The sequence below is a fragment of the Ornithorhynchus anatinus genome, chromosome 21 (assembly GCF_004115215.2).
Source record: "Ornithorhynchus anatinus isolate Pmale09 chromosome 21, mOrnAna1.pri.v4, whole genome shotgun sequence".
In the NCBI taxonomy this organism is placed as follows: Eukaryota; Metazoa; Chordata; class Mammalia; order Monotremata; family Ornithorhynchidae; genus Ornithorhynchus; species Ornithorhynchus anatinus.
This window is the reverse complement of record NC_041748.1, coordinates 3,617,039-3,903,682: the sequence shown is the minus strand read 5'-3', so window position 1 is coordinate 3,903,682 and position 286,644 is coordinate 3,617,039. Positions and strand designations below refer to the sequence as shown.

General features: G+C 48.9%; 2 protein-coding genes, 1 long non-coding RNA gene and 1 other non-coding gene across 51 annotated transcripts; 2 read left to right on the top strand and 2 right to left on the bottom strand.

Annotated features, from left to right (window-relative positions):
• Positions 1-52,853: 52,853 nt before the first annotated feature.
• Positions 52,854-94,511, bottom strand: LOC100092347 (programmed cell death 6 interacting protein). 2 transcript variants are annotated; one of them, XM_029049629.1, is made up of 18 exons: positions 94,278-94,511; positions 88,188-88,242; positions 85,584-85,653; positions 84,156-84,283; positions 82,586-82,739; positions 81,299-81,399; positions 78,669-78,800; positions 74,735-74,957; positions 72,629-72,752; positions 70,721-70,898; positions 68,121-68,232; positions 67,218-67,387; positions 65,531-65,779; positions 64,677-64,811; positions 62,347-62,441; positions 56,349-56,472; positions 55,390-55,577; positions 52,854-53,507 (listed from the first exon to the last, which is right to left on the bottom strand). In XM_029049629.1, exons 1-18 carry the CDS (start codon positions 94,481-94,483, stop codon positions 53,330-53,332), a joined length of 2,622 nt encoding a protein of 873 aa, XP_028905462.1. In that variant the 5' UTR covers positions 94,484-94,511; the 3' UTR covers positions 52,854-53,329. The 2 variants fall into 2 exon arrangements, with proteins under 2 accessions (XP_028905462.1, XP_028905463.1); XM_029049630.1 differs by having other exon boundaries at positions 78,669-78,785.
• Positions 94,512-102,580: 8,069 nt separating this feature from the next.
• CLASP2 (cytoplasmic linker associated protein 2) lies at positions 102,581-277,934 on the top strand. 47 transcript variants are annotated; one of them, XM_039915098.1, is made up of 46 exons: positions 102,581-102,830; positions 128,644-128,722; positions 133,614-133,717; positions 135,542-135,633; positions 140,255-140,330; positions 141,521-141,618; positions 147,379-147,449; positions 169,873-169,959; positions 180,681-180,827; positions 201,221-201,300; positions 202,765-202,857; positions 203,823-203,968; positions 204,526-204,661; positions 205,663-205,733; positions 206,732-206,791; positions 209,564-209,641; positions 210,596-210,763; positions 212,000-212,055; positions 212,720-212,890; positions 214,065-214,088; positions 216,227-216,244; positions 217,648-217,749; positions 217,887-217,913; positions 223,503-223,529; positions 225,955-226,125; positions 227,216-227,323; positions 231,913-231,975; positions 233,408-233,514; positions 235,417-235,440; positions 237,598-237,842; positions 240,316-240,379; positions 243,164-243,166; positions 247,584-247,747; positions 249,984-250,062; positions 250,224-250,274; positions 256,903-257,046; positions 259,308-259,451; positions 263,449-263,555; positions 264,614-264,770; positions 267,518-267,746; positions 268,734-268,927; positions 269,222-269,350; positions 271,371-271,577; positions 273,373-273,489; positions 274,709-274,748; positions 275,820-275,896. In XM_039915098.1, the coding sequence occupies exons 1-45, from the start codon at positions 102,633-102,635 to the stop codon at positions 274,745-274,747; spliced, it is 4,755 nt and encodes a 1,584-aa protein (XP_039771032.1). In that variant the 5' UTR covers positions 102,581-102,632; the 3' UTR covers position 274,748; positions 275,820-275,896. The 47 variants fall into 47 exon arrangements, with proteins under 47 accessions (XP_039771032.1, XP_028904687.1, XP_028904690.1 ...); XM_029048854.2 differs by lacking the exon at positions 274,709-274,748 and having other exon boundaries at positions 102,582-102,830; positions 275,820-277,934; XM_029048857.2 differs by lacking the exons at positions 214,065-214,088; positions 274,709-274,748 and having other exon boundaries at positions 102,582-102,830; positions 275,820-277,934.
• LOC120639080 lies at positions 172,984-178,791 on the bottom strand. The gene is made up of 3 exons (XR_005661260.1): positions 178,435-178,791; positions 174,497-174,627; positions 172,984-173,196 (listed from the first exon to the last, which is right to left on the bottom strand). It is a non-coding gene; the product is annotated as an uncharacterized LOC120639080 (long non-coding RNA).
• A 2,181-nt stretch (positions 277,935-280,115) lies between the features above and the next one.
• On the top strand, positions 280,116-280,253 carry LOC114806220. Its single transcript, XR_003754256.1, has one exon. It is a non-coding gene; the product is annotated as a small nucleolar RNA SNORA7 (small nucleolar RNA).
• The last annotated feature ends 6,391 nt before the right edge of the window (positions 280,254-286,644 follow it).

The following is a 286,644-nucleotide window of genomic DNA, read 5'->3' as shown; positions in this document are numbered from 1 at the left end:
CATTCATCCCCCTTCCCAGCCCCACAGCACTTATGCACATATCTGTAATTTGTTTATATTAATGCCTGTCTCCCCCTCAAGACTGTAAGCTCACTGTGGGCGGGGAATGTGTCTGTTATAGTGTACTCTCCCAAGAGCTTAGTACAGTGCTCTGCACACAGTAAGCGCTCAGTAAACCGAGAAGCAGTGAGGCTTAGTGGAAAGAGCGCGGGCTTGGGAGTCAGAGGATGTGGGTTCTAATCCCAGCTCCGCCACCTGTCTGCTGTATGACCTTGGGCAAGCCACTTAACTTCTCCGTGCCTCAGTGACCACATCTGTAAAATGGGGTTTAAGATTGTGAGCCCCACGTGGGACAACCTGATTACCTTGTATCTACCCCAGAGCTTAGAACAGTACTTGGCACATAGTAAGCGCTTAACAAATACCATCACTATTATTATAAAGATTAATCACTGACTAACTATCCTTTGGAATCCCAATACAAGCCCCGGCATTTCCTCTGCCAGAGGAGTTCTCTGGTGTCATTTTAAAAATCAGGGAATCACGGACCCAGGGTCTCGAAGAGACGACCTAGTCCGATTTCTTGCTTCAGGACTCATCGATCCAACGATCAATCATATTTATTGAACTCTTACCATGTGCAGAACACTGTACTAAGCACTTAGCAGAGTGAAGTATAGCAGGGTTGGTAGACACGCTCCCTGCCCATAATGAGTTTACAGCCTAGAGGAGGAGATAGACATTAATACAAATAAATTAATGATAGATCCCTATGTAAGTGCTGTGGGGCTGAGGGCGGGGGCGGTGAGTAAAGGGTGCAAAGTGAGTAGAAGGTGAAATTCCGAGTGCAAGCGCGATGCAGAAGAGGAATGAGGGCTAAGTCTGGGAAAGTCTCATGGAGGAGGTGCCTTTAAATAAGGCTTTGAAGGTGAGGAGAGTAATCGACTGTCTGATATGAAGAGGGAGGTCGTCACAGGCCACAGACAGGAGGCGGGCAAGGGAACAGTGGCAAGACGAGCGCGACTGTCTCCCAGAGGAGATGATTTCTTCCCAGTTCTCCAGACGTCAGCCCCGTAGCTCTCTCCAGAAAAACATCCCAAGGCCTCAGAAACGCTCTAACCAGGAAATTCTTCCTAACTGACATTCCTCCTGCTTCCATTTAAAACTTCACCCTCTTGTCCTGTTTTCCTTACAGAACCACTAGAGAAGCAGTGAAGTCTAGTGGAAAGAGCCCAGGTCTGGGAGTCAGAGGACCTGGGTTCTAATCCTGACTCTGCCAGGGGACCTGGTGCAAATCAACTTAACTGCTCTGTGTCTCAGTTTCCTCATCTGTAAAAGGGGATTAAATGTCTTTCTCCCTCTATTTAGACTGTGAGCCCCAAGGGGGACAGGAACTGTGTCTGGCCTGATTTTCCTGACTCTGCCCCAGTGCTTAGAACCTTATCTAAGTGCTTCACAAATGCCACAATTATTATTATCATTATTATTATCGCTGTTATTAGGGTATTCCCAGTTTATAACGACCACAGCGTTCTTGACCTTCCCTATTTCGTTTTTACCTTCCTCTCTAATCTACTGTTGTATGAATTTCCAACTAAATGTAGGGTGGCAGGGGAGGGAGAGGGTAAGGCAACCATCAGATAATAAGGGCCCCATAGAAATGATGATTGCTTCATTTAGAGGTAAAGGGAAGGGGGGGAACAACCTTCAGGTGTCATCGGGAGAGGCAGCGCTGAAATGCTTCCTTTTCCGTGACACAATTCTGTCAATTAGCCGAGCGCAGCAATTACCGGCCCCTTCTTTTTTATTTGCAAAGAACCCAAACTTTCTAAGGATGATGAATGACTCCTTGCAAAATGTTACTCCGGTTCTGCTACATTTGCACTTTTTGTACTGTGAGGGTTTTGGGGGTGGGCTTCTCCTCGGAATCAATGCAGGGCAGGGGGAGGGGATGGAAGAGGCTAGGGGTCTGAGGGGCGGTGGGGGGAAGGAGAGAAGGAGAAGCTGCCCACCCCCATGGAAGAAGAAGTCAAAGAGAGGACCAAACTGGAAATCGAAACCCCATTCACATTTGGCCAAATGACCGTGGGGGGGAAAACGTGTCTCTCAGCTTAATTAATGGAATGGGGAACGTAGTTAGCCAAACGACAACGGAGTGAACTTCATTTTAATTGTTTTGTAACAGGGAAAAAAAAAGGATTCAGATTATGACCTTTGAGAATTCTAGCTTCATTAGCATTTCAAACAACACAGCACAAAATTAAAGCAGGAAATGGACGTGCAATGTTCCTCTCACTGCAGTGTGGGTATCATTAATGGTGCATAATTAAGGAGGAGTCTGCGTTTGTCCCTGGGTCTCAGTTGATAATGGGACACAAACGCCATTTCCCCCCAGTAAAAAGTGATCTGGGAAGGTGGTTTGGCTTTGACAAAGACTTTCAATATATTCTGAAAACTCTGATTAAGGAAGCGTGATTTCCTTCAGGCCCTGAGGCAGGGGGAGAAGAGGGGTGAAGACAGAGAAGTCAGGGAGTCACCCCGGAGACTGAAAAGTGAGTTGACTGACCTTGTGGTTTCCAATCCAGGATCATTCCCTAGAAGGAATTCTGTCTGCACCCAGTGCCAATTCTCCAGCACTCCCCTTAGGGAGCCAATCCTAGGTGCCTGACTTTGCTGGCAGGGCACGTCTCTGCTGAGAGCTGCTGGGAGGGTGACCCTGCACCGTTCCAATGAATGAATCGATCAATCACACTTATTGAGCACTTACGATGTGCAGAGCACTAAACTAACAGCTTAGGAGAGTATAAGACCGCAGAATTAGCAGAAACGTTCCCTGACTATAACGAGCTTACAGTCTAGAGGGGGAGACAGGTGTTAATATGAATAAATAAGACATCTATAATCTATAATATATAATTTAAAGATATATGCATAAATGCTGTGGGATTGGTGGGTGGGATGAATATCAAATGTCCAAACTCCAGACTGGATTAGGCTGTGTAGCCAAGCCCTAAGGAGCTCTGGCCTCTCTGTATTTTCCCTCCCCTGTAAGTTGACCCTGATTTCATAGCCTAAACAGGCTTCTGGATGGAGATTAAAAAGAGAGAGACACAGAGAGACAGAGAAGGAGAGAGAGAAACAGTTAGAGAGGGAGACATAGAGAAACAAAAGAGATAAAGAATGAAAGGAAGAAGAAGACAGAGAGAGACAAAGAATGAGGGAGAATGAGAGACTGAGAGACAATGGGAGAGAGAAGAGATAACGAATGAGGAGATGGAGAATGAGAGTCAGAGATAGAGGAAACAGAGAAAGAGCGACACACAGAGTGCATGAGACCAAGAGACAGAGAGAGAGAGAGAGAATAAGTCAGAGATAGATAAACCGAGAGACAAAGAGAGAGATAGACAGTAAGAATGAGAGGGAGAAAGTCAGAGACAGAGGGACATAGAGAAATAATGAAAGGGAGAATGAGTCAGAAACTGAGAGAAATAATAAGGAGAAAGTGAGAGACAGAGAGACAGAGAAAATGAGAGACAGAGAGAAAGAAGGAGAGGGAGAATGAGGGACAGAGAGAGACTGAGAGAGAGAATGAATCAGTGATAGAGAAATGGAGAGAGACAGAGAACTGAAGAATGAGAGAGAATGAGAAGCAGACACACAGAGAGAATGAGAGAGACATAGAAAGAATTAGAGGGAGAGAGTCAGAGATAAAGAAACAGAGACAGAGAGAATGAAAGATAGTAACAGAGTGACAGTTATGAGATATAGAAAGAGAGAGAATGATTCTGAGAGAGAGAGAGAGAGAGGTCCTATAAGGAAAAGCTGCTCAATATGGAGTATGGACCTGTTCAATAAGACGGAGCAAAGGCACGGCCACTTTGGTTCTCGAACAGCACATCTGATTCGCCGTGTCGAGAACTCCGTCATCCTTCCTGAGGGATGGTGCAATGTGAGGACAAAGGCCAGGTGTCGTGCGTTTGGCAGGGGCCCAGCCCTGAGACGGCTGCTGGCAACGTGGCATGAGAGCCCGGCGGGCGGGACCCAGGACAATGAGGATCTTGGACCGGCTCCGGCCCGGCCAAATGGGGACCAAAGGGCAGGACTGGGAGCGAGCCAGGAGCTGTGGGACACCTGGCACCTGGAAGTGATGGGAGAGCAAGACGGAGGAGGTAATTCCAGTCAGAATTCAGAATTCCAGTCAGAGAAAGAGAGAGAGAGAGAGAGGATTGAAACCACGGGGTCTGCTGCTCTGAGCTCCTAAATGACCTTAAAACCCCACCACTGCTCTTGGGAAACCACCTCACAGAATGGAGGTTTGGGGACTCCTCAACCTTCATTCCTCTTCAACTTGGACAGAGCGCAAGGTCGGGAAGCCTAGGAGGCCCATCGAGTTCATGACCGGAAAATCAGCCTTGGAAAAGCAGCGGAAAAGTCAACCTGGAAGAAAGGGGACAGATTCCCTGGGTTCTGAGATCTGATGTGGGGCCTTTTCTGCTTTAGATTCAGAAACTCCCCACTCCGCTCTTTCCTTTGGAGAGGAGGGGGTAAACAAAGGGAAAGAGTAAACTGGAGGAAATTTCAGTGAACCGGGGATTTTGTCTTTTCTCAGTAGCAGGGCAATGAGGAGAGAGAGAGAGACCAATGCTGACTTGGAAAGTTTTTTCGAGTGGTGATAGTGCTGAATACCAGGTTCTGCCATGGTATTTTGGGGGTTTTTTTGCTAATCTTCTATCCGGGGTGGGGTGCGGAAAATGAAGAGTGCTGAGCTGACGGGGGTGGTCTAGAAATCCCACAATCCTTCAAGGAGTCAATGGCCCAGAAAAGAAAGTGCCCTAAAGTCATAAGAAGGTTCAAATGTCAAAGAATTACAGTATTTAAGAAGGTTCACATGTCAAGGAAATACAGTATTTTAAATGTTATATTTAGTGGAAACACAACAGGGTTCAGAAATAAAGGGAGGGTGGGGGGAATTGAGAGAAAGTCAAAATTGGGATAAATACTGGCTTTCGTTGAATTATTCTTGGGACCCACAGAGAGGAGGAGTTGGATTTGTATCTTTGGTGGGAATGGGGAAGGAATGGCAACAAAAAAAAATTTTGAAAACTATTTGCTGATCAATCAGTGGTGTTCAACAAGTGCTTACTGTGCACTATGATAAGTAGTAGAGTGTACTGAGCACCTACTTTGGGCAGAGTATTTTACTAATAAATCAGTTGCATTTATTGAGTGCTTATTCTGTGCAGAGCACCGTACTAAGTGCTTGGGAGTGTTCTATAGAGTTAACAGTCACAACTCCACTATTAAAAGTAATATAAATCACTTTACTTCTCTGGGCCTCGTTTACCTCTTCTGTAAAATGGGGATTGAGATTTTGAGCCCCATGAGGGACAGGGACTGTTTCCAACCTGATTAGCTTATATCTACCCCAGTGCATAGTACAGTTCCTGGCACAGAGTAAGTGCTTAACAAATACCATTATTATTACTATTATCAATAGTTATATTATCAGTATTATTATTCATCACGAGCGCTCACCTTCCCCAGCAGCCACGAGGCTACAAGGCATCAAATTCCCTTCATATCTGCCTCTCCCTACCCTCAAAGCCTTACTAAAATGACATCTCTTCCAAGAAGCCTTCCCTAAGACCTCTTTTCCCTTACTCTTTCTCCGTTTTCATTCGTCTACCCACTTGGATCTGTACCCTTTAAGCACTTGCTCTTCACCCCACCTGCAGCCCCACAGCACTTACGTGCCTGTCCATAATTTATTTATATTAACATCTGCCCTCTAGACTGCAAGGCTCTGTGGGCAGAGAACTTGTCTACCAACACTGTCATACTGTACTCTCCCAGCCTCTACACACAAGAAGCACTCAATAAATACGACTGAATGAATGAAGCACTTAGTACAGTGCTCTGCACACAGTAAGCGCTCACTGAATATCACTGATTGACTGATCGATTGGCCTGTCTTCGCCGTTCGGGTTGCACTCTGGTGCTCCTGAAACTTCCTATAAGCCTCTCTCATCTGGAAAATACAGGGCCCCAGAGGCTTAGACAGAGGAATTAATCTATCATTTGATCGATCGATAACGTGTATTGACTCCTCACTCGGGGCAGAGCACTACCCTAAGCAGTTGGTGGAGTCCAAATGGATTATTAGACATGATTCCTGCCCTCAAGGAGTTTACAATCTATCAACAGAGACAGTAAGAGAAATGAATCAATCATTGGTATTTATCGAACGCTTACTATGTGCAGAGCACTGTTCTAAGCGCTTGGATGAGTTCTGTACAAGAGAAATAGCAAACGCATTCCCTGACCGTAATGAGTGTACAGCCTAGACAGGGAGCTTACGGTCTAGAGCTTTCAGTTAGGAGGAAGTAATAGAGTACAGAGTTCCAGACTGTGAGCCTGTTGTTGGGTAGGGATTGTCTCTATCTGTTCCCAATTTGTACTTTCCAAGCACATAATACATTGCTCTGTACACAGTAAGCGCTCAATAAATACGATCGAATGAATGTGGGAGTAAGTGCCAGGGTGGGGTGTGAGCACAGTGTGTCTCACTTCCTCTCTTCTCCTCCCCCAAAGGATACACCGCCCAAGCTGACCATTTCAGCAGCCCTTGAGCACAGTGTGTCTCACCTCCTCTCTTCTCCTCCCCCAAAAGATACACTGCCCAAGCTGACCATTTCAGCAGCCCTCCGCCTCTCCTCTCTCTCTCCGCGCCTCAGGCTCCCATTTGCCAGCTAGTCACACTGATCCATATACAGATTGGAATGAAATTGGAAAACTGATCTGTGCGCATCTCCCCACCCTGGAGAACTTCCGATGGTTGCCCATCCATCTCCGCAGCAAGCAGAAAGTCTTCACTGTTGGTTTTAAAGCAGTCGATCGGTTCTCTTCCTCTTCTTATCCCCGCCCCTCTCTCACCACCATCCAGACCATCCATTTTGCTCCTCTAAAATCAACCGACTTACTGTGCCTCATTCTTGTTTCTCTTACCGCCAAACCCTGGCTCGCTCATTCATTCATTCGATTGTATTTATTGAGAGCTTACTGTGTGAAGAGCACTGTACTAAGCACTTGGAATGCACAGTTCGGCAACAGATAGAGACAAGCCCTGCGCAACAATGGGCTCACAGACTAAAAGGGGGACAGACAGCAAAACAAGAAGTCACATCCAATCTCCTCCCTAGAATCCCCTCCCACTTCACATCAGCAGCATCATCACTATCATCGATAGCATTTTTTGAACACTTTCTATGTGCTGACCACTATACTCTGCTCCACGGCACTTATGCATATATGTATCTATCCATGTATATGTAATTTATATTTTTTTATGTTTATTAATGTCTGTCTCCCCATCTAGACTGAAAGTTCATTATGCACAGGGAACGTGCCTCTAATTCTTTTGTATTGTACTCTCCCAATCACTTAGTACCATGCTTTGTACATAGTTAGTGCTCACTAAATACAACTGAATGAATGAATGAATACTAAACTCTTGGGAGAATACGACAGTGTTGGCAGACCTGTTCCTTGCCCACATAGAACTTACAGTCTAGAGGGGGAGGTGGACATCAATAGAAATAAATAATTTAAAAAATCCAATATAAAGATAAGTATATATGTGCCATGGGGTTCGCGGTGAGGTGAATATCAAATGCCCAAAGGTCACAGAACCAAAAGCACAGATGAGACAGAAGGGAACATCTGTGTATCACTGACAGACCACCACTGTCAAAGTCATTTCAAAGCCTACAAAAATCATATCACCTCCAGGAAGCCTTCCCTGACTAACCTCTCATCTCCCCACCCTCTTTTCCCTTCTGCATATCCTATCCACTTGTATTCCTACCCTCTAGGCCTGTGATAATCAACCCAACCCTCCCCTAGAGCATTTAAGTCCATATCTTTATCCTTACTATAGATAGTAAGCTCATCTCTAGATTGTAAGCCTATTGTGGGCAGAAAACGTGACTACCAACCCTGTCGTATTGTACACAGTAAGCGCTCAGTAAAGACCGGTGACTCTGCTCCCTCTCCTAGCTGAAATTTATTTTATAGTCTGTCTCTCCCACTAGATTGTAAACTCCTTGTAGGCAGGGATTGCATCTCCCAGTGGCATCATGTACTCTCCCAACTGATTAGTACGGCGCCCTGCACCCATTAAGCACCTAATAAATGCCACTGAGCCTCAGAAGAATGGCCTAGTGAGGCTACGGCAACACTGCAGTTTCATTAGAGCAGAAAGGCCCAGTTCAGCTTGGGTAAAGGAAATAATTATTGTAGCCATGGGAGCCTTGGAAAATAGCATTAGCCTAAGGATGAATCAGAATCCCTGAGCCCAGCGGAGAAACATAATTAAGTTGTAATATTTTGCCAGGGTTTTTTTTTTCTTCCCCCTCTCCCAACCCTTTATCAGCATTCAGAGTTGATTTCTATTTTGCCGCTGTCCAGGACGGCCAGTGTACTTCACAGCAGGCAGACAGGTAAGATTAGACTGTCCATCACAGGCCCTGGCCTTTCCTCGGTGCTCCAGGATCCTAATCTTCTGGGACTAGAGACTGGACACTCCTTTGCCGACCTCAAGAACAGTAGCTAGTAACTCTGAAATGTCCGACCTGCCATCTCACAATAGTGACTGGAAGGTGAAAACGGGATACGGTTCAGGTTGTTGATCAATCAATGGTATTTATTGAGCGCTAACTGGGTGCAGAGCACTGTACTAAGCTCTTGAGTGGGTACAACAGAATTCGTAGATATATTCCCTGCCCGCAGTGAGCTCAGAGTTTAGAGGTTCCCCTGAATCTCCCAGAAAGGAGACAGAAAATGGGGAAGCAGAGTCACCTAGACCACCCAGGGGCCATGGATTCGTTTGGTTAAAAGTGAGAAGCAGTGTGGCCTAGTGGATAGAGCTCCCGTCTGGGAGTCAGAAGGACCTGGGTTCTAATCCACGTTCCTCCACTTGTTTTCTGGGTGATCTTCAGTGAGTCGCTTCACTTTTCTGGTCCTCAGTTCCCTCATTTGTAAAACGAAGACTAAGACTGGGAGCCCAATATGGGCTAAAGATTGTGTCCAACCTGATTAGCTTGTATCTACTCCAGCAGTTAAAACAGTGCCTGGCACATAGTAAGCGCTTAACAAATGCCAACATTATTATTATTATTAAATGCCATTTAATCAAAAGAAAAAAAGCAGAGGGAAAGAGGGAGAGAAAGATGAGGATGCAGAGTTGATTAGTGGCCTTCCCTGTCGCCCACAGAAAATGACCTCAGGGTGGGGGTGGGAGCTTGATTTAAAAGCGAGAGGTTCTGCGTCATTACCTCACACGCTTCAAAAGCATAACCAGTTGGACCCTCGATTTTCTCAACTTCTCAGTAGCCCCCATCACTAGGGGGTGAACCCTGGACCCTGAAGGCATAACCACCATCTTTGTTGCTGAGTTAAAATGACGTCTCTGGTTTCTGGGTGCTTAGTATAGTGTTCCGTACACTGTAAGCACTCAATAAATACCATTCACTGATTGATTCTGGGGCCATGATTCTACTCCTTAATCACTTTTCATTCATTCAGTTGTATTTATTGAGCTCTTACTGTGTGGAGAGCACTCTCCTAAGCGCTTGGAAAAGTATTTTAGAACAATAAAACAGACAAGCTGACAGTCTCGAGAGGGAGACAGACATTACTATTAATGCCCTGGGCCCCTCTCTACGCAAGACCCACAAAGTTTCAAGGTCCAAGTGACTGCAGGTCCAGATTTTGGTGGGGACAGTTTTGAAATTTCTGTCTTTCCCATCTGCCATTTTGGGGTCTTTGAGACCTAGTCATGACCTTCCGGTGGAATCGCCGGCGAGGGTGGACATCCATTTTACTGTCAAAGAAGTAAGAGATCTTCTACCCTATCCTGAAACTTCTCTGAAACCAAAGATACATTAATGCAGATACCGTACTCATGTATAATTGTCTGAGGACACAGTCCCTTATTTGCGTCATCATTCTGAATTACACTATTACAGGCTCAGAGGTCTACAATACGGTCTAGGGTCTACGATAGAGTCGGCAGACAAGAACCCCGCCCACAAAGAGCTTACAGGGTTACAGGAGTCAGAACCTGAACTCCGGTCTTTCTTGCCAAACCCTGGATTCTCACTGGGCTAGGCTTCAGCACTGCATTCTGCCAAGCTCCGAATCTGGGGAGAAGGGGCAGGAGGCGGGAGATTTGGAGGGAGGAAGGAAAAGGGGAGGATGAGAGCTTCTCGTCTTATGCCGTCGAGTCGTTTCCGACCCGTAACGCCCCACTCTTCGTCTGCAATCGTTCTGGTAGTGTAACCACAGAGTTTTCTTGATCAAAATCCGTAAGTGGTTTACCATTGTCGCCTTCCACGCTGTCACCTTGAGTCTCCGCCCTCGACTCTCTCCCGCGCCGCTGCTGCCCAGCCTGGGTGAGTTTTGACTTGTAGCAGATCGCCTTCCACTCTCTAGCACTGCCCAAGCTAGCAATGGAATGGGTTCGGGGTGATTTATTTATGAAAGAGCAGGATCCGCGGCCTGAAGGTTTTGAATGGCTCTAGCCGTGTCTCCGGCCCAACGCAAAGTGGTCCGCGGTTTGGGCTCAGGGCTGAGAGCAGGCTTAGCCATCTTCCCGATACCAAGTGCTGGAGTTAGGGCTGAGTCCCAAAAGTTCCTGGGGCTTTCACCTCCCCTTTCTTCCCCACCCGTCTCCCATTCTCCGACGCCAAGGAGGAAGGAGTTCCCGGAATTCTTGTTCCTGATTTGATAAACTGGGATCTACCCCTGTGCTTAGTACAGTGCCTGGAACATAGTAGGTGCTTAACAAATTACCACAATTACTATTATCATTATTTACTGCTTTTATTCACCCCTCCCTCAGCCGCACAGCTGAGGAATTTTCTATTAATATCTATTTCCCTCTTCAGGCTGTGAACTCATGGTGAGCAGGCAATGTGTCTACCAATTCTGTTTTATTATACTCTCCCAAGCACTTCATTCAGTGCTCTGCACACTGTAAGAACTCAATAAAAATGCTCAATTGATACCCAGGCCGGATGGAACCTTCTTTACCACAGATTAGAGGACCAGAGGTAAGGATGGTCGGCTTCTTGAGGGCAGGAATCCTACCTACCAACTCAGCTGTGCTCTCCCAGTTGCTTAGTACAGTACTCGGCTCACAATAAGTGTTCAATAAATACAAACCCATGGCATTTATTGAGTGCTTACTGTGAGCAGAGCACTGTACTAAAGGCCTGAGAGAGAACAATAGAGAATTGGTAGATCTGTTTCCTGCCCACATTGACTGATTGATTGATGGATTGGTAGATGATGAGAAGCAGCATGGCCTAGGGGAAAGAGCCCAGGCCTGGGAGTCAGAGGACCTGGGTTCTAATCCCGGCTCCGCCACTTGTCTGAAGTGACACCTTAGGCAACCGGCTTAACTTCTCTGTCCTTAATAATAACGTTGGCATTTGTTAAGCGCTTACTAGGTGCAGAGCACTGTTCTAAGCGCTGGGGTAGACACAGGGGAATCAGGTTGTCCCACGTGGGGCTCACAATCTTAATCCCCATTTTCCAGATGAGGTAACTGAGGCCCAGAGAAGTGAAGTGACTTGCCCACAGTCACACAGCAGACAAGTGGCAGGGCTGGGATTCGAATTCGTGACCTCTGACTCCAAAGCCCATGCTCTTTCCACTGAGCCACGCTGCTGCTCCTTCAGTTCCCTCATCTGCAAAATGGGGATTCGATCCCTGTTATCCCTCCTATTTAGACTGTGAGTCCCTTGGGGGACCTGATTATTTTGTATCTACCCCAGCACTTCGTGCAGGGCTGGACACAGAATAAACACTTAACAAATACCATAATTATTGTGATCAAAGTCCTAGCGCTTAACAAATACTACAGTTAGGATGATGGTGATGAAAGTTTTAGGGATGAAAGATGAGGTCGGGGGCAGAGATGAAGGGCAAGGCAAGCCGAGGAACAGAGAACCGAGCATGGAAAGAAGTAAACAAGATCAAAAAATAACAAGGTCTGAGGAATTCACCTCCCTGCCTCTCCTCCTCCAGGACAGTGACGAAGAAGATGTGCAGGGTGGGGGGACAGACTCTCTTAGGTCTGATTTTCAGCTAGTCAATCGCATTTTTTGAGCGTTTACTATGTGCAGAGTCCTGTACTCATAACAGGCACATGCCCTGTCCACAACGAGCTTAAAGTCTAGAAGGGGAGACGGACATTAATATAAATAAATAAAATTACAGATATGGATATAAGTGCTTGTGGGGCTGAGAGGGAAGATGAATAAAAGGAGCAAGTCAGGGTGACGCAGCAGGGAGTGGGAGGACAGGAAAGGAGGGTTTAGTCAGGGAAGGCCTCTTGGAGGAGATGGGCCTTAATAAGGCTTTGAAGGTGGGGAGAGTCATTGCCTGTCGGATACGAGGAGGCCAGAGGCAGGACACGGGCGAGAGGTCAGCAGTGAGCTAGGCGAGATTGAGGTGCAGGTTGCCATTAGAAGAGCAGAGTGTGCGGGTTGACCCGCTGTAGTAGGAAAACAGCGAGGTGAGATAGGAGGGGGCAAGGGAACTGAGGGCTTTAACTGTCCTTGCCTCCTGCTTCGAGCCCAGATTCAGTCCTCGGGCCCAGCCGCCAACTGCCAAAGCTTTTATTGCTCCGACCGCTGGAACGTTCTTCTTCCCGGAACCTGAAAGCAGCCACGTAGTCGCTGTCACGGGAGATTGGTTGTACAGAATGCCGTGCTCCCTGTTAAAACTATAAATCTTGTTTGCAATAAAAGCCAGAGACTGAGAGCTGGTCCGGTTCAATCCTTCAATGCAGGGCAATTTGTTCATGGTTTGTTCACGCAAACCCATGCCAAATGATCTCCCGTTGCAACACACTCGCCGCGGTGCCATCTCCAGAGCTGTGAGGACTGAGGCCAGCAGGCCACTGGTGTTCCCATTCCCACTGTTTTTTATTTCTTTTTTTGTTATATTCGCTAAACACTTACTCTGTGCCAGGCTCTGTACTGAACGCCGGAGTAGATACCAGCTCATCAGGTTGGACACGGTCCACGTCCCACGTCCCACGTGGGGCTTATAGTCTTAATCCTCATTTTACAGAAGAGGTGACCGTGGCACGGAGAAATGAAGTGACCGGCCCGAGGTCGCCTAACAGACAAGTGACAGAAGTGGGATTAGATCCCAGGTCCTTCTGACTCCCAGGCCCATCCTTTATCCACTAGGCTATGCTGCGTCTCAATCATAGTTTAACCGTAATGTGAAATCTCCAAACTACTGGGGAGTTAATTCACATTTTTGCTTTTGTCTGGGGCTTAAGCGCTAATGAGTTTTGCCATCCTATATGTTAGATCATCCTGGCAGTCGTTTTTTGAAGCGAGGCTGTTAACACCGCTTAACAGATGGAGCGGGTGAAGAACTAAGAGGTTAAGGGACTTGAGGAAGGTCTAAATGACCAGAATGACCGCCACTCAGCCTCGTGGGAAATTTGCTAGGTTAGAGAAGCGGCATGATTTAGTGGAAAGATTACAGATCTAAGAGTCAGGGGACCTGGATTCTAATCCCCGCTCTGCCATTTTCTTGCTGGGTGACCTTAGGCAAGTCCCTTGACTTCCCCATACTTCAATTTCCTCATCTTTAAAGTGGGTTTTAAATACCAGTCCTCCCTCGCCCTTAAACTGTGAGCCTCATGGGGAACAGGGATGATGTCTGATCTGATTGTATTGTGTCTACCCCGGTGATTGACATACTGTGAGCGCTTCAATACCACAATAATAATAATAAATACGAAATGAAAGCTTCATTTTTATTGAGTGTTTACTCTATGCGGGGCACTGTACTCAGTGCTTGGGAGAGTCCAATAGAACAAATTTGTTGGGAGACATGTGCCCTTCCCACTTAAAATGATCCTGTCCTCTGAAGAATCATGAATCTCCTCCATGAAAATACAGATTTCTCAGTGACTCCAAGCACAGCGCTCACTGTGAGCAGGGAATGTGCCTATTTATTGTTATATCGTACTTTCCCGAGTGCTAGCACGGTGCTTTGCATACGGTAAGCACTCGATAAATACGACTGAATGAATGAATGAAAGGAGACCTGCACTACCCAGGGTCAGGAGCTTCTGGCTCACATTTCAACCCAAGGCAAGAGGCTGAAGTCAAACAGGAGCAACTTGACTCTCCAAACCACATCAGAGCTAAAGCGTTTTCAGGATTCTCCATAATTAGACTCATTTTCTGCATTTTGTCCAGCCTTTCATTTCTCCTCAGGGGAAGGGAAAGCCAGCAGTCGACGAGGCCCAAAAGGAAAGGATTTTAATACATTTTTCAGTCGCCGTCTGAACCGAGGAGATCAAACGAGATGATATCGCCTGTGCCCATTAAAAAGTCCAGCTAGACTGGAAAAAGAATCCTCAATCCTAACCCTCCCCATCTGTGTCTTTTGGACATTTGATATTCACCCCACCCCCAGCCCCACGGCACTCATGTCCATATCTTTAAATTATATATTATAAATTATTTATTCATATTAATGTCTGTCTCTCCCTCTACACCATAAGCTCATTATGAGAAGCAGCGTGGCTCAGTGGAAAGAGCCTGGGCTTTGGAGTCAGAGGTCATGAGTTCGAATCCCGGCTCTGCCGCCTGTCAGCTGTGTGACTGTGGGCAAGTCACTTAACTTCTCTGTGCCTCAGTTGCCTCATCTGTAAAATGGGGATTAAGACCGTGAGCCCCACGTGGGACATCCTGATTCCCCTGTGTCTACCCCAGCGCTTAGAACAGTGCTGGGCACATAGTAAGCGCTTAACAAATGCCAACTTTATCATCATTATTATTATTATTATGGACAGGGAACGTGTCTGCTAAGTCTGTGGTACTCTCCCAAGCGTATAGAACAGTGCTCTGCACATAGAAAGTGCTCAATAAATATCATTTATTGATTGATTGATTAACAATCCGGCCAATTAATTTCCATCAGCAAGGGGAGCACGGGGGCTGATGACCTCCACAACACAGCTCCCAGCTCTCAGGTCTCCCACAAGATCTGAGATTTTCCCAACAAAAATGATAAGACCCAAAATGGAGGCATTCTGACCTGCGAGTACTTTGAAGTCCCTCCCCCCCACCCCCGCAAACCGCATCCTTGCTAAAATCCCTCTGCCCATTTTGGCCCCCTCTCTTAAAGTGAAAAGTCGACACCCATATCCAGTAGGGACCGGGCCCCACCTCCAGGGTTGGAAACCCGGCGGCCACTGGTGGAATCAGAAACCCGCAGAGCCTAGCTCTGGGTCTGATCCTCCAGCAGCGCGGCCTAATGGAAAGCGCATGGGCCTGGGTCTGGATTCCAATCCTGACCCTGCCACTTGCCCGCTTTGGGAACCTGGGCAAGACCCTAGACTTTTCTGTACCTCAACTGTAAACTGAGGATTCAGTACTTGTTCTCCTTCCCTCTCAAGACGGTGAGTCCCACGTGGGGCAGGGACTTGATCTGACTTAATAATCCTGTAACTCCCACAGCTCTTAGTACCATGTTTAGCACATAGTAAGCACTTAAAAAAATACCATTATTATTACGATAATGATCACTAGTATTATTATCTTGGCACATAATACGTGCTTAACAGACGCCGTTTTTATTATCATTGTCCTCGATTGCCTGTTGACCATGGGTTCGAATCCCGGCTCTGCCGCTTGCCAACTGTGTGACTGTGGGCAAGTCACTTCACTTCTCTGTGCCTCAGTTACCTCATCTGTAAAATGGGGATTAAGACTGTGAGCCTCACGTGGGACAACCTGACTACCCTACATCTACCCCAGCGCTTAGAACAGTGCTCTGCACACAGTAAGCACTTAACAAATACCAACAGAATTATTATTATTGTTAGACATGAGCAGTTTCATCAAAAAAACTCTTCAGTGAAACTGCACCCCCATCTTTTGGGGTCTAGAGCTAGGAATGCTTTGGGGACAAGCCCTCATTTGGAATAGCTGGCCAGAAAGGAAAAATCACTACCATTCACGGGTCTCAAACATCAGAGAGCAGAATCAACTGGGCCCGGAGACTACGTCCAAAGAGAATTCCCCAGTGCCTTGCTGCTTCGGGGATGAGAAGGAGAAAGGCATCCATGAAAGGAAGCTATCCCAAGAGAATTACTAGAATGCACCAGGAGGCAGAGAACATCGAAAGTCGTCCCGGCTTTGACGGACCCAAACGACAAAGCCGAAGCGGGATCGAAAGGAAAGTTTGAAATATTGCAAGAGTTTTCCCTCAAGGGAAGGGAGCAAAAATCTGACGGAGACTTGAAATTCCTTCCCAGTTGTGATTGACAGGAAAACCTGAGGATTCACAGGCCTCAGGAACGGCCCAAGGGGAGAAAGCATAAGGTAAGGAATTGCTCCCGTTCCCAGCAGGCTCTCCTCAAAATCTGAACGTGTCAACCAACTCTGTTGCACTCTACTCTCGCAGGCGCTTAGTACAATGCTCTGCACACATAAATACCATTGATTGATTGCTTGATTTGCCGACCGACTTGGTGGTTGGCGGTCGGCTCCCAGTGCAATTTTCCAGAAGGAGAAAACTAAAGCCATATGCTGTGCATCTATGGAGCATGTTTTTTTTTTTATGGAAGGGAAGTGGGAAGATAATCAAGAATTGGATATGTCACATTACTCTTCAGCCCAAATAATAAAATATTACTATGATTGTATTTGTTAAGCATTTACTCTGTGCCAAGCACAGTACCATGCATTGCGGTAGATACAAGCAAATTGGGTTGGTCACGGTCCCTGTCCCGCATGGAGCTCGAAATCTCAATCCCCATTTTACAGAATGAGGAAACTAAGGCACAGAAAAGTAAAGGGACTTGCCCAAGTTCACACAGCAAACAAATGGCAGAGCCGGGATTAGAACCCAGGTCCTTCCGACTTCCAGGCCCGTGCTCTATCCGCTAGCTAATACTGCTTCTAGCAAAGACTAATCGGAGTAGAGCTGGGAGCAGAGTTGTTTCCAAAACGAGCATCCTCCAGGTGATCAAAGGAACCACCGCCACACACATAACCTGTGGACTTTGGGGGTTAGAAATCTGCAGAAGTGAATTCTTAGTTCCTTGGGCTGACTTTCTTCGATTTCCCTCTTCATTTTGACTTGGATAACTGGAATTCATCATTAAGATTGAGCTGTGGTGTATGTTAATTCTTTGATCGTATTTATTGAGCGCTCACTATGTGCAGAGCACCGTACTAAGCGCTTGGTAGGTACAGTTCGGCAACAGAGAGAGCCGATCCCTGCCCGACAAAGGGCTCACAATCTAAACTACGTTTATGTGTCAGGTGTGTTGGCTTCTGTTTACTGTGAGAGTATAAGATGGTTTAAAGAGGAGGAGGAGGAAGAGAAGGAGGAAGAAGAGGAAAAGAACAGGTCCAGGAATCAAGTATCTTGGAAGTCGGGTAAACTATAAGCTTGTTAAGGACGGGGAATATGTCTATTTACTGTTATAGCGTACCCTTCCGAGCACTGATCGCAGTGCTCTGCACACAGTAAGTGCTCAATAAATACAACTGAATGAATGAAGGCATGAATAAAATCCCCACCCTGTCCTTTCCAGTCACCCGAATGGGTTGAACATGATCTGTTTTTCTCCTCTTGCTAATGAAAAACTGACTCTAACGGTAGAGAGTTTGGAGCCGAGAGATGGCATCGTTGACTAATGAGGAGAAGCAATCTCTTTCCCAGTGGAGATTACTGAAAGTTAAGGGGGGAAATTGGATTCTTCCTGCCCTGCTAGTTTCAAAGTAGAGAGAAGAGCAATTTGGAATGACCCCAAGCTGAGGAGCAAAGCGATTTTTGCACTGAGCTGGGCAGCAAATATCCTGGAAGAGCTGGAAACTAAGTATCCTGGAAGGGCTGGGGGTTCACTGGCCATTTTCTCCGCAGCCATCAGTCGGTCAGTCAGTCCATCGTATTTATTGAGCACTTACTGTGTGCAGAGCACTGTACTAAGCACTTCGGAGAGTGCGCTATAAGACTATAACAGTCACATTCTCGGCCCACGGTGAGGAGGGCCCCGGGATTGAATCAGTCATCGATCAGCATTATTTACAGAGCGCTTACTCTGTGCGCTTGCTCTAGGCTTTAAGCTCGTTGCGGGAAAAGTACCTAAATCAATCCTATTTACTAAGCGCTTGCTGGGTACAGAGCACTGTACTAAGCGCTTTGGAGAGTACAATATACCAATACAACAGAGTCGAAAGACACATTCCCCGCCCACAGTGAGCTCTCAGTCTAGACTGCACCTAAATAGCTAGGGGCTGAGGGTACAAATGCCTAAAAGTACTGAGGGAAATGAGTGAATGAGTGACTAGTCAGGGAAGACCTTCTGGAGGAGGTGTGCTTTCAGTAGGGTTTTGAAGAGGGGGGTGTGAAGGGAAATGGAAAATCAAGTGAATCAATCTTGGGGCGTTAGTAAGTCCGACTCCATTCCCTCCAGTTGAACAGCAGGGACCCTCCTAATAATAACTAGGGAATTTGTTAAGCTCTTAGTGTGTTCCCGAACACTCTAATAATAATGATGTTGGTATTCGTTAAGTGCTCACAGAGAAATCGTGCCCATTATTTCACCCGAGTGGCCCGTCTTGAATAATAATAATAATGTTGGTATTTGTTAAGCGCTTACTATGTGCAGAGCACTGTTCTAAGCGCTGGGGTAGATACAGGGTAATCGGGTTGTCCCACATGAGGCTCACAGTTAAACCCCATTTTACAGATGAGGGAACTGAGGCACAGGGAAGTGAAGTGACTCGTCACACAGCTGACAAGTGGCAGAACCGGGATTCGATCCCATGACCTCTGACTCCCAAGCCCGGGCTCTTGCCACTGCCGCTTCTCTAGTCAGTAGTGGAGTAGATACACAGTAATCAGGTCCCACAAGACGCTCACTGGCTAAGTAGGAGGGAGGCCGGGTATTAAATCTCCATTCTGCAGATGAGGAAACTGAGGCCCAGAGAAATGAAGTGACTTGTCCAAGGTCACCCAGCAGGTAAGGGGCAGAGCCGGGATTAGAATCCATATTCTCTGACTCCAAGGCCTGGGCACCTTCCACCAGGCCAAGCAGATCAGGGCAGGAGAGCGGACTGGGGGAAAGTCAGCGACAGGGAGCCCAGCGAGAGATTGATAAACTCCTGTCGAAGCCAGAATCCTGGGCTGGATTGACCGTGAATCTCAGAGCCAGCAACTGTGCCTGCTGACGCTACCTTCTAACCGTGTTGGGGCTAATTTCTCCATCCTGGCCTCTTTTGTCTAGAGAATTCCTGACAGAGCGATATCCTCTCTCCCCGAGAGGGTGTCGGTTTGTAGCAGATCTCTCCGGGGGTGAGGGAGATAATCTATGCCTATTTAAACCTCGGATCACGCAGCTCCAACGAGATTAACATCTGTTCCTCGGCAGATTTACCGACGAGGATATCGAACTTCGGATTTTTCTAGGCAACCACGAGGCACATTTCAGCAGAGCGTTCCGGAAGCCTGCTGTTCTGTCTCCCCTTGCCTGGTTCGGGGCAGGAGGCGATGCGGAGTTGCTGATTTTGTATCTAAGCAACTGTCAGATCCTGGATCTACTAATAAGAAAGGGTACAATTAAACCCTGGTACTTTAATTAGGAGCAGATGCCTATTCTTATGAAATAAAATGTAAGGTTTTCCGAGGTGTGGAACCTGGATTGTATGTAAACTTCAAGAGTGTGATGGTAGCTTTTTCTTCTTTGCTTTTTTTTAAATAACAGTATTGGGGGCATTGCGTGACTGGTCAGGGAAGGCCTCCTGGAGGGGATGTGCTTTGAGTAGGGCTTTGAAGATAGGGAGAGTACAAACCCCTTGGATATGAGGGGGAGGGTGTGAAGGGAATAGGAATTTCGAGGAATATCCCTCCTTAAATCCCACCTCCGCCACAAGCTTTCCCCGTTAATTTCCCAGCACCCTTAGCCGCGTTCATTCAGTCGTATTTCTGGAGCGCTTACTGTGTGCAGAGCACTGTACTAAGCTCTTGGCAGGTCCAATTCGGCAACAGATAGAGACGATCCCTACCCTACAACAGGCTCCCAGTCTTCTGTCTCGGTCCCCTCTAATTCACCAGAACTGTACTCCCAAACTTACAGGGCCATCAGAGAAAAACGCAAGAAGAAACTCAGATGGAAGCAATAAGTCACATCTGGAAATCCGCACTATCCCTCCAGTCAACTCTAGCACTTACGAACTTATTTACACCCTCCTCTCCAGTCTTTCATTTATTTTTGACCTTTCTTTTTGCAAATACTTTAATATTTGCCTTCCCTGCTAGACTGTACGCCCCTCTTGGGCAGGGAACACGTCATCAGATGTCATCGGATGTGAACCTCCCCAGTGACCAACAATCTCCTCCCTTACTTCCATATCCTCCTGCTTCCCAGCTGTCTCTCAAGAGAAAGTTTTAGGCTCCTTTTCAAATCTACCCCCTCTACCTACGTCATGGACCTCCCGCAATCACTCCAGACACTTGCTTTCTACCTCTTAGTCTCTCCTCGGACTCCTTCCGTTCTGCCCTCGAAGATGCTGGTCTCCCCACACACAAACACACTTTTTTATGGTATTTACTGAGCACTTACCATGTAACAGGGACTGTACTAAGTGCCAGGGTAGATCCAAGATAATGGCTTGGACTGTGTCCAACACAGGGCTCACCGTTTTAATCGCCATTTTAGAAGATGAGGTAACTGAGGCACAGAGAAGTGAAGTGACTTGTCCAAGTTCACACAGCAAGCAACCAGGATTAGAACCCCGGTCCTCTAACGCTCAGACCGTGCTCTTTTCACTAGACCACGCCGCTCTTGGACACAGACTTTGACATAAACTTCTCACACCCCCAGGCAATTAGGAGGGGCCTTCGAACTCCAGAGCCCTCCTCAGCCCAGAGACCTCGGAAGAGGGCTCTAGACGATGAAGCCCAACTCTTCTGATAACCCCCATCTTCCCCCGGACCAAAAGTAGGCTGCTTTTAAAGCTGAAATAGTGTTTATGACCTGCACTATACTTAGATTCTTTCAACCTGCTCCTCTCTCTGTCTCCACCCTACAGAGAACTGAAACTAAGTGGCGAAAAACTCCATTTTTTCCCCCCTTAATTCCCTCTGGCATCACTATATCTTGCTGCTGACATTCCCCGTGGCGAGATGCCACATGTTTAACATAGCCAGAGGCAAAAAAAAGAGCAATTACTAATACCCAAATCTCTCCTGCCGCAAAACTGCCTTCTAGAGGCTTACCGGTTCCAATATTAGCCTTTCTTGACCTCACTCTCCTTTCGCCAGACCCCCACCCTCCACTTCTGCCTGTATCGTGTCACCTTGACCCGTAACAACGTCGGTGTTCACCATTCCCCACGCAACAGTTGAAGCTACGGAGACACGGAGACTTAACGTTCCTATACATGGCCACCTAGGGCTGACCATTTGACCCAACCGAGATCGTTTGGTTTGATTTTTGTTATTGTGGAGGTTTCTTCGGCTCTCCCTGGAGAATGAATATCTACGGAAAACAAGATAGAATGGAAAAGAAATGACTCTTTCTTAAAATAGGAGTGATATGACAGCCTTCCCGGACGTAATAACTGTGCTCTTCGTTAGGTGCTACGTGCCAAGCACCGTACTAAGCTCTGGGGTAGATACAAGATAACCAGGTCCCACAAGGGGCCCCACTTAGGAAGGAGAACAGGTATTCGCCATTTTACAGTTGAGGAAACTGAGGGGCAGAGAAGTTGCGACTCGCCCACGGTCACACAGTACGCACGTGATGGAACCTGGATTAGAACCCAGGACCTCTGACTCCCGGGCCTGCGTACGTTCCACTAAGCACACCGCTCCTCACTGTGAGCTCTGTGTAGGACAGGGACTGCGTCCAACCTGATTATCTTCTATCTACCCAGCACTTAGTACAGTGTGTGATAAGCACCGTTACCATCATCATCATCATTCCCACCAGCCCGACCAATTGCCGAGCCTGCACCCGGGTCCTTCTCGGGTAGGAACCCCTCTGGATGTTTCTCTTCCTCTTTCTCCCAAGAGAATAAACTTCCTCTTGGCTGGATGTCCGGACTCTAATAACGCACCGAAATAGCAGCTGTACAATATCCAAATGGAATTAACATCTCTTGCCATTGTCTGCAAAGAAAAGATGCTTATAATGTTAGGAGAGGGGCAAATTGAGTTCACTTTCCAACCCTAAAGTCTTTTCTCCCCCCGTTAAAATTAAGGTAAGCCAGGCTTATTAGAAGGACATTAAATCCATCTCCCCAAAAGGCTAGTTATCAGCAGAGTTCCTGGACTCGCCAACAGAATGATAGAGCTACCGTGGTGAGAATTTTTCTCAAGAGGTTTGGGTAACCAATATAGCCCGTCAGTAATTAGGCAGGTGCCTAATGTGGCAAACTCAAACCTCGTCATTTCACGCCAGGCTGGGGAAATTTGGGAGAGAACAGAGGCACAAATCAAGCGAAATAATTATTTCTCCCAACAAGAGCGTGTTTGCGGCAGATGAGGGAATAGCTCATTTTCCCTTTGCGATTCTTCCCAGAAGCCCCAGGAGTTGGTTGCCTAATTAGATTAGATTAAAGGCGCATTCTCCAACGCGGACCGGAGACCGATTATCCAGCCCAAAACCCGCCATCGGATAGCGGGGCAACTTTTCGCCCTTCCCCGAGTGGAGGAGGGAGTTGACGCAGCCCTCCATCCCCAGAAATTCTAATGCGACAAAAGCATCTGAGGGGATTACCAAACCCCATCTACGTCCCCCGCTGTTGAAGCTGTTATGGAACCCACACAGTTCCCCCAGACGAGTTGTTACAGGCACAGGAGAACGACTGATTATTATTATTATGATGGTGAATATGGTATTTATTAGGCGCTTATCCCGTGTCCTAGCTGATCATCTTGTATCTACCCCAGGGCTTAGCACAGTACTCCCACGGCACTTAGGTACATTTCCATAATTTATCTGTTTGTATTAACGTCTGTCTCCCCCGCCAGACTGTAAGCTCGTTGTGGGCAGGGAATGTTATATTGTTTTTTTTGAACTCCCCCGCGTGCTCAGCGCAGTGCTCTGCACACAGTAAGCACTCAATAAATATAACCGGTTGATTGATTGATTGGTTGAGCATTTCAGTACCATTCGTAGGCCGCAAACCCCTCAAAACTGAGAGGTGGAGGTCATTCGATTCACGTTAGCAGGGTTCTCATTCAAATGGGAATATAAATCCTCCATAGAATCTTTGGTAGCTGGATTTACTGGAAAGCAGCAGCATGGTCTAGTGGACAGAGGATGGGCCCGGGAGAAAGGAGGACCCGGATTCGAATCCTGCATCTGCCTCTCATCTGCTGTGTGACCTTGGGCAATCATGTCACTTTTCTGGGCCTCAGTTACCTCATCTGTCAAACGGGGATGAAGACTGTCAGCCCCATGTGGGATATTCATTCAATAGTAGTATTTATTGAGCGCTTCCTATGTGCAGAGCGCTGTACTAAGCGCTTGGAATGTACTGGGTCCGACCAGATTATCTTGTACCTACCCCAGCGTTTAGACCAGTGCCTGGCACAGAGTAAGTGCTTAACAAACGGGTAGAGCACGGGCCTGGGAGTCAGAAGGACGTGAATTCTAAACCCGGCTCCGCCGCACGTTTGCTGTGTGACCTTGGCCAATCTCAACCTCTCTGAGCCATGTGGGATATGGACTGTGTCCAACCTGATTATCTTGTACCTACCCCAGTGATTAGAAGAGTGTCTGGCACATAGTAAGCGCTTAACACATACCATGAAAAGAAAAAACCGACTGCGCTTCACTTTCACTTTATATGATTTCTTCTGCCCTCCGGGCTTGCACGGACTTCCTTCCGGTTAACCGTTCAGCAGCTGCCCGGGGATCCTGCTGTCATCCACACTGTCCCGCTCACCTCCCAGGTCACGATAGCCACCTAAGAATGCAACTGGACACCGGCAACCTAGTGGATAGAGCACGGGCCTGGGAGTCAGAAGCACCTGGGTTCTAATCCAGCTGAGAAGCAGCGTGGCTCAGTGGAAAGAGCACGGGCTTTGGAGTCAGAGGTCATGGGTTCAAATCCCGGCTCGGCCATTTGTCAGCTGTGTGACTTTGGGCAAGTCACTTAACTTCTCGGCGCCTCGGTTACCTCATCTGTGAAATGGGGATGAAGACTGTGAGCCCCACGTGGGACAACCTGATTCCCCTGTGTCTACCCCAGCGCTTAGAACAGTGCTCGGCACATAGTAAGCGCTTAACAAATACCAACATTATTATTATTATTAATCCCAGCTCTGCCACCTGTCTGCTGAGAGACCTCGGATGAGTCACTTCACTTCTCTGGGCCTTAGTTACCTCATCTGTAAAATGGGGACGGAGAAGCAGCGTGGCATAGTCAACCGTGCTCAGCACTTAGAACAGTAAGCGCTTAACAGATACCATCGTTATTTGAGTGGACACAGCACGGGCCTGGGAGTCAGAAGGTCACGGGTTCTATTCCCAAGTCACTTCACTTCTCTGGGCCTCAGTTCCCTCATCTGGAAAATGGCGATTGAGACTGTGAGCCCCACGCGGGACAGGGACTGTGACCTACCCGATGTGCTTGTATAATAACAACTGCGACGCTGGTTAAGCGCTTACTGCGTGCCGAGCACTATACTAAACGCCGTGGGAGATACAAACAAATCAGGTAGGACCCAGTCCCTGTCCCACAGTGCTCAATATAGCGCCTGGCACTTGAGAAGCGCTTAACAAACACCACAATTATTATTATTCCAGTGCCCGGCACATAGCGAGCGCTTAACAAGTGACGTTATTATGATTCTTATTACCAGCCGGCGAGGCGGGATGACCAACGGCGAGGTCCGGGAACGGCCTTGTCCCGAAGCGATGCTCCCGGCAGCCCAGCTCTGCTGGGGGGGATGTGCGAGAAGTTCACGGCGGGAGAGAGACACGGTACTTCTCGCTGCCATTCGAGCCGCAGGAGCCACCGCACAACAGCCGCTGGTGACGGCGGAGGGAAGCTTTCAACCGACCGACTAAATAAAATCTCAAACCTAAGCCGGTCGGAGCTCGAAGCATCCCCCCGGCCCCTCTGTCGTTTTTGATTGCTCCGATGAAGCTCCTCAACTCCTTGATTTTTTGTTATTTAGAAGCAACTCGGCGTAGCGGGTAGGGCCTGGGAGTCAGAAGGCGGTGGGTTCTAATCCTGGCTCCGCCACTTGTCTGCTAGGTGACCTTGAGCAGGTCACTCCGCTTTTCTGGCCTCAGTTTCCTCATCTAGAAAATGGGGAATGAGACGGTGAGCCCTACGTGGGTCAGGGAATGTGTCCGACAGGATTCGCTCGGATCCACCCCAGCGCTCAGTACAGCGCCTGGCACACAGTAAGTGCTTAAATACCACAATTATTCCCCTTCGGGACTGAGCCACGGGAACGCCGTGGGTGGCTCCCGGTAGGCCCCACTGCCAATGCTGCTACTGGGCTGACGGCCCTTGATAATACTACTAATTGTGGTATTTGTTAAGTGCTCCCTATGTGCCAAGCACTGTTCTAAGCATTGGGTAATTACCGGCTAATCAGGCTGGACCTAGTCCCTGTCCCGAATGGGGCTCACGGTCTTCAGCCCCACTGTACAGTTGAGGGACCTGAGGCCCAGAGAAGCGGAGCGACTTACCCAAGGTCACGCGGCAGAGCCGGCATTAGAACCCACATCCTCTGACTTCCGGGCCCGGGTCCCTTCCACTAGACCACGCTGCTTCAGCCTTGTTTGGCTGCCATCCTTTGAGGGGGTCTAGGGCTCCCACCACCTGCCCTGTCTTTGGGAAAATAAGACAGGTGAGGGGCGGCGATACCAAATAAAGAAGGATTTTCACCAGGCACCCTGAGATCCAGGAGAGGTAGGGGATGGGCCAGGGTGGAGAGCTAACTTTGGGTGCTTGTCTCGAGAAGGTTTCTGTTAAACGCTTATTATACTAAGTGCTGGGATAGAGCCATGCTAATCAGGTGGGACCCAGTCCACGTCCCACCCTGCGGCGCACCGTCTTGACCCCCATTTTACAGTTGAGGTAACTGGGGCACAGAGAAGTGACTCGCCCAGAGTCACGCAGCAGACAAGTGGAGGAGCCGGGATTGGAGGCCAGGTCCTTCTGGCTCCCAGGCCCGTGCTCTACCCACTAGGCTACGCTGCTTCTCAGCACCCACAGTAGCCTGCGTTGCCTCCCCCAATTCCTTTCGCGCCAAGAGGTCAAAGGGTCATTCTGCGGTGGGTCAATTCTAAAGAGGCAGCCTTGTCCACGGCACGGCTCGGGAGTCCCAGCGCTTACATACCTCTCTTTAATTGATTTTGACGTCCGTCTCCCCTTCTGGACCCTAAGGTCTTTGCGGTTGGGGCACCTGCCTTCCAACTCTGACGTATCGTACTCTCCCGTGCTCCGCACACAGCAAACGCTCAACAACAAAAATTGATCGAGTCCCCAGGCCTCGTGCCTTGCTCGGTCCCTAACGTTCCGTGGGGTCGATCAAGTCGTCCAATTTCTCTGGGAATATGTTGGCACAACAAAGGAATGGGCCTCAGATCCCGCAGGTCCTGGAAGGGGGCTGCTCATTGCTGTGCTCTGCACACAGTAAGAGTTTGATAAATACCACCGAACGAAGTCGTCCGGTCCCCAGCCGGCTCATCATCCTCCTCATCCTCCTCATCAGTGGTTTTTATTGAGAACTTATTGTGTCAGCCAGCTCATCATCCTCCCCATCAATGGTATTTATTGAGAACTTATCGTGTGCAGAACATTATGCTAAGCACTTGGGAGGGTACAACACAACGGAGTGTTTTTTTGATGGTATTTGTTAAGCACTTCCTATGCGCCAGGCACTGTTCTAAGCACTGGACTAGAAACAAGCTAATCAGGTTGGACACATCCCTATCCCACATGAGGCTTACAGTCTTAACCCCAACGGAGTCGGTAAACCCGTTCCCTGTCCACGGTAAGCTCACAGTCTAGATGGGAAGACAGATATTGATATATCTAAATCATTTCTAATATATAATTGCCATCCTTGGACTCTGGACCCAAGCCATATCTACAGTCTTTGAAGATCTGGCAGTGCTAAGAGATCGCCCAAATTCTCTTGCTAGAATTCCTTCCTTCTCTCTCCCTCCCTCCCAGGATGTTCGGAAGGCCCCCGCTGCCCACCACTCTCTCCACCTTCAAAGCGTTATCGAGGTCTCACCTCCTCCGAGAGGCCTTCCCCGTTGAAGCCCCCTTTTCCCCGGCTCCTTCTCCTTTCTGGATCATGGATGTATTTGGATCTGCGACCTTTGGGCATTTGATATGCGCCCCACCCTAACCCCACTGCACATATGTACCTATCCTTATATATTATAAATTACTTATTTACATCGACTGTCTCTCCCTTTAGATTGTAAGCTCGTTGTGGGCGAGGAGCATGTCTGCTAGCTCCGTTGAACTCTTCCAAGTGCTTAGTACAGTGCTCTGCACGTAATAAGTGCTCAATCCACTGACTGACTGATTGCGCTTGGAAGGTGGTGACTAAAAGGAAGACGATCTCCCTTTTTTAATCCCTTCCTAGACTGCAGAGATTCCGATGTTGTTCTGGCTCAGAGAGTGAGAGAGAAAGGAAGAAAGCAAGAGGAGGTGAGAGAGGGATAGGGAAGGATAGACGAGAGAGAGAGATAAAGAAAGAGTCAGGGAAGAAAGAGAAAGTGCACCCTGCAAGGTTCTATCCTTTTTTTTTTCCACTAGTGAGAAAGGCAAAAATAATATCTCCTGCCCTGAGATTCATCCATTGAGCCTGGAAGCCAAATTAAAACCCCAGATCAATCAAAGATTCAGAGCTAAGAAAACGAATTAAAACCTGGACGTGAAATGGGAAGGCAAAGTACTGGAATAAAATATTGCCGTTGGTCACAGATCAAACTCACCGGGTGTCCCGCAATTCTCCAAGACCCCTTTAAGATGACCTGGCGAGGGGCTTTAGGGAGGGCAGTCGGTGGAGCTGGACGGGAATCCTGGGCTCTATCCCCCACCTCTCTTTTCCTTTCTTCTCAAACAATCCAATTCTACCCAACTAATTCTGCGGTTGCATCTTCACTTCTATGTCAGTGGCAAGCTAAGTGTCTCCGTGAAAATGTCTGCTTGTTACTCACTCAGGGGAGTCTTCGACAGCCTGTGAAATAACGGCAGTGAGTAGCTTAACAAGGGGTCACTCCTCAGAGCCGCTGTCTTAACTCCGGACGAGATCCGTTCCGCGTTTCGTTGCTTTTCTTCCTTTTTCCGAAGTGCAAATAAATCAAGTCTCAAATGCCAAAGCGGCAAAAATAGCATCTCCTTTTCACACTGAGCTGCTTCAAGATCACCCACAGGGGGAACTGGGAACTGAATTTCTCTACATTCATTTGACACTCTAAGTTCCTTTCCAGCCCGGTCTGGCGGCTGAAACTGGGAGGTGAGAAGGAGGGATTGGGGCATTTCTTCATTTTCGTTTAGCTTCACAACTTTCGCCCTAACCAATTTTCTACGGTATCTGTTCAGCGCTTACTCTGTGCCAGGCACCGTACGAAGCGCTGGGGTAGATAGAAGCGGATCGGCCACAGGAGGCTCACAGTCTTAATCCCCATTTTACCTATGAGGTAACTGAGGACCAGAGAATGAAGCGACTCGCCCAAGGTCACACAGCAGACGAGTGGCGGAGCCGGGAACAGAACCCGAGTCCTTCTGACTCCCAGGCCGGTGCTCTATCCACGACACCACTCTGCTTGACTCTCTACCTTGTCCTTCATCACCCCCACCTTGCCCTCTCCACCTTGTCCTATCCTTTCTCCCGGAATGTCTTATCATCTGTGCCGGTCTACAAGGTTATAGTCTGGCCTCTGTGCTCATGAATTCCCTCAGCCTCTCTCTCTCTCCCCTCCCTCTCTTCCTCTCTTCACCCCTCTTCCTCTCTCCCCCACACCCGCCCCCCCCAAAAATGAGGCAAGCTTGCTTTCTTCCTCTGTTCATTCATTCATTCAATAATATTTCTTGAGCGCTTACTATGTGCAGAGCACCGTACTAAGCGCTTGGAATGGACAATTCCGGAACAGATAGAGACAGTCCCTGCCCATTGACGGGCTTACGACTAATCGGGAGACGGACCAAAACGACAGCAATAAATAGAATCGAGGGGCTGTACGTCTCATTAAGAAAATAAATAGGGTAATAAGAATATATACAAATGAGCGGACGAGCACAGTGCTGAGGGGAGGGGGAGGGAGGGGGGAGGAGTAGAGGGAAAGTTGGGGGGAAAAGGGGGCTTAGCTGAGGGGAGGTGAAGGGGGGGTAGAGGGGCAGCAGAGGGAGCAGAGGGAAAAGGGGAAGCTCAGTCTGGGAAGGCCTCTTGGAGGAGGTGAGCTCTCAGTAGGGCTTTGAAGAGGGGGAGAGACTGTACCCCGGAGCGCAGCCCGGACAGGCTGGTCACAAGGGTGTACACAGGTGGTGGAAACTCCAAACCAGAAACTTCCTTCCAATCCTCTTGGGAGGAGCCACCCACCTGACAGTGAGGTCTCTCTTTCCCTCTTAATAATAATTCTGGTGTCTGTTAAGCGCTTACCACACGCCAAGCGCTGTTCTAAGCACTGGAGTAGATACAAGCTAACCAGCTTGGACACGGTCCCCATCCCACTTGGGGTTCATAGTCTTCATCCCCACTTTACAGGTAACAGGTAACTGAGGTACAGAGAAGTGAAGTGACCTGCCCAAGGTCACTCAGCAGACAAATGGCGGAACCAGAATTAGAACCCACATCCTCTGATTCCCAAACCTGTGCTCTGGCCATTAGGCCACGCTGCGTCCCATTCCTTCATTCATTTCAACCATATTTATTGAGTGCTTACTGCGTACTAAGCACTAGGGGATGTACAATATCATATCATACAATATCAAAATAAACAGAGACATTCCCCGCCCACAGCGAGCTTCCCGGGCTCTTCTCTTGGCCTGCCTGTCTGCGCACGGCTCCTCTGCCTCCGTAACTATCCCTTTCTCTCGGCCTCTCTCACCTGCTTTCTTTTTCTGCATCTTATCCCTCTTTTGGGGCCCTGTGCCCCTCTTCCCCTGGGGCCTGGTCAGCCAAGAAAGTCCCCCAACCCCAGCACACTGAGGTCCTGCGTTCCGCCAGCACTTCGGGTCACTCTTCCACCAAACCCTCATCCTCTGAGATCCCGAGAAGGTTAAGGCCGCCGGCTTCCTTTCGTTTCCTCCGCTCTAACTCCGGCTCCCGTGGTTCGCCAGGAAACCTGAGCTTAGGGTTCTCAGGTTGGATTTCCTTCCATGTACCTGTCAACTCATCTCCTCGATCGCTCCCCTTCCCTTCCCTCCCGCTTACCGTCTTTCTCTCTCTCCCTCCCTTTCCTTGTTTTAAAAATTCCCCACGGGCCCTCTCCAGCTACAACCTTGTCATCGCCTTGTTTCTCCCTTAGTCTTCTGCGGCTCCGAACGCTGCAGAGCCTGTCATCGTAGACGTGCCTCAGTAGCCCGCCATTTCCTCCTCGAACCTTTCTTCAGAAACCTTCCTCTCCACCTCCCCCGCCCCTCCTCGCTTTGGCAGTGACTTAATCGCTGGATTTATTCACCATTCAGGCCCTCTCCGTTAGCCAAAGGGAGCTGTAATTGCTGACAGATATCACACCTCGTCTTCAAGGCGCCACACAAATTCGAGTTCTGTCGGCGTCAAGGGGCAGGGCCTTTAAAGTTAACACAGAGTATCACTGCTTTAAGAAGAGTTTCACAGCGACTGAGCTATTTATATTCCCAGTTCGTCATGCGTTACTGTTGCTCTGCAGCTTCTATTAACCCAGCAGCAAGATTTTACTCAGTAAGATTAATTTCTCTATTATCCCAAGGAATGCTGGCCTTGATTAACCCAAAATAAGACCTTTCCCCATCTGACCAGCAACTTTTGGAGTTCATCTTTTGTCTATTAATTGCTACCAAGTTCACCTTGAATTCCTCTCAAGCCCGATAAGCAAAAAAAAAAAAAAAAAAAAACCTCCAGTGTTTTTCAATTTATAAATATGTTAGAAGGAGGGTTCAAATAGCCATTTTCAGGAAGTTTGCACTCTCAGAGATGAGGGACTGAGATGCCAGAACCTGCAGGGAGAGTTGTAGACGTAATCCCGCGGATTCCGTGGGACGGTATCGGTGTAAACTCGGTGTGGGCAGCAAATGTGTCCGTTATATTGTTCTATTGTACTCTCCCAAGCGCTCAGTACAGTGCTCTGCACACAGTAAGTGTTCAATAAATGCAATTGAATGACTAGCAAGCCCAGGTGGGAAGATAATAGGCGTCCTGCAGCAATCAATCATATTTATTGAGGGCTTACTATGTTCAGAACACTGTACTAAGCACTTGGGAGAGTATAATTTAACCCAGTTGGTAGACACATTCCCTGCCCACAGTGAACTTACAGTCTAGAGGAGACCTGGTCCAGCGTGGCTCAGTGGAAAGAGCCCGGGCTTGGGAGTCAGAGGTCATGGGTTCGAATCCCGGCTCTGCCACTTGTCAGCTGTGGGACTGTGGGCAAGTCACTTCACTTCTCTGTGCCTCAGTTACCTCATCTGGAAAATAGGGATTAACTGAGCCTCATGTGGGACAACCTGATTACCCAGCGCTTAGAACAGTGCTCTGCACATAGTAAGCGCTTAACAAATACCAACATTATCATTATTATTATTATTCAAGTGCCCTAAAGAATTTCCTTCTTAGCCAATTAAAACTCCTTTTTTCAGGATATAGACAGCCCAGTTTTACCCGCTCGGGAGAGACCGTTTCCACAATCAGTCGATCAATGTTTACTGTCCCCAGAGTACTGTACTAAGCACTTGGGAGAGTACAATGTAACATTCCCTCCCCACAAGTCTACCGCCTAGAGAGGGAGGCAGACATCTGCTCCAGAGTCTGTTTCTTTCCCCAGTCCCTGTGAACGTGAACGTCCCTTACAAGTCGCAGAGTTTGTTGGCAGGAAGTGACAAAAGGCCTACGGTGCCGTATCCAGCCCGGACAGGAGATCCAGGATCCCGCTGACACCCGGAAACCAATAATGGGGTCAGTTTCTCTAACGCCCCGAAAAAAAAATTGCAACTCGTAGCAGCACATTATTGTGACATCTCAATCCCTAGGATTTCTTGAGCATCCATGTGCGCAGGGCAGAAAAACAGGCTTTGGGGTTCAAAACTTAAGAGACTCCCCATGTTGGAGAGCAGGCTCAGCCTAAATTCTCCACCATCATCGGACCGTTAGAGTTCGCATAAGCCGTGGGCACGGAACTACTGCTGGCCAAGTCTCATTACTATTGCGGACGGTCCCAAGGCCCCTAGACCTTCCAGACCCAGGGAGGGCTTCACTCCCAAAGCTCAGAATAATAATAATCGTGGGATTCGTTAAGCGCTTACTAAGTGTCGGGCACTGTACTAAGTGCTGGGGTAGATACAGGATCATCGTGCTGGACACGGTCCCTCTCCCACGTGGGGCTCACAGTCTTAATCTCCATTCCTCCAACCTACTTGTGTCATGTGGGACTTCAGCCTCTCGGCAAGATAAACCAGGTGCTCAGTGTTGGCGGGGCCTACGACTGGGAGGTTAAGGAGAATGGAGATGATTTGCTGTTTTGGGGGCTTTTTTCCTCTCTCTCTCTCTCTCTCCGCCCCCCCCCCCCCCCGCCTGCCAAAGGTTTAGGGTTTTCCTTAGAACTGATAGGGGAGGAATAGGAGCTAACGTGAGTTCCCCCAACTGAACCGATCTGGGCTCATCTCCCCGGACGAACCAATCCCCCTTCGTGCCCTTCCAGAAGACAGTTTCATTTCCAGAATCTCCAATCGCAAAGATTATGGAGCAAATGGAGTTGGGAAACAATGCCGGAAAGAAAGGGGAAATAGCACACTGGGAAAAATAAAGACCCAAAAAACGAATCTGCATTCATTTTGCTCTCTCGACGTGCTTTCTCGTTTACCCTCCCCCAGCCGCACAATGATTTTATCTTTCTCTGACTGCTCTCCCTCATCTCCTGAAATGAAGTAGACCATACAGCTAAATGGTCCGGTATTTATGCAATGGAAGCTGCTAACCTTTGGTCAATTTGGGTGGTGGGGAGGGGAGGGTATTCAAGTTCAGTGTCACCCAGCTCCTGCCCTGGGTCATCAAGAGTTTATGAAGTAGAGTTCCAAGCTGCTTTCAGGCCTCCCGGGGTACCAGATGGCATCTCTCCTGCTGCAGGGAAGACGGATCCCGCAGAGCCTGCAAGTGTTAGGCAACACGCTCTGCAGGCGGGGGACTCTTAGCGTGAACTCTGGGACCATTACCGGACCCAGGACCGTCGACTTAATTGGCCCGGCCTCTGCAGATGAAGGCAGCCGAGCTCGTTCTCCCCCCCGCCCCCCTCCTCCCCCCGAGTTAATGGATTCCCAGCCAGACCCCGGCACCTTTCTGTTCATTTTTATCCACTGTCGACGGCAAACGCTCCCAGGTTTCCGCCGAGCCCATTAATTCAAAAGTTCCTCCGGCCCAGACTGGCCCAAGGCAGACCTGTGAACCAGCGGTGGGGATTCAGGCCTGAGCTGTGGGAGGGGATGACCTGTTCCATTAGAAGAAGCGCCCGCACTTTGGTTCAGAAGAAAAGGGGCGGAGGGAGGAGAAGGTGGAGGTGAAAAAAACCTTGTACTTTTCCTTTCCTTTAGAAGTCTTCTCGGCAAGGAAAGAAAGAGCGGGATTGCTCAGCCCGGGCTCGAGGTGAGATCGTCGGGCTAATTTGGCCTGGAGTTTGCCGAAGTGGCTTAAAACCTTGAAGTGAAGACCTGGGCCACCCAGAGAAACGCACCACGGGTCATGAGGGGGCTTTTCCTAGGGGAAGTGTAGTTTTAGGATTCTTAAACAGGATGTCCCTCTGGTTCCTCTCCTGAAATAATAACAGTAATAATAATTGCAGTATTTGTTAATCACTTACTATGTGCCAGGCACTGTACTAAGTACTGGGGTAGATACAAACTAATTGGGTTGGACACGATCCCTGTCCCGCTTAGGGCTCACAGTCTTAATCCCCATTTTACAGATGAGGTAAATGAGGCTCAAAGAAGAGAAGTGTCTTGCCCAAGGATATACCGCAGACAAATGGCGGAGCCAGGATTAGAACCCAAGTCCGTCTGACTCCCAAGGCCGGGATCTGTCCACTAGGCCACACTGCCTCTCTTCCATGCCTCCAGGTCACTTACGCCAAGTGCACGGTAAATCCGCACCTCTGCTAGAGCATGGAAAACCAGAAACTGATGGATACTGGGCATCTTTCTTCGATCACACTCCATCCGTTAAAAGCATCACTTTACGAGCCGCGTCTCTACTATCTTGGAGGAATTCTCCAGATAGCAGGATCACTGTCCACCAAGGTCACATTTCCGTCGTGGAGCCCCTGTGCAATGCCCACCCCGCAACTCCACCGCCGCCTACCTTAGCGCACGCAATATATGAAGATCACTGCAAAGTGAAATCAGCAACGTCAACCTCGTCTTGATCCGTGGTGAACTAGGGGAGTAAATTCTGCTCCAAAATAGACAACTCTCCTGGAATAGAAAGCAGATTGAGAGTCGTTCATACTTATTGAGCGCTTACTGTGTGCAGAGCACTCTCCTAAAGGCTTGGGAGAGTACACAACAGAGTTAGTAGACATGTTCCCTGCCCACAGCGAGCTTTCGGTTGAGAGCGGGAGACAGACATTAATATAAATTAGAGACAGGGACTTAAGTCCAGCTGGGGACAGGGTCCAAGTCTAATTCCCCCCAGGATATTCATTCCCAGGACCGAAGTTCTCTTCCACTACAGTACTCTTACCGCTATTCTCCTCCTCTCATCCCGCTCATCACAGTGTCATTCAGTAGACCCCACTGACTGACTTCCCCTTCTGGACTATCGGCTCGCTGTGGGCAGGGAACATGTCTGCCAACTCTGTTTTATCGTACTGTTCCAAGCACTCAGTGCTCTGCACATGATAAACTCTCGATAAATGTGACCTTGGGCGAGTCACTTCACTTCTCTGTGCCCCAGCTCCCTCATCTGTAAAATGGGGATGAAGACTGTGAGCCCCACATGGGACAACCTGATTACCTTGTATCTACCCCAGCACTTAGTGCTTGGCACATAGTAAGCGCTTAACAAATACCAACTCTATTTTATTTTTTAATGCTCCGTTATACTCCCTAAAATCACGAAGACCCAAATGGCTGGACGTCGATAAAGATGGCAGCTGTCAGTATTCATCGTTCGTTCAGTCGTATTTATTGAGCACTTACTGTGTGCGGAGAAGATCAGTCTCCAACCCAGCGGACTTCACGACGAGTCTAAGACCTGAAGGGGTCCGTATAACCCGTCCCGGCGCACGATCCAACTCTGACCTGTGACCAGAAAGATGGATAAGAGGGTATGTGGACAAGAAATGTGTCTACCGGCTCTGTACTGTCGTCTCAAGACCCCTCTCCGGATGGCACCTGGAGAGCTTCCAGTATTTTAGTAGTCTCGGCTACAGGAGGGAGAGTCGAGCGGAGGCCTACCCCTTCCATTTCTAGCTCGGGCAGCGGCGAGCGAGTGGAAGGCCATCCGCTACAAGTCAAAACTCCCCTGTGCCGGGCAGCAGCGGCATAGGAGAAAGTCGAGGGCGGAGACTCCAGTTAACTCCGTGGAAGAAGGCACTTCCGTATTTCGATTGAGAAAGCTCTATGGATCCACTACCAGAGTGATTGCAGATAGAGAGTGGGACGTTCTGCCTTTTTCCCTTTTTCCCTCTGCTCCCTCTACCCCCCCCTCACCTCTCCGCAGCTAAACCCTCTTCTCCCCCCTCTCCCTCCGCTCCTCCCCCTCTCCCGTCCCCTCCCCTCGGCACCGTACTCGTCCGCTCGACTGTATATATCTTCATCACCCTATTTATTTTGTTAATGAGATGTACGTCCCCCGATTCTATTTATCTGCTATCGTTTTAATGAGACGTTCTGCCCCTCGATTCTATCTATTGCCATCGTTCTCGTCCGTCCGTCTCCCCCGATTAGACCGTGAGCCCGTCAAAGGGCAGGGACCGTCTCTATCTGTTGCCGATTTGTCCATCCCAAGCGCTTAGAACAGTGCTCTGCACATAGTAAGCGCTCAATAAATACTATTGAACGAATGAGCGTTCTGGGAGAGATGTGCGCATGGAATCGCTACGGAACGGAGACGACAGCATAAGGCACGACAAGACTCTCCCAGGCCCGGTAAGTGCTCCATAAATACAACTGACTGTTAGTTAATCAGTCGGTCGAGTTTTCATTCAGCACCTAAAAGGGAGTGGGAGATGTAGCTGAGGATAGAGTTGGAACATCTTGATAAATCCGAATGGCTCTCAGTAAGGAGAAAAAATTCACGGAGCCAAGCATAGGACAACCTTATCGATCACGCCAGGTCTTATCTGCCATATGGATGGGAGACTCGCGGTCCCTGACAGCGAAGTCATCTTTAAAGTCAACGAGCGGCTAGCTCCGTTAACGGTGAACGTCTCCGCTGGGGAGCTGCAGGAAACAGTAAGGTGGGCCAGAACGGCAAAGATCTGAAACCTAAAATGGGTCAGTAATAACAACAGCGGTATCGTTAAGCCCTTACTCTGTGCCAAGCGCTGAACTAAGCACTGGAGTAGAAACGAGACAAGCAGGTAGGACACGCTCCCTGTCCCACATGGGACCGACAGTCTAAGGGGGAGAGAGAACAGAGATTTAATCCCCATTTCAAAGATTTGGAAATTTAGCCGTAGAAAAGTTAAGGGACTTGCCCAGAGTCACACAGCGGGGAGGTGGCAGAGCCGGGATCGACTTCCAGGCCTGTGATCTTTCCACTGGGCTACACTCCTTCCCACAGTCAACCTGCGGTTAAGGTGGAAAATTCGAAGCAGAATTGCATAATTAGGAGAGCAAGTGGCAGTGGGAACCAAGGTAAGGAACTGAGAATCCCGGAAACCAGGACACTCCCGGATCCAAGCCTCCTCTCTCTCGTCCCACCCACAGAAGCAGCGGGGCCTAGCGGATAGAGCACGGGCTTGGGAGTCAGAAGGACCCGGGTTCTAATCCCGGCTCTGCCACTTGTCAGCTGTGTGACCGGGGGCAAGTCGTTTCACTCCTCTGGGCCTCATCTGTAAAATAAGGATGAAGACTGTGAGCCCCACGTGGGACACGGACTGTGCCCAACCCAACGGAAGCTTGTATCTACTCCGGAGCTTAGTACAGTGACTGGCACGTTGTAAGTACTTAACACATACCGTAAAAAAAAACACCTAAATGCCATTTTTTTTAAAAAAAACCAAGCTAACCTAGAGCACATACAGGCCCCTGGTGGGGTCCCGGGCCCTCCTTCAAAACTCCTGCCTCTCCAGGACAATTTCTGGATGGGGCGAGTGATACGGCGAGGTTAGAGTAGGAGGGAAGTGCAAAGAGGAGATACTAGTGAGTTATCCTGTCGGGACAGAGGTCTCATTCGGGTCAGGCTCTGGGCCTATTGGTCCCGGGGAATCACGAGCTCTCCTGTGATCCTCACCGACGGTCGCACCCTTACCAGCATCCTGGGCTCGGAATGGGCACCGGAGATCATTCGACGACTTCACGGTAACTTTGGAGAGGAAAAAAACAGATTGGGGATATTCATCCAGGAGACAAGAAAAGTGGAGGGTGATTTAGAGCGTTTTCATTCAGAGGAGGTGGGTCTACTGTTCTGGAGACACAGCAGGAGGAGTAAACTGGAGCAGGAGAGTCTCACTGTGGGCCAGGAATGTGTCTACCAACTCTGTTATATTATACTCTCCCAAGAGCTTAGCAGAGTGCTCTGCACCACAATAAGCGCTCAGTAAATATCACTGGTTAGTTGACTGATTGAGGCTTTGTGAGAAAATTCTTCCTTATACCTCATTTTTGCAGATTGATAAACCAAGGGATTTGGAAATCTTGTTTCTAGGTGGTTTTTTGTCCTTTATAGTATTTATTAAGTGCTCTCTCCCTGCCAAGAATTATGTTGGGCAATGGGTTACGGGAGAAGGAGATCAAGATCCTGTCTGTCCCACAGGGAGCTCACAGTCTAAGAGATAAGGAGAACGGGGATCTGAGCTCCATTTTACCAAGTAATTAGGGCCAACAAGAGTTAAGTGACTTACCCAAGGTCACACAACTGGTCTTTTTTTAAAAAAATTGGTATTTGTTAATCACTTACTATATACCAGGCACCATACTAAGCTTTGGGGTAGATACAAGCAAATCAGGTTTGGACACAGACACTGTCCCACGAGGAGCTCACAGCCTTAATCCCCATTTTACAGAGAGGAAACAGAGGCACAGAGAAGTTAAATGACTTGTCCAAGGTCACCGGCAGAGCTGGGATTAGAATTCTAAACCTTTAGAAATTGGGTAAAATCTCATCTGCTTGATCTGGTCCATTGGGGAACGGGAGTTTCTCCAGAGTATCTGGCTAACCGGTTCAGGAACCAAAGACGCGACAAAAAGGGAAGCTTTGTCAGTCAGCCAGAAATGAGTCTGACTTGAGGCTAGAATCGGCGTTGAGGCCAAGGTTCCGGCCCTGCCTTAAAGGAACGAATTCATCAGACACCTTGAGGGGGCTGCTCTTGGCTGGGTGGGATTAGAGCTACCGTCCTAAGACATCGTGCCCTTTGGGATTGTTCCGGAAGCAGCGTGGCATAGCGGATAGAGCCCGGCCCTGGGAATCATGAGGTCAGGGCTTCTAATTCCGGCTCTACCACCCGTCTGCTCTGTGACCTCGGGCAAGTCGATTCCCTTCTCTGGACGTCGGTTCCCTCGGCTGCAAAACGGGTGCTTAGTACAGTGCCCGGAACACAGTGAGCGTTTAAATACTATAGAAGAAAAAGGGACAGTGTCCAACCTGACTTGTATCTACCCCAGCACATTTAGAACAGTGAGCGCCATGTGGGACAGGGACTGTGTCCAGCCCGATTACCTTTTATCTACCCCAGTGCTTAGAACAGTGCTTGGCACACGGTGAGCGCTTAACAAATACCGTAATCATTATTAGAGAAGCAGCATAGCTCAGAGGAAAGAGCCCGGGCTTGGGAGTCTGAGATCTAGGGTTCGAATCCCGGCGCTGCCACCTGTCAGCTGTGTGACTGTGGGCGAGTCACTTCACTTCTCTGGGCCTCAGTGACCTCATCTGTAAAATGGGGATGAAGACTGTGAGCCTCACGGGGGACAACCTGATGACCCTGTATCGACCCCAGCGCTTAGAACAGTGCCCTGCACATAGGAAGCGCTTAACAGATACCAACATTATTATTATTATTACCTAACAGCGCTCCAGTTCCTCAGTGTTGCTGCCCTCCTACTTATGTCTGACCCAATTTCCTCATCATTCCAGGAATTCTGGGAAGCGAGCAGACAGGAAGCCTCCTCTGTCCGTCCCGCTGCTGAAGGGAAGAATCGGAGGCCCTTCTCCGTCCCGAGACCACCGGAGGGAAAGTCACCCTACCGCCAGAACCCACTCCCCACCCCCAAGAACCCCGGAGTAAAGAGCGCTGGCTGAATCTCCGAGGGCAGAGGTCACGTTTTCCCCCTTCCTCCCAATCCAGACCCACAGGGGCTCAGTCCACATTAAAGCGACAACGGCCCCGGAGAGGCCCCGGCCCCCAAACACCACTGCGTCTTCCGGCCGGATCGTGAAGAACCTGTCCCGAGGGATGCGTTCGTTTCTCTCAATTCAATTTCCAAACTAGGACTGGAGGATCTTATCGGGGTCTAGGGAAGGGCAGCCGGCCGCAGCCCAAATTCCGGCCCCGGGACTGAGGCCCCGATAAATCCCTGGGCCGCCTCTCCAAATGAGGAGACGCCAGCCCTGCGCCCGCTAGCGAACGGTGGGCTGAGACTGCCATCTGCTGCGCTCCTGGGCAAACTTGCTGAACGGCAAGCTGAGGCTCTGGGGTGGAAGTCATGGGTTGAAGAAGGTATACTGCCTCCTCGCAGATATGCCTTTGGGTTCAGTCGATCTGCGGTACGTACTGAGCGCCTGCTACGCTCAGAGCACTGGCCTAAGCACTTAAGGGCGACACGCCGCGTTCCCAGCCCACGAAAACGACCGAAAAGGAAGCCGCGTGGCCTAGCGGAACCTGGGAGCCAGAGGGCCTGGGTTCTAACCCCGGCTCCGCCGCTCGCCTGCTCGGCGGCCCCGGACACGTCACTTCGTTGCTCGGTGCCTCGGTTTCCTGATTCGTAAGACGGGGATCCGATACCGGTTCTCCTTCCTACTTAGATCGCGAGCCCCACGTGGGACAGGGAAGCGGGACGGCCTAGCGGATGAAGCACGGGCCTGGGAGTCGGAAGGACCCGGGTTCTCATCCTGACTCGGCCTCTTCTCTGCCGTGTGACCTCGGGAAAGTCACTTTGCTTCTCCGGGCCTCAGCTGCCTCATCGGTAAAATGGGGATTAAGACCGTGAACCCCAGATGGGACACTCCCCCCGTTTAGACTCTGAGTCCGTTTAGACCGTGAGACAACCCCTGCCTCTATCTGTTGCCGAATTGTCCCTTCCAAGCGCTTAGTACAGTGCCCTGCACATAATAAACACTCAATAAATACTATTGAATGAACGACAAGGACCCTGTCCAACCCAATTAGTGCTCAGTACAGTGCCTGGAACACGGTAAGCGCTTAAACACCGTAAAAGAAAAAGGAAACGGTGTCTAACCTAACTTGTATCTATCCCAGCACAGTGCTTGACCTATAGTGAGCGTTTAAGAAATACCATAATCCAAAGATTTCCAGCTCTAAGACGCACAGCAAGAACTAAGTGTTATAAAGTCTAATCCCCCCACGTGTAGTTCGAGTGTGTCCCCCACTAGACTGTAAGCTCGAGGGTGGAAATTGTGCATACTTATTTTATAAGTGCTTACTGCAATGCTCTGAATAGAATAAGCACTCGATAACTATCACTGACTGATACTCAAGAGGCTGTGAAAATCTCTATGCCATTCAAAGAACACGATCGAGCGTGGAAAGAGCACGGGCTTGAGAGTCAGAGGTCGTGGGTTCTGATCTTGGCTCCGCCACTCGTCAGCTGTGTGACTTTGGGCAAGTCACTTCACGTCCTTGTGCCCCAGTTACCTCATCTGTAAAATGGGGATTAAGATCGTGAGCCCCACGGGGAACAACCTGATTACCTCGTTATCTAACCCAGCGCTTAGAACAGTGCTCGGCACATAGTAAGCGCTTAACCAATACCATCATCATCATCTTTTAGACTGAGAGCCTGTTGTTGGGCAGGGATTGTCTCTGTTGCCGAATTGTATATTCCAAGCGCTCGGTACAGTGCTCTGCACACTGTAAGCGCTCAATAAATACGATTGAATGACTTGGGAGAGTATGAGAGTTGGTAGACAAGACGTCTGCCCTCAAGGAGCTTACACTCCTCCCACCCCAATTTCTTGAGCTAGACACCTGGTCTCGCTCATCCCAGGACAGGACTGTCGATGCTATCGTTTGACTGGTTGATCCACGGTCTTCAAAAAATTTGTAACGAGGATGAAAAAATCCACAATGATGACTTCCCAGCCTATTTTGTCTTTGAAGCCTGTCCCCTCCCGGCCCTTCTCCGCCTCAGAATCGCTGCTCAAAATGTAAATGAGGTGCTTTCGTACTTCCACTCGAAGCCCCGCACGCCGTCATGATCACGGGCTAACCGGTTTCCTTCGCCCCGCTCCAGCTTGGCAAACCCAGAGGCACAGCTGACAAGTGGCGGAGCCAAGATTAGAACCCACGACCTCTGAGCCTCAAGCCCGTGCTCTTTCCACACTCGATCGTGTTCTTTGGATGGCATAGAGATTTCCACAGCCTCTTGAGTATCAGTCAGTGATATTTATCGAACGTTCATTCCACTCAGAGCACCGCACTAAGCGCCGATAAAGAAAGTATACACACTCTCCCCCCTCGAATTCACAAATTGGTGGGGGAGACACACTCGAACTACACGTGGGGGGATTCGACTTCACAACACTTAGTTCTTGCTGTGTGTCGTGGAGCGGAAAATCTTTTTCCTGAGCCAATCCTATCTGAAATGCAGCCGTATGGTCGCAACTCTAGGACGTCTCCTGAGCAGAGATTTCCGCGGGCCTCGTCTTGGTCAGGCGGCCAAAGAGAACGCTCTCTCCGACGAGGAAGGAGCGTGGCCTAGGGGAAAAAGCACCAGCCTGGGAGTCAGGAGACCTGGGTTCTAATCCTAGCTCTGCCGCTCGCCTGCCGAGTGGTCTTGGGGAAGACGCTCCTCTGGGACTCAGTTTCCTCATCTGTCAAATGAGGATTCAAAACGGAGTGACCCTCCTCCTTCATTTATGAGGCCCATGTGGGCCAGGGATCGAGTCCGATCCGATCATCTGGTCGGCACCCCGGAGCTTGGCGCGTAGCAGGGGCTTAACCGGGGTCAGAATTAATACTGTTGGTATTTGTTAAGCGCTTACTATGTGCAGAGCACCGTTCTAAGCGCTGGGATAGATTCAGGGTAATTAGGTTGTCCCACGTGAGGCTCGCAGTTAATCCCCATTTTACAGATGAGGTCAGTGAGGCACAGAGAAGTTAAGTGACTTGCCCACAGTCACACGGCTGACAAGTGGCAGAGGCTGTGAAAATCATTCATACATCCGATTGTATTTATTGAGCCCTTACCGTGTGCTGTACTGAGCGCTTGGGAGAGTGCAGTATATAATAAACCACCCCAACTGACAAGAGAAAAATCCTCCTCTCTGGTTTTCCGTGGACAACGCAGAACCACGGAACCTACAGCCGGGGTCAGGGATGCTGCTCTGCTATCTGCTAAGTATGAAGGCTCTTCAAAAATCTTCAAGAGAGAAGCAGTGTGGCTCAGTGGAAAGAGCCCGGACTTGGGAGTCGGAGGTCATGGATTCGACTCCTGGCTCTGCCACGTGTCAGCTGTGTGACTGTGGGCGAGTCACTTCACTTCTCTGGGCCTCAGTGACCTCATCTGTAAAATGGGGATTAACTGTGAGCCTCACGTGGGGCAACCTGATGACCCTGTATCTACCCCAGCGCTTAGAACGGTGGTCTGCACATACTAAGCGCTTAACAAATACCAACATTATTATTATTCAAGACGGGCCACTCGAGGGTGAAATAATGGGCACAGTGTCTCGATTTAAAAAATAAGTAAATGACTGCCCACAATCAGAACAACTACATAGTGGATCCTCCTATGCCTGCAGAAGGTAAAATATCTTTTTATTGGGTTTTTTTTTTTCAGTCCTGTGAGTGATGATAACCTACTCTGGAATGACATTAATTGTCCAGGAAGCGCTTATGGTTCAAAACACAAATTGTTGGCGCTGTCTCTCGACTGACGTATCATTAATGAATAATCCCCACAAAAAGTTAATTCCACAATCTCTAAATCAAGTCAGATGCAGAATAAACTGAATTATTATATTTTCGTCCCCTGCCTAACTCCATCTTCATGACAAACTGAGCCGTCAAATCCATCAGCAGGAAACTTCCTCCTGAACTGAATGAGACCAACTGTTCCGAAGTTTCTCCGTAATCTCTAGAGAGAGCTCCAAGTGCTAGGCAAATGGAGCAAATCCAATCTCCCTAATCGCAAATTCAGAATAAAAACCGCCACCCTCGGTAGCATGGGCTAACCTCGTGAACACTGCCGCTTCCATTCCCGGCCACGGAACAGCGGGACCTCGTGGAAGGGGCAAGGGCCCGGAAGTCAGAGGATCCGGCTTCTAATCCCGACTCCGCCTTTTATCTACCCCGTGACTTTGAGCAAGTCATCTGACTTCTCTGAGCCTCACGTTTCCTCATCTGTGAAATGGGAACTCATTACCTGCTCTCCCTCCTAAACTGTGAGCCTCACCCAGGACAGGTACTGTGTTGACTCGATTATCTTCGCATCTGCCTCAGCGCTTAGTAGAGTGGCTGGCATAAAGTGTTTAACCAATACGGCAAATATTATTACTATTAAAAGATCAGCAAAATGCCACTCAGAGCATTTTCTCACCGAGTGGATGGTGGTTGAACCACCTGAGCAAGGTGAATTTATCAACCTTTTGTTTTTCTGCCAGGAAGCCAACCCCATTTGAAGCTCAACAGTTACTTCGGACAAACCAATCCACCTTTGCCGTAAGGCATTTTATTCCTGTCCACAGCCCTTAGGTTCAGAAATTATTTTCATTTGCATATTCCACTTTATTCAGCTTGAAAGAAACCTATCTACCATCTCTACTGTACTGTACTCTCCCAAGCACTTAGTGTTCTGCAAACTGTAAGCGCTCAATAAATACCAAGGATAGATTCGTTCGTTATTTCCCGGTTTGTCCTCCTTCTAGCTCCCACTATTTGGGCATCGTTTTTATCGATCTCCCCCACTACGAAGTACGCTCCTTGAGGGTAGGCGAGCTAGGTCATTCCTTTGTGGTACTCATCCAACCACTTAGCTCGGGGCTTCGCACTCGGAAGGTGCTCAGAAAATACCTCCGATCGATTGCCACCTATCCGGTTATCCAGATATAATTCATCCCGATATTCTACCAGGGTAGAAAGGGAAATGAAAATCCGAAACAACTAAATCCTCTTCTCCTTCTAGTGAGGTTTATTCCCTTATCTTAAGCCCCAGCATAAGAAATTCACCACCTCTTCCTCCTCCTCAGTTCATCTGGTGACAAGGCCTAATTGAAAATCACTTCATGGAGATCTCTGAGATACGCTCTGAGAGAGGAATAATTTGGGGGACGGAGGGGAACGGGTTTTTTGTTTACGACTGTTCGGAAGGGGAAGCTTGTTCTATGTATTTGCTATTGTTTTATATGAGATGTTCATCCTCTTCATTCTATTTATTGCTATCGTTCCTGTCTGCCCGTCTCCCCCGATTAGACCGTAAGCCCGTCAAAGGGCAGGGACTGTCTCTATCTGTTACCCATTTGTCCATTCCAAGCGCTTAGTACAGTGCTCTGCACATAGTAAGCGCTCAATAAATACTATTGAATGAATGAATACACGATAGCATGTTTTCCATCCCTTTGACGGAGGCTTTAGAATGGACCCTCTTCCCCAACCCCTTTCGGATCTTCCGTCTCTTCCCTCCTTCCCCAACTTTCATAGATTCCCTCACCCTTCCCCTTTCTTCAGCAACCCCTCCCTCACCTCAGTTCAGAGCCGCTTTTAGAGGCGTCAGGCTTTCTGCTGTCTTCAGGGCCCATAGTCTCAAAAACCACGTTACGGCTAAGGCCGCGTTACACCGACGTCCCTCCCACTTATACGTCGTATCGACCCCAACTTGGCACAGAGTAAGCACTTAATAAATTTGCAGAGAATATTATGTCCCAACGACACAAGTCTAGGAGATGGGAAATTCACAACAGAACCCACAGCTTTCTAATGCCTTTGCTACAGTAGGGCCTGTTTTATACCAGATGCCACCGATAATCTACATTCCAGCTCAAACCTGGGCATCGTGGAAGGATTAAAATTTCCAATTCTGTACTCGGACACACTCGAGTCCCCTACGTTTCTTACACGAGTTTTCTAATCAGGTCACAACAGGCCGCGAGTTACAGCGAGGCCTATTCCACTGGGATTCCCGGAGACTTTGGGGGATCAGTAAAGGCGAGAGCAAAGGTGTTCTGCATCACGTGGGCTATTAGGCGACCCATTCCTAACCACGGGGAGGGCGGCCATCCATCTTCCGAGCATCCCGGTGCCCCTGTGGGAGTCGGACACCGTGGGCTGGATGGACCAGTCTGACCCAGTAACGAAGCCGGTCGTGGGGCTTTATTTGTTGCTCGTTATTTCCTGGGTTGGCGGTTTGGTATGAAAAGGAATAGTTAACGAGGAACCGCCTCAAAAAATATCAGTGGTATCGACTGAGCACTTACTGTGTGCAGAGCACTGTACTAAGCTCTTGGGAGAATCCAGTAAAACAGAATTAGCGGACATGTTCCCCGCCCGTAAAGAATTTATACCGATGGATGCACCCCCCAGAAGCCACGCCCGGCTCGGCGTCTGCCTCCCTCCTCCAAATCAATCAATGGTATCTATAGAGCGCTTATCATAATAATGTTGGTATTTGTTAAGCGCTTACTATGTGCAGAGCACTGTTCTAAGCGCTGGGGGACAGACAGGGTCATCAGGTTGTCCCACATGAGGCTCACAGTCTTCTTCCTCATTTTACAGATGAAGGAACCGAGGCAGAGAGAAGCTAAGTGACTCGCCCACAGTAAAATAGCTGACTCGCGGCAGAGCCGGAATTCGAACCCATGACCTCTGACTCCCAAGCCCGGGCTCTTTCCAATGAGCCACGCTGCGTGCGGACCACTTGGGAGAATACCTTACAGCAGAATTAACGGACGCGCTCCCTGTTTATAGCAGCGTGTCCGGGTGGATAGAGCACGGAGCTGGGAGACGGGAGGACCTGGGTTCTAATCCTGGCTACGTCCCTTGTCGGCTGCGTGACCTTGGGCCAGTCACTTCACTTCTCTGTGCCTCAGCGATCTCAACTATAAAACGGGGATTAAGACCGCGATCCCCGTGTGGGACAGGGACTGTGTCCAACCTGATTAGTTTGTATCTACACCGGCATTTAGTACAGTGTCTGGCACAAAGCGAGTGCTTAACGCATACCATTAGAAAACAAAACACCCAAAATGCCTTCACTCTGAAGGATGCGGCTTCAGGGGCCGGGCCCAGCTTGGGGCTTGCCATCAATCAAGTGGTATTCATTGAGCGCTTACCACGTGCGGAGCACTGTACTGAGCGCTTGGGAAAATACAGTACAACAGACCGCCCCTCCCAGACCAGCCATCCGTTGGCCTCGCAGAGGAGAGGGCGTCCGCCCGACACTTACCCCGGCGGCGACGACAGCTGGCTCCTCGTGTCCCGGGAGGATGGGGGACAGCAGGTGGGCGAGGGGGCCGGACGACGGGGCCTCCTTTCCGCGCCTCAGCCCCTCTTGGGTAAAATTGAAGGTTGGCAGCACGAGGCGGGTTCTGCCCTCACTGGGGTGCTGCTCAGTGGCACTCGGTCAACCGGGTGCTGTGTGCAGAGCCGAGCGTTTTAAGCGACCGGCTTGATCATCAGGGACAACCTGATGACCCTGTCTGTCCCCCAGCGCTTAGAACAGTGCTCTGCACATAGTAAGCGCTTAACAAATACCAACATCATTATGATAAGCGCTCTATAAATACCACCGATTGATTTGGGGTAGGGGGAGGAGGGAGGCAGACCCCGAGCCAGGCGTGGCTTCTGGGGGTGCCTCCATCGGTATAAACTCTTTACGGGGAGGGAACACGCCTGCTAATTCTGTTTTACTGGATTCTCCCAAGAGCTTAGTACAGTGCTCTGCACACAGTGAGTGCTCAAGTCGATACCACCGATATTTTTTGAGGCTGTGGCTCATTCCTTTTCATACCAAACCGCCAACCCAGGAAATTATGAGCAACAGATAAAGGCCCACGACCGGCTTCATTACTGGGTCAGACTGATCCATCTATCCCACGGTGTCCAACTCCCACGGGGGCACTCGGGAGGGTACAGTCTAACAATTTAACAGACCCATTCCCCGCAGGCAGAGAGCTTGCGTCTTACAAGGAGCCGCTACGTCTCGAAAGGTGAGGAGGGATATTTACCTTCCATTGTGGAAAAAGACTTTATAGGGACTAGAAAATGCGGGCAAGGAACTTGTCTGCCAGCTCTGTTCCACGGTACTCTTTGAAGCGTTTAGTACAGTGCTCTGCACACGGTGAGCGCTCGATAAATACCACTGAGGTTTTATTTCAGCAGGTGGCTTAAAACGCTGGACCGAGGGTTGTGATTTAAACTGGGATCGCGGGTCTTCCCATCCAGATAATATCCGAAATTCTTCTATGCATCCTCGAACGTTACCTACCGAAAGAGAGAGGGACGATTTCCCCTCTTTGAAGAAGTGGCTCAGCTCCTAAGAAGTAGTAAATTCGCAGCGTGGTGAACGGCTCAAACTCCCGGGGAAACTTACCGCCGGGGGACGCACAATCCAAGAGGCCGCATCCACCGGGGAGAAGGTAAACGGTGAATTTTTATCACACCGTAAAAGGTTCGAGAGTAGAGCGTTAAGAGGGGGAAAGGGGCGAGTAGAAGAGAACGAGGGGAAGAGGAAATGAAACAGAGAGAAGGATGAGGTCAAGGCAGACTGAAAAGGACCTGAATTTTGGCCTCTTGAGAGTTACAAGAGTAACTTCTTCCTATTTCCATTCTTCTCAGTCCCCTTCTACTGCGAGTCAGCGTTTTAAAGTGACCGACTTGATCCTCGGGCCTAGTTTATGTTCAGTCCAGACCGGCCATGGTTTCACTCCTACCAGCTCCGGGTGCGGGGCTCCAGGATCTCCCAGAGCGGTTGGGATGGCAGTGCGGAGAGAAGAGTTTACCTACCTGAGAAACAGAGGCGGCTTTGGGAGCAGGTGGACCTCGTACAAGAGAGTCCGCCTGGATCAAACTCATTCATTCCATCCTATTTACTGAGTGCTTACTGTGTGCGGAGCACTGTACTAAGCACCTGGGAGGGTACGATGCAACAATAAACAGATTCGTTCCCTGCCCACAACAAGCTCACAGTCTGGGGGAGGGAGAGACATTAATATAAATACCAAATTGGCATCAGGGAGGAAGCACAAAAAATGGCAACGGTGGAGGACGGTGGAAACGCACGACATTGATTTGACCCAACTGTCCCTGTCACTTGCGGATTTAATTGTACATTCTAGTATTTTTGCCGGTATAGCTTCCTGGCACGTTTGTTCTCTTCGCGCTCCCAATATTAGTGTTTTGTGTCTCCCCAATTATTCCTTCTGAGCTAAATGTGTGTCTTGTTTCCGACTGACTCTCCCAGGGGGTTCAGTAAAGTGCATGGCACTCAGCACGTGCCGTCACTATCACCACCGCTACGAAGTGGCCCAAGATCACGGCAGTGGTGGGGATCCAAAGGGAATAAAACGGGGAACCTGACGGAAAACAACGGGAGTGTCCGGCCAGGAGACTGCGCGTCAAACTGGGAGGTGTGCAACTGAGAAAAAGCAAAACCGACGTATGCCAGTTCTTCATAAATGCGACAAGAAAAACGAAAATCGGTGAACTGAAATGTCTGGCATCGACTGGGGGTCTCCGTATACCTGGAGCCGGAGACTTTGCGGCGGGAAGAAAACGGGCTGTAGGGCAGCCAGGTGGAAAGGGAGGGGCAGAAGACACACCGGTACAATTCCAATTTAGCACCACAAATTCCCACTGAATCCCGCACTTCAGCTCACATTCCCAACTGGAGTAGGTGAGCTCCAGAAGTAGGGTCACTTAAGTCCGGCTATCACATCGGCTCCAACGGGCTGATTCAGATACGAAGTTTTAAATTCTGGCCCACAAAATGAGAGTATTTGCCTGAAGATTGTGCTGGCGGGTAGAAGGGAAGATTAAAATGAATGCGCAATAAAAAAATCATTTGAAAGATTAAATGTTTAGATGTCGCTCTTTCGCATCCAAAAACGTGTAAGAAAAATTATGCTTTTAGGCTGCGGATGGGAATTTTTCAACTGAAGGAGGATATTAAAGAAAATTATGAGCAGTGGGAAAAGCAGTCAGTCCAGGACGCTAAATTACAAAGCTTACCGCAAGACACATTTAAACTGAAAAGTCCTGTTCAACCATCTGATTTACCGCTTCGGGTAGTTTCCTGAATCTGTAGAGTAGGTATCCTTGCATTTCCCAGCTCACCTCTTTCCACAGAAGGCAAGACGGCTATAAACGTGAGGGATGAACACAAAAGGAAATGCGTGCAAATCAACTTCAAATAAGAATTCAAGGCACAGGAAAGTAAAGAATATTTCAACTTTTATTTCTAGGGCACAGTCACCTGGAACCTTTTAGTTTCTTAGCGTTTACCTAAAGGAAATGCTTACAAGGAAGACACAATCATTCGAGATCACCGGCGGTGTTGAGCGTCAGACACAGAACTTGAAATCTCCGATGTGACAGTGCAGGGTTTTTGCCTTTTTTAAAAAACCTTAATAATTGCAGAAAATCACCCTCGACTTACTCGTTTCAAAGTGAAAGGCGCCTCCTCTGCTCTTCCCCGACGACACTGCTTGTCCCCAATAACAGGCTAATCCCCAACCGACGGACTCAACCGAGATTCTCAATTTACCAACTGCCCACCCTAACCTGGGAGTGGCTCGTATTCCGCCGCCGCTTCCAACCACCTCACTGTCCGTCGGTAACCGTACATCGAAAACTCAGACAACCCAAAGCAAGAAACAAGTCGGAACTTAGAAAATCAAAGAAAACAGAGATAGGGCCTCGAAATACATTCAGTTAGAGGTCGAAGCAAAATGCAGCCCTTGTATCACACAGGGAGGGAAAAGCTTTGGGAAAAAAACCCAGATCTCCCAACATTTTTTTTTCCCTCATCCTCACAGAGCGAGTCGTACGGTGATCCACCCGCTGGAGCCAGCAATCTTAGAAAAAGGCAGGAAACCACAGTAAAAAGTTTTCAAATTGGTAGTACCGTCGATTAAAGAGTACACACGCTTTAGATCTTAACGGTGCTTTATGAAACTGGCTGGTGTAAACTGTGAAGACATCAGCAAGTACCTCTGCAAACTCGTGGAAGGCTGTGAGGTGTCCAGAACCGGCAATGAAAAATTCTCTTTTTTTTAACTTGGGAGGAAAAAAGAAAAAAAACCAAACAGTCCACACCATCCAGAAAGATAGCCACACGATATCAGGTTAAAAAAAACTATCAAGCTCCGCAAAAATAAAGTCGGACTAACCTAGCTGCCTTCTGTGACAGCCTGAAATATTGAGTCTGCCCTGATCTATTAATAAAGCTTTTGATTCCTTTAACACGACACATTCAGGATGAAATTAGGAAAACCCTGTTCGCTTTGTTCCGCCTTAGGGGGAGGGGGAGGTTCAGGGGCGTGGGGTACAACCTTTCATTCAGAACGGAGTATTACTGATGATTATTTTCAGTCTGGGGGGCCCCTTCACTGACATTCCTCCAAGTTGGCTCTACTGAACTATTTTTCCCATTCGCTCTTTTTGACATGTTTTACTCAAGATGAAGATGGACTAGCGAATACTCACTGTATCTGAAGTTAGCTCCTTGGAAAACTGGAAAATAGAAAATACGCTCAGCGAGTCGGACGGGTGTCCTGACTATAAACCGGAGGAAGTTTTGTGGGCGAGAGACACAGAAGGAAAAGAGCTAAGACTTGGATACCTACAATTCATTTCCCTGATTCTCCCTTTATCGAGTGGGGGAAAAGAATTCAGGCGAGCCCCCACTTGCCCGAGTTCTCCGAGACGGTCCGTTTGGCGAGCCTCAAGGAAACCGTACGCCGGGTGGAGATATTGCCAGCGATATCGGTTAATCCCAACTCGGGACGTCCTAACGCTATTAAACGCACTTTGCTCCAGGAACCCCCAAAAGTCTTTGGGGCTTTACCGATGTCAGAGTCACAGTTGCTGGAGAATATCTTTTTTTTCCTCTTTACTGCTCCACGTAAAATGAATCATTAGTAATTCTAGATTCCTGATTAAACTGATTTACACAAGAGTAGCATTTCCTCTGTTTCCTTCTCCCAGTATGAGCTAAGTTTTCTAATCTTTTTGTGGCCACCTGACCTCCCTTCCCCTAAGCTTTACCCGAAATGCAAAGTAACAGTAGAAAATAAAAATGCAATGATAAAATGGATTTTCTACAGATAGCTTTTTAACTTAACAGCAAGCCGGAAGGGCAGGTCTGCCAGCACCCTGAGGAAAGGGGACGGGGGAGCAAGTTTTGAGGTAATTAAGCAGGCAGAGTACACGTAGCCTTGGTCTGGAAGTCTTTCCATGTGCCTAAAGGAATCTTACGTGTGAACCCGATCCTCTTTCTAGAAAACGCTCACCGCTACGTCAAGGATCAGGCCCCTGTTCCCTTTCACTTCCTGTCTCCTGGCGCATCTCCTCCTCTATTGTCTCATACTGCGATTCATGCAATGATCGGAGGCCGTTAATGATAAATATGTGGCCAACCCCTCATTAAGCCTAGGGTTCCGCCAATTGTTTTGCATAACGTCTGCACCCTCCGTTATCTTTTTTTTTTTTTTTTTAACTAGGGTCGACGTGAAAAAACGATTCAGAGGCGTTTTAAATATTCGCCCATAAACGTCTCCTTTAAGTTAAAGGTGTCGGCAGTTGGTGGAGGGAAAGGGAGGAGAGAAAACAACCATAAACACTCCGAGCAATTCCTCTGTATATGACAGCGGCACGATGTACAGAGTAGTTTACACAGTCACTTGAAACACCCCTTCCCGCCCGCCCCCACCAACCACCAAAAATAATCTTCAAGAAATGGAGATGCCAGTTACAAAATACTTACTCAAATAACCTCTCCGCTAAACAATAAAGTTATTCTTTGGTAGCAACAGCTTCTTCTATACTGTAGGATTATTAGGAAAAAAAACCTGTCAATATGACTTCCCTGGATAATCATATCAAAGATACTGAACTATAAATCATAGCTCGCTCTGGTAGTAATTCCTCTAATGTGATTCAGAAACCGAACTAACAGCACAGCTCAAGTGTGAAACTCGCCCCCCAGGAAAGGAAAAAACTAGACATCCGGAATAAAAACCGCATGATGATGCGAATGGCAAAATAAAAAAGCTGGCTTGAGGTACCCATATTTTTTCATTGAAACTTAAATTTATTTTAGCTTTACAGGGCCTCGATCGTTACACAAAATAGCAGGTCGACGACCAAACCAAATACAAGCCGAGGGAGTATAGAAGAAAAATCCTACGTCGTCTCGTAGGGCGTCGGTATCTCGACTGTCGCTTTTAAATACCCAACGCCCCCCTCTCCTCGCGTTCGGACAGTTTCCGCACATTTCTCGCCTGCGCTGTCTCCCCTTTCCATACACCGCGATCGGTAACGTGACTTAATTCAAGTAAATTTCACCTAGTGTTGTGGCGGCGGGGACCCTCGAGAAACGCGATGAGACACGGGACTACGGGCACGGCGTTTCGACCCTCTAACCGGAGGCGGAAATTACAGACTGCATTCGGTACGGTACGATACATTGACCGGAGCTAAAGATTTAGTCTACTTATTGCGAGTGTTCGGCGAGCTGGAGACGAGCGGGCCGGCTCTGTCGGCGAATCACGGCTGCGGGTAGTAAGGCTGCTGCGGGGGCTGGGGGTAAGGGTAGGACGGCTGCTGAGGTGCCGGGTACGGCGCGGCCTGGCCGGGGCTCTGATGGTACATCGGCGGAAACGGCGCGTTATACTGGCCGTACATGTAAGGGTTGTAGGCCATCGGCATGGGCATCTGGCAATACCTGCGAGGAGAGGAGGGAGGAGGGAAAACGCCCATTTCAGTCACGGGTGTACCGGGATCGGCCAGCCCCGGGTGGGACGGGGGCGGCGTCCGACCCGATCTGCTCGAATCCGGCCCGGCGCTCAGTACGGCGCTCGGCTGACGGTGAACGCTTCGCAGGTGCCACGCTTATCACCGCTCTCGAAACGAAGCTTACAGGGTGGAGGTGGCGGGGGGCCACCGTTTCCCGCACCCGCATTCCGGAAGGGGCGCCGGATTCTTTCACGTAGCCTCTTGGGCAGGGATGGGGCCCTCCTGTCAAAGATACACTGGCTGGAGCAGGGCTGCCGGATACAGAGGATAATAAGCAATAATGGTAAATGGCATTCGGTAAGCGCTTACCGCGTGCCGGGCACCGTACTAAGCACCGGGGTAAAGGCAGACAAATCGGGTCGGACAGTGTCCCCGTCCCAGGCGGGGCTCACGGCCTCAATCCCCGTTTTACAGATGAGGGAACCGAAGCCCAGAGAAGCGAAACGACTTGCCCAGAGGTCACCCGGCAGACGAGGGGCGGAGCCGGGATCAGAACCCGGGTCCTCCTGACTCCCGGACCCATCCTCTATCCACTAGGTCACGCTGCTTCCCCTCTCGTCCTCGGTAACAGATGTTTCGATGACATTTGCGGTTGCGCCTGGTATCGCCTTACTCTCACCAGGGCACCGCCACCACCACCGGGATGGTGTCACGTTTCAGTAGGCATTTAAAAAGCGCAACGCCGCCCAAGTGGTTATTTCTGTTTCGGGCCACCGATGAGGAAAAACGCGCCCACCGCTACATCCTTCGGTCTCACGTGGCTCGGAAACACACCGCCGTCTGGTCCTTGAACCTTCTACACTCGCGACACCTCCAGTCGATTCTCGCTCACGAGAACTCGGAAGTGGAGGAAACGTTATCGGAGGCATCCGGCGAGCGGTTCGGTTAGGAGCTCAGTAGCGTACGTGGCCATCGGTTCAGGGCTCTCGGGCACCCTTCGGGAAACCGGGCTCCACGCAAGGGGCGGATTCCATTCTCCGAGAGGGAACGGCATCATTTCAGCAAAATGGCCTAATGAGCGGAGCGCCGGATTGGGAGGTAGGCTTGCTCTATGTGCGGCTCTGGGCAAGGCACTGACCCATTTCCTCACCGCGCTTTCGCCTCCAACTTAGCGGGAGAGGGTAAGGCGAAGCCCATTCCAAACTCTTTAGATCCAAGGGTCGCGTAAAGGCAACTTGCGTCGTGAAGCAGCCTTGTAATTAGCCCCCTCGCGAACTCAACCTAAGCGAGGAAGCATTTGCCAGCAGAAAGGCTACTCGTCCGAGCCGCCTGACAACCTGAGAACCTCTGTGACAGAGGCCGAGCTGTGAGCCAGAGCACGCAGCTGGATGCGTGTCCAAAGCCCTCAGCGCTCTGCACACGGTACGCGCTCAATAAACACGACCGAATCATCTGAATGAAGTTTGGGAACTTCCTTACCAAGCCTGTGTAAAGGAAAACTGCGCATGGATCACCTTTTTAATAATATTAATTGTGGTATTTGCTAAGCGCTTTCTCTGTGACAGGGACCCTACTAAGCGCCGGGGTGGATACAAGCGGATCGCGTTGGACACGCAGACCCCGTCTCACCTAAGGCTCACCGTCACAATCCCCATTTTAGAGATGAGGTAGCCGAGGCCCAGAGAAGTGAAGCGACCCGCCCAGGGTCGCGCAGAAGACCAGTGGCGGAGCCGGGATTAGAACCGTGGCCTTCCGACTCCCAGGCCCGGGCACTAACCCCAACACCGGGCAGTTTATCCAACAGACGGGGAAACGATCGGTTCAATGGCGGCCGCTTCCCGAAAACGCACCGGGCCTTCTTCCGGACTCACCCGGGGTATCCTGGATAGGTGGGGTACGGCGGTCCTTGGGCCTGAGATGGAGCGGAACCGGCGGGAGCGGGCCCAGGGGTCGGCGACGGGGCCGTAGCGGTCGTTCCGGGGGCCGCGGCACCGGGCGTGAGGCGACCGGCCGCGATCACAGGCGGGGGAGGCCGGGCTGGAGGTTGTGGCTTCGGAGGCTACAAGACAATTACAATCCAATGAGGTTGTCCCACGAGCTTCAAGCTACTCCGAGTCGCAGGAGGAGAGGCCGCACTGGGAATTCTGTTACTCTCATGGGACGGAGGAACCGGAGGCAAATTTGGGGGCCCCAAGTCAGCAGGCCCCTCTCAGGGTCGCACCCGGAGGGTTTCCGGGACTCTACCGGTCTCGGCTACGGGAGGGAGAGTCAGGCAGAGGCCTGTCCGTTCCATTCCCAGCTTGGGCAGCGGTTAGCGAGCGGAAGGCAATCTGCCTAAACTCAACCGTGCCGGGCAACCGCGGCGTGGGAGAGAGTCAAGGGCGGAGACTCGGGTTTGCCGCGCGGAAGGCGGCGACGGTAAACCGCTTCCGGACTTGTACCGAGAAAACTCTCCGGATCCACTACCAGAACGATTGCAGATGGAGAGCGCGGCGTCCTGGGACGGATGCGTCCGCGGTGTCGCTACGGGTGGGAAACGACTCGACCGCATAAGACAAGTCAGCAGGAGCTAGGTTTCCCAGGGACTCGAATTTCGGATTGATAGATCTACAAGAGCCGAGGGAAATCCCCATCTTAATTAAAAGAGAGTTGGGTCGCCTCACAAAGCATCGGAGGCGGGTGCTCTTCTAGGAGCTAATTTCCGCTGCCTTTTCTCCGGTCGCTACCGAGCCCAGGGAAAACTCCTTCCCTGACCCGCAGGGCCTCCGACATCGATTCCGACGGCGTTTCGCCGCCGTCTGTCACGGGGCCGATTAAGCGCGTCACTGACCACCGTGGTTCTCGGCGCTGGGGTGGGAGGGGTCGAGGCGCTTCCGCCGGCTGGCGTGGCTTGATATGCTGGCGTGGGGATGGAGGGGGCACTGGGTTCCCGGGCAATGCTTTGCTGCAAGTCCCTTCATAAAAAAAGAAAAGCAAAAGCATTTCAGATATGAAAGCACGGAAAGCAACGACCGTTGGTTGCCATCGGTTCAGGTAAAAGTTCTTCAGTGACGGCAAACTAAAAACGCAACCAATCAGAACTAAACCCAGCAAACCCCATTTCTAAACAGAGGGTGTTAACTCTCCTAAGGCAGCCTGTTGGCAGGCTGCTTTATTCCCTGTGAATGGGAAAATTGGGGAAAAAGCAACAGAGGATGTTAACTCTAGTAAGTCAGTCTATCGGCAGGCTGCTTTATTCCCTATGAATGGCAAAACTGGGGGGAAGAAGGAGTGTAACCGGATCAATTCGAACACCTCAGTGCCAACAGATGCAAGCTGACGACGTTCCTCATGTTCTAGATTATGGCAGGTATCTGTATCTAATCCTGGCCCTGCCAACTGGTAGCTGTGTGACCCTGGACAGGTCACTTGACTATTCTGCTTTCTTAAATGCCATTTGTTAAGCGCTCACTATACGTCCAACACCGTCCTAAGTGCTAGGGTGAGTACAAGACCATCAGGTGGGACACAGTCCCTGCCCCGCGTGGGGCTCACAGTCTAAGTAGGCAGAACATCTGAGTCTGTCGACCACGGGCTCTCCACCTCCTGGGTTCTGCGCCCATCTGCGTCTGTCTACGCTCGCCTCCCAAACCCTGCACGCTTCAGGCCCCTCGATCCGGTTTCTGTCATAAGCCGCGTGGCCAGAGGACCTGGGTGCTCATCCTGGCTCGGCCAGGCCACTTGGCTTCTCTGTGTCCAACCTGATTGGCCTGAACCCACCCCAAGAGTTGGAACAATTGTTCGACGCGGAGTAAGGACTTAAATACTATTAACTGTTAGAGATGATTAATTACTAGGCCTAAAATACAAAGGAATTGCATCACAGGCATAATGTGGAATAGCATAAGACGCTGAGAAATCCCAAACTCTGGCAATGGGGGGGAATAGCGTGAAAAAATATGTTTGGAATGCATCTGTAATTGATAAAGCAGGGCTCCTGCGTATAAAAGGAATAAATTACAGGAGGCTCAATGTTCGTGGGGTACCGGTTGGAGAAGCCCCAGTGTGTGAGGTCAAACGGCAAATTCCACCTCGTTCTACAAGTTCCCGAAGGTGGACTTTTGATGGCTCACGTCCGCCTGGACTTTCTGAGGTGGGTCTGCTGTGGGCGGCGAACCTATCTGCTAATTCTGTTGGACTGTACTCTCCCGAGCGCGCAGCCCAGTGCTCTGCATACAGTAAGCGCTCGATAAATATCGCCGATTGAGAGGCCGGGCCTGGGGCCGAAGGCGACACTGAGCACATAATCACGGCCTTGGCAAAAGAGTGAAACTGGAGAGCTCGGCCGACCGAGACTGCCTGCGTATAAAGAGAGTCCCGCGGGGGTTTTCATACCAGACGGTCGGGAATACATTACCAGTTAAAGGCAATCAATCACATCTATTGAGCGCTTACTGTGTGCAGAGCACTGTTTTAAGCAGTTGGGAGAGTTCAATATAAACAGACACATTTCCAAACGGGCGAAACCCCCAAACAAAAAAAAATCAGTGACTACCAGGAGCCTCCTGTACCTCTTGGAAAAAAACTGCTACAGCCAGAAACTGGAAAAAAGACTAAAGTGATTTGGTCTCCACTGTCCATTTATTTAGAAATTGAAATTTACTGCAGAATCTCCGCTGAAAGAAATAGGCGGTCAGCTCCGCCGTGGCCTGCCCCAGCCAACAACTGGCCTCGCCGATCATCGTAGGTGGAAAATAAAACGGCACGGGATTAAGCGACACGTAGTAAACCGACGCCGAGAGATCGATACCCTTTCCTCATAGCGTTTGGAAGAATCCGAGTGAACTGTCGACCGCGAGCCCGCTACAGGTTGTTAATAAATAATGAAGTCCCAAAATGCCAAACGTGGAACTAAGCCATCCAGGTAAAAGACGCCACTGAGGTTATGAACCCAAAACCGATATATTTTCTTTCTTTAAATAATACCCCGAGGGAGGATGATCTAAGCATGGAGGTCTAGACTGCCTATACAACTCTTGGCTTCGTCCTCGCTCGCTAAAAAAAGACATACCGTGTGAGATCGAGATTAGAGGCGGAAATAAATTTTCCGCTTTACAAAACTCCGAGACAGACGCTCGATCTTTCTACCGGGGGACTTCCATCGTCGTTTAACGTGAACAGAAAACAACCGATTAAATCAGACGGGGTTCAAGGTACTTACACCTAGCATGGATTAAAATGTTCAGATCAAGTCACTCTGCTGTCCTTGACATAAAATTTAAGTGAGAGCAATACGGGATACGTAGCGGTATGAATACCGGGCATATTATTATTAACCGTTATGCACACCGACCGTCCCCTTGGGACCCAGAGTTGATGTTGTCTGCATAACCTCCGTTAACAAAAATGCCAAAGAGAAGATTTCACAGAATTACCACGCTTCCAAGCGGTTTTTCTTTAGAGCAAAGGACACAGTACAATATAAAGAAACAGATGCCTAATGGAACACAATGAACTTATTCTTAGGGGATGAAATGAAGGCAACAGTTGATTCCAAGGGCCTTCTGGGCTAGGAGGTTCCACCCTCAATGTAATTCCACTAGAGGATGTTTTCAAAACCCTGTCTAATAATAATAATGATAATAACGGTATCTGTTAAGCGCTTACTATGTGCCAGGCACTGTTCTAAGCCCTGGGGTAGATACAAGGGAATCAGGACATCCCACTTAGGGCTCACAAACTTAATCCCTATTTTTCAGATGACGGAATTGACACAGAGAAGTTAAGTGGCTTGCCCAAAGTCACACAGCTAAGTGGCGGAACCAGGACTCGTGGCTCAGTGGAAAGAGCCCGGACTTGGGAGTCAGAGGTCACGGGTTTGAATCCCGGCTCTGCCGCCTGTCAGCTGTGTGACTGTGGGCAAGTCACTTCACTTCTCCGTGCCTCAGTTCCCTCATCTGTAAAATGGGGATGAAGACTGTGAGCCTCACGAGGGACAATGTGATTACCCTGTATCTTCGCCAGCGCTTAGAACAGTGCTCTGCACATAGTAAATGCTTAACAGATACCGACATTATTATTATCAGAACCCACGAGCTCTGACTCCCAAGCCCGGGCTCTTTCCACTAAGCCACGCTGCTTCTCACGTCTACAGTCTAAACGTTCGACACCAGACTGCTGAAGCCGAGAACGGGAACTTGATTTCTGCCCAGGTTTTCAGAAGTGACTTCCGTTCCGCTGTACCTTTCCCGGCCTGCACTCCGTGAGATAACTAGCGAGGTGACTGAGGCATGAACTGTCCGAACCTCGAGGTCGGGAACTGAGCGTTTGTACGCTCGCTCCCGAGTTCAGTTCCGAGTACGGTGCTCCGCGCTTACAGGCACTCAAACGCTGACAGTAATGAGGAACTGAGTCGCCTCTTGACTGTCCAGTATTGGCTTCGATGGGAAGAGTTGGGTAGTACATACGGAACCACGGATTTCTTGGAATTCCTGATTTTATGAGATCCCACCAGGCCCGAAAAGCGCATTACCCATTGACAATATCTTGACCACATCCACAGCACACGTGGTTAGGCTCTTGATTAGTTTCATGCTAGTTTAGTGTTTGTTCCCTCTTTGATAAATAGATCTATAACACATACGTACATAATGCATAGACGCATTGTATATATTTACTTAGATACATTATTTATATATACCGCTATTGTGTTTGTCTGCCCGTCTCCCCCGATTAGCCCGTCAAAGGGCAGGGACCGTCTCTATCTGTTACCGATTTGTCCATTCCAAGCGCTTAGTACAGTGCTCTGCACATAGTAAGCGCTCAATAAACACTATTGAATGAATATATATTCGCAAGAAGTAGTAAACTAACTTCCTTATGAGGTTTAGGTATCAATAATTTAAAGTACTGAAGTTACGTCATTCCTCTCACCTGAGACAACCTATGGAAGTCTGATCATGTAAAACCCTCACTCGATGAAATATTAATACATACTTTAATAGAGACAGACTCCCAGATCCGAGCATTCCCCGAGATTTGTATTTCATATACTCCTCGGAAAAATAGGTGTCCTGAGAACCATCTTACTGTGGGGTGCGTTTTTCCACAGACTTACACGCGACTTGGGGTTTCCCCGTCGGGAAGACCGAGCCCCGTAGCTAATTTTTAAAAGTGCCCTGTGTCTCTCCCCTTTTCCCCTCCTATTGTTCCCGGAGACTTCCCTGCTCCTGTGCTCCTCTATTTCATCCCACTCCATCCCAGTCTCCCCAGCTCCTCTCACCCTGTCCCGGGGATCCCTTTCCCCGGGCACCTGGATCCCAGTCCTGAGCTCTGGTTGGGCTGCCTTGCCTTCCTCTGGCTCTGGATTCTATCTCCCAGGGCCTGGGCTCCTTGGATGCTGTGGCCACCCGACCCCGCCGTCCCCCCGCGGGTCCCCGACCAGACCTCCGGAGACCCCCATGGCTTCCGATCCTCCAGTGCAGCCGCCGACACCCACGCTGGGGTCCCGGCCTTCTCCCGTCCTAAACCTGTGGGGATTAACCACCCGCCCTGTCTCCCCGCACACTCTCCGCTGCCGCTCCAGACTGCCAGGAATTAGGACTTGGGTAAGTTTGATAAGGCATCACATGCCAGAGTTTTGGGGGTTTTTTGTTTTGTTTTAAATAAAGCGGGGAGGGAGGATGGAGGGCTGACCCAGGCAGCCTGGAAGGGGAGGAAAACCGCTCGTAACACTGCAGAGCGGGCACTGAATGGTGAGAGGGAAGGGGAGGATGAAGAGAAGTGAATTCTCTGCACTGTCCCAATGCAATGTCGGGCGGGACTTTCGGATCCTGGACCACAGCAGCAGATGAGGCGAGACGCCGTTACATCGTACTCTCCCAAGCGCCTAATACAGTGCCCTGCCTCAATAAATACGACGGATTGATGACGAGGCTCTGAATTTTTGGTACGGTTGTCATTCAGAACTAGGAGTCGCATCGGGGTTCGTGCATCAGTTTGAAAAATTACAGGAAGAAGAGGCCTACTGTTTCAGGGTCAACAAATCTATCCCCATCATTCGCTTCAAGAATCTCACAACGTCATTTCTTGGGATTGAAACTGATCCCCCGCAGCCAACTACTATCGGCAGGAATGAAACATCTCCTCCCCTCGTTCCCCCACGGAAAGTAAATTTCACTTCTACGAAACCCAGAGATCACAACTGCTTCGAAGTGCCGACCGACCCAGCACGTTTTCGGGGAGGTCGGAAAAATCGGGGTTTTTGATATTTGCTTTCTGCATTTGAAAAAAGCTGGTTAAAAACTGAAATGAATTTTTGGAAGAGGTTTGCAGTATCTTCACATCTCTCCACAGGAGGGCTCCAACAAAAATGAGCACAAAAAATTTCTTCCATTTAATGCAAGCTCAACCGTCCAACCTGATTAACTTGTATCTACCCCCACCCACTTACGACGCCCGGCACACAGTAAGCGCCGCTTAAATACCATGCAAAAAACCCACTTAGATAAAACCGCTTCCTTCGGAGGGCTGTTCCCACCTAACAATTCAAATCTGAAAACACGCAATAAAAGTGGATGATACAGATGTAAAAAAAAAACCTCCGGTGACGAATTTTAGATTTCCCTAAAGGCCTAAAAATAATTTTAACCTAATTCACCTACCACGAGGCTTTTTTTTTTGCCTGAGGTCTCACAAGTACTCTCCTTGATTCAGGAATCCCTTAAAGAAGAATACTCTGGGTCATGTAAATACCACAAGTCTACAGCCACTTTAATTACACACGGATGTTTTTAAAGCACCACAAACAGCACTGATTGCAGAAAAACACGTTCGGAGAGAAGCCTTACTTTAGGAGCTCATCTCTCTCGGTCTTCCGGGCGAATACGATATCACTGCATTTGTTCTGGAACTTGACCAGGATTTCCGTCAGCTCGTTATAAAACTAGGAACGAAAAACCGATATAAGTAGGTTGCCAGAAACATCCCTTCATCGACACACACGCTACATCTGTCGGTGACCTTTCAATTAAACGCTGAGGAAATGAAAAATGGGACTGCCACGCTTTTGTGAATCACAGTGAAATCTTGCCGGATGCCGCCTTCCCACCGTTATTACCTTGGCTTCTTGTTTTGTGATTTGCATTCCCTCAGTGACCTCATCTGTCAGATGGGGTTTAAGACCGTGAGCCCCACGTGGGACAACCTGATTCCCCTGTGTCCACCCCAGCGCTGTACTCTGTGCTCGGCACATAGTAAGCGCTTAACAAATACCAACAATATTATTACTATTCACGTCTTGGGCTACACGCTAAAAAACCAGCGATCAAGGAAACTGCCTGCACCTCAGCCCTGAACGCCCGCGGTGAAGGATGATGTCGGGCCTCACGTCAGGCTTATCCAACTCTTCCAAAGATTACAGCCTGGCAGCTCCGGCTCCTCTTGGGAGCCGGGGTCAATCGGTGGTATTCGCTGAGCGCTTCCTGTGTGCAGAGCACTGTACTGAGCGCTTGGGAGAGTACAGAGAAGCAGCGTGGCTCAGTGGAAAGAGCCCGGGCTTGGGAGTCAGAGGTCGTGGCTTCTACTCCCGGCTCCACTTGCCAGCTGGGTGACTTTGGGCGAGTCACTTCACTTCTCCGTGCCTCAGTTACCTCATCTGTAAAATGGGGATTAAAACTGTGCGCCCCACGTGCGACAACCTGACCACCCTGTATCTCCCAGCGCTTAGAACAGTGCTTGGCACATAGTAAGCCCTTAACAAATACCACAATTTATTTTCTGTTTTACAAGAGAGTTGGTAGGCACGTTCCCGGCCCAAAGCCATCTTACAGTCCCTGTGGCCAGGGAACCTGTCGGTGTATTGTTATACTCCCCAAGCGCTTACTACAGCGCTCTGCACGCAGTAAATGCTCAATAAATACGACCGAAGGAATGAATCGGATGAATGCCAGGAGGAGGCAAGATCCCAAGTCTACCTTCTGTATAAAAGGTAAACGTCTCACTTCTTGTGGTTTCGCAGTTTGCGGCATTCTACTGGAACTCAACACCCATGAACTTCGAACAGTTCCTATCCATCAACCGCCTGTACTCACTGAGGGCTTACTGTGCGCAGAGCACTGTACCGAGTGCTCGGCAGAGTTGGTAGACACCTTCCCCGCCCTCGAACGAGCTTACAGTCTAGCTGGGGAGATACGTGGTCATATAAATAAACTGCGGATATGAACATCAGTGCTGCGGGGGCGGGTGAGGAAAAGGTTCGAATCCAAGGGCAAGGGCGATGCAGAAGGGCGTGGGAGAAGAGGAGATGAAGGCCTAGTCGGGGAAGGCCTCTTGGAGGAGACGGGCCTTCCCCTGGGCTGTCGGTTGGGCCGGGATGGTCCCGTTGGACGTTACGCACGATAAATTCACGCTCCGCAAAGCAAAATCAAAGGCAGCACAGACGCAGTATCTGGCAAACGTCAGCCAAACGGCCAACGGCGGCTGAGAACATCAGGCGGCGGTAGAGGGACCCTCCAGAGGTTCGCTGCCTTTCCCCGCTAGCCGTAGACCGATCAACGCCTCCACATCAAAGGGACGGACAACCGCCATCTCACCCGGTGGGCCGCTGTAGTACTTCGTTACCAAGCAATCGATCGTATCTATCGAGCGCTTACTGTGAGCAGAGAAAGTACAATATAACGGTACTACAGATACGTCCCTTACCCCCAGCCGGATTTACAGTCTAGAGTGGGGAGACCAACATTAAGAGACATGACAAATCACAGATACGTACGTTGAGTGCCGAGGGGGCGGGGAATAAAGGGAGAAAATAGGAGCCGAACAGGCAACGAGCTCCTCCTCTTTCCAAAATTTTGCTTGCAGCAGCGGATTTAAAAACAAATGTCACTGTTCATTGCTTTGTACTTCCCCAGGCGCTCAGTACCGTGCTCTGCACACAGTGAGCGCTGAATAAATGCTACTTGAATGAATGAAATAAAAATTTTCAACCAATCTCCACGGGGATTGGAGAGCTCCAACTATCGGCACGATCAGTCCGCCCTACATTTCGGCGTACAGCGAAGTCCCCCGAAGAAGCCGTCCTTGGCTTCGCCAGAAGAGAACCTGACAGATCTTTGAACGCAGGAGGGTTTTTCGGAAGGTCTCACTGCAAGTGACTTCTTAACCCTTAGCTCCCCCTTACCTTGGTGCCTTCTTTCAAATTGGCTACAAGTTCCACAAAGTTGTCGTACGCCGTAGCTAGGTTCTTCAGCACTCCTTCCCGTAAATTGGCTTCGCTGTTCGATTGCTTCATTTTGGAAAATTCTTGGTGTGAGACCTTGAAAAAGGGCCATTGGGGGTTTTCACATATTTCGATCTTTAAAGGCCGGCATTATTAATAATGCAACAGTGTAACTTGAGTCTAACGCTAACTCTGATCCCTTACCCTTCCGGGTTCTCCATCTAGCGCAGGGGCTTTTACTTGAAATTGGATCAATTCTGATTTTACCTTTGATGCTCATCGAGAGCAACTGTGAAACCGGTTGATGGGGCATCTTCAAAGCTCATGGAATTTTAGAAAGCCTTTAAAGCTCATCAAGTTTAATTAACTTTTTTTTTAAAAATAACCATCTTTTTACATTTTGCAATGTGTTTCCAAAGCACGGCTTGCTTGCTACTGAAGAAAGGCCTGCCTGCTACTGAACACCTCTGGGGGAAGATCGTTACCGCTTGTCAACTCTGTGACCTCGGGGGAGTCACTTAACCTCTCTGTGCCTCAGTTCCCTCATCTGTAAAATGGCAATTAAGTCTGTGAGGCCCACGTGGGGACAGGGACTGCGTCCAGCCCGATTGGCTTGTATGTACCCCAGCGCGTAGTATACAGTGCCTGGCACACAGTAAGCACTCAATGCCATAAAATGTTTTTGCTTCTAATAAACAGGGGGAAAAGAGCCAGGTACCCGAGCTCTAAATTCCTAAGATTTGCAGAGTCTAAAAAAATGGATACAAAAGTGCATCTGTTTCTCTGGGCATTGCTTTACTGAATGTGAATTTCACCTGAATGCTGCTTAAGAGTTCCTCCTGCTTTTTCAAAGACTCCTGAACTTTGCGGGTGAGCCCTCCGTAGATGCGGTCCAGTTCCGTGACAGAAATCGCCTCTTCGTTTATAGCGCCATCCTGAGCCAAGGAAGTCAGAAACTTGCTCGTCATGTCAAAGTTGACTGACTTCAGGTCATTTTCCAGATTTTCTCTTTCCTTCTTGACTTCGTCCAGATTGCTCAGTAAGGATCTGAGGACATTCACCACCTAGGCGGAAATATTTACAGTTAGTTTCTACCTTCCGCGCCGATTTCCACTACACTATTCTGTCGTCCACACTGTACCTCTGCCTCGGGGATCAGCCGGTACGAACGCCTCTCGTACTATCACCACGCTGAATATCTCCGCGTGCACTTTTTTCAGAAGGAGACAGACCCCGGCATCAGGCCGCAGCAGCCAACGACTGTCGATGCGCGCTGCTGGCCACGGAGGGACCGAGAGAGAGAGACTAAGGCTCGCTCAGTACCTCGCCTCCTCGCCATCGGAAAGACGACGCAAGTCCCTGACCTACGGTTGGAGGGAATGCCGAAACAAGTCCTTTGCGGAGGTCTTGGTTCTGGACTCTTGCACGTGAACCGACGTTACCCAGTTACGGAACGGAATTCAAAATCACGCATCTTCCCCCGACCAACTCCATCCCCACCTTCGCCAATCTGAGGTCTCACCACTTACCAGAAAGGATGTTCTAAAAAAAACAGTGTGGGAAATACTGGCGGGGAGGGGGACAGGGCAAGCCCAGGCATGCGCCGACTTGGAGGTGAACCCCAGAAGTTCATTTTGACCAAAATGTTTGCACCCATTTCCCCATTAAACCTTTTTCTTTTTTTTTTTTTTTAACAGAACTGCTCTCAAATGGAGCAGAATTAAGTAAGTAGCTTCGAATTTCACCTTACCTTTCTGTTCACTTTCTGCCCGACGTCCCTATCGAGTACCAAACTGTTCACAAAGCAAGCACCAGACAGGAAAAGCAAAGAACCTAGACAGACCCCCAAACTGGTTCATTACTCTCACAACAACCCCGAGATGGCTTCTTTGGCCTTAGTGTTTCGGAAGAGTCGGGCAACTGTCATTACTTGTTGATGGATTCCATTTGGAGGAAGAGGCTGAGAGACCGTCTCCTTGGGTGTTTGTGACAGACTCCCCAAACTAAAACCCCAACTCCTCTGCCCGCTGCACAGGGAAACTAATGCAACATCGAAAATATCAATCGCTCAAGCGGAACCGTGGCCAACCCTCCGCTTTCAACTCATCTCCTGGGAGGGGGACTGGGAGAGGGGGAACGTAATCTCGGCAGCTTCCAACGGAACTCGAGCCCCAGCTCGTCTTCCACTTTTAACTCACCGGGGAGAGAGAGCCAGACACCGGGGGCGGAGGGAAGAGGGGGAGGAGATCAACACCACGCTGAATGAGCAACTTTCTGACTCTTTTTGCACGACTCGAACCGTATGGAGAGTGTTTCGGCCTTATGGGACTAATTCACGATAGCCCCTTCCGCTGCATCCTTTTCTGCACCTGAAGCACAGACTCATAATGGTTCTGGGCCACGCGAAGAACGGCGTGATGCGAACACGGCTCCGGTAGAGAGAGACCGGTCTGCCGGTGGCGGAACCAGACAAACCCACCGGAAACGCTCCAACTGACTCACCTCGTTGCCCTGCAGGGTTTTGGCTGGATTAGCGGACGGGATGGCGGCATTCAGTTCGGGCTCGGCCTTACAGAGAAGCGCAATGGTATCGCGGTGAGACTGATAGCGTTCCTTAACCTGGCCGTCGGCTTGCACGGCTTTATCCAAAACCGCGCGGAAGTTATTTCCCTCTAGGAAGGAGGAGAGGAAAGAAAAACAAATAAGGATGCCCTGGCTGTCATCGGACACGGTGCTTTGTATTCAGAATTAGAACCACACCATCCCTATCGGGAAATCTACACGGGGCAAAGGGTTGCATGATTATGTGGATAATGCAGGCCCCCGCATCCACAGGCTATTCTTGTCCCAAATTCATCAGGTAATCACCGACTCTCCATGATGGCTACGCAGAGAAAATACAAAACTCACCAATGGGTTTCATGCCATTCTAAAGAAAGGTCAACACCGTCTAACGGCACATAGGGACAAACGAAAATCACACCGCACGCAAGCTGGCACTCGCTCAAAAGCTTCTCTGCCCAAGCTATCGCCACCCCCCCGCCCCGCCCCCAACCAAAATTTCAAATAATTCAACCACAACACCAGATTTCCTTTAAGGAGAACTTGAACGTGATTTAAGGAATCTCTCTCCGGCAATGACAGGAGCCCAACAAAAGGCTAAAAACCTTAAAAAAGGAAGAAAGAGCCTCAAAAAACACCATATACATATGCTGGCACAGGGTCTGAACGTTAAAATCTTTGAAGTTTAAAAAGCACAGTTGGCAAACGACGCCAGGGAGTAACCATCTTGAACGACGTGAGCTGCATTCAGAGGATTCGTTGCTGTAAGCAAAAACTCGACCAGGTTTAATCCCTGAATGAGCTGGGGGGAGACGTGCAATAATTAAGGGCACAGGTCTTTACCTGCCCTCAGAGGCTTGTAGAGTTCGCTGGATGGTGTTCTTTGCCAACGTTCCTTGAATTTTGTCTTCAGATCGTTGTCAGTGGCTTCCTCCTCATCCAACAATCTTAAAGACTTAAGGAAAACGACAACAGTCTTTCCGTTAGCTTAAAGCAGCAGGATTACGTCGACGTATTTAAAAGAGAATTGTCGTATTTTAAGAACGAAAGGGTACTGTATCATCATTTAGTTTTATACTATGTTTCTTCTGATAATAATAATAATGACGATGGTATTTGTTAAGCGCTTACTATGTGCCAAGCACTGTTCTACGCGCCGCGGTAGACACAATCAGGTCGTCCCACGTGGGGCTCCCAGTCTTCATCCCCATTTTCCAGAGGAGGTAACTGAGGCCCAGAGAGGCCAAGTGAGTTGCCCAAAGTCACACAGCCCGACTCTGCCCCTTATCACATGTGTGACTGTGGGCAAGTCACTTGACTCCTCTGGGCCTCTGTTCCCTCATCTGTAAAATGGGGATGACGACCGGGAGCCTCACGTGGGACAACCTCATTCCCTTGTATCTCCCCCAGCGCTTACAACAGTGCTCTGCACGTAGTAAGCGTATAGCAAATACCAACATTATTAAGTGGCAGAGCCGGGATTAGAACCCACGACCTCTGACTCCCAAGCCCGGGCTCTTTCCACAGGGTCACGCTGCTTCTCAGAAACGGTAACCACAAAAACTAGTCAACGGAGAGGGGGAAAAAAAGACAATTCACCGGCTTGGACTAATAAAGAGGAATACTAGCAGAATAAAGAGCAGAATAAAGAGGAGTACTAGCAATGACTCCCTTCATTTGTCCCGTACGAATACTCCAGATCACTCCTGACACCAGAGTAAGTTTTGCGACGGAAATTATTCGGCTGGGTTGTCTGCAAGACGGTAACTAAATCTCCACTTCATTCTGCAGCAACAGACCTGGAATTTATCTGCTCTTTCATTAAAAGAAATTTTATAAATCCAAAGAGGGTGCCATGTCTTCAAAAATGAGCTCAGAGGAAACAGGGCGTTAGGCCCGACGGGAGTTAACTAAGCAGCGTGGCTTAGTGGAAAGAGCCCGGGCTTGGGAGTCAGAAGACCTGGGTTCTAATCCCGGCTCCGCCCCTTGTCTGCTGTGTGGCCTTGGGGAAGCCACTTCACTTCTCTGTGCCTCGGTTACCACATCTGTAAAATGAGGATTAGGATTTGTGAGCCCCAAGTGGGGACAACCTGATTACCTTGCATCTACCCCAGTGCTTAAAACGGTGCTTGGCACATAGTAAGCACTTAACAAATACCATTATTATTATTACTAACCAAAACACCTGCCATCCAATCACTATCCAACACCTCTAGCACCTAAATACTACCCAACATATCTCTAATCTCGTTATGGACAGGGAACGTATCCGCTAATTCTGTTGGACTGTCCCCTCCCGAGCGCTTAATACAGTGCTCTGCACCTAGTGAGTGCTCAATAAACACCAGTGATTGATATCTAGCACCCAAGGGAGTTTAGTTGAGTGGTCACTAACTGCAAGTTCGCGGTCTCTGAATTCTAGTCTCCACCGGTCACTGCTTCATCATAAGGGACATAAATGAAGCACTGAGAAGTCCCCTCTTTCCTAATACTGGCCTGTTTCCACGTTAACGTGGTCGGGGTGGGGTTAGGTCGCTAGCGATCTTTGTGAGAATTCGGCACGGTGGGGTTGGACACCACTGAGACGGTCCGCGTGCTACGGAACCTCAGCTCACGTCCGTTTCCTGAGCGGCCCGGAAGCTAACGCAACCAACAACTCCTTCGGACAGATCCACCGTCGCTGCCAGATTGGTCGCCGGGACCAATCGTGGCCACGGCCTTTTGAACAGAACGCTCGAAACCCTGACTGACGAAAGGCTGAGGGTTTCCAGTGAGGCCTGGAAAAAACCCCCAGAATGATGGGTCTCTGGCCTATTGGCTCTTTGAAGTCCGTTCCCTCCCGGTCCTCATCCCCAGTAACAAAAAAGTAGCATAGCCTAGTGGACAGAGCACAGCTGGGAGTCAGAGGAGCTGGGTTCTAATCCCGGCTGCCACCTGGCTGCTAGGCGATCTTGGGCAAGTCACTTCATTCATCTGTGCCTCCGTTCCCTCATCTGTAAAATGGGGATTAAGACCCTGAGCTCCAAGTGCGCCGGGGACTGGGTCCAACCTGATTAACTTGTAACCACCCCGGTGCGTAGAACAGAGCTCGGCACACAGTAAAAATAAATCAAATAAACAAATAAAAGAAAAATAAATAAAATGCCTGCCCCTTTTCACTTCCCCGCTCAGAATGAAAACCCGGCACCTACGAGCATCCCTACCCATGCTGTGCTTGTTCTTCCTCCTAGTCCCCTCCACGTGTAAATCAGTTTTGTTTCTCATTCCCATTAGATTAAAAGCTCCTTCAGGACAGGAAATCCTGAGTTTTACCTCCGTTGGACACTCCCCGGCACTCGGGCCAACGCCCCGCACCGAGCAGGAGCTCGGTGAAGCCCAACTGACGGGGCTCGATAAATAGGAACGGCCGGTTGACGACTGCCTTCTAATCTCTTCCGACTTACCTCATCCAAGATTTCTCTATTTCTCTGGAGCAGCTCAGGCAGCTCTTTGATCAACTGGTCGACGGTCTGGATACCTCCCTGCTCGATCACAGCTTTAGACTTGACCAAAATCGACTGCGGAACGGTATCGCCGGATATGTCCTCAATCGCCGCAGGAAGGTTGAGGGAAGCCAACACCCTGCGAGCAAGGAACCCATGCGGTTACCGCCTGACCCATCCATCCGACAGCATTTTCAGGCGACCAGTACAACGGGGCATCAGGGGAAGGAAGACGCAACGTGGCCCGGTGGTTAGAGCACGAGCCTGGGCGTCCGAGGACCCGGGTTCGAATCCCGGCTCTGCCATCTGTCCGCCGCGTGGCCTTGGGCGAGTCGCTTCATTTCTCTGTGCCACTGTGACCCCCATCCGAAGGTTGGGGATCAAGTCTGTGAGGCCCACAGGGGACACGGACTGTGCCCGACCTGACGAACTTGTGTCTACCTCGGCACTCGGTACGGGGTCTGGCACCGTAGGCACTTAAATACCATAAAGAAAAATCGGAGGCCGTATTCAGATGAGAAGCAGCGTGGCTCAGTGGAAAGAGCCCGGGCTTGGGAGTCAGGGGTCATGGGTTCTAATCCTGGCTCCGCCACTTGTCAGCCGTGTGACTTTGGGCAGGTCGCTTAACTTCTCTGGGCCGCGGTTCCCTCATCTGTAAAATGGGGATTTAGACCGTGAGCCCCACGTGGGACAACCTGATCACCTTGTATCTTCCCCGGCGCTTAGAATAGTGCTTTGCGCAAAGTAAGCGCTTAACGAAAGCACCATTATTATTATTATTATGATTTTTTTTTAACCAGAGTGGCCTCAGTCCCCAAGAAAGAAGAGATAAAGCGAAAACACACCCAGCTTGCGGGAAGATTGCATGTTCCTGCAAAACCTTGCGCTAAGGGAGACGTACGCCTTCAGGGAAATCGCAGGGTCCCACGCACAGGGTCGGGCATGCACAGTTCCTCCCGATAACACGGGACATTCAGCCCCCGACAAGTTCGGATTGTTGGAAACGGCATTCTAGCCAGAACACGGTGAAAAGATGCATTCTGACAGAATGAAGTATTGGATCGGATCCTTAGCGAGGACACGAGGTAGTGCCTTTCGCATACAGATGCTAATGCTTTACGATTAGCAACTGAACCATCTGCCGGTTACCTCGCTCGTCTCCAACCCCGCGGCACAGAGCGCACCTACCCATGCTCACACACACTCTCGGTTCGGCAACAGCTGTCTGACTCATATAGGCTTCTGTTTCTGCCCGTGGTCCATCAGTGGTATCTACCGAGCCCTCAGTGTGCAGGGCACCGTACTAAGCCCTCGAAAGTCTTCTCTTCCAGAGACCAGGCAGAGGTGATTCCCCGCCAACAAGGAGTTTGCAGCCTGGGCCAGTCCAAGGGTCAAACCCAAAGAGAAGTCATCAGTGGTTTAATGTCAAATGGGGGAAGGGTGACTTACTGAATGATGTATCCCAGAGATCAGCCTTGGGATTGGGTTTGATTCCATTTATTTTTGACTTGGGCGAAGGAATCAGAAAGGGGGGAGAGAGACAAGAGGAGAGAAAGGCAAGGGCAGACGGGACGGGGAGAAAGGCGAGAAAGGGGTAGGGTGGGAAGAGAGAGGAGGAACAGAGCGAGCCAAGGTGGAAGAGGGAAAAAAAAGAGATAAAGAAAAGAATGACAAAGATAGAAAAATAAAAAGAGAAGCATTTTTGTTGGGCTCTTTTCTCTTACCTTCTGATTTCCCTTCAACATCTCCTACCTCGGCAAGCGCGGTCTGCACTCGAACAGGCGACCGTTTAGGGGATCGGGGGGAAGAAACGCTACGCACGGACGTAGGTCCGGACGGGTTAGGGGACGCGATGTAAGCAGTACTCACCCGTTGGCAAAATTGGTGGACTCTCTCATCTGAGCTATCGATCTGTTTACCAGTTCGGCTTTCCTCTGATTATAGACGGACAGAGCCTGTTGTACTGCCACAGGGACCATCTTGTCAAACAGGTCTGAAATTTCACAAGCCCCGAGAGGAGACCATTACCTCCGTCGAATGGCTACTCTGTTACAGCCTTTTCGTTTGCTTTCCACTGGCCTACCCGATCGATTCACGGTATTCACTGAGCGCCGACTACGCGCGGTGCACCGTTCGAACCCAGCCCGTACAAATCTTCAACGTAGCCACCTGGGTCGGTGTCTCCACGTATCTTACTGGCTTAGGAGGGAGTCCCAGGAGGTGACTGGCTGGGAGGGGACACCCCCTCGACATAATCCCCTCCCCTCCCGCCACAGCCCTCCTTGCTTTCACTCGGCCTCCCGGCCCAGTCCTCTCGCCCACAGGGAGCTTACAGTCTAAAAGATCTCCACACAGCAATAAACCCAGTTACAGGTAGGAGGGGAAGAGGAAGGAGGCCGATCCAATCACCTAGTTGCAACTGAAACTCGACGGCGGCTGTCTCGGTGGAGAAAGAGGGGCAGATCAAGGAGATGCTGGACAGGAAAACACATCTTTCTACTAGCACTTTATACGCAACACAACAAGCCTTCCCTTTACAGCACTTGTCAGACAAGCGCCTATTTGGAGACCTCTTCCTGAACACGAGTGGAATACGGTTTTTCCCAAAGACCTAATATAATCAAATCTCAATAAAATTCACCCCACAGCCGAAGAGCGGCTTCTCCGTAAATGACTCGCGGGGGCTGAGGATTTTTACGGAAGAAGATGCAAGCCAACTGCCAATAACGCAGGCTTTTCCTCTTTGGTAGTTCTCAGGCAGGCCCGTGCTCTGGGAGTCAGAGAACCTGGGTTCTAATCCCAGTTCTGCCACTTGCTGCTGGGTGACCCCGGGGAGGTCACTTCTCCGTGCCTCAGTTACCCCATCTATAAAATGGGGCTTAGAGCCTCCTCCCCGTGAGCCCCGGGTGGGACAGCAACGGTGTCCAACCTAATTCTCTTTAATCTAACATAGCACTTAGTATAATGCCTAGCACATAAGTGCTAAACAAGTACCATTTAAAAAAAAAACATTCAAAAGGGAGAGTCACGTTTCTTATTTGGGGCTTTTAACTTGCGTCTGTACTGAAAACATTATCACCGTGGTGTCTGTGAAGGGCTGTGTGTCACGCACGGTTATAACGGCTGGGGTGCATACACGATAATCAGGGTGGACACAGTCCCTGTCCCATTTGGGGGTCACAGTCTCAAAGGGAAGGAGAAAAAGTAAAACCTCCATTTTACAGTTTAGGAAACTAAGGCACAGAGAGGTTAAGTGACTTGCCCCAGGTCAAACAGCAAGCAACTGGCCAACCCGGGATCGGAATCCAGGTTCTCCGACTCCCAGGCCCGTGCTCTTTCCCCTAAGCCACGCCGGGTCCCTGCACGAGGACTATCTAACGGTAAAAACGCTGAAGAAAAAAGCCTGCATTACCGGCAGTCGACTGGCATGTTATCTCCACCATGAGTCATTTACTTAGAATCTGATAATCAGTTGAGGGGGTGAATTGTACCAAGACTTGACGATTTCATTGTGGCGTCAATCACACACTAAAGAGTACCTAACTGCAACTTATTCTCGAGTGATTCAATGAAGACCCTACCAAATAGACCCAAGTCAAATAGGCTCCCAAACATCCCTTAATTTCTGAATCCAACACGGCAGTGACATATCGAGGAAAAGTACTTTTTTTTTAAAATACGAGCCACTTGGTCATTTTTCCAAGGTTACAACATTACTTTCAGAAGTAAAATTAAAATAAGGTCCGCTAACCCTGAGCATTAACATCGTTAGGAACTTCAAAAGTGAAAGGACGACTTCTCGTAAAAGCCCGTGGCGGGCAGGGATTGCCTCTCTTTGTTGCTGAACTGTACTTTCCAAGTGCTCAGTACAGTGCTCTGCACACAGGAAGTGCTCAGTAAATACCAAAGTGAATGACTAAGATCCATAGGCCCCACCGCTGGAGATTTTTTTTTTGAATTACCAAGCTTGCTCACCTGAGAATTTCTGACTGAGAGGGACGATGACTGGGGTCGATTTCACGAGGGAGGCTTTGCCGATAGGATCGAGGTCTTTGAGGTCTGGCACCCGATCGTGGTAAATGAAGTCGTTGTCCTTCTTCGCCGCCGTGAGCGCGCGGTTGATTTTGTCAGACAGTTCTTTCACGTTTACGTATTCGTCGTAGCGGGAGGTCACTGTTTTAATCAACTCCGCCGCATGCTGAACAGAAGTCCAACGACAGGTTGGCGTCAGACCTTTTTCCCTCCACCACAGCGCACCCTGTACTTATCCCGAAGCCTCACCTGTGTCTAGGTACAGCAGGACGGGTAATCCACTGGTCCACTGGACAATCTGCAGGAGCAGAATCAACTTCACTCACCCCCCCTCCCTCCTGGTAACACCGATACCATTCTAGAGAATCGCCAACGAAGTGGGTACCAGTGATTTCTGATTTTAACTCACAAAAACCACCCTGGACCCTAACCAGTAATGTCAGTCGACCGGAGGACTGCCTCCGGAGCGTGAAACCACTTTGCATTCTCACGGCTTCCTGTCAATTAACCTGTACAATCACTGTGTATTCTACCCCGTCACAGTCTTCACGCGTCACGGTCGGCAAGAATTTGCCCTGGAAACGGAAACTGCAGTGACGGCACTAGACACCTACGAAAATTAAACTCTAAGTAAAGAGTTGCAATCTATATTGTCGAGGTTACATGTCGACAGTTTTGTGAAGAAAGCTGTCAGCTGCAGAACTAAAGCCGGTAATAAGCAGACGAAATAGGTCGAACTAAGGTAGGTAATTTTTCTCAACTCATTTTAAGGTAGGCTTCTCAGAGTTTTATTTCAGCCCCGGAAACGGGGCCGGAACATTTCCGAGGCGTCCTTTATTAGACCCATCGATCGACATCATTTATTAAGCCCTTTTCTAGGCACGCGGGAGAGCGCAACGGAATTGTTAGCCACGGTCCCCCGCCCACAGTGAGCTAACAATCTGGCGGAAGAAGGCAGGCACGAAAATGTATTACAGGTGAGAGGAAGAAAGAACAAGATAAGTACTTAGAGCGCTAGCGGGGGTGGAGGAGAGTACTTAAGCGCTTAGGTGGCGGAGATGTGTCGAAGTGTAGTAGGAGGGAAATTAGACAGGGACACGAAAAATTAATGGGGGAAGGTCTCGCGGAGGAGATGAGATTTCAGTACGGTCTTGCAGACGAGGAGAGCTGCGGACTGCCTGTTACAGAGCGGGGAGAGGCCACAGTGGGAGAGGAGAGAAATCCCGGAGGTTCAGTGAGCCGGTCGGCTTGGGGAGAACGGAGCGAGCCATCGGGGGTCTGTTAGGAACGGAAAGTGGACAAGTGGGAGGGAGGCAGCCGCGTGTCTTAACACCAACTCCCCCTTCAAGGAGAGAAAGGAGTGTTCCTACTTCGTGCCTGAACGGCTGCCGGGCCCCCGCGGCCAGCTGGCAGACGAAAAGAATAGACTGGCACCCCAGACCAACGGTTCTTTGGCCCACTGGGGGAAGGTATCGATAACACGTCTCTGCTGACGTGCCAGCCGGAGGGAGAGAGGGAGAAGAAAATGGGCCACGAATCGGGCTTTTCAGCGCCGGCCACATCTGGGCAAAGCCACTTGGGGACCCTGTCTGAGAGAAAAGAGAGAGACAAGGGGAAGTGGGGAAACCAAGGCCCCGGAATGGGAGTTGGGACAGCAAGAAGGATGGGGCACGAGCCCAAGGATCGGCCCCAACGGCGGAAGAAGCCCCGTGGCTGACGTTCCTAGAGGGATTGGCTGATGGGCCGGTGGCCGGGCCTGGCCTAGGCTCCCCACTTCTTCAGTTTCTCACCGCCGGACCTGTCATTTTCATTTCAAGTCTGAGGGCCGTTCTACCTTTGAGATGTTGAGCTATTCCCCTGTTGCGACTGTAAGCTCGTTAGGGGCAGGTGACATGACTGTTGATTCTGCCGTCTTATACTCTCCCAGGCGCTTAGTACGGCGCTCCGCACATAAAAAGCGCTCAATAAATACCACTGACTGATTGAAACGCGGGGGGAAAAAGCCCAAAAGGTTGCTGCCCGGACAGAAAAGCAGCCGATGCACAATGGGCACGAACAAAGCAAAACTTATCGCAGACGAAGGGCATAAACTGCTTCAGGAATTTACGTTACAAGAGGCAACTCTGCTTCGGTTCCCTTTACCCCGGAAGGTGGTCATTTCTTTTTAAATCTTGCCCTTTGTTAGAACCAGGTTATTAGCTGCAAATAATAAGTGTCAAGCACTTACCACGTGCCAAGCACTGTACTAAGCACAGGGGTGGACCCAAGACCGTCAGGTCCCACATGGGTCTCACAACCTAATCGATCCTATTTACTGAGCGCTCACTGAATGCAGAGCACTGTTCTAAGCACTTGAGAGTACAATATAACAGGGTGGGTAAGCACGTTCCCCGCCTACAACAAGCTTGCAGTGTAAAGGGGGAGAGAGACGTGAATAGAAATAATGAATTGATGATAAATAAATAATAAATCTAAGTAGGAGGGGGAACAGGTCCTGAATCCCCATTTTTGCAGGCGAGGGGACTGAGGCACGGATAAGCTGAGGGATCTGCCCACGCTCACACGGCAGGTATGTGATGGAGCCCCTGACTCCAAGGCCCCCTTGTTCTTTCCACTACGCCACGCTGCTTCTCATGTAAACGAGAGCACCTCGTCTAAAAGTATCACTGCTTTTGAGGTTAAAAAAAGACCTTTCGTAAGCTCGCTGTGGGCAGGCAGTGTGTCTGTTGGCTGTTGAACTCTCCCCAGCGCTTAGTCCAGTGCTCTGCACACAGTAAGCGCTCGATAAATACGACCGAATGAACGGTGATACCATTTGCTGAATCACGTTCACCCTCACTGACGGCGGTGAAGCATCCTTTACGCTAAAGGGAGGATGGGAAGATCCACAATTTACCAATTTTAACACCCCCTGGATCCCTCCGTTCCCACTCTCTTGCCCTGATCATCTTGTCGAAACCTTTAGGGCTGAGCACACCGAATCTCCCCCTTCGGCTCTCCCGCCCGCCCCCCGCCCCGATGTCCACTACCTCGTCCTTCTTGGCCCTCTTTCAAGGGGAAATCTCCCTTCTGCCGAAAATTCGGACCCGAAGGGGAAGGAACGAATCGGCACCGTGAATTCGAGGGTCCACATCAGCTACAGGAATCCGTGCGACGTTACAGAAGGGAATGTCGATCAAACTACGAAAGGCCCACAAACCACCCATTACGTGTCTTCGATGTAAATGCCCTGAAACACGGAGCGGGGGTCGCTAGTGTAGTCCACAGTGACTTGGAGAACCATTCTGGCAGTCTAAGAAGCAACATCCTACCCTGCCTCCATCTCCCAAAGTTATCGACCACCTTTACTGAGATGCGAAAGGCCACCAGCAGCTCACCGCAAGCAAAAGGAGATGAAAAGCAGCTCCACGGCTGCCTAGCTCATAACCCTCCCTCCAAAGGGAAGCAGCACGACCGAGTGGAAAGAGCAAGGACCCGGGTTCTAATTCTAGGTCCGCCGCTCGCCCGGCTGCGTGACCTGGAGCACGTCATTTCACTTCTCTACACTTCATTTACCCATCTGTAAATCGGGGATTAACACTATTGTGGGCAGGGAATGTGTTTATTATACTGAACTCTCCCAAGAGTTTGGCACAGTGCTTTGCACGTAGTAAGCGCTCAATAAATACGACTGACTGACATGGACCGTGTCCAACCCGATCAGCGTGGAACTATCCCAGCCTGACATACAGTAAGTGCTTAACAAATGCCATTTAAAAAAGGAGACGGGCTCTATAGGGCTTCGAAAGTCAAAGAGCTCGTACGTAACTCCCCGAAAAGAAGACGGAAAGAACGAATCGCTGCCGAGTTTTAAACCACGAGTCACCGACTAACTCACCTGCAATCTCCCAATCTCTTCGCCAAATTTTTTCTGCTGCTTGGCCAGGATAGATTGGTGATATTCAGCATTGGCCTGCATTATGCAGTGCTTTGCAGCCAGGACGGGAAACACCTCCTGGAAATAAAAATACTGACCATGGGAAAGTCCAACCACACAAAGCAGCACAGACAACATGGGATGCAGGAAGAAGAAGGAAGAAGAAAAGGAAATTAGAATCACCCAATGAATGGTTTAGAGAGGTTAAGTCATTAGAAACGCTCAAGGCCACATGATTTTGCATGGTTTGAATTCGGTGAGAGCAAATATTTTTCCTTCTTGTTAAGTCCTTTCAATTGTTTACTTGAGATCAATTTGGGTTTTGCAGTTCACTTCAATCAAACCATGAAGTCAACGTATTTCGTGTAAAGGGGAGACTAAAGCGTGCATTAGCAAGACAGATAAAGGGACACGGAGAGGTATACAAAGCACAGGACTCTACAAGTTTCCGAGGAGCTATTACCCATTTTTTCCACTGAACTAAATGACCGTGACCCCGATACCGATCTAGCCGGTTTACATGTGATTATAACACCCGCTGATGTTCAATCAAACTTAAGGGCAACAAAACTGGAAAAATTCAGGGGAAGAAGCCCCACGTAAAATAGCGTTTGGACTGTGTTTCCTCTCAGAAAAACAGTTTGAAACATACCAATAGTCATATGTTAATATCATTTAACCAAACACCGGAAGCAGGTCAATAACCGCTCCCAATCCTATGACAAAATGCTAAGGTCGGTGTTCTACACAATTTGCTTTGGGGGGAAAAAAAAGAAAAAAATTTCCTTGGAATCCCCAAAGAGACATGTATTAACTTGTTAAAGTTCCTTATAAAGCAGAATCCTAACCTATGGCCCTACTGGGGAGTATTTAAGTACATGCGAAACAAAATCCAACAAACCAATTAGATAATCACTGGATCTAGACATCGAAAATCAGAAAAATCAAAAACTGAATCACTACCTTGTGTGTTTTTCTGTCTCCCATTGAATAATTTCCTAGCTTCCTGGATCACTACTTGCAGATATTCCAGTTTTATAACTAAAATATGAAAATACCTTATGAGCTTTGAGAGTGGAGAGAGAAATAAATAAAAAAAAAAAACCACCACATCCCCTCAGGCTAAGCAAGGCCGGGACAACTTGGTACTTCAAACATGAGACACGGCTGCTGTCGGAAGCGGCTTCTGTGACTGAGTCTGTTCGGGAACTCTTCTCTCCGAGACGGGACTGAACTAATGGCCCGGCGAGATCGTTACCAGACCGTGGGCGGCTGAGGGCGAAGTCTTGCAGGTGAGAAACAGGTCATGAAGACTGTGAGCCCCACGCTGGGACAACCTGATTACCCTCTATCTACCCCAGAGCTCAGAACAGTGCTTGGCACATAGTAAGTGCTTAACAAATACCGTCGCCATTATTATAAAAAGTCCCGTCGCCCTTCATAACCAGAAGACTTAACCCCCGGTGTCTTTCTTAAACCAGCTTCTGCCGGCCTGAATTCACCCCTGAATTTTAACCGGGCATAGCGCTCTTCACTTTGTCACTACTAATCTAATCTCTGTGGCTGACGAGCGGTGTGTTTCAGACCGGAAACGGAGGCCGCTTCAAGTACGGTATGAAGAGGGTTCGGGGTGATACGGATCAGTTAGGAAAGTGCTTTGGGATCCATCTGGATGAAAGAGGCTCTTCCAATTCCCGAGGAGAGACCTCTTGACGGATGAAATTACTTTCATCACCGGATGGGTTAAAAAGGCAGAAATCTTATTTCTGAAACTCTGGCTCGGTAAAAAAAAAAAAAAGAAAGAAAGGACAGTTTTGAAGGAAAGTATTTTCCCAAAGAATCACATTTAACTGGGTGACAATTTTCCGAAGTTCCAAATTCAATATTGGCGAGTCAAGCCACAAAGATCTTAAAGACCTGGTGGAAGAGAAATAATAAATAGAAACTGTCATTTTCCAGCGATAAACATTACACTTCGGGAGGCTTTAAAAAAAAATACATAAAAGTTACTCAAAAGTAGTCATTCAGATGTAAGGAGCAAAGCAGTATCTTTGAACGGGGTGACTCGGAGTGAGGCAGGCCATCGACACTGCCTTAACGGTTCAAATAGCTCGATTTTCTGGCCTAGGGGCGAGCGGTAAAACCAGTCAAACGAAAAATGGTTTTTCCTTTTCGGCTTTGTTTTTAAGTCCCGGCTTCACGTAGTCAAATCAACAGAGAACAGCAAGCAAGCGGCGTGAACGAATCAACATGCTCGATATCCGTGCTAATTCCTCGACTGAACGTGATTACGGATCACAGGCGAAAGGTCTGAACACGTCCCATGAGAAAACTCTCAGCTTGAGAAACAGTTTAGTAAAGAGTTAAAACACAGATCTACGGTATTTCACATCGCTGTCTTAGGTGAGGCAATAAAATACACTCTTCCACTAGGCACTTTTTTATTAGTTTTGAAATTGAAGAATGCTTTGAAAAGAAGAATAAGAGCTTCTTCCAGTTTCCTACCATCCATTCTTAAAGAGATGCAGATAGACCATTAATATTCCATCTACAAGTGAATACATTGTTAGTTTCCTTTAAGAGTAACTAACCTTGGGCAGAGTATCCTTGTACTGACACTGTTTGAAAGCATCACCGTAATAATCCGCAGCTTGGTTGGCCAGTTTAGCGATGATAGCATCTTTCATTTTATCTGAAAACAAGGCAGAACGGCCCTTAATCCTAGAGGTAAAATGAGCGTACGAGGATCTGCGGGGCAAGTCCGAACGTCACTTCTCAGGTCTCCGGTTTGGGGCCTGCCCTCTCAACTTTTCAGTTCAAGTCGAAGGTGCGTCCGGGACCGATTTTTTCGATAATTTCGTAATCTGGCTTTGTGGCGAAACACCCCCGAGGTCCCAGACGTCCAGAGATTAAGAGATAGTCATCCAGCCTACCCACCTCTCCCGCCCCAGCCCCCCATTACCCCATCTTCATACACACACCCCCTACCCCCAGCCTACCCATTCGCCCCAACACATACACATCTCCAGCCAGCCCGCCCTCCACACGGACAAACGCACCACCAGGTAGACCGAAGCCAGAGGCAAAAAGACGGACGGAAAAACCAAGGGACTAAAGCCACAAGGGCCAAGACACAGAGAATCAGAGAACCACAAGTGTGTATTAAAGTATCATGAATGCTCCTCAAGTTCCTACTGGTATTTCATTGCTAATGCATGGATTAACGACAGTTTCTCCGAGAATCCTTGCTCTAAAGAATACGGAGGACATCTGATAGCGTCAGAAGTTAGGTAATGGAGACTAGAGGCTCATGTGTGACTGTGGGCAAGTCACTTAACTTCTCTGTGCCTCAGTTCCCTCATCTGTAAAATGGGGATGAAGACTGTGAGCCCCACGTGGGACAACCTGATTCCCCTGTGTTTACCCCAGCGCTTAGAACAGTGCTCTGCACATAGTAAGCGCTTAACAAATACAAATACCAACATTATTATTAAGAAAATCAGAGCGATCATTAGGGCAGGTTCAGGGTAACTAATGAGGGCGGGGTTATTGCCACACATTCTAACAACAGTCTGTTGCCAGTGGGAAACTTGAGAATATCTCCAAAGTGGAACTTCTCTCACCTCGGCGGGTTAGCCAAAAGATAACCTAGTGGGCGGAAGGAATTATTCGGAGACCACTGTTTTCTGAACAATTTAACTTACTGTTTTAAGTACAAAACCTCTGAAAAGAATGAGCAGCTCTGTTCAACGATTTGACCTGCTGCTTATTCGCACCAAGGGGCTACATTATTTAGCAAGGTTCGAGACGAAGTTCAAAGCAACAATTTCGAAGATGAGTAATGTGACATCCTCTTTACGTCTTGACTTTTAAGTTACCTCTCGTGGCTTTTAGGAAGAATACTTCCTGGGCTTGCGCCAGCATAATAAGACTCAAAGTCCCAACAGTGTCTGGAGAGATGTCCACGGTAGGTTCTCGATTTAGGGCAGACAGAACTGTCTCTTTAATATGCAGAAAGGCTCCACTCGCAAACTGTGAAGAGAAAAAAAAATAAAATCTTCCTTAAACTCTACAAAACTCGCATTTGTTACTCTCACTTCCTAGGGGCTGGTGGATTTTGTGAGCCGGAGTACTTAATTTTTAGGAGGAGGACTTTCTAAAGTTAATTTCAAGCAATACAGCATACATTCAGAACAGAAGTTCCAGAAGGCTAATGTATTAGGGACAAACCGATTCGGTTCCTTTTTAAACATTCTCCAAATCAGACTAAGGATAAAGTACTTATCACAGCATTCTGCAAGTTAACTCAAGACCGTGAACTGGGACGACGTCTGACCTGATTAACCTGTAGTTACCCCAGCGCTTAGAACAGTGCTTGACACAGAATAAGCGCTTAGCAAATACCACAGTTATGAGAGTCACATTCATCTTGGCCTGGTCTCCGGCCATTTCAAGTACTACACTATATTATGGTATCTGCTAAGCGCTTACTTTGTGCCAAGCACTGGGATAGGGAGAAGGTAATCAGGTTGGACACGGTCCCTGTCCCACCCGGGGCTCAAAGTCTTCATCCCCATTTTCAGATGAGGTAACCGAGACAGAGAGAAGTTACGCGACTTGCCCAAGGTCACACGACGGGCAAGAGGCAGAGCCGGGATTTGAACCCACGTCCTCTGACTCCCAAGCCCGTGCTCTTGCCACTAGGCCATGCCGCTTCTCACAGGACAAACTGTCGGCAATTCTGAGTCAGTACACGTCTCCCCCTTTGCAAACGCTAATTATAACTAGGGAACCAAAAACGTTCTATGAAAAGTCGGTGTCACAATTCTCCGAGCCATATGGAGGGCTACGACTTGGAAAGGAAATTAAATGTTTCATTCAAATACAGAAAAACATTTACCACTCTAACCGACGAACATATGCCGATCCGTTTCGAGAGGGAGGGGTTATCGACAATCATTTGCCGGGGAACCGATACTAAAATGAGAGTCTGAAAGTGGGTAAGGCCCTTGGCAATTAGTCGTGGCTCATTCCTAACAATCGCTTGAAATCTGAAAGATTAATTCATCACCGTACATAAAGTTTCAGAAGGAAAGCATTAGGTGATCAACTCTATTTCTGCCAATGAGTTTAACCTTGGCCGGCTGTCACATTTTAAGGTCCTTCAAGTCCTACAGACTACCAAAACTTCCCCTAAATTTGAGTTGTTTTCAATCTATCCATCAGTCGTATTTATTAAGCGCTTTTTAAGCGCTTGGGAAAGTACAATATAAAAAACAGATACATTCCCTGCCCACGAGATATACAGACTAGAGGGAGAGACGAACATTAATAGAAATAAATTACGGATTTGTACGTAAGTGCTGGGGGGGGGGGGGGGGGGCGGTGAATAAAGGGAGAAAATCAGGGCGATAAACTAAATCCAAACCTGAAGTCCCCATTTAATACCTGATAATGCTTAGCGGCGGTTTTCAGACCTTCATCGTTATCCAGGTTCTGGTCTGCGGCGATCTGGCTAGCTAACGCTGCACAGTTGAACAACACACAGCTCTTTTCATAGCCCAAGCTGGCAAGAGCTGGGAAAAAAAAATACATATAAATAAACAAAAAGGAAACACATACCAGAGTGTTACTGAGAAGTAATGCTAGGATGCTAGAGACTCGCTGGGTTGTTTCTAAAAACCACGGTATTTTCAAAAGCAGAAAAGCTGGCAGGTCTACGGGCTCACACGGCGTGGGAGAAATTACCTCCCCCACCCCTTCCTAGTAGTAAATGCTTACTCGTTCTAGTAGTAAACGGTTTCAGAGGCAGAAATAGAAAAAGAACAAAAACCTGCGTAAAGGAACAAAATTCTTCTAAGGCTTTGAGTCTGAGCCGCGAGAACGCGCAGCTGAGGGTGACGGGCTAGGACGGAGAGAGACTTCTCAACGATATCGACCCCAGAGCCTGAACTCGAGGGCTCAGGACCTCGGCAAGACGATCCTCTTAAAATACATCCTCCCTTTCCCTGACCTCTTCCCGGCCTGGGGCTTCCCTGGGCTCCGCCGCTTGATAACGACCGTTCGCCGATCACCTGTGGCTCCCGAGAGCCGGCTTCCCCACCGACGGAAGTCCTGGTGATTCCCTTTTCCCTTCGTTCGATGAGAGGGGAATCAAACTCAAATCATTCCTCTGCAAGAGGAGGCGGCGGGACCGACGCCCAGTTTTAAGGGGATGGGGCAGGCACAGTGGGGAGGTCAGGATACGGCGGGACCCCTTGGAAAAATCACCTACTACTCCCAATCGCTCTCCCCGGGCCTCTCCGGAGGTTACGTGGTCCATCGTGCCCCTCGACGGCCCCGAAAACGTCGGCGGGGAAAACGAGGGGTGATGAAGCCAAATGCTCACGGGGACGAGGGACGGGGTGGGCGAGTGGTTGTGGCGGAGGCTTCTCCCCCAATCCCATTACTACCTGGCCTCTGGCCCAGTCACTGGTCGCTTACCCAATCCAGGACTCATTTAATACATCGGGCAGTCGAATCGGCGCGGGGACCAGAGAGCGCTAACCTATCCACTGGTTATAGCATAAGGCTGGAGACCGTGACGTCTACCCCAAGCGATCTGTTTTCCGAGAAGCAGAGTACCCTAGCGGTTAGAGCCACGGGCCTGGGAGCCTGAAGGACCTAGGTGCTAAACCCGGCTCCTCCACTTGCCCGCGGGGTGACCCAGGGCGAGTCACTTCCTTTCTCGGTGCCTGAGTTACCTCCCCTGTAAAATGGGAATTAAGACGCGACAGGATCCAATCTGATTAGCTCGTATCAACTCCGGCGCTTAGTCCGGTGCCTGGCACATAGTAAGCGCCGAATAAATACCGTTAGAAAAATGTAAATACATACCCAGTTTCACAGAGCCCCCAAAGAGCGATCCTTTATCAAAGGCATCTTTCCACGTAAAAGTTAAGCAGATCTACATTGAGGGTGACAAGAAAAATATGTCAGGATAACTGCTGGGATCTCTAAAAGGCGGTACCCCACGAGAGAGAGACGAGAGCAAAATACGGGGGAGGAAAGGGACAGGAAGGCCGAGCCGGGAACGTGAGCAAAGCAGCCAACAGGCAGGGTCGCCTCCCAAGAGAAGTATTTATAAGGCAACCAACCCCTTCCAGGAATAGCAGCAAGGGCCAAGGCGGGTGGGGAAGGGGGTTGTTAAAATCACAATTAAAAAGAACCACCCCAGACCGGTTAATCCATTCAAACCACTGGCAATTCAATGCACGACTAGAAGGACTTCGCTTTCTAAATCCAAAGATGGGGTTTTGTTTTCCCATCTTTCTCCTCTAGCCCGGCAGGTCTCTAAGGAGGAGTTCTGCATTCCGGGGTCCAGATGGAGCTTAATGGCTTCTTTTCAGACTGTAAGCTCATTAAGGCCAGGGAAATTGTATACTGTGCTCTCCCAGGCGCTTAGTAGGGTGCTCCGCACACAGTAAGGGCTGAATAATTCCCGTCGATTGACCGACGGCTGGGCATCCGGCCTGGCCAAAGCCCAACACCTGTCTGTGAACCCTCCGAGACGCTCCTCGAATCACGACTCTGGCTCTAGCCGAATTCCAGGCCTCAAAGCGGTGCCGTCTCGGGGCCTCTCTAGACGTGACCTTCTTTCTTCCTCTGGGCTGTAAACTCACTGGGGCACGTGTCTACCGACCCTGTTATACTGCCCTCTCTCAAGAGCTTAGTACAGTGCTCTGCGCACAGTAGGCGCTCAATAGATACCACTGACTGATTGGCATCCTCCACTTCCTCCTTACGAGTCTGGGGCCGAGAGAGACTTCACGTCCAGAATGAACTGTGGAAGCATCACCTCGACAACTGGGATCCCGCCAATGTGAAACCAGGGAAGAAGTGGCCGGGAGAAATCGAGGTGTCGGTGTAAACAGCTTTTTACTGTCATTTCCGGGCACGCCACTGTTCTGGGTGCTTGTGGAACATACAAGACCCTCATTCCCAGTCCCCAAGGGAGGCCAAAAAACGAGAAAAATTGACAAATATCCCAAAACTAAGAGGGAGAATCTATCAGAGACAAACTAACAAATAAAACAAATGCATGGGGGCTGACTGGTGAGACGGTATGACTGGGGAGGTGGCAGGAATTCATCAGGGATTGCCTACTGACAAAAGTGACTGTTTAGAAAAGTTCTGAAGGAGGGACACAGTTTGGTGAAAGGAAGGCGGGAGGCAGTACGAAAAGCACGAACAGGGTTAGATGTAGGAGGAGTGGGAATTTGGAAAGGGCAAACGGTAGAACGTAGGAGAACGGGAGGGAATCGGGAGCTCCTTGAAACCCACGTCGAGTGTCTTGGTTGGCTTTTCTTAATGAGAAACGGTGGGAAGCCACGGAGATTTGGGTCCTAATTCCAGCTCCGCCACTTGTCTGCTGTCTGACCTCGGGTGAGTCACTTAAATTCCCTCATCTGCCAAACGGAGATCCAATCTCTCTTCTCCCTCCAACTGAGTCTGCGACCCCTGGGGGGACCTGATTGTCTTGTACCTACCCCAGTGCTCAGTACAGTGCTTGGCACATAGTAAGCGCTTAAATACCACAATTATGATTCTGATGATGGCTGCCTCCTTCCTCCACAGGTACCCAGATGAAAAAGTCAGAAGACTTCTTCTGGGCCTACAAAAATCAAACCCGGAGTTTGGATTTTTCCTTGGCCTCGTCCAACCCGCGGTCCCGCTGGCCTGGCCGCGGCATCCCCAAGGTGACCAGAACCGGTAAAATGCTTGGCTCTCACCCTTAGCTCCTGAGGACAACGGCCTACGAAGCTTGACCTGGCTGGCGTAATACACGGCCGAACCATCTGTCCCGAATCCCACCACGGATCCATGTGGGGAGTTGCGGGGGGAGGGAGAGAGCTACATGACCATTTAAAGGTCTCTCATTTGGCTATCATCTCCCGCTCGTTATGGGGTTAAAAGCAAAGGAAAGAGGTGTAAATGTTGAATTCTGTCCTCTTGAATTCTGGCTTTGGCAACCACAGGGCTACTGGGAGGGAGCTGTACCCCCCCGGCTGAGGGCCTCCTGCACGAAGCCCAGGGCAGACCACTCATAGGGTCCCGCCTCGGTCAACGTGCCCGCAAAATACGGAAAAAACACGCGGCGTTTACGTGGCCCCGAAGTGGCACTCTGCCTCTCCGTAGACACGGCGGAAGCTGGCCGCTGCAGGATTCTCTCTCCAGGGGGTGAATTCCGTCCGTTGCTCCCTCTAATCCTCTACAGCATCTAACGCGCTGCTCTAAGGGGCGGCACTCAAATGATGTCGACCGCTGACATTCTCTCCAGAGCTCTTATAATAGAAGACTTGTTCATTCCCAGCGCTTAGTACGGCGCTCTGCACATAGTAAGCGCTCGATAAATACTACTGAATGAATGAACAGAAGACAAGAGGGGCCCCAAAGTATAACTGAGTGAAAAAAATCCCATCCAAGTCAAATTGGCCTTACCTGATTTTCAGAAAATGGAAATTTGGGCTCAATGGAACAAATCTGATCATAGTACCTAAAAGACAAAAGCCCGTTTGTAAACGTTAGAGGCAAAATATTACCGTACAGGTCCGACGTGAACCCCAGCAGATCAAGTTGGCAAGCAAAAAGTCACCCAGGACTGTTCATTAGCCACAAATCAGAGTGATTAGCCTAAGTACGGGTGTTTTAACATCACTGGGCGCCTAACCCTTTAATCCACACAGGCTGACCAGTGACCAAAAGTTTTCAGCCAACTGCAAGTCCGCTGTAAAGAGATAAAACCACCCGGCTTCCCTCCCCTCCTGAAGCCAGGCCGATTTTCTTCTGCTGACATCGATCCACGTGGGCTGAACCATTTCTAAAAGAGAGCAGCCTTCGTAAGCGTTACTTGTAGGTCAGCCAAAAGTATAAAAATGGGTAAATTTCTCAGGAAAAAGCCAGGACCGGTTCCAAGGACGTGGTATGAGGTCGGCCTGAGGAACACCACGAAAAGTCACTGTCGATCACACGCTGCTCTCACCACCTTCTGAAAGCCTTCCTTGCGCCCGGAAGGTACCCACCTACGGTTTAGGAAGGAAAAGATGCTACGTGTAAAGACGTCTCTTCTACAAGATTCAACTGCATTACAACAACTGTGAATAACTGACACGGAACCGCTCCAGTCACACCGAAATTACTTTCGTCTTGTGCGACTCCTGCGTGTCTCTGCCAGATGCCCAAGTTAACATCTTGTATCTGGTATCTCCAGCTACACCTGACGATCAGTGGACTGCACGGGGGAGACGGACTCCTGTAGACTGTAGAAATGAAGAGCTAATTGTTCAGGGGAAATGGCCTGGCTTTGCCTGGGAAAGGACCAACGGGAAAGGGTAGTCTAAATATCTAAGGAAGGGCTCAGATGATAATTATAACAACATCAATAATAATAATAATAATGATGACGTTGGCATTTGTTAACCACTACGTGCAGAGCACTGTTCTAAGTGCCGGGGTAGATACAGGGTAATCAGGTTGCCCCACGTAAGGCTCACAGTCTTAATCCCCATTTTACAGAGGAGGGAACTGAGGCCCAGAGAAGGGAAGTGACGTGGCCCCGGTCAGCCGGGTGACCGGGGGCAGAGCCAGGATTCGAACCCATGACCTCTGACTCCCAAGCCCGGGCTCCTTCCACTGAGCCACGCTGCTTCTCTATGCAATGACCCTCTACGAGAGAGCACCCTGAAGTTACTTGGGAGAAGAAATTCAGTTTCATATCCCTCTTCCGGAGACTAATAATAATAATAATGATGACGATGTTGGCCTCTGCTAAGCGCTTACTACGTGCAGAGCACTGTTCTAAGCGCTGGGAGAGAGACGGGGCAATCAGACTGTCCCACGTGAGGCTCCGAGTCTTAATCCCCATTTTACAGATGAGGTCACTGAGGCCCAGAGAAGTGAAGTGACTTGCCCACGGTCACACAGCTAAGTGGCAGAGCCGGCATTCGAACCCATGACCTCTGACTCCCAAGCCCGGGCTCTTTCCCCTGAGCCCCAGACTGCACTATCGTGAGATGGTCTTTCCGAAGCTTTAACTTCCAAACCGCATCGCTCACCCACGCGGACTCTCTGAGCTCTTTCCCGTGCTCGGAATACCTCTCTCTTCCCAAGATCCCCTAAAATGAAACGCTACTTCCTATGAGAAATCTTTCCCAAGTAAAAACTGGGAGACACTTCCTAGTGGGAGGAAAAACCCCGCCTGTCCGACCGGGCTTTTACCGGGCTCCAAGAAGACACTCCCTCCTGCTGATGATAATAATAATAGTGTTGGTATCTGTTAAGCGCTTACTATGTGCAGAGCACTGTACTAAGCGCAAGAGAATCAGGTCGTCCCTCGTGAAGCTCACGCTCTTCATCCCCATTTTACAGATGAGGTCACTGAGGCCCAGTGAAGCGACTCGCCCACAGTCACACGGCCGACGCGCTGCGGAGCTGGGATTCGAAGCCGTGACCTCTCCTTCGCCCCTTAATGACGACGGTATATTGGTCAAGCGCTTCCTGTGGATCAGGCGTCGTTCTAAACGCTGCGGTGGACACAAGCCAATAAGATCGGCTACAGTCCCCGTCCCACCTGGGGCTCACCGTCTTAATCCCCATTTTACAGATGAGGTGACCGAGGCCAGGGAAGCCAAGTGCCTTGCTCCAGGCGACACAGCGAGTCGAGTGACCCGCCCGGCTCTGCACGGTGGCGGAGCCGGGATAAGAACCCGGGTCCTTCCGACCTCACTCGCGCGGCCGGCGGGAAGTGGGAATAACGATGTCGCGCGATCGTATTTACCGAGTCCTTACCGTGTGCGGGGGGGGCCCTGTGCCGAGCACTCGGGCGAGGACGCTCTAAGACCCATTCCCCGCCCACGGTGAGCTTACGGTCTCGAAGGGGGGGAGAAAGAAAGCAGGCCCAGCGCGAGATGGTCTTGTGACGAGCCAGGAGGGGTCACGGTCGCTTCAGAAACCGCCCGCCGTGGGTTGGGCCGGGCACTCAAAGGGCACTCGCCATTTTTCTGGTGATATTTAGTAAGTGCCGCGCCCCGGGATGGATACGGGCTATTCGGGTCGGACGCGGCCCGCGGCCCACACGAAGCTCAGGGTCTCGAGCCCCGTTTTACGGACGGGGGGACGGAGACGGGAGGCGACCGGCCCCGGGTCACGCCGCAGACGGACGGGGGAGCTGGGATCGGCCCCCGGATCCTCCGGTCTGGGCCTTCGCGACGCGGCTTTTCACTCCGTTTGGGTTCGCGCCTGCGGTTTTCCCGCGGGATGTGACCGAGGAAGCGACTTCCCACGGCGCACGTCTACTCGGGGAGCCCACGAAGCGAAGCCGGGAGAGGCGACCTCGGGCCGGTCCCCCGGCACCGGTCCGGTCTCGGCGCCACGCCGCCGCCTTGCCTCCCCACGAGGTTATTCGTGAATGCCACCCCCGGGAGTAGGGCAGAACGGACTGTTCCCCGGAATTTAAATTGGGCTTTTCTTCTCCTGAAGCCCTTCCGCATCTCCTTTTCTATTTTCCCTTCACCGTCCCCGTTTCGGCAGACACCAGCCGCATTTTACACGGGCCAACGGTGAAGCCCGGAGAGGGCAACCTTCCGCCGAGGCCCCGCGGCAGATTCACAGCAGAGCGGGGGAAAGGACCCAGCTCCTTTGACTCCCAGACCCGACCAGGTCCTTTCCACCGGATCGTTCATCCAATAGCGTTCAGTGAGCGCTTACGATGTGCAGGGCACTGGACTAAGCGCTTGGAACGGACAATTCGGCAACGGAGACCATCCAGTTCAGATGCAGAAGCAGTGTGATCTGGCGGACAGAGCTGGGGCCCGGGACTCGGGAAGACCTGGGTTCCGATCCCGCTTCCGCCGCCTGCCCCTGGGCGAGTCACTTGGCTTCTCTCTGCCTCGGTTCCCTCATCTGTAAAATGAGACCGGGAGCCCCATGCCGCCCGACCCAATCTGCTTCCATCTACCCCGGCGCTGGATACTATTTGCGACGTGGTGAGCGCTAAGATGGCGACGTTATCATCATTATTATCGTTTAACCGGGATGAACCGGTCCCGGAAATCTCCAGACGAAGGCCTGGGGTTGGAAGGAAAAGGAGCGGGGGACGAAGAACCGAAGTCTCCCTAACGTCGGACCGCAATTCGCCCCCCGGACCAGGCGCCGGGACCCCAAAACGGAGCAACCGCCGGGACGCTGATTTTCCCTGCGGACTGGAGGGTCGCTCTGGCCCCGACTCTGGCTCAGTTACAACCGTGGCTAACTTTAAAATGTGATTTAATGGCTCTTCGAGGAGCCCCGGGCAGCGAAAGGAGGATCGATGACCAGTAGCTGAGAGCAGACTTCGTTCATCGTGATCCCCGGCTCTCCTTCCCAGGGCGGGAAGCCTGAACGCCAAGAAAAAAATTGAACAGATAGAGAAGAAAAGAAAGAGATACAAGCAGACGTACGGGGAGAATCGTGGTGGTACCTGTTAGGCGCTTACTATGTGCCAGGCGCCGGTCCTTGCACCGGGATGCAGATGAGGGAATCAGATCAGACGGTCCCTGCCCCACCCGGGGCTCACGGTCTTCACCCCCATTTTACAGACGAGGGAACCGAGGCCCAGGGAAGTGAAGCGACTCGCCCACGGTCACACAGCCGACAAGTGGCAGGGCCGGGACTCGAACCCACGACCCCCCCCCCCCCCCCGACTCCAAAGCCCGGGCTCTTCCCACCGAGCCACGCCGCTTCAGGGTAACGGGGTTGTCCCGCATAGGGGTCGCAGTCTTCATCCCCATTTTACAGATGAGGGCACTGAGGCACGGAGAAGCCAGGCGACGTGCCCAAAGTCATCCAGCTGGCAAGTGGGGGAGCCGGGATTAGGACCCACGACCTCCGACTCCCAAGCCCGGGCTCTTGCCACCGAGCCACGCCGGACCAGGTCCAGCCCAGACGCTCGAATTCTCTCGCTCCTATCGCCGTCCGGACCGCTGTCTACCGGTGTTTCGTATTATTTAAATATAACTCATTTCAACGCTCAAAAGAATTGAAAAGAAGGCTCTCGTAACTGAACGGGCCATTCAACACATTTCTCTAGCCAGGTTCAACCTGACGGGGGGTAAGATGCAGGGAACCGCAGACCCCCGGAACCAATACTCGGGAAGTCTTATCGCTTGACCGATAGATAGTTTCATAACGTTGGTATCTGTTAATGACGTTGGTGGCCGTTAAGCGCTTACTAGGTGCCCAGCACCGTTCTAAGCGCCGGGGGAGACCCGGGGGAATCAGGTCGTTCCCCCGTGGGGCTCACGGTCTCCATCCCCATTTTCCAGATGAGGGAACTGAGGCCCAGAGAAGTGAAGCGACTCGCCCGCGGTCACACAGCCGACTGCCAACCTCCTCTCCGTACCCCCGTCCCTCTCGCCACCTTGTTGGCATTTAAGCGCTCACTATGCGCCGAGCACCGCTCTAAGCGCCGGGGGAGACACGGGGTCATCAGGTCGTCCCCCGTGGGGCCCCCGGTCTCCATCCCCATTTTCCAGACGAGGTCACCGAGGCCCCCAGAGGCTAATGATAATAAAGTTAGCATTTGTTGAACGATTAACTGTGCGCTGAGCACCGCTCTAAGCGCTGGGGGAGACACAGGGTCAGCAGCTGGGGCTCCCAGTCTCCACCCCCATTTCCCAGGTGAGATGACTGAGGCCCACAGAGCTTAATAATAATGATAAAGTTGGTATCTGTTGAACGATTACTGTGCGCAGAGCACCGCTCTAAGCGCTGGGGGGGACATAGAGGGTCCCGGCGTCCACGCCCATTTTCCAGATGAGGTGACCGAGGCCCACCGAGATAATTAATAATAACAACAATAATGATAAAGTTGGTATTTGTTGAACGATGACTGTGGGCAGAGCACCGCTCTAAGCGCTGGGGGGGGGGACACAGAGGCTCCCGGCGTCCACGCCCATTTTGCAGACGAGATGACTGAGGCCCACCGAGATTAATAATAATAAGAATAAAGTTAGTATTTGTTGAACGATGACTGTGGGCAGAGCACCGCTCTAAGCGCTGGGGGGGGGACACAGAGGCTCCCGGCGTCCACGCCCATTTTGCAGACGAGATGACTGAGGCCCACCGAGATTATTAATAATAAGAATAAAGTTGGTATTTGTTGAACGATGACTGTGGGCAGAGCACCGCTCTAAGCGCTGGGGGGGACACAGAGGCTCCCGGCGTCCACGCCCATTTTGCAGACGAGATGACTGAGGCCCACCGAGATTATTAAAAATAATAATGATAAAGTTAGTATTTGCTGAACGATGACTGTGGGCAGAGCACCGCTCTAAGCGCTGGGGGGGGACGGGGACACACAGAGGGTCCCGGCGTCCACGCCCATTTTGCAGATGAGGTGACTGAGGCCCGGGCGCGACGTGTGTGGGTGGGAAGCGGGGGCGGCCGGGACTCCTCCTCCTCCTCCTCCGGGGCGCCCTCCGTCCGTCCGTCCGTCCCTCTCTCCCCTCCCTCTCCCCCCCCCCCCCCCCAGGGCCGGGTCCGGGCGGCGGTGACCTGAGCAGGGTGTCGAGGGCGGCGTCGTGCTTGTCGAGGTGGCGCCCCAGCGCGGCGCGGCGGAGCCTGCTGAGCTCCTCGGCGGCGCGGCAGGACTGCGCCTGCTGGTCGCCGGCGGGGTAGGTCTGCTGCAGGAACTTCACCAGCGGCTTGGCCAGGTCCACCTCCCACGTCTTCTTCAGCTGCACCGAGATGAACGTCGCCATCGCCGCCGCCGCCGCCGCCGCCGCCTCCCTCCCCGCCCGCCCCGACGCCCGCTTCCGGGCACGGCCCCCGACGCGCTGACGTCACGAGCGGGGCGCGCCCCGGCGGGGGCCTCCGCCCTGAGTACGCGCTGACGTCACGCCCGGGCTACGCACAGGCGGCAGCTACCTCCCCTTCGTACGCGCTGACGTCACGCCCGGGCTACGCACGGGCGGCAGCTACCTCCCCTTCGTACGCGCTGACGTCACGCCCGGGCTCCGCACAGGCGGGAGCTACCTCCCCTTCGTACGCGCTGACGTCACGCCCGGGCTACGCACGGGCGGCAGCTACCTCCCCTTCGTACGCGCTGACGTCACGCCCGGGCTACGCACAGGCGGGAGCTACCTCCCCTGAGTACGCGCTGACGTCACGCCCGGGCTCCGCACAGGCGGGAGCTACCTCCCCTTCGTACGCGCTGACGTCACGCCCGGGCTACGCACAGGCGGGGGCCTCCGCCCTGAGTACGCGCTGACGTCACGCCCAGGGTACGTTCGGACGGGGGCGGGGGGGTCATCCGACTGCCCGTCGTCCCCAAGCACGAGGCGCTGGCGTCACGCCCAGGTCACGTGGGAGGGGGCTCTCTCTCTCTCCCCCCCACGCACAGGTCACGTGAGAGGGGGCTTTTTCCTCTCTTTCTCTTTCCCCCCTCCGCTTCCACCACGCCTAGGTCACGTGGGAGGAAGCTCTCTCTCTCTCTCTCTCTCTCTCTCTCTCTCTCCCCTCCACGCCCAGATCACGTGGCAGGTGCCTTTTTCACTCCCCCTCCTCCACGCACGACGTGCTTGCGTCACGCCGAGTTCACGTACGGGGCTTTTTCCTCATTCTTTTTCTGTCTCCGTCTCCGCGCACGACGTGCTTGCGTCACGCCGAGGTCACGTGGGAGCGCCCTCTCGCTCCAGCTCCGTCTCTGAGCCCGCGCACGACGTGCTGACGTCACGCCCGGGTCACGTGGGGGGCTCTCTCGCTCTGCCCCCGCGCACGGCGTGCTTACGTCGCGCCCAGGTCACGTGCTGCAGGGGCCCTCCTTCTCCCTCCCCCCTCCCCCACCCTATAATAGGAGCAATAACCACTGTGCTACTTGTTAGGCACCTCCTATGGGGCCGACACTGTACTAAGCGCTGGGGGGCGGGGGGGGAAGCAAATGGGACCCATTCTCTCCCTCCCCCATTTTCCAGATGAGGCCCAGACTCAAGGTCCCCCAGCAGACAAGTCCCTTCCCTTCTCTGGGCCTCAGTCACCTCATCTGTAAAATGGGGCTAGAGACTGAGAGCCCCACGTGGGACGGGGACTGTGACCCCCCCGATTCGCTTGTATCCACCCCAGCGTTTAGTACAGTGCCGGGCACATAGGAAGCGATTAACAAATACCATTATTATTACTATATTACAATTAAATACTAATAATTGCTATCATTACTATATTGTAATATATTACAAAATTATATTATTATATCGTATTGTATGATATTATAATAGTGTATTATTGTAATATGTATTACAATATATTGTAATGTAGTAATAATGATAATAACCGAGTTGGTAGATTATCAACCTGCCCTCAATGAGCTTAAAGTCCAGAAAGGGGGAGGAACCACTAGAACTGTAATAATCACGTGGCATGTATTAAGCGCTTACTAGGTGCGAATAATAATGTTGGTATTTGTTAAGCGCTTACTATGTGCCAAGCGCTGTTCTAAGCGCTGGGGTAGACACAGGGGAATCAGGTTGTCCCACGTGGGGCTCACGGTCTTCATCCCCATTTTACAGATGAGGCAACTGAGGCCCAGAGAAGTGAAGCGACTGGCCCACAGTCACACAGCTGACAAGTGGCAGAGCCGGGATTCGAACTCATGACCTCTGACTCCCAAGCCCGGGCTCTTTCCACTGAGCCACGCTGCTTCTCTACTACAAGGCCTGGCGCACAGTAAGCACTTAGTAAATAGCATTAAAAGAAATGAACAATTCCGTGTGTGCTCCCCGCGTCCACGCAATAATTTTATAAACTTGAATCGCCTTTTGTCTCTTGCGACCCAAAAGAGTCCTAATCGTTCCCTTCCGTGCCCGTGAGGAAGCTTCTGCTTCTCTCTGATTATGTGAGGTGCCCTTCTCTGGACTTGCCTCACCTCTAATAATAATAAAAATAGTGTTGGTATTTGTTAAGCGCTTACTATGTGCCGAGCGCTGTTCTAAGCGCTGGGGTAGACACAGGGGAATCGGGTTGTCCCACGTGGGGCTCACGGTCTTCATCCCCATTTTCCAGATGAGGGAACTGAGGCCCAGAGAAGTGAAGTGACTCGCCCACAGTCACACAGCCGACGAGTGGCAGAGCCGGGATTCGAACTCACGAGCCCCGACTCCAAAGCCCGTGCTCTTTCCACTGAGCCACGCTGCTTCTGCCAAGCAGAAAGCAGGGGATGGGGGGCAAAAAAAGGAAGAGAAAGGAAGGAGGAAAAGGGGAGGGGGAAACCTCCTCCGAGAGGCCTTCCCAGACTGAGCTCCCCTTTTCCCTCTGCTCCCTCTATCCCCCTTCACCTCTCCGCAGCTAAACCCTCTTTTCCCCCCTTTCCCTCTCCTCCTCCCGCTCTCCCGTCCCACCCCCTCCGTGGCTCAGTGGAAAGAGCCCGGGCTTTGGAGTCCGAGGTCATGGGTTCGAATCCCGGCTCGGCCACTCGTCGGCTGTGTGACTGTGGACGAGTCACTTCACTTCTCTGCGCCTCAGTTCCCTCATCTGGAAAATGGGGATTAAGACTGTGAGCCTCACGTGGGACAGTCTGATTACCCCGTATCTCTCCCAGCGCTTAGAACAGTGCTCGGCCCATAGTAAGCGCTTAACAAATACCAACATCATTATTATTCTTATTCACTGTACTCGTCCCCTCGACTGTATATATTTTCATCACCCTATTTATTTTGTCAATGAGGCGAGCATGGCCTTGATTCTATTCATCTGCTATCGTTTTGAGATGTTCATCCCCTCGATTCTATCGATTGCCATTGTTCTCGTCTGTCCGTCTCCCCCGATCAGACCGTGAACCCGTCCCAGGGCAGGGACCGTCTCTATCTGTTACCGATTTGTCCATTCCAAGCGCTTAGTCCAGTGCTCTGCACATAGTAAGCGCTCAATAAATACCACCGAATGAATATTTCACGTTCTCTTCTTCCTGAACCCTCTTCCCAAGACTACACGACCAGACAGCGCTGCTCGTAATCCTTTCCTCGCCTCCCTCTCCCTTCTGCGTCGCCCCGACCTGTCCCTTTTTTCTTCCCCCCTTCCCAGCCCTGCGGCCCTGCTGGCAACGTGGCTCGGGGGCAGGAGCCCGGGCTTGGGAGTCAGAGGTCATGGGTTCTAATTCCCCCCTCTGCCACTTGTCAGCTGGGGGAGCAAGTCACTTCACTTCTCTGTGTCTCAGTGACCTCATCTGGAAAATGGTAATTAACTGGGAGGCTCCCGTGGGGCAACCTGATGACCCCGTCTCTCCCCCAGCGCTTCGAACAGTGCTCTGCGCATAGTAAGCGCTTAACAAATACCAACATTATTATTATTATTATTATTATTAACAAATACCAACAGTATCATTATTATTGTTTCATTTGTCCGGGAGGCTCACGCCAGGCTAATTTAAAATACCTCCCCACTCCTAGGAACAAACCATTTTTCCCTAAACACGCATGTAGCGGGAGTCGGAAGGAGCATATGCCACATAAAACCCAGCTCTGCCACCTGTCAGCTGTGTGACCTTGGGCAAGTCACTTAACTTCTCTGGGCCTCGGTTACCTCATCTGGAAAACGGGGATGAAGACTGTGAGCTCCACGTGGGACAACCTGATCGCACACTTTGCACATAGTAAGCGCTTAACAAATGCCATCATCATTATTATTCTTCTCTTTGCTGATGGAAAACACTGATTAAAGCTCTTGCGTGAATCCATAAACCACGGCGGTAATCACGAGGCGGCTTGAACTCCGGACCGTTCGGAGGCCCTGAAGGACGTCGCGACGGCTGCAGTCGGGGTCGGAAATGATCGAAGGCCATTTTGACCGGTGGATTCCGGCACGCGACCACACCCATTAATCGATCGATCGATCGTCAATGGTATTTATCGAGTGCTTACTACGGGCGGAGCACCGCACTAAACTGGGGGAGTCCGATGTAACGGAATAAACGGACAAGTTCCCGGTCAAAATGGTCAGCGCTCCCCACTCCAACCGCGCCGCCGTACAATGCAGGGGGTCAGTGATGCTGCTTTGCACATAGTAAGCGCTCAACATCATTGCCATCATCATTATTATCATTATTATAAAATCTAGATCGCTACAGTGATGAAGATTAGAAGTACCCGTAAATGTTTTGATTGCTTCTAAAACGAAATGCACTTCATCTTTAAATTCTCTGAAACAATCGAGCAGTTTGAGAGAGCATACTTAGAGAAGCATTGTGGCTCAGTGAAAAGAGCCGGGCTTGGGAGTCAGAGGTCATGGGTTCGAATCCCGGCTCTGCTACATGGCAGCTGTGTGACTGTGGGCAAGTCACTTCACTTCTCTGGGCCTCGGTGACCTCATCTGTAAAATGGGGATGAAGACTGTGCGCCCCATGTGGGACAACCTGATGACCTTGTATCCTCTCCAGCGCTAAGAACAGTGCCCTGCACATAGTAAGCACTTAACAAATGCCATCATTTATTTATCAGGGACAATCTGATTCCCCTGCATCTCCCCCAGCCCTTAGAACAGTGCTCTGCACATAGTAAGCGCTTAACAAATGCCAACGTTATTATTAGAGAAGCGGCGTGGCTCGGTGGAAAGGGCCCGGGCTTGGGAGTCAGAGGTCATGGGTTCGATTCCCACCTCCACCGCTCGTCAGCTGGGTGACTGTGAGCAAGACACTTCACTTCTCTGTGCCTCAGTGACCTCATCTGTCAAATGGGGCTGAAGACTGGGAGCCTCCCGTGGGGCGACCTGATGACCCCGTATCTACCCCAGCGCTTAGAACGGTGCCCGGCACATAGTAAGCGCTTAACAAATGCCAACGTGATTATCATGATCGTTACACCCCGGAGCCCCGGGGAGGATGGTGGATTCTCCGGCCCTGCGGCTCCTGAAGAGCAGGAATGCGGGGAGCGGGGTTACAGTGATTTTACTGTTCGAGCGGACAACGGACACTGCGGACACTGTGTTCCTTGGATTCTTTCCCACCCACCCGCTGACCCCCGGCCCCCTCCGTCTGGGCCCGGGCCCTCTCGGGGGTCCGCCTGCGCCCAGGGTCACCCCTTCCCACCCCCTCTCCCTCTTTCCTCGCTACGGAAACGTGTCTACTCCTTCATTCTATCGGATTTTTTGAAAAGCAGCGCGGCTCGGTGGAAAGAGCCCGCGCTGGGGAGTCAGAGGTCATGGGTTCGAATCGCGGCTCTGCCACTTGTCAGCTGCGGGACTGTGGGCAAATCATTTCACTTCTCTGTGCCTCAGTGACCTCATCTGTAAAATAGGGATTAACTGTGAGCCTCACGAGGGACGACCTGATGACCCTGTATCTACGCCAGCGCTTAGAACAGTGCTCTGCACCTAGTAAGCGCTTAACAAATGTGAATATTATTATTATTAATTACGATTGAATGAATATCTGGATGGTATCGACACCTCACTACTTGTGTTTTGTTGTGTTGTCTGTGTCTACCCCCCGGTTTAGACTATGACCCCGTGGCGCGGCAGGGACGGTCCCTGTTGCCGCACTGTCCACTCCCAGCGTTCAGTCCAGTGCTCAGCACAGAGTGAGCGTCCAATCGATACGAATGAATAAACGAATATGGATCTGGATGCTATTGACGCCTGACTACTTGTGTATTGTTGCGTTGTCTGCCTCCCCCCTTCTAGACTGTGACCCCGTGGCGGGGCAGGGACGGTCCCTGTTGCCGCACTGTCCACTCCCAGCGCTCGGTCCAGTGCTCCGCACATAGTAAGCGTCCAATCAATACTATTGAACGAATATCGACGCGGAGGCTATCGACGCCTACTTGTATTTTGTTGTGTTGTGCCGCCCCCCTTCAAGACAGCGAGCCCACGGCGGGGCGGGGACGGTCCCTACGTGCTGCCGCCCTGTCCACTCCCGGCGCTCGGTGTTCAGCACATAGTAAGCGCTCGATCGCTGGGACCGAAAGAACGGCGACCATGAGGGCAGAAGAGGGTGGGGAGGAGAAGAGGCGAGAGGAGGCCTCGTCCCTCATTCATTCATTCGATAGTATTTACTGAGCGCTTACTATGTGCAGAGCACTGGACTAAGCGCTTGGAATGTACACATCGGCAACAGATACAGTCCCTGCCCTTTGACGGGCAGACAAGAACAATGGCAATAGAATCGAGGGGAAGAACATCTCATAAAAACAATGGCAAATAAATAGAATCAGGGAGATGTACGTCTCATTAAACGAAATAAATAGGGTGATGAAGATATATACAGTCGGAGGCCGGGGCCCTGAGGGGAGGCGTCGTCCCTGAAGGGAGGCCTGGTCCCTGAGGGGAGGTGTCATCCATGAGGGGAGGCCTCGTCCCTGAGGGGAGGCCTGGTCCCTGAGGGGAGGCGTCATCCCTGAGGGGAGGCATCGTCCCTGAGGGGAGGCCTGGTCCCTGAGGGGAGGTGTCATCCCTGAGGGGAGGCGTCGTCCCTGAGGGGAGGTCTGGTCCCTGAGGGGAGGCGTCATCCCTGAGGGGAGGCCTCATCCCTGAGGGGAGGCGTCGTCCCTGAGGGGAGGTCTGGTCCCTGAGGGGAGGCGTCATCCCTGAGGGGAGGCTTGGTCCCTGAAGGGAGGCATCGTCCCTGAGGGGAGGTGTCGTCCCTGAGGGGAGGCCTGGTCCCTGAGGGGAGGTGTCATCCCTGAGGGGAGGTCTGGTCCCTGAGGGGAGGCGTCATCCCTGAGGGGAGGCGTCGACCCTGAGGGGAGGCGTCGTCCCTGAGGGGAGGCCTGGGCCCTGAAGGGAGGCCTCATCCCAGCTCTGCCTTTGAATCCCAGCTCTGCCACTTGTCAGCTGTGTAACTGTGGGCAAGTCACTTAACTTGTCTGGGCCTCAGTTACCCCATCTGTAAAATGGGGATGAAGACTGTGAGCCCCATGTGGGACAACCTGATTCCCCGGTGTCTCCCCCAGCGCTCAGAACAGTGGTCTGCACATAGTAGGCGCTTAACAAATACCAACATTATTATTATGTCCCTGAGGGGAGGTGTCGTCCCTGAGGGGAGGCCTGGTCCCTGAGGGGGGGGGGGCCTCATCCCTAAGGGGAGGCATCGTCCCTGAGGGGAGGCCTGGTCCCTGAAGGGAGGCGTCATCCCTGAGGGGAGGCGTCGTCCCTGAGGGGAGGCCTGGTCCCTGAAGGGAGGCATCGTCCCTGAGGGGAGGCGTCGTCCCTGAGGGGAGGCCTGGTCCCTGAAGGAAGGCATCGTCCCTGAGGGGAGGCGTCGTCCCTGAGGGGAGGCCTGGTCCCTGGAGGGAGGCATCGTCCCTGAGGGGAGGCCTGGTCCCTGAAGGGAGGCATCATCCCTGAGGGGAGGCCTGGTCCCTGAAGGGAGGCGTCGTCCCTGAAGGGAGGCATCATCCCTGAGGGGAGGCGTCGTCCCTGAGGGGAGGCCTGGTCCCTGAAGGGAGGCGTCATCCCTGAGGGGAGGCGTCGTCCCTAAGGGGAGACCTGGTCCCTGGAGGGAGGCATCGTCCCTGAGGGGAGGCGTCGTCCCTGAGGGGAGGCCTGGTCCCTGAAGGGAGGCGTCATCCCTGAGGGGAGGCGTCGTCCCTGAGGGGAGGCGTCGTCCCTGAGGGGAGGCCTGGTCCCTGAAGGGAGGCATCGTCCCTGAGGGGAGGCGTCGTCCCTGAGGGGAGGCCTGGTCCCTGAAGGGAGGCATCATCCCTGAGGGGAGGCGTCGTCCCCGAGGGGAGCGGGTGGGGCCACAATGGCGTTGGCGAAGGCGGGCCGCCGTGCTGACGTCACAGGCGGCGGCGTCAGAGCGGCCAAGGCGGCGCCCATTTTGAGTGGCGGTGGGCGGCCCAGGCCGGGCAGCCCGGGGCGGGCGGCCGCTTCTTCCCCCGCGTCCCCCGGCGCCGTCGCCCGCCAGCCGGTCCCGGCGGGGCGGGCATGGAGGAGGGCGTGGGGCTGGCCTCCCTGTGCGGCCCGGTGGAGCAGAAGGACGTGGGCGGCCGGCTGCAGGCGGGCCGGGACCTGCTGCGCTACCTGGGCGAGCCGGCCATCTCCCCCGACCTGGAGGAGGACCAGGCCCGGCTCCATCACACCGTCCACCAGGTGGTCGGCTGGCTCGCCTCCAGCAACTACAAGGCAAGGCGGGACCCCCGGGGGACCCCCTGCCCTGCCCGGGAGCGGGGGAGACGCTGGGACACTTGGCGAAGGATAATGGTGCTGCCGTTTGTTCAGCGCTGACTCTGTGCCCAGCGCCGGGGGAGACCCCAGGGATTCAGGTTGGCCCACGTGGGGCTCGCACGCTTCGTCCCCATTTTACAGATGGGGCGACTGAGGCCCCGAGGAGAATAATGTCGGGGTTTGTTCAGCGCTGACTCTGTGCCGAGCGCCGGGGGAGACCCCAGGGAATCAGGTTGGCCCACGTGGGGCTCGCACGCTTCGTCCCCATTTTACAGATGGGGTGACTGAGGCCCAGAGAAGGATAATAATGGTATTTGTTAAGCGCTTCCTAGGTGCGGAGCACTGTTCTACGCGCTGGGGGAGATCCAGGGTCATCAGGTTGTCCCACGTGAGGCTCACAGTCAATCCCCATTTTACAGACAAGGTAACTGAGGCCCAGAGAAGTGAAGTAATAATGTTGGTATTTGTTAAGCGCCTACTATGTGCAGAGCACTGTTCTGAGCGCTGGGGGAGACACAGGGTGATCAGGTCGTCCCACGTGAGGCTCACAGCTAATCCCCATTTTACAGACAAGGTAACCGAGGCCCAGAGAAGTGAAGTGACTTGCCCACAGTCACACAGCTGACGAGTGGCGGAGCCGGGAGTCGAACCCATGACCTCTGACTCCGAAGCCCGGGCTCTTTCCACTACTGATCACCCTGTAACCCCCAGCGCTTAGAACAGTGCTCTGCACATAGTAAGTGCTTAACAAATAATACCACCATTTATTTGTTTTTGTCAGCGGTGGGACCTCGGGTGAGTCGCTTCACTTCTTTGGGCCTCGGTTAATAACGATGTTGGTATTTGTCAAGTGCTTACTATGGTGCAGAGCCCTGGGGTAGACACAAGGGAATCAAGTTGTCCTATGTGGGGCTCACAGTCTTCATCCCCATTTTCCAGATGGGGTCACTGAGGCCCGGAGAATGATGATGATGATGATGATGGCGTTTGTTAAGCGCTTACTATGTGCGAAGCGCTCTTCTAAGCGCTGGGGGGGGGGATACCAGGTGATGAGGTTGTCCCACGGGCTGCTCACAGTCTTCATCCCCATTTTCCAGATGGGGTCACTGAGGCCTGGACAATGATGATGATGATGATGATGGCATTTAAGTGCTTACTATGTGCGAAGCACTCTTCTAAGCGCTGGGGCTGGGGATACGAGGTGATGAGGTTGTCCCATGTGCTGCTCACAGTCTTCATCCCCATTTTCCGGATGGGGTCACCGAGGCCCGGAGAAGCGAAGCGGCTTGCCCAGCGTCCCCCAGCTGACAGGCGGCGGGGCCGGGATTAGAACCCACCACCTCTGACTCCCCAGCCCGGGCTCTTGCCACCGAGCCACGCTGCCTCTCTGCTTCAGCCCGTTTTCTGGGCGCAGAGCACTGCGCTAAGCGCTTGGAAGGCCCAGTTCAGCGAGGAAGGCAGTGTCTTGGCCTCGGCTAGAGATGGGCTTTCCTTTTAGAAACACGTAGTAAACCCTTCTTCTCGTCGTTCCGTCTATTTCTGTCGATGCCTCTTCACGAGAAGCCGCGTGGCTCCGTGGAAGGAGCCCGGGCTTGGGAATCAGAGGTCGTGGGTTCCGATCCCCCCCCACCACAGTCAGCCGTGTGACTTTGGGCGAGTCACTTCACTTCTCCGGGCCTCGGTCTCTTCGCCCGTAAAACGGGGACGGAGAGCCTGAGCCCCACGCGGGACAACCTGACGACCTCGTATCTTCCCCAGCGCCTAGAACGGCGCCTGGCAGTGGGATTCGAATCCAGGGCCTCCGGACTCTAGCCGCCAGGCCGCGCCGCCGCTTCTGCCCCACCGGAGGTCCGTTCTTTGGAAAGATGGGGCGCCGTCCTCTACCCGATCCGCTGACCGTAGATGCCCGTTCAAGGCGGCCCCGGTTGCTGCCGAGGTCGGGACGATCTTCTTTTATTTCCTTTGGCCCCGGATGAGGAAAGGGATTCCCGACACCGCGGCCCCTCGCTTGCCCCGCCGCGGTCGGGTGACTCAAGCGCGCGCGGTCCCGGCGGGTCCGGGCCGGCGTCCAATTAAGTATTGATGACCGGGAGGGGAAAGTTTGGTGGTGCACGTGTGCGGTCAGTGCCGCGGCGAGGTGGCCACCTCGGGATGATCCGCCAAGAGACGTCCGCGGCTCCCGACGTTTGGTTTTCACCCGAGTCGTCTGGTGGCAGCGTTGCTCCAGAATGCGAGCTGGGGCGACCGACCTTCCCGTCGTCACGGTCTCTTTCCCGCGACTCCTTGCTTTTGAATCCTTAGGGAATCCCGTTGCCTCAGAAACGGGGACGAGATGAGGGTCGGGCCCCCACCCCCGGCCGGTCACTCTTCGGATGGGCTCGCGGCGGCTCCGGCCGCGAATGATAATTACGGCCCTGGAGCGCGCACTGGAATGCCAGGCGCCGTTCCGCGTCCTGGAAATGGGAAGCTTTCAAAACTCGCTGATGAGGAGCTGAAGGACGTTCAGCCGCGATAGCCAAGACATGGCATTTTGTCAGGAGCGGGGTCTTTCGGGAGCGAGGAATGTAAGAAAGTTTGAAAGAGCCAAGAGTGGTAAAAGCGGGCAGCTCTAGGAGCCGGGAAGGTGGCCAACTAAATGCATTTTAGAGAAGCGGCGTGGCTCAGTGGAAAGAGCCCGGGCTTGGGAGTCAGAGGTCGTGGGTTCGAATCCCCGCTCTGCCACTTGTCAGCTGGGTGACCTCGGGCAAGTCACTTCACTTCTCTGTGCCTCAGTTACCTTATCTGTAAAATGGGGATTAAGACTGGGAGCCTCAAGTGGGATGACCTGATGACCCTCTATCTATCCCAGCGCTTAGAACAGTGCTCTGCACCTAGTAAGTGCTTCACAAATACCAACATTATTATTTTACTCTCTCGAGTGCTGCTTAGAAGAGTGCTCTGCACAGAGTGCTCCTGTAAATGCTGTTGATTTTCCGGTCTCCGCTCTTCCCGTCTTCAGGGGCCTCCTAAAATCCCCCCTCCTTCCCCGAGCCCCCCTCATTTAACTCCCAGCCCCCCCAAGTTATCAGCCCAGCAGTCACCCCGAGTATTTCGGGGCAGCAGCGTGGCTCAGTGGAATGAGCCCGGGCTTGGAAGTCAGAGGTCATGGGTTCGAATGCCGGCTCTGCCACTTGCCAGCTGTGTGACTGTGGGCAAGTCACTTCACTTCCCTGTGCCTCAGTTCCCTCATCTGTAAAATGGGGATGAAGACTGTGAGCCTCACGTGGGACAGCCTGATTCCCCTGTGTCTACCCCCGTGCTTAGAACAGTGCTCTGCACATAGTCAGCGCTTAAATACCAACATTATTATTATTATTATTATTTCTCCCCATCCTCAGCCCTCGTGTGCAGGCATACACAATTGAACTTTAAATTCTGCTATCTCGGAACATTCTCTCCGGTCTCTGTGCTGCTGCTTGTTCTTCCCACTGCTCTCGCTACTCCCACGACTTATTTTTATGGTATTAAGTGATTACTGGGTGCCAGGCACTGGACTAAGCACTGGGGGGGGCAGATAGAAGATGATGGGGTCGGACACGGCCTTAACCCCCCTTTTACAGATGAGGTAACCGAGGCACGGAGAAGTGCGGTGACTTGATCGAGGTCGCGCGGCAGATTTCCAGGCCTCTGCTCTTAGAGAAGCAGCGTGGCTTAGTGGGAAGAGCCCGGGCTTGGGAGTCAGAGGTTGTGGGTTCTAATTCAGGCTCTGCCACTTGTCAGCTGTGTGACCTCGGGCCAGTCACGAAACTTCAGTGACCTCATCTGTGAAATGGGGATTCAGACCGTGAGCCCCACCTGGGACAGCCTGATAACCTCGTATCTCCCCCAGCGCTTAGAACAGTACTTGGCACGTAGTAAGCGCTTAACAAATATCAACATCATCATTATTATTATTCCCGCTGTCACGCTGCTTCCGCTAACAAATTACCTGTAACTATTTTATAATCCTGTCTCTCCCGAGAGGTTCTCTGCCCACAAGGAGCGTACATTTTATTTTATTTGGCCTTTGTTGCTCTTCCACGGTCAGGTGCTACTACTAGATTTGATTCCTCCAACCCTATTGAGTGGCCCAACTGAGTTACTGTTGCATTCATTTAGCTAAAAGTCCCGCGGTCTCGTCAATCAGCGATATTTATTGAAACGCTTACAACGTGCGGAGCATTCTACTAAGCGCTTGGGAGAGTACCACACAACAGAATGAGCAGACACATCCCCCCGCCTGTAACGCGCTTGCCCTTTAGGGAGGGAGACGGGCATTAATACGAACCAATAACCGATAATCGTGGAGACGCTTAAATTGCGCTTACTTAAAAAACTTCTTCCGCCCTCCCCCCGCCCAGTATTAGTTATTTGCGGCAGCCGCTGCTATTTTTCCCCCGTTGTGCCTGGCTGAGGTCGTGACGGTTTAGAAGCCGGAATCAGGGATCGGATTGCCGCAGGATGGCTCATCCGGGCCCTGCCCCCTACAACGCGGGAGCCCACCGCTGGGCCGAGTCATTCGAGGGGAATAAGATTGTGACCTGGGCTCCAAACTAGAGCTCATCTCACGGAGCGTGGCATCAGGGCAGAGGCCTGGTGGTGTTGGATGGCGATCACTCTGAGTGGTTCGCAAGAAACCCGAGACGTTTGAGCGACCGCGGCGTAAAAACCGACAAGGAAGGGCAAGGCAGATGGTCACCTAGGAGAAGAAGGGCGAAAGCCAGGCGAGTCGGCAGGAATACGGTAGTCAGTGGTTCCCGGGGACGGGTAGGTTATCTAGAGGAGGAAATTGCACGCGGGAGAATCGAGCCTCGAGAGAGAACTCGCCCAAGTTTCGGGTGTGAGGGTGGCCTTAATTATTGAAGGCCCCTCTCCTCCAAGAGGCCTTCCCTGACTCAGCCCTCCTTCCCTCTTCTTCCACTCCCTTCCTCCTCTTCCACTCCCTTCTGCGTCGCCTTGACTCGCTCCCTTTATTCATCCCCGCTTCCGGCCCCGTAGCACTTAGGTCCTCATCTGTCAGTTATTTCCTTTAATGTCTGTCTCCCCCTCTAGTCCGTAAGGTCGTTGTGGGCAGGGAATGCGTCTGTTTATTGTTATATTATTCTCCCCCCAACGCTTCGTACGTCGCTCTGCACACGGTAAGCGCTCAAACTAACCCTTGAGCCACTTTTGGTTCTCTAGCAGTCGAAATTCAGCTCCCAGAGGAACCCCCATCATACCTTCGCCAGGATCTTGGGCAGATTTTACTCCAAATCACCAGAATGGCCATCCCCGATGGGTTCCCTTCCCCCCTCCTCTTTACCCCCACCATTAGGAAAGGTCTGATGCGAAGTAGTGACGCCCGTGCGCCCATTGTTGGGTAGGGATTGTCTCCATTTGTTGCCCAATTGTCCTTTCCAAGCGCTTAGTACAGTGCTCTGCACACTGTAAGCGCTCAGTACGATGGAATGAATGCAAAGCTGGAAGCGATAACTGCCAGGAGCCGATCCCGGATCCCGTAAGCCGTCACTCCCCTCTCGAACCTCGGAAGACGATCCCCTCGTCCTCTCTCATCCACGCCAGTGGAACCCATCAGAAAAAGAGGAACGGTATTTCAGCCTTCTGGCAGATGCGATCATCCCCGAGTCACATTTATTGAGTGCCTGTCTGTGCAGAGCATTGTACTGAACGCTTGGGAGAGTAGAATGTGACAAGAGTTGGTAGACACAATCCTGGCACACAATGAGCTTACAGTCAGGTGGAGGTCAGACATAAATATAAATTACGGTTATGTACGTAACTGCTGGGGGCCTGATCAGTGATATTTGAATGCGTACTATGTGCAGAACGCTAAGTGCCTGGGAGAGTACGATACAACAGAATTAGCTCCCTGACTATGGTGATGCCTCTTGTTATTCACACCCCTAACCCCTCCAACCACTTCGGCCTCCTCGTTCTTTCTCCTCCCATTTTGTCATCCTCTTCTTTCCCTTCCTCCTCTCTATCCCCGCAGCTGAGCTGGATAAGTGCTTGACCCAGCAAAACTGTTATGGCCTTACTTGTTTTTTGTTTTGTTTTTGGATTTTTTTTAAAAGTAGTTACCGAAACTTCCTCCTAGTTACTAGTTGAACTTGACCCCTCCTTTAAAGCTGTCCTTTAATTTCTAGTGAATTGAAATCTGGAAATTTCCATCTGCAGCATTTAAAGGTTTTCTGACCTGCGTCTGCCATTTTCGGTAACGTAAAGGCCGATGGAATGTTCCAGCTCCTTGTCGTATTGAGCCATTCCAGGAAGGCTTTCCCTCTGCCCTTATTGGAGTTCTGTTCACAGGAGGCAGAAGGAAAAGGATCCTTTCAAAGACAGCACGGCCGGGTCGTGACGAAGGGAATGGGCTTCTCAGTTCCTGACGATTTCTCTTGTCACACTTAACTATTCTCACCTTTCTTAACGGTGGTATTGATTCAGTGCTTTCTGTCGGGCACTGAAGGGCTGGGGAAGATCTCGACTCGTCGGAATCTCTTCCAACCCGGATGTTGATTTTTCTCGGCTTCATTCTGCCCAGCTAGAAAATTTATATTTCCTAATAATGACATTTATTAAGTGCTTACTGTGTGACAATCGTAGTGAGAAGCAGCGTGGCCTAGTAGAAAGAGCAAGGGTCTGGGAGTCAGGGGATCTGGGGGTCAAATCCCGACTCTGTCAGATACTTGCCGTGTGACCTTGGGCAAGTCAGTTAACTTCTCCGTGCCTCTGTTTTTGCGTTCTTAGACAATGCGCCCCATGCGGGACAGGGACTGTGTCCAATCTAACTCACTTATATCAACCTTAACGCTTAGAAAAGGGTTTGACGCGTAGCAAGCGCTTAACAAATACCATTAAAAAAAAGTCGCTGTTCTAAGCAATGGAGTAGATACAAGTTAATCAGGTTGGACACAGTCCGTTTCTTTGAGCCTGATGGTGGGTTGGCCTAATGTACAAAATTTACCATTATGCTTTTACCCCATTTTTAAATTCCAAACATATAAAGGATTCTGCTTTATCGGAGGCTTTCGCTTCGACACGCAGGCCCATCAAACTGCAAGGACCGGTCGCGGAACCTCCCTCATTCTCCCAGATGCCCTACTTCGAGGGTTGGCGACCATCTTTTTCATCACGCGTCATCAGTGATATTTACTGAGCGCTTACTGCATGCAGAGCACCGCCCTAAATGTTTGGGAGAGAGGAAGACAACGGAGCTCCCTATCCACACCGAACTGACAGGCTAGAGGGGGAGACAGACCTTACCAGAAGTACCTACTTTATAGAATATAATTTATAGATGGATTCTGGTTCTTTTTCCAGTGGGACCAAAGAAAACGAAAGCTCGGAGTAGTTGGCCCGCCACGACCCCGAGAATTCGCGGCCCCACCCCCTGCCCCTCGGAACCCGGGCAGTTCCGTCAGGCGTCAGGCGGGGAACGACTATATCGTAGCAGCAGCCGCCACCGGAGAAGGGAGAGATGGGGAAAAGAGAGAAGATGGCGGGTTGGGGAAGGGAGGCAGAAACACCCTTTGGGGCGCAAGTCCCGCAGCAAGTCTGCCTGGTTAACTCTGCCCGCTAGGATGGGTGGACGCCGAGAGGACCTTGGGGACCTTGGATGGGATTAGAACCCACGACCTCTGACTCCAAGCCTGGGCTCTTTCCACTAAGCCACGCTGCTTCTACACTTCAAGTCACTTCACTGGGCCTCAGTTACCTCATCTGTAAAATGGGGATGAAGACTGTGAGCCCTGTATGGGACAGGGACTGTGTCCACTTTAATTAGCTTGTAGCTACCCCAGCGCTCGGTACAGTGCCTGGCACATAGTAAGCATTACAGACAAACCATTTAAAAAAGCAAAAACAGAAAGCCTCCTGCTTGCTGTGATAGGGCAGGCCAAGGCCTCTGCCCTCACCCGGGTTGTGGCCTTCAAGTGCTGTCGAGACTAGGTACTGACGCTTAGGTCCTTTATTTCTGGCCGGCCCCACCCGTTCTAGAGGATACCGTTTCGGAGTCATCGTCTTCCACGTGACTCAGTTTCCCCGAGCGGCCTCCCCTCCGCCTGGGCATCATGGAGCTGTGGAATCTGCCGGTCCACCCCTTCGCAGAGCAGTGCCCGGGTTCCGCGTGGCACGCTTCATGCCGGCAGGGTCTCCCTTTAGTTGGCGGAACGGAGAAGGCCGTGAGACTGTCTGGCCGTAGCCCCGTGCCTCGTTTTCTTGGACTCGCCTCCCCGCCGACTCTGCGACCCGGACCCGTCCGGCGGGGGATCAAGGTAGACTCCAGCGAGGGGCCGGAAACTACCCGCAGGGGCGGAAAGTCTCCTTCGCGGGGCCCAGAGGGAGTGGAAAAAATAGCCGACGGGAGACCGAGACGAAGCTCCCCACTTTTGAAGAATGTTCCTTTCCTTGTGTTTGGTTTGTAATCTATGAATACACTAATAAGGGAAGAAAGCCAGCGGTAATGGCTCAGCAAGGCACCGGAGTTTGGCACGTTCAGGTTTTTCATCGCTGAAAATGGGCTTTTGGCAGGATTGTGCGGTTCAGGTAACCTCTAAGTGCCGGAGTGGAAATTTCCAGATTTCAATTCACTAGAAAAAACTAAAGGCTAGGGGAATAACCCGTGCTTCTGCTCAGTGAGCCAAACGGCAGGAGAAAGAACTTTTTTTTTTTTTTTGCAAGCAATGAACATCTCCAGGCTGTGAGCTAGGCTTAATGTAAGGTCGCAGCCTTTAATTTCCTTCGATGCTGTGTTTACGTGTAGCTGTCTTTCAGGTCTAACCTTTTCTCCAAGTGATTTCTTTCCAGAAGCGCGGATAATACTCTTTTCTAGATTAAGGCTCTAGTGTCATGGGGGAGGTTAGAGAGAGTTTAAGGGGATATAAAATTGTCCAATCTCTTTTTTTTTCCTCCTGTGGTTCATTTAAATGTCACTGGAAGTTGTAGCGTATCAAATGAGCATTTAATCAAGAATGCCGCTGTGTCAGTTTTGGTAATGGCTGAGGAGAAGAAAGCGCTTGAAGGAATCGATCAGACGGTGGCATTTACTGAGTGCTTACTATTCATTCATCTGTGCATTCGGTCGTATACACTGAGCACTTACTGTGTGCAGAGCACTGCACTGAGCGCTCGGAAAGTGCAGTCCAGCAACAAATAGACTGTAAGCCCGTCAAAGGGCAGGGACTGTCTCTATCTGTTACCAATTTGTACATTCCAAGCGCTTAGTACAGTGCTCTGCACATAGTAAGCGCTCAATGAATACTATTGAGTGAATGAATGAGATAGAGACAATCCCTGCCCAACAACGGGGTCACAATCTAGAGGGGAGAGACAGACAGCAAAACAAGTAAACAGGCATCAAGAGCATCAATATAGGTAGATAGAATTATAGATATATGCACATCATTAATAAAATAAATAGAAAAATAAATAGGTACAAGTAGACACAAGTGCTCTGGGGCGGGGAGAGGGGTAGAGCGGAGGGAGGGAGTCGAGGCGATGGGGAGGGGAGGAGGAGCAGAGGGAAAGGGGGGTTCAGTCTGGGAAGGCCTCCAGGAGGAGGTGAGCTTTCAGGAGGGCTTTGAAGAGGGGAAGAGAGCTAGTTTGGTGGTTGTGAGGAGGGAGGGCGTTCCAGGCCAGAGGTGGGACGTGGGCCAGGGGTCGACGGCGGGACGGGTGAGAACGAGGCGTAGTGAGGAGGTTAGCGGCAGAAGAGCGGAATGAGTGGGCTGGGCTTTTGTCAGTGCTGGTGATTTTTCGCTTGGGTCCTGGACTGTGGGATTATGAAAATATTGAGAAAGAGAAACACATTGGAAGTGAGACTCAATCTCCGCATCTGATTTCTTCATTAATTTTTCTCTCAAGTCCACCACTAGGGAGCCGAAAGAGTTCTCGTCGTTTATAAAGCGGAATCGTTCATTCATTCAATAGTATTTATTGAGCGCTTACTATGCGTAGACTACTGTACTGAGCGCTTGGAATGGACAAATCGGTAACGGATAGAGACGGTCCCTGCCCTTTGACGGGTTTACGGTCTAATCGGGGGAGACGGACGGACGAGAACGATGGCAATAGATAGAATCGAGGGGCAGAACGTCTCATTAAAACGATAGCAGATAAATAGAATCAGGGTGACGTACATCTCATTAACAAAATAAATAGGGTGATGAAGATATATACAGTCGAGCGGACGAGTACGGTGCCGAGGGGAGGCGACGGGAGAGGGGGAGGAGCGGAGGGAGAGGGGGGAGAAGAGGGTTTAGCTGCGGAGAGGTGAAGGGGGGTAGAGGGAGCAGAGGGAAAAGGGGAGCTCAGTCTGGGAAGGCCTCTCGGAGGAGGTGAGCTTTAAGTAGGGTTTCGAAGAGGGGAAGAGAACGAGTTTGGCGGAGGTGAGGAGGGAGGGCGTTCCGGGACCGCGGGAGGACGTGGGCCGGGGGTGGACGGCGGGATAGGCGAGCACGGGGGACGGCGAGGAGGTGGGCGGCGGAGGAGCGGAGCCCGCGGGGTGGGCGGTGGAAAGAGAGAAGGGAGGAGAGGAAGGGGCAAGGTGATGGAGAGCCTCGAAGCCTAGAGTGACAAGTTTTTGTTTAGTGCGGAGGTCGATGGGCAACCACCGGGGTGTTTTAAGAAGGGGAGTGACAGGCCCAGAGCGTTTCTGCAGGAAGATGAGGTGGGCAGCGGAGTGAAGAATAGACCGGAGCGGGGAGAGAGAGGAGGAAGGGAGATCAGAGAGCAGGCTGACCCAGTAATCTAGCCGGGATATTACGACAGCCTGTAGCAGTGAGATCAGTAAGAAGCGGGAAGTAAGCAGTAAGCGTCGACATCTTCATGTGCAGAGTGCTTGGGAGAGAGTGCACTACAACAGATTCTGCGGTCACGTTCCCTGCCGCAACGAGCTTGCAGTCCAGAGGGGCACTGAATGTGTTTTCGGAGTTTAACCCTAGATTATATTAAGAGCCAACGTTAACTGGATCTCGGGGTTGCCCTTGAGCAGCTTCTTTTCAATGAATACTGCATTTTTGGGAGGGTACCCAGGTGTTTTTCTCCGTCAGTGTTTCTTCAGTTAAGTTAAATATCGACAGATGGAAGCGTTACCCTGGGAGAACCGGCGTAATCGTGCATAATCTTTAGTCACCCAGTCGTAGTGGAATTTTAGTTGCCCCAAGATTGGGTATCACTAATGTATTGTAGCTTTAAACTTTAACTAAAGCACAACTGAATGTCAGTGAGTAGAATAGCAGATTACATTTTCAGCCTGAAATGGCTGGAGTAGTTTAAATAGCTGTTTTCCGTCAAGGCAAACCTGGGTGGTTTCCAGATGATTAGCTGGAGCCAACGAAACAGGATTTTCCCCGTCCACCTAGATGGTCCTTTTCTTCATTTTTCTTCCTCCTTCCTTGCCGCCCTCCCATCTCTAAAGCTTCACTCGGACTCTTGCCAGCACGTTCCACCTTGCTCCCTTCTGCCGTTGGAAAACGTCCCGCGGCTCTCCACCCTCCGCTTTGTCTGAGGCAAGGTACGGCCCGCCGCTTTCTCTCCTCACCCAAGACTTCTCTCCCTGGTCAGGAAAGGGGCAAAGCAACAGTCGGTGGTTTTTGTTGCCGAGCACTGTGCTAAGCACTTGGGAGAGCACACTAGAGTAGACAGATGCCATCCTGGGTCTGAAGGGGCGTACACGGCTCTCCCTAACTTAGATTGGCAAGACGTCATTAAGCGGGTGGGGAGAGAGACATAAGACATCCAGACTGTCGGCTCGTTCCCGACTCTGATCATCATGGGCAGGGATTGTGTTGCTCCCAAGCGTTTAGCTCAGAGCACCGCACAGAGTAAGCACTTACAAAAGCAGCGAGGCTCGGTAGAAAGAGCACGGCCTTGGGAGTCGGAGGACGTGCGGTCTAATCCCGGCTCCGCCACTTGTCTGCTGTGTGACCTCGGGCAAGCCACTTAACCTCTCTGTGCCTCGATGACCTCATCTGTAAAATGGGGATCCAGACTGTGAGCCCCACGTGGGACAACCCGATGACCTTGGATCCACCCCAGCGCTTAGAACAGTGCTCTGCACATAGTAAGTGCTTAACAAATGCCAACATTATTATTATTGTTATTAGAGCTTCTCCTGAGTCTCGGGAGGCAGGAGTTCACAGGTCCAGCATGGGGGCTGTGGGAACCACCCCCTCTTCCCCCGTCCACTTCCCGCCAGTCGAGAACCCCAGGGTCTCCAGAGCACCCGGCTTCCCTCTCCCCCCCAAGACCCCTCGAGGCGTGAGTGTGAGCTCAGTGGACGAACGATTCCTAGAAGCCCTGCCTTCCTCCGTGGCCGGCGCCGTCCCCACCCCCCGAGAGGAAACGATCACTCTACCTACAGGTTGAGCACCCAGCGTCATTTTCAAGGGGTGATGCTTCCTCCTTTCGATGTCAAGTAAGATTTTTGCCACGTTAGTCCTTCAAAGTGAAAGGAAGCAGACAGATGTGACTCAAATGTGTAATCGCTCAGTAAATTCCTAGTATTTATTGAGGGCCCCTGCGCTTGGCATTCGACCCGATCTCCTCCTTTGGAGTCGGTAGCGGAGCAGAGAAGAGACGCTTCGATCATTTACAGATGGGAACAAGCAGAATGGCTATTTGGGTGAAAGCCTCAGTAATAGGACATGTACAGAAGTGGTTGTGAGTTTGTAATCAGTAGCTTCTATTGAGCCCCCACTCTGTGCAGAATACTGTGTTAAGCACTTGGGAAGAAAGCATGATCCCTGCTCTCGAGGATTTTACAGTTCATTTTGTCACAGTCCATCCAAGCCTTCTCTGAAACGTTCCTCTGAGCGGTAGCTACAGGTCAACATTTTCTATTTTGCTATAGGGTAGAGATTCTGTGCAGCGCTTAGGCTAAAGGGGCTGAGTTTTTGAAAATGGCAAAAATTCACGTCCTTTCCCAAAACTTTCCTCGTAGCCCTTTTCACATTCTGCCACGGCAGGGAATGTATTCAGATGGATTCGTCACGAAGACGTGTATTAAAAAGTGTAGCCACCACTCTAATATGGATCGAGTTCTGAAGCATTATAGGCGAGGTGGGGAACAGAAAGGATCGAGAATGGAGACGGATCGGGATTTTTGAAGCCGACGCGAGGGCCGGCCCGATCTGTCCGGGACTCCGCTAAGCTTTATTGCACCTGTACCGCTCGGTCCCGGGATTAACAGTGAAAGGTTGGCATTTTCATGGTTTGGTTGTTTCACCTGGAAGATTTTCTCCGCGTGCTCTTGCCCAGAAGAATAAAAAAGCCGTCGGTCTATTTTGGATCGGCGGTCATTAGAAATAGAAGAGGCACTAAATAAATAAATGAGCTTAAGCCACAAAGAACCTGACGCTGTGCATTATTCAGTAGGCCTAGTAAAACTGGAGCAGCATTTGACATTCTGAGGACGAAACCTTATTTCTGGGCTCGAGGCAAGGGACGCTGTAAAAACAGACCCTTCTAGAGGTACTCTCCTGCCCTCTGAAAATGGAGTTTGACTGAAGCAGTAAATAGTTCTAAAAGTATTCCGTTGTACCTTGATGGTTTATCTTCAGCTTCAGTTGTTCTTTGCTGTTGGTTTTTGTTTTTTAGTGGCATTCGCTAAGCATTTGCTATGTAGTAAGCACTGTACTAAGCGCAGGTATAGATAAAAGATAATCAGTTTGGACACAGCCCCTGCCTTACCTGGGGCTCACAGTCTAAACAGGAGGAAGAACAGGTATTAATTCCCTATTGTGCAGTTGAGAAAATGGAGGCGTGGGGAGTGACTTGCCCAAGGTCACGCATCAAACAAATGGCAGAGGCGGGATTAGAACCCACGTCCGACGACTCCCGGACCCGTGCTCTTTCCGTAAGGCCGTGCCGCTTCCCCGTTTATTAAATGGGCCTTTGGAATGGAAACGAATTAGTAGACGGCGCTTTGAACAAGGGTTCCCGAACGGCATTTTGCTGAAGCTGCTATGAAAGGCCGTCGGATTGTTTCGCATTTTATCGTTAGGCTAATGAGGATAAATGTTTTGAATTGAAAGCAGCTAGAAAATAATGAAATATGTGAAACACCGAAGGTAACTACATTCAGTTCTGCCAGCATGTACGCTTTCATTAGACATTTTGGCTAGACTCAAGCAATCAGTCGTATTTATTGAACTCCTGCTGTGTGGAGAGGACTGTGCTAAGCGCTTGGGAGAGTATAACGTATCAGAGTTGGTGGACAAGTTCCCTACCCACAAGGAGCTTCTAGTCTAATAATCCATAAGAAGCAGGCAATGTCAGTCACTCTTTCTCTTGATACGTTTTCTTGGACTTAAAAGACGGTCTCGACCATCCTGTTCAAAATATGCAGTGTAGAAACCGAGGGCTGTGCGTTATGTGAAATTAATGTAGTTCCTCTTGTGTGTAATCTTCTGAGAGAAATTCAAGCCTCAGGGGCTGGTTGATCTGAAAAACATTTCATCCGTCTCAGGCTCGGAATCCAACCAAGAGCCCAAGTCAGTCGGCACTAACACAGTGAGAAGCATCGTGACCTAGTGGAAAGGAGCGTGGGCGTGGGAGTCGGGACCTGGGTTCTAATCCTGACTCTGCCAAAGGCTGTGTCACCTTGGGCAAGTCCCTTAACTTCTGCATGGCTCAGTGGAAAGAGCCTGGGCTTGGGAGTCAGAGGTCATGGGTTCGAATCCCGGCTCTGCCACTTGTCAGCCGTGTGACTGTAGGCAAGTCACTTAACTTCTCTGTCCCTCAGTTACCTCATCTGTAAAATGGGGATCACCTATGAGCCTCATGTGGGACGACCTGATTACCCCGTATCTACCCCAGCGCTTAGAACAGTGCTCTGCACATAGGAAGCGCTTAACAAATACCAACATTATTATTATAATTATTCTCTGGGCCTCAGTTTCTTCAAGTGTAAACATGGGGTTTAAATCCTATTCCCTTCTGCTTGGACTGAGCCCCGTGTGGGACAGGGACAGTATCCAATCTGGCGGACTTGGATCTATCCCAGCGCTTAGAAGAACGCTCGACACATAGTAAGTGCTTAACAAATAGCATCAAACAAACAGTGAAAGGACTCAATAATAATGTTGGTATTTGTTAAGCGAGGATGAGACGGCTCACCCTCGCAGGGCCCCGCTCACACCAAAAAACACCACAGTCGGGACTGCGTCTTGTCTCTCTTCCTCCGCTCTCCTTTCCCTCCCTCTCCTTTCCTCTTTTTAATTAGCTTTGCCCCCTTGCCCTCTTTATCTTTCCTCCCGTTCCCATTGTTCTCCCTCCTCTCTTTCCCTCTTGTAATTACCTTTGCCCTCTTTCTTTCTTCTCCAGCTCTCCTTTCTCTCCCACTCTTTTCCTTTTAATTACTTTTTCCCCCGGCCTCTTTTGCTTTCCTCTCCCGCTCTCATTTCTCTCCCCTTCGTTTTCCCTCTTTTAGTGACTTTTGCCCCCTTGACCTCTCTTTCTTATTACTCTCCCCTTCGTTTTTCCTCTTTTTGTGACTTTTGCCCTCTTTTCTTTCCTCTCCTGCTCTCTTTTCTCTTCCCCTCTTTTTTCCTCTTTGAGTGACTTTTGCCCCCTTTTCTTTCTTCTCCTGCTCTCTTTTCTCTTCCCCTCTTCTTTCCTCTTTGAGTGACTTTTGCCCCCTTGCCCTCTTTTTCTTTCCTTTCCCCCTCTACTCCTCCCTCGTGCTTCAAAGCCCTTCCCCTCCCTCTTGGGCTGCCACCCGAAGCCGAGGAGCAGCGTGGCCTAACGGATAGAGCACGGGCCTAGGACTCGAGGACCTGGGTTCTGATCCCTGCCCGCTGCTTGTCTACTCTGGGACCTGAGGCCGGTCACGAGACAAATCGCAAAACCGTGGGAGGTTTCCCCTTCAACTTGCCCCTGTCTGGATACGTTAAGATGCTTCGGAAGGGCAAGTTATAAAAAATATAATGTACGTGTGTGTATGTGTGCGCACCGCGTTGGACACGGTGACAAAATGTCTTTTCCTTAACGAGGGCTTCGACGGTAACGCAAGCGCCTATGTCGTCAGAAAGCTGAATACGTGAAGAGAAGCAGCGTGGCTTAGCGGACAGAGCCCGGGCTTGGGCGTCAGAGGTCGTGGGTTCTGATCCCGGCCACTTGTCTGCTGTGTGACCTTAGGCAAGTCACTTAACTTCTCTGTGCCTCAGTTTCCTCATCTGTAAAAAGGGAATCGAGACTGTGAACCCCACAGGGGACAACCTGGTTACCTTGTATCTACCCCGGTGCTTGGAACAGTGCTTGGCACCTAGTAAGCGCTTAACCAATACCATCATTATTGTGTGTCACTCTGGCAAAAAACAGTGCAACTCAATCCATTGCTGAGGATGATATAGTGAGATTGAGCCCTTCGTCGTGGAAGGGTTTGGGGCCTTGACTTGCCCCGAGGACATGAACAGAGACTTAACCTTTTAGGTGGTTGTTGAGTCATTTTGATACTCCAGATACTTGAGGATTAATTATTCTGGGAGAATGAACCTTTTCCATATATAGTCCAGTGTAATAGCCCATTGTGAATTGTAATGAATGTTAATGTTTCTGTCGCCTTGGCCTCTGTTTATTGTGGGAACACCAAACAGGCTTAAAAGGCTGAGTCGATGCTGAGCTTTTCTGATAAAAACCGTTGTGGATTTAATTTCTTGGCACCCTGAGCTTCTGTCTTTTTTTGAGTCATCGCTCTAACCTTTTTCATTAAATTACTCACCCTTTCTCTGCTTTGGGAAAGTAACGGATCTCATTTTTGTCTAGACCAGACAGCCCCTGAGGTTGGTTATCCACAAGTGGACAATACCTTCCTTTGGGAGGTCTTGACCTTCTATCGGGTTTCAAATGTTAAAAAGCGATACACGACATCCAAAGAGAGGAAATGTGACTTCCTCTGCGGATATTCGTTCCCAGCCGGTAATCTGGGCGTGCGGTTCTACGGTCTTTGGGACCCCGTGGACTTCTTAAAAATCGCTTAACTCCTTGGAAACTCTGCAAGTTTAGTATACTGGAGAGAAGACCTGAAAAGATGATGTTGAAATGTTTTTTTAAAAAAGAGATGCATGACGAAATATATTTAATGAGATGGGCGTGCCCGTGAGCACACCCAAAAATTGTTTTGAGGTAATTTCCTGAAATCATTCTGAAGTTTGTGGTGGTGTTTTTAAAGTGACATCTACCCATTACCACCCGTGAAGTTCATCTTTTCTGTGGAATAGTAATAATAATAACAATCATGGTATTTAAGCGCTTACTATGACTCAGACACTGTTCTAAGCGCCGGGGAGCTACAAGCTTAATCAAGTTGGACACAGTCCATGCCCTACGTGGGGCTCACAGCATTAATCCCCATTTTACGGTCGAGAGAAGTGAGGCATAGAGAAGTTACACGACTTGCCCAAGGTCACAGCCGACAAGTGGCGGAGCCAGGATTAGAACTCGGGTCCTTCTGACTCCCAGGCCCATACTCTATCCGTTAAACCACGCTATTCTCAGCCTCTGTGGAGGGAAGTTTAACCTCACTGGTTTCGAGTGCGATGATGAACCTCTGCAGAGTGATGCTATTTGGGTATCTAGTGGAGATGGGGAATTTTGGAGCCGGTATCCGCGTAGGTCAGTGCATCCTACGTCCTGAGCGCTTGGGCAGAGAGCAACCCAGGCAAGTGTTGTGCGGACCCTGCTCGAGCCGGGTATTTTTAGTTTGACTTCCAGAGCCTTTCCTGGAGCGTGCTTCAAAACCTTACTAAAAGCACATCTCCAGAAGGCCTGCCCCGACTAAGCCCTGGTTTCCTCTTCTCCCACTCCCTTCTGCGGCCCCCTTGCGCTTAGATTTGCCCCCTTTATTCACCCCTCCCTCAGCCCCAGAGCGTTTTCTTACGTATCCGCCATCTATATATATTCCTGTCTGTCTTCCCCTCTAGACTGCCAGCCCGCTGTGGGTAGGGAGTGTGTCTACCAACTCAGTTGTACTCTCCCAAGCGCCTCACGCAGTGCTCTGCACGTAGTAAACGCTTAGTAAATACGGTCGATGGTTGTACATCACTGCGCAGATGGGAGTAGAAACTTTGACTGGTTAAGCAGGTTCGGCTGAAAAAGGGCTTTTTCAAGGCAAGGGGTAAAGGAGATTTTGAAACCCCATTCATGTATTAAGGACTGTTCTGACAGGCGGATATTCTACATCCGTCGAGGTGGACGCGTAACGTTGTTTGTCCGTCGTGATATTTTTTTCTCCCAAAGACGGGGGTCCTGGCCCAGCTTCTCGAGCAGACTAGTTCCTTTGGGTCTGGTTATTTCAAAGCGGGTAGCTAGGGCACGAAGTGGCATGATATGAGAAACAGCATGGTTTAACGGATAGATCACGGACCTGGGAGTCAGAAGGTCATGGGTTCTAATCCCAGCTCCGCCACTTGTCCGCTGGGTGACCTTGGGCGAGTCTCTTCACTCCTCAGGGCCTCAGTTACCCCTCTGTAAAATGGAGCTTGAGCCCTACGTGGGACAGGGACCGTGTCCAACCCGATTTGCCTGTCTCCACCCCGGCGCTTAGTACACTACCTGGCACATAGTAAGCACTTAAATCAGCTGTGTGACCGTGGGCGAGTCACTTAACTTCTCTGTGCCTCAGTGACCTCATCTGTACAATGGAGATTAACTGTGAGCCTCACGTGGGACAACCCGATTACCCTGTATCTACCCCAGCGCTTAAAATAGTGCTGTGCACATAGTAAGTGCTTAACAAATACCAACATCATTATTATTATTATTAATCATTATTAAAGTCTTCAAAGGAAGTCTCCAATTACTATCTTTAGACCTCCTGGATGTGGATTTTTCCAAATAGTCAAGAAACTTTTAAGGGCTGGAAGGAGCCTCGAGGATGCGGAAACACCCTCGACCGATTAGCGGTTCGGAATGAAGAGCTTCAAGGGGAGCCATTCCTCCTTCCTTTGGATGGATCCCAACGGTTTCTAACAGCAGACACTTGAGAGAACTTGCAGCGTTGAGGCAGATGTAGCAGGTGTTGATTCCATCAAGTGATCCTCCGTCTTGATTTCACTAGGGCAGCCCCCTGCTTTCTGGGGTGCATTCCGACACCTCAGAAATAGATTGAAATGTCCCAGAGTGCCTGGAAACGCCCCGGCCTCCCTCCAAACACCCTTCTCAGTCCGCTCAGCGTCCCACCAAATGTCTGAGCCTCAGAGTCCCAGAGCAGATCACTGAATTCAATGATTTCCACAGTGAGGCCCGATTCCTGCGGATGGGGTTGGTTTTTTTTTTTTATAATAGTATTTGTTAAAGGTTTACTGTGTCCCTGGCACTGTACTGAGCACTGGGGTAGCTGCAAGATAATCTGGTTGGACAAAACTCCCTGTCCACAGAGGGTGTTTAGGTGGGGAAGATGTATTGCCTTTTTTTTTTTTTTAGTGGTGTTTAAGTACTTAGTATGGGCCAGGCACTGTAATAATAATAATAGTTATGGTATTTGTTAAGTGCTTTCTATGTGCCAAGCGGTGGGGTAGATACAGGGAAATCAGGTTGTCCCACAAGGGCCTCACATTGTTAATCCCCATTTTATAGATGAGGTAACTGAGGCACAGATGAGTTCAGTGACTTGCCCAAGGTCATACAGCAGACAGGTGGCGGAGTCGGAATTCGAAACCACGTCCTCTGACTCCCAGACCCGGGGTCTTTCCACTAAGCCACGCTACAGTGAGCGCTGGGGTAGATGTAAGATAATCTTGTTGGACACAGTCTCTGTCATACCTAGGGTGCTTTGGAAGGAAAGAACTATTGCCTGCCCTTTTTTTTGTATATTATTTAAGCACTTACTAAGTGCCAGCCAATGAAGTAAGCGCCGGGGTAGATGCAAAATAATCTGGTTGGGCACGATCCCGGTCCTACACAGGGTGCTTTCGTGGCAAAGACATATTGCCTGCTTTTTTTCTTTTTATGCTATTTGTTAAAACACTTACTGCGTGCCAGGCACTGTACCGTGTGCTGGGCTAGATCCAAACTAAGCAGGTTGGACACGGTCCCCGTCCCACATGAGGCTCACCGTCTCAATCCCCATTTTACAGATGAGGGAACCGAGGCCCACAGAAGCGAGATGGCTTGCCCAGGGTCACCCGGCAGACAAGTGACGGAGCTGGGATTAGAAGCCAGGCCTTTCTGACTCCCAGGCCCGTGTCCTGTCAACTAGGCCACTCTGCTTCTCTTTGCATTTTTATCGCTTTTTAAATGCAGTCCTGGAGTTGGGAGATGAGTTATTTATCCCGCCAACAGAAGCGGTGTGCCTAGTGGTTAGAGCACAGGCCCGTGACTCAGATGGTTGTGTGCAGGGAACATTTCCACCAGCTCTGTTGTGTTGGACTCTCTCACGTGCTTAGTGCAGTGTTCTTCGCACAGCTGACGCTCAATAAATCATCGATTCATCCACCTGGATTTTAATCCCGGCCCTGCCATTCGCCTGCTCTAAATCACTTCACTCCTCTGGGCCTCAGTTCCCTCATCTGTAAAACGGGGATTAAGACGGTGAGCCCCACATGGGACACGAACCGCGTCCAACCCGATTAGCCGGCACTTAGTACGATGCCCGGACACGGGGGAAGCGCTTAACGAATCCCATAAGACAAACACCCCGACAGTAGCGCACACTTCTCTCCCCTCTCCGGCCCTTCCAGGAAGTAAGCAAGGAGGAGCAACTGGGATCTTATGGCCTTGTCCTCGCCCTCTATCAATCCCCTTAATTGATAGAGAGACCTCTTTTGCAGCCCGTTGGCTCTACTTATTTATGCCGGGGCGCCCAGTTGACTTGAGAGCCTGCCTGGGGGACTCTTGCTTGTTCTCTCAAACTGGCCTCTTCCCCGCTGCACAAGCTCCCCTCGTCCTTTGTTTGGGAATCTTGGGATCTCATTAGCCTCAGTGGAGCTCTTACTTCACAGAAGGGGACGCTTTGAAGCCTTCCTTGGCCTGGGCCAAAACGTCTAGACCTCCAATTTACTTTATCTGCAAGACTGGTATGTACGCAGTAAAGATTTAGATGCGGTGCTCGTTCCTATGTTGGCTGTTGATTCTCAAGTTTATTTTTAGCCCAATAGTTATGAGCTGTTTCACGTGGTGGTTTTTTTTTTAATTCAGGCTGTTACTGAAGCAGACTTTTCTGAATAAGTCCCCAAGTCCGAGACGTTAAAATTTTAAAATTACGTCGATGGACGTTTATAAAAAAACAACAGCTTCCTCCGTGTTCCACCCTGTGTCCTGACCCTGTTCCTCTGGCATTCGGTGGAAGACTTTAAAAACGTGCTCTCGGAGCTGTTATCCAAATAACCGACTCGTACTCCATTCAGAGGCACTGGGAAAGAAGACAAACCAAAGAGCAGAGTAGAACAGCGACCACCCAAGGGTAATCTGAAAAGATCAGCGTTCTTCCGATCAGAAAGACGGAGGTTGAGAAGGAACGAGAGTGAAGTTTCCACAGTCACGAAGGATGTCGACAGGGTGGAAACGGATTTGCCCTTCAGATCTCACCCCTCAAGGACTAGGGAGCCACGCATCGAAGCTCGAAGGTGGTAGATTTAGAATAATTATAATAATTATGGTACTTGTTAGCCACTTACTGCCTGCCCAGGCACTGTTCTAAGCACTGGAGTAGATACAAGTAAATCAGGTCGGACACGGTCCCACGTGGGGCTCACGCTCTTAATCCCCATTCTACGGATGAGGTAACTGAGGCCCAGAGAAGTTGTGACTTGCCCAAGATTGAAAATTAAAGGAACGCATTCCCACAGCCTTTAAAGGGAATGGACTTGTAGCCGCGGTAAACCGTGTAGGTGGGAAGTATCAGTAGACTCCAGGTAGGTTTGGATCCATTATTGGATAAATGGCCCATCTTAAGGGGAAAGTTTGGGACGATACTATGCTCCAATCGTTAGGTCGTAGGTCGAGGAGGGCGGCCATCAATCAACGGTCTCTGTCGAGCGCTTACTGCGGGCAGAGCGCTGTACTGAGCGTTAAGGGAGAATACAGTGGAACAGTGTCACAGACGCATTCCCGCCACACCGTCCTTCCACGTATCCCGTCGCCGTTGGTCTGATGTAGCCTTGGCACTTTGTGTGGGTTCTCTGTCTTCGGATACGAAGTTTGGAAGTCGTTTCCCTTTCTAGACCGTAAGCTCATTTGAACCCTGTTATATTGTGCTCTCCCAAACACCTAGTACAGTGCTCTGCACACAGTAAGCACGCAATAAATACCCAGAAGGACCTGGTTCTACTCCCGGCTCCGCCACACGTCTGCCGCGTCACCTTGGGTAAGTCGCTTCACTTCTGGGCCTCCGTTCCCTCATCTGTAAAATGGGGATTGAGCGTGAGCCCCAAGGTTGTGAGTCCAACCTGATTAACTCGTATCTTTCCCAGCGCTTAGAACAGCGGTTGGCACAGAGGAAGCACTTAACAAGTACCGCTGTTATAGATTATTTCTTTTTGATTGTTAGCGGTTGAGATACACAGAGGTTGAGAAAACCCCGCCTGGCCAAGCTGAGCCCCAGGACTACACGGAATCGTTCTGTCCGCAGTATTCAGATGGGAACTGGGATTTCACCTGGAGTCCCGGGTTGTTAGTGGCATACTCGGGGGTAGTCCGCGGAAACTGCTGAAGTATGGGTAGTTGAAACAATCTGGAAAATAGCCTTGTACTTGGTCAGTTATCGTAACTTTCCATTCATTAATATACAACGATCTAGAGGGTAACTCCCTTTTGGAATTCTGAAGTTCAGAGCAGGAGAATGGAATATGACAGGAAGCAGTTACTTTGTGGTTTTCTTTGGCTTAATTGGAGGAAAAATTCCTCCCCTCCCAAGTATGTGATTTATACGTGAGCATTAAGATAACAGATCCCTTGTAAATAAGAAAAATGATTTAAAGTGGAATTCCCCTAAAACATTTGTCTGCAATCTCTAGGGGACGGGGCTGAAATGCAGAGTGACTTTGATAGTGAGCAATCCTATAAATCTAACCATTGGACAACTACTGCCTGCCTCTCCATTCCAGTGAAAAGTCCTAAAGGGGTGAATCTTGGGATCGATGTAATCTTTCACTTTTACCGAAGTACAACAGTAGAAGTGGCGGAGAAATGCTGTATTTCCAGTGTGAATTTAAAGCCAGCTCTCTCCCTCCTATCTAAGCTTGGTGATGGCCTACTACAGCCCAGCCTGCACACTCCACACCCCTGACTTACTCTCTGTACCTCCATCTTGTCTATCCCGCCGCTGATTCCTTGCCCAAATTCTCCCTCTGGCCTGGAACTCCCTCCTCACTTCATATTCGCTAGTCCACCCCTCTCCCCACCTTTCAAAACCCTGCTAAAAATCACGTCTCCTCCATGAGGCCTTCCCAGACTGAGCCCTCTGTCCTCCTTGTCCACTCTCTTCTCTGCGTTGGCTTTAAACGTAAGCACTTTGATGCTCACCCCAGCCTTATGATAATTGCAAATATTCTTATGCCGTATTTCTCCTATCCCCGGTCTGTCTTAACGTCTGTAGGTCGCAAGCTCCTCGTGGGCAGGGATCGTGTCTTCCAAGCCTGTTGCACTGTGCTTTCCCAAGCGCTTAGGATAGTGCTCTGCGCACAGAAAGCAGTCACTGAAAATGATCGAGTCCGATAAACAGATTAAGTTGGTAGCGAAACAGTTCTGTTTTGAGCCGGGTTCGAGATCCCTCAGTCAGACAGTGGTATTCATGCGTTCATTCATTCAGACGTATTTATTGAGCACTTACTGTGTGCAGAGCGTTAGACTAAGCTCTTGGAAAGTACGATTCGGCAACAAAGACAATCCCTACCCAACAACGGGCTCACAGTCTAGAAGGGCGAGGCAGACAACAAAGCAAATAGGTAGACATTAATAGCATCGAAATAGGAATATAGACTTCATTAATAAAATAAATAGAATAATAAATATGTTCAAATATACACCAGTGTTGTGGGGTAGAGCAGAGGGGGGGAGTAGGGCCGATGGGGAGGAGAGGAGGAGCAGAGAAAAAGGGGGACTCAGTCAGTCTGGAAAGGCCTCCTGGAGGAGGTGAGCTCTCAGTAGGGCTTTGAAAGACGGAAGAGAGGCGGAGGTGAAGAGGGAGGGCGTTCCAGGACGGCGGGAGGACGTGGGCCGGGGGTCGACGGCGGGACGGGCGAGAACGCGGGACCGTGAGGAGGTGGGCGGCAGAGGAGCAGAGCGTGCGGGGTGGGCGGTAGAAAGAGAGAAGGGAGGTGAGGTAGGAGGGGGCAAGGGGATGGAGAGCTTCGAAGCCAAGAGCGAGGAATTTTTGCTTCCTGCGAAGGTTGATAGGCACCCACTGGAGATTTTTGAAGACGGGGGTGACAGGCCCAGAACGTTTCTGCAGAAAGATAATCTATTATCTTTATCTAGTGGTATTAAGCACTTGCTGTGTGCCGAGCACTGTCCTGAAGCACTTGGGGGAGTACGGTATAACAGAGTTGGGAGTCCCGTGCCTTACCTACAGTGAGATTCTCAAAGGGAACCAGCCTTCCCATGCCTCTGAATGTTGCGGAGGTGATATTGGTGACGAGCAAGCAACTCCAGCCTGATTGATTGAGTGACTCGACCTGTAGCCGGTTAACGTGGATGAAGCCGCCACAGAGGGTTGTACGGCCGGGAGGCAGAAGGACGTGGATCTGTCTCCCCCCGGCCTAGACCGTAAACTCACAGGCGGGGCGTGTCTTTCAACTATGTTATATCGTAATCTTCCAAACACTTAGTATGGTGAGCCCCATGAGGGACAGGGCTCGTGTCCTACCTAATTATCTCGTGTCTACCCAGGGCTTGACTATATTGCCGAGTTGTACCTCCCAAGCGCTTAGTACAGCGCTCTGCACACAGTAAGCACTCAATGAATACGATTGAATGAAACGAATAATGCCTGGCACTTAGTAAGCGCTTAACGAACACTAATGTTATTATTATCATTACGGTCATCTGCACGTAGTAAGTGCTCAGTAAATAACACTGATTGTCAGGATGGCGACAGTGTGACTGTTTAGTGCAAGCCAGTAGTGCTATAATCCATTCCTCTCTGCAGGCTCTCAGCCCCAATTTTTAGGGACCGAGACTCATCCTTCTCATAATTGGGGTATTTGTTAAGTGCGTACTATGTGCCAAGCATTGTACTCAGTGCAGGGGGAGATACGTTATAAACAAAATCAGGCACAGTCCCTGGCCTCCCTGGGCTGACAGTCTAAAGGAGAGAGAACAGGTGTCTTATCTCCATTTTTATAGGTGAGGAAACTGAGAAACCGAGAAGTCGTGAGTTGCTCGTGGTCATATGGCAATCCTATGGTAGAAGTGGGATGCGGAACCAGCGTAAAACAGCCTGGTCTAGTGAATAGACCACCGGCCTGGGGGTCAGAGAACTTGGGTTCTAATTCCGGCTCTCCCACTTGTCTGCTGTGTGACTCTGGGCAAGTCTCTGTGCCTCAGTTCCCCCACCTGTAAATAGCGATTAAGACAGTGAGCCCCATGTGGGACATGGTCTGTGACCAAACTGACTAGCTTGTATCTACCTCAGCATTTAGTACAGTGCTTGGCACATAGAAGCGCTTAATACCGTTTTTTAAAAAAGGAGAGAGAGAGAGAGAGAAATCAGGACTTCAGCATCTCTGGTTTAGGACAGTGATTTGAATGGGTTATTAAGGAACTGACCAATGATATGACTGCATGTGTAAATTCTTGTTCTTTTTGTTTTTAACAGGTGGCCTTACTTGGATTAGATATTCTAAGTGCCTTTTTAGACAGACTATCAACGCGATTTAAATCATATATAGCAACGGGTAAGTTGGAAACACATACTTTCAACTCGCTGTATTTTTCAAACTATCTACGAGAGTGCTGCCCTTTTCTTACATGGAGGGCAACTACAATATGGGTGAATCCTTAAGACTGGTAGTCTTGTATGTGACAGGGACTGTGTCCAACCTGATTATCTTGTCTCTACCCCGGCGCTTACAACGGTGCGTGACTCGTAGTAAGCGCTTAATAAATATTATTATCATCATTGTTATTACTCATGACGATTCCAGAAAAATGATTTGAAACGGGTGGGGAAGCCACGCAATTAGACCACAAGATGAACTGTGACTCAGACGTGGTCTTCAGGGCTCTTCCCGATTCTTCTGGCTGGGACCCATCAATCAGGGGTATTTATTGAGCGCTTACTACGTGCAGAGCAGTGTAGTAAGCGCTTGGGCGAGCGCAGTACAAGTGAATTAGCAGACACGTTCCCAGCCCACCAGTGAGTTGGGATTTCTTCGTCTTCAGAAGTGTGGCTCTTCTCCTCTTTCAGCCAGCGGGCCCATTCTTCTTTTCGCTGGCCACTAATGGAGAGCCTTTTGTTTGTGTTTCGTGTGGTGGTGGTGGTGGTGGTGGTTTTAATTTCGGTATTTGTGAAGCGCTTACTATGTGCTGAGCACTGCTCTAAGCGCCGAGGGAGATGCAAGTTCAACGGGTCGGAAACAGTCTCTGTCCCTCATTGAGCTCGCATTGTAGGGGGAAGAACGGATATTGAATCTCCATTTTAGAGTTGAGGACACTGATGCAAAGGGTCATTAAGCATCTTGGCCAAGGCCGCACAGCGGACGGAGCCAGGATTCGAGCCCCCGTCCTTTCGAATCCTGGGGCCAGGTTCTTTCCACTAAGCCCCACTGCTCCCCATTTCATTCTGATGTTGTTAGAGCTACATTCCACCTGTCTGAGCATCCTCTTGTTTGGTTGACCTCCTTCTCCTACTTACTCTTCGTCTCTTCCTCATCTTCCTATCTCCCGTTTTCTGTCTCCCCAAATCACCTTCAGTCCCTTTTCGCTCACCTCCACCTTTCACTAACCCGCGCGCCTCCTAACGTACTCCCTGTCGTCTCTTTCTACTTCGATTTTTCCCTTTCTCCTCTCTTCCTCCATTTCTCCCTTTTATCTGTATACCTATTTACTCATTTCCATGCAGGCGGGAGTATTCTTGGGTGTTAGTCACAGCAGTCTGGTCAGATCGCTCTTCTCCCCCCCACCCTCATCTTCTCAAACTCCCTTCCGTGTTTGGCTGCTTTGTGTCCATCCAGCCCGCTTTCTCTTTCTCTGGAGAGGAGTTTGACCTGATTGAGGTGAGACCTGGTAGCCATCTTTCCAACAGTCGGTCGGAAAACAGCCCAGTGTAACCCTGGAAAAAGAAGTGCCGAGGTTGGATACGGTACCGGGACAGGGACGGAAACTTCGGGATCCAGGTTGTGGAAGAAAACCTTTCGGACATCGTTAATTGTTAAACGCTCGCTATGTGCCGGGCACTGTACTGAGCACCGGGGTAGATACGAGGTCGGTCGGATGCTCGTCGGTTGAAATTACCTTTTTAATTTGGGTTGATTTGCCCTTAAGGCTCTACCTGAGGTGACCACTTTTACTGTTTAGCGTGGGTTTTGGTCATTAATCTCGGACAACAGGCTGAAAGCCATTTCCAAAGAGAGGAAGTAGGAGTTGATCAAGTAGGCTAATGAATATCCACTGAGACAGTTGTATGTTTTGTATCTAATTTTTATCTAGACAAGCCAGTTGTTCTGCAGTATGTCCCGTCCTCACTCAGTTATACCAAGTGTCATTTTGTAATCAATCAGTAGTATTTATTGAGCACTTTCTGGGTGCAGAACATTGTACTAAGCACTTGGGAGAATAAAACACAACAATGTAACAGATATACATTCCTGCCCACAGCGAGCTTATTGTCTAGGGAAATATGGAAACTGCTTTCCTGAGAAAACTTAAAGTACTAACCAGTATGTTGGGGCCCTTTAGATTTTGTCCCACACGCTAGTTTTAACAAATAGCTTTATTTTTATTTGGGTAGAAATGGAATTGGAGCAATTCCATTTGGAATTTGGTAGAAAATTGGAATTGGAGCACAAGCAGCATGGCCTAGTGGGTAGAGCACGGGCCCGGAAGTCAATTGGCTTCTAATCCCCGCTCTGCCATTTGTCTGCTGTGTGACCTTGTACGAGTCACTTTACTTTTCTGGGCCTCAGTTACTTCATCTAAAAAAGGGGGGTGAAGATTGTGAGCAACTTCTCTGGGCCTCAGTTACCTCATCTGAAAAAGGGGGACGAAGGTTGTGAGCCCCATATGGGATATAGATTGCATCCAACCTGAGGAGTCTCTATTTACCCCAGTGCTTAGAACAATGCCTGGCTCATAGTAAGTGCTTAACAGATAGGAAAAAAAAATTGGGGTAGTGTATTAATGCCCAAATATATTATTTAAAATGTAGCGTCGACCACTGCAAAACCAGAGCCTTGAAAATGCTCTGAAGTAAAATACTATATTCACTTAAAAATGCTTGAATTTTGACCTCCAAGTCCCTTGAAATAGTACTTCTTTGCCTAGTTAAGCATTTTCAAGACGCCAGTATTTCATAAGATTGTAGTAAAAGCTGCTTCTGTGTGATTAATGGAATTTGCATATATTATGCAGCCAAAGCATATCAGAGCATGTAATGACTTTTTTATTATTTTATGGACAAGTTGAACTATTTTCTTTTTCTGGAGGAAGAACCCTGAAGATTATTTAGGGGGAAATATATTTAATAAGCTCCCTGTTTTTCTCAGTTCCTCACAGTCGAGGATAGCGGGCAATTTGGGAAATAATACCCTATTATCAGACCCGGGAGCCCACATTAGGGCATTTATGAAAAGGCCAAAAGGGCAAAAGGAAATGCATTCAATTTCCTAGGCAACAGTGTTTTGTCGGAGCAATAGCGGCAGCTTTCGAGGGTGGTGATCCTTAGTTTCCAGTCAGACCTCGCTGCCCAGGGTGTGCTGCCAGAGGCCATGTCACCCTTCCATGAGCTCAGATGACAGATGAGAAGCTGAAACGAAATGCTTCATTATGCTTTGCTGATGCCCGAAACGTTTTAGGGGCTGAATTGTAATCATGTCAGCCTAAGGCAGGCTGGTCTGGCGTTCCCACTAAGAAAGTGGATTCACTCAGATTTAGGCTGTGGAGTAATATCTGGAGACAAATTAGTTTGGATTGTCAACCGGATACCTGTCTTTCCTCCCCTACTTTAGTCAGTACAGGGAAGGGCCATTATGGGTGGTTTAAAAATGGTCGTCACCCCAAATTTCTGAAAGCTAAAGAAGTGCGTCAGTTCCGATCCAAACGCAGTTTGCTTTCACCACCAGCCACCCGAAACTTTGGGCTGCATTATCGGACACATTCTCCCCCTCTAACAATAATAATAATAATAATGTTGGTATTTGTTAAGCGCTTACTATGTGCAGAGCACTGTTCTGAGCACTGGGGTAGATACAGGGTAATCAGGTAACTGTAAGGTAACTGTAAGGCTCCAAGGGTGTTGGGGGCTGGAGACATGTTTACCGAACCCACTGGTAGAAGCAGCACGACCTAGTGGAGAGGTCCCAGGCCTGGGAGTTGGAAGGACCTGGGTTCCAATCCCGGTTCTGCCAGTCGATTGCTTTGTGACCGTGGGCAAGTCACTTCGCTTCTCTGGCCTTCAGTTACCCCAACTCTAAAGTGGGGGTACATGTTCTCCCTCCTCCTTAGACTGGGAACCCCATTTAGGACTTAACTGGTACCTTTCCCAGCACTTAGAACAGTGTGTGACACAGAATAAACACTTGACAAGTACCAGAAAAAAAAGAGAGAACTCCTCCATGGCCACCTTAATTAGATGTATTTCCCAATTGAGTTATTGCTCGGTACCGATTTTCTTCTTCCAGCTTTAGATAAATGTAGGAAGGAACGTTTTTCACTCAAATTCCTACATTTTTCGGAAAGGCTCACGGTCTCTTCCCTATTTTTAGGATCAGAATTTCGGTTTAATCGATTCAGCAGTGCATTTGGTGTCTGAAATGTCCGGGGAGTATCTGTTGAGCCCCTACCCTGTGCCGAGCCCCGTACTAAGCACTGGGGTAGATAGATCAACGGGGCCAGTCGCAGTCCCCGTCCTATAATAATTATGGCATGTATTAAGCGTTTACTATGTGCCAGACACTGTACTAAGCACTTTTTGGGGTTCACAGTTGAAGTAGGAGGGACACCTGAATATTTGGATGACAAAGAGGGGAGGTGGGGAGGAGTTTACATCCCAGACTTCACCTCTCCTGGCAGCGGGTCTGTTCTAAGACAGCAGCTGTGAATGATGTCTGAATTCAAGGAGGTGGGTTGGCCTTGAGTTATAATCAGAAAATGTAATCAGGGACAACTGTAAACCTTGTGCTGTCTTGGCCTCAAATTGCTACCCTTCAGGATTAAGCTCAACAGAAAATGTTGTGCCGTCAGTTTCCCCCAGCATGTCTGCACCGTGCTTTTTGGATAGAGTGGTGGTAGGGTAGTGGAAAGAGCACAGGCCCGGGAGTCAGAAGGTCACGGGTTCTAATCCTGGCTTTGCCACTTGTCGGCTGTGTTTTCTTGGGCAAGTTGCTTCACTTCTCTACGCCTCAGTTCCCTCATCTGTAAAATGGCGATGGAGACAGTGAGCTCCACGTGGAACAGACTGTGTCCAACCCGATTTGCTTGTTATCCCCCCCCAGCACTTAGTATCTAGTGGCACATAGTAATCACTTAACAAATACTACGATTATTATTATTTTTTAAAAGAACGTGATACGACATTATAGCGCCAAACGTTGTCATAAACCTGGTCCGTTTTTCTCTCCTTCCCTTCAGTTCTTCTAGCTTTGATCGATCGGATGGGAGATGCCAAAGATCAAGTTCGAGAACAATCCCAGAATTTGATATTGAAGTTAATGGACCAAGCAGCCTCACCAATGGTAGGCACATCCTTGGGAGTTTCGCTGTCTTCTCTGAACGATTAAACACTTCGGTTGTCCAGTCTAGAAATATTCCACTCACCTGCCGAGTCGGACACGCAGGCTAGATTAAAAGAAAAAGAGGCCCAAAGAAACAGTCAGCTTGATGCAGATAAATATTTTTCTATTGCATCAGGACCCTGGCTAGAGGCAGATTGTTAGAGCTGTAACATTTATGGTGTGCATAATAATAATGCGATTAGTATTTTACGTGCACAGGAAAATAGTCCGCCCTCAACGAGGTGAGTTAATAGAGCAGAAATAAATCGGGCTCCGAATGAGAGATGTATCAAGAATAAATTGCCAGGAGATTTTTGATTTTTTTTTTTTTAAATACATCATCCCAGTGAATACATTTGTAACGGTTGCCTTTAAGACCGGGGAGAAGTTTTCACTATCATCGTACCTCAAAAAAAATTCACTATCACACACGTGGAAGCCTTCTGCAGTGTTTCAGACAAACGGCAGACTTAGGGAATGATGAAAAATTACTAGGCGATGTTGTTCTCGCTGAAGCCATACTGGACAACTGGGATTTTAATGACAACGAAGGCCCGAAAGCTCTTAAAGTTAAGGGGATAGCTGCTCTTCTGGAGAGGTCAAAATGCCGTCTTCTGTCTCTCAGTTGGAAATTGCGGCATGGACAGGGGCCGAGTCTGCGTGGGCAAAACCGATATCTGTGTCGGCGCGACAGAGCGGGGGTGTGAAATCCCAAAGCCCTGCATTCTAGGAGGATGGGAAACTAGTCGGTTTGCGTGGCCACGTTTCCAGGCGCGTGAAGACACGGGTTGGTTGGTGCCCCACCACGGATTCCTCCCTGACGGCCCTTGTTGAGCCGGGGTGCGGCGGGGCGTGTGTGAACTGCTCCCCTCAGTTGCCGTCAGCCTGCAGGACACAGCCCGGGGCTGCCCGGGGGCTGAGGCAGGGAGGGCAGCAGGGTCAACAAGGAGAGGGATGGGGCCTGGCAGGTCCCTATAGTCGGGCAAGTCGATTACTCTGTGGAGAGCGCCGTACTGAGCGCTTGGGAGACCTTAGTAGGACAGTATAACAGACGCATTCCCAGCCCACAGCGAGCTTACAGTCTAGAGGGAGAGACAGACATTAATAGAAATAAATTACCGATGCGGACATAAGCGCTGTGGGGCTGGGACAGGGGAATGAATAAAGGGCGACGCAGAAGGGAGTGGGAGAAGAGGAAAGGGGGCTTAGGTAAGAGAGGAAGACCTCTTAGAGGCCATTTTTAGTATAAATAAATTACGGATATCTACATGAGTTCTGTGGGGTTACTATCTCAGTACAGTCTGCCAATCCCTAGCATATGTGGGTCTCAGGTTCCCGAAGAGGATTCTGAAGTGGGGCTGGGAGTTTTGGCAGAATACGCCTCATCTCTCCGGCCTCCCCGGCGAGTATTGATTCCGCCCTCGATTTAATTTTCAAAAAAATAGTAATCCTCGCGATCACAGCTTGTTCTGTGCAGGCGTGGCTCGTCAGTAGCTGATGTTTAAGGAATATGAAGTTGCACGTTTTTGTTCGCTGCAAACATAGTTCTGAAGAGAGAGGATTTTTCAGGCATGCACAGAGGGGGAATGAGCAAATTGGGAAAAGCGGCAAGAGCAAGGAAAATCCCTCAACTGATGGTGGGAAGCGGGAGCTGGAGAGTAAAATGGAAACAACATTGGCAAGCGAAAGAGGCGTTTTAAGGGAAGAATTGGTGGGACTTTTGCAAGGGGAAGAGAAGAATAACTTGATTTTTCAATTACTGATGGAAATTCTCTTTTTCAATAGTACATTTGGGAACAGCTGGTCGTCGGTTTTAAGCACAAGAATTATCGATCACGAGAAGGCGTGTGTTTGTGTCTGATAGCGACTTTAAACACGTAAGCTTGATATTTATATAAAATGCAATTCATTAGTTTGCTTTTCTGTTTCTCCCCCACGAACGAGACGTGGAATAAGTGGGCTTGGGGTCCTTGGGCAGAGCTCCAGAGCCAAGGGATCTCAGCTGCCAGGGGCAGATGGGATGTGCTTTTCGGAGACTGTCCTGAAGGTGAGAGCCAAGAGGGATTTCCTGGAAGAGCCCCTGCCGTCTCGTTGCCAGAGCTGCTTCCGCAGAAACTCTGTGGCCTAACGGATAGAGCCCGGGCCCGGGAGTCAGAAGGACCTGGGTTCTAATCCTGGCTCCGGCACTTGGGGGTGTCCTTGGCAAGTCGCTTCACTTCTCTGGTCCTCAGTTCCCTCGTCTGTAAAATGGGGAATAAGGGTGTGAGCCCCACGTGGGTCAGGGACTGTTGTCCAATCTGACTAATTTGTATCTACCCCAGTGCTTCGTACGGTGCTTGGCACATAGTAATCGCTTAACACAGAACCATTATTATTGCTGCTTTTTATCTCCGGGGACTAAAGTGACTGAGTTGTCTGTTTTCGTTTTTTCAAATGGTCTTTGTTAGCACTTGCTGTGTGCCAGGCACTAGATTAAGCGCTAGGGTATTTACAGGCTAGTCAGGTTGGACCCAGTCTTTGTCCCACGTGGGGCTCACAGTCTTAATCACCATTTTACAGTTGCGGTAACTGAGACACAGAAGCGAAGTGGCTTGCCCAAGGTGTCACAGCAGCCAACTGTCGGAGCCGGGATTAGAACCCAGGTCCTTCCGAGTCCCAGGCCCGGGCCGTATCCCTTAGGCCACGCTGCTTCTCTCGAAGGGTGGGATCGGTGTCTTGGGAACCTTGGAAGAAAAAAGAACGGGAGGCCAAGTGCTCCCCAAATGTCCCCGGGCGGGTGATGTCTTGGCTCCCCGATCCGTTCTGGGGGCTCGAGGGTAAATCCTTGTTTAATGGAATGAGCCCTCCCTATCAGGAAAGCCTTGGAAATGACAGCCAATCTTCAACGGGGAATTATGAGCGGCGGAATTTTTTCTTCGAGCCGGCCGAAGCGGCTCTTTATCGATTTGGGTACGTGTGTTTGGCTGCGAGTGGATTTTTCTTGACGTCGATAGGTTATAATGATGGTGACGATGTTATTCAGCACTCACTAGATGCCAAGCCCCGCTAAGCTCTGGAGGAGATGTCAGTTTGACTGGACATACCCCTGTCTTGCTGTCTAAGAGGGAGAAAGAACAGCCATCCTGTCCCCACTTTACTGATGAGGAAGCTGAGGCCCAGGGAAGTTCAGTGACCCGCCCAAGTTCACCCAGCGGGCAGGTGGCAGAGCTGGGGCCAAAACCCAGGGTCCCCGACTCCCAGTCCCACCAGGGCCACGTTGCCTCCCAGGGATTTTAAAGCGTCAAATCTATACTTTTCTAAGAATTTAGTAGTATAATTTTGAATCGTATTAACACTAATAAGCTAGTAATGAAAAGCCATCGGGTTAACCCTTCTTTTACCCTTTTATGAGGGCTGGAAGAATTGTTGCAGATAATGGGAAAATGGAAGTTAATGGAACACATTTCCATCGGCAGGCATGCCTGGGAAAGTAAATCAACCGGTCGTATCTTAGAGCACTGTACTGAGCGCTTTGGATGCAGCTGATCCGTTCCCCTCCTGCCGATCTCCTCTATGTGGGACCCGATCCGTTTCGCCATTACAGTGTCATTGCTAAAAATCTGGACAGCCGGACGTACCCGGTGAGCGGCCGAGGCTGACTCGTGCTCGACACGGGCAGGTTTTCCCTCCCGCCTCTGGCCCTGATGTGGAAACACTCCTCCCCAACCCGCGGCAAAGAAAGAGCTGAGGCTTCTTGCTCCCCATTTCTGGCTGGTCGGTCTCCCCCAGAAGCTGCTTCCTAAGCACCTGCAACTCTGGGAGTCTCTAAAGAAGGAGATCCAAGAGGCAGGGGCCTTCGAAATGGCTGCCCGGGACAACGGTTCGGAGGGGGGGGGCGGGGGGGGGGTCCCGAATTTTCCCCTCTCCCGGTTGCAGCCGTTGGGAATGGCAAGCCAACTGAAACGAAACCCGCCGCACTTTCCTTCCTGGCTTCCCCAACCGGTCTGTCAGCAGCTTCTTCCCCCGCTTCCTTCTCTCCTCCTCTGCTCACCTTCAGCTCGGTCAGTAAAATTCCTTGCAAGCTCCACGGAATAGTGAAGTTGCAGCAAGCAGTTCTTTGAAAACAGATCAGATCAGTGGTATTTATGAAGCGCTGACAGGGTGTACAGAGCACCGTACTACTACTAATAATGATGTTGGTATTTGTTAAGCGCCTACTGTGTGCAGAGCACTGTTCTAAGCGCTGGGGTCGATACAGGGTAATCGGGTTGTCCCACGTGAGGCTCACAGTTAATCCCCATTTTACAGATGAGCACGGAGAAGTGAAGTGACTTGCCCAGAGTCACACAGCTGTCAAGTGGCAGAGCCGGGATTCGAACCCATGACCTCTGACTCCCAAGCCCGGGCTCTTTCCACCGAGCCACGCTGCTTCTCTAAGCGCTCTAAGTACGCTCTCCCAAGCGTCCTAAGCGCTTGGGAGAGTACAACAGAGCCAGCACGGGAAGGCACGTTCCCTGCCCGCGACGAGCTTACAGTCCAGGTGGGATAAAACTGGGGGAGAAATGAACCGGGGTTGGCCTCCCGGAGGTGATAAGTCGAAATGATGGTGATGATGTACTTTTCCTTTTTTGCGGAGAATTGGGTGCATTATCACCGGAAATTTCAGAAGTTTAAAACTGGAGACCGTGAGAAATCCTAAATGGCAGTAATAGCAATCCAGTCAGATGCAGCTTTTGAATTGGAGGGGGCGGCTCGATAGCGACGTGTCTGGCCTGCCCAATGTAGCTCTGGTGAGAATTTAGGAGCAAGCAGACTTTAGTTACACTTGGGACCGGGGAGTCGTCGAGCTCCGTTAAAGAAGCCAGACCCGAGCAGGAGGCGTCTGAGAGGTAGCAGGACCAGGCAACGGCTGCTTAAGCTCAGAGCCTTGGGTTCGAAGGAGCTGTCAAGAGGGCTTCCCTTTATTTTCCACTTGATCCGATAAACCTCTGCTCATTCTGGGGAGCTTAGCCAAACGGGCAAGACCTCTTGAATGATAACAGTGATAATATTCAATCACTCGTATTTATTGAGCGCCTTCCGTGGGCAGAGCCCCGAACCAAGCGCTTGGGAGAGGACAGTATAACGGTTGGTAGACGCATTCCCTGCCAACGAGCTTACAGTCTAAAGGGGGAGAATAATCACCGTTAAGTGCTTTCCACGTGCACCGTTCTAACCCCGGGGGAAGATATAAGATAATCAGGTCAGTAATGGCATTTATTCAGTGTTTAATGTTCGGGGCTACTTTGGGGTATCGATGAGGTTGCGAGGTCAGACACGGTCCCTGTCCCACAAGACTTCGGATCTGTTTTATGCCCATTTTATGGTTATCAACGTTATATTTATTGAGCAGTTACTCTAAGCAGCGTACTGAGGGCTTGAGAGAGTACAAGACGATAGAATTAGCAGATATGTTCCCTGCCCTTAATGAGTCTGGTTGAGGAAACTGAGGACCGGAGAGCCGAAGTGACTCTCCCAAGGCCACATGGTAATAATAATAACTGTGATATGTTAAATGCTTACTGTGTGCCAGGATTTGTACTAAGCGCTGGGGGAGATGCGAGAAAATAGGGTCGGACACAGTCCCTGTCCCACATGGGGCTCATGGTGTTAATCCCCATTTTACAGATGAGGAAACTGAGGCACAGAGAAGTCAAGCGACTTGCCCAAGGTCAAGCAGCAGAAAAGCGGCGGTCACATGGCAGGCCAGCAGTGGACCGGGGACTCGAACCCGGATCTCCAGAGTCAATAGACCCTACTCCCTTCAACTCCTGTTGTCTTTTTCTCATTTTCACCACTTGTAACCCTCCCCTGCCTACCTTTCTGCATGTCTTCTGCTTTTTTCTTACTTCGTAGTTTTTCCTTGCCCAGCAATGTCCTCTTCCCTTGGCATCCTTCAAAGGAGCAGTGCCCCGAAGCCCCATACACATACCTACAGTGAGGATGTTTCTATTTTATCCAGCAGCTAAATCAAATGTACTGGCAAAAAAAAAAAAAATCCTAGAGAGAGACTGCTGGTGTAATGCAGTTTACCGGGTTTGAAAGAATGCTATAGTTTGTACAATAAAGAGCTATGCAACAATCCTTCTAAATTAGTGTCCTTGTGCATGTTTGACTGAAATTGTGCGGTTAGAATATTTTTGGGAAAAATGGACATTTTTCATAATTGCTTAAATGCTGTATTCATTCCTGTAATGCATAATTTGCTCAGTCTGTCAGTTACCAGTAGTCTTGAATCATCTGTGGCTTATTTGCCCCCAGCCCGTTTCCTTTATAATTGAAATGGGAATAAACTTTGATGGCTTTGAAAGAGTAAAAAAGTTCCAGAAAATATTTGTTTGGTTCACAGAGGCTTGAATGAGGTCCAAAGAATGATTGATTGGAATTGTGGGCGTCATTGTAATTAAACCTCAGATTTCATTTCTTCTTAACGGAATTTTTTTTCAAGTGAAAATGACATTTTAAAAAATATATTTTTAGCTATGGTGCACAATCATTAATGCTCAGCAAGTTGGTCCCCCATTTGTGCGTCTTATTTGGAGATTCCAACAGTCAGGTAAGGAATTTTTCATTCATTCATTTCTCTAAATAGCTTAATTTTTAAACTAACATCCCGTATCGGCTCTTTGTCGACATTAGTAGTCGTGCCCGTAGAGACGTGGAGAGGCACAGTGTTAATCGACGCTATCCAACATTTGTATGCGAAGCACCGTACCGAGCGGTCGGTAATGGCTATGGAGGTTCCAGTAGTCTGAGAAGAATGATAGGTTAGAGAAAATGCTGGTTGTGAATGCGTTTTCTAAGAACTGAGTAAAAGCCCAGAAGGGCAAGCCCTGAGGATTGAGGTTGGGATTGGGTGCTTTGGGAGCTGGCGTGGAGTCAAATCCGGCCATGGTTTCCGTTCAGAAGAAAGATCTCTTAAGTAAACTCAGGCCTAGCCACCCAGAATTCTTTTTCTATCTAGATCAGGCCTTAAATGCCGTAACTCTGCATCTCTAGAAAAGGTATTTAATAAATCGTGCTTTGTGCCTGGCTCATATTTTAGTCCCATACGCAAGACCCGAAGGAGGAACCAGGCTAGCTCACCCGAAAACCTCTCCCTTCTAAAGAAATGATGATCTTTTCACTCGGGTGATTTTAAGTTGTAATGTCTGAACACGCTTTTGGCGGCCTTATCAGAACATATTTTCTCCTGCCTGGTCTGCTCTGAAGCGAAGGTAAAATTTTCTGAGGAAATCGCATCTCTTGGTCCTCTAAAATTAGCTATCCTACCTCTTTGGTGGTATGATTCATGTTTTTGAATTGCTCTAGGTAAACTGGAGGCGAGGGTAGGCCACAGTATATTAATATTTTTCCAAAAAACATGCAAGTTAAAGAAAAGCCTCCTCCCTCTTCAGTCTTGATTTACTGTTAATAGAGATAGTGCTTAATTAATTTCTCCAAAGCAATCGCACCCCAACGAATCCGAGGGAAAAACTTCCAGATTTGAAACGTTGGCTGCATCTTCCAAACCCGCAACTCTCCATCAGAAACTCATTTCTTAAAACCTCTAAAATGTATTTAGGGACCTTTTTTGCAATTAAGATATTTGCCTATTTTCAAACAAATGTCCAAAGAAACTGGGATTTGAGTTTAATTCATGTACAGGTTAACTTGGTTCCATGTGATCATGCACCGCTTGGCTTTAAACATTTTTAAATTCCATTTTTAAAAAATAAATTGGAAAATCTTCAAATTTCGTGACAGGTGAGAGATGCCGCAATATCTGCTGTCGTGGAAATTTATAGACATGTAGGAGAGAAAGTCCGGATCGATCTCAACAAAAGAGGAATCCCCCCCACTAGGTAAGCATTTACCCTTTTCCATCATTTTTTGGCTCACACGTTTTGTGAATGTGTCCGTTTTGTGTGTTGGTTGTTTTTTGAGAATGGTTTAATGTGTTTGCCCAAAAGGACAGAAAGACTGAGAAAGGTGGGGGAGATAGCATGTTAACATAAAGCAAATTGCCATCACACTTGTTCCCCTTATCTAACATTTTCTTTAGAGCCAGTTTTAAAAAGCAGATGTCAAGAATCCCCATCAGCTTTAAACTGAGCTGTGCCTCTGTGGAACTGCTTTTGTTTACGCTCTCTTAATGTTTGCGGGGAAGGTCAAAGGCAACTGGGGAAGAAATGGGAATGCTTCGGGGTAACGGACAGATGTCAGTTCACCGAGAGACACACGCACCCATCAAGGTGGCTTTTATCGTTGGCCTTTGGGAATCTGAGTTAGAAAGTGATTTATTTATTTAAAGCCAAACAGTGCATAATCACATGGAACCAAGTTAACCTGTACACGAATTAAACTCAAATCCCACAGTTTCTTTGGACATTTGTTTGAAAATAAGCAGAAATCTTAATTGCTTGCAAGTCTGTAATCGGAAATGGAGTCTGTTTTCAGGTTGGCGAAATTTATTTGACCTTTATTACCATTCACTCAGAAGTGGTCCCTGGAAAGAAACATTTGACTCGTTAAAACCTCTCCATCCTCCAGTGGGCCGAGGGGTTGGTTCCACGAGCCACGCTGCCTCGACTGCCCTAGCGCCGTAGTCGTCAACCTCAGAGACGCGGCGAATTAGGAAATGCCCCTTCTCGTCTGGAGTGAGCAGGGAGGTTCATTTTTTCGTTTTCGGCCTTTTCGCTTTGAAAAGCTTTGGCAGACCTTCCAAGTCCAAGGCTTTAACTCTGGGCTGGTGAGGAGAAGTTTCTGTGGAGGAGTCGGGAGAGAACATTCCTTTCCTTTGGTGGGACTCTGAGGCTTGGAAGACTTGTACTGTTGTATGGCTGTACTGAGTCAGGAGTTTGTCTTTCTATAGCCTTTGTTAAGCCTCTCATCTCTCTGGCTGCCCATTCTCAGTCTCCTTCGCGGGCTCCTCCTCTGCCTCCCACCCCCTAACTGTGGGGGTCCCTCAGGTTTCCGGGTCCCCTTCTGTTCTCCGTCTACACCCACTCCCTTGGAGAACTCATTCGCTCCCAAGGCTTCAACTACCTCCTCTATGTGGATGTTACCCAAATCTGCATCTCCAGCCCTGATGGCTCTCTCCCTTCTCCGCAGTCCCGCATCTCCTCCTGCCTTCAAGACATCTCTACTTGGATGCCCTCCTGTTACCCCAAGCTTAGCATGTCCAAAACAGCGCTCCTTATCTTCCCACTCAAACCCTGTCCTCCCTGTGACTTTCCCATCACTGCAGATGGCCCACCACCCTTCCCGTCTCCTTCCAACCGTGGCTGGTCAGGCTGAGCTTTAAGGAGGCCGCTCTGGATCTCCCAGAGACCCTGATTTGTCGGGGGTTTACTACTTTGTTTGGAAATACACATCACTGGGTGGCAGAAATCCTGTTACTCTGGAGCCTGCTTGGAGATGTTTGCTGCCGATTAAAGAAAAGGTTGGGGCTCAGAGATGATAAGCTCGAAATAACTCGTTACCCCATTTATCCTGAAAATAACTGTGGGTGAGAAGAGTAACTGAAGCTTGCACCTTGGAAGATCTTTCCTTGCCGTTCCGAAGAGGTAAAAACGGATCAGCCCTCATTTTTAGCCCAGCAAAAATTTCTTAGCCAAGTCTTGGTTAAAGCTGAATCGCAATGAAACCCATCGTAAGATATCTGGAAATCCCGGTAGAGTACTTGGGAATTTTTTCTGTTTTGGTGGTGAAATAATGATCTCATGCTGCATACTGTCTGGTAGATGAAATGGAAGCCCACTGATCAGAATGTATGCGTGTGCATGCGACTTTCCTTTTGTGTCAGTACACCTGGTAAGTTTCACTTTGAGGGTTGCTCACTTTTCAGCTTGACTGAATTTGCCCGTTTGCAGACTTGTAAGCATGGCCTCGTGGAAAGAGCATGGGCCTGAGAGTCCATTACAGCTCCGCCACTTGCCGGCTGGGTGACCTCGGACAAGTCGCTTCACTTCTCTGGGCCTCAGTTTCCTCATCTGTAAAATGAGGGGATGGGGACTGTCCAACCTGATTAGGCTGTATCTGCCCCAGGGCTTCTTACGGTGCCCGGCACCTAGTAAGCATTTAACAAACACCATTAAAAAACAGAGAACAAAACAGGACTTTGGCCTCAGCTACCATAAGTCACGCTGCTGTAGTGAATAGAGAGTGGGCCTGGCCGTCAGAAGGTCATGGGTTCTAATCCCGCCTTCGCCACGTGTCTGCTGCGTGACTTTGGGCAAATCACTTCACTCGTGTGCCTCAGTAACCTCATCTGTTAAACAAAAAAAAAAAAAACGGGGATTAAGATTGTGATCCCCATGTGGGACGGGGACTGTGTCCAACCCGATTAATTTGTATCTACCCCGGGGATTAGAACTGCGCTCGGCACATAGTAAGCGCTTAACAGATACCATAATTATTATGGTGATGATGATTATTATTAAACAAGGTCCCTTTCGTTGGAGGGACGCGTCCTCTGTGGGCTGGAGGAGGGACCTCAGGCAGGAACGCCGAGATCCGCAGCCAGGTGTGAGGTCCGAGGCAGGAAACCAAACCGGAGGAGGAGAATGGGAGGTTAGGAGACTAGGATTTTTCCATTTGTCGGGAGAGCGATCCAGAATGTTCGGCCAGAGCCGAGGGCCGGGGTGAAAGTCTGCGAAGTGAAGTTCCCCCGTGGGGCTCACGGTCTTCACCCCGTTTTTACAGCTGAGGAAACTGAGACTCAATAACTGTTGTGTGCCAGCCTGTAGCATTTTTTGTGGGGGATTTTCATTCGGCCGATGGGTCTGTGAAGCCTGCAGGTAAAGTTTCTGGGGGTGGTTTTTTGGGGTAATACTCTGCTGTAATCTTGTTATCGGCTAATGCTGAATTTGAGAGTTAAGAGAAGCAGCATGGTCTAGTGCAGAGTCAGAGGCTTGGGAGTCAGAGGACCTGGGTTCTAATCCCGGCTCTGCCATATATCTGCTGCGTGACCCTGAGCAGGTTGCTTCACTTCTCTGTACTTCAGTTCCCCTACTGCACAGTGGAGAGTCAATCCCTGTTCTCCCTTAGACTGTGAGCTCCATGTGGGACCTAATTATCTTGTATCTTAGTAGAGTGCTTGGCACATGGTAAGAGCTTAATCATTATTATCATCATCATCATTATTTCGTCATCATTAGGGTGGGTCTCTAAATTGCCTTCTCTCTCTCTCTGCCCTCTTATTTTTTTTTTTAATGCTTACTATGTGCCAGGCACTGTTCTAAGCACTGGTGTAGCCGGAGGCTAATCAGTTCGAACAGAAGTCCACGACTCACATGGGGCTCACGGTCCTAACCCCCCACTTTACAGATGAGGTAACCGAGGCCAGAGTAAGGGAAGTGACCCGTCCAAGTGACAGAGAACCCGGATCCTTCCGACTCCCAGGCCCGTGCTCTGTCCCCCAGACCGCGCTGCTTCCTCTCCCAGCTCAGCCAGCCCATCCCGCCATCGCAGCCGCAGCTTCCGCGTCTCCGCCTTCCTCCTGCTCTCCTTGCCCTTCCTTCCACGGGGTCTTCGGAGTCTTCTCGCCAGAGGGACTGTATTGTCTCAGGCAAAGTGATAAGTGGAAACAACAGAACCGACTCGCGTATGAACCTTTGTACCGTTTTAGACGCAGTAAATGACCAGGCCCTGAAACCCCACGGTGTACCGCTCGGGGGATTTTATGGATTTTTAGATCCTTGCGAGTGACAGACCCCGGTCCAAGCATGCCAGACCGCAGCAAGAATTTCCACGCTTGAATCGAAGATGATGATTTGTTGAGTGGTCACTGAGTGCCAGGCACTGTTCTAAGCGCTGGGGTGGATATAAGCAGAAGGGGTTGGACACAGTCCCTGTCCCACTTGGGGCTCACATTCTCAAATCGCCATTTTACAGATGAAAGAACTGAGGCACAGAGAAGTGACTTGCCCAAGGTCACCCAGAAGATAAGTGGCAGAACCGGGATTAGAACCCATGACCTTCCGACTCAGATCCGTACTCTATGCACTATACCAACTGTGAGAAGCCGTCTGGCCGAGGGATAGAACACGGGTCTGGGAGTCCTTCTGTCCTGGGTTCTGATCCCGGCTCCGCCACTCGTTTGCTGTGGGATCTTGGGCAAGTCACTTCACTTCTCTGTGCCCCAGGTACCTTATCTGTAAAATGGGGTGTGAGACTGTGAGCCGCACGTGGAGCAGGGACTGCGTCCAACCTGATTAGCTCGTATCTACCCCTGAGCTCAGTACAGTGCCTGGCACATAGTAAGCATTTGTAACAAATACCGTCATTATTATTATTATTAGCCTTATTTTTACAATGCAGATTGTCAATGTCTTTCTATACATGCCTGTATGTAGAAAACGTTTAATAAACCCCATACTGTCGGTTACAGTTTGCTCTTTGTTGAACCTGGCCTCCGGAAATGCCGGGTGAAATGTGACGGACCCCTCCGCCGAATGGAAAGCTCTGACAAGTGGAAAACTGCACAGAGAGCGTTTAAAAAGTTCCCCTTTTGAAATAATAGCTCAGAGGCGTTTCCTCTGTTAAGCACTAAGAGCAGAGCAGTTTTGGTTCAAGTTAGGTATGACCCAGCAGGGCCCAGTGACGGCTGAGCGGGAGCGGGCAGTGAAGTGACCTCTGGTCCCGCTGCCCATCGCCGAGCGATCGTCGGTCTGTCCCTCGCGTGAGCAAGTGGGCTTGGGTGGAGGGGGCCCGAGCTCCCACCCTCTACCTTGTTTTGGGCCGATGTGAGCCGGGCGTGTGCGGCCGCTCCCCCGTAAGGCAGAGAGGCTTTGGGGGTGGGGGGCGCTGGATCTAGCCCGTCTCAGTTATTCAGAAGGCCAGCTGAATAGGTTGCAACCTATTCCCTTCTTCCCGAAAAATAAGATTTGAGTCCACCTTCCCTGTGAACTGGTGGTGGGCAGGGAATGTCACTGTTTATTGTTGCGTGGCACTTTCCCAAGCGCTTAGTACAGTGCTCCGCCCACAGAAAACGCTCAATAAAAACGACTGAACGATCGAGACGATTCTTTAAAGATTATTCTAACGGTAGCGGTTAAGCGCTTACGTGGTGCTCGGCACGGTACAGAGCGCTATAGGGAAGATACGAGCAAATCAGGTTGGACGCACAGTCCGTGTCCCCCGTGGGGTTCGCTGTCTTGATCCCCATATTACAGATGAGGGACCTGAGGCACAGAGAGGAGTAGGGACCTGCCCGAGGTCACACAGCAGATGAGTGGTGGATCCGGGATTAGAACCCAGGGCCCTCCGCCTCCCGTGCCCCCCCCCGCACCTTTCAGTCCAAGTAGAACCGTACTCCAGGATCTCCGTACCTCAACTCCTCACTCTTTCAGCCACGGTGAGCAAATCTACGGTCTCTCTCCTAACCTTTACCCTGTAGGTTTTTCACCGTACTTCACCACTTGTCTCCTTCGCGTTCTCCCTGTACTTCTTCTCCTGCCTCTCCTCTCCTTACATTTCGGCCAAGGTAAACCTCACAATCCCCAAATCCAAGAGTTTGTATCGAGGCTGTCAGGTAAGCTGTAGATTCACACCCGGGGGATTGCTGTGTAAAAGTGGAAGGAGGACTGTCCTTTTAAAGAGAAACTGTTGTTCTTTTCTAGGCTGCAGACCATATTTGGCAAATTTGATGAAGTCAGAAACTCAGGCAGTATGATTTTAAGCTTCAGTAACGGTAAGATAAAATCTATGTCTGTACTCTTAGACCCCCAGCGTCTTTGACGTTAACGAAATCTTCTCTTTTAAAATACGGGTTTGGTGTGCTTTAAATGGTACTCGTTAAGCTCTTACTGTGTGCCAGGCGCTGGGATTCTGAAGGATGACCTGTGGCGTATTACCAGCCTACTCTGATGCTTTATTTTAGAAACCGCTGAGCGCTGTGCCATGTAGACCTGGATGTTGCCTTATGACCCCATTAAAATCCAAAACCTTGTCTTGAGCAAGTGGATGATTATTTGAAAGGTTTAGTCAAAAGAGTGTAATCCCATACCAAAATAAATTCTATCGTATGGAATAATTGTGTATTCAAGGTGGGAAGTAAAGAATACTTTTTATACGAGGGGCAGCGTGAAGTGCCACTTACAGCTCACGCTGACAATCCCAACTTTACACGAGCCGGTCGGCTGCGGTGGTGCTTTCGATGCATGAGATACCGCACCGAGAGTCGGGGGAAGGTACGAGATGGATCAGTCGATGGTATTTATTGAGCGATTGCTGGCTGCACGACACTTGAGAGAGTCCAGTACAACCGAGTCGGTAGACACGTTCCCTGCCCGCAAAGAGCTTAGAATCTAGAGGGGGAGATGGTACGCAAATCGGACACGGTCCCTACCAATCAGTGGTATCTGTTGAGCGCTTTCTCTGTGCGGAACACCGTACTGGGCGCTTGGGATCGTACAGTACGACGGCGTTTCCCCGTCACCGTCCCCGACTCGTCCCTCCCATTCGGCCCCCACATTCAGTCTGTCGTGACGTCTCTTCGGGTCTACCTTCCCGACATCTGGAATCCACCCTTTCCTCTCCGTCCTAACCGCTACCCCGCCGGTCGAAGCCCTCATCGTTTCCCCGCCTTGACTCCCGCACCCGCGTTCTCGCCGACCTGCCCGCCTCCCGTCTCTACCCTCTCCGCTCCACGCTTCGCTCCGGATCGTCCCCGTCCTCCCCACTCCTCAGACACCTTCGGTGGTTGCTCATCCCCCTCCGCGTCCTTACCGGAGGCTTTAAGACCTACAGACGGCTCTTCTCCTTCCTACGTAACCTTGCTGATTTTGACTTCAACTGCTAAACTCTGCGCCTCTGACACCAGGGTACTGTCGGTACCTTGATCTCGTTCTCCCGCGGGCCTGGATCTCCCTCCTCCTCCGTGGCCGACAGTCTACCGCTCTCCCCACCTTCGGAACCCTCCCACGATCGCATCTCCTCTAAGAGACCTTCCCAGTGGAAGCCATTTATTTTCCCCTCTCCTTCCTCCCCCCTGCGTCAGGTTGGCACTTGACTCTGCACCCCTTAAGCACTCTGATTCTCACCACAGCCGCACTGTAATGATAATAAATACGGTATTGGTTAAGCGCTTATTGCGCGCCGAGCACTCTGCTGACGGCAGGGATGGATATAAGATGATCGAGTTGGATGTCGTGAGAGCACGTAGGATTGATGAGAAGACTGAGGCCCAGAGAAGTAAAGTGACTTGCCCAGAGTCACACAACAGGCAAGCGGCAGAGCCGCCGCTTCTCGGTACCTGTTTGCCCTATCGACAGTCTATTTATCTATCATTTCTCTCCCTCTTTAGATGCTAGGTTCCTCCTGTAAGCCGTATACATTGAGTGCTCACTGTGTGCAGAGCACCGGAGTAAGGACGAGGGGGCGTGTAATCTAGCAGAGTTGGTAGACGAGTTCCCTGCCCACAGCGAGCGTACGGTTCGAAGGGATTACGTCTACCAACTCTGTTTCATCTCCCCAAGCGCTCAGTCCGGCGCTCGGTACGCAGTAAGCGTTCAAAAAATACCGCTGATGGACCGACGAGATTGAAACATCTCAGCCTTAAACAGCAACTTGTCCCGGCAGAGATACGAACCCGGTTCCAGTCCTGTGTTCAGGTGCCTGGTTCCCCAAGCCGCCCACGCAGGCCCTCCTACCCCCATCGTGGGAAGAGTGCGAATCTTCGCCTTGGCCCACTTGAAAGATGGCTCTGAGGAGCAATGTGGCCTAGCGGGTAGGGCCCGGGCCTGTGACTCAGGAAAGCCTCGGTTCCAGTCCCAGCTCCGCCACGAGTCTGCCAGGTGACCTTGGGCAAGTCACTTCACTTCTCTGGCCCTCAGTTCCCTCATCTGCAAACTGGGGATTAAGGCTGTGACCAGAGACTGATTAACTTGTATCTACCCCAGCGCTCAGTACTGTGGCCAGCACGGAGTAAGCGCTTAACACACATCTTTAAAAAAAGCCCCAAACTCTAGACTCTAAGCTCACTGTGGGCAGGGAACATGTCTACCCACCTGGTTATATTGTACTCTTCTAAATAACTGTATGTAGTAGATGTGAGCAGACCTATTCGTTCTAGGAGAATCCGCGCTTTGAATCAACGTTTCCGGCAATGGGCCCGTCCCCTCTTTTCTTTGAAACACTCCTTTGTTACTAGCAATAGCGATTTGTACTTACACCCTGATACACTGTCAAAATCCTTCATTTGTATCTATTTCTATACTCATTCATTCATTCATTAGTATTTACTGAGCGCTTACTATGTGCAGAGCACTGGACTAAGCGCTTGGAATGGACAGTTCGGCAACAGGTAGAGACAATCCCTGCCCATCGACGGGCTTACGGTCTAATCGGGGGAGACAGGCGGACAAAAACAAGACAACTTAATGGCGATAAATACGTCTGTGTATACGTATGAATAGATATATACACAACATATACACCTAGCCATGTAGTAATGTCCCACTTGGGGTTCACCATCCGAAAAGAATAGTTATTTTATCCCCACTTTATAGATGAAGTAACTGAGGCACAGACAAAGTAAGTGACTTGCCCGGGGTCTCACAACAGCCAGTGGCAGAGCTGGCATTAGAATCCAAGTCCCCTGATTCTATGGCCTGTGCTCTTTCTAATAATAATAATAATAATAATGTTGGTATTTGTTAAGCGCTTACTATGTGCCGAGCACTGTTCTAAGCGCTGGGGTAGACACAGGGGAATCAGTTTGTCCCACGTGGGGCTCACAGTCTTAATTCCCATTTTACAGATGAGGGAACTGAGGCACAGAGAAGTTAAGTGACTTGCCCACAGTCACACAGCTGACAAGTGGCAGAGCTGGGATTCGAACTCATGAGCCCTGACTCCAAAGCCCCTGCTCTTTCCACTGAGCCACGCTGCTTCTCTTTCTACTAGGCCATGCTGTCTCTCCTCCTCCCTTCTCCCTCCCCCTCCGCCCTCTTCATTTCCCCTCCTCCCTCTCCCTCATCCCTCCCCATTCCCTCCTCCCGTCTTCCCTCTCCCCCTCCTCCCTCCGCCCTTCCCCCTCCTCCCTCCCCTCCTTTCCCCTCCTCCCCCCCTTTATTACCTCTAGTGAGGTCTGTGGGGGTTTTTTTCTCGTGAAGTTCAGCTGAAATACACCATCTTAGAGAGAAGCTCGCCGCTTCCTCACATGATCGTATTTTTCCCTCGTCACTGCCGGGCCGGCTCCTTGAAAACCGGATTGAGATGGCTCCGTCTTGCTTCCGAGCCTCCCGCCGGGAGCGAGAGCCGGATCCCGGCCCCAGCGGGCTCCTGGCACCTGCGCCTCTGCCGTCGCCGAGCCGAACGCCGGGGCTCTGGGGTGGGCTTTGGGGTGGACTCGGCTGCCGGAGACCCACCCAAGGGGGAGAGGAAGGAAGGGGGCCAAGTACAGATGGAAAGCGGGGGAAATCAGACCAAGAGCATCGCTATCTACGACTGGCTTTTTGGCCAAGGGGTCCGGCCTGGCTTGAGCCGGCCGGGTCCGACACTTGGTGCGCACGAGGCGGATAGGGAAGGGACCCTGTCGGTTTCGTTCGACCCTGCCGTAGAGACTTCGGAAGCACTCAGAATTCCTCGAGGTTTTTCGATGCCGGTTGGATTCAGGGCCGGGCCAGAGAGGGAGTGGAAGCGGTCAGGTCGGGTCTTGAGAATCCGGCCCGGCAGAAGTCTACCCGGTGGTGAAACTCAATAAATAGCCAGCCCGAGATGATGGTAACGGGTCAGGTGTCGATCAGTTCTCTCTCTCTCTTTTTAAATGCTGTTATTTCAATGCTTACTATGCGCAGGCTCTGCTCTAAGTGCTGAGGTAGATAGATACAGGTTGGACACAGTCCACAGCCCACACGGGGCTCACAGTCTTAATCCCCATTTTACAGATGAGGGAACTGAAGCACAGAGAAGAGAAGTGACTTCCCCAAGGTCACACAGCAGACAAGTGGCGGAGCAGGGATTAGAACCCAGGTCCTTTTGATTCCCAGGCCCGTGCTCCGTCCACTGAGCTACACTGCTTCTCCTGCCAGCGATATCTCTGGTAGGTGAAAGTCTTCTGTGGATGAGATTTGCAAGTGGCAAAAATGCCCCCCTGGCGTAATGGTGGTGATAGATAATCTGTAAAATAATGACCTCTAAGATCAGCTTTGGAGCATCAGAATTCTAGCGCCACAGTTTTATGCAAAGACCTCTCTACTCACCCAGTGCTTACCGTCTCTTTGTTGGGGTCGCTTCTTTTACGCAAAACGGCGGGCGGGATCCGAGTGCGTTGTTTTTTCCCGATAGCCAATGCGGTATTTCAAACTCAGCCATAAACTCATACCCGTTCGGCCATCTCCCGTTTTAACCACCAGCTGTTTTGCACTTGAAGGCTCATGTCAGATCCCAGGCAATGGCAGGCTCTCTCGGGGTCCGGGGGAGGGAGAAACCTCACTTTTTAGCAAACAGTCGCCCATCTCCATAGAAACCGAGGCCGCAGCCAACAGCGAAGAGGCAGAAACCCTTTCTGCCAGCTGATATCTGCGAACATTTCCGTGACCGAACCTATAAGACGTCTTCTTCCGGCTTCTCATTTAACCCCGGGATGATTTGAGTACGTCCGGTCGCGTTGCCGTGTGTGTTTTCATCACGCATTGTGTTTTAATGGTATTTGGTAAGTGCTCACCGCGTGCCGGGCACTGAACCATCAGGCGATGCGGTCCGTGTCCCGCTTGGGGTTCGCAGACTTAGCCCCCATTTTGTAGATGAGATAACCGAGCCACCGAGAAGTGAAATGACTTGACTCCACAGCAGTCGAGCGGAGGGGCCGAGATTAGAATCCAGGTCCGTTGAGGCCCAACGGCTCTGTGCTCCGTCCCCTCGGTCACCCTGCTTCTCAGGCGTTTGGACTAAGACCTTGTTAGGAAACTAGGGAGTGCTCTCCTGACACGAAACACGCCTGTCCTGCTGCAGCAGTGTTGGAAGCGACCGGTCAGTTGTATTTACTGAGCGCTCACTGTGTGCAGAGCACTGTAATAAGCACTTGGGAATCTACGTAGAATCGATACCCACGAAACCCGACCTCAAGGAGCTTACATGGAGCATCAGACGGTGCCTTGCACACAGTAAGCGCTTAACGGATGCCGTCGTTATTATTCTTAGCTATTCCGATCTTATGACAGAGATGTTAGATAATATCTCCTGTCCGGAAGGAGCGTACGGTCTACAGTGGGAGACGGACATTAAAATAAATGATGGGTACGTCAGTGCCGAGGGGTTGAGGGTGGGGTGAAGAAAGGGTGGAAACCTCCCTCTCCCTGGGGTGGGGTGGAGAAAGGGTGCAAACCCGAGAAGAGACGTCTCTTGTGATTGAGCGTGGGGCTGCAAGCGGCGAGTATCACAGCGCTAGCTTTCCTTTCCTAAGGGCTGTGCCCCACATTGTAGGAGAAGTCGGGGTGCTGTAGCTTCCATCCAGTTTCCATCCCAGGTGCCGGCTGTGGGCTCTCTTGATTTTTGAGTGCAAGTAGGGGGATGCTCTTTCCTGATTCTCTTCCCCGATTGTACCTTCTCTTCTACACCCCCTTTTCGTTATAAAGCCGTGTTCTTTGGTCTGTTAATAATATTAATAATGTTGGTTTTGTTAAGCGCATACTGTGTGCAGAGCACTGTTCTGAGCGCCGGGGGAGATACGGGGTCATCAGGTGGTCCCACGTGAAGCTCACAGTCTTCATCCTCATTTTCCAGATGAGGGAACCGAGGCACAGAGAAGTGAAGTGACTCGCCCACAGTCACACAGCTGAGCGTGGCAGAGCTGGGATTCGAACCCATGACCTCCGACTCCCAGCCCGGGCTCTTTCCACTGAGCCAAGCTGCTTCTCTCTATTCCTGTCTCTCCCTTTAAGGTATGGGAGTTATCCTAGGTGTCTAATGAGATTTGGCATCCAGATGAACCGGTTAAGCTATCAGTTTAGACAGGTTCATACTATCAAATAAAGAGTAATTCTGATTCTGCTCTAAATGCAGAATGGTTCGGTTCCAGGTACTGATAGCTAAGGTGCGGGTCAGTTTGGGGTCAGACCGCACACCCTAGAAGACAAAATAGAATGAAGTTGAGATGTAGTCAGAAGGGTAGATTACCTGCAACAAGAAAGCAGGACGTTTAGTCTCCCGTAGGTTTTTTTGTTTCTTCTTGTTTGGTTACCGGAGAGTAGAAGATTTAGAAAGCCGGGCAGTTTGATTTGTAAGAGCTTTTGTACATGAGGAGGAAAACCTTCATATTCCTGCCTGCGAATCGTGGAATCGCATGTTTCTGTGTGAGTTTCTAATCTAGTTTGTGCGATAGAGTCCGCTCGGATTTCGATCCCTACGCGGTGCAACACAGTTCTGTATCTCCCCTGTCCCTTCTGCGTCCCCTTTTGCACTGTGCCCTTTAAACGCTGGATCCTCACCCCGCCCTCATCCCCACAGCACTCATTTCCATATCTGTCTCCCCCTCTAGACTGTTAACTCCTTCTGGGCAAGGATTTGTGCCTACAACTCGTACTTTCCCAAGCGCTTAGCACAGTCTTCTGCCAACAGCGCTTAATAAACCCCACGGATCGCTTCCGCAGCCGTCGGGAACTTACAAAGAGAAAAACGTTGGAAAGTGAAGTCGGCTAAATGAACTACATCGCCGGGTTTTCGAACTCGTACATGAATCCACTTGTCGGCTGTGGGACTGCGGGCGAGTCACTTCACTTCTCTGGGCCTAAATTTCCTCATCTGTAAAATGGGGATTAACTGTGAGCCTCACGTGGGACAACTCGATTACCCTGTATCTACCTCAGCGCTTAGAACGGTGCTCTGCACGTAGTAAGCGCTTAACAGATACCAGCATTATCATTTACGAACGGCTCCGATTGGGCTTCTCCATTTTAAAAACAAAAAAAACCCCACAGATGTTTTGCCATCAGATTTTTTTAACTGGAAATTTCGTGGCTTATCTTGCCGCCGAAGCACCGGAATGAGCTACGGCATCAGAAAGGAAGTCTGGTCTTATAAACGAACAGAAAGACACTCCATTAGGCCGAAGAGGGCTCGCGTGGATTCAGTTAATGCTAACGTACCACCTGTGCCAACCCTGCCTTTGCCTGTAGAAAGGAAGCGTGTCGTTGGGGGTGGCACCTAAGTAGCCTCTTCTGATGGTGTAAATCTGAAGGCTGGTTGTGGCTGGGGTCGTTTATCCTCTGGTGGGCTGGAGGAGTAGATTGTGTATCCGAGAACCTCTGGACCGTAATCTCCTGGTGGGCAGGGAATGGGCCTGCCCATTCTGCTGGAGGGTAGTCTCCCCAGCGCAGAGTGAATAATAATAGTAACGTTGGTATCTGTTAAGCGCTTACTAGGTGCCGAGCACTGTTCTAAGCGCTGGAGTAGACACCGGGGAATCAGGCCGTCCCACGTGAGGCTCACAGTTAATCCCCATTTCACAGATGAGGGAACGGAGGCCCGGAGAAGTGAAGTGACTTGCCCGCAGTCACCCAGCTGCCAAGTGGCAGAGCTGGGATTCGAACTCATGACCCCTGCCTCCAAAGCCCGGGCTCTTTCCACCGATCCACGCTGCTCCGCACACAGGAAGTGCTCAGGAAGCAGCACGTGCTAGAGGCTAGAGCTTGGGCCCGGGAGACAGTATGGACCCCGGGCAAGCCGCCGCATTTCTCTGGACCTCTTACCTCGTCTGTAAAATGGGGGTTAAGCGGGTGAGCCCCGTGTGGGGCAGGGACTGTATCCAACTTGATTACCTCGTATCTACCCCAGCGCTTAGAACGGTGCTTGGTACATCTCTCTCTCTCTCTCTGTCTTGACAGACTGTCTCTGTCTGTTGCCGACTTGTTCATTCCAAGCGCTTAGTACGGTGCTCTGCACGTAGTAAGCGCTCAATAAATACTATCGAAGGAATGAATACATAGGAAGCGCTTAACAGATACCGTCATCGTCACTGTTGACGGTAGAGTATTTTGTAGAGCACTTAGACTGTGCTAGGCGCTAGACTGGGAGCCCGTGGTTGGTCAGGGATCGTCTCTCTCTGTTGCTGAATTGTACTCTCCAAGCGCTTAGCACACGGTAAATACGACTGAACGAATCGGTGGCCCTCCGTACGTTGAAGAAGGGGCCGGAGTCGGCGGGACTGGGCCTTTAAGACGGGGCCGCGGACGGGGCGTAGTTGGGGAAATCAGTTTCTGAATGCTCGCTAAGCCTCAGACAAAGGCAGCGCCCGCATATCCTTTCATAAAGGTGGCTTGGACTTAGGAGGCGTGTCGTGTCACCGAGTGGCGACGGATTACATCCAGGTTACTAGAAAAAAAAAAAAACCCCCCACGAAAAAGAACCTCTTTTTTGTTCTTGGGGCCACCTGGAAACATCCATTTTGATCCGATCCGTGTGGGTCAGGGCCCCCCGCCCCCCCCGGCCGCGTGTTTGCGATGCCGGAAAACAAGGCCCTTGTTTTGTCCTCTGACAAAAGCCCCACTGCAGCTGCCCGCTCGTGGCCGTCCCCGCCAGCGGCCGTCCCCGTTGAGCGGGAGCCGGCCTCCGCCGAGCACCGGGCGGCCTCTGACGCCATTTGTTTACGGCCCGCGGAGACGCTTCCTGCGGGATGGAACGGGGGGACGGGGGAGGGGAGCGGACGTGTCCGCCCGGCCTCTCGTGGCGGGGCTCTCCTCTGTAAATACGAAGAGGCGGACTGCGGAGGGACGAGCCTCGCTCCCTGAAAGACACGCCAATCAAGTCGTCCAGCGGATCACGTGTCCGGCCGCCCGGGTATCTTTGGGGAGTAGGAGCCAGGAGGCGATGACCGAAGGCACGCGCGGGGTTCCGTCCTCCGTCGCCTCCGGGAGCCCCGGGGGTTAAGCCCGGGGCCACCGGTCACATGTCCAGAAGCCGCCGGGGAGGAGAGGGACGAGGCCGGCGGCCCCCGGCCGGGTCCCGGGAGTTTCGGTCTGAGCAGGAACCACCCCGGCCCGGTCCCCGGCGGGCAGGAGGGGTTTCCGCCGGGCCCGGGACTCGTATTTTGAAGCGGAGGAGCGGCCGCGGGCCGCGGCCGCCCGGCCTCGCGTTCAGGGCCCCGGTCGTCGCGCCGTGGCGCAGGCGGCCGGAGGCGCCCGCCTGCCGTGGCACCGGCCGACCTCCCTCCGGGTCGGGAAGCCCCGCTCCCCCGCGGCGCCCGCACCCCCACAATGGCCGTCGGAGACGGTGAGTAAGCCTTTCGTCTCGGTTCGTCGGACGCCGCGGGCCGACCGGGGATCCGAGGCCGGAGGGAGCCCGACGGACCCCCTCCCGCGGAGCGCTTGACCTCTCTGGTCGGTCGGTCGTGTTTACTGAGCGCTTACCGCGCGCGGGGCGCTGTACTGAGCGCTTGGGAGAGTGCGACAGAACGATAAACAGGCGCGTTCCCTGCCCACGACGAGCTCACGGCCCTGGACGGGGGAGACGGACGTTAAGGTGGAGAAATAAATGACAGGTAGGGACTTGAGTGCTGCGGGGCTGGGAGGGGGGATGAATGAAGGGAGCCACCCAGGGGGCCGCCTCCCTCCCCTCCAAGCCGGCCCGGGCCTCCAAGGGAGGGGGTGAGGGGGTTTCCGTGATGGAAATCCATAATTCTGCCTATTTTGAAGCTGTGGATGCCTACCTATTTGTTCTGTTGTCTGGCTCCCCCTTCTAGACCGTGAGCCCGTTGTCGGATAGAGATTGTCTCTATCTGTTGCCGAACTGTGCTTTCCGAGGGCTTAGTTCAGCGCCCTGCACACAGTCAGCGCTCAATAAATACGATTGAATGAATGAATGAATGAGTGAGTGAAGGAGCCTAATCTGAACCCAGAGGATTGGCTGTTGGCCTAGAAAACCCGGTCCGGGGTGGGAGAAACGTGTCGTTTGTGTGAACGTCGGAGAAGCATCTCAGGGGTTTGTGGGGAGAAGACGGGCTTGAGGGGAGCGACAGATTTTCGGTCGGCAAGGTTTGAGGTCTCACTGTGCCGCGTTTCAAACCGGGCGGAGTTGTGCTGACCGGCGGATGTTCACAGAAACTAAATTGCCTCGATTGAGGATGCTGTGATCGTTCCAGGATTACCCCCGCTTGGGTTTGCAAACGTTCAGAGCGGATATGGTGGCGGGGGGGGGGGGGGGGGGGGGGGGGGTGATCTATTACCCTGTATCTCCCCCAGCGCTTAGAACAGTGCTCTGCACATAGTAAGCGCTTAACAAATACCAACATCATTATTATTACCCATTGGACGTATGTTGATTGTGTAGTTTTGACACCAGAGTCGTTTTGAGGGATTCAGAACTCCCCGTGATGGGTTAAGTGGCCTGTAACTTAAACATCCCCTTTCCATCTTCACCTAGAGGGTCGTTCGCCTTAGGAACTCAATTTAGATTTTAAATAGCTTGGCCAAAATATTTTGTTGTTTAAAGTAGGCCTAGGCATATTTATGTGTGTGGGAGGCGCATATTCCTTCCTGGTGGATGCTTTGTTTGCTGTGGTTTGGAAAAACGTTTCAGAGCATCAAAGAGCAAACTGTTTTGATGTGTTTTTTTCTTTCCCTTTGGCTGATATGTAGTTTTGGTCTTCTGCGTGATATCATCTTTTTGGGTCCCTATAATTTGTTCTTTTTCCAGAAATGACAGTGTGAATCTGCAAACCCGGGGGGTAAAGCAATGCATTAATCTGCGTTTGGAAGGAAATATGACAGTCGATGATCTTTTTGAGTTTTATCCTCATCGTTTATGCCAGGATTTTGCAGAAACAAGCACGCTTTTAACCGCACAGGGGCGATTTTAAGAACAGGGTTTAAGGTCAATTAATTGGGGTTTCTTCTGTGGACTTTAATGGTCAAAGAAGTTTCAGCGTAGCGTTTTGTTCTACTGAACAGTTGCTACAGCTGATGTAGCAGAAGTGGAGAGCCTGTACCTCTAAGTGAATAATGAATGACCTTTTTTACAAGTGAGTTTTGATTGGGCATTATTTTCCTTGTTCTCCCAACTCTGTAAGCCCGTTTTAACCTAAAGTATTCAAAGTGTCGAGAACATATATATATGTTCTGTGTGCCGTATTCCTCACGAGTTAAACTCAGAAACACCAAGGTGATGGCATTAACAGATTTTTGGGAACAATAGCAACACCAAAGTGGCCGTAGACTTATTGTGGAGTAGTTGCAGAGTTCATTTCTGTAGAAATGCACCAACAGAAATCCAAAGGGCAAAATTGTATTCAGGCAGTGAGATGATAGCGTCGGAGCTTTGGGCAGTAATACGATTAAGAATGTGGCACAGTGAGCCCTGCTTAAATGCCTCCCTCCCCCCCTTTAGAGCACACAGAAGGAACTCGGCCTTTGGCTATTTCCAACAAGCTGATCAGGAAGGAAATTTTAATATTTGCTACCAAAAGAGCACCCTTTAAAGACCCGTATTTATAGTCTCTTAAGCGAGTATTTCTGAAACGGTTAACGTTCCCAGAAACAAACTGGTGCCTGGATTTTGGGATTCCTAAATCCATCACCTCGCTGATTTAGCTTTTTGTTTTCTTTTTTTAAATGGTCTTTGTTAAGCGTTTGCTCTTTGGCAGGCACTGTACTGAGCACTGAATGGTAAGTTCTGGGCTGGTCATTTGAAAGAAGCCTAGATTTATTAGAGTTCAGTCTTCTGAGGAAGGAAGGAAACATCGAACTTGAACTTTGTCCAGACAGTCCATTCCCATCTATGTGAAAATCCTTTGGAAGTTGGATAAACGCCAGTCGGGGCTCGGCAAGATGGGCCGTGAGCTGCTTTTATGTTTTCAAGGGCCAGAACTCACTCCCCCGGGAATGGTCGTTCCTTCCGGGGAGTATTTCCGAGGAGCCGGTGGAGTATTGGCCTTGGGGCATAGCTGGAGTTTTTTAGGATACCTTTAGGGAGTCGTCGTTTTCCATTTGGAGGTCGCTTACCTTTTGAATGTCATATGCCTACAGTTTGCAATTAGAAGTTTGGGGACGGGAGAACAATGTGGCTTTTCTTACCCAGGAGATCCAGTTGTAAGGTTCGAGTCCTAATTTAATGTCTGCGTATAAGAATCGAGCATTTGTGGTATTTGTTAAACACTTACCGTGCGCCAAGCAGCGTAGTCAGCACCGGCAGAGATACGGAATGGTCAGGTCGGACACGGTCCCCGCCTCTCTCCGGCCTCAAGAGGGTTCGGAGAACGAGTGTCGAGCGCCCATTTTACAGATGGGGAAGCCGAGGCACCGAGGAACGAGGCGGCTCGCTCCGGGTCAAACGGCAGGCAAGCGGCAGAGCTGGGATGAGAACCCAGGTCTCGGATTCCCGGGTCCGGGCTCTCTCCACTGGGCGAGGCCGCCTCCCTTCAGTGACCGGGAGTTTTACCGGGGAGAAGGTAGGGTTGGGACGGCAGCCGCTGCTTGGCATTTCGAAGCAGTTGGTACGTGGGGGCGAAAGGGATGTCGGGGCATGGAGCTGAATCTGACGGTAGGAGAGGGGCTCGGGGTCAGTGGCCACGCCTGCTGTCACCGGAGCACTGGGCCGGCGGGAGCCGATGGAGAAGCCTTGCCTAGAATCTCGAAGGAACAAGGAGGCGGGGGTTCCTCGGAGGAATCTCAGGGGAGGAAAGTTGGGGAGCTTTCAGTGATAGAAATAGGGGCCCCTCGGGTTGAGTAAGCAACACAATGCCCTGCCCTCTCATCTCTGTCTCCCGGAGCAGGTTCACCTTGGGAGCGGTACCGGTGTTTATGAGCAGTGTGCCGAACGCTGGACTAAACTCCGGGAGAGCATTCACGGCCGGGAATCAGACCCGGACCCTGTCCCCGGAGCACTGTACTAAATGCCGGGAGAGCATCCACAGGTCGGAATCAGACACTGACCCTGTCTCTCTAGGGGCTCACAATCTATAAACAGGCAGGGAGTAACACCTTTCCGCCCAACCTCCGGCATCCGGCACCAAGGTGGAGTATTCCCTTCCAGTGCTCCAACTTTTTCCCCCTGATTTGGCGGACAGCTTCCCAGTGGGGGCGGGGGGCGGGTGGGGGGCTGCAAGGGTGTCCGGTTACTGGACCCAAAGCGCAAGCAGGAGTCGAAGAGGTTGCCGTGGGCGAGGAACGCGTCCGTCTGTCGTGACACTGTTCTCTTCCAAGCACTCAGTTCAGTGCTTTGCACACAGTAAGTGTTCAGTAAATACGCATGAATGAAGTTTTGGGGGAACGAGAGAGAACAGGATGCAAAAGGGGGCCCCTGAACCCAAGGGGTGGGATACGGGCAGGTCGAAAGGACAGTGGAGGGAAAAGCGAGTGGGGAGTGAGGAGAGGGAGAATGCAAGGGGATGGGGAAGGCACTGGCCCTGTCCCAAGGCTCCTCTCTCCCGCTGCGTCCTTCCCTGCCCTTCTCAGCGCTTCTGCCCCTCTGGCTTCTGTCACCCAGAGGGTTTCTGTGTGGTCGCAGATGAGCCGAGAGAGAGGGAAAGAGATACGCGAGAAGTGGAGGCTTGGGAAAAAAAAAATGAACATTCACGCCTCACACGTTGCTGCGAGGTTTTCCCTATTTGCCGAACTCTTTCTAAAGGCCCATTTGCAACCACAGCGAAAAATTTCAGCACGATCTGCTGGTCTGGACTCTTCTGGGCTCCGCTAATTGTTAGTTGCTCCTTGAGGAGGAGGATATGTTTACCTTGATCCGTGTGGACACAGACGAGTGCTTTTAAGATGGGTCTAAAATAAAGCGCGGGGTACAGTATCATCCATTCAAGACGTACACACCGTTGGAGGTGTAAATAAAGTGCCGCATTTACTTGCGTATTAGCTTCCCCAACCCTCCCTGGTTTTTGAGGGAGTAAAGGACTGTTCCTGTAAGTAGTGATGGAGGCTCCCGCCAGGGTAGGCAGAGGGGAAGATTCAGAGGGGGGTGAAACTTCAAAGATACGTAGCTGTCCTGGGAGGTTTCTTCACTGACACCTGGGGGGGGGGGGGGGGGGGCGGGTGTTAGAGGCGATGAGGGCAATGGGGGGTTGCGGGAGGAGAAGGGATGATGATGACGGTATTCGTTAAGCGCTTACTATGTGTCAATAATAATAATAATAATAACGTTGGTATTTGTTAAGCGCTTACTATGTGCCGAGCACTGTTGTAAGCGCTGGGGTAGACACAGAGGAATCAGGTCGTCCCACTTGGGGCTCACGGTCTTCATCCCCCTTTTACAGATGAGGTAACTGAGGCCCAGAGAAGTGATGTGACTTGCCCACAGTCAGCCGACAAGTGGCAGAGCTGGGATTCGAACTCCTGACCTCTGACTCCAAAGCCCCGGGCTCTTTCCACTGAGCCAGCACTGTTCTGAGCGCTGGGAAAGAGAGGGTGTGAATGACGTCAGCTTTTGTAGGCAGCGTGTTGGAGAGAGCAACAAAAGTGACGTTATCATATGAAGAAGACATTGCTCACCTACTACAGGTATTAATCGAGAAGCAGCACGGCGTAGTAGAAAGAGCACTGGGAGTCAGAGGACCTGGGTTCTAATCCCGGCTCTGCCAACTCTTGCTCTGTGGCCTTGGGAAGATCACTTTTCTGTGCCTCAGTACTTTTGTTCTCCCTCCTACTTAGACCGTGAGCCTGTCGGGAGACAGGGACTGCCTGACCTAATTAACTCGTACCAAACCCAGCACTTAGAACAGCGTTGGACGCATGGTGGGTGCTTAACAAATACCCCAGCACTTAAAACGGTGTTTGACGTTGAGTGCTTAAATGCCATGAAAAAAAATGCATTTACGAATACTGAACCAAAAAAAAGGCAGAAAACCAGTGGAGGGTTGTGAGGAGAAAGGAGATGTGGGGTGAGTGACAGTTTTTCCATTCCTCTATGGTGTTCTGTTGAGTGCTTACTATGTGCCAGCCGCTGGGGTAGAGAAGCAGCGTGGCTCAGTGGAAAGAGCACGGGCTTTGGAGTCAGAGGTCATGGGTTCGAACCCCGGCTCGGCCACTTGTCAGCTGGGTGACTGTGGGCGAGTCACTTAACTTCTCGGTGCCTCGGCGACCTCATCTGTAAAATGGGGATTGAGACCGTGAGCCCCACGTGGGACGACCCGATTCCCCCGTGTCTCCCCCAGCGCTTAGAACGGTGCTCGGCACCTAGTAAGCGCTTAACAGATACCAACGTTATGACATTATTATACGAGCTAGTCAGGTCGGTTAGAGTCCCCGTCCGTGTAGGGCTCGCAGTCTTAATCCCCATTTTACAGATGCGGTAACTGAGGCCCAGTGAAGTGACTTGCCCAAAGTCACACGGCAGACAGTCGGCAGGGCCGGGATTAAAACCCGGGTCCTCCCGACTCCCAAGCCCGTGCCCTGTTCACTAGGCCGCGCTAATTCGCTAGGCCGCCCTTCAGGAAGAAGGTCCTCCTGGCGGCGTTCGGTATAGATTTGGAGCGGGGAGAGGCCGGACGCCAGTGCGGCACTCTAGTCGTAACTTGTATCGGAGTCGTAATTCGGGCGGGGAAGAAGGGGGCAGATGGGGGAGAGATCCGGTGCCGGAAGAACCGGCGGCACGTGGCAGGAGCCCGATGGGGAGAGTCAGGCGACAGCAAAATGTCGAGGACGCTCCTGAGGTTTTCGGCCTCCGGGGAGGGTGACGGCGTTGTCGACCGAGATGGGGAAGTTGAGGGGGAGAAGTGGGTTCGGGGGGGACGGGACGTGGAGGAGTCGTCTCGGAGCCGCGCTGAATTTGAGGAACCGGCGGCCCGTCCGGCCGGAGAGGGAAGAGGAGATGAGGAATCAGAGGTGAGGGCCGGGGAGATGGGATCTGGGAGTCACCCGCCCCGGAGGAGGCGGCTGGGTGCGGCGGTGCTCCCCGAGAGAGGGAGCGGAAGGCGCGGAGAGCGGGGGGGCGGGGAGGGACGCCCTCGGGGGGAGAGGGCCGAGAGGGCGACGGCCGGAGCCGAGGAGGGGCGGGAGGAGGGGCGGGAGGAGAAGTAGGTTCGCGCCGTCAGCGGAAACTAGGCCCACGTCTCGACGAGGGCACGGGGACGTTCCTTCCGCCGTCGCCCCACGGTCCATCTAGAGGCGCCGGTCGGAGGAATACCCCCCAACTCCGGAACCGCGCTCTAGCCGACGTGCCGAGGGAGGGCACGTCTTAGAGAAGAAAGGAGGGCCGGCGGGGAGGAAGATTTTTTTTTTTTTTTCCTCTCTCTTCGGATGACGATTTTTCTTCCTCCTCACCGTCTCCTGCCCGAGCTGCCCGTGCGGATGCCGGGGCCGGCTGGGGAAGCGGCATACCAGACGAGTTACGTGGCCGTAGGCTCCTCGTGGGCAGGGAATGTGTCTGCCAACGCGGCGTGGCCTAGCGGGAAGAGCGCAGGCCTGGGAGTCGGAGGCCCCGGGTTCGAATGCCGGCCCCGCCACCTGTCGACGGTGTGGCCCTCGACGAGTCGCTTCTACTTCTCTGTGCCTCGGTTCCCTCATCTGTAAAATGGGGATGAAGACCGTGAGCCTCCCGTGGGACGGACCTGATTACCCTGTACCTACCCCAGCGCTTAGAACAGTGCTCTGCACATAGTAAGCGCTTAATACCAACACTGTTATTGATACCCGTTCTCTGTCCTACTTAGACTGTGAGCCCCATGCCTGTCCTGATTATCTTGGATCTCCCCTAGTGCTTAGTATCGTGCCTGGCACACAGTAAGCACTTAACACATCACACTCATCATTACTCTTGTTGTCATTCTTTTCTCTGATATACCGTACTCTTCCGAGCACCTGCTACAGTGCTCTGCCCCCAGCAAGTGCTCAAAAGATACCGTTGATCAACTGGCAGGTTCACATACCTTCCGGGAACTCGGGGAGATAAGCCTCACTATCAGCCCCTGATTAATAGTAGCTGAAACTTGAATTATCCCCCTCTATCCCAGCTCTGCCACTTGGCGGCTGTGTGACTGTGGGCAAGTCACTTCACTTCTCTGAGCCTCAGTTCCCTCATCTGTAAAATGGGGGTGAAGACCGTGAGCCTCCCGTGGGACGACCGGATTACCCTGTCTCTCCCCCAGCGCTTAGAACAGTGCTCTGCACCTAGTAAGCGCTTAACAAATACCAACATCATTATTATTTGTTAGACTACAAGCTCTTCGAGGGTAAGGAATCGTCAATCAACCGGTCGTTGGTATCTGAGCACTTACTATGTGCGGAGCACCGTAGAGCGCTTAGATCAGTGCTTGGCACATAGTGAGCGCTTAACAGATGCCGACATTATTGTTAGTGATCTCCTGGGAGAGTACAATACGGTGGAATTAGCAGTCCTGTTCCCTGCCCGTGACGAATCCTATCTACCAGCTCTGTTGGAGTAGACTCTCCCAAATGCTTAGTACAGTGCTCTGCGCGCAGTAAGCGCTCAGTCAATACCGTTGACGGATTATCCTAGCCCGCTCCAGGGATTCCCGAGGTCGCTACTCTTGTCGTATCGACTCGGGACCCCTTGGCGTCTGTCACCTGCCGGGGGCGAAGGCGAGAAGCCCACCCGGAGACCCCCACGAAGAGCAGTCGTAAAGAAAGGTTGCCCTGTCTGTTGAGGTCTAAGCCGTTGCTTTCCAAAGCAGTTTAGTTATCGTGCTGATGCTGCAGTTCTTCATCTTGGTCATCGTTGTCAACATCAGTTGGTATTTATTGAGCCCTTACAGTGTGCAGCACACTGTACTAAGTGCTTGTGAGAGAACAACAGAGTGGGTAGATGTGTTCCCTACCCATAACTTCTAGACTGTGAGCCCGTTGTTGGGTTGGCGCTGTTGCTGAGTTGTACTCTCCAAGCACTTAGTACAGTGCTCTGCACACAGTAAGCGCCCAATAAATACGACCGAATGAATAAATAAGCTTAAAGTCCAGAGGGGGAGACCAACATTCACTGCCATTGTTCTCGTCTGTCCGTCTCCCCCGATCAGACCGTAAGCCCGTCAGAGGGCAGGGACCGTCTCTATCTGGTACCGATTTTCACATTCCAAGCGCTTACTACGGTGCCCTGCACATAGTAAGCGTTCGGTAAATGCTACTGAATGAACGTTAATATAGGACGTAAAATATAACTTATAGATAAGTACATAAGTGCCGTGTGGGGTTGAGGGCCGGGCGAAGGGCAGCTGCCCGGAGGTCGCAGAGCCAAGTAGAGAGGGAACCAGGGAAAAGAGGGCTTAATCCGGGAAGACCTCTTGGAGGAGACGGGACCTTAATAAGGCTTCGAAGGTGGGGAGAATTCATTCAGTCGTATTTATTGAGCACTTACTGTGTGCAGAGCACTATACTGAACGCTTAGGAAGTACGATTCGGCAACAGATGGAGGCAATCCCTACCCAAGAGCGGTCTGGCATACATGGAGGGCGGAGGGACTTCCAGGCTAGGGAAAGGATGGGGAAAGGGGGTCGGTGATGAGAGGGTCGCGGTACAGTAAGCCGACCCCGGAGGAGTCAAGCGGGCGGGCCGGGCTGTGGGAGATCAGTGTCGGGGAGTAGGAGGGGGAGAGCGGATTGAGTGCTTTGATCTGCATGGACAGGACTTTTTGTTGGATGTTGAGGTGGATGGGGTGGAGGTTCTCAAGAAGTGGGGAGAGATGGACTGAACGGCTTTTTTTTTTTTAAAAAAAAAAAAATTCCCGATTATTATTATGGTATTTAAATGCTTACAACGTCCCAGGCACTGTACTCAGCGCCGGGGCAGATACAAGGTCGTCAGGTTGTCCCACGCGAGGCTCACAGTCTTCATCCCCATTTTACAGATGAGGGAACCGAGGCACAGAGAAGTTAAGTGACTTGCCCTAGGTCACGCAGCTGACGAGCGGCGGAGCCGGGATCAGGACCCCCGACGTCTGACCCCCGAGCCCGGGCTCTTGTCGCTAGGCCGTCCTGATACTCGACCACTCACCGAACGGTGGAGTTGGGCACAGGGTAGCGGCAACCGTAAGCTTGTTGTGGGCGGGGCACGTGTCTGTTGTTGTACTTTCCCAAAGTGCCCAGTACAGTGCTCTGCATATAGTAAGTGCTCAATAAATACGATCAAATGAATGATCGAACACTTGAGTGTCAGGTGATTCCCGGTAGAGTTTTGAGTTTTTGCACCTCCCTAAGCTCTCCCCACGCCTGCTTGTCCGTAGGGTATTTTCGCCTGTGGCCGGGATCTCGGGAGAGTAGCCCTCTGCCTGCTCTCGTCCTGCTTGTTCTTTGGACTTCCTATTAGAAATTAAACTGGGAAAGGGCCCGTGGAACTTTCGGCCCAGTGTCGCATGTCCTCAGCTCCCCCCCTCCCGTGGAGGGGGCACAAGCAGGAGTGTGAAAATGCTACTCGAGGCCATTCATTCATTCAGTCGTATTTATTGAGCGCTCACTATGTGCAGAGCACTGTACTAAGCGCTTGGAATGGACAAATCGGTAGCAGACAGGCAGTCCCTGCCCTCTGACGGGCTTACGGTCTGATCGGGGGAGACGGACAGACGGGAGCAATGGCAATAAATAGAATCGAGGGGATGAACGTCTCATTAAAACAATAGCAAATAAATGGAATCAAGGCGATGTGCATCTCGTTAACAAAATAAATAGGGTAATGAAAGTATATACAGTTGAGCGGACCAGTACGGAGGGCACATCTTTCCTCCTCACTTCCTTCGGTTACCCGTTTCCGTTCCTCAGGCAGACGCCGTATACCATCAGCTTCCCCGCACTTCACTGGTTTTGCCCCATTTTATAGGTTGACTTTGTTCAGATGCTGCTCCCCGTCTCACCCTCTTGATTCTTCCCAGGCGAGCCTTTTAGCAGTTCTTGAGTCTCTTCACTCAAACCTCCCGATCCCTTGCGTTTCCCCCTGCCTGGACTTCCCGACCCGTTCAGATCTACGAGGACTCAGCTCTGCTCCCCTTCGAGACTTTCCCAACATCCCATCTCCTCCCAGAGACCGTCCCTGATTCCATCCCCCACACCCTGTGTCCCATCACTTCTAGACCGTGAACCCGTTGTTGGGGAGGGATTGTCTCTCTCTGTTGCCGATTTGTACTTTCCAAGAGCTTAGTACAGTGCTCTGCGCACAGTAAGCGCTCAGTGAATCCGATTGAATGAATGAATGAATGACCCTTATAGCCAGCCTTAGCCCTAATGTATTTCTAAACAGCCTCAAGTTAATCTCTCTCTTTTCCATTATATATATATCGATTCGTCCATTTCATCTGATAATAATAATAATGGTATTTGTTCATTCATTCATTCGATAGTATTTACTGAGCGCTTACTATGTGCAGAGCACTGTACTAAGCGCTTGGAATGTACAGAGCGGCAACAGATACAGTCCCTGCCCATCGACGGGCTTACGGTCAATAAATAGAATCAGGGGGAGGTGCATCTCATTAAAACAGTAGCAATAAATAGAATCAAGGTGATGTACATCTCACTAACAAAATAAATAGGGTAATAAATAATATATACAATTGAGCAGACGAGCACAGCGCTGAGGGGAAGGGAGAGGGGGAGAAGCACTTAAGTGATAAGCGCTTACACTGCGCCAAACACTGATACAAGGGAATCGGATTGTCCCCCGTGGGGCTCACGGTTTCAATCCCCGTTTTACAGATGAGGTAACTGAGGCCCAGAGAAGTTAAGTGGCTCGCCCAAGTTCGCCCAACAGACAAGTGGCGGAGTCGAGATTAGAACCCAGGACCTCTGACTCCCAAACCCGGGCTCTTTCCACTGAGCCACGCTGCTTCTCCTGATCCTGATCTGCTGGGCATCTACCTCTTCTCTTGCTCTTTGATGTGGCTCTATCTTTCTTATTAGCACGTAAGCTCATCATGGACAGGGACCGGGCCTACTGATTGCGTCGTCCTCTCCCAAGCGCTCAGTACAGGGTTCCGCACATAGTAAGCACTCGGCAAATACCGTTGATCGATCGCCGCCGCTGTCCGCGTCTGCCCGTTAGAGTCTAGCCCCCTTAAAAGAGAGGTCATGTTTCTTGCTTCTGCGGAACTTTTCCAAATGCATAAGGTAGTGCTCCACGCACAGTAGTGAGTATTGCTGAAGATGACCTTTTTTTTTAAAAAACGGTATTTGTTAAGCGCTTACTATGTTACAGGCACCGTGCTAAGCGCTGGGGGGTAGATACGAGCTTATCGGATTAGACTCAGTCCCTGTCCCAGCTGGGGCTCACAGCCTTAATCCCCGATTTACAGATGAGGTGACCTAGCTGGGGGGAAAAGAAACAATAAACGAAGAGGCTCTGTTAGCATTTCCAAAATTGGAGGTTGTTGCCAAAGAGGAGCCGGACAAAGGGGAATTTCCTTCTGTTCCACAATAGAACGGGGGACTTCAGGCCCCTGGGCTGAGGCTGGAACAAAACCAGGTAGTGAAGACATGCCTCGCCGGCCCTGGACTTCACAGTTCCCTGAATCCTTGCTAGGGCTGTACTAGATAAGGGTAAAATTGATAAGAATGGAATGCTTTTGAAAGAGGCCAGTATTAAAGATAGGCAAAAAGGCATTGTTGTGTTCCAGTAGTTTCACTGATCGAAATTCTCCCCGAGGGATGGGGTCTGGGCCTTATGCGCACTCTCTCCCAACGCCCTTTAATAACTGTCGTTGCCACTGTTGAGCGCCCGGTGCAGCGCGCTGTACTGAATGTTTGGGAATGTAGGAAAGAAGCTCAAGGCACGTTCTCTGCCCTCTAGAAGCTTCCCCGAAAGTGTTCAATTAAACGTACGGGTGCTGGAAGAGGTAGCTGATGGGTTCACTTGTCTTGGAATGCTGGGGATTTCACTGGGGAAGACTTGTCGGAAGAGATGGGATTTTATGAGGGCGTCGAAGGTGGGGAGAGCTCCCGTCTTCTGGATTAGGCAGGGAGGGACTTGGATTTACGTGCATATCCCTGCGTTCTTCCCGTTTCCCCCGTCTTTAATTCATTTTGAAGCCTGTCTCCGCCTGTAGACCGTAAACTCCCCCTGAGCAGGGATCACGTCCACCAGCTTACACTGTACCCTCCCAAGTGCTTAGTACGGGCTCTGCGTACCGTTAGCGCCCGGTAAATACCGTCGATGGATTGCCCGCGTTCCCAACTGGTGGAGCGGTGTGAGCGGGGGGAGAGTCGGGTTTTGGGTGGTACTTAAGCGCTTACTATGTCCCAGGCATTGTATCGAGTGCTGGAGTACTGCCCCGAACTTGCAGCGCAGTGCTGCCGAGGAAACCGACTTGCAAGATGGACCTCAGAGGAGGTGAGTTTCACTCTCGAACACGATCCGGAAAGCGGTGTTAGTCGAGCGAGTGGGGGAATGCCCGCCCAGAGTGTAGTTACTCTCCCTGCCCCCTCAAGCCTTACTGAAAACACGTCTCCCCCGAAAGACCTTCCCTGACTAAGCCCCGTTTCCTCTTCCGCTCCCTTCCGCGTCGCCCCGACTTGCTCCCTTTGTTCACCCCCCTCCCCGCTCCAAAGCACTCATGTCTGTGTCTGCAATTTATTTGTTTAGATCAATGTCTGTGACCCTGCTTTTAGACTGTAAGCTCGTTTTAGGCAGGGAATGTTTCCGTTGATTGCATCGCACCCTCCATCTGCTCCGTACACCCAGTAAGCGCTGAATAAATACGATCGAATGAGAGAATGAGCCCACGCCCACCTTCTCCCTCTGGCCTGGAACTCCCTCCGTCTTCATATCTGACAACCCGCCGCTCTCCCCGCCTTCAAAGCCTTCCTAAGATCCCATCTCCTCCAAGAGGCCTTGCCCAGCTAAGTTCTCATTTTCCCCACTCCTTTCTGCATCACCTGTGCATTTGGGTCCATTCCCTCTAAGCCTTTGCCCCTCACCCTCCGCTCAGCCTCAGAGCGTTTCGGTACGTGTCCGTAACTCGTTTCAATATGCGCCTCTCGCTCCAGACCGTCAACTCGTCGCAGGTAGGGAATACGTCTACCAACTCTGTTGTACGGTCCCGAGTGCTCGGTAGAGCTAAGCACTCCGAAAGGGGCCGTCGATTGGCTCAGGAGCTCAGTGGTTGCTTGGCACAGGTCAGATATTTGTGAAGCGTTCCATATTTTTGCAACTCCTCCTCACTCTTGGCTTCAAAGCTGTCCATCCCCTTGCCCCCTCTTACCTCACCTCCCTTCTCGCCTCCTACAGCCCAGCCCGCACACTCCGCTCCTCTGCCGCTCACCTCCTCACGGCCCCTCGTGCGCGCCTGGCCCGCCGTCGACCCCTGGCCCGCGTCCTACCTCTAACCTGGAATGTCCTCCCCGCTCACCTGGGGGAAGCAGCGTGGCTCAGTGGAAAGAGCCCGGGCTTCGGAGTCAGAGATCGTGGGTTCGACTCCCGGCTCGGGCACTTGTCAGCTGTGTGACTGCGGGCGAGTCACTTCACTTCGCTGGGCCTCCGTGACCTCATCTGTAAAATGGGGATTGACCGCGAGCCTCACGTGGGACAACCTGATGACCCTGTATCTCCCCCAGCGCTTAGAACGGTGCTCTGCACGTAGTAAGCGCTTAACAAATACCAGCATTATTATTATCATCTGCCAAACTCGCTCTCTTCCCCTCTTCAAAGCCCTACTGAAAGGTCACCTCCTCCGGGAGGCCCTCCCAGACTGAGCCCTCCCTTTCCCTCTGCTCCTCCTCCCCTCCCCGTCACCCCTACTCCCTCCCTCTGCTCTACCCCCTTCCCCTCCCCACAGCACTGGTGTGTGTTTGTACGTATTTTATCGCTCTGTTTATTAATGATGTGCACCGTTCTGTGGTTCTGTTTATTTTGATGGTAGTGATGCCTGTCTACCTGTTTTGTTTTGTGGTCTGTCTCCCTCTTCTACACTGTGAGCCCGATGTTGGGTAGGGATTGTCTCTCTCTGTTGCCGAATTGTACTTCCCAAGTGCTCAGCTCGGCACCCGGTGAGCGCTCGATAAATGTGCTTGAATGAATGAAAATAGATAAGGCATCCTGAAACAATTTATGACACACCTGTGTCAGTTGGAAAAGTGGTTGTCAGTTGGAAAAGTAAATGTTTCCTGTGAATCTCTTGGATTATTTTATGGAATCAATTTTTGGTTGCTCTTGGGAATCCCTTAAATTTAATAGTAATTATATTACTGTCTATTGTCTACCCGAGAGGCGGTGTTGTCTAGCGGATAGAGCCCTGGCCTGGGAGTTAGAGGGCCTAGGTTCTAATCCCGGCTCCGCCACTTTTCTGCTGCCTGTCCTTGGGCAAGTCACTTCTCTGCGCCACCGAGACCTCACCTGTAAAATGGGGGTTAAGACTGTGAGCCCATTGGGGACAGGGACTGTGTCCAATGTGGTTAGCTTGCATTCACCCCAGTGCTTAGTACAATGCCTGGCACACGGTATAGTAAGCGCCGAAGAAATACTCTTTTTTTTAATGGTACCTTGCAACATTTGGGTTGCCCCTTCCCTCGGCCCCAGAGCACCCACGTACATATCTGTAAATTATTTTAATTTTAATGTCCGTCTCCCTCTATATAAGATCCTTCTGGGCAAGGAGCATGTCTGCCGACTCTGTTACGTTGTACTCTGCCAAGAGCTTAGTATGGTGCTCCGCCCTGGGGCTTAGTGGATAGAGCACGGGCTTTGGAGGCAGAAGGACCTGGGTTCTAATCCTGGCTCCTCCACGTCTGCCGTGTGACCTTCGGCAAGTCTGTTAATTTCTCTGTGCCTCCGTTACCTCATCTGTAAAATGGGGATGAGAGCGTGAGCACCATGTGGGACAGGGACAGTGTCTGACCTGATGAACCTGTATCTACCCCAGTGCGTAGCGTGGTGCTCGGCACATAGTAAGGGCTTAACGAATGCTGTGATTTTTAATTATTAAGAATTATGATTGATTTATTGATTTTTTTTCCCTCCCTTCCCCCCAAAAGTTCGTAAGCACCTTGAAGGCAGAGTCTTATTGAACTTTCCCAAGCTCCAATATAGTACTGCACCCAGAGCGAGTCCTCAGATTGTGCTGAATGAGAGCATTAATTATGGCAAAAATATTTTACCGATGCCCATTGTGCAACAGCCTACTGTACTCTTTATATTGATTCCTTTTCTCGGTCCTCCATTTCTGAGATAAGTACTTGCTTCTCTTTCAGGGTTAACATCCTTTACTAATGACCCTGTATCTGGTCGGAAATCAGTCAATCAATGATATATCGTGTGCAGAGCGCCGTAATAAACGTGTGGAAAAGTACCACGGAACAGAGTTGGTAGACATGTCCCCATCTGGAACAACACTCAATTCCCAAAAGAAGTGGAACGCTATTGAGCTTATCATTTGATTTTTATGTGACAGATTCTTTTTTCATCAGTTCAACTCTGCAAGGTTTTTGTGTCTTACGCATTCTCCAAACTGTTGTCATTTGGACACCAAGATGCTCGACGCCATTCTTTTGCTTTTCTGTTGTATTTTTTATTTTTGCCAAAGTAACTCTTCGGTTTTAATTTTAATAATTTTTTCACTTTCTTGCTTGGCCCCTACAAGATTGAAAAACCGAAACGGCAAGCTTACATTTTCTAGGGAGGCTCGCTAATGTATTTCAAGATGTTTTAAGAATGTAGTTTATCGAAGTGGATATATTTGCTGGTTTGACAGAAGTGGTTGATTCGGGGAATATTGTTTCTTGTGGCCAAATGTTAAATATTCTCAATTGGAGAAAGATGGTTAAAAGTTCTACAAAATGTATGGACTTGAGGAATTTGGTTGTGCACACGGAAACCATTCCATAAGTGGATTCGAAGAGCGGTGGTTAATTTGTAAGATTTGATCGTAAAGATCGGAATTCTCCCTTGAAGTTCTCATTTATACCAGTTCCTAACTAAAAGCACTTGTTACTTTGAGGAAGGAGGTGAGCATGTGGGGAAGAACATTTGTAAAAACACGGCTTAGTGTTCGGTGTGAGTGGAGACGTTTGTCTCCCCCGATTAGACCGTAAGCCCGTCGGAGGGCAGGGATTTTCTCTATCTGTTGCCGATTTGTCCATTCCAAGCGCTTAGTCCAGTGCTCTGCACATAGTAAGCGCTCGATAAATCCTATCGAATGAATGAATGAATACTTTGGTGTGAGTGGAGGCATTTATTGAGGTGACAAAGGAATACAATATACACTAACTCTTTTAGTGAGTTGTTTCTTTAAGAGCCTGGTGGCCTAGTAGATAGAGCACAGGCCTGGGAGTGAGAGGACCTGGATGCCAACCCCGTCTCTGCTACTTGTCTGCTGTGACCTCGGGCAGGTCCCTTCACTTCAACACGATCACCTTGTATCTCCCCCCCCAGCGCTTAGAACAGTGCTTTGCACGTAGTAAGCACTTAAATACTGTTATTATTATTGTTATTATTATTATTGAGTTATGGCTGCCTCGCTCCCGTGATCCAGACTAACCCATCCTGCCATGTATCTGTCTTGCTCACCCCGGATCTTCCGCAGGATATTAGATTTTCACCGGAGTCCTACATAAACTTTTGAACTACACAGTTCACAGGCAGTCTCCACACAGAGTCAAACGCCATTTTCCTCACCCTACGTCGCAGTGCCAAATTCCCCACATTTTGGAGAAACGCTCTCGTTTTTATGGTATTTAAGCGCCCGCTGTGTGTCGGGCACTGTACTGAGAGCTAGGGTAGAGACGAGATAATCGGGTTAGACACAGAACCTGTCCCAGGTGGGGCTCTCAGTTTTAATCCCCATTTTACAGATGAGGTAACTGAGGCACAGAGAGGTTAAGTGACTTACCCCAAATCACTTGACATTTGGTCTCCTGCAAGTCCCGGGACTTACCCGATCATCAGCCGGGGATGTCCGGGGCCCGAGGGATTTCCTTACCCAGCCGGTCTCTTCTCTTCCTTCCTGGGCAAGGCTGAGGAGGCAGGGCAGTTTGTCCAGAGCTCCGATGTGGGACGTAGCGCGACCTGGTGGATAGAGCATAGACCGGAGTCAGAAGGACCTGGGTTCTAGTCTCGGCTCTGCCTCTTGTCTGCTGTGTGACCTTGGGCAAGCGATTTCACCTCTCCGGGCTTCGGTTCCCTCATCTGTAAAATGGGCACGAAGACCGTGAGCCCCATGTGGGGCAGGGCCCGTGCCCAACCCACTCTGCTTGTATCCACCCTACCACCTGGCGCAGTACCTGGCCCATAGTAAGTGCTTAACAAATACCATTATTATTATTATTAATAATAATTTAATAATAATTCATTTTCACCAACTCTCTTCTTGACCCACTACACTGTTGCCCCTCTAGACTAAGCTTCTTGTGGGCAGGGAAATTGTCTACCAAGTCTCCCGATTAGACCGTAAGCCCTTCAAAGGGCAGGGACTGTCTTTATCTGTTACCGATTTGTACATTCCAAGTGCTTAGTACAGTGCTCTGCACGTAGTAAGCGCTCAGTAAATACTATTGAATGAATGAATGCTCTCCCAAGCGCTTACTGCAGTGCTCTCAACGCAAGAATCACTCACTAAATTCCATTGATTGCGTATATATATGTGTGTGTGTGTGTGTGTATATATATATATATATATACCCTGCATGTGTATATATATGTATATATGTGTATGTGTGTGTGTATATATGTGTGTGTGTGTGTATGTCTGTATGTATACATACATATATGTATATATGCACAATCAGTGGTATATATATCCCTCTTTCTCCCCGATCAGATGACACCGTCTTAAGTCATCAATGATTTCTTCTCAGCCAAATCCAACGGGCTCTTTCCGGCCTAATCCCGCCTGGCCTCTCGGATGCCGTCATCACGCCTGACGTATCTGCCTGCAATCCCTTCCCCTCACTTAAACTCTTGGGGCTGCGGGCCGTGCCGCGAGGCAGAGGCCGTGTTTAATTGCCACCCGTCTATTCTCTCCTAGCGCTTAGCACAGGGCTCTGCACACGGCAAGTACGTAATAAATAGTATCCCTACTACTGCCTCAGACGCGTTTTAATGGCCTTTGCCTCTTCGATTCGGTTGACCACCCTCTCTTGGAAACTCAAAGATATTGAGTGCTTACTGCGTGGACAGCACTGTAGTAAGCGCTCGGGAGTTGGCAGACACATTTCCCGCCTGTAATGAACTTATCAGACCCCGCTTTTGCCGGGTTATTCGCCTGCTCCTCCTAGCTCCCCGGCAGCTCCTCCTGCACACAGCGGGTTGTTGATGCCATGAGTAAAATAGCCTCATTTTCACATCTTGGCCGGTAAAAGGAGAGATGTGACATTTCTGCCTCGGCTCTAACCCGAGATTACTTGGAAAACGCAAGAACCGTACTGCCGGGATTAAAAAGCACCCACTTGTTTTCCTTGAAAGAGTTGAGATTTATTTATAATCGGTTCCTCTTCAGTTTCAATTTCAAACCTTCCGAGGTCCCATTGCATTTGCCTCTGAGAAAATATTTGAACAAAGCTGATTTCAAGATACCGTATAATTGTCTCCACCACGATTTTGGGGGCAGAAGTAGACGATGATGATGATTATGGCATTTAAGCGCTTACCGTGTGCCAGGCCCTCCACTGTGCTTCTGGGTGGATGCGATTTGAGGAAGGAAGAGCAGAAGAGTGAGAAGGGGAAAGCAGGGTGAGGGAGAGGAGGGTTTATTCCCACAGGCTGCCAGGGGAGATGGGGGAAAGCGAGAATGGGCCGGCGCGGTGGGACTGGCTGGAATTCATTCATGTGGTGTTTGAATGCAGCACCTGGGAGTTTCTAATTTCAAATCAGAGGGACAAGTGAGAACGGGCCAGCCCAGCAGGAGAGGCTGGAGTTAATTCATGGGGTGTCTCTTGTGCGGCTTCTTGCCTTTCTCTTCTTAATCCCTTCCTTACTCCCCCTCCTTTCTTTTTTTCTTACGTTCTTCTCCTCCCCTCATTTCAGGACTTAATTCTTACGTGGCACACACATTAATGGAGAAGCAGCATGGCGTAATGGCTAGAGCACGGACCCGGGGGGTCAGAAGGTCGTGGGTTCTAATCCTGACTCCATCACTTGTCTGCTCTGAGACACTGGGCAAGTCGCTTCGCTTCCCTGTGCCTCCTTTACGTCATCTGTAAAATGGGGACTGAGACTGTGAGCCCCAGTCGGGACAGGGACTGTGTCCAACCTGATTTGCTCGTATCCACCCCAGCGCTTTGTTCAGCGCCTGGCTCATAGTAAGCGCTTAATAAGTAGCACAATTATCATCATTCTTATATGACCCGCACAATAGCCCCTCTTATGTTTTGGTGACGTAATTGAGCAAAAGGGCGGCAGTAATGTGAGTAAATATTGTGAATGTGGTCAAGTTGGAAAAGGAAGGTGTGTGTGCTTTTTGGAGGTGATGTTTTTAAGCATTCAAATGTCAAAAGGTAGGATTCACCTCTGGAACACTCCTTAGAACATTTTTTGTCGTGATTTCCAAGTGTACAATGTGTACATTTACTAAGCCCGGTTAGAGTGCTGTGCGCACACAGTAACAACTCTGACTATAATCTGTATGCAAGGCTGGTTCCAGATGGCTTATAGAGCCTAATAAAATTAATAATGATAAAAATTACCATATTTGTTAAGCACTTACGATGGGCCAGGCACTCTTCTAAGCGCAGGGGTAGATAGAAGATAATCGGGTCGGACACAGTCCTTGCCCCACACGGGACTCACGGTCTGAGGATGCAGAACAGGCACCGAATCCCCATTTTGCAGAGGAAGAAAGTGAGGCCCAGAGAGTGCAGCGACTTGCCCGAGGTCACACAGCAGATTAGAGCCCAAGTCCTCTATCTCCCAGACCCGTGCTTTTTCCGCGTAGGCCACCCTTCTTCCCGATGTCAGAGGGAGACAGCAGTTACAAATATTGGAGTTGCCCAGCCCAAGTGAGAATTTATAACGAAAATAATAATTGTGATATTTGTTAAGCGCTCACAGTGCCATAGACTGTACCAAACCCCGGGGGTAGATACAAAATAATCTGATCCCACATGGGGCTCACAGTTTAGGTAGGAAGGAGAAGAGGTATTGGGACCCCCCCCCCACCACTCCCCACCTTTGCAGATGAGGGAATTGAAGTCTGGAAAAGTGAAGTGATTTGCCCGTATAGGGTAATACATGGCTCTGCAGAAACCGGGATGGCTCTGGAAGTCTCTAGGTTCAGGAGTAGTCCAATAGACTCCCGTGTAACGTAATGCCATCACTCAATGGTGTTCATTGAGCAATTTGCACGACGCTTGGAGTGCTGCAGAAACCCCTGCTGTAATGAGGTAATGTCATACAGTAGGCTCTCAACCCATTTTTTACAGTTTCAAATGATATATACTGAGCGCTGGGGTGGATACAAGCAAGTCAGGTTGGGCACAGCCCCTGACCCCTTTGGGCTCCCAGTCTTAATCCCCATTTTTCAGATGAAGAAACTGAGGCCCAGAGAAGTGAAGCGACTTACTACCCAGGTCCTTCTGACTTCCAGACCCGTGCACAAACCATTAGGCCACGGTGCTTCTCAAGTGCGATCGGTGGTATTTACTGAGCGCTCACCGTGGGCAGAAAGCACTGTCTTGAGGATTTGGGAGAGTAAAATACAGTAGACTCGGTCAGTCCCCGTCCTCATCCCTATAGGATCGCATTCGGTTTTAGTCTCCGGAGGACTTAGTGTACTGCTCATTACATCCTGTCGATTGCTGGCGATTGGGGTGCGGTGACTCTTTCTTTCCCGTGGCCGATGCCGGCCTCTTTTCTACGCGTATAACTACCGTTCCCTACCCGTACGCCAAAGTGGTCTCTTGCCGCCCCGGTCATTCGGTCAACGCTGCTGTCGCATCACCTGCGGTGTTAGAAAAGCCCTTGATTTGGGGTTTGCTGAAATTCCAACCCCGCCCAGCGCTGTAAAGGCCTAGAAACAGCCAACTGGGAGGGAAGGAGATCCGGGGCCATGGTTCACACAATAGTGAATTGTCGCCTTTGTTGATTCCTCTCCCTTAAGGTCAAGATCTAATCTGCCACTTGGAAGGAATGCAGAAGAATTCATTCCTCATCATTTTGGTCACCTCAAGAGTTAACTCCGTTTCTGAGGTTTGAAGCCTCCCCTCCCAGTTCTTGTGTGTCGGGATAGAGCCTTGTTCCCATGGAAACTCATGGAATACTGCATGTTTCATTGCCTTTCTCTGAGTTCCGATGGGTGTATGTGTTTACACACGGGCATCCCCTCAGCCCCATTCCTCCTTATAGAACGTCTACACGGAAACAAGCAATTTATAGGACCCTTTTGGACAAGGTAAAGATTGCACGTTGGCAATTCCTTAAAAGAGCAGGGGTTGCCTTGTGATTTTTTTTTTCCCCCCTCTTTTTGGCTGTCACAGGGTGTGAAACATTGTTGCTAAGCATATCGATTCAAGTAAACCATGTCTTTTTATATAAAAAGAAAATCTTTGTTCGGCGTGCCTGTTTTTTCCAAGGGTGTTGCGGCATTTAGGGGAAAAATCTTGAACTGAAAGGTTACTTTCCAGCAGATTATCTAGTGCAGCAAAAAAAAAAAAAAAAAAAAATCCCCCCCCCCCCCCCCCACGGATGTATATTATTGGAGTACTCTGAATGGTAGGAAGCCGAGCAACCCTTTCAAGTGAAAAATTGATTCCTTGGATGCTTTTAAAATGGTACATGAGGAAAATGGTAGATTTAGAGGAAGAAAACCCACCGACATCTGCCTGGCAGGCGTTTCCCGGCCTCACCCGTCTTGTTTGCAATACGAACCACAGGTTGGAGTGTGCAGGGTCCTAGAGGAGACCACTCGCTCCCTTGTCCGTAACGAAGGGCACAATGCACGAATGGCAGAAAAAGGTGGGGCCTCTCCTGCGTTTCTCTAAAAAGACGTCGACTACTCCCCCCTGACCTGAAGGTGGGCCGTTTCATAAAATGCATGAGCGATTGGTGAAGGTTTAGATTTATTTTTTCCATTTTAGCAATTAAAAGGAAAATATTAAGACGGCACGCTTACGCACGTCGTTTCCAAGACGTAGCCGTCTAGGTTCTGCTCGAGGGTTTGACCGGTATAACTGGAACCCGGCTGCCAATTACGTGTGGGAGAGCTGATTATTATTTTTTTTTAAATCCGGACGCTCAATAAATTATTGAGACAAAAAGGAAAGCTTTCTCTCTTTACACCTGGGCATCTTGTACAGACATACACAGAGGCACACAGAGCCACCCCCCGGTCATTTAGCCGGTGAGAGCACAATACACCGGCAAATTCCTAATGAAAAACGGGAATCAGACCTTGCGTGTGGGACTAGATGGATCGGCAGGAAGAATTCTTTTTTTTTTTCCTCCACCTTGCTTCTGGGCTGTGACCACCAGAAGATGATGATGTCACCTGGTAGCTGATTGGTCGTCCCAGCATCTAGTGCAGGGAAGAGAAAGCAAGATGCCGGCACAAACCGCCGTGGCGGATCCGCGGTGGTTTCTGCCGCTTCTGAGCGGGATCCCGGATTAGCATCGCGGCGGGCGCGCGGGGCCATGCGGGCCCCGGAGAGCATCGTAGCGTGAGGGGGCCCCGAGAGCTTTCGGAGGAATGAGGCGGCTGATTTGCAAGCGGATCTGCGATTGTAAGTTGCAGAGCCCGGGCGACGGGAACGAGACAGGGAGGGCGGGGAGGTGGTCTGGCAGGAAAATGCCGACCGAGAAGGGGCACCTCTCCGCCAGCCGGCGACTGGTGACTTAACGGTCGATTTCTGTTTCCCGTGCGGAGGGGAGGCCCGTTCCCTGTAATGTCTCTCCCGGGCGACGTTGAGTTAGATGGTAGAAAATGATCTCTGTGTAACCAGGCCAACAGGGTGTCAACGCCTGCTATGTCGAGAGGAGCTTTATGTCAATTTTTGGGGGTGGACCATCTGCCAGGCCGGGCCCGGGAGGAGAGTGACGACCGCCGGTTTTTACTCGTCGATCCGTGGACCTCCCGGGAGACCGCAGCCCAGTTCCGTTCTCAGACCCCCATTTCCAACGTCTCGTTGCAGATAAAAGCTTTGACGATGAGGAGTCCGTGGACGGGAACAAGCCATCTTCCGCCGCTTCAGCCTTCAAGGTCCCCGCTCCGAAAAAACCCGGAAACCCGGTCAACAGCGCCAGGAAGCCCGGTTCAGCGGGAGGACCGAAGGTCGGAGGTAACGGAGATCTCTTTCTGGCCTCGTTTTCGCTGACCCCGACCCGGTCTGCCGCGGGAACTTTGGGGGAAAGATGTTTAATTCATAACTGCAGCACGACTGCAGATCGGAAACCCCAGAGGAGTGTTGCAAGGAATGCTAAAAGGCCCCGCGGTTTTGAAAAGGACGAAAAGACTGGAGAATGCTAATGCCCTCCCTGTGAGGGCACGTAAAGTAGCTCCTGCTCTCGGATCCGAGTTTATTCCCGAAATAAGCGCGCCCGGGTAAAAATAGAACAGGAGTTCCACTTGGGTAGATTTTGGGAACTCTCTTGGGCCTTCCGGTCATTATTTTAATCTTTTTATGGTATTTAAGTGCTTACTGTGTGCCTGGCCCTGAAGTAAGCGGCAGAGAAGCTACAGGCAAATCAGGATGAACGTAGTCCGTGTGCCACAGAAGAAGAAGAAGAAGAATAATGATGGTATTTGTTAAGCCCTTACTCTGTGCCAAGCACTGCTCTAAGCTCTGGGATAGATAGAAGGTAGTCAGGTTGTCCCACGTGGGGCTCACAGACTTAGTCTCCATTTTACAGATGAGGTAACTGAGGCACAGAGAAGCTAAGTGGCTTGCCCAAGGTCACACACTAAGAGTTGTTTGATGGATATTAGACTATTACTGGTTAGAGCAAGGAGATCGGGAATTTGTTAGGCCCTATCCTTTCCTCCGTTGCATTTTCTGGGTTAGTTGTTGGTGTTCCGGGGCAGCGTTGACAAGACAGAAATGCTCCCACTCCATGGGGCTCACGGGCTTCTCCCCCATTTTCCGGATGAGGAAACTGAGGCCCGGGGAAGTCAAGTGACTTGCCTGAGGCCACGCAGCGAACCGGTGGCGGGGCCGGGATTAGAACACCGGGCCTTCTGACTCCCAAGCCCATGCTGTGTCCACGAGGCCACGCTGCTTCCCGGTTATTTTTCTTCGTTATTCTCAGTTGTGGCAGAGATGTTTGTTAAAGGAATGGAATGCGAGGCCTTCTTCTAAGAACGATTCAAAGTCTTGCTCCCTAAAGCTTTGGTCACAGCACTAGAGGCTGGCGGGTAGACAAGGAAGAATCGCGTCTCTTAGGTGTAGGCCTCAGTCAGGCGAAACCTAAGGAAAATGATCGGAGATTAACATCTTATTGAACTCCTGTTGAGATTTTGCTGCATATAGCACATAAGCGTATTCTGCCGAACGAGACCGTATGCAGTAATGGGGGAAGAAATCGATTTTTGGACCACACGGAGACAGAATCCATTTCAGTTGAGATCTGAGCTTCTACTGGAGACGTGATGAAATGTGACATGAGAATAAGAAATATTTGGTGGGTGAAGACTGCCAGATTTTTTATTCTTGCGGGGTACGTACGGTTTCCCCGTACAACCCGTATAATCATTTGATGTATTGGCTTCCCGTCTTTGAACTAGAGGATCATCTCTCCAGTGAAATGGGAATTGTGGGTTGGGTTCTGTTTGGTGAAGACAGCATTTTTTTCGCCAGACAGCCGGTCTCGTGTAAATATTTTGTGCGGCTTTAACCGATGTCTTTTATAGAAATTATTTTTATTTTTGACCTACCTTCTCTTTGAGCAAGATTTTCATTTGAACAGTGTAATTGAAAGCTGAAGTGCCCTTTTAAAACGTTTTTAATGAAATATCGAACCTTTGGAATGCCATATTGCCTGAGCCCAGCTTTTTGGTAATTTATCACTCCTTTCATTGCCATGCAATGAAAGCCTCTAAATTCCCTTGCTACAGCAGCATTATCGCAGGGAGAATCTTCTGTTCTTCTCAGCGTTTCAACTAGAGAGATGAATAACAATCCCATACCATTCTTTAACATTGCCTAGCATCGTCTTGTGTTTTCCTATAGCGTTCTTAATTCACATAATATCGTTTGTGTCTGTCTTGAGACGGTACTCTTCGTTAGACAGTCTGAAATGTTCTAACTGCAGCCAGAATTGTCAGTGCAGCCACAATTTTGCAGTCCTTGTACAAAACTATCTGTCACCAAGTTCAGTTCATTTTGATTTTTCATGAGTCTTCACTTGAATGGAAAGCCCTGTACTATTTTTGATGTAAGCTTTTAATGTGATGCTAGCCTAATTGGAGTGTTTTGGTATTAATTACCTTTAAACCCACAAGAAAGGGGTTTGAATTTGTGTTAGAAATTTACTAGCGATGTCAATAAAATCTTGCGGCAGTATACAACACACTATAACTCTTGGTGTGAAACCTCGTTTTTCCATCACTTTTACTGGGCCTAAAATCCCAGGAAATGTTTCTTCCAACTCTGTTGCGTTGTATCCTCCAAAGCGCTCAGTGCAGTGCTCTGCACGGAGTAAGCGCTCGATAAGTACAGTCGATTGACTGGACCTAGAAGAGATATCCTGATCACTTCAGAGCTTCCGTGCCTCCCGGGTAATTGTCCAGAGCTAGAGTTCTTCGGCTGGTGGTCGAGAGGCCGTCTTGGCCCTCTGCTTGTTTCTTACCGTTGCCAGACCTCAGTTAGGTCCGTCGATTGTCCTTTTTTCTATCTAAGAAAATATCTCGTCGCCAGAGAGGCTGCTTTTGGGTGCTCGTGAAGCTGATGCCCTCCTTGGCTGGCATTCCTCTCGGGAAAATTTATCTTCCGATCCGTTTGAAAATTAATTGCAGGTAGCAGTTCCTTACTGTCAGCCAATGAGAGGCACTGATGACCCGGGAGCAATCTGGAATCACGGGATGCTTCAGAAAACTCTTGTGTTTTCGCCGGCAGACTGGTTGGTCTCCCCTCTAGTCTTTCTTCCAGTATTGCTTCATTTACCTGTAGTTAATAAGCCACCGCGGGTCCCAGAGGAAGCGGCGTGGGCTAGTGGATAGAGCCCGGGCCTGGGAGTCCAAAGGACCCGGGTTCTAATCCCCGCTCCACCGCTTGTCTGCTGTGTGACCTCGGGCCCGTCACTTCACTTCCCCGGGCCTCCGTTCCCTCGTTCGGAAAATGGGGATTAAGACCGTGAACCCTACATCAAAGAGGGACTGTGTCCAACTTGATTAGCTTGTATCTACCCCAGAACTTTAGTACGGTGCCTGGCACAAAGTAAGTATTAAAAAAATACTAGTTGTTTTTTAATAAAGCTAAAAAAGTCACCCCTCAAAGAATGCAGTTTCCTTGTTACTTCACCAAGGAGGCTGCATGTTCAGTCAAAAGGCAAAATTGTCTTGCCAGTTGCAAGAGTTATACTTGCTTATTGCCTTTAGAAGATCGAAGTGCCTCTCCCCAGAGAGGGAGGCACAGGGGTTTTAATAAAGTCATTCCTGCCTGCTGAAGGCTTCCCTTCCTTCTTTAATTCTGTTTCACCTCTATTGACTCGATAGTTTTATCTGCTGATCTGCCAAGCGAGCTTCTTTCCTTCATAATTTTGGATAGATGAAGCAAAACCTCCCTTGGAGACAAGCGCTGGTCTACTCGAAAGACCTGAGGAGGAGTTTGAATTCACTGCCTGGGGACTACTTGCAGAGCACTTTGCTAAGAGCATTTTTCAGGCTCTAGTACCAGGCCAGTTGCCAGTGTTCTCTTCCATAAGACTGTCCTAAACTAGAGTCCAGGTGCTTGACTCCTGAGCCTGGGTCAGTTGGTTTAAATGGCTTTGAAGTTTTGCCTGGAAATGGCCCTGTTGAAATCGGACAACAGAGATGCGGTGGTAGAGATGAGTCAGTCAGTCAATGGTATTTATTGTTATGATCATTATTATCAGTGGTATTTATGTGCTTACACTGTGTCAGACACTGTTCTAAGTGCTGGGGTGTGTACAGGCACAGGACCGTCCCTGTCCCACGTGGGGCTCACACTCTTAATCCCCATTTTACAGCTGAGGTAACTGGGGCCCAGATAAGTAAAGTGACTTGCCCAAGGTCACACAGTAGGACTGTGGCAGAGCTGGGATCGGAACCCAGGACCTACTGACTACCAGGCCCGTGCTCTGTCCCCTAAGCCACTCGGCGCCATATGGCCGCCGCCGGTGCCGTGGCCTCTCTGGGCCCGGCGGTGCGAACAGTCACCGGTTGGTGTGGGCGGCGGGGAGGATTAGATGAGGCAGCTGTTGGAAAGACGCAGGAGCGGGGCCTAACGGATAGATGGGAGTCTGAAGGACCTGGGTTCTAATCCCGGCCCCGCCACTTACCTCTGTGCTTCAGTTCCCTCATAAGACTGTGAGCCCCACGGGAGGCAGGGACCGTGTCCGACCTGATTTATTTGTATCCACCTCGGGGCTCAGTACGGTCCCTGGCACTTAACGGTTACCACGGTTAATATTATTATCGTTATTTATTATCGTTACCTGTGGGCTTTCTCTTACCCCAGCCCCGTTCTCCCTGCTTTGCAGCCTTTTTCTCCCTTGCTGCCTTCTCCCATCTCGTCTCCCTTCTCCGCTTCCCTCCCTTCTGCCTCCACTTCCCCCGGCTTGTGGCACACCGTCCCCACGGTCCGGAGGCAGCGGTCGGTGGTTAAGGCGGGTAGGAGGAGATCCAGGTGCGGGACGGGGTCACGCTTCCTCTGCCGAGCGTTACCCTGCCGTCGCCACGTCCTCTGTGCCCGCAATGGCGCCTGCGGCCACTGAGGGGGGAGGAAGGTCGAGTGGGATGGGGAACCGTGGAGGCCACGGTGGGGTTGGCAGTAGGGCCGGAGGAGAGGGCGGGCCACTCACGGGAGTTGGGTTGGGGCTCACTTCGTGTAGCTCATTCATTCGGTCGTATTCATTGAGCGCTTACTGGGTGCAGAGCCCTGTACTAAGCGCTCGGAAAGTACAGTCTGGCAACAGAGACGATCCGTAACTCAACAGGAAAGGGGGAGAGTAGCTAACTTCTAAAAGCCCCTCGGAAGGCAAAATGAGCCCGTCTCACGGGGACTCGGAAAATGACGGAACGCGTCGTACGACGCGATTCTTTTTAGCAGTGCTGGTAAATACCTTCGGTTGGAGAGGAGATCGAGCCACCGTCAATGAGATGTTTTTGAACGGTCTTTAGTTGGGTGCGTTCTCATCGTTAGGAAGAATTGATATGACCATATGAAATAGCATGGACGATATTGAATTATTTGGCATTTTGGCTCATCACCCGACTGTAAGCACACTGTGGGCAGGAAACGTGTCTGCCAACTCTGTCCTATTGTACTCTCCCAAGCACCTAGTACAGTGCTCAGCACATAGTAAGTGCTCAGCAGTAATGGTCTTTGTTAAGCTCTTACTATGTGCAGAGCACTGTTCTAAGCGCTGGGGTAGATACAGGGGAATCAGCTTGTCCCACGTGAGGCTGACAGTCTTCACCCCCATTTTACAGATGAGGTAACCGAGGCCCAGAGAAGTGAAGGGACTTGCCCACAGTCCCACAGCTGACAAGTGGCAGAGCCGGGATTCGAACCCATGACCTCTGACTCCCAAGCCCGGGCTCTTTCCACAGAGCCACACTGCTTCAGTACACCCCACCGATTGATTTTTTGACTAAACCATTGATTCATTCATTGAGTCGTATTTATTGAGCGCTTTCTATGTGCAGAGTAGTGTACTAAGCGCTTGGAATGTACAGTTCGGCAACAGAGAGAGAGAAAATCCCTGCCCAACGACGGGCTCACAGGCTAAATGACATGCAGGTGACATGAAATATTGTTAACTGGGAAATGGGCTTCCTATCATTTGTAGGTTTCTGCTCCTGAGAAGCACTGTGATGACCTAGTGAATAAAGCACAGGTCTGGGAGTCAGGAAGACCTGGGTTCTAATTCCAGCTCTGCTCTTTTGCTATGTGACCTTGGGCAAGTCACTTCACTTCTGTGCCTCTTACCTCATCTGTAAAATGGGAATTAAGACTGGTAGCCCCATATGGGACGTGGACCGTGTCCAACCTGATTAGCTTATATCTACCCCAGTACTTAGTACAGTGCCTGACACATAATAAGCGCTCAACAAATACCCGAAAATGAACAGCAGCAGCAGCAAAAACTTGTTAAAAGGATAGCCACCCCTTTCAAAGGGGCCGGAAGTCAGTATGTGGTTATAAAACAGGTTAGGTTTCCGGCAGAAGAAGAACTATCAGGGGAGTTCCTGCCAACTCACGATGCGGTGTCTCCCCAAGGGATACCTGCGTTGCACCCGACTGTGCCTTTTCCTCACCTCTACAGCCGTAAACAACAGTGGGCCTCACATTTAACCTTGGCTGAAGCTCTGACTGGCAGCCTGTGGAAGAAAGCGTGCGTTTGGGGCGCAGTGACTTTTTCCAAGGCGCGGTTTAGCTGGTCGCTTGGTGTTCTTAAGCCGAGAGCCTTGTGAGGGCCGGAGGATATCGTTATTATTTGTTGCTATCCCAATCTAGATGGTAAGTTCCCCCTTCTAGACAGTAAGCTCGTCGTGAGCGGGGAATGTGTCCGCTTACCGTTGTGTCGTACTCTCCCAGGCGCTTAGTACAGTGCTCTGCACACAGTAAGCGCTCAGTATAATTGAATGAATAAGATTTTGAAGATCTTTCATTCATTCATTCAATAGTATTTATTGAGCGCTTACTATGTGCAGAGCACTGTACTAAGCGCTTGGGATGAACAAGTCGGCAACAGATAGAGACGGTCCCTGCCGTTTGACGGGCTTACGGTCTAATCGGGGGAGACGGACAGAGAAGAACGATGGCACTAAACAGCGTCGAGGGGAAGAACATCTCGTAAAAACAATGGCAACTAAATAGAATCGAGGCGATGTACAATTCATTAACAAAATAAATAGGGTAACGAAAATATATACAGTTGAGCGGACGAGTAGGGCAACCCATTTTCTTCTCAACATGGGGTTCTTCCAGATTGTAATCCTGCATTGCAGGAGAACTGACTACCATGAGGTTGACAAGCGGTACTCTAGGAGAGAAATCAGCTTTTGGCTCACGATCTTTTTTTCTTTCTTCGGCTCACGCTTACAGGGTGAGACCTCTTAAAACAGGGCACGGTTGTTTACGGTTCCTGCCTAGGTGTCTCCAATCCGAAGTTCGGAGCCTAATATTTTCAACAAATCTTCATTCCATCGGTATTTACTGAGCTGTCTGTGCAGAGCAGCGACTTGAACGCTGGTGAGAATGCAATACCATTGACCAACACAGTCCCTGCCCTCAAGGAACTGAGAGCGTACGATGGCTGAGCAGGGGTCACCCTGAAAAATAAGCAGTCAGAAGGGGGCCCCATTACTTTGGCCCCATGTGAGGTCTGACCTCCTGTTTTCTCCCAATTTTCTTTTGTTCTCCTCCCCCTTAAAACAGTGAGCCCCATGCGGGACAGGAACTCCGACTCCCCTGATGATCTTGCATTTCGCCCCTGCACCTCAGAGCTTGGCACATAGGAGATGATAATAATAATGATGGTATTTGGTAAGCGCTTATTATGTGCCGAGCACTGCTCTGCGCGCCGAGATAGATACAAGGTAATCGGGTTGTCCCACATGGAGCTCACACAGACAAGTGGCGGAGCCGGGATGAGAACCCACGTCCTCCGATTCCCTACCGCTAGGCCATGGGTGCTGCTTCTGCTTAACAAATATTATTACTATTATCACTGTAATTATTGTTATTACTTCTACCGTATTTCAAGGATCCACCATGCGAGAGAGTCTCAGTAGCACTCACACACTACAAGATTCATTCTCACTGTCAGCGGCAGCATCTTTAAAACAGCAGAAAAACTCTGCTTCTGGAGACATGGCCTCCTTCCTTATTAAACTCTGTCTGGCATATAACGTAATTGAGGACTAGATGGGTGCCATGGAGATGATAATAGTAATAATAATTGTATTTCTCAAGTGCTTATTGTATCTCTGGACTGTAAGCTCGCTTTGGGCAGGGAGCGTGTCTGCCAGTTCTGCTGTATTATATCCTCCTAAGCACTTAGTACCGTGCTCTGCACACATTATGCACTCAGCAAATTCCATTGATCGATTATGTGCCAAGCACTGTGCTAAATATTTGGGTAGATAGATAAAAGGGGATCAGTTCGGACACAGTCCCTCCCCCACCTGGCGCTCACGATTGAAGTAGGAGGCGAGAACGGGAATGTGACCTCCGTTTTACAAACGAGGCAACTCGGGCACCGAGAAGTGAAGTGACTTGCCCAGGGTCGCACAGCGAGCAAGTGGCGGAGTCGGGATTTGAACCCAGGTTTCTCTGATTCCCAGGCAGATCTTATTTCAGACCCTGAGGTGGGGCTTAGGGTCAGAAGATGGACTGTAGATATTGGTTTTCTCTCCTGCGGCCCAGATATCTGAGCTCGATCCCGGCCACCGGTCATTCAGTCAGTGGTTTTCAAGGAACCTTCCTCGGAGTTTAAGGTTACTGTCAAGGATGCCCTAGAGAGGCGTCCTGCTGAATTTGAGGGATGTAGTTATATCTGTTGGTATTTGAATCCATGTTGTTATCGCACCGAGCTGGTGCTCATGGCAGATCAGCTTTGCTGGGTGGCACGCGTGTGGAGGATGAATTCACCTGTATTTTTTGAGCACTTGCTCTGTACAGAGCCCTGTACTAAGAGCCTGGGAGGGTAATAATAATAATGATGATGATGGTATTTAAGTGCTTACTATGTGCCAAACACTCTTCTAAGGCTGAGCACTGTCGTAATGCAGTAAGGTAGAGTTAGTAGACACGTTTCCTGTCCACAAGGAGCTTAGCGGTGTAGAGGGGCACTGTAGTGAGCACTTGGAAACGGGCACTCTAACAGAGTTGTTAGACACATTCCCAGTCCACAAGGAGCAGAATTCCCAAGCACCTGCCTGTGGTGAACTGAGATGGGACACGTTAAAAGCGGGAAGGGCAAAATAAACTGTTGTACCGACAGAAATGCAGATTGTCAGTGCGACAGAGCGGTAGCCTTTTGGAAGACAGCAACAACAGGCAGACCCAGCCTGTAGCGCGGCATGCATGGGATGGACTATTTTGTCCAGCCACACCTGCGCCAGTGGATAATAATAACCGTGGTACTTATTAAGCGCTCTCTATATTCTGAGCACTATCAATCAATGGTATTGAGCACTTACTATGTACAGAGCACTGTACTAAGCGCTTGGAGAGTACAGTACAACAAAATTACCGGACACATTTCCCTGCCCATAGTTTACGATCTAGAGAGGGATCGCAAGGGTAGAGGCAAGATAATCAGGTCCCGCTTGGGGCTTGCGGTCTAAATAGGCGGGAGAACAGGGATCGAATCCCTGTTTTGCAGATGAGGGAACTGAGGCCTAGGGAAGTGAAGTGAATTGCCCGAGGTCACCCAGGGGACAAGCAGCAGAGCCGGGATTGGAACTCAGGTCCTCGGGCTTGATAGGATATATCGAGCGCTTTCTCTACTGAGAGCACTGTACTAAGAGCTTGGGAGAGTAAAATAGAGTGAGACACAATCCCTGCCCTCAAGGTACTTAAAATATAACACAGAAGTCAGACAGTAAAATAAATTCTGGGTAGGTGACAAACCAGAATATAATCAATCACCCAATGGTATTTTATTGAGCACTTACTGTGCAGAGCACTGTATTAAGTGCTCGGGAGAGTACAAGACTTTACTGACTGTAAGTTCGTTATGGGAAGGGATTGTGTCAATTATACTGTTCTTGCGTACTCACCCAAGCACTTTTTACAGCGCTCCGCACAGTCAGCGCTCAGTAAACACGAGTGACCGATTGACTACAATTCAACAGAGTCGATAAGACGCGATCCCTTTCCACGGGACCTGCGTGTAAATTCCGTTGGGGTTGTAGGAATCCCTAAGAACTTGGGTGTTGGGATGAAGTGCAACAGTGAGGGAGCAGGAAGGGGAAAGAGGGCGAGCTTCCTGCAGGAGATAGGACTTGGAATATGGGAAGAGCGGTGGTCCTTGGGGCGCGAAAGGGCAGAGAGTTGAGGCAGGAGGGGAGAGTGTGAGCCAAGGAGTCGACGGTGGGAGACCCGGGATTGAGGTACCGTGAGTAGGTTGGTGCTAGAGGAGCCGTGTGTGTGTGGGGGTGGGGGTTGAATTGTCGATAGCAGGGGAGCGGCGAGGATTGGGCGGAAGCTTCCAGACCCCGGTGTAGACCGGAAAGAGCAGAAAATCCTCCTCGCTAGTGTGGAGCGAGCTGGCGTTTCCTTGGCGACTAATCGTGGCACCTTCCCGGCTCTGCGGAGAGGCTCTGGAGCAGGTTCAGAGAAAGGTCAGGCCCCTCGCTCCGGCCAGAGGTGCTCTGGTTTATTTTCTCTCTGTCCCCTTCGGCTCCTCGCCCCCAGCTCGGTAACGTCAGAGCCAAATGCCGGTCCCCCAGCAGTCCGTTGCAAGTCGAACAGCTTGCTCTCTTCTGTGTACCCACCCCGGGGGCACGTTGAGATGCCCACAGGGCCCGACAGGAAGCTTGATCATTAGCAGTGACTATTATGCTTAGTGAGTACAACAGTAATTCCTCCTTTGATTTTTTTTTTCTTTCTTAATCCCTCTTCTCCCAGGAATTTTAGGTGATGTAACTGTGAACCCCAGGTGGGACGTGGACTGTGTCCAACCTGTTCAGCTTGTATTTGCCCCAGCGCTTAGGCCCTGGCACCTAATGAGCGCTTAACAAATACCACTTATTATTAACATCCTAAGCTCCCTGTGAATATCAAAAAAGGTTCTCCCTGTAATTTCCAAGACTCCCAGTGGTGCCGCCGCTTTTATGTCTTGGCCCGTTTTGGAAACGAATCAATTTTGGTGTGTGGAAAATCACCAGAATTCGGGTAGGGGCCCGTCGCCCTTGCAATCCTATATTTTTTAAGAATGATTGTGCAGCCTTGCTTCCCAGGGAGGAGACTTGGTTCCGTATCTCCAGCCAGCAGAGATTCCTAGCCTCCCTGTAGGCATCTTGATCGCTTCTCTGCCTGCTTTTATTCTGAGTGCATCTCCTAAGCATTTCCTGTCTCAGTTGCCATAGAGACATGGCGTAGAGTGCTGGTCACAATATGAAGCAATAAGGAAGGGTTTGGTCTTCGCTTTCAGGGGCTAGGCCTTTCTTTGCCCCCCCCTTTTCCCGGTATTTAAGAGCTCACTATGCGCCAATCTATAGTATTTATTGAGTGCTTACCATGTGCAGAGCACTGTGCTGAGCACTTGGGAGAGTACAGTACAGCGGAATGAGTAGACGCGCTCCTTGCCCACAACGAGCGTAAAGTCTAGAGGCGACTTTACAGTCACTGTACTAATCGCTGGGGTAGATCGCAAGGGTTGGACACAGACGGTCTCACCTGGGGCTCACAGTCTCAATCCCCATTTAGAGGTGAGGTAACTGAGGCCCAGAGAAGTGAAGTGATTTGCCCAAGGTCACCCAGCAGACAAGTGGCCGAGCAGGGATTACAACCCAGGTCCTTCGGCCTCCCGGGCCCGGGCTCTATCCGCTAGGCCACCCTGCCTCTCTTTGAAATCTGTCTCTAGGCTTAAGAGTAGATGTGTTCGGGCTGTGTTTCCTTCCCCCCTCCCTCCCTGCTGCCCAGCCATTTCCAGCGAGGTCTAGTTGTGCAGAGCCCAGTGCAGTAAAAGATGAGCCAGTTAGTGGTCCCGAAAAAGCAACCCCACGGCAACCAACTCTACCGTGTTGTACTTTCCCTAGTGCTTAGTACAAGGCTCTGCACCACACAGGAAACGCTCAGTAAATACGATCGATTTGATGTCTCCCGCACATTTCAGTGGCTAGGACTTGGTTGGCTTAGCTATTTCACACAAGCACTAGGATTTTCCCCACAGTCAATCAGTGGTACTTACTGAACACTTAACTATGTGCAGAGCCCTGTGCAGAGCTCTTGGAAGAGGACAAAAGAGTTCATTCAATCGTATTTATTGAGCGCTTACTGTGTGCAGTGCCCTGAACTAAGAGCTTGGGAGAGGACAATAGAATTCAGTCATTCAACTGTATTTATTGAGCGCTTACTGTGTGCAGAGCACTACACTAAGTCCTTGGGAGAGTATAACGTTAGACACATTCCCTGCTTACAGCATAGAAGAGAGTTAGCAGACACGTTCCCTGCCCACAGGCGACCCTCCAAATCACCCCTTCCGTATTTCGTGCCCATTCTTGCCGGCTTTGTCACCTGGTGTTGGTGCCCAGGACTTGTCATTTTTTTTTTTTTTAACGGTACTTAAGCCCTTACCAAATGCCAGGCACCGTTGTAAGCGCTGAAGTAGATACAAAGTAATCAGGTCGGGCACCGTTTGTGTCCCACAGGGGACTCGCTATTTTACAGAGGAGGGTAACGGAGGCGCAGAGAAGTGAAGTGACTTACTCAGGTCACACAGCAAAGACATGGCAGAGCCAGGATTAGAACCCAGCTCCTTCCCACTCCCAGGCCCGTGTTCTATCCACTAGGCCAGGCTGCATCTCGTGCTTGGGAGAGAACAATATTAGCGGACACACTCCCTGCCCAAAACAAGCTTACAGTGTACAGTTGAGCTTGCAGTCACCGTACTAAGCACTTCCATCATTATGATGGAAGGAGGATTGTGTTTCCTCACTCCATAGGAATCCCCGAGGTTGATCTAGGTCCACTTTGAGCAGCTCCAGACAAATTCGCTAATCCTTGGCCAAAAGAGACATCTATCACCCGTAAAATCCTAAAAAGTTGGAAAGGAGAGAGGCACCCCGAGAGCAAAAACACAGCTCGGCCGGGCCGACTGTAAGGGATTCTGTCCGGGCCACTTGCTTTTCCTCTCATTAAGAGTTCGTTATTCTGTTCAGCCCTCATATCGCCTAGATATTCCAGTATGGGCCATAAATGAGTCCAGTGCGGTTTTAGTTCGTTCGATTCCCGCTTAACCAGATATTTCTTCCCCGCAGAATAGCCAGTGCACTTTTATCATTTAGAAAGCATTAACAAACTTTAACCTCATTAAAGTTCCCTTTAAATCAGTAACTTCATCGGAAGTACGTGGAGTGTCCAGGCTTTACTTTTCTGACTCTGTCTCCCTTAGTCACCGTTTACCCAAATCCAATTTTAATGCCACGTTTCTAAAACGAAGGGAAATTGAACGTGGGTTGAGGCAACGACTCAAGAAGGTGTTCCCGATCTGAGAGAGGTAATTCTACCTGGGGGATTTTCTCTTTTTTGCTTTTACGTTTTCACCTCGTTAAACACCCTCCCTTCATTCCTGCCATCCCATGATAACATTCCTGATGGCGCTGCTGAATTTGAATATTAGTACGTGTTACGGAACTCCCTCATTTTGTAATGGCTCTAGGCTGCATGTTGCCTTCTGTGCATGTAGAAGGAGCCTGGCCTAGTGGATAGAGCACGGGCCTGGGAGTCAGAAGCCCATGGGTTCTAATCCTGGCTCTGCCACTTGTCCGCTGTGACCTTGGGCGAGTCGCTTCACTTCTCTGTGCCTCAGTTACCTCATCTGTAAAATGAGGATTGAGACTGTGAGCCCCACGTGGGACAGGGGATGTGTCCAACCCAATTAGCTTGCCCCCACCCCAGTGCTTAGTGAAGTGCCTGGCACACAGTAAGCGCTTAACAAACACCATAATTATTTTTATTTATTATTAGGCATTGGGTACACAGGAACCCCCAACATAGTAAACACAGCTGAGGTGTTTTAATAGACTGTAGACTCTAGACAGATCTGTAGTTTCTATTAATGTCTGCCTCCCTCATAGACTGTAAGCCCATGGTGGGCAGGGAATATGTCTGCCAACTCCATTAGATTATACTCTCCCAAGCGCTTAGGACCCTGCTCTTCACACGGCAAATAATAAATACAGTTGTCACGTTACTCTCCTTCGACTCTAATTCCAGATCGCATCCAGTTCTCTGATGCGGGGGGCTGCATATTTGCCAAGTCGCCTGTTGAGAAAGTTTGCGCTCATAGTTTTGTCCTCTCCCGATGGCACGCGCTGTCTCACGGGTTGAGACTTCCACTTTTATAGTTCACGGTAACCATTCGTTCATTCTCGTATTTATTGAGCTCTTCGTGTGTGCAGAGCACTGTACTAAGCACTTGAGAGAGCACAATTTAGCAATAAGCAGCCTCACTCCCTGCCCACAAGGAGCAAAGAAGTGGACATTTTCGGGTGACATTCCCCTAAATCCTGAGCAACGCTCTTTTCAAAGCCTGCAGTGAAATCACACTTTACAGCAACAGCGAGCGTACTAAAATGTGGAACGCCCCAGCACAAATCCCATCACCCAAGCATCAGTTAATCTTTAGGATTTATTTACTCTCTGTCCCATTTGAAAGCACATAAAGAGTCTCCAAATGTGATGTAAGCGATCGCATTTAAAATTTCTATGTGGACCATAAAACCGGTGTTTTGTTTTTTTATGGTATTGTTGTGTATTTACTGTGTGTCAATAATATTCATAATCATAATTGTGCTATTTAAGTGTTATGTGCCAAGCACTGTACTAAGCCCTGAGGTAGATTCAAGATCATCAGGTCCCACGTGGGCCTCACAGCCTCAATTCCCGTTTTACAGATGAGGGAACTGAGGCACAGAGAAGTGACTTGTCCGAAGTCACACAGCGGGTACGAAGCGGATCCGGGATTAGAACCCAGGTCCTCTGACCCCCAGGCCCTTGCTCTTTCCACTCCGCCTCGCTGCAGTTCTAAGTTCTGGAGCAGATAACAGTGATTCAGGCCAGATCCTCTCCCCGTCCCCCACGGGGCTCACAGGCTAAGTAGGAGGGAGAACAGGTATTGAATCCCCGTTTTGCAGTTCAGTGAATTGGGGCTCAGAGGAGTGGTGGAGTCAGGATTAGAATGGGAACTGTAGAATGCTACTACGCCCTAGGGTCAGAATGTGTTTAATGCGTGCCCTGTTGATAGTGTTTTAAAATACGACGCTAGATGTATATAGGTAACGCAGCAGCTTTAACCTAGATGTTGCCTTTTGTTGACGATGCCGTCGTATCTCAAACTTTTATATCTTGTACGTGTCTTTTCTGGAAAACATCTGTCCTCACTGCTCCCTATTAGGGCCCTCTGATACCTCCTGAGTCTTGTTCTCGTTTCTTTGCCTCCCCGCTTGGCTCTTCTTGATCTCCTCCCCAGGATGTGTTGAAGCAGCGTGGCTCAGTGGAAAGAGCCCGGGCTTTGGAGTCAGCGGTCATGGGTTCGAATGCCGGCCCGGCCACTTGTCAGCTGTGTGACTTTGGGCAAGTCGCTTAACTTCTCGGTGCCTCGGTTACCTCATCTGTAAAATGGGGATTAAGACCGTGAGCCCCTCGTGGGACAACCCGATTCCCCTGTGTCTACCCCAGCGCTTAGAACGGTGCTCGGCACATAGTAAGCGCTTAACAGATACCAACGTTATTATTATTATCATAAAATGAACTTCCACCAGAAGCCAATTTTTGCATTTTAGTCATAGTTTAGTATTTCACCACGCTAGTAGTAGTAGTAGTCATAGTCATAGATTAGAATTTTACAACCCTTGTCGTAGTAATTTAGAATTTTACACACCATCAGTTGTAGTAGTTTAGGATTTTTCCACATTAGTAGTTGAGGTTTGGAAATACGCAATACTGGCTTTCCTGTTGCTCTTTTCTGAGGCCTCATTCTTTTCGCCCCCCATGATATTTAAGAGTTTCCAGGCACTGTGTCAGGCACTGGTCCCCCAGACTTCCTGGGAAAGGGGGAAAGGTTGGCTTTCTACTTGTCCCCATCCCACCTCTTCCGTTCCTCATCCTTTTTGCCACTGAAGTCTAATCCTTTGCCTCTACCACCCTCTACCCCTGGTTCCACCTCCGATTTTCTGAGTGATTTTGAGGCCTTTCTCATCCCCCTGTGGGCAGGGAATGTGTCTGTTACAGTGTCGTGTTGTGCTCTCCCAAGCACTTAGTATGGTACTCTGCGCATAAGAAGTGCTCAATAAATTCCTTTGACTGACTTTTCCTCCCCGCGTTGGTATTCCTGATGATCCTGCAGCCCCCCCACTTTCTGTTCCGCCCCTCAGCTCTGCACCCCCTCACCCACTCACCAACCGGGTCCTCCGCTGTACTTCACCATCGCCAGTCATGATGCCATCTCTGATCACGTTGACCAGTCATTAGACCGTTTCTAACCACACCAGAGATCTTAGATTTTTGATGCCCAGCCTAGCACGTCCCACATGCGTAAGGAAAGATGAAGCGATAACAGCGTGAACGTCATAGAGAAATCTTCCTCAGCCCCCGTGATTAGCCTAAGGTGGAGATCAGCAACCTTTTCTCGCAGAAGTGCCAAACAGAAATGAAACCTTTGAGCCGTCGGTGTGTAAGAGCCGATCCATGTGAATGGAACAAATGAAATTTACTTGAACGTTGCTTCACCGTGGAAGGGGTGATTATGAAACAGCGTGACCTAGTGAGTAAGGACACAGGCCCGGGAGTCAGGAGGACCTGGGTTCTAGTCCCAGCTTTGCCACTTGTCTGCTGGGTGGCCTTGGGCAAGTCACTTAACTTCTCTGTGTCTCATTTACGTCATCTGTAAAATGGGGATGAAGACTATGAGCCCCAAGTGGGACAGGGACTGTGTATCTGCCCCGGCACTTGGTACAGTGCCCGGCATATAGAAAGCGTTTAACAGGTACCATAAAAACAATTAGTTCATTCAAATATATTTATTGAGCGCCTACTGTGCGCAGACTACTGTGCGGAGTGTTTGGGAGAGAATATAACAATAAATAGGCACATTGGATGTCCATAAAAAGTTTACAGCCTAGAGCCGCGCTTACAGTCTAGAGGAGGGATAAAAGAGGAAGGGGAAAGAGGGGAGGGTGGGAAGAGGAGAAAAACATTCAATTCCATTTATCTTTCCCTCTCTTTCTATTTTGGGGAGGGGATAGGGTGAGTGCCAGCAGTCAGTTTGCAAACCAGGCTGACACATTCAACAGATTTTTAAAAAATATGTGAGGTGTGAGTCTTGATTCAAGTTGAAGAGAGAACACTTTTGCTGGCCCTCAGCTGGAAGGTAAGATGTGGTAGGCAGGGAGTCCCTGGTGCCGGGGAACTTAAAAGGGACACGGGTTCACCGGGCTAGATTTCCTAAGATGTCCAACAAAGCCAAGCAGGTGGCCATGGGAGGAGGAGGAGGAGGAGGAGGAGGAGGAGGAGGAGGAGGGAGGCAACTGTTTGGAATTGGCAGCTTCCTGCCCCTCGGCAGGAAAGAGAAAAGGGATTGCACAATTTCTGCCTGTGCTGCCAACTCCCCATCGTACCCCAGTTGCGTATGCTTCTTTACTATCGGTGTTACATCATAGGTTGCTGCCAGGCCTGCAGAAATCAATCACCAGTGTTTATTGAGGCCTTACTATGTGCAGAGCACTGTACCGAGCGCTCGACAGCCCACCTGTCTTAGCCCCCGTTGGCCATTCTGAAGCGAGACTCCAGGGCGGCCTCTGGACTCCTCGCCTTGGGCGGGGCCACACGAAGGACTGGTTCTGGCCGGTTCCGTTGGCCTGTCGAAGTCGCTACGGTTACCAGGAGACGGCGGCCCCAAGAAATTTGGGCCGCCGAGCTGGAAACCATTTAGCAGGCCAGTGTTCCCGGTGGTCAAAGAAAGAGGCCAGTTGCATTTTGATATTGGAAGTTTGGGGGAGGCTTTATATTTCGTAGCTGTTGGCCGACCTTCGGGGTGACGTGCCCCTCGGATGTCATGTGAGAACTCCCTCTCGTATAAGGCCTTTTTTTAATGGTATTTGCTAAGCCCTTACTATGTGCCAGGCACTGTACTAAGCGCTGGCGTAGGTACAAGATGATAAGGTTCGACACAGTCCGTGTCCCACGTGGGACTCACAGTCGTAATCCCCGTTTTACAGGTGAGGTAACCGAGGACCAGAGAAGGCAAGAGCCTTGCCCAGGATCACGCAGCAAACAAGCGACAGAGCTGGGATTGGAACCCGGGACCTTCTGACTTCCAGGCCCGTGCTCTGTCCATTTGGCAACGCTGCTTCTACCTGTGATATAATAATAATAATAATGTTGGTATTTGTTAAGCGCTCACTATGTGCAGAGCACTGTTCTAAGCACTGGGGTAGATATACAGGGTAATCAGGTTGTCCCACATGAGGCTCGCAGTTAATCCCCATTTTCCAGACGAGGTAACTGAGGCGCAGAGAAGTGAAGTGACTTGCCCACAGTCACAGAGCTGAAAAGTGGCAGAGCCGGGATCCGAACCCTTGACCTCTGACTCCCAGGCCCGGTCTCTTTCCACTGAGCCACACTGCTATATGCATCGAGGGACTCTGTGCGTCACGGGGGGAGCGGAGAGCACCAGCTGAGAGCTGAGCAAGGGAAAGAGTCAAGCGAGGGAACCAGTTGCCCAGTTGCGTAGAGTTGAGTCAGTTGAAGAAGAATTGAGCCAGTTGAGGGAAGAACCCTGAAGCCTTTCAGTTTCTGAGCAGCATTAGGGGCCACTGTGGATTCGTGAGGAGATGCTTGTTTTTCAGATAATGTTTCTTGTTCCCAGATCCTCTCCTGTTTTTGTTCCTACCGTTAATGACTGATATTAAACCGGCAGTCTCTGTTTTCTAAACGGAAGAATTGCTATCCGCTACCACCTTCCTTGAAATCCCTCCATTTTGATGCAAAACCAACGGGAATAATGTGGTTCAAGATGAGGTTTTTCAAGGATTTCTGACCTTTCATGGCTGTTGAATTGGATGTGTTGGGATTTACAGCAGGGTTGCGTTTTAGAGATGAGGCCAGAGGCGGGAAATGTAGGTCATTTAGCCGGGAGAGAAAGTCCTCAAAGTCACAGTGCTCCACAGTGCTGGGCCACGTCCGTCGTAAGGCAGAGGAGCCGAGATTATTCTGTGGGACGGAATTTTGCTGTTGAAAATGTGCCCCGCTTTCCCCCCACCCCCCGCCCCACTTCTCCCTTCCTCTCCCCCGTTTCGCCACGTCATTCTCCGGCAGCGCCACGGCGGCTCCGTCTTGGCCTGCCTCCCAACACGTGCACTCCTAGGCATCTGCTACCGACTTGTCGATCCCCTACTTAGATACCCAGACCGCCCCACCTTCAGAAACTGGTCAGAATCCACCCGGCCTAAGCCGACGCGCTCGAGTCGGCGGGGCCCCGTAACGGGCGAAAGGAATAAGGGTCGTCCACAGGGGGCTTGACTGTTGTGGCACCAGATCTCTTTCCCTTCAACTTCCTACAGAGAGGGAACCAAAAAAGGGCCTCTGGAGAGAGCCGGCGAGGCGAAAGACGAAAAGTTTCGAGCGAAAGCGACGTGGAGAGAGGGAGTCACCAAGGGGAGCCCGAGAGATTGGCGGGGCAGAGTTTGGGCCCCGTGTTTCTCCGTACCCGCGTGTCTGAACACGCACGCGTTCACACGCCCCACCTGACTGATGCTCTCTGCCAGCCAGGTTGAGCCCCTCTCCTCCACCCCACCATCAACACCACTTTTCTTCAGCCCGTGACTAATCCTCTTTCGGGTTTAGCCCCATTCCTTCCTTCCAGTCACCATGTCCTGCAGGATTAGAACCTCTAACAAGCTGGACTTGGCCAGCGGGCTTCGCCTTTTACACCCAACTGTTTAAAAAAAAAAAAAAAATCACAGTATATTGTCCCTTTGCGGGAAGCAGCGTGGCCTAGTGGAGAGAGCACGGGCCTGTGCGTCAGAGGACCTGGGTTCTATTCCAGGCTCTGCCGCCGGTCTGCCGTGTCACCCTGGGCAAGTCACTTAACACCTCTGTGCCTCAGTCCCCTCGTCTGCCAAATGGGGATTCAGTGCTTGTTCTTCCCCCTATTCAAACCTAAAGCCCCCCATGGGAATCTGATTGTCGTGTGTCCGTTCCCACCCTTAGTAACAGTGCGTGGCACCTAGTAAGCGCTTAACAAATACCACAATATTAGTAGTAGTAATACAGAAACACTCTGTTGTGTGACCTTGGATAAGTCACTTAATTTCGCTGTACCTCAGTTACCTCACCTGTGAAACGGTGATTAAGACTGTGAACCCCATGTGGGTCCAACCCGATTACCTTCTATGTACTCGGTGCTTAGCACAGTGCCAGGCATAGAGTAAGCGCTTAACAAATACCATAATTATTATCCTTGTCATTTTTATTGCTAAGAACTCATCATGAGCAAGCCACCATTTTGACTTATAAGGTGTGTGAAATCACCTTGGCGCATTCAGTAGCGAAGCGGACCGTGGCTTTACAGGAAAGGAGTGGCTTCGCGTAGCCGATTTGATGTAAACGAATTGCCGAAGGCCAGTTCCAAGTTCTGAGCATTCGGACCACGTTGTAATAGAATGGTGTGGCCTAAAACCTGAGTCACGGTGATTTTGTCTTTATCCGGGGGATCCTGAAGCGATTATGTAGCTCTCTTCCTGTCGCTGCCAGCAGGAGGTGACGGTTTCGCTGGGTGCCCGATTAAAAACCGACCCTCCCCCCTTTTCCTTTTCCAGGTGCATCTAAGGAAGGAGGCGCCGGCGCTGTTGATGAAGATGATTTTATAAAGGCATTTACAGATGTCCCTTCTGTACAGGTAGGACATTTCAAAAAAACCCTGTCTGTTTCTGGACTCGTGTTGCATTGGCTTTGAGCTGGAAATATTTGCCTCTGTCTCCTAATTTAGCTAATTTTAAATGCCCCAGAATTTGTGCAGTGTTACAGCCCTCTAGAGCGCAAGCTCGACCTGGATTGGGAACACTGCTACCACCTCTATCCTATTGTCCTCTCCCAAGCGCTTAGTACGGGGCTTTGCACACAGTAAGCGCTCAATAAATACGATTGAATGAATGAAATACCACCAAAAAGCGCGTTTTCTCTTCCCCGGCATTTTAGAACTGTGCGTGGTATGTAATAAGTGCTTAATTCGTAATTGTGGTATTTATTGTCATTACTGGGGGAGGAGAGGGAGATGGTGAATGACCCTTGCCTGGTCCCCTCGTGCCCCTGCCAACATAGCGCAGGACTCCTGGGCACGAGGCGGTGATTCGTTGATTTGTTTTTCCCCCGACCCGTTTCCTCGGAGTCACAGAGGGGATTGGCCAGCCTCAGCGACTTCCATCTTTTTCTCCCTTCCGATGGGGAAGTGAGTGCAGAATGGGAAAGATTCTCTCGAAGTGGGGGGTGCTCCCACCGCACCTCATACCTCAGCCCCTTTGCCTGCCGGGGAGGGCGTGAATTGGGGCACGGTTCCAGTCGGAAGCTGTGACCCGCTGATGTGTCAGTCCTTCCTCCCCGTCCCGTCCAGCACCCTCCCCCGCGTCTCCCTTCAACACCTGTCCTTCCTCTCCCTTTGGCTGTGAGCTCCATGTGGCCCAGGGACTGTGCCCAACCTGATTACCTTGTATCTGCCTCGGCGCTCACTACAGTGCTTGACCCGTAGTAGACTCTTAAATACCATACTATTAATTATCATTATAATCCCTGGATTATCACTGGATCAGAGTGGAGTAGGGGTGTGTGGTGGAAACATAGTGGAGGGGGAGAGAGAGCGCGCACATGTACACCCTCACACCCCAAGGTTGCCAACTTCTGAGTGATTTTTGCAGTTTGTCGTGAGTTGAGTTGGCTGCTCTGTTGCGAACTGCTCCCAGCCGTGGAAGGCTGACACTCTCTACCGCACTTCACCTGGCAGTAAAACAGTTTAAAAGTCAGTAATTGTGGTTTGTTTGGTTTTTTTTTTACTGTTTGTGAACATCATTCCCAGCTGTTAGCAGTGCAGCAAGAGACCCCTCCTTCTCCGTTAAGGTTGACGTGCCAGTCCGTTTTTGTGTGTGTGTCCTAAGTGTTTTAAAACTTGGGGTTATGATTTTTAAAAAGCAAAGCTGTTGCCTCGTTTTCCCACCCACTCGAAGCTATTGTGGTTTACACTCTCACGTATTCCCTAAACACAATACATCAGTTTTGCCAAATGTGTGTTAAACCTCAGAAGAGGCAATTCTGATTAAAATTCCAAAGCACTTGGAAACTAATGCTAGACTTTTTTTTTCCCTTTTTCAAGATCTATTCCAGTCGAGAGCTTGAAGAAACTTTAAATAAAATCAGGGAAATTTTGTCTGATGACAAACATGATTGGGATCAACGCGCAAATGCAGTAAGTGATCATTCGTCGTTCCAAGTGTTTTGTCCTTTCCAAACTTAGCTCTGCACACACTAAGCGCTCAATAACTACAATTGAATGAATGATGTATGGCAGAAGATAGTGTATGAACAACTGACCCGCACTTGACAAATCTGAGGAAAGAATATTAAACCCCTCTAGAGAAAAATCAAAAGATTTTAGGCCTACTGTAAAAGTAAATTTTGTGTAAACTAGGAAATTGATCTTTGCGTAGGGATTGTTTCCCCGTGATTATCATATAACTGATGTACTCGGGTGCTTTTGTGTATTCTTGGTTGTTGTTTTTCCCAGACTCCACTTAAAATGACATGACATTATATTAGCCTCCAACATACTGGGTGTCACTGAATCGGAGTAGTTTGTCATAACTAAATGTAATATGTACGGGCATCAAAAAAAGCGTGTTCAGTGGCAGAATTAGAAGTTTAATTTACTAGCACAGTTCCTGTCAAGATGCCATTTCTGCCCTAAGGTGTGTGTGATGACCCGCTGTGACCAGAATCCTCTTGAGGAATTAGGAAACGTCCTTCCCACAATATATGTGTGCCTAAATAGCCTCGCAGCGCTGGTGGAAACAGCAGTGCATATTTGTTGTGGGCAGGGAATGTGTCAATATGTCTATTATTATATCGTACTCTCCCAAGGGCTCATTACAGTGCTTTGCACCCAATAAGTGCTCAGTAAGTGGGATCGAATGAATATCATGCAGCTTCAGCCGTGGGATCTGAATTCTGCACGCAAATTCTCCCCAGGGCGGGACCCCTCAGGGAATCAACCCTGACATCCAAGGGAAAGGGGCTGCTCAGTATGGAGACAACTTTTAAAATCGGCGATTCGACTCTGTACCACCTTCTCGTTGGATATCGGCTCTGGCCTCGTTTCTCGTGTTTAATATTGATTTTTGTTTTCTGGGCCTTTTTTTCCTCTTTCTGTTTCAGCTCAAGAAAGTTCGATCCTTGCTCGTCGCAGGAGCCGCACAGTATGACTGCTTTTTCCAGCATTTACGATTGCTGGATGGGGCATTTAAACTTTCAGCTAAGGATCTCCGCTCCCAGGTGGTTAGGGAGGCCTGCATCACTGTGGCGTAAGTTCCTGTTTTCCGTGACGGGCTTTAGTATGAAATTTAGTGGAGTTTCTGCCGTGGCATTGAATTCTACCTTCATCATTTTTTTTCTTTGCTATAGAGTGTGTTTAACTCCTTCAGCCAGGTAGACTAGTCCATTAAAGTTTCTAAAGCACGATGACTTTTCCTGTAGTAGCAAACCATTCTTATAGCAAAAGGGATTTTTCAGCCACCCAGTGAGCTCGCTCATATCCCTCGTGGGCTACCAAGAACAAAACCTTTGGCTCCTGCCCTCTTTCTCCCTCTCCCACTCGGTACGGTTCCAAGTGGAACTGGGAAAAAGAAGCTATTGTTCTCCACTATTCGTCACCTTTGAAAGAGAAATACTGTGCTTATGGTGGAATCAGGAGAAGGTTTTTACTGAATGACTTTGCCACAGAAAACCGTGGACCTCAAAAAGCAGTTCAAACAGTGAACAGTCTTCCTTGGGGAGTTTCTGTCTATCATCGCTTCCCCACAAACCTGACTGCGGGCTTGCTCAATTTTCTCTTTGTTCTCCTTTTTGATGTCCCAAACAGCCACCTTTCAACGGTTTTGGGAAACAAGTTTGACCATGGCGCTGAAGCCATCGTGCCTACGCTTTTTAATCTGGTCCCCAACAGCGCGAAAGTCATGGCAACTTCCGGATGCGCCGCAATCAGATTCATCATCCGTGTAGGTATTTCCTTGTGGTAAATGACTTAGAACATGGTGAAAGAACATCTGAAAGCAGTCCATGGTCCATGTAGTGTCCCCGAAGTTTTGAATAACAATTGTTATGGTATTTGTTAAGCGCTTACTCCGTGGCAGGCACTGTACTAAGCGCTGGGGTGGATCCGAGCCAATCGGGTTGGACACAGCCCCTGTCCCACATGGGCCTTACAGTCTCAGTCCCCGTTTTGCAGATGAGATAACTGAGGCACAGTTAAACAGAAGCGGTAGCTAACCAATCATTCCTGAGGAAAGAATCTCAGCTTGATACCGTTGCCCTAGACTGTGAGCTCGTTAGGGGCAGGGAATGGGTCTGCTAGTTCAGTTGGATTGTACTCTCCCAAGCGCTTAGGACAGTGCTCTGCACATGATCAGCGCCCAGTAAATACCACTGATTGATTGCTGACAAGGCAACAAGATGGTACCTGGACACCACGGGGTCTCTAGGGTTGTGTATGTTTCCTACCCACCTGCCCTCGACCCCCGATCACTGCCGAGACTTTGAGCCCCTTTTTGTCTGTCTTTGGTGTTTTCAACGCTCCTGTGGTGCCTGTCTCTGATCCCGTTTCCCTCGCTTCAACTTTTAGTTTGTGAGCCCAAGAGGCACGGGGATCCTGGTTAATTCCCACGCGTGTGTTTTCTCTCAGCGCTTCATTTTAGTGCTCTCTGCCCAGGAAGCATTATTACTACCCTTGCAATTATGTGGTACCCCAAAAATGTATTTTATTTCCTCCTCCAAAACCAGAATGAGGCAGTTAGGTGGTGGAGGCGGTTTGGTGAACAGATATCTTTTTTGAGGGATTCTTTTTAGGATTTTAGTGGGCTTCAAAGTACTAAGCTGCTATCAGGTTCCAGGTCTGTGGGTTGATGTTACTTAGCTTGGGCATTTTCAGTAGTTTCACACAGGAATGTCATTCAAGGTAACTGCGCAGTATCGTTTATTGGGTTTTTTCGGTCCATTTCAGCATACCCATGTTCCTAGACTCATACCCTTAATAACAAGCAACTGCACCTCAAAATCAGTGGCTGTGAGGAGGTAAGTGTTTCCTGTTATCCTGCTCTTAATGTCTAATAAAATTCTGTTCATGCAAAAGTGTGTTTTTAATTTGATCAATTTCTCAGCTTTCCTTAACAACAGTAAATAAAAATTCTAATGAAACTAGGGAGGAAAAGAAGTTTGGGCGGATATTCTCTTTCTCTGCCCCCCCCCCCCCACCCGCCCGACACTGATATTTTGGAGAAAGTACGTTCAGAATCCTAGGGTTATGTAAGACAGAGGTGTTGTGAGCACCCAACGTCAGCACTGTGGTCTAGTATCATAAACTAAACTAGTATAATAAACTGCCCACTCTTTCCAAAAGAGGCAGAATCAAAACCTAGTTATTGCATATTGCATCAGTGCATCCTGTAAAATTTAGAATCGGGAAAAGTACCTCTTTTGGTGGGAGGGTTTGGTAGAGGGTTCCGCATAGTGCCGTTTGCCTCTGTTTCAGAAACATTGGCACGTGTGCAAGAAGGCCATAGAATGTTTGTTTGTTTTTTTAAGGCAAGTCCAATTGCTGAAATGAATCCCTGGAGATAGGGGTCTACAGTTAGTTCTCTGAGTTTCACCCCATGACACCTTCACAGCCCCCCTTTTCCCCTAACCCCATGTCCCACCTTTGAATGCCTCCATCCCTCACTTAAGCTCTCCCTTCCCTCAACTTAAACATTCTAGGATCTGGTGGAGAGAGGCTAGAACAGTGGGCGAGTGTAGAGGCCTCTCCCCCAATTCATATGATTTATAGTTTTCTAGTAGTACCCCCTTGCAATTCTTCAGAACCCTATAACTGCCCCATCTGCTACCCTGCCAGAACTGCTTCAGCATCCCCTTTTGGGTTTAAGAAAAATGGGCGTTTTGGAGGCAAACCGGAAAAGGGCTAATCGGCCAGTGGTATTTATCGAGTGCCTACTGTGTGCCGAACACCGAACTAGGCAACGGTTCAGTAGCGGGGGCAACATTTTCTTACGCCTGTGATTTTCTTCTCTTTTCAGACGCTCGTTTGAATTTTTAGATCTACTGCTGCAGGAGTGGCAGACTCATTCGTTGGAAAGGTATGGCTCGATCTGGCCTGCCGTCCACACTGTGACTTGGTCGGCACGCTTGCGCGTAGACGTGCCGAAGAGCAGAGGGGACAACGGGTCGTGAGGAAGGGGAGAAATGAAGGCAGGGACTTGATGAAAGTGAGGACTGGAAGGGAGAAAGGCACGCTCCCCTCTAGACTGTAAACTTGTTGTGGGCAGGGAATGTGTCTGTTTATTGGTATCTTCTTATATTGTACTCTCCCAGCCACTTAATAAAGTGTTCTGCACACGGTAAACGCTCACTAAATATGATTGACTTCAGCAGTCAATCAGACGCTTTCTGTGTGCACAGCCGTCTCGTAAGCACTTCGGAAAGTACAACGTGGTAGACATAATCCCTCACCCCAAGGAGCTTCCAGTTTCCAAGGAGCCGACGGGCCAGAAAGTCAGTTTTTTTTTTCTTTTCAACCTTGACTGGAAACTCTCGGGCCTTGTCCGAGGCCCGGGGCGAGCAATGCGAGGGGCCCAGTTCGGAAGGCCGTGTCATCACCGATGGGAATAGTCAAGCAGAAGACAGAGTGCGCCTTCTCGTTATTCCCCAGATAACCCTGGTTTGGAATTTTCAGCAGGATACTTAGACGCTCTGGGAGGTGGAGTCGGCTAGGGACGGGGGTGTTCGTGACTCAGCTGTGCTGTCGGGATAGACCACGATGTTCATTACCGCAGTAAGAAAATGTTTAACACACAGAGAAACATCAAGCTCAGCGGATCCTGCTTCTGTTACGCCTTCAACCCAAGAGCGATGAGCTCTGACACTATTTAAGCCCTCAGTGCGGGGCCGTTGAGGCCTTTTAAGGCGGAGTGATTAGCCCTAAGTTGGTATTCAGTCCGAGGACAGGTTTAAGACCCACATGAGCATCCTAAAGGTCTCTAACTGCCCGGAGTCTGTGTCTTTGTCATCCTAAAGGTCTCTAACTGCCCAGAGTCTGTGTCAGTCCTCCCTTCGGAGGTCAGCAAGCAGCAGTGACAGCTCCCCCCCCCCCCCCCCCCCAGCTTTTAAACTCTGCTTGTTGACCATTATATCGAACTGCTTCTTTATGGGATGGTCCTAATCTACCATTTACAGTTCCATTGTCTTCTGCTCTTAGAAGACATCTCCCTGCGGGGGGTGTCCACATTTAGGTCTTCACTTGGAGCCTGTCCATCTGACTCACCTGCAGTGGCAAGAAGCGATTTGCCTAAGGGCACTAAACTTAATGCGGTGTTTACCCGAGGTGCAGACTGCACACTTCAGACTGCTATTTTAATACCCCATTGACTGCACACTTCAAACTTTTATTACCCCATTGAATGGGCAGTTGATCATTGGATCGATCAAACTGTGTGCAGAGCACTATACTAAACGCTTGGGAGAGTCCAGCACAGTGGAGTTGGTCGACACGTGCCCCGCCCACAACGAGTTTACAATCTAGAGGATGAGTTTACACTCTAAAGGCATTTGAAAGTTCCTGGCCTAAAAAATCCATTATATGAGCGCTTTAAGTTATTTGAACGGTTATGACAGGTTTTCAGTTGTGGGCAGGCAATATTTAAAACCAGATCAGGGTCGTCATCTTCAGGTCAAGGTCCTCTAGACTAAGCGGGCAAGTCACTTAACTTCTCTGTGCCTCAGTGACCTCATCTGTAAATCTGTAAACTGTGAACCTCACGTGGGACGACCTGATTACCCTGTATCTACCCCAGCGCTTAGAACAGTGCTCTGCACATAGTAAGCGCTTAACAAATACCAACATTATTATTATTATTTTAAGCACTTTGTGGCCAGGGAACGTGTTTATCAACTCTGTCGTATTGTACTCCCCCAGATGCCAAGGATTGTGCTCTGCAAACGGTAAACATGTAGTAAATACCGTTGATTGTTTTTTGCTAATCTGCCTTCCTCTTAGGCTGTGAGTCTCACGTGGGATAGGGACTGGGTCCCATGTAGTTGTTTCACATCCACTCCAATACTTAGCCCGGCGTTTTGTAAATGATAAAGCCCCTAATAAGTTCCATAGCTGCTGTTTATCGCCATTTCAGAAAGCCAGCATGTATCCGCAGCAATTACCTCTTTTGTGAAGTAGTTTTCGTTTTTTAGAAGAACACAGACAAGGCTCGGCATGGTAACGTGAAAAACATTTAAGAAACAAAGCAATAAAATAAAACTTGTTGAGAGATCGATTAGTACCGGCTGTCACTGTTGTTCGTTGGAATTAGAAATAAACACATTACAAACAATAAACAATTGTTTCAAGTCCCAAGCACACTAAAGCAACAGTACAAATTCCTTTTCATATGAGACCATTCCTCCGCAGTTCACTCAGGAAACTGTTTAGTTCCTAATTAGCCCTAGCAGAATTTACATAATAATGAAGAGCCTTAAGGTAAACCATGTCTTACCTGGCCATTAACTCTCTCCAAGTCAATCAGTCCAGCAATCAGAGGTCTGTATTGAGTGCTTACTGTGTGCAGAGCACTGTACTAAGCGCTTGGGAAAGTACAGCAGAGATGGTGACAGTACTCCCTGCCTACAGAGAACTTACGGTCTACTGGACTAAGTAGTCGACCTTTCGTTCAAGCTAAGTGCCAACTCTCCAAAGGAAAAATTGTTCCCGCTGATAGTGACCTTAAGAGCCAAAGGAAGAAAATTCTGCTTTTTGGTTAGTCTTGGTAGTGTGATTTTTAAAGATGGGCCCACGAGTCTGTTGGTTTCTTGGTTAATGTGCAATTAGAAACATGACTCAAAGAGCATTTGTTTTCCAGGCACGCAGCTGTTTTGGTGGAAACTATTAAGAAGGGTATTCACGACGCGGATGCCGAGGCCAGAGTTGAGGCAAGAAAGTAAGCCATTTTGTTCACTCTCGCTGAGGTTTCAGATCCATTTAAACGTTCTCTGTGGGACACGTTTTGAGGAGAGACGACTGCATGATGACTTTTGATCTCTCATTATGTATACTCGGATGGATTTGCAGCTAACGGTTTCAGTTGAATGCTTAACGGACACTTCCCACTTGCCCGTTGTGGCTTCTGATCCGATCAGTGGAGTCTGAGGTTACCATAAATGGGAAAAATTTAGGTTGGATTACACCTTGCCCAGCTTTTTAAAAATTGACAATCTTTGTAAAATTAGCAGATGTCGTTAGAAAGGTACTAAATTTCCATCCTCCATTTAGCCGTAATGCCTGTTAATCGTCATACTAGCACGGATTTCCTGTTGGTAATGGAAATCCGAACTATCCAGACTGTTGATAATGGAAATCCAGTCTATTTATGCATCCCCTATTTGGTCTCATAACTTGAATCAAAATGCAGCAATATAGAACAAAATTTCACCAGCACCAGGAATTTAGTGGGTTTAAGTCATTGATGGGGAAGAAAAAAAAATCTTCACAATTGTGATGTAGAAGAAATATCCTTCAAGGAGGATTGCTTTCTTCTCATAATCCTGGAAATACCCTTCTTCTTCACATGTGCAGTCTGTAGTGAAGGATTAAAGAGAATCACCGTGTCCTTCCACAAACTTGCCAAATCCCCCGTGCCGGTAGTGTAGGCTGAGCGCGGGTGTGGAATTTCCCAGCAAGCGAATGCCAACTGCTAGGCGATTCTCGGGTTATTCGCAGCCAGCGACGTTGTCCCTACTGCACTCTATAATCCCAGATTGTAACACTGTTCTGAACGTACCATTTGGTCCTGTGGAATTTCCACAAAGGAATTTCTGTTGCTGTAGTGGCAGTTCAAAATCGAGTCAAACCGAGGCAAGCCTAACGCATCACCACCCGTCTCTTTGTTTTACAGGACTTACATGGGCCTTAGAAACCACTTTCCGGGGGAAGCCGAGACACTGTATAATTCCCTAGAACCGTCCTATCAAAGGAGCCTTCAGACCTACCTAAAAAATTCCGGTAGCATAGCATCTCTTCCTCAGTCAGACAGATCGTCATCAAGCTCACAAGAGAGTCTCAAGTAAGGTTCATTTATGTGGTGAGGTTTAAGCTAAAAGATCACAAAAGCGGGAAAGTTCAATGTGTGCCTGCCCAGTATCCCGAAGGAGGTTAGGCTCAAAGGGAGGCTCTGGCTCCGCTGCCCCGGGGGGTGGCTAACTCGGGGATGAGTAGATTTTCACGGTTTTTGGACAAATTTAAAAGTGCCCCCCAATTTTTTTCTCCCACCGGGGAGGTGTTTCTCCGGGGGAAAATCTTCCCAAAGCGTTGGATACGTCGAAAGGCACAGAAATCCACTAATCTACCGCCATTCTTTCTCCTTGCTTAGCAAGGATGGAGTGGAATGGCCTGCATCGGCTAGATTTTTGTGGAGGATTTTGTCTTTTTTGATCCTCTTAGCTGAATCTATTCCGTGTCACAGTCTTGCCGAGTTTTGTTGCAGGTAGCCGTGTAGAAATGTGAAGAAAAAAACCTAAATGTGTAATGAGAGCAGTAAATGACAGCTTGACGGTTCTGTGCGTTTGGCTGTAAATAAATCAGATCATCTTTTTTTAATATTCCGTTTTAAATAGACATTGTTTTAATTTTTACCCTTGCATCCTAAATGGAACGTCTGACGCCAACTTGTCCACAGATGGTTGAAAGACTGGGCCAGTGACTCTTTACCACCTCAGGCCCAGAGTAAAACTAGCCCAGGGAGTTGGTGGAATCTAGGGCCCATGAAGAGAGGCATCCACCAGAGTGACTCAAAGACTGTTCTGTGCTGAGCGCCCCTTGTTTATCAGTCAGTCCATGGCATTTACTGAGCACTTCCTTTGTGGTCCCACCTTGGGCAAATCACTTTACCTCTGTGTCTGTTACCACACCTGTAAAACGGGAATTCAATTCCTATCCTCCTTCCTACTTAGACCGTGAGACCATGCGAGACAGAGACTGTGTCCAACCTTATTAACTTGTATCTACCCGAACTCTTAGAACAGGACTTGACACATAGTAAGCACTTAACAAATACCAGAATAATAATAAAGTACAATAGAGTTGGCAGGCACGTTCCCTAACATAAACATCGTAAAGAGGAGCTTCTTTATGATCTTGCCCAAATGGAAGCCTTTTAGGTGAAGATACCTGCTAAACTGCACAGTGTTCAGAAAGTGTTGAAAAATGTTATTTTAAGCACTAGAGTTAGGTAGTGCTCTGGCCTAATGATTTCTAATGATATCACAGCAAAGTAATTCACTATTGACTGTCTTTCTTTCAGCCGTCCTTTCTCCTCTAAATGGTCCACAGCCAGCCCCTCTACTATGGCCGGAAGAGGTAATTACCTGTTGCCATTAAATTAAGAATGGATTGGCTTGTTCTGTTTGTGAATCCTTCAGGAGTATTGAGTGCTGGCTTGTGGGCAGAGCACTCTACTTAGGGCTTGGGTGAGTATAATACAGTGGAGTCGGTAGACATGAACCCTGCCCGCTTATAAGAGTTTATAATCCAGGCAGGTAGGCAGACAGTAAAGTATATCACAGATAGGAGCAACAGAGTTTCAGGATGGGTACGAAAATGCTGTGGGGGGAGGGATGTGTATCCAAGTGCTTTAAGGGATACAGAACCAAGTGCCTAGGTAACGTCGGAGGGAGGGCAAATAGCGTGGCGAAATGAGAGATTAGTCAAGCAAGGCTTCTTGGATTTTAGTAGGGCTTTGAAGATAGGGCGATAGTCCTTCGGATAAGAACGGGCAAGGATTTCCAGGGCGGAGGGAGGACGTGAACAAAAACGGGTCATGGGCGAGAGTGACACGACGGAGGTTCAGTAAATAGGAGGGTGTTTAAGGAGTGAAGAGTGTGTGGGCTCAATTATAATTTCGTAGTTCTAGAGGCAGTATCATTTTTAAATGATGATGATGGCAAGAGATGTGTCCCAGGAATCTGGTGACGAAATGCACCCCATTGTAATTCCTTTCCCTCCTTTCCCCTCCCCCTTTTAGTGTCCATGGGTTTCAAAGCACCTCCAACTCCCGGAAGTTTGCAGAGGTCCCGGAGTGACATCGACGTCAATGCCGCCGCAGGAGCGAAGGCCCGCCATGCTGCTGGTCAGCCAACCGGAAGTGGGCGCTTGGGTGCAGCTGGTCTACCTCCCGGCTCCTATGCTTCCCTAGGTGAGAGGCAGATAGTTGGAAGAAACCGCAGCGAGCGCCCGTCAGCGCAGCCCTCTCTGGTGGGATTCTCGGAGCGGTTTTCCCTTCCGTCTACGGGCTAGAATCTACTCGCTTTTGGATGAGGTGACCCTCTGCCCCTGTGCGCTGTGTAGGATGCGGGGGGCATTTGAGCTCCAGGGATCGGCTGCAGAATCTCCATTGTTCCAGGCCCCTCCTCTTGACTCCTCATCCCTGATTTTCCTCCACCCAGGCCCAGCAGCTCTCCCTCTCATTCCCCTGGGGCTCAGGGAACCGGAGCCTCAAGGGAGGAGATTCCTAGGACCGATAGGCTTTCATCCTGCCTCCCACACTCCTCCTCCTTCACTGCAGTTGCACCCCGCATGACGATCTATGTACGAGGACAGGCGGAACGCAGTCGATCGACCGTATTTATCGAGAGTTCACTGTGTGCAGAGCACCCTATCAGGGGCTTGGGAGAGTACAGTACGACAGAGTCGGTAGGTCCGTGACCTGCCCACGACCAGCTTACAGTCCAGCGGGGGACCCAGACGTTAATAGGAAGAAATTAGGGATGTGTACACAGGTGCTGTGGGGATGAATAAAGGGTGCCAATCCAAGCACGGTGCAGAAAGGAGTGGGAGAAGAAGAAATGAGGGCTTAGGGAAGGCCTCTTAGCAGAGATGTGCTTTTAATACGGCTCTGAAGGTGTGCGAAATGGAAGCAGACCCCTCTTCTTGTGTGTCTCCCGACTATACCGTACTCTCCCAAGCGCTTAGTACAGCACTCTGCACAAATCCCTCAATAAATAGTGGCTACCGATTGATTGATTGATTGTTTCTGTATATCAGTACACTCCGAATAAGGTGGTTTTCCATTCAGCTGGAGTTTGTAAGCTATGAGTTCGTTCATGCAAGTTGCAACCTAAATCATTATACAGTAAAATACTGCATGGGCATGTGTCTTTTACATCTCCTGTATGTTTTTTTTTCTCTTATATGTGATCCAGGTTGAAAACCACACATATAAAAGCATATTTAAGCACAATCTCGGTGTGTGTGTATCTGCCCTGTTAATTCTAGTCTTGTGTCTGTGATGAAAATGTGTGTGTTGTATTGTGAAACCTTTATTCTAACCTACTAAGTTTTCCTGTTCTTTGCTTGTTCTTTCACCAAAGAGGATACTTCTGACAAGATGGATGGTAAGAGTTTCTTTTTGTCTGCCTCTTAATCCTTAAGTTGCAGTTTCTTTTAAGTGGTAGGAATGGCATGTTATGTAGATTTTTGTCCTTAACCTATTTCTGAAAAAAAAGAAACTGATTTTTGAAATACATTTCATCGTGTGTAACCATTTACTAACTCAAGTTCACTTAATACGAAAAAGCTGAAGCCTACCTCTTATAGAAGTCCAGTGTTAGAACTAGGCATGTTCAGTATTAATAGGAATTCCGATAAAGTGCCTCTGCAAGATACTGAGATTTTATTTCCACGCTCCAGTTGATAATGACTGTTGCATACTTGTTTAACATTTGAGATTATCTTCTGTGCTCTCCATTCAGGTTTCAGAATAGTCATAGATGTTTCCATTAGAGGTTTCCTAATATCTTAAAGCTCTGAGTAAAGTTAATTAAAGAAAATGAAAGCTAGTTGCTCACCTTAATAAAGTCTGTTGAATTCCAAACCCATTAGATTGGAATCGAACCCCTCTTCTTCTCTGCCTTTTCTGCCACTGCCAAAGGAATTCAGGAGAGAGCTAAAGCTACTCCATAGCTGACAAACCTGAACTAAGGTGCAGGGAAGGAACGAGGGCTGGGGGATCGAGTTGGGGAAATAGTCATTTCCTGAATCGCCAACTGCCCTGGGCAGATCTTTTTAAAGAGTTACCTGCAGTTAAGTTTGTGCCCAAACCTGGACGTAGCAGGCAGGCACTCACAGTGTATTGTCCTTTGTAAATGTGCATCCAATTCAGCCTTCTGTTTCTAACTGGCCTCAACCCCTACGATTAAACTTTGGAAGGGTCCACTCATCAATCAGTCGTATTTCCTGAAGGCTTACTGCATGCAGGGCACTGTATTATTCAAATATATATTTGCATATGCTCTATTTACAATTATAGTATTTCTATATTCAGTATAGTAGCTCTGTATCTACTGTAGTCCTCCTTCCCACTTTGACAGTGAGCCCCATATGGAACAGAGAGATCGTCTTGGGCCGGATTAGGTGGCACCTACCCCAGCACTAGGTACAATGCTTGGCACACAGCTAGCGCTTAACAGGTGCCATTATCGTCATCATCATTGAATCGTTTTATCATATTTAGTACGATAACGCCCCTTAACGGACCAAAAAAAAGGTAAATTGGTCTCTCCTCTTATGGGGGATTGCCTCTTCTAGAACACTCACGGGTAGGAAGTACATCATTGTGTTGTACTCTCCCAAATGCTCAGTACAGCGCTCCGCGCACAGTAAGCGCTCTGTAAATACGACTGATTGATTGACACTTAGTGAAGCATTACCAATCAGTACAGTTTCCTAGATTCCACACTCTCATTTGGATGATAAGCGGGATTGGCTCTAGACCTCTCATCCGTTGTCTGCGTGCGTAAAGGTGATTTAAGAGGCTCAGCGGTTCAAGCTTTCCTGGGGTCTCAGAACCAGCATCCCTTTTTCGAGCGGGAGGACTTAGATTTTTGGATGCAATACGTGATTTCCTTGACACTTGAAAAAACTTCGAAGGTGAAGGAATTTGTCTTCCATGACAAAGCACGGCAATCCACTGAGGATTTCATTATACACCTGAACCTTCCTTCCTTTCGATCTTTTCCTTTCGCACTTTCTGAATCATTGTGAAACTGCCAGATCTCGGTTTCTGTTCCAGGTCGAATGACATTTAGAGCAATATCATCAGCTTAGCTCGGAGGTCTGTCAGTAACAAAGTATGGTTATTTATTCTTAGTAAGGTCTGTTTCCCCCTCTGGACTGTAAGCTCGTCATTTATTCATTTTAGAACTTTGCTAACTTGATTGTCTATAGTGCTTTCTTTAAACTGTATCATTTTCAGAATCGTTAGGGTGACCTGACCTCTTTTTTTCTTTTTCAATGAAAAGAAAGAGAAAAAGCAGTTGGGATATTTAAGTTAGTAAACCTGACTCGTTTACTATTTCTGCCTTTAATCTTCCAGAACGATCTGTGTACCTGATTTGTACAGCGAACGATATATGCTATGCGTTCTTGTGTGATAAAGTTGCTAGTTAAGTTACTTAACTAAGTCATTAAAAGGAATTCAATCAGAGGGAAGTAGCACCGGTTGAAATGTCATTGTTTTATTTTTTCTATTTAGGCACAGCTTCTGAGGATGGTAAGACTTGCATACATTTTGATAGAATAGAAAATCACCGTCACCATAATATTTTCATTGATAAAAGCTAAAACTGTAATATGACATCTCTGTGCTGAAGATCCTTACTTCCATCTAGCTGGCTTGTACACCACACTTTACTATCTGGTTGTGATGATGTGTAGTTTTTGTGCCCTCCCCCTTTTATTTTTTCGCTCTGACAATTAGACAGTCATTTGCTCTTAAAATGCCACTGTTTAACAAGAGTAACCTCATTTAATTGTAAACTTGAACTAGACTATTTATGTATCCTTTTCACAATTCTCTTCCTATTTTTCACATCATTTGAATGAATGTTGTTCTGCTTTGGAGGCATGTGTGTTTATCATTTATTGTCAACTAACTGGAGACTAGAAGTATTTTGACATAGTATCCCGTTAAACATTTTTGATTTTTTTTTTAACATTTCTCTTTGGAGCTGATCAAATGCATCTCAAAGAAACCAACATTACACCTGTGTAGACGCTCGCCTGTAGATGGAACAGCCCTTAAGCTTAGAGCAGATGGCATTTAGTCACCCTTGTCTGCCTTGTCAGCCCAGGGTCCTGTTGATTCACTGCCTTCAAATGTCTTAACGGCGAAAATTTTTAACGTCCGTAATACTGCTTACTGGGTGACGGCATTCTCAAATAGAATAGTTTTCTCAAACGTTGTCCTGATCACCCTAGTACACCACTTGATAATTTAAAGGGACTGAAAATGCTTAAGCCTACCTGTTGGCTTAGTATTTAATGGAATCCACCAATCCACCTTTTATATGCCTATTTTTAGGATAAATCTCTATGTAGGGAAATGCACGTCACAAGGTCTCCTTACTGTTGAAAGTAGTTTATTCCTTCGGTTGCACGTTGTCTGAATATTTGAGGTGGTAAAATCTACTTCCAGTCTTGTCTCCCATCTTGTATTGCATTCACACTCACACACAACTGGTGTGAACTCTGTGCTGCTTTGATTTCCGTTCCAGAGACATAAGGGAAACCAGAGTGAGTTGGGGAAGGGAAACATGCATTCAGAATGCCTCAGAACCAGAGCAGTCTTCCTATGGGATATAGGAGCAAGAGAAAGGCCTATAGTCTGGCTGCCTAGAGAACTGCCCAGTAAATTTGGGATTCTTGAGGAGAATCTTGAGGAATCCTTTTTAATCAGGATTGGCTGGATTCATTTGAGCCTTATTCCTGCAGATTCAGAGAAATTTGGGATTCAGTTGAGCAAACACAACCATTGTACCTCATTATCGTGAGCATCGCCTTCTTAGTGCGAGCATGGTGTCCTCATCCAGTTTCGGTAGACCTGTACAGAATTCTTATTTTCCAGCCACCTTTAAAGAACAACCCATTTAATTGCGGAACCTTTTTACTTCACAGGTCGGGTGCGAACGAAGCTTTCAACGCCCCTTGTTGGTATCGGGAACTCCAAGACCGATTCCAGAGGACGCAGTCGAACGAAAATGGTCTCCCAGTCTCAGCGTATGTATTGCATATCGGTCCCATTATGTTTAATGAACTCGGCTAAGAGTTTTAAGCAAGAGAAGTATTGGGATAATGACCAGTAGGTAAAGACAAAAAAGAGAGGCCACATACTGAGATGTTGTTCTGTACCATAGGTTCTGCATCACCTGACAAAAATGAAGGTATTTTTCAATGTTTTGGGTCAGTGGTTATGCATGTTTTGAAATCTTTTTGAGTGGGTGTTGTCTGTCTCTTTGGTCTGTCCTTAGGGCTGGATCATTAATATTTACCACAGATGAATGGGAACCTCACCTGCTTTGGAAGTACGTCCTATAGAGTTCCTCCTCCTCCTCCTTCCTTCTCCCCCCCCCACAAAATAAAACAAAATAAACCGAGACACCAAAGAAAACCGCCTGAATTAAATCTGGAATCTAGTCAGAAATTTGCTATAGTACAAAACAGATCTCTTGGGGTCCTTGTGGATTCACGGTAATTGACATATCCTCAGTACCCAAGACCGGTTTTCTTCCAAAAACAGTCTTGCAGGTGGAGGCCCTTCATTTCTGAAAGCTGGTGGAAACGTGATTTATTTCGGGTTAGAACTGTGGGAAAATATGTCCCGCCTCAGCATAACCCAAGGTGACCAGTCAATTGAGATAAGTTCCACAATTTGTGTCTGAAGCGACCATTTTTAATCTGGGGGTGATAATTGCAGGTAATGATTTGAGGATCACAATTTTGAGGCCCAGGTAAAATGAATGATCCAACTCGGTCAGCCAAAATGGAAACATACATCTATTTATGACATTTTAAAATCTCCTGGTGGGTTGTCAGTAAAGTAGGGTGTCTTTTTTCTCCTCCTCCTCGGTTTTCACTGGCATTTTACCTCTAAAACTAGGGATGTGTGTGTTGTTCTGGGAGAATAATGGTGATGGTTATTCCAAGTACGTAGTTATTCGTACCCAAGGGCTCTTTGACCGTCTTTCGAAGGGCCTCTGATTTCCTTCTTGTTTTCCACAGGCAAAATAATTACCTCTAACAGAAATCATTTAGGCTCTCCAAATGTCAGAGCGAGCTAGGAGTCCAGTCAGTCATTCGATTGTATTTGTTGAGCGCTTATTGTCCGCAGGGCACCGTACTAAGCGCTTGGGAGAGTACAACACAACAATATCACAGATACATTCCTGGGCAGACCTTTGGCCCAGGGCAGTAGAAGAGTACACTCAGTTCTCTCGACACTCATATTTTCGTTACGTAGATTGGGGAAAGGGCTGTTAAGGCATTTAATAATGTATTTGTTAAGCGCTTACCAGGAGCAGGCCAAGCTCCATTCTAAGCGCTGGGGAGGATACAAGGTAATCAGACTGTCCCATGTAGGGCTCACAGTCTTAGTCCCCATTTTACAGATGAGATAACTGAGGCACAGAGAAGTTAAATGACTTGCCCAAAGTCACACAACTGACACATGGCGGAGACAGGTTAGAACCCATGACCTCTGAGACCCAAGCCCGAGCTCTTTCCACTGAGCCACGCCGCTTCTCTGGGAATGTTCTTCCGGCAGCCCGAGCCCCTCTGGGTAGGACACCATGGCAGAGGAATAGGTCGTGTGCGGGTGAGTGGTGTCCATCCATCAGTGTGCGCGTAGCTTGGGGCTAAACCCTCGGGAGAGTACAATAGAAGCATAATCACATTTTGCCGTAACGCGTGTTGGTCATGAGCATAACTGCCACTGGGTGTGTGTACCACATGGGCATCTTCTTCCACTGGCACCACTGCTGTCCGGTACTAGTTTTAACAGAAGAGGGTAATTTTCGAGGAGCTTTTCCCAGAGTGAGCCCTCATTCCCCCGACCTGCCCTCCCCTCTGCTTCACCCAAACATTCAGACCCCTGTCCCTCCAGCACTTTATATCCAACAGCCCTTAGGTGCAAGTCGTTGAGGGCAGGGATCAGGTCTGTCCATTCCGTTGTCCTTTTCCAAGCGCCTAGCACAGTGCCCTGCACAAAGCAATCACTCGACGCCTGTTGCAGTAAGACAACCAGAGATGGTGATAGAGCAGAGAGCCCATGCCAGAGCAGATATTCAAAAAAACGATCACCGTGACGGTAAAATAAGCTCGCCCCAAACCAGCACTCAGCACGGTGCTCTGCACGCAGTAAGTGCTAAATACTCAATAAATACCACTCCTAGAAGTTATTGGGCAAAACGACTGTCGTAACATTTAATGAGTCGATTTAAAAAAAAAAAAAATTGGTCCTTTTCTGTGAATTAGCTGATTTAAGCCTTTTGCATCTACTTAGTATACCAAACCCGCACACTGCAATTTATATCCGCTCACAGGTACTGAGTGCCCTTGGGTGCACTGAACTATAGTCGTAGAACTGTCTCTGGTGCTTTAAAGAGGAAGCTGCTGCTGTTGCATCTCTGAGTGTGCGGGTGTCATTTAGAGGCAGTTCCTTGCACACTGTGCCCCTGGAAATGGAATGGGATAACTTTTATATGGGACAACGTTTCTGGCCTCTCGTAATTCGGGGCGAGCGTTGCGTCCCCGAACAGCCTGCTTAGATATCCTGGGAGTGGTCAGGTAGCACTTCTCTCCCTCTCTTTCTCCCTCTCTTTCTCCCTCTCTCTCCCTCTCCCTTCCTCTCTCCCTCTCATCTCATCTCCTCTGCTCTTCTCTTTTCTTTTCTCTTCTCTTCTCTCTTGTCTTGTCTTTTCTTCAACCCCCCCCCCCCCAACCCCCCACCCAAAGAGATCAGACCTGGGCTCCCTGTGTTGGATAGTTGAGGGATAGAAAGATGTAGGCATTAGATTGTAGCCACCCAGTAGTACCCATGACCAAAGAGGCAGGTCTGGCCCGCCCGCTCTTCTTCCGCCAGAGATCACTCCCACCTGGGGAACGGGCTGCCCAGGGCATGGGTGAGCTTCCCCCTTGATATTTTAGTGAGCCTCATGAGTCTCTGTTGACCCCGCATTTTCTTCTGCCCTCCAGGGATTTTTTTGGAAGCACTAGGAAAATCAGACACAACCTTGCAAACATCACTTGACTTTGTACAGACAGTAGGCACCTCGTGGGCAGGGATCGCGTCGACAACCCTGTCCTGTCATATGCTCCCAAGCGCTTGGAGCGGTGCTCGAGAAACACCGCGGCTTGATTGGTAAAGGGACCACGAGAGTAGCTCGGTTGCTTTATTAATCAGGCAGCAAAGGGAGACTCGTTGGTTCCCAGCTGTGGTCAGTTAGCAGCGTGGTCTAGTGGTTAGAGCACGGGCCTGGAAATAAAAAGGACCTGAGTTCTAATTCCAGCTCTGCCATTGGCTGTGTGTGACTGTGGGCAAGTCACTTCTCTGTGCCTCAGATACCTCATCTGTGAAATGGAGATTAAGACCGGGAGCCCCGTGTGGTCAGGGACTGACCACTCAGTTAGCTTGTACTAATAAAAATAATAATGTAGTATTTAATAATTTACTATGTACTAGACACTGTACTAAGCACTGGAGTAGAACCAAGCAAATTGGGTTGGACATAGTCCCTGTCCCATATGGGGCTTACAGTCTTACTTCCCATTGGATAAGCTTGTTGTGGGCAGGGAATGTGTCTGTTTATTGTTGCATTGTACTCTCCCAAGCGCTTAGTACGGTGCTTTGCACACAGTAAGCACTGAATGAATGCAATCGAATAAATGAATTAGATGAGGGAACTGTTTCTACCCCCGGACTTAGAACAGTGCCTGGCATATAGTAACTACTCAACAAATACCATTTTTAAAAAAAATACCTCTCTCTCTCCCTGGCAATGTCAAAAAAAATTCATATAAAGTTCTCATGGACTTCGTCCTCTAGACAGGTTGGGAGCGAATTCTGTTTGTGAGCGAATTCATTTGATTGTCAGTCGATAGTTTTTACTGAGTGCTTACTAGGTGCACAGCCTTATGGTAAATGCTAGGGAGAGTACAACAGAGTAAGAAGACAGTTTTCGTCCTCAAGAAGCTTACACTCTAAAGGGCTGGGGGCTTTTTCCGGGGGCGGGGGGGAGAGTTGTTTGGTTTTTTTGGTTTTTTTTGGAACAACTCTATCAGAACATTCCAGATGATTGATCCGTAATTGTAACTGCATTGGAAAGCTTTACTTTCCTATCAGTTAGTTCCAGACACGAGGCCTTTTCAGTAGGCTAGTGGGTGATCCACTTTTCTTGGGTGGTTTTTTGTTGTTGTTTTTTTACAAGTCACGGTTAAATGAAAAGAAGCGCCTAAGTGTTGGAGATTTTTAAAACTGAACCGTATGCATTCAGTTCTCCCACACCCACTTCCAGGGTTCTCTTTCTTTCACACATCACCCCCTTAGGTGGGAGAGAAATCAGACAGACGGGCCATTGGATGAGGAATATTATTGCCAAGAGACCAGGAGAGTGTGAATATATAATGTGACTGAAAAGTAGAATCAGTCAAGCAGTGGTATTGATTGTTCTCCTGTTATGGGCAGAGCACTTGACGAAGTGGTTGAGAAGGTACAGAACAATAAACTTAGACACATTCCCTGCCCACACCGAGTATACAGTCTCGCGGGTGGAGGGGAGGCTAGAATAGAGGATAACTTTCAACCCGCTGCCTGGGGAGATTTGAGGAGCATGTTAAATGTGCTTTTCGAATTAGCTGTTAGGTACGGACCTCCGCTAACCACATTTTATTTCAGAACTTCCCTTTTCGTTTCATCCCGCCACTTAGAGCAGTTCATTTAAAGCAGACCGTTCGTTCGCCTTCCACGTGAGAGTGCAAGCGAAGGCGAGAATGGCGAAGGGGTTAAAACGAGTAGGTTTTTTGAGGGTGGACGGCCGTCCCTGTTCGAATCTCCGGGGTTTTAGTGCGGTTTGGGTGATCCTTTGGAAATAACCATTGACATTAAGAATCGGTACACGGTTCAATGCTCATCTCTCGGCGTAGCAATATTACAGTGATCTCCATTTCCATCGAGCCCTAATGAAACCCATTAGGGCGTGCATGGTGCGTCCATATTTTTATATCGCCATAAACGTCATGACAATCTCTTGGATCAAAGCAGGTGTGTTTTGATAGTTCACCCGAAAAATTAAAGGGTTTAAAAAAAGGGCGGGGGGGTGGGGTTGGGAAGAAGGAGGTAGATTTGGTGAAAGAGACTTCCAGAGGAATATTTGAGCCAAGATGGTGGCATATTCTTTAGCTGGTAGTGTCTGGAAGTGTTGTCTTTTCATAATAGACATGTTTAATTACATGCACTACCCTTTCAGAAGCCTTTTCCAATTCAGTATTTTACTTGGCTATTTTAAGAAAGCATTTATGGCTTTTTCAGGAAAATGATTTTCTTCAATGAAATTCGTGACCATATTCCTCCACCGCAATTTAATAGCTATAAATAAGGATTCTGAAAGATTATTTCCTCCATTTGTTTGCCTTGGGTGCCGTACAGTTGTACAGTCATTAGAAAGTCGAAGAATTGTAATTCACATTTGCGATTTTGTTTCATCTGCTTTGTACATGAGCTTCCGAATCCAGCTGTCCAGCAACGAAAGCTGTAAAATGCACTGCTTTTAGAACTAACTTCGTGGCCCTTCCTGGGTTTTTATGGCTTCGTTTTTGAATTTGCGGTTTTTTTTTTAATTTGCTTACCCTCCCCCTCCCCCCCATGTAATGACTAAAGCTTTCTTATTTCCATTTTCCATCCATTTTAATCTGCTCTACTCCTTCCCTCTTCATGGATTATATCCCCCTACCCTAATCCTGCCTTTACACTTGTTCAGGATCACAGTCTGCTAACCCCATTGGTGGTAAGAATCTACAGACTTGATGTGCTCATCTGTCGTTTGGTCATCCGTTGTCATATTTGAAGATGGTTCTATTCAGCAAAAAACGTAGCCTTTGTAACCCTCCATCGTTTTGCAGCCTTTTTGCCTTAGTGATTGGAAAATTACCCTTGAAGCCTTTCCTTTGGGCCTAAATAATTCCCTACGGCAAATGTGGTAAATTCCTGAAACTGCATCAGTTAGACCAGGAAAGAGTAGAACGGCCTGTAAGGTTCTTCACACAGTCGGTTCTCCTGTTGTGTTCTTGCAGAACCTTGCATTTAGGGGAGAGTGAATTGCAATCGTTGCACAGTCGACATTGCACACACTCTAAAGGGCCCGGTGCTTAGCAAGGACTTAACAAATACCATTTGAAAAAAAACCGACTTCCTCAGTCTCAGCATTGCAGAAGACTCAAATTGCCACTTATCCTGGGAACCTGATGAGTTGTGATAGGCACGTGGCTTGTCATCACTTGGATCTCTCCTAAAGGAAGGGAAAGTGAAGCAGAGAAGCAGCATGGCCTAGTTACAAGAGCCCAGGCCTGGGAGTCAGAAGCGTTTTAATCCCGGCTCTGCCACTTGTCTTTTGTTTGGTCTTGGGCGAGTCACCGTACTTTTCTGGGCCTCGATAACCTTATCTATGAAACGGGGATTAAGACTGAGCCCCATGTGGAACATGGACTGTGTCCTACCCGATCAGCTTGTATCTACCCAAGTTCTTAGTACGGTGTCTGGCGCGTAGTAAGCGCTTAACAAATACCTTTTTTTTTAAGTGGGGAAACATGGGGGAGGCTCTCTACACTTTTGGTATTTATTCCCAAGACGGATTTGAAGACCTGTCAATTCAGTCGTATTTATTGAGTGCTTACCGAGTCCAAAGCACTGGACTAAGTGCTTGGGACAATACAGTATAACAATAAGCAGACAGATTCCCTGCCCACAGTAAACTTACCCCTACTCGGTTCGCTCTCCGGTCCCCTCCCACCACATGGCCTCTTTCTGCTGAATGGACCTAAAGCGTTGAAAGTGCTGCTGAGGAGTAACCACTTCTGATCTCGACTCTGGCAAAACGCCGTCTTCTCCATGCCTGCTTCATCATTCGTACTCCGTTTCGTTGTCAGTCGTGGAGGTTCTTTCCGTGAAAGTTTCCATCAACTTGTGTTGCACAGTGGGCTTGTGGCATGTTGTGAGAGAGAGAGTGTGGGCGTGTGTGTGTTGGGGTGGGTGTATGTCTTAAATATGTTCAGAGACTGCATGGAAAATCAGTACGTGACTTGAAATCAGTGCTAATATTTTTTGAAACAGGTTCTTACTGTTCTAATGGGAGTGTCTTGAAATTGCCACCCGCTTTTAAAAAGAAAAACTCCCCCTTCCTGGCATAATTATCAAACTCTACTAGAATGCGTTCTATTGGCGGATCCAGTACGTCGTACAATCTCGACACCTTTTTTTTTTTTACCCAATTTGCCATCTGCATTAAAACGCCGCTCTTTTGCCAATGTTTTGAGACCTAAAGGAAGAGCACTTAGGTGTTAGAACTGCCAACGATACAGGGGTGCATACTAAACCTAGAGCTTATTTGGAGCTGAGACGGCTCTCCGTCCGGTGCTTTCCTGTCTTCAGCTAGTTGATGAGGAAGGAAGATAGGTTCACTGCAAGTGAGTGCAGATGACCTGCCTTTACAAGAGTAAATCAGCTGTATGTGTGTGCGAGAGAGGATTTTCACACCCCTTGGAGGATATTTTGCACATTCCAGAAGCTGTAGTTTCCCTAGAAAATTACTAGTGTTTTAGTGAATTCAAAAGGAATTGAACAACCACTCAAGGGAGTTGATAATCGGATGGCTAAAAAGAACCTGCCTGGACAGAGTATTTTGAGTGTATCCCATCCCTTTTATTATCTCTCTGAAACGACTGGGTAATCTGTTTCCTCTGGGTAAGCTAATTTTAAGAACCCCTTGTTCGTTCAGCGGCACCACCAGGTTTTTGAATTTTTGATGGCTCTGAAAAGAGGACTGTTCACACAGTCCTGACCCCCGTTCCAATTTTCCACTTTATGAGTGCATGGGTTTTCTCATCGAAAATGACACTCTACAATTATATGCCAGCGAGACCGAGTATTCTTGGGGTGTCTGTTTAACACCGCTACTCTCCCCAACTAATTCACAATCACGAGGCTTCCGAGGATATAGAGTTTCACATTTGGAAAAACGGTGAGGGCGTACTTCGGGTATATCTAAGATCTAACAAGAAACGTTCCTGTTTTTTTCAGCCCGTTTCTTTCGACCCATTCCAGCCAATCTACCATACTTTCCCTACTAGTGTCAGAATATCCGTTGGGCCTTTTATTCTAACCTGTCCACAGGAGCACTGCGGTAATATCGTCTGTTCTGTCTGTTTGGTGTGCAGCTGGAAGTCGATCCGGATCGCCGGGAAGAGTTTTGACGACCACCACGCTCTCCACCATGAGCTCTGGGGTGCAGAGGGTGTTGGTTAATCCTGCATCAGCACAAAAACGAAGCAAAATACCACGGAGCCAGGGCTGTAGTCGAGAAGCCAGCCCTTCCCGACTGTCAGTAGGTACGGATTTCCAGACACGACTTATTGCTTCCTTCTGCGTTTCTTGTCGCGTTTTTCTCTGACGCCTGCGTAAGTTTGGGAGTTCAGTTCTGGTGAATTAGAGGGGACCGAGACAGAAGACTGTGAGCCCGTTATTGGATAGGGATTGTCTCTATTTGTTGCCGAATTGGACTTTCCAAGCGCTTAATATAGTGCTGTGCACACGGTAAGCGCTCAATAAATATGATTGAACGAAATCAAAGTAGGACTTGCAATGTAGGCTTGTGCCATGGACTCTTTGTGCCGTGTTTGCTTGGGAAACTAGAGGGAGAAGAAAGGAATATTATCATCTCGTGCTATTTAAAGCAGAGCTACCCCGGAGATCAGGCGTAGGTACTGCTTAAGCTCTTTTCCACTGATGGAACTGCTGGTGTCGGGTATTCTGCCTTGTGGCGATCAAGTCATGTTGGTTTACCCCGAATCCTCATTCATTCACTGTTGAAGCAAATTGTATATAGCGAGAACACCTCTTTCTGTGTCCAAGTGAAAACGAGTTAGAATCGACATTCCCTCGTGATCTGCCGTCACCCAGAAAAGCCTAAGTTGTAATAGAGGGAAATAAAGTTGTAACCGTTCTTTAGTTGAGATGTTGAGTTTAGAGAGGAACAGTTAGCCAGTAGCCATGGAGAAATGCCATTCATTACCTCCTCCAGATGGGTACCACCACCCTGGATCTTGATTTACTGTTAGAACAGCGGATCGTGGGCATTCCTCTTCTCGACTTAATCGTGCTCACACCCCGTGGCGAGTACAGGCACAGTTTGCCATTTCAACAGTAAAGCTTCGATCCGGGCCAACGATGACACGTGTTTGTGAGTGGCATTAAGGATGGGGGAGGGAGCCATCCTCTCTTCCCTAGAACAGTTGACCGTGGCGGAGGAAGTTAACGTAAAGGAAGGTAGCCTTGTGTCCCAGCGATTCTACATTGGAGAGGCAGCTCCTGGCCCCCGGAAGACGTGTCACTGACAGTTGAAAAGAAATTAAAACCTGCACCTTTTCTTGTCTTCTCCCCATCTGCGCTGCTGTTGGTCTGCACCCCGAATCATACTAGCCCGAGGCAGCCGAATCCCTCGCCCTAGTGTGAGTCAGGGGTGCAGCCGGGAGGCCAGCCGCGAAAGCAGCAGGGACACGAGCCCTGTCCGCTCTTTCCAACCCCTCGGTAAGTACTGGCCGGTCTCCGTCGTGCATGGCTTTACCCTCCCCCTGCATTTTTCCCCATCTCGTCGCCTCGTGACTCCTTCACGGCCGGAGCCGAGAGGGGAGCGAGATTGGGCGCCGATTCTCTTTGCGCTGATTAAAAGGCCGTGCACGCACGAAACATTACCGGGATGCAAAATTAACTCGAAGGGCACGCGTGCCCATCTGCTTGGGGGGCAACAGGACACAAGATTGAATTGGGGAAAATAGGCGTGTGGAAGTTGACCCCGATTCTAATAGAAGGCGGCAGGAAACCAGACGGATCCAAGAGGTCGCAGTTAATACTCTTGAGATGTTTTTCCCTCGTTTGACCTAACCGTGCATTGATATGACCCCACTAAAATTAATGACCGTTTACTCGAGGCGGGCGTTATCTCTGGGAGTATTAAATGCCCGTATACCAGCCCTCTGAATTCTCTTTGAAGGGACTTCCCTGAGTTTATAGAAAAACAGAAAGCGTTTAAAGTACGGGGAAACCGATCCCGCGTCTCCGAGGCTGCTCTTTCCATTCCGTGCCAGTCCAGTTCAGCAGATCTTGGCTGACCTCCTGGGCCCAATGCCAGATCCATTTTACGAACTGCCCGCCCAGTAGTTTAGAAGTTCTGACCTAAACTTTTTCCATCATGTACTGTGGGTGCACTGCCATTCTCTCGTAGATATTCTCATCGTATTTGCACCCTAAGGCCGTCATACCCCCCTCAGAGCCTTTCCCCAACTAATCCGTCATTTCCTCTACTCCCTTCTGCGTCACCTGGGCACTTGGATCTGTGCCCACTGGGCCTTGCACCGAAGTTGCAGTCACTTCAAATGACAGGCTTATGACATAGTCCCAGAAAGTAGGATTCATTCATTGTTAAGCACAAACTGCTTTGGCTGTTAATAAGGCCTAGATGTGAAAATTTCAATACTTGCTTTATCCTCGGTATCCATTTTTCCTAATTTCAAATTGAAGTTATTCTGTTATTTCTGGCAGCACGTTCATATTTCAGCATCACCCCACGGTATTGGGCCACTGGGCTGCCTGGTGCCGTTCGTTTTCGGTAAACCACGATCTCCCGAGCAGTTAGAGAAAAGCAGAAAATAGCAACTATTGTCTTTGTGAAGAACGTTATGTCAGCTCCCTCGAAAAATACAAATTATTAGTCCACTTGCCCTGGAAGTAGCCATTTGACTTAGTATTTTTTAATTTATTTGCTGAATTTCGGAAGGTACATTTGTAAATCAAGCAAGACATTATTAAAGACTTAAACTATGCTTAAAGCAAGTACACAAGGAATGCTCTCTTCCTGCCTGGAGCCTTTTCGAGCGATACTCTTTTAGTACTCCATTCCTCCTCTTTTCTCCCCTCGAAGCAGGCCAGATCAGTCAATCGCGTGTAAGTGCTTACACTTTTCAGAGCACTGTACTAAGCGCTTGGGAGAATACAGTACAACAGAGCTGGTAGACACGTTCCCTGCCCATAACAAGCTGACTACAGTCTAGAGGGTGGAGACAGACATTATTATAAATAAATAAATTCCAGGTATGTAGGTAAGTGTGTTGAGGGAGGGGTGAGAGAAGGGAACAGGTACAAGTGCTCCCAAAGAGCTTTTCAAAGAGGAAATCCTTCCCTTCCCCTACCAGCCTAGCACTGTAAAATATGGAAATGGGACTTGAGCTCTGGCAGCAGATGTGCCGTCGGAAATGCCAGAGCAGTGTGGTCCAGTGGATAGAGCACGGGCTTTGGGAGTCAGAAGGACCTGGGTTCTAATCCCAGGTCCGCCACGTGTCTGCTGTGTGACCTTGGGCAAGTCGCTTCACTTCCCTATGCCTCAGTTACCCTCCTCCGTAAAATGGGCATTGACGTGGTCTGCGTCCCACCTGATGAGCTTGTATCTACTCCAGCGCTTAGTATAGTGCCTGGCGTAATAGTTACCATAAAAAAAAAATGCTGGCCGTGCACTCGACGATGGCGTTCGTCTCTGTAACCTGGACGGCTCATGATGGGAAATGAAAACGCACTCATTCGTTCCCTCTCTCCCGTCCCTGGTCCTTATGTAGACTCCCCCTCCTTCCAGAAGGCAGGGCTTCTCTTTCGAATGCGAGACATTTCATTTTCCCCGTCTCCAAAAGAGCCCACCATCCTGGGTGTGCAAGGATCAGATGGCACTCTCAACGCTCCGAGAGGAAACGTAGCGCAAAAACGGCAATTAACGGTGTTAAGAGAAATGGTGGCAAGTTCATCCCCATGCGAAAGGAATAATTAGACAACCTATTGGACGTTTTATTTTCCATCCCTTGCTTAATTTTGCATGCCCATTGCTGTGCTTCATCGCTTAAGTGTGTGCAAATTGATGTATGCCGGCCCATTGCAAAACCCTCTCACTCCTTGCGTTGGAAACGTGCCTCAGAGAGACTCCGAACTAAAGCGCGTTGTTCTGTGGCTGGTTTAATTCAGCAGTCAGAGCTGCCGCTGACTGTAGTTTGCTGTCCCAGGACAGTGGTGCCGGGCGGGGTGCGGGGGAGAGAGAGAGAGAGATGGGTGTTTGTGTGTGTGTAGGTATGTGATGGTCTTTCTGCTCGAAACAGCATCAGCGGCTGTTGCTTTTCATCTAATTCTGATTTCTACTAATTTCTAGAAAAATGTGTTGCTTGATCACAACTTTTCTCAAGGTTTGGGTGGGAAAGGTAGTCGTATTTCTAGTGGCTTCTCTTCTGCCTCTGCTAGTCCGCTCCTCTGAAGATCATCAGAAATTGGGGTGTACTTGTTGGGGTCCGGGGCGCCGGGAGGGTATATCGGGGAGAACGGAAGCAGCCACTCTTGAATGATAGCAAAAGAGTGGGTAAGACTTACACACTCTGCCCTTTCAGAAAGCACTAATTTTTACTTTCAAAATGCATCTTCTACTTTATTTTCTTACTGAAATTTTAATAAATCCAATGAGATTTTTTTCCCTTTTAATGGCACTTTTGTTAAAAATGAAATCTCTCATGATGGCTTTTCCAAAGCTCGCTTCTAAAATAATAATAACGGTAAGTTATCAAATTGGGCCCGATTGCCCCCACTCCTTATTTTGAGCCTGATAGGGTCTTCTGATGGGAAGTGCCGTTCTCTTTCAGTTTACCAGAAAAGGTATTTATGTTTGTCTGCACTTGGTACGTTGATCAATCTGGGTGTGGAAATAAGGAAAAATGATTTTATCTTTCTACCGTTATGAGCACCATTATTCCCAGAAATACTTGACACGTGGCTAAATAGAGAAGACCCTATTCAGATTTGAGAGTTGGAGTTTATAGAGACTCCATGTTTCTGTTTATCGACAACTGTGATTACTCCTACCTGTTTATACTCAGGCCTCCCTGAACCTACACTGTTTTTTGCTTCTTCCCGGTTTGCTTTTACTATTGAATATATTCTTCTTAAACAATTATTCTAGGGCAAGTGCATAAATTCATGAAAATTTTTACGTGTCACCTAAGAGTTCTTTGAAATTTTAGAAATCTGGTGTATATTCTTGGCTTTTATTTCCCTGACTTTAGCTGCACTCAGAACATGCTTTTTATCTCATAGGCATGGGTTTGGCCATTTCAGTCTGTTATGATGTTATGGTGGATGGATGAAAATTGCAGTCTCTTTTTTTTCCTTTTTGTCTTTGTCCCCCATCAGATTTAAAACATTCAATCAGCTCACCCCCTCCTACCTTACCTCCCTGATTACCTACTACAACTCAGCCCCCATGCTTCGCTTCTCCAACGCCAACCTGCTCACTGTACCCCCATCTCATCTATTTCACTGCCGACCCCTTACCTACACCTTTTCTCTGGTCTGGAGCTCCCCCCTCCTTCTCCATTTACGAAAGACGATCACTCTCCCCACCTTTCAAGTCTCATTAAAATCATCTCCCCCAAGATGACTTCTCCAACTAAGCCCTCATCTTCCCTACGCCCTCTCCCTTCTGCGTCACCTATGCACTTTTTTAAATGGTATTTCTTAAGCGCTTACTATGTGCCAGTCACTGTTCTAAGCCCTGGGATCGATACAAGATAATCAGGTTGGACACAGTCCATGTCTCACTTGTGGCTCACAGTCTTAATCCCCCGTAACTCAGGCCCAGAAAAGTGAAGGTCACGCAGCGGACAGGTGGCAGAGCCGGGACTAGAACCCAGGTCCTTCTGATTCCCAGACCTGTGCTCTGTCCACTAGGCTACAGTGCCATTTGGACCTCTCCCCTTCAAGCCCTTGATCTTCACCCCACCCTCAGGCCTACAGCAGCTCCATACATATCCGTGATTCATTTACACTGATTTCTGCCCCCCTCCTCTGGACTTCGAGCTCCCTGTGGGCAGGGAACGGATCTACCAACTCTATTGCATTGTACTCTCCCAAGCGCTTAGGACGGTGTGCCCTACACAGAGTAAGCGCACAATACCATCGATCGATTGGTTGGTCATTTAGAAGCGTGAATGTGATTTCTTTCCCCCTTGGATCTTACTCTCTTTTCAACTGTTCTGCCGCCCCTGTGCCTTATCTCCGCGGTAATAGATAGGGTTTGTATGATCCTGTTATTGCAGCTTCCAGACATCACTCCCGATCCACCGGTGCCCTCTACACCCCAGATGTTTATGGGGCTGCAGGTGAAGGATGAGTACCCTTTCCTATCATCTGTGCAATCACCATGGATTGTTTCCCCTCATTTGGTTCCCCCCGCCCAAATAATATCCATTTTTGTTTTAAATCATGATTTCTCATCATTTCAAATTCAGTGTCTTGGAAAATCAGCCTAGATGTATAATTTGCAACCTTCCCCGCAAAATCAATTCTTTTTCCCTACAGCAACCTCTTTTTCCCCCACCCCACTCGAAGATGGACTTGTTTTGTTTCCCGTAGCTTGGACGTTGTAGAAGCTTTTATTGATTTTTATTTTTGCATGCCATTTTCTAATATAGGGATTTGCTTAGCATTCAAAATTCTGCTTTGTATATTTGCTTTTTTAAAAAAAAAAACCCAAGTGGCGTAAAGATTGTAGCAATGGAGCGGTCTAACAAAACGATTGCTGCCCTAGTCGAGATTTCACGTGGCAGCGGACCCAAGGTTATGCTTGAAGAGATGGGAAAAGTCGAGATTGGAAAGATCTAATATCATTTGAACCTTAATGTAGAGAAATGGGCAGGGAGGGGGCTGGTAGGCAAAGGCAAGACCTGAGGCTCTCAAGTTCACTGACTCTTGTCCCCTGAAGTACGTTTAAGTCTCCATTCACCGTCCCTCCAGCTGTTTCAACGGGAGACGGCCGACGTCCAAGTCGACCTCGACCTGGATTGGTTAGGGTCAGGGAAGGCAGTCGGTGCTCTTCTCGTTTTCTGGGCACAGTTATCCATCATAAACTTAGATAGATTCATTTCTGCTAGAACATGGTAGCTGGGTCCCAATTTGAGGGCATTGCATATTAGTCGCCATTGATTCAGTGGGTTGGGGTAGGGAGTCGGAGAGGCCACCGTGATTTTTAGATTCAAATTCCTAGGTTAGCGTTTCTACCACTAGAAGAATGTTTTACACCCTCGGCACTCCTTGTTACTTGATGGTTAAATGCTAGGTAGTTGGGGAAACTCACAGTAGTGAATGAGACGGTAGCGTGAGGCTGAGGCGGAGAAGAGTAGCATCGTCATTCCTTGACCGATGTCGCTAGCACGTGCTCAGCCATTTCTCCCTTACCCCGAAATATACTCAGGCAACCTGTGGATCAGGCTGTGCCCAAAACAGACCCGTGCTGTGGGGAGAACATCCTCTAATCCTCCTCTTGTATCTTATCCAAATCAGGTAGCGAAAATAAGTGCTCTAGCAGAGCTGATGGCTTTGCTTGGTGCTCTCAGCTCTCAGCTCCCCTTGGAGCTTTTCGTTTCACCAGAAAGTAAACTTCTTAAATGGTTCATTGCTCTACAAAGATTTACTCCGTTGGGTTTTTCCTTCCTCCCCTGCCCCCCAACTAATTCAAGAGTCCCAAACCTCGAGCACCAGTTGTATCGCACTGTAGATTGACGGGCAGCCGTTTTTCTCGTTCTTTTGTGTTAGGTTCCGGCTACGGGATCGGCCAGTCCAGCAGACTGTCGTCGTCAGTCAGCGCTATGCGAGTCCTCAATACGGGATCGGACGTGGAAGAAGCAGTAGCAGATGCATTGGTATGATTTCCCGTACCCCGTTTATCCCAGGCCTGGGGGCGTCGGCCTTTTCTTCAGAAGAGCCAGACCCAGTGGAACCTGAGCAGTTAATGCTCAAAGAACCATATGGTCTTATGGCCCTCACACAACATGGGTATGCCATTCCGTGCCCCCTAGTAGATTAATGACGACATTGTGTTGTGGGACCACGTGGTCGTCATTCCGGATGGGAAAGGGGGAGAGGGTGGGAGGGAAAGATGGGAAAAGAGGGAATTGGAGGGAAGGGCCTGGTGGGGAGGGGAAGCCCAGAAGTGAGGGGGCTGGGGGCTCTCTTCTCCTCATAGATGGCAGCTACCACTCCCTTCTCCCCACAACTTTGGGCCGCGTTGACCGTAGCGGCCCAGAGCCGCCGACCACAACTTTGAGGGGGTCGTGGCTGCAGGGCTGCCCTGGGAAGTGATTCCGCGCAGAGTAGAGTGCATTCAGTGGGGGCTCCCCTCCTCTTAGCCCCAAGCCCTGTCCCCAGAACGGCAGCACTTTAATCAGTGCCGGGAATGTCTTGAGCCGCAGGTCAGACTGACCCTGTACTTCCATTATAAAGCCCGATATACGGAAAACCCTTCCTCTTTCCAAGGCCACTGGACCAAGAGGGAAGTTAGACGCTGCCCTCAAGTCCCCTCACTCTGCCCGGGCAGGAGGGACATCTGGCCGAGTCCAGGGTCAGCCTGAGCAGTTTGGCCGCTGCCTCAGCGATCCAAAGGGAAGATGAATGGCTAAAGAAAACACAAAAAAACCCACACACAACAGTCCCTCCCCGCCCAACCATCCTGTTGTGGTCCTTCTGTTTTCTGAAGTTACCATGGAAGATTTAATACAAAGAGGTCAGTGTGCAGAGGAAGTCGACGCTTAATGTGATTAGGTGTAATCTTAGGATGAAAGAAAGCCTTTGGTGTTGAGCGTGTTCAGATTTTAACCCTATGCATTTGGAAAGTTCTCACAGTCTCTTGCAATATCTTATTTTTGTAGTAATTTCACCCAGACCCAGACTCATGCTAAATCACCGTTTTCACCCATCTCGGGGTGGCGGATCATTTTGGTCGTGTAAATTCTTTACGTACTTAAAAAAAAAAAAAAAAAAATCAGTCATTTGGGAGATTTAATTTTCCAAAGAAATGATCAGCTCCTTTCTATTTGACTCGCCTTTCATTTGTTCGGCTAGGCCCAGTGACCAGATATCTGGTGAAATGTTGTAGAAACAGCTGTGCGCCCCCATCTCTTTGAGGACGTCCAGCTGCGATTTGGATAATAGCCAATCCTCCCAAAGCCTTACCATCCATTTTATTTTCCACCAAAATGAACAAAGAGCTCTGAAATCTCAAAATCTTTTTGCGATTTCAAGGTGGTGGAGTTAGTAGAGGGTAGTCACCCACTCGATCATTTGATTCGGCTACTTCCCAGTGTGGAAAATTCTCTGCCCTTCCCGGCTGCCGCCTCTGGGAACATCTCTCCGGGGCTTCAGACTCAGCTGGCAAGAATACTTGGGTTGTTTTGCCTCCCTGTGGGCCGGTGACTGGCTCCCTGTCTGTCGGTCCCAAGGAGGGGATCATGTGGAGTTTAGGAGGAGGAGAAGAGTCCCTTTCATCGGTCCACGAGGCTGTGGTTTGATGGGTTGAGGTCCGCCTGTCCCTTCCTGTCAATTATAGCCACCCAAGTCGCCATTTTCTGATCTCGTCTTAGAGGTTTCCCTTTTGACCAGAAGGGAATTGACTATTATCGATGCTGCCGAACCTGTGTTTATATATAGGATTTTTAAGCTTGGGATTTCAGCTCACGGTCAACATTTCAGTGCCACCTTCTTTTTACTGTTTGGCAAATGGTCCTCACTATTCTCAATTTTTCTCTCTAATAATTTACTGCTCTCAGCTCTTAGGAGACATACGGACTAAGGTATAGAAATCACTGTTTTCTGCCATCTTTTAATTCTTTAACGGTTTTTAAAATGTGCTTCAGCCAGTGTCGGATTAGAGAATAACTCTTATTGGAGAAGAGAATAAGAGGAATGCACGGCTCTGAATTTGAGTTGCCGATGATGATAACGCGTGTTAGGTTATCATGGGATAACAGCATTCTCGTTAATATTTGTGGAGCATCTATTGTGTGCACAGCACTGTCCTGGGTGTTTGGGACGTACAGTAGAAGAAGACGACATGGTTTTGGCTCTCGAGTTTGGGGACATTTTGAAATTTAATTCCTCGAAAAGGCTTTGAATTGAAACATCTGTTAAAACAATGTGACTCAGCAAAACGTTTACTGTGTAAAGCAGTGGCGATTTTGAAATTTTATCGTCCTAGTCATAATCTGTTGCTGAGGCCAAATTGTTTGATATGCGCTTCAGCATGTACAGTTGTAATATCCTGTATTATTAGTCTTCCCCTGTAGAATGATCCTCTTCCCCATCAGATCTGCAAATAAAGCGGAATACAATCCTCCCCTGCAGCAGAGAGGACTTTTGATTTTTGAAGTCACAGGGACCCGGAGAGATTACCTGGTCTGATCTCTTGCTTTAGGGCGGGAGAATGTTAGGTGGAGAGCTATGGTTTGTAAAAAAAAAGAGCTCTGAAAATCAAGACTGTCAGAATCCCATGATAGCCCATTCCGGTATTTTATCACCCTGCTAGCCAAGAAGCTAGCAGTTTTATGTCTTATGTTCTTATGCCGTTACTATTCGTATATTTTACTCCTCCAAGCGCTTAGCACGCTTTTCTGCACACGGTAAGCGTTAGGTAAATACGATTGATTTTGTCCAACTTATCCCCAGTGTAGCTCAAGCCGAAGTTGGTTTATTTGGGCCTTAACCTTCCTCATTTTATTTTTTTTCCACAATTGGGAGGAGTAATTGATGCCGCTGCTTCTCTGTTGCTGTAATGAGCATTACTAGACTATTTTAGACGTGCCTGATGCATCGAACTTGAGATGTTTTCAATGTAAAAAAAATTCTTTTTAAATTTGAATGAAGTAGATGTTGAGTGGTAGAGATGCCAAGAGCACCTCAGTAGACTTGAGGATAATGAGCTCGATTCTTCCCTCCTTCGAACGGCTGCTACGCCTGGCGTAGAACGGAAGCGTTTCACACGTGCCGTGTTGGAGTCTGATTCGTTTACCACCGGCGTATAAACTGGCCCTGGCCTCCAGAGAAGGCGGTCCATCAATGGGTGGAATGTCGTGAGCGCTCACTGTGGGCAGGACACTGCACCGGGCCCAGAGAACTGTATCGTATGTCGTTCCCACTGTTGAAGGCTGGGAACCTGGAAGGAGAAAAGCCAAAGGAGGAGATATCTAAAATAGGATAGTCCCTGGAGTAGACAGAACCGGAGAACCAAAGAATGGGGAAGGGAGGCAGAGGACCGAGGAAGAAGAAGACAAAGAATAAAACGGGATTTTTTTTTCCCGTTTTGTTCAACCCACCCGAAGGAGTACAGCCGGTCAACTCCCCCTATTTAAGCTCTGTCTACTGCTTCCTTTCTTTATCTGAACATCGACAGTTCTTTTTTTGTTTATGGTAATTGTTACGCGCTTACTATGTGCCAGGCACTGTACTAAGCGCTGGGGTAGATAGAGACCTACCGGGTTGGACACATTCCCTGCCCCCCATTGGGGCTCACAGTCTTTATTCCCCTTTTGACAGGTGAGGAAACTGAGGCACAGTGAAGTGTCGAGCGTGAGGTCCCACAGCACACAATTGGCAGAGCCGGGATTAGAACCCAGGTCCTTCTGACTCCCAGGCTCTTGCTCTAGCCACTAGGCCACGCTGCTTCTCTCAAGTTCTTCTTTAGCCTTCCAGGTGAAAGGAAAAGGAAAATCCCCTCAGTCTCTCACTCTCCTACGTTCCTGGGCCTCCATTCCCCATTCTGCTGCCACCTCCCGCCTTTGTTAGGAAATTGTGCTTCCTTCCCTTAATCTACTAACTTTTAAAACTAACTGATATTTTAGTATTTCTAGAAGAAAAAAAAAAATTGCCACTGTCCAACTTGATTATCTCGCGCTGAAATCATACCTCACTGCGTCTTAACCCGTCTCAAACCTAAGATTCTTTGCGTAACGCAGAAAAAGCCTGCCCGAAGAAGGTACGAGTCGTACGGGATGTATTCGGACGACGACGCCAACAGCGACGCCTCCAGCGCCTGTTCGGAGCGCTCCTACAGCTCCCGCAACGGCAGCATCCCCACGTACATGCGCCAGACGGAAGACGTGGCGGAAGTCCTCAATCGCTGTGCCAGTTCCAACTGGTCAGAGAGGAAAGAAGGCCTACTGGGCCTACAGAGTTTATTGAAAAACCAGAGGACGTTAAGGTGAGAGAAGGCCCTTTCTCCAGGGGCCGTTTTTTCGCACACGGGTTCGCTCCGACGGTCTCGCGGGTCTCGGCCGACGACTCGGCTTGGGTGCCAGTTGAACTCCCAGTGCGGCTCGGTGAAATTTATCTCTGCGAGCGCACCCCGGGCACTTGTCGGCTGTGTGACTTTGGGCAAGTCGCTCCACTTCTCTGGGCCCCAGTTACCCCATCTGTAAAATGGGGATTAAGACTGTGAGTCCCACGTGGGACAACCTGATTACCTTGTATCTACCCCAAGGCTTAGAACAGTTCTTGGCACATAGTGAGCGTTTAACAAATACCGTCATGATTATTATTATCTAAATTTTGAAGAGAGAGTCTCCCTTTAATGCCAGGCCATCACGATAGAATCCTCATTTGCTTTTTGCATACCGGGTGCCCCTTCATGATTTCTTTGGACAATCTTCAGCATAATCCGTGGCTCCTTCTAGTTCTTGGGATAATAGGAATCTTTGTAGAACATTTTTATACTAATGCACAGCTCCTTCTAGATTTTAGGATAACAGGAATCTTTGAAGAACATTTTTATATGCCTAATGACATTGATTTAATTTTAGATCAGGACTACTTTTCATTGAATTATTCAGGGTCAAAGGACTAAACACCCAAGTCTCAACCTTCCTTGTTTAGCCCCGCGTGCAATTATACACACATTTTGCTCAGAGAGGAATTTTCAACCACTTTGAAGGGTGTGGTGCTTATCAAGAAGAGGAGGCACTCCATTCACAACAGCAACAACAATAATAATAATGACTATATTATTATTATTATTATTATTATGGTATTTAAGTGCTTACTATGTGCCTGGCACTGTACTAAGCGCTGAGGTAGGCACAAGTTAATCAGGTTGGACACAGTCCCTGTCCCACATGGGGCTCACAGTCTTAATCTCTATTTTACAGATGAGGAAACTGAGGCAAAGAGAAAGAGAAATGACTTGCCCAAGGTCACCCAGCAGACAAGTGGCAGAGCTGGGATTAGAACCCAGGTCCTTCTGACTCCCAGCCCCGCGCTCCATGCAATGGGCCACGTTGCTTCTGTAACCTGAACGGTTATCATGACCACAAACGCTCCACAGATTTGGGAGTTGCTTCCTTTGAATCTCTCAACTACATTTCCCCTGCTTATACACGTAATTGTCTCCACAGCTCCCCTCCGATTTTTGAGGGACAAATAAAATAAAACCTTGCTTTTGTAATCATTGGCATCAGCACGCGGAGGGTAGGAAGGAGAGAGGGGTCAGGATGAGATAAAGCTGAGGACCATTACACGCTCACATCTCGGGGAATCTCTTTGAAATGTGCGTGAAATGTGAGATGGCTCGGGGTGCGGAAAAAGTAGCTACAGAGACGTGACATTTCGGCTCAGAAAAGGGAGCTTTTTGGGAGAGGAAGAGGAGAAGGGAGTGTGGAGTGGTCACCATAGCTCATCACCTGCACCACTGGGGAGAGGACAATAGAAATAAGAGGTGCAATCTCAGGTCCCCTCTTTCCATCCTCTTCCTTCCTCTCACTTTCCTCCCCATTTTTCTTCTCTCTTTTCCTCGGCTCCCCTAACTGCTATACTTAATTCCCTGCCCGGTAAGCTCTGCCATGTTTTTGGGGTGCAAAGATTTTGCAAAACCATGGGCCAGTTAGGCGGGGAAACTTGGTAAATCCCTCTCTCCCCCCCGGCCCCATCCTTCTGGTTACTGAGAGATTGTGCTTTAGAAACTCCCGAAAGAAGTTTGCTACATTTTCCAATAAAAGGGGGTTATAACTACCTCCCCTCCATCAAAGTTTATCTACCGGAAAAACAATTTTAATCGCTCGGAAAAGGTTTTTGTCCTTAGGAGTCGGTAATTGACTACACAAAAGTATAACTGTATTCTTTCAAAGGGGAAGCATAGGCGCAGAGAGCATAGAATCGGTTAGAAAAAATTAAACTGAAATCATTGGACGATAAAAAAAAAAAAAAAGAGCGAGGTGAGGGGGCACTTTGAGTTTGATAACACATCGGTCTTTATTTCTGGCCTCAAGGGCCATATTGGTCATTTAGAAATCATCTGGTATTCAAACGGGTGCTTAGAATTGAGAGTAGAAACGAAGGAAAACTGAGACTGTTCATTATAAGGAGAAGTAACGGTATTGTGAAAGGGAGGTATCAGGAATTAAAGGAAAAATTTTGTAAGGGAATCTTTTGATACATTTTCATAAGCTTAATTCTAGTTTTTACAGTGTTAGCCATGTTTTATTTCTAATTCTGTTTATGTACTCGTTATGCTTGTGTATGGATCAGTCCGATACATTACTGATATTTACTGGGTTAAATAAGAGCAGCATTTAAAACTCTTCATTATGCTTTTTGGACCTAAAAAAAAATGTCCAGTTTCAGATGACCCCACATCCTAGCAAGAAGTTGTTTACTAATTAGCTCCTTTGTCATTTTAACAGTCGTGTCGAATTGAAAAGATTATGTGAAATTTTCACAAGGATGTTTGCCGACCCTCACAGTAAGGTATGTTCTGATATTCCAAGGCCATTTAAGGTAGCCTGTTAATACTTATATAAATGAAGTTTCTTTTACTCGCTGCAGTAATAGTAAAATCAACTATGTGTCATTTTGTTCAATCACTTGACAGCGGAACTAGATAATAAAGTAATTGCCCCTTATTTGTCTCTTTTGAAATTTTCAGGCATATATGTGTTTGTGATAAATTATTTCACAATTTTGTAAGATGTAGGGGTATCACAATTGCATTTTTTAATGATGCAGTGAAGAAAACAGTTTTTTTCTGTTAAGTGGGTATAGTTGAAAAATCTGTTTAACTCTGAAGGAAAATAGTTGTGCCAAATTTTACCAAAAATCTACCTTTCTGGCACATCACTTTGTTGTTTGTGCTATTTTTCTTTGGTATTTCTGGAGAATAAAGTCAGAAGAGTAGCACAACATCTTGACCGGTGTGTGATAGGCTAACATAAATTGTAGGAAGATGACTTGAATTTATTGTAAATTTATTGTCAAGAATAATTTGATTCTTAGTTTGGGAGGAATATTTTGCCCAGAACTCTAAGTGCTTAAGTAGACTTTGGTTGTGACACCTTTTACAGGTTAATCCTGAATTTTGTTCAACAATGTTATAGCTAAGTCCTCTAAAGTCATTTATTTGTTTTCTTTACACTTGTTTGGCTCTTTTGAATCTGTCACCTTTGTTTTTCCAGGAAATTATACAAAGAGCAAATGACCTAGTGAGTTGTAAACACAGAATTGGGGAAAAGCCGTGGGGTGGGGGAAAATGTCACAAATAGAAATATGCTAACATTTCACTGCCCAGTTTACATTTCATTATTTGTGAATAGTTTTCTTTTTTCTCTTGCTCTTCTCCTTCCTCCATGACTTACTGTATAAACCACTTCCAAGAGTCACATTTACACCTTGCAGGAAATAAGTTAAAATATTATACCCAAGGATCATTGCCTGCAGTCAATCGAATAGGAATTTATAAAATGACATTCCTGTTTTAAACTTTTTTTCAGTATCTTTTTGGTTAAACAAAGTCCAAAGATCAATTTGAATTTGGGGATTTAGAGGACTGGTCTATAAAAATAGCGTTTTATATCACTGTTTTTTATTGAAACTCAGCCTGAAATGTTTATTTCACTTAGAGCTGGAGTCATTCATTTTGCAATGATTACTGCACTCAGAATTAATTCAATTGTGAGTGCGCTAGAGGATTGATGGTTTAATGAGAACCCAAGATGCCAAATTGGGGTCTTGAGTCGAGTAAGATCGTACAAGCAAGTGGGTTATTGGGAAGGAGTCATCGTTAAGATGGGATGGATATGTAAAATTGAGGATTGGGATTGGGACGGCCCCAATTCCCATCTCTCCAAACTCTCAGGGAAGGAGAAGAGGTTTAGGACTCTCGTTTAGGGCTTGATGGAAGTTTAACCTGGAAGTGAAGTTCTTCCGCCCTGCAACCCGAGGCTTGTTTATTGTTTCATTTCTTCCTCCCACATCATCGTCATGTCATGTTTCACTTCCCTTGCGATAGCTTGAGGAGTTTCCCATTTGAACTCCATGTCTAGTGGTGCCTGTCCTTAATGGAAGGATGTGCCCAGCTGCTTTCTGGTTTCACAGAGCTCATTTAGCCTCTCACCAAATCCTGTCAGTTCAACCTTCACCACATCGCTAAAATCTGCCCTTTCCGCTCCATCCAAACCGCTAGCCAGTTAATCCAACACTTATCCTATCCGCCTTGATTACTGCATCAGCCTCCTCCCTGACCTTCCCCGCCTCCTGTCTCTCCCCACTCCAGTCCACACTTCACTCGGATTCCGGGGTCATTTTTCTGCAAAACCGTTCGGTCTGTTTCCCCACTCCTCAAAAACCTCAAGTCGTTGACCGTCCACATCCGCATCAAACGGAAACTCCTCACCGTAGACTTCAAAGCACTCGATCACCCTGCCCCCTCCTACCTCACCTCGTTACTCTCCTGCGACAACCCAGCCCACGCACTTCGCTCCTCTAATGCCAACCTTCTCAGTCTATCTCAAGCTCATCTATCGCTCTGCCGACCCCTCGACCACGACCTGCCTCTGGCCTGGAACACCCTCCCTCTTCATAACCGACACGCAGTCACTCTCCCTACCTTTTAAACCTTTGGCCTTTGAGAGTCCTTCCCCTTCTAGGCCCTCTTTTCCTCATCTCTCTCGCCTTTCTGCATCGCCCTCGCACTTAGTTTCTCACCCTTTCTTCGCCTTTCCCTCAACCCCACAGCACTCATGTACATATCTGTAATTTATTCACTTATAATACTGTCTGTCTCTCCCTCTAGACTGTAAGTTCACTGTGGGCAGGGTACGTGCTTGCCAGTGTTTAAAAATGTAAAGACGCTGTGTTCTTAAAAATAGCTTCTCGTCGTGTTCCGGAGCATTCGTTACTAAATACGAACGCTATTGAGAAAAGAAGTGTAGGATAGGGCTTTTTCCAGGAATCAAGGCCACAGGGTGGGGTCAGGGAGTGGGATGTTTTTGAAGCTTTTGTTACCAAGGGGAGAAAACAGGAAAATTACATACTTTCCTCCCATGCCATTTATGGAACCCTGATAGCAAAACCTATTTTAAGCTTATTGTAAAAGTTTCAGAAAACTGTATTTGTCTTTTGTTTTCTAAGTGTGTTTTTTCTTCCCTTTAGGAAAGTTACATTGATGGCGACTAATTTGTGTGTTTCTTCTTTTTTCTTTTTTTTTCTTCTTTTTTTCCTTTTGCATGCTGTCCCCTGTGTTGGAACTCTCTGTAGAGAGTAAGTTGGTTCAATATTTGTTGGAAGCTTAACCTTATTGCATGATTGTCAAATTAATCCTTTTTCTCTATTTTTTTTCTCTCCCAAAGAGTTCATGCAGTGTCAGACCTTTGGCAGTTCATAAAATGCTATATCCAATTACGCAAACTATGTGGTTCTGTTTGGAGATGTGCTTTTTAATCTACTAACTAACTCACCTCCTTTGGTTATGTACTTTCCTATATTTGATGGCTGGTACACCTAAAATGTAATAGGAGGAAATCAGTCAATAAAAATGTTTATTGATTGTTTAAAATGTGTTAAGTAATGACATTGTTTCCGACATCAGGTCTAAAATGAGCTTACAGTATTGAGTCGGAGGGGAAGTGGCAAGAAGCAGCAATGCCCAGTGGATAGACCCCGGGCCTGGAAGTCGGAAGGACCTGGGTTCTTGTCCCAGCTCCACCACTTGTCTGCTATGTGACCTTGGGCAAGTCACTTTAATTCTCTGTGCCTGTTACCTCATCTGTAAAATGGGGATTAAAATGGTGAACCCCACGTGGGACAGGGACTGTGTCTGATCTGAGTATTTTGTATCTACCCCAGTGCTTAGAACAGTGCCCGGCACATAGTGAGCACTTAAATACCATTTAGATGCTCAGGGAAAGAGAGAAGGAATGGTGTGAGGGGAAAAGAGCCTCAGTTGCAGTCGACCTTTGTTTGTAGTGCCCCATTATAGAACTCTGGTCGTTAAGATTTTATTTGGAATTTTAAATCAGCAAATTGTAAAATTAAATTTTTTCCCATTGGAAATCTCAGCCAAGTGGTTCTTGAAATAATTGTCAGTCATCTCCTTATGTGTCCATCCTTCTGCACACCACTCAGTGTGTTCCATTTGTTCTCAGTGAGCCACAGTGTTGAATTTGCTTAGCTTAAGCGGGAAAAATTTCAACCTTAAGGTTACATTAACATGTAAAACTCGTACTTTTTAAAATTGAAAACGAGGCAGGGAAAACCAGCAATTAAGTTTAATGCAATTTAATCTTCCGTAATGGGAAAAGAAAAGGCAGACTTTGTTTTTAGTGTGCCCAACGTCCTCACACATTTTGAGAAGCCCTTTGGATATTTAAGACATGTACCCATTTACATAAATGTCTGTAGAAGTTAGTGAGCTAGCCCTTTTAACATGCCAGGAGATGGCGGTTAGAATAATCTGTTGGGATATCTACCCAGCCTTGTAATTTCTCATTTCAAGCATTATTTGCATTGATTCCAGGCCCTAAGAAACCCTTTATGACCCACTGATTGAGTCCCCACCGCATCCCGGCTGATGCGGGGAAGGCTAGAGAATGCAATTTCTGTTAGGAGGGAGGATAGAAAAACTTGGTCTCTGAGCCTTTGGTTTCTCAGCTCCTTGCTCGTCAGTAAAAGCCCCGAAGACATGGTGTTTCTAATTATTTGGGCTTTGTCCTAGAACTTTAAATCGATCACATTGCTGCTTTCCAAAGCAGCTCATGGGAATATATCAGACTTTCCAGTTTTAGTCGTCTCCTCCGATTAGGAACGGATGAAAGGATAATAATTGCAATCTTCAGTTAATCTTGTCTCACTGAAAAAGGTAGAACACATTGAGCTTCGAAAGGAAGCTCCCCTTTGCTTCCTCTAGGGTTACCAGAAAATTGCAAAGCAAAGTAATTATCATTTTAATGTAGTTATTTTATCATGTGACATTCATTAAAGCCGGCTTCAGTGGTAAGGGAGTTCCAGGAGAATGCCAGTTGACTCAGAATGTGTGCCCTAAATTATAAGCAACTTACACTTTTATATTAGTGAACTCATATAACTCATTCGAGCTGAGTTCATTTCTCCCACTAGTGTATCTTGAGGGAAAACCCGGGATACGTTTAAAGACTCGGTGACACTTATAAGAGGGGTATTTTTTACCCTATCTTCTGGGTAGAAAAGTAGGGTGTGATTGATTGGATTTTATCTACGTACCACGCTCCCTACTCCGATCAGTTAGGAGCTGAGAGTACGAACTTTGTGTTCAGGCCCAAAAAGCCCTTGGAGAAACAGAGGTTGCAATTTCTCCCGTGTTACTCGGGAAAACTAATTCTGCACAGTGTCCAAATGGGAAAACTGAAGACCTGGACCACTGAGGAGGTTGAAAAGAAAAAGGATGTGGGCCGATTTTACGGGAACCAAGACTAAATTGAAATCTAACCGTATTGTGTTTCGGCCTGAAAAGTATTTAAAACTCCCCCTGCCCCTGACACCCACTCCTAGATGGAGGTGCACTTTGTATACCCATTAGATGTTTCCCTTTATTTGTTGATCTGCCGCTTAGTTCTCCCAGAGCAAATATCATACCTTTTTGTTGAGTCTTGTCAACATTTTTTTAAAAAAAAGCCTCATTTGTTTACATAATACAATGAGGAGATTGTTTTCCCTTTGTCATCAGATGACCATTTGGACAATCAAAGTGAATCTAAATTAGGGTTTTTTAATTGAAGACGCTGGTTCGGCAATCAGCAAAATAGAATTCTGGATCCGCCTGAAATTTTGGAGAGAAGCAGACCTGCCCCTTGAGAGGCATAAATACAGTACCCTCAGTTCTCCTAAAGAGTTGGTGGATTTGCTCCTGAGGAACCGACAATCAGTCCATCAGTGGTATTTATTGAGCGCTTACTTTTTGCCGAATATTATATGAGCTTGGGAGAGTACAAAACAACAGAGCAGACATTTTTCCTGGATTTTACAAGGACTTGACAGTGTAGAGGGTGACAGACAGACATTAATAGCAATAAGTAATCCTAAAGTAAAACTTAATCTCTGGGGATGATGGAATCTCCCATTAAATGGTGGTTGAGCCTCAGTCCTGTCACTTCCAGATGCTTGGAGAGGCTAAAACATGATTACCGGTCTTGAGCACACCGGTAATTATTTATTGAGTGCTTACTGTGTGCAAAGCACTGTACTGAGCGCTTGGGAGAGTACCGCATACCAACAGACACATCCCCTGCCCACAACGAGCTCACAGTCTAGAGGAGCAAGTCTCAGTCACTAATGTCAGTGGAGCACATTTTGAGGTTGGTTCTCTGTCCACCTTTACCCTGTCGTCTTTGGCCAGTGTTATCACTCTGGTGCTAAACTCTCCATTAAAGGTAATCTCGGGCATCCTCAGATTATTGCTGTAAATCAGATAATCACATGAGCGCATATCTTCTTCACCTCCGTGCCTGTCATTCTGCAACATTACCTCAGACGTGGGTTGTGAGAAGAACATTTCCTAATTCCTTTAAGAGAATTCTGTTAGAAAGAACATATTCAAGCATGCCTTGGGAGAGAATCCAATTTATTGGCTATAGAGTAGGGCCCTGGAATTGGTGCCAACTTGTGGTAAGACCTATATGCAATTTAGCGGAAGCATTTTCCATTTTTATAGATACCTAATTTAGGTCTCTTTATAAAATAGCATATAAAATAACCTTTCCCATCGAAATTCATTGTGGGAAATCTAAAATTGGTGAGACACATCTCCCCTGCAGTGTTTCCTCAGTCGGTGACATTTATTGAGCACTTAGGGTCAGTCAGTCGATCATATTTGAGAGCTTACTGTGTACAGTTCACTGCGCTAAGCGCTTGGTTTAGAGTATAATATGACAATAAACAGATACATTCCCTTCTTCCAGTGAGACTGCAAGCTCGTACTGCAAGCTAAGTACTGAGCACTTGGGAGCATTCAGTGTCAATCAATCAATGATACTTACTGAGCACTTACTATGTGTTTGGGGAGTCCAGAACATCAGAATTAGCCAAAATGTTCCCAGCCCTTGACGAGTTTACAGTCTAGAGACTGTAGTCTACAGTATAATAGGCATTTGCTATCCTTACACTCCAGGAACTAGTGGTGGAAATAGATCTTAAAATAATTTCCTGAAGGTTTCTACAGTTTCACCATAGAAGCTAGATGAAAAATATCTCAGATTTATCGATTGGCCCCAAATCCCCAAGAAATCAAACCACTTTTGCTCCATCCCATAAATTTCGCACGGAGGTAAATTCAAGCGAGTTGGGTCGAAAGCACAGTCGAAAGCTAAGCTCTTGCTTCATTTGAAAAGTTAGGTATGCCAGCCATCTCAGCAAGCATTTCTTTACGCAGTGACACTGCATGGAATAGCTAATTGTCGAACTCCGCAGACGTTGGATAACGTTTCAGATGTACTCTTGTATCACAGAATCCAACGCAAAGCCAGACCGATCGCTTTCCTGCTTGGCTGCCAGTCACTGCCTCAGTCTGCCTCTCTGATTCCTTTATTTCCTTTCTTCTTCCTTTTTTAAGTTAAGCACAGAAGTCAATGTTTCCTCCTCTTCCTCTCCTCTCCTCTCCCTCCCTCCTCCAACCCGACCCCTCTTCCTCCATTTCTCCCATTTCTAGGTGTTCAGTATGTTTTTAGAAACTCTGGTGGACTTTATCCAAGTGCATAAAGAGGATCTACAAGATTGGCTGTTCGTACTGCTGACGCAGCTGCTGAAGAAAATGGGGGCCGATTTGCTTGGATCTGTGCAGGCCAAAGTTCAAAAAGCCCTCGATATTACAAGGTAAACTTTTCGTAGACATGAAGTGCGCATAGTATAGGGGACAGCAGAGTATGCGGGACAAAATGAACGCTGGCTCCCCCCCAAAACTAATTGTGGACAAAAGGTATCCTGTTCATTATTAGCAGAATTTTCTCAAGTCAGTCAGTCCACCATGATTAACACTGACTGTATGTAGAGCACTATACTAAACGTTTGGAGAGTAGAGAATGGCACAGTTGGTAGACGTGTTCCCTACCCACAATCAGTCACTCAATCAGTGATATTTATCGAGCGCTTGCTAGGTGCAGCGCACCCGTACTAAGCGCTTATGCAGTATCACAACGGGCTTGTTCTGGGCAGGGAATGGGACTGTTCATTGCTATATTGTACTCTCCCAAGCATTTAATACAGTGCTGTGACGCAATAACTGCTCAAATATGACTGAATGAATGAATACATGCTTTTGCGTGAGCTCCCTTGTGAGACAGGAACCGTCTGACCCGATTATCTTCGATCTATCCCGGTGCTTAGTCCAGTGGTTGGTAAATAGTATGCACTTTACAAATTTTAATTAGTACTAGCAATAATAATAATACCTAGTCTTTAAACTTTTGTGTCAATATCTTTACTTAAAAAGTGTGCTCATTTTTTTTTCTTCTGAGTCAGCCAAGGGTATATAGGGGCAAAGAGCTTCCTGCTCCCTCTTCTCCCCCCATCTTTTTCAATTAGACAATGAAATCTTGTGCTGGCACCCTCCAGAGCTTTCCATAGCTGTTCAGAGGCAACAAACCTTTCCCTTGGTTAGGAGAATCCCTGAAAGGACGGACTCCAGATAATTCCAGACTCAATCGTTGCTCACTCCCAACTCCACGACTCCTCCTTCCTCTTGCCCCTGCCCCCCGTCCCTGGGGGTCAGAATCCAAAGAGATCAATGAACATCTGTGTGAAATAACAGTTACCAGATTTGGGTTACATGCTAAATGCATATTGTGTGCCGAGCACTATATTAAGCGCCGGGGGAGAGGCAGGTAATCAGGCCAGGCACAGTCCCGGTCCTCCGTGGGGCTCAGTCTAAAGTAGGAGGGCACTCTTCAACCTGGTGATCTTGTATCTACCCTGGAGCTAAGCACTCTGCTTGGCACAGAGTAAGTGCTTAAATTCTGTATTAAGAACAGGGGGGAGAATGGGTATGGAAGCTCTGTTTTATAGTTGAGGAGACCGAGGCACAGAGGAGTTAAGTGACTTGCCCAAGATCACACAGCGGGCAAGCGGCAGAACCGAAATTAGAACCCAGGTCCTCCGACTCCCGGGTTCTTTCCCCTAGGCCATGCTGTTGGGTTCGATTGATTAATATGTTGTAGGGAAGAGTAATCTAGCACCCTAAGAAGGAAGCATATCAGCTAATCATCTGTAAGCATTCCACATTTTTTTCCATATCTACAAATATTTCCTAAGAATTGCACCTTACTTCCCAAGAACTCTAAGAATAATTGTATCCTCTTCCCATTGCCCCCTTAGGAGCACATGAATGCTCACCGAGTCTCAGGGCAAACTTTCTTTCCATGTGAGGATATTAATACCTACTATTCATATCTCACAGCAATACTGATAAAAGGCGACGATGCTGAAGAGCTTTGCAAAAACCAAGTATTATCGGAGAGGGAAATTGACAGCCCGGATTTACTTGGTGTGGCGATGCCTTAAAAATGCTGAAAATAACTTTGAATTAGTGGATGCATATGGGTCAAGTCAATAATGCTAATGATGATCGCGATGGCTTGTCTTAAATGCTTACTTTGTGTCAAGCTCCGTTCTAAATGCTGGGGTAGATACAGGTTAATCGGATCAGGCACAGTCCTTCTCCCACGAGGGGCTCACAGTCTAGGTAGGAAGAACAGGTATTAAATCCCCATTTATAGTTGAGGAAACAAGCACAGGAGTTAAGTGACTCACCCAAGGTATCACAGTAGGCAAGTGGTGGAGCCGGGATTAGAACTTGGATTACGACTCCCAGTCTGATGCTGTTTCCACCAGGCTAGTCTGCTTCCTTCCCCACAGCTGCCCGATTTTCCAATTCCAAGGTAATTATTTTGAATATGAAATGCAATTGTGGAAGTGTACCCTTTAGCGTCCGTTTCGATTGTATAAGAGGAGGATTCTTTTTCCATTTTGAAAACACATCCGTGTATGAAATGCAGGCAAGAGGTCCGTGACTGTACATTAACACGAGTGTTTGATTTTTCTGGGTGTTTTTCAGAGAGTCCTTCCCAAACGACCTTCAGTTCAATATTCTAATGCGATTTACTGTCGATCAGACCCAGACGCCAAGTTTGAAGGTAAAGACTCAAAGCTGCTTCTGCTTAATAAACCGGTGCAGATGAATTGATCTTTTGGACGTGGGGATTTTGAAGCGTTCACTGGTAAAGAGGGTGATATTTGGATTTGCAGTTTAAAAAGATTTTTCAATTAGTGGATTTTGTTTTTTATAAACTTTCAGACAGCCAAGCCAGCACTGCAGGACCAACTTCGCTCTTTTTGGAGCTCCAAGGTTTTTTGTTTGCATTTTTTTTTTATAACCCCCTGTATAAAACTCTGAAATTTCCGATAATTTTTGTGTGCATCAGTATTTGAATACTAACCTCTGCAAGAGACTTAAGCATGCCGATATTTCAATTAAAATGTGAAACGTCAAAGTATTTCTTGAGGGAGGTTGTCTTAGCATCCCCACTGTAACCGAGTGCAAACCATCTGGCTGCTTAACACTAAGCTGGGTATGCCTACTCACTCTTGAGTCTTACTTTCCTATTTTATGTTTGTGATTTCCCGATGCTTTCTGAATTTAATGACTCTGAAAAACGTTTGAGAGTCCAACAACCTTTTGCTCCTAAGATTACTTTTTTTGAACACCTGATTCAAATTTTTTAAAAAGGTTTGATGCTCACTCATTTGTTTCAAACAAAACCATTGGCATTTTAACAATGACAAAGGATGCATTTCTAAACTGAGCCTAACATTTAGGAAGTTTTTTCCTACTGCTCTCCGAGCACACACTTTTCCAAAATCCTGATCTGGAAGGCTAAGCAAATGATATTTTAGGAGGGATTAACCCCCACCCCAACTTCCACAGTAAAAGGAAAGAAAAGCCCTGAATTCTTCAACAAAGAATTCAACTAAGGCCTAAGGGCAGGGTTTTTCTTAATGCATTTTAAAGGCAAATTAGGGAAATAACAAGCATATTTAAACTGGGTATTTTCCTGCTCTGTTCTGCAAAAGAGGCTTCCAAAACTGTCGGTCTGAGGGCAAATATTCTTGAATGTGATCGTGCCAGATATCACATTCATATTTCTTTCGAAAGGTTCTCTGCTTTCTGTACCGTGGGCCCTATGTTACTTTCTGGGAACTGATTTGTTACGTGTTTCCTTGTGGTTTTTCTATCCATTGTGATCTTGAATGTGAAAAAGTATCTTTCTAGAAGGACTTTATTTCATGAGGCCATTGAAGGCTTGGAAAAACGAGAATGCTGAAAATTCTGTACAGTTCGTTTCCTAAAACTGCTCCGCGGGAGGATTTAATTTGTTGATGTTGGGTAATGGCATTCTCCGAAGAATTACCGTGTTGCAAGCGATGGCCTGCTTCCTCATTTTATGAAGCGTGTCCTGCAGGTTTGGAAAAGAGCGTTAACCGCAAAAGAGGATTCTGGTCCCAGAAAAAGGGGCCACTAAAAAACGAGAAGGAAATCCAGACCTGGTAGAGATGAGTCATTGCCTAATTCCCGCACCGTGCTATCTTGGGCAAGGCATGGTGGGTAGAGCACGGGCCTGGGAGTCAGAAGGTCATGGGTTCCATTCCCAGCTCTGCCACTTGTCTGCTGTGTGACCTTGGGCAAGTCACTTCACTTCTCTGGGCCTCAGTCACCCCATCTGTAAAATGGGGATTGAGATCGGGAGTCCCACGTGGGACAGAGACCGTGTCCAACCTGATTTGCTCATGTCCACCCCAGCGCTTAGTACACTACCTGGCATACAGTAAGCGCTTAACAATGCCGTTATCTGTGTATAGGGGCATATACACTGTAAGAAATTTCTCTGGAGATTTCCCTCTTGCTCTATTTCTTTGGTGGTTTGGGTATTGAAAAACGAGAGCTCCCTGCTGGCCACTGGACACGTACATGGGACATTCCTTTTTCAAAATAGCTAGCACAAATGAAGGGAGAAGAATTCCTTGGGAGGGAAAAATAAGTCTTCTGGACAAAGCCATTTTCCCCCTTTTTTCCGGCAATTTAGGATCATGAAGATTTCAAAGGAAGTTCTTCGGCATTTTAGAGAATATACCACTTTATTTAATCTTGTGGTTGGTGAGAAATCACTGTCAAATTGATCCACTGAATTGCTACATTTTGCTGGGGAGGGCAGGGATTTAAATTGGTCCTCAGGCAGATCTTAAGCTTCAGAGAGAATGGTAATAGGAAGTTAGAAATGTCTCAATGGGGCCTGAGTTCTGTAGCTTGAAGGTGGCTTATTTATTAGAGAAGCAGCGTGGCTCAGTGGAAAGAGCATGGGCTTGGGAGTCAGAGGTCATGAGTTCGCATCCCGGCCCCGCCACTTGTCAGCTGTGTGACTGTGGGCAAGTCACTTCACTTCTCTGTGCCTCAGTTCCCTCATCTGTAAAATGGGGATTAAGACTGGGAGCCCCACGTGGGACAACCTGATTCTCTTGTGTCTACCCCAGGGCTTAGAGCAGTGCTCGGCACATAAGCGCTTAACAAACACCAACATTATTATTATTATTTGTTTGGACAAGTTGATTACATTATCATTTGCCTCGAGATCAGATGTTAGGTTCCTCATTAATCAAGAGACGATAGGCTAATCTTAAACTCACCTCACTTTAAGGATGCATTTGTCTAGACCGCCTAGGATGGTATCTTGTTGGTTTTTCTTTTTCCCCCAAAATAGCCATTTGATCGGTGGCATTTATTGAGCACTCACTGTGTGCAGAGCGCTCTACGAAAAGCAGGTCGCAGCATGACCCAGGGGTTAGCGCATGGGCCTGGGAGTCAGAACGGAGTCTTCTGTGTGACCCTGGGGAAATCCCTTCACTTCTCTTTGCCCCGGTTACCTCATCTGTAAAATGGGGATTAAGACCGTGAGCCCCATGTGGGACAAGCGACTGTGTCCAACCTCCTTAGTTTTGTATCTACCCCATAGCTCAGAACAAGTGCTTGACGCACAGTCAGGACTTAACAAATACCATCTTTGGAGTTGGCAGTTCCACTCCATAATAATAATGGTATTTTTGGACATTAGGACTTTGTTCGACGTGAGGCTAAAGTCTGTGGAACAGGGACTCTGTCTAATCTAACTTGTATCTAACCCAGTGCTTAGAACAGTGCTTGGCACATAGTAAGGGTTTAGCGAGCACTGTATTAATAATAATAATGGGCTCTGAAGTCCTTGTTCATCTGGGAAGGGCTTGAACCACTCAGGGCACATTGCTGATGTCAAGAGACAGGTGGGCAGTGGGGTGAATGAAATAGGACCTGGATTCTAATCCCAACTCTGCCACTTGCCTGCCGTGACCTTGGGCAAGTCACTTCACTTCTCTGTGCCTCCGTTTCCTCAGCTGTAAAATGGGAATCGACTATCTGTTGTTCCTTCTACTTAGACTTTGAGCCCATATGGGACAGAGACTGTGTCCCATCTGGTTAATTTGTCTCAACCCTAGCGCTTAGACTAGTGCTAGACACATGGCAAGCACTTAACAAATGCAATAATAATGAATCAGGTGCTAGGTGCAAAAGAAGTGTATGTTTTGTGTAGCAAAAGCGCACAGTGCTTTTGAGAAGCAGCGTGGCTCAGTGGAAAGAACATGGGCTTGGGAGTCAAAGGTCATGGGTTCGAATCCCGGCTCTGCCGCTTGTCAGCTGTGTGACTTGGGGCAAGTCACTTAACTTTTCTGTGCCTCAGTTACCTCATCTGTAAAATGGGGATTAGACTGTGAGCCTCATGTGGGACAACCTGATTACCCTGTATACCCCGGCCCTTAGAACAGTGCTCTGCACATAGTAAGCACTTAACAAATACCAAAAAAAAAAAAAAATTAATCCTTTTAGAGTTCCCTGAAGGCATGTGTGATTTTTCTCTGGTCTCTTCCTCTAACTTCCATGGTGTTGGATGATCTCGATCTTGGGCTGTCCTTGATCCGTCCTTTGTCGTGCTGTCACCCTGAGAGGCAAGGTGACCTGACATCAAACCGACAAAACCCAAACAACTTAGAAACCAAATCATCTAAAGCGTAAAATGCTTGAAACTGAAAGCCCTTAAAATCCAACCCGCCTCAACATGCAGTCATTGAAAAGTTACGGAGGAAAAGGCAGAAGACCGTACTTTAGAAGTGATCTGAACATTTGACTTATTTTTGGAAGATGCGATTTTAGTTGCTTTTTTAACAGTTTGCCATCAAACTGGTTAAAACGGGTACGTGGATGTTTTGTGCCTTCTTGCAGCTCCGATTTTGTAAGCACTGTCCAACGTTAAGAGGGTTTAAAAATACAGAATAGAATCTCTTGTATCGGCTTTCAGTGGTATGAGAAGCAGCATGGCCTAGTGGAAAGAACACGGGACTGACAGTCTGAGGACCTGGATTCTAATCCTGGTTCTCTCAACTACTTGATGTGTGACCTTCATCAAATCAGTCAACTTTTCTGTGCCTCAGTTCTCCTGTTCTCCCTCCTATGTAGACTGCACTGGACAGGGACTCTGTCCAACTTAATTAACTTGTATCTACCCCAGTGCTTAGAGTGTTTACGACATAGCGAGCGCTCAAATACCGTGAATATATGTGTGTACTCACACATGTAAAATCACTCTTGTCACCCACAGGCCTATTGGAAAATTGCCTGGTCCAGAGGATTTTTCCATGCAGTTGAGAGTGGAAGAACTGTCATTTCTCCTGTACAACATGCACTTATAGGATATCAGCTTCCTGGGGGGGAGAAAAGGATCAGATAGTTTTGGGTTTCTCTCTCTCACCCTGTGAATGATGAACACATTTATGAGACTCAGTCAGGGCAGTCACCGACTTAGTCACTTGATACTTTATTAGGAATTGGAAAAATGTTTAAAATTGCAGTTTTGTCAGTGGTTAACATAAGTATGTGAAATCAAAATTTCCAGTACATACTTTCAAGTCTTATGTAAATTGTGGGTTTTTTTAACCTGAGGGCTGTGAGCCCCGTGTAGGACCTTATCATGTTTCTACCCCAGCCCTTAGTACCGTGCTTGACACATAGGAAGCCTTTAAGAGATATCACGGTCATTATTATTTAAGCTCTTACCTTTTGAATACCATGCAGACATGCCACCTTGATTGCCCCATGTGAAATGTTGAAATGAATTTAAGAAATTGCACAGAAAAACCGGACTCATGTATTGCCATGCAGTCGGCCCTATTAATAGGTTATGTTGGTTTAGAGAGGATTCGAGCATCTTTGAAGTATTTTTTCCAGGGTTAAAGCACAAATATTAAGCTGTGGCTTGAAATATAGCGGATTTTTTTTTCCTTTTGTAAACTCGGTGGTTTTTATCCTTACCCTTTCTGCCCATGAAAGGAATAGCATAAACATGTCTCTGTGCTAGTGCTCAAAGGCTGCACTCATATGGGGAAAGTGTGATGAGGGGCTGGGAGTAATTAATTCCGGTCCAGAGGTTCCCTGTACGTAGAGAGGCACACATGGAATCAATCTATCAATAGTAGAGTACTGTACTCAGCACTTTGGAGTCTACAACCGAAATAGGTGTTCCGGAGCCTGGAGAATGCTCAGTACTCTTTATACATCTGGTTGCCGAAGAGGGGTTTATGGACCCTCTCGACTGTAAGCTCATCGTGGGCAGGGAACGTGTCTACCAACTCTGTTGTATTGTACTCTCCTGAGCGCTTAGTACAGTGCTCTGCATACAGTAAGCGCTCAAACACCATCGATAAGTTTAAAAAAAAAATAACAGTCCCTTCAGCCTTCAGGCGGTTTACACTCTGAGGTGAGGAGTCAACTACAGTAAGCAAACCGAAAAGGGCTGAGATCTTTTGTGAGGGAATGACCTAAAGAGAAGGAAATTAATCGGGGACTCCTTCCTAGGGAAAAGGGCATTTCAGAAGGATTTTGAAGATGGATGGAATGGGCTTGTGATGTATTTGAAGGAGTGGGGAGTTCCAGGCAGGAGGAGGAAGAGTCGAGAGCCAGACACTGATGAGAAGGTTGGCATGGGAGGAAAATGTTCTGAGCCTCCAAGACCATTGGCCAGTTCAACTAGGGAACAAGAGATAGGGTTGGAACGAGGTGCTAATCACCCTGGTACTGCATGAAAGGAATTTTCCCGTTTTCACATCAAATGTTCTCTTAAAGTTGCTGAAAATTTCCCATTGTTACTTAATAAGTATACTTCAAACCCATTATCATTTTCTTTTGGCAACAAGAAAATAGTCAAGTAGGAGCACTCTTTCATTTAACATAGCATTAATATGATGTTGCTGATAGAGGTGGGATAAACGATGTGTGATAAAGGTATGGGAGGAAATTCCCCGGAGTCTCCGACTGTGGACATACAAGGCCACAGATTTCTAATTCTTCCAAGTATTTGCTCTTGCTGCCTTTCAGTGTATCCAGTCCACCCATCCTATTAGTGCAGAATGAAATCTCTGCTTCTTTATAAAAAACGGACAGAAATGCACTAATACATCATGGTTCCAATAGTTTGAGGCAGCTGTGTGTAAATATTTAACCCAAATGCAAAGTGTGTAATACAAACTGTCTCCAGCTTGATGATTTGGGTAGGTTTCGGTATCTTGGTGATGCCAGGCAGGAGTTTTGATTGGGCAAATTCATAAGTAATATATAAGAATGTTTACGTTGCTCACATAATGTTGCTAATCTGTTGATAGGGTTGCTAGATTAATGTAACCACATTTTAGCATAGTGAGTCACTCCAGAAAGCGATAAGAGACAAGTCCTGGACTGTCAGTTTCTCCGTTTCTTCCCCCTTGCAGCTTTTTTTTTTTAACAGTGAAAATAATACTAGGTAGTTATGAACAAGATAAGCTTTACTTCTTGAACATTATCGAACCCGTATTTTCCACTTAACCCCGTTTGTCTCCCCTCCTGGTTTTGCTTATCCCCGCAGGTGAAAGTTGCCATCCTCAAGTACATAGAAACTCTAGCCCAGCAGATGGACCCAGGGGATTTTGTAAATTCAAGTGAAACTCGCCTGGCGGTGTCTCGGATCATCACGTGGACAACAGAACCGAAGAGTTCCGATGTCAGGAAGGTAAAGCTGAGCCGGGCCGTATACATTTGACAGCGGGCAGGAAGTGGCTCCTTTTTGTCCTTTTCTTGGAGCACAGTTGCCCGTGGGCCATATTTTCTTAGGGATTGAAATCCCCTCTGTGCAAAGGTTTGGGATAGAGTTTGCAGTTATCCACGCCAGAAAACCAAAAGTCATTTTCCTGTCGTGTTTTGAAATACTGTTTCATTAAGTGTCTACCTTTACGCCGCATGGTAGGAAATACTGAATTGATCCGCTTGTCCTTAAAAGAGTGCTAGTAAAAGCTTCCTTTCAGAGCTCTTTCCATGACTGCTGGTGTTTCCTTTAAAATCTTCACGATTCTCGTTCCCGTAACCTTGAGCTAATTTGCTGTTTCTGCAAAGCTTCAACTAATATTGTTCCTCGAGCCACCCGACTCTGATAAGGTTTCCAGATAATCACAGATTCCTCAAAGAATGAATCCGAAGCTAGAATTGTTAGACCATTTAATTTAGATACACCCCTTTTAACACCCGGTGAAAGGAGCCATTGCCGAAGATAGATTACATTTGGGGAATTATTAGGGAAGGAGCAATGAATTGTTCATGAAATATTATTGTTAATCTTGGAATTTGGTATGTAAAGCCAAAAAAAGTGTTTTTTTACTGTGGGTTTTATCTTACTTTCTGTTTAGTAGTTTCTTGCCTCTCTTCTCTCTCCAAGAATTTTGCTTCTCAGTTGTTCTTGAGGAAAAATACATTTTCATGTAATTATCCATCAGCCGAAAACTTAAAATAGGAACAAACGGCAAGACGGGGAGTTTTCAGGTTAGTCAGGGGAATTTGGAGAGGAGAAGGGATTTCCAGCCAGGAACAGCAATGTGAGCGGAAAGGAGAAGCAGAAGAATACAGTAACTTTGGGCTCTGGTAACAAAACAGAAAGGGCTGTAAGAGGTTTTTTCTGTCAGATAATGAACATTTTCGGGCACTTCAAGCTATGTATGGATGTGCCCTTCGGGGAACCTTATCTTCCATTTCATCCTTGCTCCCTCTTGGTTAAAGATCAAATTTTCTCCCACTCTCCCACTGCCAGCAGAGATGTGCAAGGTCACGTGTCGAGATCTTTTCCAGCCTTGTGTGATTCGTTAGAAAGCTTGGAAGAACAAGCATTAGTTTTAGAAATACACTAAGCTCATATGCCAGTTTGTTCTGCGGATTCTCAGTTGAAAAACAGAATCTGTTGCCTACTGGATAGAGCCCGGGCCCAGGAATCAGAAGGATCAGGGTTCTAGTCCCAACTCCATCACTTGTCTGCTGTGTGACCTGAGGCAAGTCACTTCTCTATGCCTCAGTTACTGCATTTGTAGTTTAAAAAAAAAAAAAAAATGGTGGTTTTTGAGTGCTTATTATATGCAGGGCACTGTACTAAAGTGCTTGGGAAAGACAGAATTAACAGATACGTTCTCTGCCCAGATTACAATCTTAAAAAGAATCCTATCTGAGTCTCAATCAACCAGTGGTACATATTGAGTGCTTACTATATGCCGAGTATTGTACTAAGTGCTTGGGAAACACAATACCCCTGAGTTGGTAGAGGCAATCCCTGCCCACAAGAAGCAGTCTGGCTTAGTGGATAGAGCTTAGGCTTGGGAGTCAGAAGGAGCCTTCTAATCCTGGGCTCCGCCACCTGTCTCCTGTGTGACCTTGGGGAAGTCACCTCACTTCTTTGTCCCACAGCTTCCTCATCTGTAAGATGGGGATTAAGACTGTGAGCTCCATGTGGGATGTGGACTGTGCCCAACCTGATTAGCCTGTATCTATCCCAGCCCTTAATACAGTACCTGGCACATAGTAAGCGCTTAAAAATACCATTTAAAAAAAAGAGAGACAATTAAAGTCTACAATCTTTCTTTCTTGAATGACTTAAATAACCGGAGCTTGTGGATACATCTGCTTATTCTCTTGTAATAGTAATAATAATAGTAATGGTATTTGTTAAGCGCTATATGCCAAGCGTCTTTCCCACATGCTTAGAGCGGTGCTCAGAACATAATAAATACTCAATAAATGCCACTGATTGATTGATCTGAGTATCCAGTGTACTTGAACTATCCAGTACCAACTGTTTTAACAGAGTGTCGTGGGGTTGGGGGGAGAGGGGAAAGGGAAGCGTCAAAAAACTTCACATTGGGCCGAAAAGCCCTCACTAGCAGAAGGGTTGGGGAGGTCAGAGTCTTCTGGTTTAAGCAAAATGGACTTGTGACTGATTCAAACATCTCTTTCTAGGCAGCGCAGTCAGTCCTCATCTCTCTGTTTGAACTCAACACACCGGAGTTTACCATGTTACTAGGAGCTCTACCAAAAACTTTTCAGGATGGTGCTACCAAGCTTCTACACAATCATCTTCGGAACACAGGCAACGGAAGCCAGGTATTTTTCTTGTTAAAGCTTCCCTTTGTGGGTCAGAAAGTCAAGTGGTGAACACTATACCGTACCCCTCTGTTCAGAGGGGCATGAGAGTAATGCCATAAAGTAAAAATTAGGAAATTTGATAACTTCAAGTCCCCGGAACAGACCCATGCAGCTGTCACCTCAAAAGGGAGTTGAGGTGAATTTCAGCCACACTGCATATTTGAAGTTGAGCACCACAGAGACCGTAGTCTCACCAGTCATTTCTGTTGCAAAGAAAAAAAAAATAGATGTGACTTTGAAATGTGCTGGCTCAACAGGACCTCAGGTTCCATAATGCTCTTTAAGCAGACTGATCGTGATTCTAAGACAACTTTCCTAAAACAAGATGCTTCGGGGGATAAGACATAGTCTCGTGGGATCTCAGCTCTGCTGCTTGCCTGTTGTTCTCTAGGCTGTAAGCTCATTACGGGCAGGAAACGTGTCTGCTAATTCTGTTGTCTTGTACTCTTCCAAGTGCTTATCACAGTGCTCTGCACTTAGTAAGTGCTCAGTAAATACCACTGATTGATTTGACCCTGGGCAAGCCACTTAACTTGTGTCTACCTCAATTACCTCATCTGTGAAATGGGGGTTCAGTACCTCTCTTCCAGTTAGACTGTGCCTCATGAGGGAAGGTGTACGTGATCTGATTTTATCTAGCCCAGCGCTTGATATATAGTAAGCATGTATCAAGAACCACAGTTATTATAAAAATATCTTTGCATTGCAAATTATTCCCTGAATTGTCTTATCTGTACTGGTTCATTCTTAATTTCAGGGGGTTTTTGTTGTTGTTTGTTTATTTCCCTGAAAGAATGGTGGTAAAACAGGACAAGGGATGGGTTTTTACCTACTTATACACATATATACTCTCTCTCCCTCTCCCTCTCCCTCCTCTTCCTGTAAGGAAGACGGACACACATGTTAGACTAAGCCCTCTTTTCCTTTTCTTCAACCTCTTCTGCTTTGCCCTGACTCGTTCCCTTTATTCATCCCCCTTCCCAGCCCCACAGCACTCCTGCCCATATCTGCAGTTTATTTATATTAATGCCTGTCTCTCCCTATAGACTATATGCTCATTGAGAGCAGGGAATGTCATACGTTGTTATATCTTACTCTCCCAAGGACTTAGTACAGTGCTCTGCAAACAGTAAAAGCTCAATAAATTCGACTGAATAGAAGACGCACTTCTCTTCCTATTCCTTTTGAGGCCCGGAGGAGCACACATTTCCAGAAGTGACTATCACACTTCCTCTGGCCAGTGTCCTCCTAATGGTCTCACTTTTGGAAGATCCCATTTAAAATACACTACAGTACACTAGATAACCTCTAAGCTTTAGAAAAGGTGAAAGTTTCTGGAAGTGGCAGGGGCCGCAAGCACTCTAGGACAGACTTATTTCCGGAACATTTTGGAGACTGGCCCAGAGCCGCCGGTTAGAGCTGGTTGAGCGTAGCTTGAGGAATGACACATCTGCCTGGCCCCGGTCCCCCTGTGCTAGGACCTTAGAGTGGTTCTGAGGCCAAGCCATCCTCCCCCCGCCACCAACGGCCTTGTAGGGGAAAAGCGCCACACAAGCCGAGACCAACCTGAGATGGTTTGGGCTGGGCTGACAGAACCTCCAAAGCAAAGAGGAGAAGAGTGGCCGGAGCCTGCATTTAAAAAAAGAAAAAGAAAGAAAGTAAATCCAATCAGAGCCCTCATTTTTCATGGCTTTGTGGATATGGGCCAAGGAGAACCTAGGCTGGGATGGAGCAGACCCCTAAACCCTGTTTGGGCAGACCTGTAGTCTGAAGGTGGGGTTTGTCTTCTCCTCATGTAAAGATTGTAATGAAACAACCCCAGTCTGGTGTGGCATCCAACAGGAGAGCTTTAGTAGCCATATGATTTCCCAAGCCCCCAAACATGTGATCCTTTCCCCCGCACAAAAATAAAACCTAAAGCATGTCAAATAGAGGTGCATAGAGGAGCCCTCTATTTCCTCTGTCTGCAATTTATTGTATTGTCTATCTGTCCTGTAGACTGGAAGATCCTTGTGGGCACAAGGATCACATTATCATCATGGTATTATCAAATTTGTTACATGCTTACTACTCTTACTGATAAGGGCTTACTAAGTGTCTGTTGCAAATACTGGAGTAGAGAGGCGCTCTTCAGATCAAACGCACAGTGAACCCCCTGTGTGGGATAGGGCCGAAGTGGGAGGGAGACCAGGGACCGAATTGGGACCTAATCCCCATTTTGCAGAAGAGGAAATTGAGACCGAGAGAAGGTAAGGAACTTGCCCAGGTCACACAGCAGGCGACTGGCAGAGCCAGGATTAGAACCCAGGTCCTCTGACTCCCTGGCCCATGCTCTTGCCACTTGGCCAGCTCGCCCCATCCAACTTGACCAACTCATTTAGAGTTGGCATGTTCCAACTGTATTATATATTGTCAAACCTGATTTGCTTTCATGTCCCCCAGCCCTGGGTACAGTGCCTGGTACAAAGTAAGCACTTAACAAATACCAGAATTATTATTACTTTCCCAAGCTCTGTGCAGAGCAAGCCATCAGATGTCATTGATCGACTGTTCAATTTCCAATCCTCCTGGGTCCAGCCAGCCCCTCTGGCCATTCAGTGGCTGAAGATGACTTGTCCCCATCCCCCAACCTGTATCTTCTCCCTCCCTCCCTCCTCCCCGCCCCAGGCTGAATCTGAAGACCCAAGCACCTGACATTTCCTTTCAAACCCCTCTTCCTCTCGTCATCTAAGATACAGAGTGGACCTCTGCCCTAGCTGTTGGCCTGGCTTTTGGGGGCTAAAGCCCCCTGCTCCATTACAGAGCTTTAGGATCGATCGGTCTTTCCCTGGTGCCCGTTGTGGGCAGGGATTGTCTCTATTTGTTGCTGAATTGTACTTTCCAAGTTCTTAGTACAGTTCTCCGCACACAGTAAGCCTTTAATAAATATGATCGAATGAAATAATTGGTATTTATTGCGTGCTTACTGTGTGCAGAGAACTGTACTAAGAACTTGGGAGAGGACAATGCAACACAGTTGGTAGATATGCTCCCTGCCCACAAGGAGTTTACAGTCAGAGTTTATGCACAATTTAAGGAGAAGCAGCCTCTCTCAGCGGATAGAACACGAGTCTGGGAGTCAAAAGGTCATGGGTTCTAATCAGGGCTCCGCCAGTTGTCTGCTGTGTGACCTTGGGGAAGCCACTTCACTTCTCTGTGACTCAGTCACCTCGTCGGTAAAATGGGGATTGAAACTGTCAGTCCCACGGGGACAGAGACCTTGTCTATCCCGCTTTGCTTGTATCCAACCCCAGTGCTTAGTACAGTGCCTGCAATAGTAAGCGCTTAACAAATACCATAATAATAATTATTATCATTAAGCTTATGTCCAATCTCAATTTTAAGGGAAAGAGAAGGCAGTTGGAAGAAGTTAATCAGAGGCAGATAGAGTGTCCTTCAGGAAGGAAATGGAGGGGAGAGAGTTAGAGGGGCTACTTGGATGCAGATGTTGGTGGCTTATTAGGGTGGTGAGTCTTGGCATGTTTATAGCTACCAGTAATGAGCTAGAGAATATGAGAATGACCTTTATTAGGTGGGAGTGGAAAAGTTCCTGGAGGCAACTCGACGGGGAGAGTAAAGACGTAGGAAAGGTAAAATTCACTTAAAGTTTAGTAAACAGTCGAATCCACATAAAGGGAGTAATCGGTGGTCACAGTCCTTACTTTTACAGATAACTGTAAAATGGTTGTGGCACTTATTCCCTGCAGGGCTCTTCACATCCGGACCACACTCAGATCTGAAGAAGATAGGCTCACGTCCAGTATTTTATAAATATATTTGCTCTCTCGGACAGAGTCGGAGATTATATGTTGCCCACCCCTCTTTTAGAAGGTGTAATTATTTCAGTGTTAAACTGGCTGTTTTGACTGACCTTAATCTTTTTTTAAACGTTTCGCGTTCCTATTTTTCCCTTCAGGGTTCAATGGGGAGTCCTTTAACGAGACCTGCTTCACGGTCACCAGCAAGTTGGTCCAGTCCTCTCACTTCTCCAACCAATACTTCCCAGAACACTTTGTCTCCCAGGTGAGGTGTTGCCCTTAATTGGCAGGGGTCGGGGGTGAGTGTTAGGAAAGTTCCCTCTACCTTTTATCTGAAGACATGCCCCTCTTAGCGGAAAGCAGCTTCGATTCAGTTGGGCGCATTTCGATGAAAATATAGACAGTCTAGCCAAGAGCATTAGGAAAGAGAGAGAAAAAGCAGAGATCCAGCCTCCAAAGCCAGAGAAAAAGTGGGATTCCAGCCTTCTCAGGCAGAGGAATCCTGGCTGTTGCAGGAGCTTCCCACCACTGAATTTTTTTTTTGACTGTTCCCTTCATGGCTCTTCCTGATTTGAATTGAAATTTGGCTTGGCACCCAGCGTTTAGTGGGGCAAACCACCGAGCCAATGGGGTTTGATTCGTACAAGTAAACTGTCTTGACACGGATGTTTTCTAAAATAGAGTAGTAGGGTGCTAAAACACAGCCCCAGGGGCAGTGTTTATTCAACAAGTCCCGTCATTTCATTGGCCTTCATGTTATAGATGTGGGTCCATTCTCCAGGCTCTAGGGCCATGAGGACAGTACAGGCCCCTGTTCCTCAGTGTTACACCGGCATCGAGCATGGTGGATTCTGGATCCTTGAAACAGGCCACTTCTCGGAGCAGATCTGTCAATAGTGGCCCCTCTCAAAATGCTGCTCCCCTCCCCGCCCCTCAACGCCCCCCAATACCTCATGGCGGGGGATCCCAGTGATGCCACCTGAGAAGGAACCGTGCACCTTCCTCAGGCCCCTCTTTGTAGGTAATAGAATTGGTGCCATCCGCCCTCCCTACCCAGCAAGCACCTCAGGTTACTAAAAGATGGTCATTCCTGCCTGGTCACTGCCAGCAGGATATTCAGATTCATGTCGTATTTACTCAGGATTCTAGTCGGGACACAGCTGTCTCCAGGTGGAGTGTGGGGAAAGGGCAGTGACACATCTGGGCTGAATCAAGCAGTGATTTCTCTCACCTGATACTCCTGTCATCTTGGGGTGTGGTTCTGAAGCAGCTGTGTCACGGTTGAAAGTTAATCTTTTAAAGCTCACGTTTTCTTTTTCACAGTGCATTTGACTATGACACAGAAAATATGAATTCCGAAGATATATATAGTTCTCTTCGAGGGGTGACAGAAGCAATCCAGAATTTTAGCTTCCGGAGTCAAGAAGATATGAACGAGCCATTGAAAAGGGACTCCAAGAAAGATGGGGACGGAGACTCGGTGAGTATGGAAAAGTCAGGCATACGTGTAAGGTTTGGCAGCTTTTCGAAACGCTTGAAATTTTGGATTAGCCTAAGCGGAACTTAGATACCGAACTGCCCGATCCTTCTAAATATACCTTTATTCTTCGAATCTGCGATTTGAATAGCCTTTTGTCAGGAGTGTCAGTTTGTCTTTTTTTCCCCTCTCTTGCTTATAAACTGCTTTATAGTTCTGCAGTTGTTCCATCTGCTGTTGTCATTTTAATTTGATATTTGCTAGTGTACACCAAGTATAACACTAAAACAAAAAACTAAATAATATCTTAATACTAAACCAATGCCACCCACTCACTCATAGCCAAGTTCAGTGGACTCTCTTAGATCTTAATCCTCTATCAGCTCTCTGGTCCCTCTGACACCACTGATCACTCTCTCATCTCCTTGGAGTGCAACCTGAAGAGAGGTTTGCCTAAGTGGTAGGACACCCTGATTACCTTGTATCTACCCCAGCGCTTAGAACAGTGGTTGGCACATAGTAAGCGCTTAACAAATACCATGGTTAATTAATCTGATTCTTTCACCTCTCTGACTGTTCCTCCTCAGTTCTGTTCCCTGGCTCCTCTTCCACCTGTCGTTCTCCTAACTGTGGGTGTCCTCCCGCAAGCCTCCGTTTTGCACCTCGAATCCAACATGTCCAAAATAGAGTTTCTTGTCTTTCCTCCCTGCCACTTTCAACTCTCTCATCAGTATTGTGCATAATACTGGCTTGGGAGTCATAGGTCATGGGTTTGAATCCCGGCTCTGCCGCTTGCTAGCTATGTGACTTTGGGCAAGTCACTTAACTACTCTGTGCCTCAGATACCTCATCTGTAAAATGGGGATTAAAACTGTGAGCCCCATGTGGGATAATCTGATCACCCTGTATCCTTCAGTGCTTAGAACAGTGCTTTGCACGTAGTAAGCGCTTAACAAATACCAACATTATTATTATTATTATAATACCCCATCCTCCCTCTCACAGAATTTCACGATCTTGGCGTCATCCTTGACTCTTTCCTGTCACTCAGCTCTCACATTCAGTCAGCCGTTAAATTCGGTCGATTCATCCTTCAGAAACATTTTCCGGTATCTGCTCTCGTGTTTTCATGAGAAAAATCCCAAACCTGTTGAAGTGCTCCTTATAGCACGATTAGCCTACAGTAGTAGCCTCCCCCCCCCCGGGCTCCTTATCTCCAGCTTTGCCTCCCTTCCATCCTTATTTGACACTGCTGCCCAGATTATCTCCCTGAAGCGTTAAATTTTGTTTATGCGACAGGTACAAAATAATTTACAACTAGGAGGAGAATGGAAAGAAAAATGGGGTGGAGAATGAGAAACCGCTTAAATAATCACATTTAAATCGATAAGAACGAAAGAACTAGAGGTAGTTATAAGGGCAGAAGTGAGAAGGTGATCCCAAGGTGCTGAGGTAGTACTGGGAAGATGTGATTATGTATTTGTTGTATTCAGTACTTACTTTGGGCCAAGCCCCTTGCCAAGCACTGAGGTAGATCAGACACAGTCTCTGTCCCACAGGAGCTCACAGTCTAAAGGGAAGGGGTAATGGGTATTTAATCCCCACTGGAGGGATGAGGAAACAGAGGTCCAGAAAAGCGACGTGCACAGCAGGAAAGTCAGTTTATATTGCTGTACCTGAAGGATTTTGTTATTTTTTGTTAAATGTTCAATTTTTTTTTCATTATACCCAATTCTTTGTGGACTTCCAGAAAACAGTGCTGAAAAGCCTTCTTAGAGGTTAGGGTTTCAGTTTCAATTTATGGCTCATGGTCTTCTGAAAGAGTAGAGAAGGGAATTTTTTAACAAATTATCTATTCTCAAATAGTGAACTCGAATTAGATCACTATTACTGGTGTAGTGTATTGCGTTGGCATGCAAATGTTGACAAATAGAACTTTCCACATTTCTCCTGTTTCACAGGTGTACCTCTCTGGCATAATACCTCAATTTGCATTCATAAATATAGCTTGTACCGCTGTGAAGGGCAGTGTTTCATGGCTTGCAGTTCTTTGCATCATATTTTAAGCTAAAAGCATTTCACTTCTCATTTTCACTATTTCAAACTCTACCCTAAATACAAAAGCTTATTTAGCAGTAGGAGATGAAGAAATATTTTGCAAATATAAAAGAATATTCCCATTGCCCCAAAAGGGTATTGCAGTCTGTGAAATAGCTCTGAAATGTTAGCTGTAGTTGTGCCGTGCCTGAATAGCCACAGGGCCTAGTGGACTGAGCCCGGCCCTGGGTTCTAAATCCAGCCCCGTTACCTGTTTGCTGCGGGACCTTGAGCAAGTCACTTCACTTCTCTGTGCCTCAGTGATCTCATATGTGCCATTTGTCTGTCACTGTGGCCTTGGGCCAGGCAGTTAATTTATCTGTGCCTCAGTGACCTCATCTGTAAAATGGGGATTAAGACTGTGAGCCCCATGCGGGATAGGGACTGTGTCCAACCTCATTTGCTTGTATACACCCCAGCTCTTAATACAGTGCTTGGCCTATAGTGCACACTTAACACACCACAATTATTGTTATTAAAATGGGGATTAAGATTGGATCCGCCCCGATTTCCTTATATGTACCCCAGTGTTTAGTGCAGTGCCTGGCACATAGTAAGAACTTAACAAATGTCATTATTGTTGTTGTTATCATTACTATTATCATCTTCGTCATTATTATTCCGATGGTGATTATGATTATTATTTCCAACAGACCTGCAGTGGTTCCGGATTGCTCGATCCCAGAGCGGCAGGTGATGCTGTGGATTCCGGCCGAACGGCGCTCGACAATAAAACCTCATTGCTCAACACGATGCCCGCCCACTCGTCTCCCCGCTCCCGGGATTATAACCCTTACAATTACTCCGATAACATCAGTTCCTTCAACAAATCCGCCCTGAAGGAAGCCATGTTTGACGACGACGCAGAGCAGTTTCCCGATGGTGAGTCGTGGTCTAGGGTTCCCAAAAAATATTCATAGTGGTCAGATTTTTTTTAGATTTTGTTTTGAGATTTTTTTTTTTTAATTAGACCCTGGGACAGGTACAAGATGATCAGATTGGACAGTAGTTCATATCCCAGATGGGCCTCACAGTTTAAATGCCCGTTTTACAGGTGAGGTAACTGAGGCCCAGAGAAGATGTTAATGTCGTTTTTTTTCTCATCGTTCCTGTTCAGGCTTGCAAAACTTGGAGACTTTGGGTAAAACTTCTTCCCAAACCGATTTATTCTCGGCATAGTCTTTGGAGGGCCGGCTTTCAGATTCTAGCCTGTTCTGGTCAGGGTATTTATTGTTGGATCCTGGGACTTTCCTTGTTCTGTTTGGCTGTGGAATTCTCTGAGAAAATGGAGATAACTAACTGTACTTAAACTGGAAGCCCCATGTGGGACAAGGACTGTTTCCAACCTGATTGACTCCGCCAGCCCTTAGGACAGAGTTTGACACATAGCAAGTGCTTAATAAATACCATAAAAATAATAATAAGGACCCTCAGACCCCTTCTTCCCGATGTTGCTTGAAATTTTTCAAGCTCAGTGACTGAGCTCCATATGGTATGCTACTTCACAATTGTGATCACAGTTTTACGCAGTTGCCTTTTCTTGTACGTTAGCGTTGGAGTCCCCTGAACCAACGTGGCCAAACATCCTTCTAGACCAAACAAAACGTATTGCTGGAAATATAGTTGTAACCTTAGGTCCTTCAAAAAAATAATTTGCCTATAAATCAATCAGTGGTATTTATTGAGCACTTGATTTGTGCAGAACACTGTACTAAGTGCTTGGGAGAGTACCGAAACCCGTTTCACCCACATGTGACTCTTTAGAAATACAACCTTATGAAGAACTAGTAACAAAGGTCAGATTTCTGATCTGCCGTTTTGTGATCCTTGATAAACTCTTTCCAATGACACCGTTTCCTGTGTTAAAAGACCTCTCCCTGGACCATTCGGACCTGGTCGCAGAACTGCTGAAGGAATTGTCTAACCACAATGAGCGCGTGGAAGAAAGGAAGGCCGCTCTGTTCGAACTTATGAAATTAACCCAAGAAGAGGCTTTTGGGGTCTGGGATGAGCACTTCAAAACCATTCTGCTGCTGTTGCTCGAAACCCTTGGGGACAAAGAGGCAAGTGTATCTATGTATCCCAGTAAGAGGTGAAGTGCACTTTCCAAGCGCTTAGTACAGTGCTCTGCACACAGTAAGCGCTCAGTAAATACGATTGAATGAATGAAAGATGAAGAAGCGCAGCCTAGTAGAGTGGGGGTTGGTTTCTGCTCTATAACATAAACTCTGCAAGTTTGGCTACAGAAGCGACACACTTCATTACAAACTTTAACTCAAGTTTTCACCTAATGGCAACTGTCTCAGGGTGTATCTCTCTACCAAACCGCTAACGCCTTGTAAAATATTTCTCTTCAGCATTCGATTAGAGCCTTGGCATTAAAAGTCCTAAGAGAAATCTTAAGGAACCAGCCAGCGAGGTTTAAAAATTACGCCGAGCTGACGATTATGAAGACACTGGAAGCTCACAAGGATCCTCATAAGGAAGTGAGTTACCTTTTGTTGGTGGTCTGATTTTAGCGTAGTGCGCGATTCACACGCTTTGGAGTTTGACGATTGATCGAGAAGCAGCCTGGCTTAGTGGAAAGAGCCCAGGCTTGGGAGTCAGAGGTCGTGGGATCTAATCCCGGCTCTGCCACTCGTCTGCTGTGTGACCTTGGATAAGCCACTAATCCTCTCTGTGCCTCTGTTACCTCATCTGTAAAATGGGGATTAAGACTCCTCCAAGAGGCCTCCTCCAAGAGGCCTTCCCAGACTGAGCTCCTCTACTCCCTCTGCCACCCCCCCTTTACCTCTCCGCAGCTAAACCCTCTTTTTCCCCTTTTCCCTCTGCTCCTCCACCTCTCCCTTCCCATCCCCACAGCACCGTACTCGTCCGCTCAACTGTATATATTTTCGTTACCCTATTTATTTTGTTAATGAATTGTACATCGCCTCGATTCTATTTAGTCGCCATTGTTTTTACGAAATGTTCTTCCCCTCGACTCTGTTTATTGCCATCGTTCTCGTCTGTCCGTCTCCCCCGATTAGACCGTAAGCCCGTCAAACTGCAGGGACTGTCTCTATCTGTTGCCGACTTGTTCATCCCAAGCGCTTAGTACAGTGCTCTGCACATAGTAAGCGCTCAATAAATACTATTGAATGAATGAATGAATGAAAGACTGTGAGCCCCATGTGGGACAACCCAATTACCTTGTGTCTACCCCAGTGCTTAGAACGGTGCTTGGCACATAATAAGCGCTTAACAAATACCATAATTAGTATTATTATTATTACCATCTTCCAATCGTGACTTGTGAAGCTTGCATCTTCTGTTCCCTCTGCTAAACCTAATCACATTCTTGTTGACCTTTTTCCCAAAAAAGAAGCACATCGAATAATAATGAGCCAAAGAAGGCTAGCAGAGAGGTGCTAGAGCCCTAAAATTAGCACATTATTGGCTTCTCTGAGGCAGCGCTCAATAACTGCTACTATTACTAGTCAAGCAGATTTGAGTGCTTACCGTGTGCAGAGCACTGTACTAAATGCTTGGGGGAATACAATATAACAGACACATTCCCTGCCCACAATGAGCTTAGAGTCTAGAGGGGGAGACAGACATGAATAGAAATAAACTACAAATACAGACATAAGTGCTGTGGGTCCAGGAAGGGGGGTGAATAAAGGGAGCAAGTCACGGTGATGCGGAAGGGAGTTGAAGAGAAGGAAAAAGAGGGCTTAGTCCTACGGTATCCTCTCCCTGTGGGCATCAATTGTTCCTACCGCCGTCCGTACTCTCCCAAGTGTTTAGCCCACTGCTGTGCACACAGTAAGCGATCGAGAAAGATGGTGGAGGGCGCACGACGGGTTAGACGGCATACATCAAGCTCTAAGTAAAGATGGCCGTCAGGGAGGGCAACTAAGGGCCCCATTGCCCCATAGAACTTGGGCGGCATAAGTACAATCCCCCAAACTAGCTTTTTCCCCTCCTTCAAAGCCCTATTGAGAGCTCACCTCCTCCAGGAGGCCTTCCCAGACTGAGCCCCCCTTTTCCTCTGCTCCTCCTCCCCTCCCCATCGCCCCGACTCCCTCTGCTCCACCCCCTTCCCCACCCCACAGCACTTGTGTATATTTGTACATATTTATTATTCTATTTATTTTATTAATGATGCGTATATATCTATAATTCCATTTATTTTGTTGCTATTGATGCCCGTCTACTCGATTCGTTTTGTTGTCTGTCTCCCCCTTCTAGACTGTGAGCCCGGTGTTGGGTAGGGATTGTCTCTGTTGCCCGAATTGTACTTTCCAAGTGCTTAGTACAGTGCTCTGCACACAGTAAGCACTCAATAAAGACGACTGAATGAATGAAGTACCAGGAAGGTGTGAATTCCACGTGGCAGCGAGTCCTGTGAGCGGGTCACAACCGTCGCCCCTTTCTAATGCCCCGTGAACCTCTGGCTTGTTGGCGCACGCAGATCCGGCTTGGAAACAAAACCTCACTTTTTCGGCCCTTCCGTCTGTTTAGGTGGTGAGATCGGCCGAAGAAGCAGCCTCGATGTTAGCCACCTCCATCAGCCCCGACCAGTGCATCAAAGTGCTTTGCCCCATCATCCAAACTGCCGATTACCCCATCAACCTGGCTGCCATCAAAATGCAGACCAAAGTGATCGAGAGGGTGTCCAAGGAGACGCTGACGCAGCTCTTGCCCGAGATCGTGCCCGGGCTAATACAGGTAAGGAGCGAGAGGCAGAGGTGAAGACCCCACCACGGGAACGGTACCGTGAGCTAACCGTCGGGGACGGGTATCCGGAACCAGCTGTGGAGTGGCCTGCAGGAAATCACTGTGGCTTTGCGGGTTGGGCAGCCGTCTTGGGCCTGGAATTTGTACCGCGAATGTCTTCGAGGGAGACGCTCTCTCACGCTCCGGCCCTGGACGCGCAATAGTGCAGCTTTTCCGGCCCGTGCCGTTCGCGGGGAGCATTGCTCAGAAACTCAGAGGAGGGCAATAATAATAATAAAGAGGATGTTAAGCTCTTACTATGTGCCAAGCACTATTCTAAGCCCTGGGGTAGATACAAGGTAATCAGATTGTCCCACGTGGGACTCACAGTCCTCATCCCCATTTTACAGATGAGGTAACGGAGGCCCAGAGAAGTTAAGTGACTTGCCCAAAGACACACAGCTGATAAATGACACAGCTGGGATTAGAACCCATTTGCTCTGTCTCCCCAACCCCCGTTCCTTGCTGCGCTGTTTCCTTTATAAATAGTGATAATGTTATTTGTTAAGCACCTACTATGTGCCTAGCACTTTTCTGAGAGCTGGGGTGCATACAAGGTAATCAGGTTGTCCCACGTGGAGCTCACATTCTTAATCCCAGTTTTACGGATGAGATAACTGAGGCACAGAGAAGTTAAGTGGCTTGCCCAAGGTCACGTATAGTAAGAGCTCAGTGAATACCATTGAGTGGCTGATATATCTCTCCTCTCCGTAACCCATTTTAATGTCCGCCTCCCCCCACAGACCATAAGCTCCTTGAGGGCAGGGGTCACGTCTTCCAACTCTGGTTTCCGTACTTTCCCAAGCAATTAGTACACTGCTCTGCCTCCAGTAAGTGCTCAAACACCGCAGATTGATTGCCTGATTGATTAAAAGACAGGTCCTACCTTCAGCACCCGCTCCCCATTTAAAGCAAAGCCCTCCTAAAAAACCTTTTTTTCAGGGAGCATTTACTGATAAGTCCTCCCATCTTCTTAGTTGTGTCATCCCATCTGCCTCCACAGCACTCATATATCGTATTTGTTATCCAACTGTCCTTCGTTTATGCCTGTTATCTCTTCCGTCGTCTTTGATCGTCGCGCTTTGCCCGTTGATGTGTACGTTCTCCCTTTATGTCATAAGCTTCTTGAGGTCAGGGATCGCATTGTGTCACCGCTTTTGAATGTTCCCCAAGTTCACAGAGCTGCACAGAGGCACTCAGTGAATTCTGTTAGTCTCATTTCTGTGATGTTTGTAGAAATTTAATCTTATTTGCGGGACTCAACTCTCTCTAATCCCTTTAGTTCACAAGTCTAATGGCCTTCACAGAATGTAGGTATGGCTCTAGAACATCTATATATATGTATATACATATATATATTTCTTTTAATGGTATTTGTTGAGCACTTACTGTGTGCGAGGCACTGAATTAAGCACTGGGGTAGATAGATATAAGCTAACCAGGTCGGTCCCACATGGGGCTCGCAGTCTTAATCCCCATTTTGCAGTTGAGGAGACTGAGGCCCAGAGAAGTGAAGTTACTTGCCCAAGGTCCCACAGCAGGCAGACGACAGAGCCAGTCCTCGTGACTCCCAGGCCTGTGCTCTATCCTCTCGGCCATGCTGCTTCTGGATATACATCTAAAGAAATTGGAGGGAAAAATTTAATAAAGGCTTAACAAAGCATTTTTCACCGAAGCGTTGGCATATTCTGATTTGGACCCGAGACTTGTAAATTTAGCAATGTTGATGTTTGCTCGTTCTCCCCAGGGCTACGACAATTCAGAGAGCAGCGTCCGGAAAGCCTGCGTCTTCTGTCTTGTCGCCATCCATGCGGTAATCGGTGAAGACCTTAAACCACATCTCAGCCAACTCACCGGGAGCAAAGTAAGCACCAGAATAACTATGAACCGACAAACTACTTGTTCTCTAAGGATGGGTGGGGTGACAAATGGTTCCCTAGAAAGCTGCAAGACAACTGGTTTGAGGAAATGCTGAGATAATAATTTTAATAGTGATTATGGTAGTTGTTTAGCACTTACTCGGTGCCAGCCACCGTACTAAGGACTCGGGTGGATACAAAGCAGATCGGGTCGGACACAGCCCCTGTCCCACACGGGGCTCACGTTCTTAAATCCTCATTTTACAGATGAGGGAACTGAGGCCAAGGGACGTGAGGTGACCTGCCCAAGGTCACACAGCAGACAAGTGGCAGAGTCAGGACTAGAACCCATGACCTTCTGACTCCCAGGCCCAGGCTCTGTCCACTACTCTGAGGTACGCTTGGGCCTTAGTTATCCTGGAATCGATAATTGGTAGTAGTAATAATAATGATGATGGTATTTGTTAAGCGCTTACTATGTGCCAAGCACCGTTCTAAGGGCTGGGGGAGATACAAGGTAATTAGGTTGTCCCACTTGGGGCTCAAAGTCTTACTCCCCATTTTACAGACAAGGTCACTGCGGCACAGTGAACTTCACTGTGCCTCAGTGAAGTTAAGTGACTTCCCCAAAGTCACACGGGTGAGAAGTGACGGAGGTGGGATTAGAACCCACGAGCTCTGACTCCCAAGCCCAGGCTCTTTCCTCTAAGCCACGCCACTTCTCGATCACCTCGCTGAGAACGGTGCCTGGCACGTAGTGAGCGCTTAACGAATACCGTACGAAACAAGATTCCAGTTTGAGAATGGTCTAAGCACGGTGTCCCTTCTCTGTCTGCATTTTGACTATATCCCTATACAACCGCACCCCTCCGAGACAATGGAAAAGCCCCGAATTCTCTCGTCTGAGATGACTGGATTTCATTCCACGCCACCCCACCCCACTGCTCCTGTGTCTAATAGCCATGGATAATCATAATTTAGCCACGCTCCTTGCAAGTTTGTGGACCGGTTACATCCTCCTCCTTTAATAAATAGACACCGTCCACCCCTAAAGAATCAGTCCTGTTTCACTGGATCCTCGCTCTGGGCTGGGTGACTGTATCAGACTAAAACCCTCTGTACTCTCCTCTTGTAAAGGGAATTTGACCCGCAGCTCCCTGTTAAACCAGACATTTAATTGTTCTTACAAGCTCGTTTCCTTGGTTATTGCCTTCTGTTTTCCAGAGACCATCTGGTCAGAGATTCATCTGTTCCAGATGCTAAGGCTAGAGAACCATCATCATTTTTCCATTTTGACTGAAAGTGCAAAGAGGGGATGTTTATCCCAATGGGAGGGACCCAGAGTCTTGACAGTTGATACGATGGTTATTAATACCTCCCTATTTATTAGGCGGGAGCACTGAAGGAGTACAATCAAAGAGGGACAGGGAACAGGTTCCCCCCCCCCATTTTCAGATGAGAAAACTGAGGCCCAAAGAAGCCACATGACTTTTCAAGGTCACACAGCAGGCATGTGGCAGGGTTGGGAGTAGAACCGTGTGAGTCAGGCCATGCTCCCTGGTTTTTATTTTTCCCCAGTTAAGCGAGGTTGGTGGGAACACTTCCCTGAACTCATAGGCATGCAGGAAATCTGAGATACGAGGAGTCTCTTGCCTAATTCTCGTATTTTTGGTGTTCTCTGTTTGTAATATGACTTTCTCCATTCCGTGTTCCTCGATTAAAAGAACACATGAGTCCCAAAGGCCATCATTTCCCAGGCAGGAACCTGCTTGTTGATTCAGTCGTATCTATAGAATCTTTTCTGTGTGCAGAGCACTGTACTAAGCCCTTGGGAGAGTACGGTACAACAGTAAACAGACACATTCCCTGCCCACAGTGAGCGTACGTTGCTCATTCTTTGTGAAACTTTCGGTCATTCGGGTTGCTGGATATTCTCCCTGGGGAGTCCAAGTGAAGTTTCGTTTGGCCCGATTTTGGCACGTTCCCTGTCTTCCAGCAATGATGAAAGATGGGCAGAGGGGATCTGCCAGCTATGTCACTTAGAGGATGTCCTTCCTCTTGTCATACCCTCTTTATGGAAGGGGCACGGCACTCTTTGCTGGAAAAACGCTCAAAATTCTTCTCCAACTCTACTGCTTTTTGGTAGTACAGTTTAGGAAAATGCCTTCTTCTTAAGGGACCTGGTGACAAGTTCAGATTTGTCTTGGGGTGGGGCGGGGGAAGACATGCAGCTTCTGTCTCCCCATGATGATTTGGGGGAATGTCTCAATTTTCTTTTTGCAAACCAAGAGGCGCTCTTGCCCTTAATGTGATGTTGTCTGGCTTGGCCCCACAGATGAAATTACTGAACCTGTACATCAAGCGGGCTCAAAGTGGCTCGGGAGGCGGTGACCCAGCGACCGACGTTTCTGGGCAGAGTTAACGCAGTGGACCGGTCTCCCCCTGGAAGGACAGACCCTCATCAGGGAAAGGAAATTTTTCAAATAGACCTTTGGGAACTCGTTTCTTTTCTCTCTCCTTTTTTTTTCCCTGTCTTTTTTTTTTTTTTTTGGTTGGTTTTCTTTTCCTTTGCCAGGGGTTGCCCACAACCTGCATGTAACTGTTGCGATAGAGTTAATCCAAATTGAAAGAGAACAGTATTAATATCAGTTGGTCAATATGAATTTTTTTCATATCTAATTCACCATTTTAACCTGTCCGCACTCCTCCGTGGGTCATCCCATTAACCTCCGTCAGTGTTATGAGTGTATAAAAAATTTTAAATACTGATTCAACGGGAATGCTTAAAGCGTTAAAAGCTTACAAAAATTGAATTATTTTTTTTTTTTGCTTTTATTTGGCTGCAGGGTAACTTTTTTTTTCTTAATCGCTACTTCGAGTTTAGTTTGAGTATCATGTCCTTTGGCGAAAAACACCAAATCATGTGAAACAAAGCAGCCCTCATCTGAACTGCAGCTAGGTTCCATCCGTGGAGTGGGGGAAACAATCCTCTTTTCCACTCCCTTGGCATATTCCGAAGTCTTGCGCGCTAAGACGGTGAAGAGAAACTGGAGTTGAACCAGGTCTCCAAAGCCGACGTTGTTCATCGTTTGAATCTGTGGCCTCTTCCATAAGACTTTCAAGCGAGCAGGTGAGGGCCAGGAGAGCCAGAAACTGGACAATGTCACCCCTTCCCTCTCTCCTCCCTCCCTTCCCCCCCGATCCCCAGGAGTGCTGTGGATCCAGCATGGAGAGCCGGCTACCGGAGCATGTTTCGTTGGTATTTATCTTTACCCTTACTTCTTCTCCATCCAACCGTGGCTCACAAGTCTCCCGACCACGGCAGAACAGGCGACTCTTAAAAAGCTCCGTGATTTCCTGCAGGTGCATGGTGGGGAATTTGGCTGGGGAAGGGGAGAAAGCGAGAAAGTCACTGTTGCTATTGATCTTGTTACTTGTATTTTTTTTTTTGACCAGTTAAAGCCGCACCAAATGATTTGCATAGTTTTCTGGAATCGCTTCAAGATCTGTCTGGATTTAAGAAATGGCAATGGGGGGTTGTTTTGCAGATTTTTTTTTTAAATCTTTATTGTGAATAATGCTTTTTTGTATTTATGAACATCAGGTTCACCTATGAATAAACTTGATAATGGAAACAGAAAAAAAAAAATCAAGTGAGCGTGTCCCTGATTTTTCTCCTTCTCAATCACCAAGAAATGGGGGTACTGGTTCTTTTGACCACGATACTGATATGGTTAAAATACGTCAAGCTAAGAGAGAAAATATCATTGGCAAGGATGTCTTTCTGTCTGAGGCTAAAATTCTCTCTACCTCTTCAGGGTGATTACTTTCTCCTGAGCTGCTGTCTATAGTATCTTGGGGGAAACTGGCATAAAGGTGTGTTTGAAGGGTTTTTTTGTTTATTTTTAAATTTCTACTCGTCAATCAAGGTCCCTTTTCTTTAACGTGCAGCCAGATGATATAAACTACTAATACACTTTTTAGGTAGTTTGAGTGCAAGGCAAATTGGCTGAATGTGGTGTTCCACTGATACCTGCAATTATGCATCTTGGTTTTTTTGTTTGTTGGTTTTTCTTTTTGTCCCCACCTTGGTGTAAAGTGAATTTGCCGGAGAGTTGAGACATGGTTATTAGCCAAGCAATTTGCTGTTGTTGCAGAGGTGTAGTTTTGTTTAATTGAATAAAATTGTAGAAATGTATGTAAAAACTTTAAAAAAAGGCAAAATATGTCATTATTTGTCATTGACCTTCCCTCCCTTCTTCCCCTTTTTCTTTTTTAGCAATTGCATCAGGAAAATAGTGTCTCCCCCTCCTCCTTCCCGCATATGTAACATTCTTGTTGTTTTCTACTGTTAATGACATTGTGTATTTATAGTTCTACGCTTACCATTGTGCATATACTGGCAATAAAAATGTACATAACATTACTTGAAAAAAATGAATAAGGTAGACCAGCTGTTTTCCTGTCTTATTTTAAACATGTGCTGCGAGTAAGTCTCCGATTCTGAGAACGGATTTGGTGGAAGATCCTGATATATCGAACCTGAGGAGGGGAGGAAAAGGCAGGAAAATATCTTTTCTTAGTAGTCTTTTTAAAATGATATTTAAGCACTCACTATGTGCCAGGCACTGTACTGAACGCTGGTAAGGATACAAGCTAATCAAGTTGAACACAGTCCATGTTCCACATGGGGCTCCCAGTCTTAATCCCCATTTTACAGTTGAAGTAACTGAGGCCCAGAGAAGTGAAGTGACCTACCCAGGGTCACACCGCAGGCAGGTGGCAGGGCCGATGCTCAATCCACTAAGCCACACCGCTTTTCAGCGTCCTCTCTTAATCGTCTGTCACCATTAAGGTAAGGCCTTCAGTTAGGATTAGATGGTTTCGTTAAGGGTGAGCACACCAGGGAAGATACGTCAGTGAACTTTTCATTTGAAAATATAGAATTTCTTAAACCTGATCTGAGTACTCCAGTTTGAGGTCCCCTCTTCTGGCAGTCATCTAATTAAATGGGTTTCGAACTAAATAGCAATTTCTAAAAGCATTTTCTGAGTTCACCTCAGAGAGCAGTGTGGCTTAGAATGAGGAAAAGAACATGGTAAGATGATTAGTAGTTGGAATCATTTGGTACAGCAAACCCCAATTTAAAATGTAAAGCCTCCAGAAAGACTCCCTAAGATATATATATATGCTCAATAAATGCGATTAAATAAATATATGTAGAGAGACAGAGAGAGAGAGAAAAACCTACCCACACACGGAGCCTAGAAAAATCTGGTCTTGAAACTTGAGTTTGGGATTATCGAACTAATTTGATTTCACTGTGTATTACTGGTTTCTTTTCCTGACTAGGTTCTTGTCAAAATCCTCACCACCAGCGACTTGGATTTGGTGCTTGTCGCCCGATTCAAAAAACAGGATCAAAATGACTTTTTCCCCCTTCCATAAATCTGCAGTAGCTGCAATCCTCTCCAGGATTTGCAGGACTGTGTATTTCCTGTAAATGACCAGCTCTTCTTAAAACTTTTGAGTTGGGCCCGGAATGGAGTAGTAGTCATAGATCGAGAGGTGCCAGATTTAATTTTGAACTTGGGGGTGGGGCAATAAGGGTGGAACTTCAAGGGCCTGAGGAAAGGATGGGGGAGAAGGGAAGAGTGAGGGGAGGGAGGAGGAAAAGGTATTTATTCCCCAGTGCTCTCTTCCTCCTCCACCGCTTCGTTGGTCGTCTCACCAAAGCCCGGTGAGGAAATGGTCATCTCTCTGCCTCTCCCCGGCCCGTTTCACCCCGGCAGAAGTGGGTTCGGGGATCAGGGATCGACAGTCCGGAACCTGCTTCAGGGCCGCGCAGCCTCTCTGCTTTCAGGCCAGGATCTGCCAGGCACAGCTCTTGCTGTTGCACGACGCTGCCCCCGATCCCACCTTGGCAGTAGCTCCAGCTTAGCTGGGGCAGTCAGGCCGGAGTGGGGAGAGATCCTATTTCCCCGCGGCGATCGGTCGAAATGCCCGTTGGAGCTTTTGGATCCTGGTGTACGCCAGCAATTACAGCACGTGGATTTCGCGGACTGCAGCCTTGCGGAACCGGGCGTACGCCTGAAGAAAGAAGTCACCGAGCAGGGAACCGGACTTCATTGCGTCGTGAAGCCTGGTCAGTGTTAATTAAGAAAAGGGGAGATTGAAAGACCAATTTGGGCCCGGTAAGTATTTGGGATATGTCTGCACTAGAGCTGGGCCTCGATCAGTAGAACAACTCCGTGGAGAGTGCTGTCTAACAGAGTTTGTAGACCCAATCCTCGCTCTCGAGGTTACTCTCTAGAGGGGAGAGAGACATTTTATGTAGATAATAATAATAGCGGTACTTGTTAGGTGCTTACTATGTGCCGCGCACTGTTTCAAGGGCTGGGGTAGATTCAAGTTAATCAGGTTGGACGTAGTCCCACCTGGGACTCGTATTCTTGATCGCCATTTTACAGATGAAGTAGCTTGGGCCCAGAGAAGTTAAGTGACTTGCCCAAGGTCACACAGCAGTGTGCCCTGTATACTTTTTTGTATTTCACTGTGGCTACTCGATTTTGTTCTTTAATGCCTACTTGCCCCCACAGTTACTGTTTTTTCCCATCTCGAAAGCTCCAGGCCCCTCTCAGGGTCGCACCTGGAGAGTTTCCAGTACTCTACCGGTCTTGACTGTGGCAGGGAAAGTCAAGCAGAGGCCTGTCCAGTCCATTCCTAGCTTGGGCAGGGGCTAGCGAGTGGAAGGCCATCTGCTACAATTCAAACCTCCCCTGTGCTGGGCAGCAGCAGCACGGGAGAGAATCGAAGGCGGAGACTCAGAAAAGGCAGTGGTAAAGCACTTCTGTATTTTTACCAAGAAAACTCTGACCCGCTGCCAGAACAACTGCAGGTGGGGGTGGGCGTTCTGGGAGAGATGTGTCCCTGGCGGCTATGGGTCGGAGACGACTCGACGGCATAAGACAAAAAGCTCCAGGCTACTACTCTCTGCTGCAAAAAGAGGCGAAAGGAAGACAGGAAGGAAATGACGTACAGGAAATAAAGACCCTCGCCACCTCCTCTGTCACCCTTCCTTCCTTAATCAGTGGCAGTGGGACTGAGTCTGACACGAGGCCCAAAGTAGTATAGGAAACAGGCCCCGAGTTTCTGGAGGATGTACTGAGCCCAGTTCCAGAGGCGACTGGGGGGTGAGAAATTCCAAACACGTGAGGTTTTTTGTGTGCAGGAGAATCCCTATAGATATAAGATTGTACCAAAGGGTTAATATCAAGCCTCCCTCCACCCTACCCCACCCCGCTCCCAGCTAACCGACTGCACTTGGGAGACAGCAGAATCTGAAGTTCTTAGCGACTTTTGTTGGGTTTTCCCTCGATAAACGCACAACTATCGCATTCCCAATGGTGAAGGTGGGAGCCTTGGGTAGGCTTTGTGGCTCCCTGGTGGTATGAGCTGGTGCCTCTAGTTTTTGCTAGTGCCTTGGTGAAATTTTTCAAATGCCCTACTTCTCTATGCCCAGTTAGCTCATCTGTAAATAATGTTGGTATTCGTTAAGCGTTTACTATGTGCAGAGCACTGTTCTAAGCGCTGGGGTAGATACAGGGTCATCAGTTTTGTCCCATGTGAGGCTCACAGTCTTAATCCCCATTTTACAGACGAGGGAACTGAGGCACAGAGAAGTTAAGTGACTCGCCCACCGTCACACAGCTGACAAGCGGCAGAGCCGGGATTCGAACCCATGACCTCTGACTCCCAAGCCCGGACTCTTGCCACTGAGCCACGCTGCTTCTCTAAAATGGGAATGAAGACTGTGAGCCCAGGTGGAACAGGGACTGTCCAACCTGATTAGGTTGTATCTGTCCCAGTGCTTAGTACAGTGCCTGGCACATAGTAAGCACTTAACAAATACCATTAAAAAAAAAAAAAAGACTTGGCAGAAGCATGGATTCCTTCCAGCTTTAGTGAAGAATCTGGAAGAGGAATGAGTTTTATTGCATTCTCTGGCCACCTGTCTGTGATTCCTGGCGTCTCTGTGAAGTCACAGGTCAGAAGAATAAACTAGAATGCGATGATCACGATGCTCTTCGTAAGCCCGGGGTGGGCAGAGAACGTCACTGCCAACTCTGGTAGTATTCTCTCCCGAGGGCTGAGTACAGTGCTTTGCACATAGTAAGCTCTCCAAAGGTCGACTGATTTATTTGTAGGGCTTCCTCAAGGTTCTGAGACTTTAAAACCTGCTTCTCAGAAGAAAGGCGCAGTATACACTGCCATGGTAAAACTTGGATTCCTCAACCTGGTAATCCTGTAGCTCAGAGGTTGCAATTCCCACTAAGGTGTACCAGGCAGTCTCAGCCCAGCAGGGCTGAGGCCCAAATCTTGTGTAGGCGAGAGTCTCATTTTGAGTCCCCACACGCCCAAACGAGGTATCCGTGGGCTCCAAGCGGCCCAGATAATAACGGCGGTATTGGTTAAGCCCTTGCTATGTGCAAAACACTGTTCTAAGCGCTGGGGTAGATACAAGGTGACCAGGTTGCCCCATGTGGGGCTCACAGTCTCAATCCCCATTTTACAGATGAGGTAACTGAGGCACAGAGAGGTTAAGTGAATTGCCCAAGATCACACAGCCGGCAAGCGGCGGTGCCGGGTTTCAAACCCATGACCTCTAACTCCCAAGCCCGGGCTCTGTCCACTGAGCCACGCTTGCTTCTCATGGGGTGTGGTGGCAGCCGAGGGAGGAGAAGGTTGTGTGCGTGGCTGGGGGAGTTGGGGGATTGGACTGGGAGCGAGGTGGGAGTGTTGAGCGAGCAGGGATGTGGAAGGGAAGGGAATTGAATACGTGGGTACGTCAGTGCTGCTCTCCTCTCACCCTCTCCGTACCCCCCTCCCTCTTTTTCCTTCCTTCCTTACCCCTCTCCTCTTCCCCTCCTGCCCTCTCTCCCTCTTCCCCTCTTCCTCTCCTTACCCCTCTCTCTCTTTTCCCTTCCTCACCCCCTCCTCCTCTTCCCCTCCTGTCCTCTCTCCCTCTGGAGAAGCAGCGTGGCTCAGTGGAAAGAGCACGGGCTTTGGAGTCAGGGCTCATGAGTTCGAATCCCAGCTCTGCCGCTTGTCGGCTGTGTGACTGTGGGCGAGTCACTTCACTTCTCTGTGCCTCAGTTCCCTCATCTGTAAAATGGGCATCAAGACTGTGAGCCCCACGTGGGACGACCTGATTCCCCTATGTCTACCCCAGCGCTTAGAACAGTGCTCGGCACATAGTAAGCGCTTAACAAATACCAACATTATTATTATTATTATTCCTCTCCTTACCCCTCTCTTTTCCCTTCCTTATCCCTCTCCTCCTCTTCCCCTCCTGCCCTCTCTCCCTCTTCCCCTCTTCCTCTCCTTACCCCTCTCTTTCTTTTCCCCTCCTTACCCCTCTCCTCTTCCCCTCCTGTCTTCTCTCCCTCTTCCTCTCCTTACCCCTCTCTTTTCCCTTCCTTATCCCTCTCCTCCTCTTCCCCTCCTGCCCTCTCTCCCTCTTCCCCTCTTCCTCTCCTTACCCCTCTCTTTCCCCTTCCTCATCCCTCTCTTCTTCCCCTCCTGCCCTCTCTCCCTTTTCCCCTCTTCCTCTCCTTACCCCTCTCCCTCTTTTCCCTTCCTTACCCCTCTCCTCCTCATCCCCTCCTGCCCCTCTCTCCCTCTTCCCCTCTTCCTCTCCTTACCCCCCTCCCTCTCTTCCCCTCCTGCTCCTTCATTCCCCCCATTTCCCCTTCCCTTTTTGCCTGGGTGGTCATCGAGTCCCAGAGAGCAGCGTGGCTCACTGGAAAGAGCACGGGCTTTGGAGTCAGAGGTCATGAGTTCGAACCCTGGCTCTACCACTTGTCAGCTGTGTGACTTTGGGCAAGTCACTTAACTTCTCGGTGCCTCAGTTACCTCATCTGTAAAATGGGGATTAAGATTGTGAGCCCCACGTGGGACAACCTGATTCCCCTGTGTCTACCCCAGCGCTTAGAACAGTGCTCGGCACATAGTAAGCGCTTAACAAATAACATTATTATTATTAGAGAGGTGGGAAAGCAAAATGTCTTCTCTCTCATCTCCCTCTTGTCCCCTCATGCTCCACTGCAGCGAAGAGCACAGGAGCCTGATTTGGTTGCTAGGAGGAGCAGCAGCTGCGATGAGACGCCCTCTGCTCCCCTGGAAACCGGCCTGCGTCATCTTTGGCTCCCAAGCTCCGAGCCCCCCGGGACGGGCGCAGCTCCTTCTCAGTCTTGCCGAAGGCCAGAGGGAGGCTGTTAGCTGGTGAGGCACGCCGTCGGTCGTCGGAGACCGCTTGGGCCCAACACGGGGCCAACTGAGAAGGAAGAACAGCTGCAGCCTGCTTTCCTGAGCTGGGCCTATCAGGAAACAGAGCAAAAGAAGCAGCGTGGCCCAGTGGGTACAGCGCGGGCCTGGGCGTCCGAAGGACCCCGGCTTCGCCCCCTGCCTGCTGCGTGACCTTGGGCAAGTCACTTGGCTTCTCTGTCCCTCGGTTACCTCATCTGTGAAGAGGGGATTAAGATTGTGAACCCTAGGTGGGACAGGGACTGTGTCCAACCTGATTAACTTGTATCTACCCCAGTGCTTAGAAAGGTGCTTGGCGCATAGTAAGCGCTTAAAAAATACCTTAAAAAAAGAAAAGTTGCTCCTTGATCGGTGAACACGTTACCAACTAGTCGTGCATCGCTTTTCTTGGCTCGCGGGGCTCTGCGTAATGTAATTTTAAAAAGAAATCAATTGTGGCCATGTCACCGGAGAATGCGTGAACCCCCTAAGGCTGCAGCCATTCTAAACTTGGAGGTTCTGCTCCATTAAATGAGGAAAGCTGAAGGAGTTGTCCCGGCCCCTTCATGGCCTGCTGCTCATTTTAGGAGGGGCAGGAACGCTGCTTCTTATCCAGTCCCTGATGGGTCTTGGATGGGTAGCTAAGAGTCTTAGAAAATGGTTGCTCCTAGTCATAAGAATAATAACGATGGTATTCGTTAAGCGCTTACTATGTGCCAAGCACTCTTCGAAGCGCTGGGGTAGATACGAGGCAATCAGGTGGTCCCACGTGGGGCTCACAGACTTCATCCCCATTTTACAGAGGAGGTAACTGAGGCACAGAGAAGTTAAGTGACTTACCCAAAGTCACACGGCCGACAGGTGGCCGAGGCGCGACTAGAACCCACAAGCTCTGACTCGCAAGCCCGTGCTCCTGTCACTAAGCCGCGTTGGTTCTCTTCCTCCACCGTCACAGAGAGGGTTAGACTCCTCCCCTCTGTCCTAGGGATTTGGTTGGCAGTCACTTTGTTGAGAAAATTTGCATGGTTGGCTTCTTCCAGTGCCGTGGTGCACATCTAATGATAAATTGAAAAGAACTTCTCAGAACGTGCACGTCATAACGGCGCTCACAATTTCCATCTTGTTGACCTGCCAACAGTTGAGAAATAAGATTCCACAAAAATGTCGTCATTTTTTTATGGTGTTTAAGCGCTTACTTTGTGCCAGGCACTGCGTTAATCAGGGTGGACACAGTCCGTGTCCCATATGGGACTCTCAGTCTTATTCCCCACTTTACAGAGGAGGTGATTGAAGCACCGAGAAGTGAAATGACTTGCCAAAGGTCACACAGCAGACAAATGGAGGAGTCGGAATTAGAAGCCGGGTCCCTCGGACTTCCAGGCCCCGGGGTCTAGCCGCTAGGCTACACCCGGAAGAGCTGAAGGGCATTAGGTCGAGGTCCTGCAATCCTGTGAGAGAGTCTCTTTGGGTGGGACTTCTCATTGGTTGAAGAGTTCGCCTCTGCTGTCCCCCTTACCCTTCATTCATTCAGTAGTATTTATTGAGCGCTTACTATGTGCAGAGCACTGTACTAAGCGCTTGGAATGGACAATTCGCCTGCCAGTCTGCCCCTGTTTGGGAAAAGGGAGCAAGTCAGGGAATGGTAACGCCCATAATGCAGGAACCCTGGAGTGGGATTAGAGGCGTTCCTAAAGCAACAGATTTTGCTCCCGTTTCGCACCAAATCCTCTCAAGTTAAGCAGCACGGTGTAGAGGATAGAGCACGGACCCGTGTTCTAATTCCGACTCCGCCACTTGTCTGCTGTGTGACCTTGGGCAAGTCAGACCTTAGAACAGTGCTTGGCATATAGTAAACGCTTAACAGGTACCCTAATTATGATTATACTTCCTTCCCTCCCCACCAAGTAGGACTTTGCTCGCTTTAAGATCCAGAGAGGCCATGGGTATTGGAAAAGATTTAAGGCTTGATTGGACTTGTTCTAAAACCTGAAATCAGTCAAAATAATGGGTCCTCTGATGGATCACGGCCCTGGGAGTCAGAAGGACTTGAGAGGCAGCGTAGCTCAGTGAAAAGAGCACGGGCTTTGGAGTCAGAGATCATGGGTTCGAATCCTGCCTCGGCCACGCGTCAGCTGTGTGACTTTGGGCAAGTCACTTAACTTCTCGGTGCCTCAGTTACCTCATCTGTAAAATGAGGATTAAGACTGTGAGCCCCACATGGGACAACCTGATTCCCCTGTGTCTACCCCAGCGCTTAGAACAGTGCTCGGCACATAGTAAGTGTTTAAAAAAAAAAAAAAAAGGACTTGGGTCCTAATCCCGGTTCCTCCACTTGTCTGCTGTGTGACCTTGGACGAGTCACTTCACTTCTCTGGGCCCAGTTCCCTCATCTGTAAAATGGGGATGAAGGCTTTGAGCCCCACATAGGACCGGGACCGTGTCCAACCCGATTTACTTGAATCCACCCCAGCTTTTAGAACCGTGTCTGGCACATCATAAGTGCTTAACAAATGCCGTTAATTATTGTTATTGTTGTTATCTGCACCAGGATGATTCTGGTGCTCCACTCTCCCCACTTCTAAAACCTGACTGAAACCACATCTCCTCTACCACTTCTGTTATCGTGTCTGCTCCCAAACGCTTAATGCAGTGCTCTGCGTGCACACGGTGAGTGCTCAGTAAATACCATTGATCTCCAAGAGGCCTTCCCCAACAGCTGTCAGTGCCACTCCACTTCCCCCCTTCTGCTTCACCTGCGCACTGGATCCGTACCCTCTGAGCCATTGATTTTTACCCCACGCACAGCACTTAGGTACTCATCTATAATTTTAATATCTGTCTCTATCTTTAAATTG

What these genes read in the sequence shown, in the direction of transcription:
- LOC100092347 (XM_029049629.1), bottom strand. Translation starts at nt 94,483, where the DNA reads ATGGCGACGTTCATCTCGGTGCAGCTGAAGAAGACGTGGGAGGTGGAC. An exon ending in TTCCATTTTCTGAAAATCAG is followed by an intron (nt 85,654 to 88,187) that starts GTAAGGCCAATT and finishes CCCTCAATGTAG; the next exon opens with ATCTGCTTAACTTTTACGTG. An exon ending in AAACCCTGCAGGGCAACGAG is followed by an intron (nt 65,780 to 67,217) that starts GTGAGTCAGTTG and finishes ATTTCCGCCTAG; the next exon opens with GTGGTGAATGTCCTCAGATC.
- CLASP2 (XM_029048854.2), top strand. Translation starts at nt 102,633, where the DNA reads ATGGAGGAGGGCGTGGGGCTGGCCTCCCTGTGCGGCCCGGTGGAGCAG. An exon ending in GCCAGAGTTGAGGCAAGAAA is followed by an intron (nt 209,642 to 210,595) that starts GTAAGCCATTTT and finishes TTTGTTTTACAG; the next exon opens with GACTTACATGGGCCTTAGAA. An exon ending in GTCTGCTAACCCCATTGGTG is followed by an intron (nt 223,530 to 225,954) that starts GTAAGAATCTAC and finishes TTTGGTGTGCAG; the next exon opens with CTGGAAGTCGATCCGGATCG.